At 41.8% G+C, this 288358-nt stretch overlaps 2 protein-coding genes across 6 annotated transcripts; both read right to left on the minus strand.

The window, feature by feature from the left end:
• Positions 1–80076: 80076 nt before the first annotated feature.
• Cmya5 (cardiomyopathy associated 5) lies at positions 80077–170239 on the minus strand. Its single transcript, XM_051182917.1, has 14 exons — positions 170024–170239; positions 129572–133883; positions 123983–129262; positions 120601–120696; positions 118755–118988; positions 116822–116844; positions 110698–110816; positions 105665–105814; positions 102628–102774; positions 101177–101324; positions 88443–88576; positions 87189–87288; positions 84559–84732; positions 80077–80424 (listed from the first exon to the last, which is right to left on the minus strand). Exons 1-14 carry the CDS (start codon positions 170164–170166, stop codon positions 80178–80180), a joined length of 11307 nt encoding a protein of 3768 aa, XP_051038874.1. The 5' UTR covers positions 170167–170239; the 3' UTR covers positions 80077–80177.
• Positions 170240–171701: 1462 nt separating this feature from the next.
• Tent2 (terminal nucleotidyltransferase 2) lies at positions 171702–218458 on the minus strand. Of its 5 annotated transcripts, none has more exons than XM_051182972.1 (15): positions 218404–218458; positions 212527–212700; positions 212258–212347; positions 209076–209313; positions 201832–201946; positions 201648–201739; positions 199937–200003; positions 197665–197734; positions 194475–194551; positions 194003–194131; positions 187417–187460; positions 181320–181456; positions 176881–176972; positions 174339–174418; positions 171702–173484 (listed from the first exon to the last, which is right to left on the minus strand). In XM_051182972.1, exons 2-15 carry the CDS (start codon positions 212661–212663, stop codon positions 173410–173412), a joined length of 1443 nt encoding a protein of 480 aa, XP_051038929.1. In that variant the 5' UTR covers positions 212664–212700; positions 218404–218458; the 3' UTR covers positions 171702–173409. The 5 variants fall into 5 exon arrangements, 4 of the variants coding, with proteins under 4 accessions (XP_051038929.1, XP_051038928.1, XP_051038931.1 ...); XM_051182971.1 differs by having other exon boundaries at positions 199937–200015; XM_051182974.1 differs by lacking the exon at positions 212258–212347.
• Positions 218459–288358: the final 69900 nt, after the last annotated feature.

The following is a 288358-nucleotide window of genomic DNA, read 5'->3' on the forward strand; positions in this document are numbered from 1 at the left end:
ATTACTAAAAGCCTTTAAAGCTCCATTTTCTTGAGAGATTAAATCACAGCTTTACAAACAGTTGTATGTCTTCACCAAGCTCTTATTCTTTCTCATTGTAGGTCATAACCACAGAAGAATGGAGTCATAATTCATAATTCAGAACATGTACATTTTAATCTTACTTGACATCTTTGCCCCATCTGAATTAATTTTTCGCATTAGTCCTGTGGTAGCTAGAATGCAAGTATTCTATAAATTCTTCTTCCTCGTTTTGCTGAGAAGGGCAATAAATAACACATTTAATTTATGAAAGTGCTCATGTCAACAGTATGATCTATTTTCTTTACAGAGATTCTCATAAAATGCCACAGTGAACTGTTTTCAATTTGAACTGAAGTTAATAGGCACTTGAGACTTACAATTTTGTTATTTTAATACAATATTTTTATTAATTCTTTGGGAATTTTACACAGTGCATTTTGATCATATTCACTCCCTACTCTTTCCCCCAACTCCTCCCGGATCTACCCCCTTAATTCCAATACCTTGCCAACTTGGTATCTTTTATTTTTTTTTATTTTTATTTTTTATTTTTTAAGTAGCCCACTAAGTCCAATACTCATGGGTGTAGAGCCATCCACTGGATCATGACCAACCAAAGAAAGCTGACCCTCCCCCTCCTGGAAGCCATCAATTGGCCATCACTCTTAAGCTAGAGATAGTCTCATGGCTCATCCTGTACTCCTAAAGTTCCTACTACACTAAGCATACTCTTCTAACATCTACACTGTCTTGGTTTAGGTCCCACAGACTTTGCCTAGAACATTGCCCAACAGACACCCTGACAGGTTCACCCTTCCAGCCTTTCTACCTTTCCAACAATTTCATCTGAACAAAGCTTTTGTCCCCACCCCCCATACTTTATTTTGCTTATAGGTGAGATAGATACATTACAGGGTAGCATTAGAACTATGCCTTGGAGATTCTGGCATTAATGCAAATGAAGCCATAAAATCCCAACTATCTTGGATATGCTGAAATCTATGTGAAATGTAGATGGTTCCTTCTATTTTTCTTGGCATTAGATTGGAACCCACATAGAAAATCACTTGCCCATCATCTAGTAATAGCAGTTGCCCTGTCCACCATCACCTAGTAATAGCAGTGTGTTGTTGTCAGAAGAGGGCATTGTGAGATATTCCACGAGAGTGCAGGGAACTGAACTGTGGTCTTCTGTAAAAGTAGCAAACACTGTTAATCAATGGGCCATCTCTCCAGCCTTTGATGAAATATAATCCGTCTCTCAAACATCTTTGTAACTCTATGTCAAAGAGTTAGCAAGTAACCAATCAGTAAAGAATTCTGGGCAGATGGAAAAGGAAGGCACTCCATGAACCTATCTCTATGCCTAGAGGGACCTACCTGATATAAATATTTTGGAACCCTGGAACCTGTTTGAAGACTGTTAACATCCATGGGATGGCTGGTAGCTCACAGGCAACGTCAACTCTTAGTACAGACACTCATCCCTATCTGTGAGATTCGTATTAAGCTACTGTGCACATATTCCACAGCAGCCTACATGCAGTGGTGGGATCCCAAATAGGTGATAAAGATTCTGTTCTCCAACATCAAGGGCTTCTGTTCTCACTGATGGTTGGGATTTCCATATGCACATGTGCAGATCCAGAGAAAGAACCTTCCTATAGCCTTCACTGCCTTAGTGATCAAGAAAGGGGAATCATGCCTTTCCCTGTGCCACATTGTCTGTCTCTCCCCCACTTTCCCCAGACTCTGTCTCTCTCTGTGTCTCTGTGTCTCTCTCCCTCTCCCTCTTAATGATCCTTTTGGAAGCCAGTAACATAAGGACTTAGCAGCCATCCAAAAGCAATCAGATTTGTGAGGGAGTTTAGAAAGTGTCCATGGATTTCCAGAGAAGGGCTCAGGGTCAGAAAGGACTTGGGTGAGCCTAGGCTTGTGTCTCAAACTAATGCTGGATGGCATCCACCAACTGAAAAATGAAGAAGAGGAGGAGGAGAAAAAGAAGAGAAAAACATTTAAAAACTAAAAATAAGAGACCAAAAGCAGAAAACTGGACCTCTAGAGTTACAAAGATTCAGAAGTCCTATTTCCAACAGGCTAATGCTGGATGGTCTACAGCAATTAAAAAAGAAAAAAAGAAGAAGAAGAAATAAAACATTTAAAACTAAAAATAAAAGACCAAAGGCACAAAATTGGGCCTCTAGAGTTACAAAGTTTCAGAAGTCCTATTTCCAAGAACAAAAATCATAAGACATAGAAACCAGAAACGATGTCATATTTTTAAAAAAATCAACAGAAACTGTCTCTAAGAAAGACCAGATGGTGAGTTTATTAGACAAAACTTTTAAACAATTGTTGCAAAGCTAGCCAAAGGACTAAAATAAGACAGGGTAAAAGTTTTCTGTTTTTTAATGTATGAACAAAACAGACATATCAGTAAGATATGGAAAATAGAAACAGAAGTGCAAACAATATCTAGAGATAAAAATACATAACATGAAATGAAAAAATCACCTGGGGTTCAAAAGGAGATTTGAACAGGCAAATATAGGTCAGGGAGCTCAAAGATGGCTCCTCCACCAAATTGTCTTTTAATGAACTCTTGAGAAAGACTGATAGAGACTTGCAGGAACTGGCTGCCCTGCAAAGCATGCTGTGTATTTACTTGTTGTTTCTAAAGTGCACTTTCACCTACTTCCTTAGTGTGTCCCATACGTCAGAAGTAATAAAACTTCATTGTTGAGATTCATAGATCACTGTCATCTCAGGGTAATAAAATTTGTCTCCCTCCAACTCATTTTTACAGTAGTTGTTTTGAAATGATTATAAACATGTGGAGTTGTAAAAAAATAATACTAAGAGTCTCTTGAATTATTTGCCTAGTTTACCCCAGCAGACATCTAATGTAGGCATAATGCAGAATCAGAACTAGGAAATTGGCTTTGGGTAATGCTGTTAATTGAACTGCAGACTTTAATTTTTGACCGGGTTATATGTATGTGAATACATAAATGTGGTGATATTTCTATGCAATATGATCATGTTTGAATCCACTTTTAATTTGTAATAGAATCCCAATGAGACTCTGTAGTGAGATAGTTCTGTGGCACTGACCACGCCCATTGGGGGTGGAGCCATGGGCGGAGTGACCTGTGGAAGGAGGTCGGAGGGGGCCAGGAAAGGCGCTCTCTTTCTGGCGTGACTCGGACAGGAGAGGATCGGGTTGAATTTCCTGGTGTTCATCTGTCTAGGTTGTAAGTTATTTCTCCCTGAATAAACATCTATTTGGCCTATTTATTTATCCTGATCCTTATTTACCACGAAATCTGGTGTCAGAAATGGGATCATCATCGTTTCCACTTGACTCAACCTGATGCATCTGAACTACAAACATCACCCTAAAACCGGTTTGAGACTGTTTTGCTCGAGACAACTCATGACTAGCTAGCTGTAATGGCGCACCTTTTTATTACACCCTGGCCAGAGTTTCAAATAGAACTACAGTCAAGAATTTTCTGCCACACAGTGACTAGCTACATATGTCACAGCCAGTTCTGTTGAGAAATTTGGTTGCTAAAAATGTTCTTCCTACAGGATCCATTGGAGCAATCATCTTCCCATTTCAGCAGGAAGTAATCTTAAAATAACGACGCCCCCTTTCCCTACCCTTGGAATTTTGGGATAATAGTCATCGTCTTTGGGTTGGTTTTAGTTATTTGGGATTGGGTGATGCTTACACTCGGGTTTATCTTTTAGACAGGAATAGGGAATGGTTGGGAAAGGTATGGTTTAGATGGGATATAGGTAGATTAGCCTATTTTCTTGAGAATTTGAGTAAGAATGAGATAGTATTTTACAGCTTACATTGTTGTGTATTCTTATGTGGTAAGCTATGTAAAATTAAATTTATATTTTGTTATATTGTGTTAAATCTTTCCACTTACAATGTTTTATGCACATTATTTTTTTTACCATAATCTATGTATGTATACTTTTCTTGTATTCAAGACATTTTGTATATTGATACAATTTGGGATATTTATCTTGCTGCCCTTTATAGTTCTACCTCTTGTCTTGACACTTATACTCTACCTCTATTTTAGGGATTTACATGTATGTATATGTAAATAGTTATATTGTTTAAGTATTTGTTCCTGCTTTACTCAGGGATGTTTTAATCAGTCTTTTTAGCTAAGTTCCCGAGTATTACAGGTTATCTTCACTCACATTTCCTGTACCTATGAGATTAGTCAGATATAGATGCTTAATCTTCAATCACTTCATAGACATGCAGAACATGGCATTTAAATGTTTTAATATTAGTACTCCATTGACATGAGACACTGTTGCTCCTGACAGCACCGTGCACTTTCCCGAAAATATGTTGGACACTGTTGTTGCTCCTGCTGGAGTTCAATCTCGCCTCAGCTAATGGCCTGTTGGGCAAAGAATTGCCCCCACCTTGACCACTGATTTGGACATGCAGTCCTATGTGCTTGCAGGAGACAAATATAGAAGACTGCTTGACCTTGCCAAGTCAGGGTAAGACAGCAATTCTACCTCCCTGCTGTTGTTGTGGTCTGTCAAGTTCTCTTGGCCTTAGTCAAATCTGGGTGTACCAACGTGGCTGTGAGACCTAGGGTGACTGTCCAGGTGGCTTGCTGTTTCTGTACTTGCTGCACCTTTTGGAAGTTGTCCATCCGCATTTCCTGTCTACTCTAGTATTGTTAATTTCCTTCTCAGGTCTGGATGAGGTTGAAGATTAAACTATCACAACTATTATTCTCTCTTCCTAGTTAGATATATTAGGTACTAGACTTACGTTTTCCAGCTTAGGACAACTCTATTGTAAACTCTATTATGCCCTCACCCTAGGACTAGATATGTAGGTCATTTTGTTCTCAATTTTCCTTTTCTTAGAACACACTTGTTATTCACTGTTTTGTATATAGTTTTGTATTAAGCCTAAATCTTTTCTTTAGACTAAAAGGGGAATTGTAGTGAGATAGTTCTGTGGCACTGACCACGCCCATTGGGGGTGGAGCCATGGGCGCAGTGACCTGTGGAAGGAGGTCGGAGGGGGCCAGGAAAGGCGCTCTCTTTCTGGCGAGACTTGGACAGGAGAGGATCGGGTTCAATTTCCTGGTGTTCATCTGTCTAAGTTGTAAGTTATTTCTCCCTGAATAAACATCTATTCAGCCTATTTGTTTATCCTGATCCTTATTTACCGCGAAAAGACTCCATGGCAAGATAACATCATCTCCTTGTAATAGGAAACCATGCAGTCCAAGCATCTGGGCAATTTGATCCTGCCACTCTAGGAAAGTTAGAAGAATTCAAATTTAGGAGAGGGATTCACTGAATCCCTTAGTTAGGGTTCTATTGCTGGGGAGAGACACCAAGACACCATGACCTCGGCAACTCTTATAAAGGAAAACCTTTAATTGAGCCAGTGGCTTACCGTTTCAGAGATTCAATCCATTACCATCATGGTGGGACATGGCAGCTGGGAATATGGCAGCTTGCAGGCAAACATGGTGCCAGCTACATCTTAATCAGAAGGCAACAGGAAGTAGACTGACACTGGGAATTATAGGAGACCTCAAAGCCTGCCCCCATGGAGACACACTTCCTCCAACAAGGCCACACCTACTTCCACAAGGCCACACCTCCTAATAGTACCACTCCCTATGAGATTATGGGAGCCAATTACGTTCAAACTACCTCAAGAATCTTCCCATGAGCCCTTTGATCATCAAAATATGAGCCATGTGCTTCCTTTTCTAGAACAGAGGGGAAAGGCAATGAGGAAAGGACGCCCCCGCCAAGTTCTGAGGTGTCGTCTTTGAGGGAAGTGTGCCACCTCAGAACTCATTATGCTCTAATGGGGTGCTTCCTCATTTTATTCTGAGGAAAACAGAGTTGGGAATGTGAACCCAGAGCTTCAGGAGATGTCCCGAGCAATCCCTGCTCAAGGAGGTTGTTTGGTAGCTAGAAACCATTTGGAGACTTTCTGTAAGGTACGGAGCTGATGTTTTCTAGAAGGATAACTAGGTATCGTATTTTAAGTCTGCTGGTTTTACCTCTCTTCTGCTGCTGTCAAACATTCTGAGAATTTGTTCCCACCATCACCACTTGGTGTTTGCTATGCTTTGAGGAGTTAAGGAAGCCGTGTAGAGAGGCAATATGGAGAAAATGCTACAAGACAGTCAGTGCAGTCCAAAGTCTGGAGTAACATGACTGCAGTGTGCTCGACACTTCCACAAGAATAAGTTTAAGAGCAGAGCACCAGCCTCCCAAATCCAGTGGCCCACACAATGTCACCATTAAGCTGTAAGCTTTGAGATCCTGTCAGAAGTAGGCAGACAGACTAGATGCTGCACGTATTCCCGTCAGCTTCAATAATTCAGCATTTTTATTTTATTTTACCAAAATGACCCTCAAGCTACACTGCCAAACTTAAGTGGACATTTTTATTTCTTATTGATCTCTCAGCAGTACTTAATTCAATCAATAATTCCTTCCTTAAAGATTCTGTATCAGTCAAGACTAAATAAGAAAAAGAGAAATCACTTTATATTTTAAGCAAAGGGGATTTAATCTAGGAACCAAATGTGTATTAAAATGCTGGAATGTTGAAATGCCACGGAATCTCCAGGAATATTCATCCCATGTGGACTGAAAGGGGCAGTACTTCTGTCCAAAGCAAGAAGATACAGGGAGGACTCAGAATACACTACTATGGCTACAGTCTAAGCATGCACAAGCTGCCTTCGTTACCATGACAACAAGCAGCCATGCATCCCACTAGGAGCCTATGGAAAACTGCTGTTGAAAAGTTCCAAACCTCCAGGGCCCTAACGAAAACGGCCCCGGCAACAGGATTACCCTCTGTCCCATCTTCTAAATCTAGAGTGGTTTTATTGGCGGACTGCAGTTTTCACCCAGGCCTGTGACTGTGTTGTCTTGCGTTGTCTGGGAAATAAAAACAGACAGAATAGGAGGTTGGGAGGGATGGGAGTTTCTCAGCAACTGTGCTCTCCTGCCTTAGAGTGCAACATCCCTCATGGGATGCCATCTCATCTTCTGCCTGTGCCTTCCGTGTTCTTTCCTCTGTATTACTCCTTTCCCTTTCTCACTCCATCCATAGACTCTTTCCAGAAAATTCCAACCGGTGAGTATACAAGGTTTTCAAAGCCATCATCTTCAGGCTAGGCCCTGCCTGTTTCCCCTGTGGTACTCTCATATCTAATATCTGTGGAATCTCTGCCTGGGTATGTCTTAGATACCTCAAAGTGAACATGCCCTAAGCTAGATGGATCAGCTCCCTTCCCCAAGGCATCTAGACTCCTGATTTCCCTACGGTAATGGCAAATGGTTAGATATAATCGAGCTAATGTCCTATGAGGGAAACCTGGGAATCATGTCTAACTCCCCAGTGAGGTCTCCTAACCACATTGCTCTCAAACCTCATGGTAAGGAGTAATGGTGTTCTTGATGGAGGCAGTGGTACTCAGGGTACTCTAAGACTGTGATCTACTGTGTCAGGCTCTCTCCGCATTTTCCTCGCCTGGCCACATATGAACAACCAGGCTTCTGTTGGACCGTTCCCAGAGTATACAGCAGAGGAGCTGGGATGCTACACTCTCTGCAGGAGCTAGTCAGGGTTTCTTCAAGACCAATCTGTTCCTATAAGGGTGCTTGGGAGACCAGTGTGAAACTCATCTCTATTGAATTCTTCAATTATTTCAAGGCTTGGCTAAATCTTACCCAATGCTCCCTTGGCCTGGGCATTCACCATATTAATTTAATCCCTAAAAGTGAGAGCTAATGGGTAGAGAGTGCCAGCTCCACTAATGGATGTGAATTCAGTTGAGGACTATAGATACAAATTATCTCCATCTTCTAATAAGACAAAATGGAAGTACATCGAGGTTAAGCTGAGTGGCTGAGCCAAAATTCTAAGCTCCCAGCCCAGCACTTAAGTGCCAGGTAGAAACCCCCAGCCAACCAAGGCATAGTATTATAGTGTTCTAATGTGCAAATTTCATGATTTAGTCAATATGGAGATATTGAATAGATAAAAGTCTAAGGCAGTATTATGAGGGCTAAGAAATTTTGCTAACACAATTGTTAGTTCAGCCAATGCTGAGAGAAAAGCATCTTGCAAAATACTGTTGCAGTCAGGTGAAATCTTCTCCTCTTGAGACGACTCATTATTTAAGGCCCAGCAATTTAGGGGGGAAATCGTTGGGCAGTTTTATCAGAACTTGGGGGCATTGTTTATCTAGTGGCAGGTACATACTTGAACAATAAGAGTCAAATCTATGGACACTGTACTATCTTTTAGATCTCTTAAGAAGAGACTGGATAATATCTGTAATCTAGCCAGGTTAGAGGATAAAATGGTATACATTTTAAATGTTGGAGTTCATGTGCCTATGAATTTGTATTCGTGCATCAGTTGATAAATATTCTTATGTTGTCTCTACCTATGTCTCAAGAATCCTCTCACCATCTTCCTCTCTGTGTTCTAGCAGCTCTGGAGTCTTTAACTCTTGAGGGTCTTGGGGCCTCCAGATCCTATGTTCTTGGAACATTCTTGTCCCCACCACCTCAATGGCAGCTTAAGCTTATGCATCACTACCCTTAGCTGACAAACCACTTTCTCTGGTAGATCTTCCCCAACTCCTGACAGTACACTAGCAGAACCTTCTGGGTTGCTCAAAGAAAAAAAACCTCATGTCTGTGGTCAGTTTTGGGGGCCTGTCCTTTCCAGACTATAGGCCCCACAGTGGAGAGGTGACCTCAGTATGTATCTCAGGGCCCAGCAGGGGACCTTGAACACACTGGCAGCTTTAGAGCTCTCAGAGGAATGAACCAGCATGTGCATGTATTAATTCGACCGGTAAAGAATAAAACCACTACTACAGCTAAAGCAAAATGTGAAGCAAGACTTAACCAAATGCTGGTCAGCTGGATAGACTCTAGCCAAGACTATCTCTGGGTTCCCAGAAAATGGTCACGAATTATGAACCTTGCAGAGACTTAAAAAGGCAACCCCACAAGGCCACCATATTTCCCATCAAGTCCAATCAGAGACAAGAATATCCTGACATATTTCCTCCAGGCATACCCCCATACCTATATCCAACCAGGGGCAAGTGTACATCATGACATATTTCCTGCTGAGTACCTCCTGTTCATGTGGTCAGGCACATCCATTGCAGGTGCAGATGGGTCAAACAAACTTGTTTAGGGGAGTGAAAACATAAATAGCCTGTAGCATCTAACTTTGGCTCTCACACATGTAGCTTCTCAAGTCACTTTACACTTGCTGTTAAGAAAGTATTAACACATCATTGACATCTTCTAGAAGTTCAGGTCAAATGATTGTTTAAATGGATTAAAACTGGGATTTTCGAACAAGGTTCATGACTTTCAGGATTTCGTTTTATTATCTTTTGAGACAGTCTTACGTATCCCAAGCTGGCCTCGAACACCCTAGTAAGCTGAAGTTGGCCCTGAACCTCTAATCCTTCAGCCCCTACTGCCTGATGGCTGAGTTTGCTTGCTGGTTTTGGAGTTTGTTTGGTTTGGGCTTCTTGGTTTGTTTTGTTAGTTTGTTTTATTTTTTGTCTTTTTCCTTTTCATTCTTTAACATGTATATGCAGTGTTTGACTGATCTCTGGTTAAATGTGTCTTGAAAATTTCAGACCTCTGCGTGTTTAGTGACTTCAGAATGCTTCCATGGACTGTGTGTCATTCACAACTTGAAGACTGGAAGGAAACATAGTCTTCAAACACTGAAAGGTGATATGTCTGTTTTTCTAGAATCTCCCAGTCTCTGGAATGTGTGTTGGCAATACTTCCAGACCAGATTTCTGGGAGAACTGGCTCACTTGCCTCAGAGAAACAGTTAAAGACACTGAAATCTCAACAAGCCTCTTGGCTACTTCTCTTCAGCTGCCCAGATGGCTGCTCTGGAGACAAGCACATATATTAGCAAAGATAAACAGACATCTGTCCAGTAGGAAGAGGATTGTCCCTGTGACACAGACGTAAAGATCTGGAAAGCCCATGAAGAATTCTGCCCATGCTGTAAGTGGTAGAGCTCAATGCTTACTCATTTATTCAGCATTGATTTCCCACACTGGGACTCAATCTCTGTCCGGGAGAAGTCTGTAGCTTAACTGTGTCAACAAATAATAGTAAGGTAGGATGGAGGTGTGCTATGTGATGTGGAGGCTGCAACCAGCCATGCTCTGGGAAGCCAATGAGGCTTCTGAGAAAAGGGTCTATTAGAACCAAGTTTGAAGCAAGTTACCAACTTGGGGGAAAGGTGTTAAGACAAACTAGAGGCACAACAAGACGCCACTGTCCCACAGAGTCAGGAGACTGTGTGTTCTCAGCGCCCCAGGAATGGAATTCGGTGAGATGGCTTCCTCCAGAGAACCACTGAGAACTTTACTTCAGGAACATGGTGACATGGTTTTCATAGGTTGACCATAATGACCAGTGCAGCTAACATCCATGACTCCTGGGGCCCATTGTTAATTTTCACCTTGAACCCCATCATTTTGATGGGCTCCATTCAAAATCTCCAGGCTGTGTAACGATCAACTTCCTTTTAGTGTCCAAAAATACTTCCTCAATAGTCCCCAGCAGGGTCAATTGTTACACTCTCTATAACTGAGGTGCTTTGACACTCCTACCTAACCTCCAGGCACCACACAGATAAAGAATGGATCTGAAAGACACCATTGAAATCCTACCCTAGGTAGCCACGCCCACCTCACAGTCCCAACCCACCCTCACCTTCACCAAACACCCACAGGCCCCATGTTGCTTCCTTGTTACTCCTGTTCTCTCTGATGACCTCCCTTGATGTTAATGCTATTCTTTTCTTTGTTTCAAAAATAAAAGCAGAAAATCAATTTATTAATTTGCAGTGAAAACTCCACTTGCCAAGTGACTAATGGCAGTTCTCCCTAGGCAGCCATTAGGGATCTGAATTGGGGCTGCCGATTAGAAGGATCTAGAAGCGGAATGGCTTCAGTTACAGAGAGCCCACAGTGTCCATTTCTATAGTAACAATCCTAATTCTTGGACTGGTCCAGCCTGGGCTCTGACTAGGCTTCTCCCAAGTCTGGAGTTGGCCCTACCAAGATGAGACTGTATGCTCTTTCTTCTGCCATCATTAGGACAAAAGAGTCAAAACATTGTAGGGGGGGAAAAAAAAAGATTCTACAAACAACGTCCTTGTGCCCAGAATCCTTTGAAGTTGTATCCTGAAACACCATGCTTTCTATCAAACCTGGTCTGGACGTTTTAAAGGAGGGGTTTTGCAGTTTTGATATGTCTTCCTCCTGTGGGAAGAGGAGATGGTATAGCTCTACCCTAAGCCCCTGCCCCTTTCTTTGTCTTTGCTTCTTGGCTCTGCTCAGCTACCCCATCACCATCCCTGGGAAATGTCATCCATGGAAGACAGGAGAATAAAGAAAGTCTGACTCAGCGTGAAGGATAATGCAGGGGAAGGTAGACACATTTTAGATCATACAGCAATGGAAAGTGGTTCAACTAGGTTGCCAAGGTAATTTATGACAAAGATGGCCACCAGAGGATCCTGTCCCCATGGAGCAGGCTGCCTTGGCATCCTAGTCACACTCAGAGACTGGGAGCTACTCATGGGAAGCATGGCCCCAGGATAGATTGGAGAACACAGCAGTTGGGCCTTTTGTTAAATTAAGTTCCTTGATCATAGTATTTGTCAGTACCCGATCCCAGAAAGATTCGATAAGTCTTTATTGAATGCATAAATCAATGAATGGTTAATCACTGCTACTAGTGAGATTACTGAAATTGTATGACAAACTCAGTTTCAAGAAATAAGCCTTTGAAATGGATTGTTCTGGAAATAAGCTCCACTTTCTCGGCCATTTAGCCTTTCCGGCTGAGTTTTTAAGACCCTAGGGGAATTGTTTCAGGTTAGGGTAATCAGAGTGGAGGCGAGTTGGAATAGAGTGTGCAACACGGACACAGAGGGACCAGAGGGGGCTCTAATTCTGTTCTGCCCTTCAGCCCAAAGGACATAATGGATGTGGAAATGGTTTTGCTGCTTCTCCAAATCAACCCAAACATGGATGGTCTTGTGTTGTTTGTGGGTGACTAGGTAGAGGATGAAGGAGAAGTAGGAACAAGTGAGTGGAGATACAGATGCCAAGACTCCCCAAGATGAGAGGGAGGCTATGCCATGGAAAGTGGGGTTCAGAGAAGACAGAGTTAGTCAGAGCAGGTCAGAGCAATCTAATGAGTAGGGAGGGCACTCGAACCATGGAATCTCATCCATGTGAATTCTCATCAAATGTGCAAAGATACCCTGCATTGACAGACTGAAATGACCAGTCATTTCCAGCTAATATTTTTTCATTGGGGGAAAATGTAGGCAGCTTTGTGGTTTGAAGCAGAATGTCCCAACAAAATCTGTCGATCCACTCAGGATGCTTAGAACCATGGCCCTCAAGATGTCTAAAATGCCAAAGCCAAGTTGGCCAAGTCCCTAGGAAACATTACATGCTGCTGAGAACAATACGTGTTGGCAGAGGCTGTTGTGTTCTGTGTGTTCAGCCTCAGAACCACAGACATGCTGGGGCCTCTGTCTGGGGGCAAGAGAAGTATCAGAAGCACCAAGGAACAGTTGTACCATCCTGAGTCCCTGAAGCTTCATTCATTCTCATTGGACTAACTGCCAACATCAACGAACCCAAAAAGACATGGGTTCAAAGCCAGACTCAGCAAGTCAGCTCATGGCCTTGAGCTGTTTGCTGAACTATGACCTTTTCATCTGTAAAGGGATCTTGGGAACCTTTGTCACTGCTTGTTATGAATATTTCAGGTATCACATACAACTATTACTACAAAATTACTGTTGTTACATTAACATTATTATTGCTAGCAGACAATGTAAATCAGACTTGGCTTTGACATTTACTAACTCTTTTGTCTTCACCAGATTATTTAGCCTCTCTGGACCTCATCTTCCTTATATTGAAATTGGAGAAAATATTATTTAATCTGGCATGATATCATACAAATCAGAGTTAATCTACAAAAGTGCCTAATTATGCGCCTGGATCAAAGTGGTACTCTGTAAAGGTTACCCATGAGTAGTTATAGACTAAAGCAAGAATGAAAAATTACTGATGTTGCTTTCTATAAATCAATGATGTCTCAACATCACAAGTCCTTTGAATTATTCTGTGGGAAATAAATTCTCTTTTAAATCAGGTTGCTTTATTCTGGAGGAACCTGTGGGCCACAGAGGGTGAGCCTGGCTACAAACTTCTTACTCCTCATCATTGAGATCCTCCTCCCACTGTGTGTAAACCAGGGAGACATTTCCCAGCCAGTCTCAGGTCCCCTGAGGAGAGCTGGAGCATTAGGCCACTGTTCTTTAAGCTGCTGCTGCATTTTCAGACCATGAGACTCCTGTCTCTCCTCACTCTGGGCTGGCCCATCCCCAAGAAGCAAGCCAGCCAGGAGGTGGAGGAGGTTATAAAACCATTTTGTATCCATCCTGTTTTTAATTGATTTCACAGCAGGGGAAGAAAAATAGGAATCTTTCCTTGTAACCTTTCCATGAGGGAGGCCTTCTCTGGTCAGGAAACCCAGCTGGGGAGAGCTGGGTTCCATCTGTGTACTCTCAGCTTTCTCCCTGAGTCTGTAAACCCCTCTCTTCCAGTGCCATGCTGCAGTAGCTCCTAGGGGTCCCCTGGGGAGCCCCTTTGCACACCAGCTCCTGGCAGAGAAGCCCTGCCTCTGGTCCCCACCTGAGCCTGACTGGTCTCCATCTGACAATTACACCACAGGTCTGCTGGGGCTCCCAGTGCCTTAGCTCTGGATCCTGCTCCTCTCGGCTCAAACCCACAATGCATGCTCTGTAGGAATCCAAAGTCTCTGGAGATTTTTGTGGATTTCAGAGTGGGAACAGGAATGGTTACCATTGTATAATTACCTTTGGTTCAGATTTTCTGCATCTTGGGTCAGGAACTGGCCCTCGAAATGGTGTGTGGAGTCTTTTATGTGGAGTAAGTGGTTGGAAAGCGTTGCCACATGACTCACCACAAGGAAACAATGGAAGCAGGCACACTTGATTCTGTGCTTAAAAGATGGTTTAACCATCCACCGTGAGGGAGGGAATGGATGGGTTCTCTGCTAAATAGATATCAATGTCAAGATCACCTCTAGAGAAAGAACTAGGTGACCAAAGACCCAGGGCACACAGACTGTATATCAACTGGCCCACTTGAGTTTTGTTTTTACATATGTAATTATGTTAGATTATATGTATGTTCAATATATTACCGTATCCTATATGTTCACTCCTCCATTTCATCTAAATTGTATTCTAGAACGTTCTTTCTACTGAGCCAATCCCTTAAGGGCTGATTTCAGAAAGTCTTAGTTGGGAAGCTAGGAGACAGCCACTCATCACCTGAGCCCAGTAGGCTTAGGCTAGTGTTGGTAATACAACATAGATTCTGTCTCTAAATTAATACTAATGATATAGCCATTATTAATATTTTGCCTTCTTTTCCTAGTCCCTCAAGCCGCTACAGCCCCTCTTGCCTCCTGTGAGCTCTGACAGGGTCTCCAGTCAGCCTTGCTAAGTTTGGGCCTGCTCACGCACAAAGTGTCTGCCTATAGCTGTTTGCTGAATGTAGTACTTGCCACCTCCTCACTGGTGAAGACCCTCATCATGTGGCCAAGTCAGAGAGTGTGAGGTAAGAGCATAGGAGACAAATGCAGGGAAAGGCACAGCTAACACAACACGCCCTTAGAACGAGCCAAAGCCACCATCACTCTTTTTTCTTGCATGACCAGTGGGAGCCCCAGCTGTCAATGATCCCATTACTGTGCTGGGTTTTTCCTGGAGATGCATTGTGGACCATCAGAAATGACAGGCACTTGTAACTCTGTAGACCACTGTGATCTGGGTGTCTAAGACCTAAACTTAAACTGCTCATTTACTTCGCTTAAAACAAGTTAAGAAAAAAAAAAAGCCAAACAAAACATGAATTGCATATTCTTGTCCAAACTTTCCTCCAAAGATGGTGTCCGCCACTCCCCAACCTCCATACTCACAAAACTTCATGCATTGAAAACTCAGCTCCCTCTCAAGAGGCAATTGGATCACAAGGACTCTAACCCATCAGTGGAGTAGCCTCCTAAAGTTCACAGTTCAATGAGCTATTTGAAGGCGGGGCCTGGAGTCCCTGAGGATGTGCCATCGGAGGGTCCATCCTTTCTTTGGGATCTTTCCCTGTCTGCTTCCTGTCCACCATGGAGCGAGCCACTTCCCTTTACCACATGTTCCCGGTCACGGTGTCTCACCTCAGGTCCTGCAGCATCAGAGTCAAATGACCACGGATGACATCTCTGAAACCGTGAGCCAAAATAAATCTCCCCTCCCTTTGCATTGTTTCTGCTACTTGTCTGCCACCATGCCCCAAAGCTAACTGCTGTAACCTCCTCCAACCTGTCACCCTGGAGGGAAGGGAGCATCATGCCTTCCCTTGGCCTAGCATGTGCTCAGGCTGCCTCAGTCCACCTGACTTTGGGAACTCCTCTTTCTTTCAGGACCGACCAAGAGCTAGGGTGAGCACCAGGCATCACTCTCACCAGAGTGGGAGGCAACTCAATCTTAAGTGTTCTTTGTTGTTTGTTTTTGAAATGGGGTCTTGCTATGCAGCTCCTGGCTGGCCTGGAACTCCTGAACCTCCTGCCTTCACCTTCCAAATGCTGGTATTACGGGTATGAGCCACTGTCCTTAATTTGCTTTTTTCCTTCTTGTTGTTTTTGAGGTTTGAGACAGAGTCTCATTATCCAACTCAAACAGCTCCAGATCTCAAAATCCTCCTGTCTTAGCTCTCAGCTTCCTGTGTGGTGGGATTGGAAGCATGTTACCATTTCTAAAATTTGTAGAAGTAGAGGACAAAGGCAAAATAATGGCTCAGCAAAGGATGTGTGGTGACAGAAGGTGAGTCAGGGAGATACTACACTGCTAGCTTCAAAGGGGCCCAGGCCAGGGAATTTGAGTAGCCTTAGAAGTGGAGAAAAGAGTATTTGGCACACCTTGGCTATACCTTAATAAGGGCCACAACAGACTTCTGAACAACAGTGCCAAGGGAATAAATTCATGCCTTAATCCAGCAAGTTCATGGCAATATGTTGCTGTAGCAAGCAGGTAACTAATACCAAAGATGCCAACAGGCCAGTGTATGTCCGCCCTTGGGGAGATAGATACTCTTCTCGTCTCCCTCTGAAGCTGCCGTTTCACCGGCGCACTCAGGAGTGTGACATCACCATTTTATTGCAAGAACGAGTTTCTTTATTTTGGTGTAACGATATTGTTTACCCAGGTGACTTAACTAGCAGATGAGACTCTCTGTCCCAAAATGAAAGTGCCCATCTCCGAAAACCCAAATGACAGTTCTTCTTGCCAACAACTCCAACTGCAGCTCTAGCCACCTTGGCTAAAATAACTCTTACTTGGTGTCCCTCTCAAATGTCCTGATCGGCTCATCAGCCATGGGTGTTCTCCTCATGGTCTGCTCGGTATGCCTATCGCCACTATAGAGGGGCAGGCCAGGGCCCTCATTTGCTCAGCTAACATCCTATGCCACATCTACCTAGAGCTAGGGTTAGAAGAAAGATATTTCTGGAGCCCAACAACCCTTCTGCTTACAAATTTTCAATGGCTCCCATTGCTGTTTGGAAAAAATACAAAACCCTTACAAAGTCTCCACGGCCCTGTATTATTCAGCCCATGCCCACACCTATGGCTCACTTCCCCATGTGGTGAACTAGCACCGGTTAGTTCTAGTAAGAGGATAGATGAGGGTCCTGTGGAATGGGCTGTTCAAACGCAGGTCTCTTGGTTCTGTGGAGTAGAGTAGATGCCATTGAGGCTGTCCTGTATTGAATTGTATCACCCCAGCCAACCAAGGTCATATTTTGAAATCTGAATACCCAGTCTATGGAGATGACCTCCATGGGGAGTGTTCTGGACCATCATTAGTACACTGCAATCATAGGAAGTCTTAAAAGTAGGAGAGAAAGGCAGATGCAATTAGTTAGATGATGTCATTCTGGAAAAGGGTAGGCTAATGCAATATGAATGATGTCCTTATAAAAGAGAAATCTGGACACAGACACGAATACCAAGAGTATGCCACATGCAGACTGAGTTTATTGCACATAAGCCAAGAACTAGCAGAGCTAGGAGAAAGATCAGGCACACGCACACGCAAATGCACGCGCGCGCGCGCGCGCGCACGCGCGCGCACACACACACACACACACACACACCCGAGGGAGTATGCTGCAACAACCCCCAGTCTCAGAACTGCAAGGCGGTATGTTTTTTGGTTCACTAAGGTGCTTGATCACTGGCCCGTTGTCATAGCAACATGAGTAAACAAACAGTGGCCTCACCACTTTCTCACTGGCTTCAGTTTCTGCATATTTTGATTCTGGTAGAAGCAAAGAGTTCTAGATGTGTAAGTGTGTATATCAAAGTGTCAATCTGAGTGAACAGCAGTCCATACAAACCATCAAGTGACAAACGAGACTACAAAGCAGGCTGCTGAGAACTCACTCAGAGAGGCACATTAGTCAGTGTGCCCCACGGGCCCGTTTTGTTACCCTCCCATCACACATAACTGCAAAGGCTCAATAACTCAATATTCTCCAAACACTGAACTTCCCAATAAGAACTTAGCACAGCTTTAATCTTTTTACTCCTGTATCTTTCTTTCATCATTTACTCAAGCTTCGTGATCTTTTAATTAAAGCCAAGTGGACTAGACTCCTTGCAGCCAGTTAAAAAGAGGTGAAGTCCTCTTGGCACATCAAATGCTCATTTGAGAAAAGAGTTTTATGGGGAATTAAGCAGCCACTCTCCCCTTCCTAGCCAAGAGAACTCTGTCCAGCTGGGGAGGCAGCAGGCTCATCCTCAGGTGAGTTTTGGGGACCTTCTCCTGAGAAGAGGCAGTCACCAACCAGGCTTAGAAACTCCGTTTTGGTTGGGCAAGGATGCAGCATAGAAACCATTCAGGAGCTAGCACCAGGCTTGCTTCTAGAGTCCCAAGCCCTGAGGGCAAGCTACAGGCCCAGTGACACTCAGAGATGGGGGCGTTGTGTGAATGGGCCAGCGAGGAGATGGAGAGGAAGGTGGATCCAGGAGAACAAAAAGGACCTGACCTGGGGTCTGCGGCAGAGGAAAGGAAAGTGCCACCAGCTTCAGATCCCGTGTCCTCCTCCGCTCAGGCTGGAGGGACTGTCTTTAGGATCCTCAGGGTAGTCCCTGCTGACATACATACCACGCGAGGCCCGTGCCCCAGTAAACTCATGGAAGGACCAGGAAGTGTGCCATGTAAGGGACTGGGTAATGGCCAATCCACCTCCTGAATAGCTTAGAAAGGCTACTGGTTTAATCTGTGCAATAGTGTTGAGAAGTATTTGCCATGATATTGTTATGTCTGTATTTCAGGAGAGGAAACTGAGGCACAGAGCCTCTGGGTAGCCTGACCGCTGTCCTAAAGCTGGTAAACAGGAGAGAAAGAGTTTGAACCCAGTCTGGCTGGCTCGGAGACCACATTTTCCACTGTACCACTCCAAATTTCTGAAATGAAAACCAGTACGTGGCGAATATGCCACCGCAGATGACTGAGCCATGAGCGGCTCTCTAATTGGGGTTTTTAGGCTGAGAGTTTGTTTTGAAGATAATTAATGAGAAACATTCAGAACCTTGGCCTTGAGCATCTCCCCGACGTCCTCCAACTGGGCTTACTAACAATTACTGTTGGTGATCTGTGTCTCCACCCCACACACACCACACAGATACCTCTGAGGTGGCATACGAGTCAATAAGGTAGATGCTCCAGACCCTGGAATTAGCCTCATTACTTTATGATACAAGTTGTCAAGGCAGATTCTCTAACTGCTTGTGCTATTCATCAACTACCGTTATTTACCTTGGGAAGCTGAATGACACTATAGGATAGGAAATCTAGCCTGCTTGTCATCTGATTTTGTGGACCCCCTTCCTCTCAGGAAAATGCTATCTAAGCCTCTAAAACTCAGGGTGATTATGTAATGGTGTTAGTAACAAAAACAACCATGGCAACTGTTAACAGAAGGGGCCAGCCCTCTCCCAGGCAATTGTTATGAGTTGGAGTTGAAGACTACCTCTGCAAATTGCCTGCTTCCTGTTATGTTGAAGACATCAGGGCACAAGAGGGATAAGGGTCACACTGTTATTGCAAAGTCAAAATGTCTTTGCCACTGTGGCTGCTGTCATCGTCCCGTAGCCAAACTCAACAAGCAAGGAAAATTCCCAAATGCCAAGAACACAGTAGAAAATCAAAACTATAGCATTGAGCAGATGCTAAACACAAATGGTTCCTAGGGATGTGGCAACTATTTGCAGGGTCTTAAGATCCACAGGTGCAGGGGCTTGAGCCTTGGGCTGAAAGTGATAGGGCGACAGGACTGAGAGAGCAAAAAGCCAGATGGAGCTACTCCCTCCACATAAGGACTAGAAAATTCTGTCCACTGGTGGAAGGCTGTGGCAGGAAGTTGACTGTCTGCCTGACGTTGTGGGTGGCAGAAGAGGAGACCTCCAGAAATCAAACTTCCAAAATTGTGCCATGTGTGGGTGTTTTTCAGAGTTCCTCCTAACCATAACTGAGGGAAGTTATAGTCAAAAAATAAACATGGAAATTATCTAAGAACAGAGCCAGAAGAGAGAATGTGAACCAAGTCACGCAGATGCCTGCCCAAGACAGGCCCGTGGGACTCCACAGGAAGTGGTTCCTGCCGCAGATGCACTCAGGGCAAAATCCATCTGACCATGTGGAAGGGAGCTACCTTGAAATACAGTGGAAGAAGACAAACGGGCAATGTGTACACTCCATAAATGATACATAACCAACAGGATGAAAGGGGTTTTCAATGAAGAGTAAGACATCTAAGTCCAGAAGGGAGGAAGGAAGGCAGGGTCCGGGCAGTATGAGAAGGGCGTTCAGATGCAAGAGCACACAACCGCTGCAATGCATACTTGAAACAGCACCAGCAGATGGATGGGGGATGTGAGGAAGTCCACTGGGGTGGTTGGGACAAGACTGGTGGAGAGGAGCAGGCTTCCTACACAAAAGCAGCTTAAAGCAAATAACAAGGAGACTTCATCTACCATAGGAGCAATCGCAAAAATATGAAAGACCTCTGAGTATAGTAAGGAATATTTAAGATCTGTTTGAGGAAAATTTTTGAATGCTACTTGGAAATGAAAATGAACACTTGAAAAAAGGTAAAACAAACAAACAAACAAAAAAACAAGCTTGCTTCATATACAGGAGGGCTTAGGGTCAGAAAGGCGCTGCTTACTCCCAAGGTAACGTATACATGGAATTTAAAAAACAACAACAGAAGCTTCTTTTAACTGGACAAGATGACTGTAGCCTTCTTGCAAGGAAAAATCAATTAGAGGGGGAAACAACAAAATTGAGGAGGAACTCACCTTACCAGATATTAATATACAATAAGTCACAATAATAATAGAAATTATTAAAGGAAGGAAACCAATAATCCAGAATCTGCATCCAGCAAAAATATCTTCAAAAGTAAAGATAGCAAACAAACCATTTTTAGGCTATTGAAGCTGGGTACAGTTATTGCTAGGGAGACTTACGGGGATAGGAGTGAAAGGAGACCATTTTCAAACAGAAGCAAGCAATACACACAGGAAAGTGGGTCTGTACAGAGCAATAGAGAAAACTGGGCAGTAAATATGTATGAAATACAGAACTGTAATTTATCCTTTAAGAAAAAAGATCTAAACTTCCTGGTAGTAATGCATGCAAGGTTGGCATGCAAGCATCACGCATGGCAAGGGTAATGGAAAGGGTGGACGAAAGACGCAGACATATAGAACTATTAAGGGGAATATCGTCTCTGAAGAGAGGTTGTGGCAAGTTAAAAATTCATATTGTGGCAAACACTGCAAAAGTAAGTTTTAAAAAGAAAAAGTTATAACCAATAAGCCAGCAGAGGAAAAACAGTAGAGTGCGTTAAAAAGTCAATGAATCCAAAATTGGATCTTAAAAATCAAAGGAAGAAGGAAGATCTAGTTGGGGCAACTAGAAAGCAAACAGCGAGCTCTTGTAGTCTAACCTGATTATGTAATAATCACATTAACTATAAATGACCAAACTATGGAAAGACAGACACTGTCAAATGAGGGAAAACATCAAGCTCACAAATGTTTCCTATGGGAAATCCCACTTCCAATAATAAGAAAGAAAATCTCAGAGAAGTTAAAGGCTGGACAGAAGAGAGACGTGCCAGAAAAGATGTAATTGTAAGAAAACTGTATTTATATCATCATCAGATGGGAGGGGTTTTAAGACAAAAGAAACATTTCACAACATAGTTGCCAACTTGGCAAGGAGAATGCTGTCAGTGTACCTGGTAGCCTGTGGGTGTCTGTGGGGATTGGTTCCAACATCTCCCTATGACACCTAAGTCTATGGCTGCTCAAGCCCTTGTGTAACTTGAACTGGGCATACACCCCGTGTGCTTTAGGTCACCTCTAGATTTATTTTAATTGCCAGTGATGACACAATTATTAGGATGATTTCCAGTAATTACAAGGAAAGCAATCTTGAGTGATCAGTGCAGATGAAGTTTTTCAGATATTTTTGATTTGTGGTTGGGCAAATTTATGCATACATAACCTCTGGATTCTGAGGGTCAACTGTTTACCCAAATTCAGAACTTTACAAAAAGATCAACCGGGAGCTGAGGGCATAACTCAGCACTTCTGGCATGCATGGGGACTGTGTTGAATCTCCAGTACGGGGAGGGGGAGAGTAAAGCAAAAACTCGTAAAGAGGAGAGAAGGGCAAGACTGTGACATTTGCTCAGCAATTTACAGGAAAAATGAATGCTGGAGGCAATATAGAGATGCTGACCACACTTGACTAAATTAGCACTTATAAATCATCACACCAAAATCATGACTGACTTCGTTGTGAATTTCACTGAAGTGACAATTGTATCCGTCATACAACAAGCCTAAGGATACTTGACATATTTAACAGAAATACATAGTTCTTATTATACTTCATTAACACTCCAGGACTAAATTAGAATTCAAGATTCAAAACACCATATCTGGAGAAGATATTTAGACATCAGGGAGCTAGAGAGATGGCTCTGTGATTAAGACCACTGGCTGCTCATTCAGAAAATCCAGGTTAGACTGGAGCACCTATATGCATGACTCACAACATCTACAACTCCAGTACCAGGAAACCCAATGTTCTCTTCTGGCTTCCATAGGCATCAAGCATGCATATGGTGCATAGGCATACATGGAGACAAAATACCCATATGCATGAATAAAAACAAATGTTTAGAAATTAAGTCAAGTGAGTGCTTTGGCTAATGCATGGATCAAACAAGAACAAAGAAATTATGAATATTTTGAACTGAAAAACATTTTGAACATAGTATATCAAAATGTATGGGACACAATTAAAACAGTACTCAGAAGTAATTTTATAGCTTTAAATGTTTATGGGGGGGGGAACCTCAAATCTATACAACTTCCATATTAAGAAGCCAGGGATGGGGAGGTAAGGGATGATTGAACCAAACACAGAAGAAACAAACAAACCAAAATAGATTAAGTCCATTACAGTCTGTTACACTGATTGTAATTAAAATTTCTGGACTTGGAAAGGCACAAGTCTGTAAGATCTACAGAGACAAGTCTCTGTTGTGGTCTCCCCATTCTTTAGGGAATATTTTTATTCATTGACAATTTTCATACATCCGCACAGTGTATCTTGATTGTATCCACCCTAATTTCCTCTCACCTACATATACCTTCTCTTATATGACTGACCAGTCCAGCTAATGGCACCTGTATGTGCAAGGGTGCGGGCCACCCACTGGAATCCGGGAAACCCACCAGTACCCACATCCTGGAAGAAAAACGTCTTCACCTCCTCTCACAGCCCTCGGCTACCAAAAGCTCCACAGTTAGGGCAGGGCCGTCTGAGTGCCTCTCAAACTCATGCTAAAATGTTGACTGACTTGACTTTACGTTGGTTCTGTGTGGGTTACAGCTTCTGTGACTCACGAGTGTGATGGCCATATCTCGCCCGGAAGACAGGATTTCCCAGAGAGGCTCCTCACCTACCTTCTGGCCCTTCCACTCCTAGCTCACTCTGCTTTGCAATGTCTCCTGAGTCATCAGGGTTTGATATACATGTTTCATTTAGGGCAGATCTTCAAGCTTCATGTATCCTTAGGACTTGGCCTATTTTGGGTCTCTGCATGAACTGTTGTCAAGTGTTTTAAATAAAGCTTCTCTGTGGCTGGAAAGATGGCTTGGTGATTCAGAGTACTTGTTCATGTAGAGGACCCAGATTCAATTCCTAGCACCCACACACAGTGGCTCACACTGTCCTTAATTCCAGTTCTAGAAGACCTGACACCCTCTTCTGACATCCTCAGGTACCAGGCACATACATGTGGTACACACATATACAGACAGGCAAAAGACTCATACAAGTAAAATAAATATTAAGAATAAGCAAACACCTTTAAAAAAAATTCTATGACCAACGTTGACAGCAGCACTAATTTATAGGAATAACCACACACATATAGAAGGAAGTTAGTTTGACAATCTATCCATTTAATAAAATAATAGTAGTGGGTTTTCTGTCTAGGTCCTATAACTCTCCCAGCTATGGACTTGTGAATATATTTACAGTGCAGGCATTAATTTTCTGCTGTGGAGTAGGCCTAAAATATATTTTTTTGCAGGCTGTTGGTTACCCCAATAACAGTCATGCCACAATTGCACTGTTATGTACACACTGACCAGAAGATCAGTATTGTAATATACAGAGTTCAGTCCTGGGTGAGACCATTTATGAGCTTTTCTCCCCAGTAGCCTGGATAACACTTTTCCCCCACTCTGAAAGCTAGTCAACAGGAAGAGAGTCTACAGCTTGATTTCCATTTTTCTGCAATGAAAGTGTGTGGTGTTACCAGCAATAGGGTTTTTACCATCTGGCTACAGTGAGCAACATAGAGGATGACAATCGTCTGTTATTTTGGGGATCTCTGAGGCCAGTAACTCATATGGAGGTATCCCAAGCCTGGCCCTTGGATTTTTATCTAGTAACCTTTGCCTTCCTGGGAAAGGCACGTCAACACAGGGTACCTCCTTTCATAACCCTCCTTTTAAAAAAGTATACTTAGAAATTAGTTTGCCAATTTATTGTCATTTTCACTTGTGTTCTTCTGACCCAAAAGTAATGTCTAATCATGGTCGCTATGGTGTCCTATGTCATGAAGGTAAAAACAAAAGAATTTATGGCCAACAGATCTACCCCCAAAGAATTGCTGACAATGATCTTTGGGCCAAAGAGAGATATTAGAGGAAGGCTTGGGATGTAAACAGCAACATAAGAAAAAGATGCAGCACATACGTACATTAGTGAAAATGGCTCCTTCTCATCAGATTTTAAAGCATGCATGGCTATTGAAAGGGAAAATAAAACAAACTATACAGTAGATATGTCGCTGTTAGTAGACATAAAAAGGAAAGTAAAAGGACTGATAGAATTTGAATGGGCCTGCTCTTATCTTGAAATAGTGAAATAATAACTGTTGGCAGAGTGTGATGGTTTAGGAATGAATATTGCAACCCCTAAACTATCAAAAGCCAATAGGTAAATTGAAATGGGATACTAATTGTCTGAACACAGGTTAATCAAATATAATACTGAATATTCAAATGATCTAAAATAAAGTAGAAAACAGAGGAATAAAAATGGAATGAAATCTATTTTCAACATAAAGACAAAGGATGAGGGGAAACACGCTGAACTGAAATGGCCATGTAGCCATCAAAGCGGAACTCAGAGCAGGGAATATTTCAGAGATAATAAGGGGCAGTTCACGATAACAGGGGTTCAATTCAATAAGAAAATGAGCAATGATGTGGAAGACCTGAACTCTGTCAGCCTCCCTGACTTGAGCTTTTATCTAGAACACTCCCCCAGTAACAGCGCAATGGACATTCTTGCCAAACACACACAGAACAGTTACCAAGATAGCCCACATCTAGATACATTATCACCAGAACCTAGCAAAGGTAACAAACACCATTGGAACTCTGTTCAGGAACCTTTATAGAAGGTCAAACTCAGGCACGCACAGGGCCAAACACGTCAGCCAATACAGACTGTAAGCACAGAGACTGGGACTTGGCTGGACACAGGAGGCCAGCTGTAACCATTGACAGGTTGACTGATAAGGCTGTAATCAATTAAGTTGTTTTCTGCTTCTCCCTTTTTTTCCCTCCTTATAAATGCCGCCTGGTCACATTGCTGGCTGGAGCTCTCAGAACACTGGATCAGGAGGGACACCATTAGACAGGAGCAAGAAATTGTGTGGCTGTGTCACACAGAGTGGTGGCTGTGGCTAACAGCGAGGTGCTGCAAAAGCTAGAAAAGAGGATAATTGAGGACAGGTATGTTTAGTGTGAAACATTATACAATGTATACATATATGGAAATATCATATGGTACCCTTTAGTATATTTTTATGTGTTGGTTAAAAATACAGATTTGAAAAGCCACCCCCCCCACACACACACACACATCAAAACCCTTCTTTGGCTCTGGGAGCTGCCTAATTAGCAAACCCTCCTTGTTTTGTTTGCTTTGCTCAGACAAACTCCACGGAACTTAATTAGTCTAGAAACGTTCCTTTCGCCAAACCAATGCCTCATCTCCAAACATCGTGGGATTCATTTGGAAATCGATAATGTAAAGGCATTTAGAAAATGCAACTATTTCAAATTTGTCTCCGGTTTCTACCTGTTTCTGTGTCACTTTTCTTTTGGGTAGGGACATTTCACAATGAAATTAAAACTTGAACTATTTTAAACTGACCCGAAAACGAAAAGTTGGTGATCGTAAAATTATAAAGAAATGGGGGACAGGAAAATGGGAATGCAACCTCCGGATGGACAAACCTGTAACGTGAGAGACAGAAGCTTCCCTGTGTATGTCATCACACTGTGAGACACAGGTCAGGGCTGTGTGCTCTGTGACACAGGACACAACAGCCAAGTTCAGTTCCACAGGGAGATGTAGAAATATTTAAAGAAGATGGGAAACGCCTTTAAGAACTCTGCTTTTCCTCCAGCAGTCTTTACTTGGCATTCTTCTTTGTTCCCATCTTACTCCTCAACCCCACCCACCACCTCAATTTTACAGTCTCTGATGGAGACCAGATCAAAGATCTGTAGATACAAGGAGCGATGCTGACCTGGACCGTGGTGCTGCAGGGACCCGGCTATCTCCACAGCCCTGCCAACTGCTCTTTACCTGGCCTCTGGTCGAGTTCCACCCAGCTTAGCAGCCTCTATTATATCAGCAGAATAAATCACTTGACCCAGCTGTGAGAATATGGGCAAAACTTGAGCGCTTGGCCTTATTTCCTTACTTGTGAAATACAGGCAATTAGCTGCTGCACCGGGGTTGTGAGGTTTAAATAAGATGACAGGTATAAAAGTGCCTCACCAGCAAGAAAAGTGTCTTACAGACAACTCAATGCTAAAGACACCCTGAGGTAGCTGTCACAGGAGCGCGGCGAGCCATATAATACTAGGAGGGATGGCGGAGATGGACAGCTGGACCTCAGAATCTCTGCCCTGCCCCCTCCACAGTCTGGAGTTGGTACTTATAATCTAAGGGGGGGAGGTAGAAGCGGGTGGTCCTCTGGGGCTTGCTGGCCAGCCCTCAAAACTTAATTGTCAGGCTCCAGGCTAGTGAAAGAACCTGTCTTAAAAGTATTAAGGCCTGGAGGCAATGGCACACACCTTCAGTCCAGCACTCGGGAGGCAGAGGCAGATGGATCTCTGTGAGTTCCAGGACAGCCTGGTCTACACAGAGAAATGCTACCTCGAAAAACAAAAAACAAACAAACAAAAAGTATTAAGAAGGTGGGCTGAGCCTGAGGAATAATGCATCTCCCCCCTCTTTCTCATGTCCACCTGCACACATATACACATATATAAAAATTAACATAATAACCAATAACTATTCATGTTCGGTCCATGTTGGCCACTATTGTTGACATCATGGGATTATCAGGCATTGTTTGAAAGTTAGTTAATTCTAGAAAATTATTCTACTTTTACATCCCATCTCCAAGCAAATGTGACCATTATATGTACATCAAAATGCTAAAAAACATAACCCTTTTACAAGCCCTTGTTTTTCATAGAGCACTTGTCTTATTACAACGGGCAACTAGAAAGTTTAAAAGCAAAAGCTGCAGAATCAGTTCCTAGAGAGCAGGAGGTGTGGATTTAATGATAGCATGTTGCTCAGCTTACAATGACTCAAAAGCCCAAATCACCTGTGTTCTCCAGTCCTCTGTCAAGATGGCAGATACCAGTGCCATTCAGCTGCAGATCTAGCTGTGGTCAGCAGAGGGCAGTGCTGCACACAAACTTTGTCACTTTGGACGCTCTCCGGCGACTCTCCATTGTCCATAGTTTGGGGTCCCTCGCCCCCCATTGTTAATTGCTTGTCTCTGAAGGAAAAGCCATGTAGTTTCAGAAATGACTGGTCTGTCCTCCCCCCAACCCCCCGTCCACCCCGCCCCAGGGCTTGGTTTTTATCTGCCTGTGATGCTTGCATTTTGTTACCCTGCCTGTTTCTGCTGGCTGCAACAGGCTCAGATGACACTTGGGAACATTGTAGGCTGAGAGGGTGAAGAAATGCACCTCAAGAGGTGTACCGTGTAAAGTGGGGAGTCTCCCAAGCACACACACCTCCCATCTCTTCCTCGAGTCCGCGGGTGCAGCCACCTACTCTCCTTGTCTTTCTTGGGCCACTTTTCACCCACCTTGTTTCTGCCACCGACGCCACCCCTTTTCTCGCACACCATAGCAAACCTGACACCCCAACGACCTCCGGTAATGCCTACCTGCGAGTGTGCCTGTGATCATTCTCAGAAGCCCCTGTGACACTTTGGGACACACTGGTGAGCCCTGTAAGGGACCATGTGCTTCTTCTTGCCTGTCACTCTTCTCTTCATATTGCTCCAGCCCCGCTCTGGCACCACCTTCCCTGTAAAACCTCCCTGGCCCCCCTGGACTGGTGCCAGCGCCCCCTCCGTGATGAACGTGACTTAATGGCAGCTCCTCGCTGTAGCCCACCCTTCTCCAAGGCCTGGGAACCAGCACTGTTTCTCCTCGTCCTGGAATTTACGATTCTTCTGCCACTGCAAGCTTTGAGGACCTCGAGGACAGAAAATGAGATGCTTAGGGTGGGGTACCCTGACTCACCCGGTGACTAGGGGGCTGAGTTGGGGTTCAGAAAGTTGTTCCCTTCCTCCCTGAGGACTTCTGTAGACAACAGCCCCTAGCCTATGTCTCTAAAACTCCCACTCATCCTCGGAGCGATCGCTCACATCTGTTTCCCTCCCATATTTCTGACCTTTCAGAGAACAGATGAGTCAGCCACCCTGTCTAGAGTCATAGCCATCCACTTTGTCTTCAGCCTCTCCAGATCACACACACTGTTGACTACATCTAACTCTGTCTTCCTTCAAATTTCCTCCCTTGCTTTCTCCAGTGGACACATCGTGCCTGTGTGCATCTGCTTTACTTTCCCCTTGGAACAGCATGTAGTTCTCCTGCGGGCAGCTCAGACTGTCCCCTGCCCTCCTGTGGGAAACCCAGACTGTCCCCAGTCCTCCTGCAGACAGCCCAGACTGTCCCCAGTCCTCCTGCAGACAGCCTGTCCCCTGTCCTCCTGCGGGCAGCCCAGACTGTCCCCTGTCCTCCTGTGGGAAACCCAGACTGTCCCCTGTCCTCCTGTGGGCAGCCCAGACTGTCCCCTGTCCTCCTGTGGGAAACCCAGACTGTCCCCAGTCCTCCTGCAGGCAGCCCAGACTGTCCCCTGTCCTCCTGTGGGAAACCCAGACTGTCCCCAGTCCTCCTGCAGACAGCCCAGACTGTCCCCTGTCCTCCTGCAGGCAGCCCAGACTGTCCCCTGTCCTCCTGTGGACAGCCCAGACTGTCCTGTTTTCAGCACTTGTGATTTAAGTGTTGTTGTTTTTCTACTTGTGACCCAAGATGAGTGTGGACTTAGCTCTAAACATCAGAATAGAATGACATCTTGGCCATAGCGGCTGGCTTAGAGGTGGTAGTGGTGGTAAGAGTAGCTATTCCACTGTCCCCTGATTGCAGAGGCAACTGGTGGAATTGTTGGGACATAAATCGTGCCCATAAGAAGTCCGGAGCCAACACAGGAAAGAATAAAAGGAAAAGGAAAAGTGATATCATGAGTGTGGACTTCCTTGAACTTTTAAATTGCATGAATTTATATATTCCCTTTTTATTGAAGCAACTGGAGCTCCTTTATCCGGCCGGCATTGCCTGCACCCAGACCTATTCCCTGTTTGGTGCAGTTGTATGAGTCATGGATGACCCTGTTGTTTCAGTCACATTTTCAGTTCTGTGTGTCCTGTAAGCTAGATCAGTTGTGATCACTGCTGACCCATTGATCTTTGTCACTCTTCTTAGCAATGTCAGGTAATGGAGTAGAAGGCAGCTGGTTAAGAAAGGTCATAACACTCTGGTTGGGCGAGGGAACATCAAGGTGATTCTTGAGGGCCTTCGGGCAGCTCCTCTCCTCTGGAACACACTGGCTCCTTCCCACCTGGGAACGCTGGGTGCATCTCATAAGAGCCCCTGAATCAGAGCTTCTCAGGGTCTTTCCTACCATGGTGATTAGAGTGTGACCACTCACAGCGTCTGCTGTGTGGTTTTTATTTCAGCTGTGGGAAGGGGAGGAGGGGGGAGAGCAGAAAGCATGACAGGGAAGCCGAGAAATCTGCTTTTCTCTGGTATGGTGGCATGCACCTGCCCATACCAGCATTCAGGAGGCTGAGGCAGGAGGATCCGGAGTCTGGGGCTGACTTTGTGAGACCAATGCCAGCCTTAGCTCTACAGTGAGACCCTGTCTCCACAAAGATACAGACCACAGAGACAGCTCTGAGGTGGGCACTGGCCTGGCGTACACAAGGCTCCCTAACACTGGAAGCAACACCCTCTTTTCATAGCGTCCTAAGCGCTTAATCGAGAAACTCCCTCCGTCCTCTCAGATTCTGAATAACTTCTCTATTAAAAACATGATCCCTATTAAAAACACGAGACCTATATGACTAGTGTTGCCGTTAGCCACAAGGCTCGCACGGAACGTCTTCATTCTAAACTCGAGCTTCTCCCTCTTCTGACTCGCTGACCTCTGGCTTTGTTTGCTGTTGTTGTTGTTGCTCTTTCTGTTTTTTGTTTGTTTGTTTGTTTTTCTTTTTGGAGGGGGTGATTTTATTAGTTTCTTTAATAAACTTTTTAAACTCCGTGCTTACATTAAGGAATTTGGCTATCGATGGTATATCGGGGGTAATTGCCGAGGACCCTGCCAGCATTATTTAGACAAGTGGTACCATGGTCTACCCTTCCTGGAGAAAAGCAGATGCGACGTCTCAGGAACTAAGAGAACCCTCCTCAGCAAGTGACAGAAGCCAGTGACCTACCTGGGAGAAGGCTTTGTCTTTACCAGACACTCTACCAAAATACAGAAACCACCACACACACACACACACACACACACACACACACACACACACACACAATCCCCACCAGACTCCTGCCTTCACTGTCTAGACATGCCTTAAGCAACTAGAAGGGCAATCACAGGTCCAGCAGGCCCAGGTCTTTCTTAGAAGCCCTCTGCCTTTCAGCACACGTAAAGTAGCAGCCTCTGCCTCCAGGGGACAATGTCTGAGGGAACACTGCTGTTTATCTGTGTCTCAAACACTTACACTTGGCTATCACTCAGATCCCACTGTGGATGTGCTGTTAGACCGTGGGGAAAAGATGCCAAGCTGTGACGTACTTGTCCGGGAGTTCACACACTAAAGCGAGAGATGGGACACCTGCCCACACACAATCTTCCTCTCACACATGGCCGCATGTTAACACCCAAGGAGAGTGAGAATCAGTGTCCTATCGGAGCCCCACATGAGGCTGGGTGAGTGATGCCCAGCATGCATAGTTCTAATCATTGCCCATGATGCAATTGCAAGGAGCCATCCGAGCTCAGAACTCTGGCCTAAATCCATCCTTTCCTTCAGGGACCAGTTTGCCTTCCTTGATTTCCCCAGCCAGAAGTAGCTAACGCTGGTGATTAATCCCCAAGTTCTTCATGCTTCCATCAAAGATTGACAGTAAACCGCAGACCAAGTTATCAGTCTGAGTGTGTGAGAACCAGGAGAAAATGCACATTTCAGCCAACCCCCTGCAGCCCCAGTCCACACCCAGCAGGCTTATCCCCTCACCTGGAGGGTCAAGAGCCCTTGGTGAGGCTCTAGAGATGGGAGACTGTTTTGAAAGCCATGATCAATCCAACTACAATTCAACCTTGGGACTAACCACGTCGTTCTTGGCAGCAACTTTAAAGTATCTATCCTCATAAACTGAGTTCAGTACTAATCTGTAACCAAATGAGAAATATTGTCTCATGCCAGGGCAATGGGATAGTCATGGTTGGGAAGGGATGATTAGTGGTAGAGCACTTGCTTCTCATGTACAGAGCTCTAGGTTCAATTCCCGGCACCTCAAAATAAAAACAACTCACCGCTAAAGTTTTCAGGAAGCAACAAGAATGATCTAGATTGTTCCCCCTGACATGAATCTTTTGAGCACACTGCTGTCCAGTGCAGGTGCAGGGTCCATGCTCATGAGGCAAACTGGACCACGGCGGCCCAGAACAGACATTCTTAGGCGCTGACAGAGCTGCCTGGCTGGGGAATGAGGCTTAGTCTTGATTAAAGTTGTCTTTTAATTCCCTTTGTCTGACTGGGTTAGTTCAGCCAACGCCAATTCATTGTCCAAAGGATCCTAGCCTAATCGCCAGCACTTCTTGCAGCCAAAGCCTCCAGTGCCTTGACCCCCCCTCTCTAATTGTCCTGGCCAATATATCTGCCTCCTCTTGTTGACAGTTTGAGCCAGCCAGGTTCCAGGCTCCCTCCCCACCTTCCTGCCCCGAATGTGATTAATTGTGAACATCAGGGGAGGTGCAGACTGGAAACTTTTGATACGTTAGCAATAGAAAAGGCGTGATTCTAGGGAAGGAGATGCAAGCTTCCAAGTCATTGTTCCTAAGTGTCTGGGTGGACATTTGTTAGGGGTGACATGCCTTCCAGAGCATTAGGTGAGCTCCAAAGGCTTACTCAAGGCCTACTGCTTCAGGGAACAAGACTTTTCTCATCAGTTAAAAAGAATCCTACCCTCAGGCCCATTTTAAGAGAGACGGGCCTTCCAGAACAGATGTCAGTGTTACAGGTCTTTCTCTTGGACTTCAAGTAAAGTTTTGAGTATTCGTGACATGTGGTACTGTAGTCCCACACATTGCTGACTGAGCTTCCCTGTTCTCAAGTCTCCTGCCATGTATCCCCAAAGGTCATTTCAACTGGCATGTCCAGAACCTTCTGGATTCTGCCATCAGTCAAACTCAGTATTTTCCTTCCTCTGCAGAGAACCAATATATATACTTACTGCAAACAATGGCCTCTGCAGGGCTATACACAGGCTGTGGTGGGGTGGGTTACCTTAGGGACATTTGAGACAAGCATTTCCAAAAGATGATCAGATCTCCAAACTCCCGCCCCACACCTAGGCACTAGACTGGCATGTCATATTGAGGCAGGTTCCAGGCTTCCACAGCCAGGGTCTTTGTTGATGTAGTCATGCCATCTATTAGCACTCAGCTGAAGAAGGACAACGTGACTGAGATCTGTGATGGGCCAATTTGTAAGTGTTCTGGGTACAAGAGACTCACATCTTGTGGAAGTGAAGTTTGATAGAGTTTAATAAGGCCAAGCTTTAAGATATACTGGCTGATAATCTCCAACTACATTCTAAACATTTGTTCTTAAGCCAATAGATAAGTGTAGTCCTCACCCTTCAACAAGGAAACTTCTATGGAACAGATGGAGACCATTACAGAAAGCCACAACCAGTCAAAAGGTCTGGAGTCATGGAGCCCAGTCCTGGTGGACATATGTATAAAATAACCCCCACATCTAAGGCTCAGGGAACATTTGCAGAAGAGGAGGCAGAAAGATTGTGAGAGCCTGAGATCAGGGAGTTTGCTGTGTGATGGTGTCTGCTGGAAATGTCAGAACCTACAAGCATCAAGTCTTACCAAATTGATTGCCTCAACATGACCTGAACATCAATAGAGAAGCCAACATGGACAGGGAAAGACCAGGAGGCCTCAACTACACACAAAGAACTACAGACACTAAGGAATCAGGAGCAGGAGAAACCATCTTCCTCAGGGAAGAGCACACCAGTTGGTTGTCTAAAACCAAATGGTCAGCCCTGAAAACGTGTAGAAGTAACATTATACAAACTGAGAAGATTATGTATTTAGGGTTATGAATGCATATTGTTACATATTTAATGAAAAACAAGGCTATGAATTTGAAAGAGAACAAGGAGAGGTATATGGGAGATTTTGGAGGGAAGAAAGACAAGTGGGGAATGATGTAACTATATTATAATCAGGAGAAGGAGGAGGAAAAGGAGGAGGAGGAAGAGCAGGAGTTGGCTATGAGCTCATTTCAATGGCTATAAGGTCTGATACGTCCCCAGGCACATCCTGAACCCAGGGTGGACCCTGCTCTCATGCAAGCGTCCACTGTGCTGGCTCTTCCTTCCTTACGGTTTCTAATAAATCTTACTCACTATTCACTATGGTTTAATCTGAAATGTCCATCTACAGGTTCATATTTTAAACTCAGTCTCCAGCTTGTGGAACTGTGTTTGAGAGATTCTGGAAGTAAGGGCCTAGCTGTCAGTAGTGAGTCAGTAGGGAGAGACTTGGGATGTGATAGCTAGCCTCTGGTCCCTGTGGCCTTTGGAGGTCATAGCCAGCCTCTAGTTCCTGTTGCATTCTGTTTCCTGATCAACCAGAATGTGAACAGACTCAGCTACGCGATATGCTCCCGAATGTTCTACTGTGTCCTCACACCATGATTGACTGAAATTGAAACAATGAGCCTAAAGACACAGCCCCTTCAGTTGTTTCTGTGAGACTCCAGTGCACATGTCTATCCATGAGTTCTTTGGAACCCACTTGGTCAGTTCTGCTCTTCCTTGACTCCCTTCTGAATGAGGTTGGGAGGAAAGGAGAGCTGCCTCCTTGGAACCTGTCCTTCTGGACAGCATTCCCATTTACACTGTCATGACAAGAGGTGAGAAACTCTTTTCTAGGGCACATGAGGAACTCGGCCTTCCAAAGGATGCTAGCTACACTCATTCCACCTCCCTCAGTTTCTTCAACACCTTAGGTTTTTTTTAAAATAAGTGTATGTATAACTAAATAATTATAATTTTTGAAATATAGTTTGTATCTATTGACTCCTCTGTTTGATAAAACATTTTTATATCTTCATTTGCTTTCTTAAAGCATGTATTAGTCACAAAATAATGAGCTCTGTAGCAACATTTTTGTACGTGTGCATCACAGTTCAGTTGTTACTACAGGAGATGCCAGACTGCACTTTCCGGGAGGGAGAGTTGAGTGAGCACAGCATTAAGATCTCTGGCTCAGCTATGCTAACAGACTGTGGGAAGGTCAGGATGCCAATGACCCCTGGTCTGGTGACAAGACCAACTACTGACATCCATCAACATTGATCTAAACAAACGCAGAGCTTCATTAAGATCATTGACAAAGGAAAGAATACTCCTCATCTACACCAAGCCTCAGAATAAGTAAGGAGAGGTGACTTAGTTTTTATTTTCATCACGGAGCGTATCAGAATATGATCCTTCCAGGGCCCTCTTGCCACTAAATTTCTTTAGTCTTGGGGCTATGCTGGCACAGCCAGGGTACTTTCCATAAAAGAAGGGCAAGCTGAGGGGTCCCTTCTGACCCCTCATGTCTAAGCATGTTCTCTCATGAGACTCCTTCCTTCCCAGCTTCTCTAAGGTGGCATGAGGCCTAAACTAGACAAAGTGAGGCTGAATCCCCTTCCTTTAGCCTCCCAAATGTTTCATTAGAAGATAACATTGATTAAAGCAAAAGGGAGGAACAGCTTCGGGAGGAATGTTCATGGCTGGGATGTTTGCCTAGCCTGTTTGAGTTCCCAAAACCACCGCACACAACTCATCCAAAACATTAAATCATACATTGTGGCACACACCTTAGAGTAAGCATAAATATCATGAGTTCAAGGCCAGCCTGGACTTATTCTTGTGCTTCCAGTAAAGTTCCTTGACACACACCCCTATCCTTGCCCACAGAAATACAATCAGGCTAACTTTGGCCATTCTTGGTTACCATAGCTGGCTATTCTACAATTTGGCTTCTGCATTTGTTGAGTGTGCCTTCTCTTCCTCAGTCAGTCTTTATGGATGAAGCTCTTAAATCGATTCTTTGACCTGGATTTTCCATGACAAAACAAAACAAAAACACTTCAATTATATTATATGAAAAAGAACTACAGTAATTTTTCATGTTTAGTTAATATGATTTTGACACTGATGTTGTTCTAAAGATGTTTTTCCTTGGAAGAAAAAAGAAAAGTATTGCTACTTAGGTTGCTTGTGTCCAGATAGTAAAGAGAAATGTGACCACATAATCACTCAATAATCGGGTGCCTGTGACAAAAATCATTGATGTCAAAATCGAGTAACTCAGTGTTTGTGATAGTAGTTGGGGTTACCCATTCACAGTTTTTAATTAGATGAGTTTAGAGTCTATGAAAAGAAAAATGTCTCTCTTGTTCTCTCGGTTATCATTCAGATTGCTTTAGAAACCCTGCTTGCATTCATGTGGCCAGAGCTCTTGCTGGCCTACTGGAAGTCTTTCTTTTTCTGAGGAGGATGCTCTGCAGTTCTGGGGCTGCCTCTGGAAGTCCCATTTCAGGAGGAAACCTGGTGAGCTTCCATCTCCACATCTGCAAATCACATCCACAGGGAAAATGTGACTCACCCAAATTACTGTGTCAAGTGTTCATGGATATTATTCCGAGAGTGGGTGTTGTCTCAGAGCCAAATCACTTGAAATCAGAATGACATCAGCCCTGTTGCTAAAAAACTGACTATATACCCACAGGAAGTAGGGAGGCAGTAGGTGAGGGGACTCCCATAAAAGGCCGCCATCCTGGCTATCTGATTATAGAGCTAATATAGTCAAAGAGTGAGGCGAAGTGCTCAGCATGGGTCAAGAGAGCTACTGAAGGTGGACCAGCAGACCTGCAACAGTGCTTATGTAAGCAATCATCTCCAAAATATAAGTAATATGACTCAAGTCCTTTTGGAAGAAAATAAACAAACTGTAGTTTAAGCTGCATAGATTAAGGAAGGACAATATGCTCCCTTCTCCTCAATAGAGTCATCTGACACTACTAATTGACCATTGCATGGTTTGCAAATGACATTATATGTATCTCTGATTCTTCTTGATGCAGCTTTAAGCAGCTGCTATCAACCAATCCAAGATGCCAATGCTCAAGAAACTGTCAGACATACTCAGTCTAAACCAGGTCCATGCATGCCCCTTGGTCATTCAAACTACTTCATCATGAATGTCATTGTATATGTCATCATACATTTGGAGTATTTTCATTGAAAGACACTTTAATTTTGATGTAGAACTTATTCTCTGCTTTGGGGCTTCACTTACAATGGCTAAGCCTGTTTCCTAATGACTTCAGCATAACGCTTTCCTCGACTGTCCCCCTAATTCCACTCAAACCCAAACATGCTTCAAAAGAAAGAAAACAAAGAGAAGAAAGGAGTAGAAGATATGCCCACTGTCCCTTTTAGTCCAGGTTTCTCTCCCATGATGGCAGTGTGATAACATAAACCTACATTTTAATTTTAACGACTTTGTGAATCCATAAGAATAGGTGAGGCAAAAAGTGGACTCTAGGCAAGGAATGCCCAATAGAAGTTTTATAATACATTACAAAGGAACTCAGCCAAAGAGAGGAGTCGAGGGAAGTCTCTGGTAAGGAGAAGGCAAATGAACAGTGAAGTTCAACATCATCTGGTTACTCGTGGTCCTTTTGGTGAAGCTACTTGAAAGAGGCAGCAGCTATGCATGCAGATGAGTAATCTAGTTCTCCCAGGGCAGGCACAATGATGTGGGACTCAGTCACAAGGAGCACACATGCTATTGATGTGTGTGTCCACGGTAGACAACTTGAGCCAAACTAAATCTGAAGGAGCTTCATGAGACTCAAGCAAGCAAGCAAGCAAGCAAGCAAGCAAGCAAGCAAGCAAGCAAGCAAGCAAGCAAGCAAACAACAACCAAACCCTGCAGAGGCCAGGGTTTATCCCAACCCCCAATTTCAAGAGTATTGTGGGGGGGGAAACACCCAAAGGGCAGACTGTGGGCAGGGCCCCAGCTTTCAAGACTTGCCTGAATTGTAGCAAGGAGCTCAGAACTGGAAATCCAAGCCCAAGAACACTACTGACTCCCAACTCCAGCTCCTGCAGGCCCCGTGTTCTCCAAGTGAGGAAATCAGGACTTGAGGTGAAAAGTGAAAGGGGACAATTGACACGATCTGTCACGTGACCTGGCCAAGCTCCTCACTTCCATTTATACCTTGGATGTAAGGGACATCGGAAAAGGCAACATCAACAACAAGGCTAAAAATGCAGTGAAGGTTCCCTTCCATATGAGCAAAGGCAGTTTGGGTTTGCTTTGGCTCTGCTGCCTGGGGCTAGCCCAATCGACTAATACATCAACACACAGCTCATCCTGCCAGAATCTGTTCACCTCTCCCCGGCATTAACACTGGGCAGTATTGTCCATGTCCACAGAACACTGACTCCTGGAGAATGCTATAGTACTCCACATAATGAGATACTCCCCATTTGTCTTAGTTTCCTGGAACAGGACTGTGTGGGTTAGATGAATCTAAAGAGATCTTCTGATTTTAAAGGTCTTAGAAGGAAGACTTCCAGAACTCTGCCCCTTCTTTTTCCTCCCCTCCCTTCTTCTCTCCTTCCTTCAGCTTCTCCCTTCCCTTCCTCTCTGCCTCCCTCTTCTTCCCCTCCCCTCCCTTTCTCCCCCTCTCCCCTCCCTCTCCTCTCTCTCTCTCTCTCTCTCTCTCTCTCTCTCATCTCCCAGTTGAGATGTGTGCTTTTCCTGGCTCCTCCACCATAGTTTGTCCACTGCAGAGTCATCATTAGACGCGAGACTGCTAAGATGAAGCTTGCTCCTGAGATCTTCCCAAGGTCTAGTTCACACCATGGTTCATCCGATGTTTCTGGATAGGAAAGAGGTGAAGAGAAGGAAGTTCATTCAGACTGGCTCAGGATTTCTCTGGTCTGTCTTGGAACCTGAACAAACCAAGACAATCAGCCATCTTAACAAGGGTGGAGAGTGAAGGAGAAGGGAAGAGAGACAGACTGGAAAGGCAGAGAAGGAAGTGAATTAATGAAGCGCAGTTGGGTCTGGGGCAGAGGACCCTACACGCTGACTCGGTGGCAGTAGGATCCCTCTTCCTGTAGCTGTTGTTTTTCGCTTTTACTCTTTTGACTCTTTCTCCTTGGGGACCCACCACCCAGCTTCCAAATAAATCACACACAGAGAGGCTTATTCTTCCTTATAAATGCACAGCCTTAGCTTGGCTTGTCTCTAGCCAGCTTTTCTTGAACTAGCCCATCTACCTTTTCCTCTAGGCGCTCACCTTTTCTTCCTTCTCATCCCACGTCTGGCTGTGTAGCTGGGTGGTGGCCCCTTCTTTCTCACTTTCTCAGCTTTTCCTCCCAGGGTTGTCCTTCTATTTATTCTCTCTGCCTGCCAGCCCCGCCTATCCTTTCCCCTACCTAGCTATTGGCCGTTCAGCTCTTTATTGGGTCACTCAGATGTTTTAGATAGGCAAAGTAACACAGTTTCACAGAGTTAAACAAATACAACATAAAAGAATGCAACGCGTCTTTGCATCATTAAACAAATATTCCACAGTATAAACAAATGTAACACATCTTGAAGTAATTTCCACAACACCTTCCTTCTGAAAAGACGGAAGCTGAGTGGCAGGTGATTATTGAGACCATGGGGAGATTTGATGAGCTCATCCCTATGAAGGAGCAAAGGGGCACTGGGCCATTATCCAGTCATAATGGAAGCCTGAGAATAGAAGTATGCTAGTCATTTGGAAAGCATCTCTGGAGAAGGTACCCTTTGTCGGGTTCTGTGCTAGATCCTGGGAGTTCAGAGGAAATAAGAAAAGGCCCTGCCTCCTGGGAGTCAGAGGAGGCCTGCTAAGGAAATGTGCCACATGCTGCCTGTGGTGTGCCTGTGAGGGAAAGCCTACACACACAGCTGGGACACATTACAGCAGTTGGCCCTTGGGAATCCTGAAGAACTAGGTGTTTTGTCCTTCATGACAAGCCTTCTTTAGGCATCCCTGAATGTGAGTAAGAGACCCATTGCCTTGTGTGTTTCAATGGAGCACAAAGGCTTTAGCTTAAATTAGACTTGATATCATAAACAGCTGGCTACTAGGTCAGCAGACACTAGTGAGGCCCAGGGAAGAGGAGGGAGGCTGTGGGAAGTTTCCATTGAGCTCAGGACAGATGGAGCAGATAGACCTAGATGCCAACCCCTGCTCTTTCCTGGGCCTCCCGTTCTCTAATGCCCCCCAGGGCCAGTGTCCAGGCAGCTGTCCCCTAAACCATAGACATGGCACAACAGGCCTGAGAAGCAGGCCATGGCCCAGTTAAAATGGGCTTGGTAACTTTCTGGCATAGGCCACCGACTAAAGACCTGGCAAATAGAGTGGACTAGCCCATCAATCTCTTGGTTGGTCTTGAACTTCCTTGAAGTCCAACTTCCACAAGTCTGACACAGTAGCTACAGAGTTTTTTTTTTTTAATTAACTATTGATAAGTTTTCTTTCCTAAATCTTAATGGCTTCCTTCCCTCTATAGCTCATATAGGGAATGTATTATCTTATGGAATCAAATATGTTTATGAGTGAGTTCCAAACAAACAAAAACGTTGTAGGAAGCTCTTTCCTCCATGGGTCAGAGAGAAGCAGATATGAACTGTCTTCTCAATTAAATCAGCATCTCAATTAAATCAGCAAGCCTGAATTAAACATCCTTTTTATCTGTCTCTCTTTCCTTCCCTTTCTTGTTTCTGGTTGGGGGCAGGTATGACAGTGAAACGGGACTTGTTTTCTTGCTCTCAGGAATCTGCAAGTAATTGGGGTTGATTCTTGTCACCGGAAAAAGCATTGGAGGTCAGCTTAACAAGCAGACTCATAAATGAAGCCTTCCCTCGACCATCTGCCTGCTGCATGCCATGATAACAAATTACTTAAAACATAGCAAGCTAAGTAGGCAGGGAAATGGGTGTGTGGAGGGAGAAACCAGGGAGGCTTCACAGAAAGGGCCCTTCAAGTTGAGACTTGAAGGATGCATAGGAGTGTGTTGCACACTTAAACACCAACAAGGGCCCTCAGCATCCATGATTCAGATGAGTTAAGCATATGAAAAACAGAACAAGTTTGTATCGGGACCACCCTTTTAGGACAAGACTGGGCATCTCTTTCAGCCAGGTGAGATTTTCTTCCAGAATGCAATTAGGATTCATGTTCTAGTTGTTGCCCTTGACAATGCCAAAAAGTTCCATGTTCGCTATTAGAAATAGAGAATTTTTTTTTTTAAAGGTGAGCTAAAGGCATGTGGAAAGCTTTTTATAAACCCGGGGTTAAAAAACAAAGAGACTGTGGCCCTCTTCACGTTTAACTAGAAACTTCTTCACCAATGTTCATTCCCCAAACTTGAGTTTGGAGTTCACTACACCTGGTTTCTCTCTTGCTTTGATCACCCTCCTGCTTGCTCCAGAGCCCTCCTTCCGCTCTGGGCTGCAGGGCTCCTGCCTCTGCATTTTCTTGTGTGTTTCTCTCCCTTCCCGCCTTCTCAGCCGTCAGAACTGACTCACCCGGAGCTGTGTGGGTACCAGCGTGGAATGAATCACTCTGTGGGGATTCTAAAGGGACTGGTCACCTGGTTACCCCGGAGCCCATCAGGCACATCTTGTTCCTGCCTAGCTGACCATTTTCGTGGACGCTATTTTTGTGAGTGAGGCCATAGCCCTGGACTCCAGGCGGAGTATAAAAAGCAGAGAGCACATGGTGTAGCTGGTCAGAATCATGTTTCCCAGGGCACTGACTGGGATTTTGACAAGACACAGCTGGCTGAGGGAGTGTGCTGGAAAACTCAGCCCTGGGGTGAGGAAGAAGAGGAGGAGGGCCCTTTAAATAGCAGGCGGCTTCGCTGTGTCTATAAATGAAAATGGTACCTTTCCACTGAGCGCTGATTACAAAGACGGTCTTTTATTAGACAGCTGTGCCAACCCATAGGCCAGCCCTTGAGGCTCTATCAGGGAAAATTTCCCTGCGGCTCATAGACATGGTTGGCTGCACCTCTCTGTTTAGTGCCAAGGCTGTTTGTTTCTCAGCTCTGCCTGCAATTCTGCGCAGGCTGACAGATGAGTGGCCTGTTGGGGTTCAAGTAGAGTCATGGACCAGAGCTGTGTTTCAAACACTGCCAGGCTTAATTTTCCTTCTCATGTGTATTCACCTGAGTACAATTCACCTGCCCCTGGAGGAGACTTAAAAGAAACCCAGGTGCTCCAGCCTTGGGTTGGGATGGGGAGGAGAGAGATGGAGAGGATGGGAAAGACCTCCAAAGCCGGTGGCTCTCTCCATGGTGGAAGGCTTTTAACCAGCTCAGACATCCTTCTTGCAAATGCAGAGTGAGGTGGGTGGGAATGCGAGGTGGTGTACTGCAACCCTTTCCAAGCCACACTTGCCTTAAAGCCACTTTGCCCTTAGGAAGCTCATCACCACGGCTTATGGCAGTTTAAAGTGAGTCACTGGACGACCGTCTCTGAAAACGCGGTGGCCCAAGTGGTTGACAAGTCAACCTGGGTAAGTCAAAAACTTGCTGGCCAGGCCTCCACCCCCTCCACTGTTGTCTCTTTATTAAGCACAAATAATAGCAGCTAATACTTAATGAAGAATCTATATCACAGTTTAATAAGAATCAGGATAAACAATTAGGCTGAACAGATGTTTATTCAGGGAGAAATAACTCACAACATAGACAGGTGAACACCAACAGGTTCCTGCTTCCAAGAATTCCTCTGGTAACCCGTGCCTCCTCCGACCTAGTTCCACAGGTCACTTCCGCCCCTGGCTCCACCCCCAATGGGTGTGGTCAGTGCCACAGAAGGAGACAAAGTGAATATCCCACTACAAATCTACATTATGTCAGGCAACCCACCTCAGTGTTTCATCTCTTTACAATGTTTAAAGCGTTATTTTGTATCTTCCAAATGTAAAATAAACAAGAGCATACATGTGCAGTCCCGGGTTCAACCCCATGGATGCAAAAATAAAATACACTTTATTTAACTTATAATTATTACTGTTACCATGGGGGGGGGCATATGCATGTCATAGTGTGAGCGTAGAGGTCAGAGGATAAATTGGTGGAGTTGCTTTTCTCCTCCCATCTTTACATGTGTTTGGGGATTGAACTCAGGCCATCAGTCTTGAGCAGCAAGCGCCTTTAACCAATAAAACACCTTGCTGGCCCTAATCCTAACAACTGTGAAATTCTTTCTATTTTCAGATCAAGCCACCAAAGAATCATTCACAGGGTCACTCCTGGAAGGTGGCATGGCCAGGAGTTCAAACCAAGTGGGTTGAGGTCCGATGCTGTTGCCCACCATCTCATGGGGCCTCCATCCACCTGGGTTGAGGTCCGATGCTGTTGCCCACCATCTCATGGGGCCTCCATCCACCTGGGTTGAGGTCCGATGCTGTTGCCCACCATCTCATGGGGCCTCCATCCACCTGGGTTGAGGTCCGATGCTGTTGCCCACCATCTCATGGGGCCTCCATCCACCTGGGTTGAGGTCCGATGCTGTTGCCCACCATCTCATGGGGCCTCCATCCACCTGGGTTGAGGTCCGATGCTGTTGCCCACCATCTCATGGGGCCTCCGTCCACCTGGGTTGAGGTCCGATGCTGTTGCCCACCATCTCATGGGGCCTCCGTCCACCTGGGTTGAGGTCCGATGCTGTTGCCCACCATCTCATGGGGCTTCCATCCACCTATTCCTCACCTATATAGGGCTACACCTATTCTTCATTTCACCTACCCATCTGTCTTCCAAGACTTCCCCACAAAAGTGTGGGGTTGTTATATTATTCTCCTTGCAAGTGGCAGATTTCCTTGGTTTGGTTGGCTTAGTGTAAGATTTTCTGCCGAGAAATCTAGAGATGTAGAAACCATGAAAATGTATACAGGAGATCTCCCTAGTCCATCTGCCATGCAGGAAGAAGATGTGTCTAAAGATTCGCTGAAGGAACTGCCTTCTTTGGAAACCCAAGAGGACCCAGAGCCCCTAAGAATATCCATACCTGCCCTGTCTATTCCAAGCCCCTCTAGAGAATAGTACAGAGGCCACCACTCAAGAAGTACCCACAAAATAAAGGACTCTCCCAAACACACTATGCAATCCAGTTCTTAGCTTTCACAGTAGCCCTGAAAAAAAAAATACTGGGTCTAGAACAAGCAAGCAAATAAATCAGCTAGTTACTCCAAGTAAAGAATCCTCAATTATAAAAACTTCCCTCCTCCTCAGAGGACAGTAGGTTGGCAAAAACCTACATGTTCCAGAAGCAGGAGTCACAGGCATCTTGTGGTATGTCCACCCCCTACCAGTGGGAACAGAAGGCAAACACATTCACTTCCCAGATGGCTTGTGTTGGAAAACAGGGGACTGGCTGGACCCCAAAGCCCTTTCCTGACCTGCTCTTGGATTGGGGTACTGGGGTGGAGGCTTCTCCTCTGAGAAATGGATTTGCCCTTTGCTTGCAAAACATCTTTGAGTGATTGATGAACCTGTCCCAGGGCAGAAAGGAATGGCACCAGCCTCTAAAATATAGCCACTTTAAAAGAAAATATTTCACTGTTTCAGGAAACCTCGGCTACCTGGACATATAACAGGATCAAAAGGGATCAGATTGCAATGGCTGTGGTAGGGACACCACAGCCCTGCGAGATGAGTCATTGCCATGGTCGCTTGTAACAAGATGAAAAATGCATTCACACAAAGCTGTGACCTCTGTTTTCTTCATTGGCTTTAATGTCCTTAGAAACAGATCCAGCTCCCAATGGGAGCCATAACTCTTTCTCAATAGATTATGTCTGCCTTGGGAAATGGGTCGGAGGCCCTCAGTCTGCAGGTGGGAAGGTTGCAGACCATGTTGACCCACTACTCATGGTGACTCAGGACAGTGCCCAGCTTAGAATCATCAACAAGCTGATGTTACCTCTATCCTTTGACCTGGTGTCCACGATTACCTCATCCACGACTAGCTGGGCTTTTAATTCTTCTTATATAAAAGGTAGACAAGGGCTGAATAGGACTTTTATTGGCAGTGATATTGTGTAGACTAAATCCTATAAGCACCTAATAACACAGAACACATAGAGCAGAGCTTCCTCAAGGTTAGAATAACTCTGTAGTGAGGGTTTTATGCATTATGTTCCTGCTCTGTCACTTCTCATTTGTGGGACCTTGGAGAAGAATCATAGTGATCCCTACTTCATAGTTATTGTAAAGATTGATGAGATCATCCATGGAGTGTTTCATATAAAAGGGTTCAGTAGCATTTGCTACTACCTATTTAGCTATTATACACCCATATTCCATCTCTTTGTCTCAGTTAGGAGCAGGGTGTGCCTCCAAATGACCCCTGTGGTCTCAAGGTTGCACAGATCAGACTGGCAGAGACAGGACCTATGCCCCACATCTTAGGGGCCTGCCTAGCCTGTTGGGACACCTCAGACTCACCCTCTGCTGACCTCCCGGACTCATGCTCTGTGTTCTCAGCTTCTGGGGATCCAAGAACTGAGTTCTCTGCTTAGCCCTCCTCCCTCTTCCTTGCCCTGCCGTGTTCTATTATTGCCAACATCCTGGTGGGACAATTTCACGGGGCGGTGAAGTGAGTGCATCAGAGAAAGAAATCTAAAGACATAACATTTTCTGCCTAATCTGTTTTCTCCCCAAGGGTCAATTTGGCTGCACTTTTTCTTTGAAATAAAAAGAACCTAGAAACCAATGAACAAACATCTTATTATTGAGAGCCATCTGCAGAAAATCCCATGCAGGTTCTCCAAGGTCAAAGCTATCTGTTCCACCTTGCACACAAAACAGCAGGCAGGCAGGCCTGATGGAAACTCACAGGGTCACGAGAAGCCTGGGCAAGAGCAAGCAGAGTGTGTTCAACTGAATCTGACAGTCCCCTCTGCAACCCAAATCTTCAAGTCCATGGGTGTGTTTCACAGAAACATCTATGGTTACTTGAAGTAAGCTAAGGGGACGGGGAAAAGCTTGACAGCAACCTTGAGCCTGTTCTTGGCTCTTCCCTTCTCCCTGATCCCAGATTTTCATTTTTTAGAGAGTGCCATCTGTTCTTCTTGTGACTTTCTTGTCGAAGGAAATCATTTTGACTTTTGAAGCTGTATGTGTTCTCTTTCACGCTCCTAGGCTGGTTATTCTGACTGCATTGGTGGGGAAGGGAGATAAGCCAGTTTGTGCTGTTACATCAAAGAGACTGACTCCCCTCCGGAAGGCTGAGGCCTGGGCTGCTGGGCTATTGCACAGATGTAGAAGACAACAGTGGAATTTTCTTCAGAGTGCTGGGAGACCTAGCCGAGGTGACTGAAGGGTTCTGTCTGTAGCACCAGTGCAATAGTGAGACGTGGCTGCTTCAACTGGGGAACTACATCTTAAATTGTAATTCATTTCAATTAGCTGACCTCCTAGTCTAACTGTAAATGGACAGTTATTTAAATACATGGCACAGTTTAGGACACATGTGAGAGGGGCTTGAGGGAGTTGAGAAGAGCTGAGCTCCAACTGCAGCGGGGTCAGGCCCACTCCCCCCTTTTTCTGGCCCTTTCCTTGTAGACGATCTTACCACAAACCACTACCAACTAGCAAACGATTATAGCTTCAAACTACTATTGCTGTATGGGTTTCCCTGATCTAACTAGACTCCTCAAATATTCTAGAACAATAATGACAAGAAAATAATAATGAAAACAATAAAATCCAACTGTTTCATTTGAATGTTAACTCTAACGCAAACTTGAAGCATTTTGTTGAGGAAGAATGTGAATCCAGTTTCAGGTCAGAGAGAAGAGTGCTACAATCAATTAGCAATATCTGCAGTGCTACAATCAATTAGCAATGTCTGCAGAGGTTGGAGCCATGGGAGAAATGGTAATAATTGGTTTTCTTTTTGGCCAGTCTAATCATTGGTCTTTGTAGCTTTTCTTCAAGAACTATTGAACTAAAGTATGTCACTTATCCAGTCTGTCAAATATAGGTGCCTATATAAAGCCTATGCTTCTAAATTTATTTTATAGCAGCCTCATGTTTTCTTTCTATATTCCCAACTTCTTTAATGTACCAAGTCTTGACAGGATACCACTGAAATATATAAGTAGTTTATATATACTTTACTTTTTTGTTGGATGAAGGCTGAGATAGGCCAGTGAGATTTTATTAAGTACAGAGAACCCAATCTTCCCACAGATTTACCACTCTGGGCTGTTGAACAACAAAAGCAATCAGTTCCCATTTTTCTTCCCCTTAGTTGTTGGAGAGACTTTTACATGTTTAAAGAGAAGTTAGTCATCATCTGCTCACTTGAGTGCCATAAACTGACATGAAGAAGGGCAGGTCATGCTTAGAGATGATGAAGAAAAGGATGCTCAGAAGGGACACATGCCTTACAGATGCTCATAGGACTCTTTTTCTGCTTGATGCGGGATCCCAGATTGAAACTAAGAGCAGATCCAGAGTTGAGATTACATCTAACCTGTTGTTTTTAACTTTGGCACACTGGCGGTACCCTAATCTGCTGCTATGTCAGCCAGCAACTGTGACCCCTCAGTTACCAGCCTGCTTCTCCAGCCCCCTGCCCGCTCAGGCCATAGCAGGGTGGGAACTCTGTTCCCTCAGGCACCAACTCTGATGCTACCACTAAAGGTAGCTTTAACTAAATCTCAATCATCCTATTTATTCAAGGGCTGACCTTCAATCCCTGACATTCAAGGGCTGGGGTGAAAGCCTGCAAGCTCAGAGAGGTTGAGTAGTAAAAACTAACCTTCTCTCCTTGCTGGCATCTCCAAAAGACCTGTACTTCCTCTCTATCCAAACCAGAAAAGGCTTGGCTACTCCAAACCTCACCCTACTACTTCCTGTGTCTCTCTATATCTCCCGAATACCCTCTGATGCTCTATGATTGCTTTCTGTCAACTAGTTGCTAGTGCAGCCCCCTGATCCAAGGTTAATTTTTTAAAATCAATTCAAATGCAAACTTGGGGTTCACAGTGTGATAAAAATACACCCAATACTGACCAGGAAAGGGAGGGTCTGTGACAGGATGACTGGGATAGTTCCTTTACCAGTCCGTTGAATGCTCAGAGATGAGATATAGAATAGTTCCCAGCTCCCACTTACCACTGCCATGGGACCCATAAGTGACCATGACACTCAACCCTTACAAGCGGGAGATGGGGGACAGAGGGGACCACAAGACTTCAATGACATGGTCTGAGATGCCAAAGACAGTCCTCCAAACAACAAGATACACTTGGCCATCTGTTGAGAGGGGGAGACAGACAGTGATGCTTGCTTGGGTTATTTTTATTCCTGCAGCTTTTTTGTTACTAATAGGCTACTGAGACTTGTAGAAGCTGAATCACTTGGAGCTATGGTCTGAATGTTGTGTTCCATCAGTGTTCTGTGTTGAAATGTTAAAGCCTAACCTCCAGATAGCGAAGGTATTAACAGGTAAAATAGCTGAGGGATGGTTAGGTCATGAGGACTCACCCTCACCAGGAACCAGAACACTTCTAACTGAGGATTGAGGAAGCCCGTTTGGCTCCTTCGCCATGAGGTCTAAGCAAGAGAGCACACAAGAGCAAACCCTCACCAGCCATGGAACTTGCTGACCTCTTGATCTTGGATTTCCCAACCTCTAAAACTTTAAGCCATCAATTTCTATTGTTTATACAGTATCTAGACTAAGACACTTCGTTATAGCAGCAGGAACAGACCAGATACAAGGCAATAAGCAGAAAAACCCAGGTCTACGTGAATGTCAAATGTCACCCTGGCTCTTGGCAGTGTGTCCTACCTGCCGTTACTGAGACTGTGCAGTCAGGCCTGCCATGCCTTCTAAGGCAGAGACGGAGCATGAAGGAGGGAGAGATAGAGCCCAACATGTTTGTAAAATGCAAACATGGACCTAAGAGGTTCCCAGAGGAGCAAATGCCCCCAAATACATGGTCAGGCCCCCTTTAATGAGCACCAGCCTTGATTCAGCTTTGTGGCTGTCTGGTGGCAACCCAGGCCAGGGTGTCTCTTCTAGTTGCTTTCAGGGCCCCAAGAAGGGATACTCAGCAAATACTTGTTAGCTGATTATCTAATTTAAAATTTTCATGCTTTTAGTATTTTCCCCCCAAGAAAATTTGGCCAAAAAAAAAAAAAAAAAAAAAAACCCAAAGAACTATTTTTGGCTTCTCTTTATGTTACACTTTCTTCTGTTCAATTCTGAGCCAATACAGTAAGAATATATAATTCCATATGGGGTAGCTTTAGCAGCTTGGGGTGAGATGGACTTCCTTGCCGCTGGCATGTGTGTTCTGACGCTGAAAAGGGCGCACCACTGGATGGCTCCATTTCTAGACTCCTTACCCTCCAACCTTCCTGTTCTTTGCTTCACCCCTCCATGCCTTCTTTCTTCTCTGGGGTCCGATCCTATGGAGCTGGAGTTACAGACAGTTGTGAGCCACTGTGTGGGTGCTGACATCTGAAGCCAGATCTTCTGGAAGAGCAGCCAGTGCTCTTAACCACTGAGCCATCTCTCCAGTCCCTTCACCTTCTCACACACACCTTGTTTTTTTTTTTTTTTTTTTTTTTTTTTTTTTTGGTTGCTAGAGTTTGGGTCTCAAATGCCCCCAAAGACTCACCTGTCACCCTTGCTTCTTAGCTGTTGGGAAGGGTTAGGAACTTTAAACAATGGGGTATCATGAGAGTGTGCCCCGGTGGGGACTTCCTCTTTCTCACTTCCTGTTGAGTGGTTTTGTACTTCTGCTCACTCCTGCCATGACTTGTTCCCTCCACAAAGCAATGGGACCTTAGTCATGGGTTTGAACCTCTCAATGGTGAACCAAACTGTCTCAGGACACAGTCACGTGTATAAGTCCTTCGCTGCGATCATTACTAACACTTTCCAATACCTACCTCATGGATCTTGGCTTTTATTTTAATCATGTGTGGCATAAATTTTTAGGTTTAAGTTTCTACTGGCTTTCATCCATGTATGTTATTTTAAATCTCTTCTTCTAGTTGTGTATGTTTTTTAAAATATACTCTGAACATTCTTTAATTAGAACTCTAACTTTCTTCTAGCTTCCTGTACACAAAATGTCTTGTGTTTTAGTTTCTTAATTCGAAGCCTCGAATTTCTCTCATTTTCAGCCCAATATATTCAAATTATTTTCCCTTTATATTGAAATGTTAAGCCCATCCTGAGCCTTCCAACTTCTTTCAGCATTGGACTTAAACTTTCTGAATTACTGTCCCGTTCTTCTTAGTTCTCTTTGTCTTTCCAATGGGAGAGGAAAGCATTGTAGTGGGATATTCACTTTGTCTCCTTCTGTGGCACTGACCACGCCCATTGGGGGGTGGAGCCATGGGCGGAAGTGACCTGTGGAAGGAGGTCGGAGGGGGCCAGGAAAGGCTCTCTCTTTTTCTGGCGTGACTGGGACAGGAGAGGATCGGGTTGAATTTCCTGGTGTTCATCTGTCTAGGTTGTAAGTTATTTCTCCCTGAATAAACATCTATTCGGCCTATTTGTTTATCCTGATCCTTATTTACCGCAATAAAGCATGGTCCCAGAGATGTTGTTATAGGAAGGCAGCTCAACCCCAGCAGGGCTGGAGGTCGCTTTCTCTCCGGCTGCCTCTGTAGACACCTTTGTTCTCTTAACAGAGAAGCCATCTCACATGAGGGTTGTCTGGTGAAGGCTCCTCTCCCTGGCTTGAGAGCACTTGAGAGAGCTGGGACTGTTCCCAAGCAGGGGATCTCACCGTGCAGGGGAGAACTCAAGGAAACCATCTCCAGGCCTCATTTCCATCTCTCCTGAGCACAGACTATTTTTAAGGCCTGGGAATGTATCTGAATCTCCTTTTCCCCAATGTGTTTGCTCTACCTGGAGAGAATACCTTGCTTTTCAGGGAAACAAGGGTTTGGAGGACACCTGAACCAACTCTCAGAGCCTCATTGGGTAGATGAGAAGCCAGTTCTAGACAATTTGATTCCAAAATTCCATTGAGTCCCTTTGGAAGAAGTCCCAGGGCAGGCAATCTTTCTCCATGGGTATAATATACCCACTACTACATAGCTCAGCGCTCTGAACCCCCACCCTATTTGGAAAAAAAGATGTCTTCCTTGGACCTTTCCTTACCAAGAGACTGTAAGTACAGACCACCCTAGTCTCACACCAAACCCATTTTCCATGGTAGTGAGCTGGAAAATCTATTGGCTCTTATACCAGAGAGGCTTCTCCTAGTATAGCTTGACTGGTTTAGAAATCTTATGTACCCCTTAATTTTAGAAATATTTAAACATAAGCTGGTATAGTTTGAAAGAGCTTACCCCATTAAGTCTTTTGACCATCATACTGGGAAAAGATGAACAAAATCCAATCTGAAACCTTTGTCTACCCCCCCCCAATATCTTCAGATAATCTGTACCCCATCAAAGAAGTGAAGCTTTGAACATATTTAGCCTCTGGAATATTCTTGTTATCCTAGGCAGGAGCCACCCTGATAAGCAATATCCACAAGACTAATTTTATTAGGGTATGTTATTCTTTGGGGGAGAGGAGAGTTGAGAACATTTTCCCCCTTGGAAAATACAATAGATTTGCAGCCTGCAATCCAGCCTGCAACTGCCTGTGGCTCTGAGAAAAATGTCACCGGGCTCCACCCAGAAATCTTCATCCTGTAATCAAGAGGCCAACAGACGGGTTGCAAGGAGGTGGGATTCAGAGAGCCGGGGCCATAAACATCTCTCAACCGCTAAGAACTTTCATCGTTCCTATAACCCTGACTTGCAGTACTACTCCTCCCACAATAGGTGTCCCTTACAATGGCTAATACCTCATGCTGCTTAGCGCACCCAGGCAGGTGCTGTCCAGGTCCTGAGGGGGCGCTAACATCAGTGGAGCAAGTTGGTCATGTGAAGCCAAGAGCTTTTGAAAAGTCAATATTCTAAATTAAAAGGTTAATTTTTATTTCATTTGTAATTTGTAAAGTTATTATTGATGTGTGTGATGTGAGTGTGTGTGTGAGTGTGTGTGTGTGTGTGTGTGTGTGTGTGTGTGATGTGTGAGTGTGAGCTCCTGCACCATGGTGTGAATGTGGAGATCAGAGGGCAGCTTTGTAGAGCTGGCCGTATCAGGGGAATAAGTACCTCCCCCTGCTCCTGCCATCTCATTGGCTCCAAGACCAAGTTTTAAAGAGAAAAACTATTGGGGTAAATTAGGGACAGTCTCTACAATGTAGAGATAAATGAGCAGAAATGGACAGAAAGAATGGGGGTGGTTGAGTTCATGCTTGCACACGCTGAAGATCGACTGTTTTGTGGTCGTCTAGCACCAGGCCGTCTCTATCAACACAGAAAGATGCCTTTTAATAGAACAGACACAAATTGGCTTAGAAACCTAAACCAATCATGCTTCTCAGTCTCTGAGATATGAAATTGAAAGGACCAACAAAATGAAGAAATAACAGAGCATTAATTATAACATAAAATGTAAAATGCCATCTCCAGAAACATTCAAAGGTAAGAAACGGATGTCTTAGAAGCCCTGGGATTCCTTGTCACTTTAGCATTGTTCTTTGGCTCCTTAGTGTTTTCCAGTCTTTACCAGTAAACCTGACTGGGCTGGGGAGTGCCTGGATCCTGCTGGTACCAAGGCTCCTCATGGTCCCCACCTCTCTCCCTACCCAGGGATGCTGGGTTTCCAGACTGGTTTAAAAGAATCTGGAAGTTTCTAGCTCCTGCTCTTTCTCTACCAACACCCTGCCAGCCAGAAGCTACTCCTTCAAAGTACCCAAGCTCACCCCAGCTCACATGATTGGAAGCAATAAGCCTGCCCACAGGAAGTGAAGGATGGGAGGCTGCAGAACAGAGGTTAAGTTCAGTGTTTGGGAGCCAACTTGCCTGCCGTCATAAGTATGGTCCTGTGACATCAGACTTACCAGGAAACAGTAAGTAAAGCACAGAAAAGGGGCGCTATTTATTGGACCTCTTCAAAACTTCAGCAAATTGGTTGAATTCCATAGTTAAACAGAATGGTTGCACAAAGAAGACATGTAATAGAACACAGCCAACCTCAGTGGGAGATATGTTCCTGGTATGGCAAGCTCTTTGTGGGCTTTGGGGATGGGAAGTGACCCAGGCATTCAGGACTGGACTTTTGAGGGACTGGAGAACAAGTAGTAACCCAGGCAGGGCTGCCCCCTCCAGCCCTGCTCCTCAGCAGCTCAGTCCCAAGATGCTGCTGGGAGAAGCATCTGCTTCATCTTCTCTTTGCAGCGACTCTTGGTTGCTAAGCAGATCCCTTGGGTAACTATGTGGGCATAAAACCTTTACAGAACTGCCAGATATCTGCTTCACCCAATTGTCAGGGTGAAAAATGAAATCATTCCTCTCACCTGTCACTACTTTGCACAAAGCTTCCATTATTGAATGGTGATGGCCCGAAATGTATTCTCACCTACTTGGGGGAATATAAATGAGTTTTGCATATTCTACCTCCAAGAGAGTAGGAAGGGAGAGAGGAGGCATTGGGATCTCTGGGGTTGGTACTCTGGGGATGCAGTGATGGGGAGGAAGTGGGTAGACTACATCAGCTCACTTGCTACCATTGGCAAATGGATACTTGGAAGAAGACTTCCCTGCTTTTGGATAAGCCCTCCTTAGTCTCAGCGGTACCTCTGACCCTGAGCTATTGAATGAGTATCTCTGGGGGTGAGGCCAAGGCCCCTGCTTTCTAAAGGGATTTCTTAGGTGGATAAGCGCTGTTGAAGCTGGAGAACCACTGCTTTTCTAACACATGTGTGAACACTGGTAGGTGCAACAAGACATTACAGGTGCACAAATAAATGTCATGAGTGAGACGCTGTCACTGGGGTGACGAATTTTGAAAACAATATGGCTGCTCTGAGCCTTGGACAGAATACCTTGGCCTCACTCTGGAGATATTGATCCAATAGCTCAGTATCAGAGGGTTCCCCAGGCAGGAAGGAAGTCTTCACTTGTTCCAACAGAGATTCATCTCTGGGCAGGGAAGGAGGTGAGGGACAGATGCGCAGAGAGGGCAGGGAAGGAGTAAGAGATGCTGAGCAGAAGTCAAATGGGTAAGGATAGGGGAGCATAGCTAAGGGGGTGAGGGGGAGAAGGGTGTCAAACTGTGGATTGGGGTTAGTGAGTCTCTGCCCAGAGTGTTGGGTGAGAGAGGCCTATGACCAGCTGTGCACTCAAGAAAGGTAGCCTTGATCTGTGTAATGGCCCATGTCGGTAAGCCCAGCACTTGGGAGGTTGAGGCAGGAGGGTCGGGAGTTTAAGGCTAGCCTGGGCTACATACTGAGTTCTGGGCCTCCCTGGGCTTCATGAAATGACACCTCAAAAAACCAAAACCAGAAACTAACAGGGAAAACAAGAGAAAGATGGCTAATTCTGAAGGCAATGCAGGAGGCGGACTGGGAGAAGACAGGGTGGAGGGGGAGACAGCAAGAGCTAGTTCCTCTTAGAGCTCCAGGGAGGCCCCTGGGTAGGGGTGGGGTAGGGGGGCTGTAGAAGCCATGAGCTCTTGCTAGGTCTTATCCTTACAGCCTCTGGTACACAATATTGAAATTGTATGCCATGGCATCATTCAAATAGTGTGCCTGTTCATTTTTTTTTTTTTTTAATTAAAGCATGTGGAACTTTCAATGTAGCCCCAAACATGTGGATGATATTTATTTGAAAGAATTTAAAAACAACGTTTAAATTAATCTTACAAAATAAGCTTCAGTTCTCAGGAAAGTTAATGAAGTCGGTACTTTTCAAACAGGGATGTGAGGGCGCTGACAGTTACATAAAACTAAGACATTTTAAAATGTAGCTCGGGCGGGGACGTACCTCAGTTAGGAGAGTGCTTGCCTGCCTTGCACAAAGCCCTGACATTGCCTAAACCAAGTGTGATAGCACACAATTGCAGTCCTAGCCCTGGGAATACAGAGCAGGAGGATCAGAAATTCAAGGTCGTCGGTGGTTACACAGCAAGTGTGAAGCCAGCCTGGGCTGCGTGAGACGGTCTCAAGAGAAAACAATGGAGACACCAACAAAAACAGCAGCAAACTCTGTGCCTTCTACAAGTATACAGTTGCTTTAAAGATTAGGGAAATTGTTTCTTTTTTTAAAACATGCAAACATATTATACCATGTGGAGCAGCTTGGACAGATGGCTCATTCTTTCTGGCTGTTGGCCCAGCAGGAAAATGCCAGGGTTGGATGCCATGTGATCTCTAAGGAACTCTTAGAACCCCAACCTGCAATGACTTTTAATCCTAGCTAGTTAATATCCTCACCTTTTCCCTCTAGATTCTACAGAAAGGTCATTTTTTTCTATGTCTGGAAGGCCATCATCTTTAATTCATGTTCCCCCTTCTGGCAGGATCTCAGACCCTGGACGGCCGGGGGGGGGGGGGCCTCGTCCTCTGGTCTTCCTTCTTGCTCAGCCAGCAGTATCTCCGGCGTTCCCCCATCCATCTTCTTAAGGGCTCATCACTCTCCTCACCCTAATTTAGCCCTTCACTCCTGAGAAGGAGCCATCCACCCTCCGTTGACTTTTCCCTCAATTACTGCTGGTTTGACATCTTTTCCCTGGTACTAAGCAGTCCCTCCCTGAACTCCCTCACTCAGAATCTGAATTATTTTGCATTCAATGACTTTTCAGCTTTTGATTTAACATTTAACAGCGATGCCTGTCAGCCTCCCCGCCTTCCCCTCCAAATGCTGAAAGAGAACTAGGAGCTTTCCCCGCTGAAAGGCATAACACTGCTTAGAGCAGAGTTTTGCTTAAATCAGAACACACACTTGACTGGTTTCATCCAGCAAGGGGGCAGAGACAGGGTCCTGGTGGTTAAAGCTCTGTATTTGCCCTTTCCCAAGTCTTTGACATGGCCACACATGCACATACACATGCATACATACTCACACACACGCACATACACAGGCACATACACACATGCACACACACACACATGCACATCATTTTTTAAACTTTATTTTGGGGGACTGTGTGTGTCAGGGATTGTCAAGCCTTGTCCTACATAGAACACAGATATATAGCAGAACCCCAAGGATGGAACAAATTAATCTCTCAGTGGAGAAGAATCCACAGCAGGGTCTTCCCAAGATTGTTGCAGGACAACTCTTACTTAAATTGAAAAAATAAGTAAATAAAATCCAGAGGAGAAAGCGCTCCATGAAATCTTGCTTTCAGAAATCTATTTAGGCTATGAAACTGACCAGGAAGAACACAGAATGGTCTCATAGACAGGGGACTGCAAGATCCTTGAAAAGAATCAGTGTGAGAAAGTTCAGTCCCAAGTCTAGGAAGAAAGAATTTAAATTGCACTCAGAAGGTAATAACATCAGAGTTTTCTATTAAGTCTCAAGAATCACGCAGCACTGTTCTGATCAACACCATGAATCGACAGGGAAATACAAAATCAAATGACAAGGAGCTGCTTCAATGTGTCTGCTGAAATTCCTAACCTGGAACCCAAGCATCATCGAAAGCTGATGGAGAGAGTTCAGCAGGGTCAGTACGCTGAGCGAAGCTACAGGAGATGGTTTGCACGTTAGGGGCACAATGAAAACAAAATGTGTTTTTCATGATGAGAACAATGATAGTTAGGACTCTCTACCCCCATACTCTAGTGCACCTATCATTGGGCTTTACGTTTGCATATGTAAATGTTTTTATCTAGTGTGTGTGTGTGTGTGTGTGTGTGTGTGTGTGTGTGTGTGTGTGTAAAATCAACACCAGAGCAAATCACCTCAGGGTTAGAAGCAGTGGAATGTAGAAACACTATAATATGTTATATCACATTTCAGGACACAGACAAAGAACACACAAAGACTTTTCTACCTGCAGAGACACAGCAAAGGCTAGGGGGGATTTTAACTAAGTTTGCAAAACTTCTTAAGAGTTTGACCATTATCATATCAAAGGTTATTAGACAAACTGATTTGAAAATGTTAAGGTAATTATGTAAGGACATATAGGAAGTAAAAAGTAACTGTGAAAATGAGGTATTGGTGTAACAGTAGATACTCCCTCTATTCCACTTAGCATCAAGCCTTTCTTTAAACGTCTCATCTGAAGCACAAGAATCAGCTCCCACATTACATTTCTTGGTGCTCTTCTCCCCCTCAAACTGCACATTTGTATTTCTCTTTGCCCCATTTGCTCTGTTTTGTAGAAGATCTGCATAGAGCGATCGCTAACAACCATGTAACATGGTCATACCAGGTTGTTATGAAGTCTCCCCTGCTAACTAAATTAGTCCAGAACTATGGCCTCAGGCAGATCTTTTTGGAAGCAGTCACATTCTCAAATATCTCAAGAATGGTTTTTAGTGTTATTACCCTAAAACATCTTAAGCTGGGTCTCCACAGTCCACATTGCTCTCAGAACTACTGACTTCCATTCTCCTACTAAGATAGCTCATTAATCCCGCTTAAGGTGGTCAACTGCTTTTCTAGTTCAAAGTAACAGCCTTCCATAAGCAGCCTTCAACAAACATCATGATCAGGCCTGTGACAGCAATACTCCAGCCCTTGGTACCTACTTCTGTCTTAATGACTGTTCTACTGCTGTGAAGAGATATCATGACCAAGGCAGCTTATCAAAGAAAGCATTTAATTGGAAGCTTGCTTATGGTTTCAGAGGGTTAGTCCATGATAACCATGGCAGGAAGCATGACAGCAAGCAGACAGGCATGATGCTGGAGCAATAGAGGGCTACATCCTGATCTGCAGGAAGCAGGCAGAAAGGGAGACACTGGGCCAGGCATAGGCTTCTGAACTTTCAAAATCCCACTCCCATGACACACCTCCTCCACCAAGGCCACACCTCTAAATTTTTCCCAAACGGTTCCACTAACTGGGAACAAAACATTCAAATATATGAACCCATGAGGTCCATTCTCATCTGTATTAATCAGAGTTCTCTATAGTAGCAGAGATTATAGAATAAATGAACACACACACACACATATGGGGGATTTATTAGAATGACTTACAGGCTATGGCCCAGCTAATCCAACAGTGGCTGCCAAATAACAGAAGTTTCAAGAATCCAGTAATTGTTCAGTCCACAAGGCTGGATGTCTCAGCTGGCCTTCAGTATGCACTGTAGGTTCTGATGCCAGCAAAGGAACAGATTTACTAGGAGACAAGAGCAAGCAGGCAAAGAGTAAAGCTTCCTTCTCCCATGTCCTTCTATAGGCGTCCAGCAGAAGGTGTGGCCCAGATTAGAGGTGGATCTTCCCACTTCCAATTAAGCAAAATTCCCTCACGGTTGTCCCCCTCCATTTAGGGGTTTTTAGTTAGTTCCAGAGGTAGTCAAATTGGTAACCAAGAGTGGCCATTACAACCACCACATAAAGGTATACAGCTCTGAAAGAAAACCTTGGTAATTTTGAATTATTAAGTAGGAACCCTGAAAGACAAAGTCGGTGAACTAGATTTCATTAAATGTTTGTTCGTGAAGTGACACCATGAAGATCCGATGAGCAGGGCCCAGGTTGAGAGGACAATATTAAGGGAGAAAAGGGGGCATTTCACAAAAATACAACTAGGAAAAGCATGTGAGAAAACTTAAATCTTCTTCATCAGGGAGATAGGAAATGAAATTACAACAGATGCTACCATGAGTCCATGAGAGAGACCAGGATGAAGGAGCTAGAAAGACAGATTGTCACAAGGTCACAAACCTTAAATAGCTGAACATGTCCATCAGCTCAGCACCTTCTCTTAAAAGTGTAGCCGCAAATGGCCTCACGAACCAGTCATTCCAACCCTAGGAATTCACCCAAGGGAAATAAAGATATTTATTGTACACAGACCTGTACATCATTGTTGTAGCAACTGTATTTATATTAACCTAAACTAGAAAGAACCCACATGCCTATCCGTGGGTTAATAAGTGAAGTATGCTATGTGAAATACTACTCAGGAATGAACAGGAATAAGCTATTTATATATACAGCAACATAAGTCAATCCCCCACATGCTTAGACTGAGTGAAGAAACTAACCCAGACAAGGAATTGTGCCATATGATTCCAGCTATATTGAATTCTAAAGAATGCAAACTAACCTAAGCTAAAATAGGTCCGTGGTTTTGTGAGAACAGCAGGAAACGGGATCAATTATGAAGAAGTCAAAGCAACTTAGAATGATGGACAGTGGTGTCTTAGTGGTGGTTTATGAATATACCTGTCAAAATCCATCAGATCACATGCTTGTAAAAAGTTTTATTTTATTTTTAATTTTTGTTGATTATTATTTTCTTAAGAAAGACACTTTACCATCTAGGGCCTTTATTTCTTTTTGTATATTAAGCCATGAATTCATAGGGGATGGGCTCCAGCAGGTCAGGCTTTTGTTTTTTCCTGTAGTCTTTGCAAAGTGAGCTTTGTAGGGGGAGAAACCCGGCACTCCTGTGGAGCCCAGGTGACTTTCTCCTTGGTGCCTTTCTATTCCCCTTCCCCTTTTCAGGGGCCGTCTCAGCTCTTAAGGTGCTCAAAACGCTCGATCCACACCCTAATTATCTTGGCAAGAATCTTGCCCCTAACTTGCTTGTTTACAGTGATGCCCACAGCATGGTGGGTGATGTAGACACTTCCAGTTTTGCCATGGTAACCACTCCTTTTAGAACAGTGCCCAGTCCCTTCTTGTGCTGTTCGTGGCCAAAGAAGTAACCCCATGTTTCCTAAAAAGCCTAGAGAACAAACAGTGTGTGCCCCCACCCACCCCCCGGTCTCCCCTTGTGTATGTCGTTTCGATGAGTTACTGGGTGACAGCTGCCACCGCCGAAAGGGACAAGTGCAGTTTGTCACGTAACAGTTATATCTCTTGATATTTGCAAGTAAAAATCCGGAGGACGTTCGAGGCTTGTACTGTTTTTTGCACAAGCGAATGTGTTTTACACGTTACATGACTGACAGTAGACTAAGAGAATCCTTTACACCAATGCTAAAGTTGTGAGTGCTTCTCTGGCCTGCACTAGAGCACTGGTTATTGGGTGGCTGGCACCTTTGGTCTCCCGTCTGTACCCTCGTCCCCACTGAGGCCATGAAGCCTTCTTTCTGACAGTGGCTGGGGAAGACCTCCGTGAGACAGCCAGCGCTCTACACAGAAGCATGATGGTGGTTCTGCGGACTTTTCAGCTTATCATGATAGATGAAGCCTCTTGCATAAGGCATGGGCTCTATGAATCATAACCCAGTAAATAACGGATCAGGAACGACACCCGACTGAGGCTGAACCGCTCAGCAATCCGCTCTGTGCTCAAAAAAGGGCAGCTCCCTGAGTCTTGTTCTAAATGTAAGAATCAGCAATGTCAATGCAGTCAGCATTTCCCAGGCTCTCTTAACATTCACTAAGGAGAGAGGTGACAAAAAACAGAGGCACTGAGCCAGAGTGAACAGGCTCAGAGTCCAGCCTCAGCTTGGGGATCCTGAGTGCAGGTCAGAGGGGTCTCCCATCGCTCAGAATGTGGGAGGGGGTGAGTTCTCAGAGACTCTGAACTCCAAACACAAGTCGGACACAGGTAAGCAGAACTTGCTATCATTATTCTCCACAGAAGAACATTTAACTTTTTGTTTGTTTTGTTTTAGAGAGTTTATTACAGGATTCATAGGTAGGAGCTTAAGGGGGAGGGAGGGGGCTATGCCATCTAGTTAGACATGGAAGTCAGCTAGATGGTGGATGACCCCACAGTGGGAAGGAGAGCTTTGGGAATGAGCTGGGGAAAAAAACCCAATACCAGAGAAAACATGCTTAAGCTCTGGCAAGCATCCGGATCATGGGGAGACAGACAAGAAAAATACAAACTTCATGAGTCCTCAGGGAGGCTTGTGGGGATGTTCTGGGTGCAGGAATTTGGGGAAGGAAAAGTATAGTATGTCATTAAAGATTTAAGTGTCCCTCCCACCTCTTTAGTGTGGCTTAAATTTAAGCTGTCTTCCAAGAGGCAGTCCTTTTACCAGGCTGGCCCAAGTGGATTAACTTAATTATGAGATTACAGAATGGCATGTGTGCACCCATGGTAGATTCCATTCTTTTGGCCAGCATCTTCCCTTCAATGCTACTATAACAGACACTTCCTTGTATCTCTGCCTGGGACACCGTGGAGGATTCTGTGACCTATAACCCAGGTTTAGTAGAACATATAATCACCCACTGAATGATTTACAAAACAGGCTAGGTATCCTTTTCCAGCTCTAGGAGCCAGAAGTCTGCAGTAAAGATGTGTGCAGGACTGTGTTCCCTCAAGAGACTATAAGGGACCCCCCATTACCCTGTCCCCCCTTTAGTTGATGGGGTTGGCAATCCTTGTCATTTCTTGGCAACAGATTCATCAACTTTTTCCTTCAAATGAATTTCTCAATTTCTCTGCTGGGTTGCCTATATCCCCAAATCTCTGCCCCTTTATAGCAATCATGTAACAACACGGACCCTTCTCAGTCTCTTGATAACATCTACAAAGACTCTAATCCCACATAAGGTGATGTTTGTAGCTATAGGGGTGGGGTGAGAGGGGATATTAGGACTTGGACACACCTTTCTCTGAGGCACAGTCCAACCTGTTGGGGGGGCTGGAGTGGAGTGGGGGTGGACTGGCTTAAAGGAGGTGGGGTGGAGGAGGGGGAAGTAGCAGAAGGTTTAAAGGAACCTTACAATATTCACAAGATAACTGACATATTCATGAAGTAAGGTGAATTTTTCTCCCCTCCCAAATCATAGTGAACCAAGGTATTTCTTCCCACCATCTTGAAAAGTTCACAAGGTGTGTGTGTGTGCAGGGGGGGGCAGTTAAGTATTATTATAAGTCAAGTGGCTATGCATCAAATGAAACCAGGGTCTTTTGAGTACAGGGTAGATCATTCACTAGGGCTTCTGTGAGGGATTAGGGAAATGCCCAGCTATTAGTTCCACCATAAGAAGAACCTGACTGCAGCTTCTCAGATGGTGGCCATCTGAGACAGTTCCCTCGGTTCCCATGTCTACCTGCCTGAATGGAGACATAGTTGGCAACACTCAGCTACAGTTTCCCTCAGTTCCCTCCTGTCTGACCCTTGACTGCCTGGTCTCAAACCTGCAGTAGTCACAGACACAGACACCTTTCTTCTCTTCTTTATATGAGTGTGTAGACGTTTCCGTATGTGTGCATGCGTATCTGTATGTCCATGCAGAGGCCAGAAGTCACCCTCGGGTGGTCTTCCTTCAGAGATGCCCACCTTGTCTTTTGAGCTACAGTCTGTCATGGGGCCCTTCAGCTCACTGATTAGGTTAGGCTTGCAGGTCACCATGCCCAGGACACACTTGTCTCCTCTTCCTCACGCTGAGGTGACAAGTGCACAGAACCACATGTGTCCCTTCACACGGGTCTGTCCTGCTTCTATGAAAAACATTGTATTGACTGATATTTCCCCAAGCTCCTCAGACATTTTCTCCTGCAAATTTGTTTGACCAAGACAAAAATTGGAAGCTTTCAAATGTAATGTTACAAGAAAAGTATAAATAATAAAGAACGATGGCAGCATACTCATATATATTTACACACAACCAGACACACATACACACACAGGCAAACACAAATATGCAAAGCACATACACAAGCATACATACATGCACAGACATACACACAAACATATACATACACACAAGCACATTTTTACACATATATACCAACACATACATACACACAAACATGCATGTACACACATACACTCACATACATACCCACCTACAATACACATGAATATACATACATTCACATAAGCACACACATGCCATACAAACATACATATAATCACATACATACACATATATACAAGCACACAATAGACATATACATGCATACATGCACACACATATATATGCACATCCACACATATCCACACCTGCTTAGACACATGCACACATACGTACATATTCACGCTTGTATACACATATAATACACATATGCACACAATAAAACAAAACCATGAGAGCAGAGATGTAATGTAATGATGGCCTTCATTCATCTGGCTTGCTCAGGAAGCTCCCTGAGAAGCCCGCTCTATAGAGCACCTCCGTATCTTCCTTCCAGAGGCAGTAATGGCAGCTCTATCACCTTCCTCATTGAGAAAGCACGGCCCATTCCCCAACGCATGTGCTTATGTCTTAGACCCACACAAAACAGACATGAGTCCTCCTCTGGGGCCAGCCCAGGGGCAGTGGCAGACCAGAAAGCAGGAGGGAGGGTAGGTGCAATGATGTCACTGTGACCCTGGTAAGCATGCCAAAGCACAAAGGCTCCTTTCCCTGAATCAGAGGGATGTAATTTTGACTTTCTCTGAGGAATAAATCTCTAGCTTTGTAAAGATAAGTAGGCACCTTCCCATGAAACCTTCTATCACCATGGCAACCAAGAGAGTCCCATTCTCTAACTCAGAAGGAGCTGTGTCCTGAAAAGTGCAGAACAGCCAGCATGGGTCCTCTGCCTTGGCAAAGTGACCACAGTCACTTAACAATCTTCTTTATAAAACGGGATTCCCTTAGAGATGGGGTTCCCTGTCCTCTCAGCCCTGCTTCTCCTCTTTTTAATGGAGCTAAGAGGATAAAGCAGAAAGCACTGTGTGGAGTGATAAGCACTTTCCTGTGGCCATCCCTTTCTCTACACCCCAGTAGGCCCTGTGAGGGTGAGGCCTTGCTCCTCAAAACAGCATCCCTCCCAAGCCCTGTGGTGCTTCCATTTTATTCTTGACCCCTGTGTGACCCTGGAAATCAAGGGTGATGATTACAGATAAAACGGGGGAAGGGACCCATGAACTGGAAGAGCACTGGGGACGCTGCCTTCCTTGCTGTTACCTGAATTTGAGGCTGCAAGTACAAGAAACGAGAAACGGTCTTCTGTGTTGCATCACTTTCTATTTGATTTTTAAAGTTTTTTTTTTTTCATGCAATATATTTTGATCACGGTTTTCCCTCCCCCAATTCCTCCCAGATGTTCCCCACTTCCCTACCTACCCAACTTTGTGTTCTCTCTCTTTGAAAACAAAACAAGAAATTAAAAACAAACAGGCTGGCTGTGGCGTCCCAGGCAGGAGGAGCGGCCGTGGCGGAGGCAGTAGCAGGGCTGGTGGCAGCCTCAGCTGCAGGACAGGCAGCAGCAGAGCAGCCGAAGTGGTTTGTTGGATGAGTGGAAGATGGATGGTGAGCCTGTAAAAATTGATAAGTGGGATGCATCAGCTGGAAAAACACAAGTGTGTGGAGGACTTTGGTCTAACTGGCGGTTGCCTCGCCATCTGTACGGTCTGCTCCTTTGCCTTAGCGGCTTTGATCTGGGGTTACATGAACCCCTTTCCAGACTCCAAGCCAGCTCCGGCCTTGGGCATCATACACTGTTTTGTGATGATGTTGTTTTCCTTAAGAAGCATTTTTTGTAAAATCCGAGCACACGTTTTCCTTTGCATTTAATGTATTTATTTAGTATAGCTTTGTGCCATGCAACATTTGAACGCTCAGCTCTTAAGAAGCCCTTACCTTGCCAGCTCTTGGAAGGTTGAGGAAGAGGGGCTTAGTTTGAAGCCATCCTGGACTGTAGACCTAGGTCTTGTCTTGGGGAATGAGATTGTTGATTTGTTGCTGACTTTGTGTTAGTCCTTGCTTCATCAACTATTTCCTTCAATCCAGGATACAACTTCTTTTTTTTTTCACAGTTAACCTCATTAAACATCTGGGTTGTTGTTGTTGTTGTTGTTATTATTATTATTATTATTATTTTACATATCAATCCCAGTTCCCTCTCCATCCCTCCCTCCTTCTCTTCCACCCTCCCATGTTCCTCCCCTCCCTCCCCATCCCCCCCCCACTCGACATGTATGATGATGCCTTCTTGGAGGGGTCATCTAAATCTGTCAAGTCATTTGGAGTAGGGACTAGATCCTCCCTCCTGCCTCCAGGTTAAAGGAGCATCCTTCCATGGGCAATGTGTTCCCAAAGTCCCTTTGTGCACCAGGGTACACCCTGGTTCCACTGTCAGAGGTCTCTTAGACTGCCCAGGCCTTCTAACTGAGACCCATATTCAGGGGGTCTGAGTTGGTCCAGGGAGGAATAGATGAAAGAGAGAGAGAGAGAGAGAGAGAGAGAGAGAGAGAGAGAGAGAGAGATACCATAAAAGAGGGAGTGAGCCATTAGAAGTTTCAAGAGAAAACTGACTCTAGAGAAATGTCCAGAAACCTACAGAACTGACCCCCAACTAACAATCTAAGCAGTGGAAAGGCTACCCTAAATGCCCTTCCCTGATAATGAGATTGATGACTAACTTATCCACCATCATAGAGCCCTCATCTAGTAGCTGATGGAAACATAAGCAGGCACCCAGAACTAAACACTGAGCAGAACTGGAATCCAGATGCAGAGAGGGAGGACAAGACCAGGCTACAGAAACCCATAGAGACAGCTGACCTGAACAAGGGGGAGCTAATGGGCCCCCAGACTGACAGCTGGGAATCCAGAATACAACTTCTTATGTATGACAGCCTTCCTTTACACACCATTTTTGTGGGTGTGTATATTTATTTGACTTGGGGAGAATTGCTTTTAAAAATACAAAATAGCTTTTTAATTTGTTTTAAATAGACTTGCCTATTACATTTTGTGTTCTTAACCAATTAAAGAAGCCATTGTCATTTTTAGTTTTATATTCTCTATGTTTTTCACTAGTATGTTCCTGTTGATTTGTTTGTGCCCTTTATTAACTGCTATTTTGTAAAATTTGCTTAAATAAATGAAATATGTGAAAAACAAAACAGAGACCAATAAGATAAATAAGATAAAAATGCCAGAACAAAGCAAATTAAAACAAAAAGTCCACAAAGATCTGGGTTTCATTTTTAGATTTATTTTATTTTATGTATTTATGTATATGAATGTTTTGCCTGCATGTATGTGGGTGTTGGGAACCAAATTTGGGTCCTCCATAAAAGCAACAAGTACTCTTAACTGCTGAACTGTCCCTACAGCTCCTGGAATTTTTTTTCAATGTCTCCTGAGACAGCTAACTTCACATTTATATTGAGAAATTTCTAATCTGGAATTCCTGTGTAACTAGTAGAAAAGTCCAGTTGTTTGTTAGGAGAAAAATTAAATAAATATATTTATATTTGAAAAGTGATCATGTTGGCTCCTTAGCTGCAGAGTGAGAGATTTCAAGCAAGCACTTACCACACGTACCTTCAGTTGGGGTGTAACTCTGTACTGGTTTGTCAGTTCCTATCAAACTTTTTAAAAATTCAGTGTGTGTGTGTGTGTGTGTGTGTGTGTGTGTGTGTGTGTGTTATGTGTGGTATATGTGTATGAATGCACAAGTGTGTGGGTATGTGCACAGAACCAGAGGGGGACATTAGGTGTCAGGTTCTATCTTTCTATGCTTTATGCCACTGGGACAGGGTTTCTCACTGGACCTGGAGCTATGCTGGTGGCTCAGCAACCCTAGCCATCTGTCTGTCTCCACCTCCTTCTCCTCCAACCCCACAGCACTGGGGTTCCAGGCATGTATCTGGGCAAGTCTAACAATCGGGTTGCTATGCTTACACAGCAAGCACTCTTACCAATTTAGCCAGCTACCCCAATCTGGGCATTTTAACCCACAATTCCATTTCTGAGAGCTTACTTAAAGGAAATAATGAAATTTGCATGTAAACATTTATTAATATAGATAGCACCTTTGAATTATCTAAGAATTATCTAAGAAATTAGAGGACATATGTCTCTACCAAGTAAATGATTGCATGTATCTGTGGTAGACTATTAGATACATACTTAAAGCTATATTCCTGGGACTACTTAAAGATACGGAGGAAAATATAAAGTTATACAAACTCATAATCTATACTAATGTTAGTCTCTGGCTTCCACTGGCAGGAAGTAATTCATGGGTGGATGTATTTAGCTCAGTGGTTGAGCACTTGCCTAGCACACAGGAAACCCTGGACTCAGCCCCAGAACAGCCTATAAATAAAGTTAGAACAGATCAAGTGTCTTAAGTACTTGTGATAAAAAGGATATCACATGCATTCAGAAAGCAGCAGTTATGGGCTGGAGAGATGGCTCCGTGGCTAAAAACACTGGTTGCTCTTCTAGAGGACCTGACCTGGATTCCCAGCATCCACATGGTGGCTCACAACCAGCTGTTTCTCCCATTCCAGAGGACCCATAGCCTTCTCCTGACCTCTGTGGGTATCAAGCACACACATGCAGGCAAAAATACCCATACACATTAATTAAGTCTATGGGAGGAAGGGAGGAGGGTACACGCAGTGGTCTTTCATAAATAAGGGCTGGGTTTTTCCCACTCACAATTACAACATCCATTTTGACCTTTGCTTCACACCATACACACACAAAAAAAATATAACATGAGCCTAATGTGCATGACAAAAATAAGTACATACATATAGACTAAACGAGAAAACTAAAACAACTTTAGAAAGGAAATCTATGTTAATGCCTTAAATTGAATATAAGAACATCTAACCATAAAGAAAAAAAAAAGAGATAAATTGACTTTTACCAAGACATATAAAACATCTGCTTATCATAAAACATCATTAAGATGCTAGAAATTGACGCTGTACAAATGAGGAAAATGCTCACAAGCACATATCCAAGAAAAGACTCGCATTTAGAATAGACACCCAAACTCCGCTAAAAAGAGGAATGGAGTGGTCAAAACTGAGAAAAGCTGAGCAAGAAGAATATGTCTCAAAATGGATGCTGAGTACACCTGTGGGAAGGTGTTCAGTTTGCATAACTTGGGAAAGATGTAAATCTGAGCGACAGTGTGGTCCCTCCCCATCCATCCATTTAAAACAAAACCCACCAGCAGCACCAAGTGACAGCAAGAATGAGAAGTGTGAATTGACTGGAGTGCCCAGCCCCCTCTGGTTGGAACAGAGTTGGGTGTGGCTTTGGAGGCTCCTTGGCACGGTCCCCTAAAGCTGAGAACTGACTGGACACAGAGCCCTGCCCTGTCCCCAGTGATTGCCCCTAAAGGAAATGCAAGCATCTCCCAAAACATCCACGTGCAAAAATGCTCCCAACAGACGAGTCCAAAGCTGATGTCCTGAACATACAACTTTAAAGGAAAGCTACCGTGGTGACTTCAATTTATTTAACTTGTGGAAAAATAAAAATCAAATCGCTAAAAGATTGGGGGACTCCAGAGTGCTAGTCCGAGAGGACACGAGGGACCGGGCTTCAGTCATGACTCCTCCCAATGAGCTTGTACCACACATGGCTTCTTGGGGCTCTGCTGAGAGGAACGGTTTCCTGAATAATTGTGTGTTCAGAGAAGCCCTTCACAATTTAGAGCTTACTGAAGTTTTCATAGCTAACATGTGGGCAGACACTTTTCAAAACAAGGGGAAAGTCATTAGCATCGCCAAGCACAGGCTCCAATCACCCTGCGAGACTACCCAGTGGCCGAAAGTAACCATAGGCTCGCTTCGCCTGTTCTTGAGCTTTATCTGAATAGAATCACACAGTATGTTTTTTGATTTACAATTTTTTTTAACTCAATGACACTAGGGGCCCCCACCCATTCCTTGTTCCTGTCCCCTAAATGTCTTTGTCCTTGTCCCTTTCGCTCCCTTTCTGTGTTCTATAACCCATCCCCTTTTCCCACAAAGCCTAGCTGATCACCCTCCGAACCAGGCTGATTTGGTACAACCTCCCTCCACCCCATTTGTGGTTTTTCCCTTTAAAATTTGATGGAACCTGTAAGGCCTGAGCGCATCTCAATCCCACAATTTCTCTCTGTCTCTCCCCTCGGTGGCAGTGGGGAAGGACAGGCAAGAAACCAAACACCTTCAAAGATCGTGCCACTGGTCTATGTCTGTGGCGTAGAGGTCACTTGTCGTCCTTTGCCATTTCCAAGTGCCCCACAGTGATGTGTACTAATGCTGCTTTTAAAGAAATCTTTGCTAATTAGATGATAACGAAGCAAACTCCTTTAAGTTTGAACTCCAAGTTCTTCATATTCCTCTAGGGGCAGAAAAATGGCCCCGCCCTGCTCTTGAGAGGATGCTGAACCTCCTAACTCCATGGCTCTCCTAAAATGTATAGAGAGGCCTGGTGTGTGTGGGGGGGGGGGTGCGGTCTCTAAATGGCATTCTCCGGGAGCGGAGGTGTTTCTGACCTGAAACGACTTGTGAAAGAGGCAGCGTCCCACACAGCCGGGTTTGCTGTGTAGGTGTGTGTCGCTGATGCTCCACGCTCAACTGCATATTTTATCCATTTTCTGGAGCTCTGCGGGGAAGAGCTTAGCTCAGAATAATTAAGGAAAAATGCAAACCAAGAAATAAGCTTTGTTAGAGTTTAATTCACTAAAAGGAGATGAAGCAATAGACAGTGTAAATTGTATTTCAAGACAGAATTGATTTCCAGAGAGGTATCACTGATCAACACTTCTGAAGAGAGCCACCCTGGAAATAGCAAGTGTTTTGAGCAGGCTTAAGCGTACCACCTAGCTGAATGAGAATTCTTGACCCTAGGCCTTTAATCCCTCTCCATTAGTCATTTCCATCTGAGAAAACTTGGTTTTGGGAAAGCAAATTCCAGTGGAGCTTCCTCTTGTAGAACATAAGGTTTACCTCCCCACTAACCTGTAACCCCAGAACTAATTTAAGGGAGTCCAGAAGTGAAAAGCAGGAAGTTGATATGCGGTAGCTTTAAGTTATGAGAAAGAGAAATGGTGTTCAAAAAGAAACAATAATCTTTTCAGAATGCAGTGTCAACCATGTTTTTTCCTGCTCATTTGGTGTGAGAGGCCTCTTCCAAAGCCTGACCTGAGCAGACAAAGCATCACTCACTACAGGGACTATCACAACTCCCCACCCAGCTACTCCCTTCACAGTCTCTTCCTAGATACCTCCACAGACACCCTGAGGTCACTGGATTAGTCAGACCCTTGATTGCTGTGAGAAAATGACGCACAGGCGAGCATGTGCACATGCACTCGCGCAAACATACATACACACACACACACACACACACACACACACACACACACACACACAAAGCAGTGTGAGGGACAAAGGTTTATTTTGGCTCCCAGTCTCAAAGATTTCTGTCTGTCATGGTGGGGCCTGATGGGACTGAGCAGCCCACATCCTAACACCAGGAAACAGAGAAGGGTGTGTCTGCAATCACTGGCTCTTCCCTCCCTTTAATTACAACTGGGTCCTCAGGCTAAGAAATGGCGCCACCCACACCCCTTGATTAATCCTGTCTGGAAAGTCCTCCCAGGAACACCCAGTGTGCTCCACTCATCCTCCTAGGAATTTCCCAATCCAGTCAAGTGATAACCAACCCTAACTACCACAGTTACCTCCCATGGGGCCTCCTCGCAGATGGCCCCCACCCAGACACGCTGGCTGCCTCAGACTTTGCTTACACTTGGTGTCAGGGACAGTCTTACCCTCTCTCACTGATCAGCCTCCTCCAGTCAGTCACTGAGCCCCTGTTCAGACATTTCTTCTAGAGACCACAGAAATCCTCTGAGCTCTGCTGCCTGTCTTCATTTAGAACTTCTCCCCTGAATTCATTTTAAAAGAACACAAAGAGACAAAAAATAATTTGTGTCTTATGATGATTTTGTAGGAAACTTGTCACTCAGTGTGATGACACAAGTTAACATTTCTTGAGCACTTATTATGTACCAGACACTGTTCTAAGGGCACAGTGCATATTAAATGCTAGTCCTCACCACAGCTCAAGGAACAGGATGAGTAGATCTATTAGTGTCACAGTTTTGCAGAAGAAACTCAAGTATGAAAAGGTTGAATTACATCATCCCAATTGCACAGAACTGGTGAGTTATTTATTTAGTGCAGACTCCAGGATATGCTCTCCTAGCCTTGAGCCTGAGGTTTGACAGATTCAAACTCAAATATGGCTCCTACTAAACCAATCTCTTTCCTGAGCCCAAAGGACAGCAGAGTGAGGAAAGTCAAAGGTCTGTGTGGTCTGTGACTCTGCACTTGCTTCCTCCTGGGAGCCTATAGGTCCCTTATCACAATGATCGGGAGTCTGTTTGCTGGCTTCCTTTCTCTTCACCAGAATTCTGCTTGAGAATGTCATCCCTGTATTTCTGTGAGGCTTCCTAGCAACTACATCTGTAATGACTCTTACTGCAACCCCTTCATTCACACGCTAGAGATCTTTATTTAACTCTGTTGGAATCCAGAACCAAGGAAAAACACTGTCACCATTTGGGCTCAAAGTACCCTTCAGGCCTGTTGTCCTATTTCCTTATGCCTGTGTTCCCTGTCCTGAGGAGAATGGTTCCACCAAAACATCAGTCACACTTGTTTATCTCAATTGTTACCCTATCTAAACCTTCTTGATCCTTGATTGGGAGGTAGGTCAATGGTAAAGTCCTAGTCTAGCACCCAAGAGGCACCAATGCCACAAACATACGTCTTTTCCTGTCTTGTCCTCATTACCACTGGTTTTAATCACACACAGGACACCCCAAATGCTCTGTCCCATGCCTACTTTTTAATGGCCAACAGGGTCTCCCCATTCTGAACCTCCCTAATTCTAACCTACATGTTGTGCTGCAGATACTTGTGTGCCTGCCATGGACTCCTTGAATGTAAGGTGCTGTGGAATGACCCTTCTGTATGCTGTGTTGCTATGAGTGGCTTAATAAACAAGCTGACTGGCCAATAAATAGCTAAGCAGGATAATGTTAGGCAGGAAAGCCAAATTGAGAATGCTGGGAGAAAGAAGGGTGGAATCAGGAGTCATGGGCCAGAGCAGGAGATGAACATACCATGCGACGAACATACTACTATGTGGTAGAGCATAAATAAGGGATATGGGTTAACTTCAAATGTAAGAGTTGGCTAGTAACAAGTGTGAGCTACCAACCAAGCATTTATAATTCATATTCAGCCCCTGAGTTAGTTTTTTGGAACTCGTGGCCAGGATTGGGAAAGAAACGTCAGTTTACAGCAAGGATCACATCTTACTCTTCTTCATTCTTGCCCTGGCTAGTTTATGCCAACTTGACACAAATTAGAGTCATTTTGGAAAAGGGAACCTCAATTGAGAAAATGTTCCAGCCTGATTAGCTTATGGTGAAAGCCTGTGGTGTGTCTTCTTGATTGATGATTAATATGGGAGGGCCCAATTCATTGTGGGTGGTGCTACCCCTAGGCTGGTGGTCCCAAGGAGGCTCTATAGGAAAGCAGGCAATTCATGAGGAGTAAGCCAGCCAGTAGAACTACCTCAGAGCTCTGTGTCAGCTCTTGCCTCCAGGTTCCTTCCCTATTTGCCCTGACTTTGCTCAATGATGGACAATGATATGGAAGTGTAAGCCAAATAAACCCTTCCCACCCCAAGTTGCTTTTGGCCATGGTGTTTCATCACAGCAATAGAAACCCTAATTAAGACAGTCTAACAGAAGCCAATGTGATATCCTGACATGATAGATGTAAAATACATCATTTAAGTTGAAAGCTGAATTCAATCGTATTGACCGTAAATAAAAGTTGGCTTGGAACCATCCCATGAGAGCATTTTACTCATTCTTCCCCAGACATGTCTATAAAAAGCAATTAAAATCCATGTAAATATAAAAACAATATATACTTCCCTATGATAAAGCCAACACATACTCAAACCAAACAATGGAGTAGGCATCTTTTCCTCTTGAGAAATGAAATTGGGGATAGAAATGATATGTAGCATGAAAAAGTAGTTGAGTAGTCTGAGATGGAGCCTTCTCAATGGACTGAATCTAAGCAATAAAACAGACACGTGAAGCCATGACTGCTGTGAGAGGTTCACCACAGAGAGAAATGTGACAATTAACTACATGGCTTTACTTGCATTTTAAAAAATATATTCAAAAGAAGAGCAGAGTCTGAGATAATACTTACCAAATACAAACATTGGTTATCTCTGAGTGACGAAATTAAGGATAACTTACCTTTTGTTCAAAATATTATCCTAGATTTTTACAATTAGTAGGACCAGAAAAACTACTGCATTTTCTTCAGGGTTACAGTGATCATGGATAGTATGAATAATTACATGCCAAAATGCTAAGACATTGTGGTTATCTGAGGGTCCCACTATGCTCTGTAATTGTAGCTGGATCAAGAACAGCTGTATTTTTTTTGTGCTGGATACTCAAGTATACATATGCATGCACATATATGTAATGTGTATATACATTTCCATTATTTGTCATAACAACCCTTCTATCCTTTCTTTTCCTTTATAACATATATCACTTTTTAGTATTAAACAGGTTACTTATTTATCCCCTTTACTGTCCGTATTAGTTACTTTTCAGTTGCTGCAATAAACACCATGACCAAGGACATATCTGAGCTTACAGTTCCAGAAGGAGAGTCCATAATGGTGGAAGAGGCATAGTGCTAGGTGGTCAAAGTAGAAGCAGAGAGATCATCCTCAGCCAAGAACAGGAAGCAGAGAGAGTGAATTGAGTGTGGAGTGAGACTGTGAACTCCCAAAGTTCACCCCAGTGACATACTTCTGTAAGCAAGGGTTTACTACCTTCCCAGTCACGCCACTGGGAACCATGTGCTGAAATATTTGAGTTTATAGGGACCATTTCTTATTCAAACCACCACACTGTTTATACTCCTCTCTGCAACATGGACTAGACTCCTGGGAATAAGAATACTTGCCTAATGGATCACTTCTGCGCCCCTAGGTGCCTACCACAGTTCCTGGCTCCTTACACTTGGTAGATTTTGTTACAGGCACACATGAATAACTTTATGACACCTATGACAAATCCCATATTGTTACAGTGAGGTCTGTAAGAGAGGCTAAAGTTTGCCCAAAGCCACAGAGCTGTGAAACAGAGTCATAACCCCAGATCTCTGAGACGCCAGGAGCTGAGCTCTGAGCTGCTCTCGCATCAATTACAACCCACCTGTAGTCAATCTAAGTGAGAGACAGTAAGATGTGGCATGGCATCTTGCAGGGACGGTTCCTTCTGACTAATAAGCTAGGAAGATTTGCACATAATACACTGTGTTCCATCTTCGGCACTAGTCACAGAGACAGACATGAGGTTGTTCACATCAAAAGCAGGAGGCAGGAGGTTCAAAACTCACAGCAAGCATTCACTGAGTGGAGAAGTAACAGTCAGAGAAATGGCTTCGTTTTATCTCCTTTTTTTAGTGCAGGATTGAACCTGGTGCCTTTTGCATGAGTGGCAAGCGCTTAACTGCCACATTTCATACAGAGCCCGGGATCTCTATCTAAGAAACAGAGCACACTGTGACTGTGAGAACTTGGGCAGAAGAGCTAGGAATGCCCCCAAACATGAGATTTTCAGGGGATCCCAGTGCCAGCACAGGGAGAATAAGCACAGACAACTAAACCCAAATGTATCTGGTTTGAAATCACTTGGCTCAGTAATAACCACCATGAAGATCATCATCCACTTGACTTGCCTTGACCACAATACCATCTTCATCAGGCCTAGAGCTTCCAGTGTAAGCATAAGCTAGTTCTCCAGGGTGTGTGGAAGTTGAGAGGAAGGTGGTCATGTGAAGCCCAGCTTCATACCAGGTCAGGAGTCTACAGGCAATGGAGCCTGGGGGCCCTACAGAGTCAGTCCTCTGACCAGCAGATACATGTTCTGTAGCCACCTTGCACATTTGGTTTTATACAAGTCACACAACTGGCATTCTGATTTGTTAAGTTTTCATGGATTGGTTAATGTGGTGAGACCCAGGAGCCATGGCAATTTGGGGAACACTCAAATCTAGCTTCTGGGTCTTCAGTGGGAAAATCAACCCTAAACTACAGTGATAATTCTGACCCTATACTCTCCCAACCCCACTGAACACACATACAGCATACATGAACATACATTAAACAGACACATTTACACACAGAAATGTGCACACACTCACTTGCACCCATGTATGGAGACTTCTGAGAACCTACTTGGCCAACCACATCCCTAGGTGACATCTTCATCTCACTTTCCCTGGAACTACAAAAGGGTGCTGCTGCAATGGTAGGAACCCTATGCACTTGTATTTCTCCATCTCTGGTGTTCCTGTCTTGTCAGGAAGGTCGAGCAGGCTGTTCAACACAAATTCAGGCTGGATACAATGATAAGGCTTCCCCAGGAGTTCTAAAGGAACCAGGCTGTGGGGGCTGCTCCTTTTGAAGCAGGGAGTGAACAGGGCCACAGGGTTCCTGGACAGCGCTGAGAGGGAGACAATGTGCCTTTTCCTCTCTCAGCTTACAGTAGGAGGCCTTTCTGGACCTTTCTCTGCAGGGGCTGAGCCTGGGCAAAGGCCAGCCCAGGGGGCTTTAGGAAACTCATGTTGAATGTTGAAAAACACAACACACTTTTGTGATGTACATCTCTGACGTAGTGATTCCCATCCCCCCACCACCACCACAATAAGCATCAATAACTGCATTGGATGAACTAACTGTGGCTTTCCTTTGCCATGTCCTATTTTTCCCCTTTTGTCGTTATTTCACACCCGTCCCCTGAAGTTTTTAAATACACGAATGACATGTTGGCTCTTGCAGAGTGTGAAGGAAGCCTTGAGTGAACATGTAAGGGACAGATGAAATCTAAGAGAATGTGTTTTGTTGACACGAACCCAACCATGTCAAGGACCCCAATGCTTCGGATTGTGGGAGTGGAGAAGCCTTCCCTGGGTGAGGCTCTGAGACTCAGAGGGATGGCTGAACCTTCCTGTGGTCCAAGTAACAATGTTGGCAGTGTATGTGCAACCTAACAGTCACAGCTGTCTCCTCCGGGTGACCACTCCCCCACAGAGACTTCCTGCAGAGATCAGCTAAACCTGCATCCTCATTCAACCATAAACAATAAACCCTCCTCCTCGTTCTGATGTATTAAATGAACAGGCTAAGGCTCTAGGATGCTGTTGCAGTTGGTGCCCTCCACCCAGAGTGAGCACAGCCCACCAGACAAAAGTTTTGCTGTATATGTCAGTGTGTCCATTCTTGCTTTATTTCCTCATCTCCTCCTCACCCAGTTAGCAATCCCTGAAGCCATGCCGAGCCATGCGCCTGTCATTCCTCCTTGATGTCTTCCAAGGAGTGAAGTTCCGGATAGTACTGGGGTAGCTCAACACAGCCTCAGAGGGCCACTTAGGCTAAGAACAGACTTTTTTTTTTTTTTTTTTAGTCAATCACTGGCTCAGTGAAACCCCACTGGAGAAGGTGTGAGGGAGATCCTAAACCATTCGAAGAGGTAACGATCAAATCCCTCTTTGGGAGAGGAATGTCCTTGAGTATGAGCAATAGCTCTAATGCCCCTTTTAGTTCTGAGAGGCCCAGGACTTGTGAGAGACGAAAGAGGCAGAAAGAAAGAAGGCATATTTTGCTCTCAGACCATTATAAAAGATGTCTATTCTAGGGAGAGGTTTGCACATTTTGGTGTTTTCTAGATCCACCGTCTGCCCTAGAAAAGAAACTCAAGGGAGCAGAAGCTAGACGCGTAAAGCAGCAGTGTTAGCTGGAGGGGGCCGAGTCTGTTTGCTACAGCAGGAAGGCAGCTGAAAACAAGATCAGAAGGGACTCTGGACATTCGGCTGCATGTTTTGTGTCCTTTAAAAATGTCCCCTACTGACTCCAAGTCTTTTTTTATTTTATTTTATTTTTATTTTATTTGTTTGTTTGTTTCCTCTTGCCTTTGGTTTCTTGTTTTGGGGTTTTATTTTGTCTTGTTTGTTTGTTTTTAACACAGGGAAGGAGACATCGGAAATAGAGGAAGAACCAGAGTAAAATGTAACAATGGGCAGGAAATCTAGAAACTTGGGCTAGGAGCAGAACATAGTGTGGTTGGTGTAATATTCAAAATTGAATAGAAAGGGATGGATCCTCTAAAGACGGGAGAGTAGAGCATCCTGAGTCACAGCACTGAGAGGATGCTATCAGTTTTGGACTTCTTTTAACCACAGAAGCCCTCGTATCAAGTGTATGAACCCAATGTATTAAAATTTAACAAGTGAATGGAAAAAGGAGATGGGGTCAGCATTCATTCCCACTTGGCTTTCCCACTGGATGCCACGTTAGTCTCCAGGCATCTCTGTGGAACGTCATCCCATACTCGGAACAGCTTCCAGTCCTGGCTCTAGAACCCTCAGCAGGAGTCTGTTGGGTTTGCCGCTGTTTGGTTGGCTTTTTATTTCCTAGTGCATGCATGCGCATGTGCGCTAGAAGATGTACTGGGGAGGATGTGTCTGTGTGAGCACAAGCATACCACACCTGCATGTGTTTGGAGCTCAGAGGACAGCTTGTCTGAGTTGGTTTTTATTGGTCCTCTCCTCCCACCATGTGGGTTCTGGGAATGAAACCAGGACATCAGATTCAACAGCAAGCTCACTAACCGCTGTGCCCTCACGTTGATCTTACAAATGGCATTATTGAAACACACCGGCAGCTGGACTCAGGATTACAGTACCATACATTTCTAGCAGAAGTTCAGCCACTCTTAATTAAACACATGCATCTCTGCAGAGCTACTGACACTTGGGCGATGCTATGAACCCTAACATCTGAAAACAAGTGACTTTCTACAATCTTGTAACCACTGGTCATTTCAGAGCACCAGTGTCGTGGTCTGTCAGTACTACTGAGTAATGATCACTGGGTACATAATTTGCACTTGGTTTTGGTAGAGCATGGGAGGCTCAAGAGAGCTGAGTTCCAAAGGTCAGGGCTAGTTGTATAGCTAGAGTCTCACCACAAACTATCATCACTACCACAAACAAGATTTGAGCTCCCTGGTGGTGATGATTTAAGGCTGGAGGCAATGTGAAAGCCACAGGAGCCAACAGTGGGGGCATAAATATTCTTACACCTAAGCTGTCATGACCCGTGTGATGCCAAGCTTTCCTCGATATGGTTGTAATATATACATACAACTTTAACAGAATCAGCTGGAGGCTCAAGGCTTCTCTCAGCAACTGGACACGTGGTGATTCATGGCTAGTGAATGCGGTGGGGTGAGAGGGGACTTCAGAAACCTGTGAGATCTCAAGAACGCTGCCCACTTAAAAGTGATGCTGTCTGGTCTTAAAGCATTGTGTTGGTTTGTGGGCTTAGGGGTGACAATACTTCAGCTCTGCTGGGCTTTACGGAAGTGCCACCAGAAAAACAATAGTTTGCTCTATTTTTGATGAAGAATATACCCACTCAGTGTTGTTAAGCGATATGAATGCTCACACACACACACACAGATGCACGCATATGTACACGCATGCGCGCACGCACACACACGCACATGCACACACACGCACATGCAGAGAAATACCACAACATTGTTCCTTCTTTCTCTTCTCTCACAAACTCCTTTACTAATTACGTTTTTGCTAAGGTGAACTGTCATGCCTGTCAGAAGTAGCATATGTTTTCATGTATAAAGTGCCCTTCAGGAAACCTCCCACCTCCAGACATTTGGTACATGTCCACTGCCTTGTTCACTGTGGCTTCTAGAGGGACCTCCGACTCAAGTGCACCAGATCAGTGTCCATTGGAGCTCCCATCTCTCCTACAGTTCCTTGACTGCTAGGTTTTAGGTCTACATCTGAAAGAACCCAGCCAGACAAATCTTAAAGTCCATGTGACTGCTTATACTGTTATTGTCTCTAAGCTACATTACATCCTCATAGAAAATATGTAAAAATAAGCATGGTGGCTTGTAGTGAGATAGTCCTTCTGTGGCACTGACCACGCCCATTGGGGGTGGAGCCATGGGCAGAAGTGACCTGTGGAAGGAAGTCGGAGGGAGAGCTGGGAAAAGATCTCTTGCTGGCGTGACTCGGACAGGAGAGGATTGGGCAGAATTTCCTGGTATTCATCTGTCTAGGTTGTAAGTTATTTCTCCCTGAATAAACATCTATTAGGCCTATTTGTTTATCCTGATCCTTATTTAACCGCGATATCTGGTGTCAGAAGCGGGATTACCTGGATTTCACCCAGGCAGCAGACACCGCTCCCCTCCCCCACCTTCTCCAATGGGCGTGGTCAGTGCCACAGAAGGACTATCTCACTACAATGGCTCATCAGTCAGAACCAAAGACAAACACCTTTCAAACCTTGAAAAGGTGAAGATTACATTCACCACAGGCTATTCTTCCAGTGCCAGTGTCACCAAGAACCAAGAATGAGGTGATGAAGGCTTCCAAGCGGCTCTATAGGACAAGTGCAGGTCAAAGCTGGACTTTCTAGCTATTAAAAACACACTTTAAAATGTATCCTTAAAAAGGTAAAATGTTATTTCTCCAGTCAAGAAAATAACTGAACCACCAAGCATGGAGGCACACACTTCTAATGCCAGCACTCACCAGGCAGAGGCAGGCAGAGCCCTGAGTATGAGGATAGCCTGGTGAATTCTGAGCTAGCCAGGGCTAGATGCTATTTGAAAAAAAAAAAGAAAAGAAAGGAAGGAAGGAGGGAGGGGAAGGGAGGAAATGAGAGAAAGGAGGAGGGAGGGAGGGAGAGAATAACTGAGTATATGGTATTAAAAGAAAACCTTAAATATAATGAAGACTTCCCATCACGGAGAGCAGGAGCAATCAGCTCTGCACGCCTTCCAGATCCAGCAATTTTGCACACATACTTTTGAAATATTTTGAGAACTTTCAGTATAATATCCAAAAAATAAGTAAGCATATTTATTCATAAAAAGAGATTCATAACTCCCGATGGCTGACTTTATGGACAGCTGCACAGGCTTTATAGACTGAGAGCATTTTTATTTTAAAAAAAAATTTGTGTGCACAGCTGCCTAATGAGAACTAATAGTAGCACTGTCCCCCTGGGATGTGACAGGCATTTTTTCCGCACTGTGTCCTGGCCTACACACTGGACCAAGTTACGTGCAATAAGTTCACACAATAGATTTTATTCTTTAAGATTCTAGCCATTTATTTAACAAAACGGACATTTCTAATGTCTGGTGCTGTTCTACATTTAAATTTTCAGAGAAGTGGGGCTTACATTCTACACCATACATTATAAGAAAAGAAGTCACTGTAAATTTAGATCAGCTAAAACATTTTCTGTAATGACTAGGACTCATTTTCCTTGAGTGAAGCAAGGTGACATTTTTCTTGTGGAAGATGTCTATGTCTCTTTGTCACACGAGATGCGGCACTAACAAAACCTTCCCTCCTCTCTGATGTGGCTACTGGGGGATTTGTTTGACCAATAAGAGGCAGAAGTCCATTCTCTGGCTTTGGTTCCCAGGTTAAGTATAAATCCAACTGTGAACCGAAGGGTGGAGGCTGTTGGCTCCCTGCCCGCTCACACACTGCTCTATAAGGTCATGAGGTCCCTGGCTGCCCTCACGTGCTGACCATGGTACCTAGCTATCGTGCAGGTGTGTAACACACAGCACTGGAGAGAGAGATGACAGCTCTCCACCCCAAACTTGAATCCTTACAAACTCTGACTGGCCAGCATCACTTGTGCCTGACAGAATCCGGGGGCTCTAAGCCCAGATGCAGAGTACATTTCCCAGGCTTCTCCAGGGCAAAGGCAGGATGGACGCCCTCGCTGAATCTATGCCTCACGATGAAGAGCAGCTGTCCACTCTCAGCATTTATAAATAGAAGTCTCTGATTGGTGTAGTCCAGCAGGATGCCCACTCTGGCTGGACGCTCAGTCGCGTGTACCTCGCTAACAAGGCCACTATAGAAAAATGTGTACCTGAAATGAAACAGAATGAGAAATTTAATTTATAAAATCTTAGGAAATCCTTAAGATTTAATAAGAAAAATCACTTGGAAACAATCAAGGTCTCACTTTATTAATCTAGTTCACAGTGGTAAGTTGACATAATGTTGTCCCAAGTACATTTGCTGGAGTGCCTCTAGATGCTCAAATGCGTAGCTCATCCAGCGGAGGTGTTTTAATCATTCTGCTCCTTCTGTATTAGGGGGCAGTCCCAGAATAAGCAGCATGTGCCTCCCCTGTGATTTTTCCCCACGTTCTAGTTCTTTCCCAGCTGCCCACATGTTTCAACTGCCGCATTCATGGTGTGTCATTCTCTTGAATAAACTCTCTTGGCTGCCGTGTATTTAAACAGTACTGTGGGCTTGCCTTCCATACAACGCTTTCTTTTTACATTTTTAAAGCTTTATAGGTAACTTACATAAGGGCCTTTGTGAAGTTCAAGAGCAATGTCGCTAGTTCTTGCCAACTTCAAGCACTGAATTAGCGCCCCCACCCCACCACGCCATGCCCAGACCCATTTCCCCCTTTTATCACTAAATTTTCAGCAGCCAGAGGGTGCCTTGGTGTCACTCTCCAATACAAACACATCCCCCACGCTGCGCGCTCGCTCGCACGTTGTGCAGGCAGGTCTGTGCACCTTGTTCCTCTCTGGGGGTGTGGGGCAGACAAGCCATCGGGGATGGGCAGGACAGGCGTGGGCGGAGAAAGCTCAGTAGATGGAGCAACAGAAAAAGAAAGCAGCAGGACGAACAAGGAGGAGGGGAAGGGCAGGTTGGGGTGGACACGGGACACTAACAATCAATCCGTCTGGGTAGTGTGTTCAGGGAGGCCGAGACCCTAGGCCAGGCAGTTCCAGGGTCCTATGGTATTAAGAATTGGAATTCTGGGTTACTTGGTGGAATAGAGACCAGCAGTCCCAAATAGGGACAGTCAGCACTAACTAACTACATCTGGCCACTTCAACATTTAACAATGTATAAACCAGGTTTTCAGCCTTACCTGCCACAGTTCAAGAACAGCTGTGACGCCATTTTTCTATTATGGTAGCCGGTACTATTGTATAACACAGATCTAGAGCAGTGGTTCTCTGCCTTCCCAATGCTGTGACCCTTTAATACAGTTAGTTTCTCATGGGGTGACCTCCAACCGTAAAATTACTTTCATTGCTACTTCACAGCTATAATTTTTCTACTGTTATAAATTGTAAAGTTATCTGTTTTCTGATGGTCTTAGGTGCCCCTGTGAAAGGGTTGTTTGTGCCCCCAGGGGTCGGGCCCCACATGTTAAGAACCACTGGTCTAGAAGGTTCTGAATGACCCAGTAAACTGATGCCCTTCGCCTGTGGCTTGACAAGTCCCTATTCCCAGAAGATCAATCATCAATCAGTCCCAAGGCAATCTCCATCATGGAGGTCAGAGGGAAAGACATCCCTTAAAATGTTGACGCCATTAGTCCCACAGAACCTGGAGTACATTCCCACTTCTGCACACCAATTCCTCATTTACCACAGACTGTCCCCTTAAGTCTCTGTGCTATGACCCTGGTCACCAGCCTGTGCTATGGCCCTGGTGGTTTCTTTAGGATGTGGAATTTCATGGAAGGAAGTTAGGCCACTGAGGGAGCTCTCTGAAAGGGGTAGTGAGGCATGATTCCTTCCTTTCTTTTTGCACACCAAATTGATGAGGCAGTCTTCCTCTGCCATGGGTCATCACCAACGTGGTCTAGTGTGCTGTCACAACCAGGCCAAGTGACTGGGAAAAGAGACCCTGAGCTAAAAGGAGGCATTCCTCTGCTTCATGTGGTCTTGCTTGGGCATGACCTCATTCCTCCATTTGCCTGCTCCTATTTGGGACTGCTGATGTCTACTCAAATACAACTCATCCAGAAGCCCAACTGTGTGTGACTATGACTCTCAAACTGCCTGCCCTGGGGCGGGCTTGCCACACCCTGAACAAAGCTGATCCAGGCTCAGCCAGACCCCTTTGTACACTGGAGACAACTTCCCTCCTCCCTCAGCCTAGTCACTAAGCCCGGTTTCCCTTCTTCCCTGTGTCCCCTAAGGGCCCCTCCACCCTGAGTTCTGATGTCACCAGAGATATCTGTGGATTGACTGTGGAAGGAAATGGAGGGATGTGGTGAAATAATGTGGCAGGCAGGGCAGCGTGGGCACAGACAGCGTGGCTAGGGCGAGACGGGTGAAGGACATGAGGGGCCTTGAACCAGTATGGCAAAGTGAAGAAGTTAAGAAGAACCTCTGTTGTCTCCCAAGGCCGTCTTCACACTCAGTCAGGAGCCACAGAGCTGGCTGAACTCAAAAACTGAGACCCAGGAGGGCTTGCTGCTCCACACTCCCAGAATCCTAAAGGCCATGGGGGCCTCGTGTGGCACCATCAGAGCATGAAATAAAGGCACTTTAGATTGGCCTCTGTGCTGCAACCACAAAGGTAGGTATATTTGCCTCCCAGAAGCCCACACAGGGCCTGAAAGAACCAGTGACCAAAGTCATAGGAAGAGCTTGTCACAAAACATACAGTTGTGTTTCCTATAAAGTCAGTCCCGGGCATTTGTGATTGGAGAGTTGGAGGCTAGCATTTGCCTTGTGTTCTCAAGTGTGTAAAAGATCCTCACCATCACCATCACTACTGCTGCTGTGCAGGGCACAGTATGCCTGTGCGCCACCAGACACATGCAGAAGTCAGAACAGAGGTTTTGGCAATGGCTTACTCCTTCCACCATAGACGCCAGAGATGGAACTCAGGTTCTTGCGCTCACACAACAAGTACTTTCATCCACTGAACCATCTTACTAGCCTGTAAAGAGTTGCTTATCCTTTTTTTTTTTTTAATAAAATTAATACCTATGTTGGGCTCCTATAATTTGCTAACTGTAAACTCTATGTTTAAATGATTTTAAACTCTGGGCAGGGGCTGAGCCCGAAGGATGGCACAGCACTGGATTTCAATTCATCATATTGCTCTGACTTGATGAAATGTGACTTTACACAGCACTTGGAGACGGCATCCTTGTGAGCCATCTCAGAGAATCAAACTGTCAAGTAGAATGTGGAGAACGATGTGCAGCTGAAGATATGTAAAATCCCAGTCTGGGTGCCTTTTCTGAGAACTCACAAGCAGGAGTAGCGAAAGACAGCTTCCTTTTAAAACTGGAACAATGCCTGCCACTTGGGTGATATATTACAGTGCCAAAGCTCTTCCCTGTGTCTAATTTTATGCGATCCTACAACCCCAATAGGTAGCAGGCCAAGCCTCAACCTTACTAAGCCTTTGTGTATGTCAAGTACTGGCAAACCAAGACCTTCAGAGATAGACTAAATGAATAAGCAATGGATCAAAGGGTTAACAAACTTGGGGAGGGTAACCAATAGGAGGCAAAGCCAGGAAAAAAAAAATCAGACAATCCTGTAAGCATACTGCCAACACAGCATGTTCACCATAGCCCTAGAGACTAATAGAGACCGGAGTTTGGTAAACTTATTTATAGAGACAGAAAAAAAAAAAAAAAAAAAAAAAAAAAAAAAAGCTTGGCATGTTACAGCTACTCAGTCTTTCTCCAGTCTGCCACATTAGTACAAAAGTAGCCATAAACAAATGAACATGACTGTTTTCTAATAAAACTTTATTGTAAGTCAATACTGGACAGAGATCTGGAGAGCCACCACCTCTTTCTCATTCCTGCCAATTCCTTCTCAGTACGGGGAGCCCTTTGAACATCATTGTGGTACTTCTCTCCACTAGGGGGATGAGTTTAGAATAGAAAACTGCCAGATTCTTCCTTTGTCTTGGCTGATGAGGGGACAAAACACCCTTCTCTGCCTCTCCAGGGACAAGAGTGTCCCACAGAGCAGGAAGGTTGGCCCCACTGTGGCTCTGGTGGCTGAGTCTGTATGGTCATGAGGCTGAATATAAGATGCACTCTTGTCTAGTTTCTGTGGTAACCAGGGTGATATTTTAACTGCCTTACCCATTGTGTTTACTGACTTATTTGTTTGGAAGTTGGGCAAGGACATGAAAAGCTCCTCATTAGGTCCTGCCTAGACACTGTAAGTGACATTTGGATTGAGTTAAGAAAGGCAGGAACCTGGCTTACCTTTGTGGCTCAGAGCAATGCATGTACCACGAGGTCTCCCCTTGTCCCAGGGCACCAGCCCTCACAGCTGAGCTGCAGCAGATGCCAAGTCGATAGGCTGGGCAGTCTGTGACTGTGGTTTCCCAGTAATGCTGACCACAGGCAGGCAGCTCCTCCCCGAGCACGGAGGGGATCCTGTAAGCAAATTTGATCAGATGAAGGTTACCACAGAAATCACAGCCTTTATCCCATGAGCATCAACCTTACATACCCCTTATGCAGGGCTCTATCTTCAGAAACTGCTGGCAATTGACTAAAGATACCATCTGTCCCTTATGCTCCTAACCCTGGCCAGATTGCCCCAGGATTCACAAACCTCCAGCATGCATTTGACATATGCCCACCGTGTTACGCATGCACATATGGTACATTGTGTTTCTTCAAGGGTCTGGGAACCAGGCGATGGCTGGCAAAATGATGGGAAGGAAAAGAAATGCTATAACCTCTTCTCTCAGGGAAATGAAAGGGATACCATGACTTACAGAGTCTTCTTCCAAAACCTGCAAAGTTAAAAATGGAATCTCCAGAACTTTTCACATTTTGAATTTTTGGCACATGGGTTCACTATGTAACTCACATTGGCCTCAGATTCTGTGATGCACCTTGCACAGCTTCCTTGAATGTTGGGATTATAGGTGTGCACAAGCAAGTTCAGCCTTTCAAACCTTCTAGAACTGAATGCCAGCATGAGCTGACCTTCCTTGTGACCGTGACCCTGTGGGGGCACAGCTCTTAAATGTCAAGACATCTGCAAAGGCCAGAGCCTAGAAGCGGGCAGCATGACCAGTGGCTCTGGGGAGATGCTTCATAGTCTCCATGGCTGCAGGTGCCTCTGGGAGGTGAGTTCAAGGCTCCTTTCTGGTTGACTATAGGTATTTTAATAAAGAGCACAGTGAAATGAGCCTGAGCCCTTGCAGCCATGGACGAGTGACCTTGTTTGCATGGGTTGCTCAGCTTTGCTGGAAAATGGCTGAGACAGCAAGGAGGCATTTTTAACTTCATAGTGTTAATATTCAGTCAGCACTTCCTCTCTCCCCTTGAACAGTGAGGAAATGATTAATGCAAGTAAATGTATTTCACTTGTTCTATGTCTTTACCCAATAACTTCATCTAGAGAGGTGCCAACTGACAAGCCCTCACTCCCTGGAGTAAAGCCAGGCATCCTAATACTCATTTACAAGCTAGTTTTCATATATTAATAATAAATAAACAAAATTCACCCCAGTTTTCATCAAATAGCATCTATGAACTCTTACAACTCCAGTCTACTTCTTTTTCATTATTTTTTAAAGAATAAATCCCATATATTTCTCTTTTTAAATTTATTTTTAAATTATGTGTATGTGTTGTTATGTGTGTGGATATGTGAACACAAGGTCAGTTGCCCACACTGGCCAGAAGGGGGCATCAGTTCCCTAGGAGCTTGAGCTGCAGGCTGTTGTGAGCTGCCCAACATGAGTGCTTAGAACCTAATCCAGATCAGGTCAGAGGTTCTGTGGCCTGGGGAAGACTTGGCCACTTCCAGTGGTAGTGGAATGTCAAGATTGGACCAGAGTGCGTGCAAGTTACCAGAGACAGGAATGAATGCTACACTGTTGCTCCTGCTCACAGCCTACATCTGGGCACATCAGTGTCTTCTACAGTATGTGTTTCAAAAGCTTTGCTGCTATGGAATAATCTTTGTATGCTGTAAATATGCATTACTCTTATTGGTTAATAAAGAGCTAACTAGCTTCTAGCTAGACAGGAAGAGATTGAGCAGGAGAGACAGCCTAGGAGGACTCTGGGAAGAAGGGAGTCCCAGGGACTCAGGAAGATGCCATGAAGTGCAAAGCAAGCAGGATGGGAAGTACATAGATGAAGTAAGTGAGCCTTGGGGCAGCACACAGATCGACGGAAATGGGCTAATTTAAGTTATAGGAGCAAGCTAAAAACAAGCCTAAACTATGGGTCAAGCATTGGTATTGCAAGTTTCAATGTAGTTATTTGGGAGCAGCTGCCGGGACACAGAGAAACTCAGCCAATGCTTTGCCCACACTTTATCCCATTTGACCATTTCAACCCGCAAGATAGCTGAGAGAGAGACAGGAGAGACACAGGCAGGGAGAGACAGAGAGAGACAGAGACGCAGAGCAGGTAAATGCCAGGCAATCTTCCACCCATCCCAAGCTTTCCGTTCCTGTTTTCTTTGATGTCACTGCCTTTTGTGGGGGCTGCTGGAGGACAAGATTCTGTGGCCAGAACTAAGAACTCAAGAAACCATCCCATTCCAATCCAAGCGCTCCACACCTGGGTTGACTGAAAACTGAGAGTCATCACTGGGTTCTGGTTTTCACTGAACCAGAGATAATACCTTAAAGCAGCCAGTGTTTCAACCAAAACCATCTGCGCTTATGGTCCCAATAAAAATATTGACACTGCCCCAAGCTGTGAGGTCTGCACGCCTCACAGTGAAGAGTGCCTGCTGCACATATATTTGTGGCATAACTAAGCAAGCTCATCGAACCAAGAATACGCTCAGCAGACACGGTATTGGGGAAACTGATCCTGCACGGCTGAGCATCAGCCCGGCTGTGCTTGCTCCTACTTACTCAGTCAGCCGTCTCCTCTCTGAGAAGCTGATCACTGTCCCATTTGAGGAGATCTGGAGAGCTGGGTGAGCCGTTTCTCTCAATAAGAGAAATCTAGTTCCTATGGAAGAAAATAAGATGACAGCATTGTCACAATGCCAAGCACCAGGCCAACCCATACATGTCAAGCAAAGGCTCCCGCTCTCCTGAACTCAAAAGTCCTGACTTGGAATTTTCAATCCACAGCTGACACTCCATTCATGAGCAGGCATTAATGGACGCCCTGGGCTGGTCACTCCAACCTGCTGCAGGTGGGGTCTATGCTATGCCATGGTGTGCTCCTTGTAGCATCCACATCACCTGGAAATGAAGACCCTATCCTGGATCTATTGAATTTGACTATCTACGTGGACAAAATGCTCAAAGATCGAAGTGTGCGTTGAAATAGACTAGCCCACAGAGGCTCCAATGATGGAAGGTGTAAGCAGTGTACTGAGATGGTAGGGAAACATTCCTGGAAAGGCAGCTTTTCTATCTTTTCCTACAAGTCAGACAGGCCCTAGAAACATCACAAACAGGGCACCGTGCAGTGACTTAATGTACCCCCTCAGTCTTGTGCCATCTGTGGATCTGGGATAAGGCAGCAGAATTTCCACCTCGCTATTCTGCATTCCTCATAATTGAAAGATGCCGAATGTTTTCGGTTAATGTTCTCTGGGGATGTCTCCCCCCAAATGTTACTGAACTGTTTTATCACCTATCTTAATTATTCATTTGTTCGTCTGTTTGTTGGTTCATTCATTTGACAAACATTAATTAGCATAAACTAGGATAAGGAGGACAAAACTGGAAACCTGTCACAGAGTTCAAAGGATAACAGAATGAGAAAACCATCACACACAGCCCACACCTACAAATTACAGTGCATTCTGAGAGAATCACAAAGTGTCTGGGAAGATTTCTAAGACCACAAATGCTTCAACCCATCCCCAGATCAAACACACCCATTTCTCTTAGGGGGGGGGTGAGACCAGGGAGTCAGTATTGTAAGTGCCCTGGCTGATTGCTAAGCACAGCAAATGCTTCAGAACCTTTGAAGAAAACAAATAAAAGAACCATCTTGACACTGGATCAATGGGACCTCAAGACAAGTCCTCTCACTGACAGCAGGCTGGAACTTTGTAAAGTCACCCTAGGGGTCTCCTCTGGATGACAGAAGGGGAGGAATGGAGACAGACACCCAGACATTCCGGCTCTGTGCTAAGCAGAAAGTACCTCTGGTGGAGATGAGGGCAGCTTCACTCTGCTCGCTTGTCCCAAACACATTGATGGCTCTCACATAGAAGAAGTAATTGTCGTTGGGTTGGAGGTTAACTTTCAGCTGGAGGCCTTTAATTCCAGAGAAAGATCTAAGTACAAAGGGCAGATAATTCTGAATATGATGTCATGAGACTTCTGTAGGGAATGGACATATTTCATTATCAACAAATAACTTATTTTCTTCCTTTCTAATCATTGACTTAGCAAGACTTAAAATAAAAAGGGGGGGGGAGAAAGAAAAAAATCACCATTGTCCACTAAGATTACTTCACTGAATTATTTCTATTTCCAACCACCTTTTGTTCAGAATATATCTTCTAGAATATTTGTCAGGACAAAAACAGACACCATTTTGAAAAATTCAGACTGAAAAAGAATACTAGATCCTGTGGTTAATGAGTCCCAAGAACATGTTATTTCTCTTAATTGATTTTGGACGAGGTGACAGTTTTGGAGTGAGATGATGTGAAGTCTGTTTACAACACAAAGCATCCCAATTATCTCATCAGCAGATCCAAACTGTGAAAACCTCGGGATGCGTGATGATTTTGTACCTGGCCGTGCCAGTGCCACCAGGTTAGCAAGAATGCAGCTCTTCAAAGCAGACAGTATCTTTTCAAAGAAACACAATCTTGGCAAGAAAAGAGAATTCTAATTGCCACCTCCCCAAAGTCCTCAAAGCTGCTATTATTCCTAAATTGCCCACTTAAATTAAAGGGAAAGTACACCTACATGGCATTGGCCTGCAAGTGAACTGTGGTAGCCTAACCATTTAAATAGAGGAGAACTGAGTTTGAAGGTGGAACCCTCTGGATTTGCCAGTGAGCTGGAATAGGCTTCTTGCCCAGTCTCTACTCTGCTTGATATCCTGGACTAGAGTATGGATACAAGCCCACGGGCCTCTCTCCTTCAGAATGTACTGGGAGTTGCTTGGAGAGTTGCAAGATGGACTACTTGTTAATGTAAATACTGTGGACTTGGCTGCTGGAGTGCAGTTCTTTTCCTGGAGGTCATGGTCTGAGTGGTCAGGAAAAGCACCCTACTCTAGCTCACTCTGGGGCCATGGAGTTTGTTGCTGTTTTTATTAATGAAATGTGCTACAAAAGCATTAAAACATGATTTTCCCCCAGGGGATTTCTATGTATTTCTCTCCTTGATACCTGTTGTAGAGAGTAACATAGAGTAACCAGAAAAAGAGAAAATGCATTGTGGATTTAGAAAACAAACTACTTAGATTATTGGCAATGTTGGAGGTTGAACCTAGAGCCTGAGCTCTAACCACTAAGCTAAAGCTGCACCCTCAGACCTTGCTCTGTAGACAGACTGCCACTTACATAGCCCCAGCTGGCCTCAAACCAATTCACAATCCTCCTGGCTGCTGCTTCCTGAGTGCTAAGATTCTAGGCTAAGACACTGAGAGCCCAACATGTCTTCAAGAAAACAAAAACAAAAACAAAAAACAATGTCTGGATGGAATGCAAGCCTGTCCCTGCCCGATGACTACGAACACAAAACTCACAGTATGGCTCTCAGGAAGGTGGGGGTAGGGAGCAGGTTGATTCTGAAATTTTGCTGGTCAGTGCCTGGAAAAGGTCAGCACACACTTCTCAAATGATACTGGTTGTTATTTCTGGACCTACCACCCCTCCAGGCCTCCAGGGAGCAGCATATTTAGCTATGCTGAGAAAGGAGGGGTGAAATTGAGCCATTTGACCATTAATGACTAGCTGTGCTGCAGTTAATTAGTGAAAACACATGTTCTACAGTGGCTAGTGTAATTCCCAACTAATATTCTAGAATATGAGTCTGGGGCAGATGCATTGCTTGTCTTATCTGAGTTGACAGCCAAAGGGATGTTTTAAATAAACACAGATAACAATCAGTAATAAAATTATTGTTTTAATACACACACTCAGCATGAACTGAATTTTACACTTCATTTGCTCATTAAATAACTGCAGATTGATCACTTATCATTTTTTCAGGACCTGTCACCCTGGATCCTGAGGGGGAAGGGGCAGGGGAAGGCGAGGAAACTTCAGCTCGAGAGACTGTACATAATACAGCGGCCTCATTTGGTCATGGCACGGTTGTTATACATCATGAATGTTTTCAGAAGTCTGTCAAGGAGAGCAAATGCCATGTATATCATTAACGTCATACCACGTGCCATTACATGGGTAAAGTACAAAGATTATATGGTGTTGAAATCAACATACAGCATCCTGCCCCGCCTTCAGCACATGAGATGGCCACACCCATGTGTAGAGGGCCCTCATCCTGTGTGTAAAGCAAAAGCACCAAGTATAAAAACAGAAGATGGACTATAAAATGTGGTGGCATTTACTGTCACAAGTCACTATCTTCTGCTCAAGCACCAGGACAAAGCTCAGATACAAACATGCTTTGCCTCGTCTCCTTACTTACCTGGATGTCAGCTAAGTTTTCATCTCAGCCATGAAGTTCTTCAGCCAAATGAAAACAAAGTCTGTAATCTCAAGAGCTACTTACTCCCTTGCATAGCTTATGACTTCATTACATCAAAACCAAAACGTGTCAGGATTTCCATTGAATCCACATGGAGCTTGACCTACACTACAGTAGAATTTAGGTTCAAAGAACATGCAAACTGAAGGAAGTAACAGAAAGCAAATGGAACTACAGCAAATTGTGCCTTAGATAATATGGGATGCTAGCTGAGCATGGTGGCATGCATCTAAAAAATACCAATATCCAGCAGGCTAAGAAAGGAGGACCCTGAGTTTGAGTCCTGGCATATGCTATAGTTAGACATTGTCTCCGTGGAGGTGAGGATGGGGTTATACCAGTAAGAAATTGATTACGACTATAAGTCTAGAACCAGTAACGGAATTCAAAAGACAATAAGAAATGGCTCAAATGGTCTCATTGGGTCCTTGGCCATGGGATTTCTTTGTATAAGGATCATGGAGCAGTGGAAAGAAGTGACTTTGTGAGTAGATGCTGAGATAAGGTGGGGGTGGGGTGAATTGACAATTGCAGGTGCCCTGGAACTAGATTCAGGATGCTGAGCCCAGCAGGCTTCAGGGACTCTCAGCTGCTCATCTCTCCAGCAGCAGGACAATTATTTGCTGAGCCATCCAGCAGAGAAGAAAGAGTCTGGCCCTGCAGGCCGTAAGGCTGCTTCCTGAGTGAAGGACACTGTCTCCTTCTCAGTATTGGCGGAGAGCAACCAAGTGGAAGCCAGTGGAATGCTGTTTAAAGGAAGGAAGACCTACCTAGCTCGAACCCTATCATTCTTTTCTCTTTCAAAGAAAAGACTGGGAATTCTGGCACAGTTACTCATGACTGACAATGGAGTAAAGTTCATTTTAGGTAGAACTTGAAATGAATTTCCAGGAAGAAATCATTAGGTATACCATGTTTATGAGGGAAATTACTGAAAGCACCCCCACTAAGTCAGAAAGAGAGATAAGATTAAAAAATAATTTGGAAGTAGGGGGTAAAAAACACTACTGCCATCTGCAGATGACTTACCTAGAAATCAGCGGAACATTCTTCCATAAGAGGAGTCTGTAGGATGGCTAGATATGAAACTAATGGAAGAAACCAGGGTCCACTTGCTTTGCATGCTTGAAGCCCTAGACTCCAACCCCAGTACCACCAAAATACAACCAGGCAGAAGATAGAACTGAGATGGGAGAATGGCAGCAAATATGAAGATGTATAGGAAAATAAATGAGATACACGTTAGGGACATCTGTCGATGCTACTAAAAGAAACACTCTGTTTCTTCTTCAGGAAAATGAGGTGTCAGAGTACCTTCAATTCCCTCTGAAGATTATCAATCCAGTATGCTCTCTAAAAATAGCAAATTGTCTAGAATCAGTTGATGGAGGAAGCTACACAAGCTAACTCTGACAATAAAATACAAACTAGAAGTAGGAAAAAACATCATGAATGGATCACCTAACCCCCAAGGACCCTAGATAGGAAAGCTAGTGGTGCTCAGACTCTGGACCCCCAAAACCACCAAGAGACCAGATCTGAAGCAAAAGCAAAGAGTCTTTTTAATTAATGAGTTAACTATATTAACTTGTGTCCTCCATCCATCTGACACAGCAGGCAGAGTAGGAGGGACCCTGAGCAGCAGTGGGGCAGGGAATATATTGGGGTAGAGCAAGGGGAGTACCTGGGGGGGGTCCACTAGTTGCATAGCAACAGTCTCAGGATTGGTGCACCTCAGGGCTTGGGCAACCTGTCCTGAGTTGACTGGTCAGCTGCAGCTGCAGAAAGGTTGCTATGCCGAGAGGCCCTCCCAGGTTGGTTGCTATGCTTCGCATTCCACTATTATCAGTAAAGTACATCCAGAATCCACCAGCTAACTTCTGATTGGTTCCTCACCACATGGAGGATATCTAGCACCACATGGAGCTTCCTAGTAATTAGGGCAAGGTCAGGCAAGGATGGGGGCTCAGCACATGTTACTGAGTCAGGGGCCTACGTCTTGCTGGGTCTTTTCTGCAGCCTGTCATGGCTGCCAAAGCAGGAGGCTGGGTAAGGGTCTGGGCCCTTCAAGCTCTGCTACTAAAAGCAGTGTGGCATTTCTGCATAAGCACACAGAGTTCAAGGTCAGGAATGGAGCCAGGTGCATAGACTCTTGGGTAAGCATTTCAGATCACAAGAAGAAATAAGAATTTCTTTTTAAGACAGCCAGATTACCATATGAAGGAGGGAAGGAGGCAGAGAGAACACTGAGTTTGGGGGTTCATACCTATAACCTGCAATCCAGCACTTGAGAGGCAGAAAAGAGGGATTGTAGTAAATTCAATCAAGGTCAGTCTGGTCTATACAGCAAGTTCCAGGCCAGACAGGGCTACATAGTGAGTTCCTGTCTCAAAATCAGTCGACCAATCAAATGAAGTTGGAATTTCTAAGTCATACCTCCTACCAAAGTAATGTCAAATGATAAAATAGATTTTTAAAGCAAAACTAAGAAAATGGGAGGACCTGTATAATATATACATGCATATATTCAGAGAGAAGCATTCTAAAATATTATTTAAAAAACATGAAAGCTTTTTTCAAGAGATTGATAAATTCATCTAAATTAACATTTTAAAATATTCATGACAAAATATGTTTTAAAAGATTCCAAACTCACACATGAAATCTAACTTCCTTTAAAAAAAAAAAAAAAGAGGAACTATGAATAAAAAAGAAAATGTCATAATCTAACAGGGGAGGAATGGTAAGAGAAGTGAATAGCCATAGAAAAGGAAGCGTGCGACTCAAACCACATGAAAAGGCATCAACCCAACAACAGAATCGAACACTTAAACTGTGGTTATGATTTCTAGCTACCTACCTGTCAAAAATCAGACAAGATTGTGGGGAACCACATGTTCCTATGCACTGCTAGCAAGAGAATAAGCCCTGTAAATCCCTATGACGTTGGGATATCTATCAAAATTCAAAAGATATACAACTTTTAACCAGTCTGTTTTGAGAAATCTATTCTACAAATATATTGTAAATCAGTGGAATTGTATACTCCTGGGTTGTTTCCTACAGCATGGTTGGGGACAGCAAGAGACTAAGGCGGTGTCTCCTCAATTGGTCAAGTAAATTGAATAACATTGTGAAAACAGAATACAATGGAATTGTGTTTTTTTAAATTGAGGCAGTCCCCTGGGTATGAATGCTCACAGAGGTATATGTTTAAGCAAGGAAAGCAAATTAGCAGAAATACATGTAGGATTGGTGGCATTTTTTTTGGGATATTATAGATGCTTTTATCTGAAAGGTTAGAAATGAATCAAGTGACAGTTATTGCCTTTGGGGACAGAAATTGAGAGATGAAGAATAGATACATAGAAAATTAAGGTTCTCTGTCTTTTTTGTCTTTTGAATTTGTACCATAAGCACATGCAATAGACCCAAATTTTTAAAAATTAACTTTTAAGAGCAATATTATTAGGCAGCAAAGAGTTCAAGAGCCGACTGAACCTCTTTACACTTGTCGGATTCAGGCATCTGCACTGGCCTGCACCTTCAACTGCAGTCACTAAGAGCACAACCTGTGCATATTCACTCTTTTCCCTTTTAAAGGGGCCCTGTGCAGCTCCCATCCTCCTCTCTTTCTTTCTCTCCCTCTCTCTGTCTGTTCTCATCTCTCTCCCTTCCTCTCCCTCTCCCTCTCCCCCATCTCTCCTCTCTCTCTCCCCCTTTCCTTTCTTCTCTCTACTGCTGCTCCTGTCTCTGGAGACTTGTCTCCCCTCTTCCCTTTCCCCTTTTTATGATCCCTTTCCCTAATTCAAACAAACAAACAAGCAAGCAAACAAAGGAACAAAACCCCCTCTGCCTGAACCTTGTCACACGGTGTCTTTCCCTCCTGGGCACTGCTTTTCTTAAATTACAACACTCACTTGAGCACTTTGAAGGAGCTTCACATGAATTTGCTAATCTGATGACTTGGCTCTGCGAGAAAGAACAGGCATGACTAGAAAGGCCAGCAAGTGTGGGGAGGAGCTGTTCTCTGTACTGTTGGGTCCTGGGGTGGGGGTGGCCTGGGTGCAAACAGTATGGGAGAATCCTGTGCCACCACTCCTGGAGGCAGCCTAGGGATGGTGCCATCACCATAGTGTACAGCAGATGGCTAAGTAGGAATTGTTGTTTAGAAACACAGTTGGCTCTTATTGGCTTTCATGTTGGCAGCACCAACATCCAACCATCCAGTCAGTACCACTCACTGTGAACCGTGAACAGAGCTCATGCTGGGTCTGTGGGAGCATTGAGTGAAGCAGTGTTTCCCAACCCGCCAGGGCATCCAAACTGGCAAGCTTGAAAAAACATCATTTTTTAATTAATTCTTTTTTAAGATAGAGTCTCACTGTGCAGTCCAGGCTAGCCTTGCTTGCATTCACAATGTAACCTATGTTGACCTCCATCTCCTGGAACTCTTGCCTCAGCCTCCAGGGTACTGAGTTCCAGGCATCTGAACTGGGGTCCTGAAAGGGGCCCCTGAAGTATGGTCCTAACAGCAGGAGATGGAGAGGAAATAGAAGAAAGGGGGGAAATTACATAACATAAGCGACATTAAATACAAAGGCAAGCCAGAATGGTAGCTCATGGCTATAACCTCAGTGCCTGGAAGGCTGAGGCAGAAGGATTGTTGTAAGTTCCAGACAGATACAGCATGAGATCATCTCTCAAAACAACAACAACAAAAACAAAACAAACACAAGATACAAACTAGTCAATGGGTGCTCCAAGCTATTTATAAATCCTTAACTAATCATAAATATAGAAAACTTTTAAGATGGAAAACATCAGTTCAATCAGGGTTAAGAAGAAAATTCTTTTTATACTAATTTTCCATGATTAAAAAAATTTGGTAAATAAAATTTTAATACAACCATTTTTCTTCTGATAAACAAGAGTATTATGAGACTCTGTGTTGCTAAATAGCACCATTATTTCATAACAGTGCAGAAAAACAATGCAGGCTCTTCATGCTGACAACCACAGGGCATTGGCTTTCCTGTGGCTTGAATCTGTCAGCAAATCAATGTGAGCCAAAGGGTCCTGGATTTCTGTTTTCTCTATCTGAACTCTCCAAAGCCTGAACAATGCTGTTTATATTCCTGACAGAGGTTTCCAAGAGTCTTGTAATACTTTGGATCCTCCCAGCTCTCCTTTACTTCCTCCTGGTCGTCTCTGTGGACAGTTACTTGAGGTCCCCAGGCCAGTCTGCTGAGAACAGTGATTAACATTATGCTTTCAGACACTGCCTGGAAATGATTAATGTGTGTGTGTGCACGCGTGCGTGCATGTGCGTGTGTGTGTGTGTGTGTGTGTGTGTGTGTGTGTGTGTGTGTGCATCTTTTGCATAACTGCTCTTAAAGACGACCACTGTTATCTTAAGAGCCCTTATATAAAGATCTCCATGAAAATTCATTTCAAAGCTGAATGTTATGGAATATAATTGTCTTAGTGGAATGTTGTGCTTCCTTTTAAAAGAGAAATGAGTTATATAACCTCCTTCTTCCTCCCTCTCTCTCTCTCCATCCCTCCCCCTCTCTCCAGTTTTTATTTAAGCTGCCAGGAAGCTCAGATTTGAATTTTATCTTCCACTGAGGTTCCGGTCTCAGCCTGGTATTTCTAACAGTCCTCTCTCCCCTTGCTCATTCAGTTCTTGCACTCACAGAACTGTCCTGGGGGCTCTGTCACCTCCGGGTGCTTCACTGGGGATGCTCTGGGAAACTGACATAGCATACATGAAGTGAAGGACAGATCACATCCCCACTGTCTGAGGTTCTATTGTACAACCTGGGGAGGGATGTGAGGTACCCAGTGGCCAGTTAAGTTAGAGTCTTTTAGGTAGAAAGGCTTTGCTTAGAAGACGCTGAATGTCAAGAACACTAGGGGGAACCATCACATCACGCCCCTCCCTAAGGCTTCTGCAAAGGGACCAGGAAACCAATCCACATAAACATAGCCCGTTACCTCGAAATCGCTCAGTGAATGTGGGCTCTGCCATGCATATCTGTGATTGTCCTGTGGCCTAGAGAAGCAAGCTGGAGCTCTGTACCCTCAGGCTACAGAGAAGCTCCAAATACTTGCTGCCAGCTGATGGGTCAATCATCTACCATCTATCTACCTGAAGCCTACTAAGGAAGTTTTTAAAGAGCCAGAAACCTGGCTGCCTATAAGGACAGAGCAGCAGGAGTCTGCCACTGGGGCACCTGCCTCTGAGTGGCCACCCTGTTCCTGCTCTACGGTTGGCCCCACAGTTGGACACAGGAAAGTGAACTCACAGGCCCATCACCCGTGCAGACCTTCCTAAGGATACTCACCCTCAAGGGTATGGTCCAGAGATGATCTCTGGATGCCACTGCCCAAGGCGGAGGCAGGGACAGGAAGCTCACCCCCAACTAATTTGTGGAGTATTGCGTCTCACAGACTTGTCATTCAATGCACAACTTCTCTGCACAGCCCACACAGCTAATTCCTGTACTATATTTCTCTCAGTTTTCCTCCTCCACCCACACTTCTGCTGACTTCTCTCTGCACCAGGGAGACGGAGCAGCTGAGGAAACAGGAGAGTGGTGGGAAAAAAAAATTGCAAAGTGTTTAGAGCCCACCCAACCTGAGAAGAGCATTCACAGAAAAACAGGAAGAGTAGGAGACCCTCCATCTCACACACAAGCTAAGGGTTGTCACGCCCTCCCACCCACCTCCAGTCTCAACAGGGGCTGACTGGTGGGACCAAGCTTTGGTGCCCACATGAAAACAAAAATGCAAAATTTTAGAGGAATCATGAAAGAGGCGGCATTGCTCAGCTATTTCAGATACCCATGTCATGGAGCAGAGGGGCACAGTAGGCTCACTCATTCCATTCAAACACCCCCACCCCCCGAGAATTCCACCAGCATTATTGGTCTTAAATTAGAGTATCTAAGAGGCCCTCACACTGGGAGAAGGAACACAGGTCCTCAGATGGATGACTTCACTCTGGCAACTGATATGAGAGTGCCCGGCTTGGAGCACAATCAATGAATCAGTGCCCGCCCTCCATGAGTGCAAGTGTGTGTGTGTGTGTGTGTGTGAGTGTGTGGGGGGGGCATGAGTGTGGGCGGCAAGTGTGTGTGTGTGTGTGTGTGAGTGTGGGGGGGCATGAGTGTGGGCGGGATTCGATATTACTCATTCTTCTTTCCCTTTTTTTCATTTCAACTCTTTTCCTGCAGCTCTCAGAGTTTTTAGGGCTCCTTCTCCCTCTCCCCGAGGATCTAGGGTGGTGAAAAGACAGAGATGAATACAGTTCTTGCTCTCCCTCTCTTTGCTGGAGGTGTCAGCTACTTAGACGACTTTGGGCAAAGACCAAAGGAGATGGAGTCATCCCATTTGCTCTCATTCGTTAACAGACCTTCGAGGATGTCTACACAGATGAATTTTCAGTCTGCTTTATGATCCAGGCTCTGGTAAACAGACCGTCGTGAGAAATATGTCACCTCTGGTCTATTTTGTTCTTTTTCAGGAACCTCTAAATTAATTAATTTTTCTACAAACTTGGAACATGCATAGGGGTTATATAACCCATGGTTAAATGGAATTCTATATGCTTGTTTCTATCAGTGACCCACAGAAAGGTTTTCTGCTAAGAGAGTCATCTTTTCTCCTGGTTTTCTATCCAAACACTGGAGTGAACTCATCCACAATCCTTCTCTACTTTGTTGGCAGCTTATTATTTTGAGATTATCCTTAACGCTGATCCAACCATTTTAATGGTCAACATTGTGTATTTGATGCTAATTGATATTTACCCATTAAAGAACACACACACATTCATTGTGCAGCCACAGTGCCAGGTACTGCCTCAGACACCAGGGCTACAGTTGTACATGCTAATCCCTTTAGGAAGTCAAAAGAAATGGGGGAGGCCAGACAGCACTCAGCACAGTCCTTCCAAGAGACGGCACCATCTTAACCATTGGCCACTATGCATGAAGCCAAATGAGGTTTTAATATGACAGAAAGTAGGAATTATTGGTAGATGAGATAAAACGATTACTGTTCTTTAAGTATTGATTGCACGATCTGACTAGTTCTCCAAAGCTGGCCTCATAAAGATTAAGCTACATATAATATTAGATAAATAGTATTTTACAGGCTTTTGAAATACCAGGCTCTGAAGTGATGTTCTTTCTGTTAGAAGATCTAAGACACTTGGCCACTTTCAAAAGCAGAATTTCCTTTGCCTCTTGGAGTCTTAGAACAGAGAACCAAAAGACACAGGCTATCCTGAGTCTCTAAGATTAAGGATGAGTTATTTCAGAGTCTAATGAGGCCAATCTGGGGTACAAAACACGAAGGCTTTGATAAGCAAGAGACGGCCCTGTTGTAGTAGCTCAGCAATAGATTTGGCGGGGGGGGGGGGAAACAAGGTAGTAATCTAAAGCCAAGAAAATTGTGCTTGCTGCAGAAGATTATCTACTTACTGTCTATAACTACACTTATGAGATGACGATGCAATTCTCTAGATGAGATCGTTCGCTACTAGGTCTCAAGGTTTTCAGAATTTTGCTGATTGACATATCCAACTGTGCTGGAATGATTTATGTAAATGCCAGCTGGGGATGAACGACACAACAGATGAGTCATTTCAAAGCACTTCTGAACGGGCTGATCTTTCCTGAGAACTGGGTCTCCTCATGGAGGGTGGCAGAGACCACCCTAGGACTCAGGGTTTCCTGAAATAGCATCTTCAGAGCATCAACGACCTTGTAGAGAGGGTTGTAGCCTCCCTAAGTAATCTTACCCAGGGGTTAAGGATTTGACTATTTAAATATGACAAATCTGTGATTGAATTCTGATTGACACTCAGTAACTGAGGAACTTTTCAGCATCCTTGTGAGGACGAACTGAAGCAACATACCCAAAGCACCTGGGCCAGTGGCATCACAGAGAAAGTATTTAAGTCTAGGACTAAAAACAAGGCTCTGGCTCAGCACAGTGCCCTCTCAGACTGTTTCATAAGCATACTGAGATCACAACACGCTTGTATGAGCTCTCAGACTGACACAGATTAGTGGCTTTGCATAGCAATCAACCAACCAATATGAAAAACGTAATGTATAATAGTGTAATGAGTCCTGAAGCTCACCTCCCAGCAGTCAGAACACAAGCAGGCAGGCTTCTGCTTGTACGTTCACCACATCTCACTTTGACAGAAGTGCCTGCGTCCCACCCTTCCTCATGTATCCAACCCCAATATACATGCCGATCATTATTTAGCAATGCCTGTCTTCAACCTGAAAGAAACTATAATTATTGTTCAGTCGCATGAAACCTTTTATCATAACTAAATAAACAGCTGCTTGAGCATGGTGCTAATCAAGAGCTTGAATATGCTTTATTAAAAGGTTGTTTAATTTCATGCCATTACTCCTAACTTCCTGGCAAAATAGTTTATCTCAATAAATGTGGTTAAAAAGAGAAACAGAAACGCTGCTTATCAAAATATAAATATCAGAGTAATCAGAATATTCATCATGGCATGTGAAGGTGCTTTCTATATCCAGGACTTCAGAGGTTAAGGAAATATCACCTCATAGATGGGTTAATATTTACTAACTGCCTAACAGATATGTGTGGTCCTTTCTTGATGCATTTCAGCACCATCGTTTTAGTGAGAGAGCCTCACATTTCTTTTATTCTAGAAGAATTTCTATATTCTTCATGTTGTTGGAGAGGCAGGTCTGTCTCCGTGATAAAATATGTGTAATTGGCTCTTTTATGTCCAGTATATTGTGGAGACATGCTAAATTTACATCATATGTAAGCTCACTATTAGTTTTTAGATAGGTGGAGCCTATTCTGATAGAGCTAGTGAAAGTGGCACAAAATGTGCATAAATCCTGACTAATGACTCAAGTTAAATATACCTCAAAGAGTATTCCATCTTATTAGAATCCACATCCATTTTTCTTACAAGGGAGTTATTATTCTGCACTGTAGCATGTGTTTTATTACAAACGCAGAGTTCATTGATGAATAGTGATAGCGCTGCAAATCAAGTCAACAGCTTAATTGGCTCAGCAGGGTTCAAGGATGCCTTTCCTGCTGGCTAAGCAGAAGCTCCCATAGCCTGGAAGCTGGAGCATGGTTCCTGGGCTCCTGGCAGTCTTACTGTGGAGAGGGACCCTTACCTCAGGCCCTCGCCCTCAGGAGAGTTTTGTCTGCAGTACTCCAGAGTGTAGGTCTCGGTGGCCTCGGGGTTAGCAGGCCGCCATCTGACCGTGGCCGTATTCCAGCACACGGTGCAATCTTCGGCATGAATCACAGGCGTGGAAGGTGCTGAAGAGTGAGAAACCAGTTGGTCACAGAGACATGCCAGCTCTGGAGGGGATACTTAGGTATGGGTTTATTTTTAATTTTTGCATCATTATCCTGAGTTAAAAACTAAAACAAGATTTTTTTTAAAAAAAAAATAACTTATATAACTAAATGTCTCTTTCCCTCCTTCTCAGCATTACATATTGTGAGATTCTATCTCAGCCCCAAGCAGTCCCTAACAGTTGTTTTCCATAAAGCCTACCTGTTTTCTTTATATAGCTACTACAAAAACGAACACATTCTTCCCCTTTTCCTTTTATCCAAAGGGCAGACATGATTTTGTCCCCAGTAGGGGGTCAGTACAGGTTTGGGTGGGAGGACTGTCCCTTTTTATGTTTTAGGTTATTGAGACAGTGTCTCATGTAGCCCAGGTTGGCCTGGAACTTGCTATGTATCTTGAGCCCCTGTCTCCACCTCCCAAATGCTGGGAGTGTATGTAGGAGCCACAATGCTGAGCCAAATATTTGTTTTTAAAGGCAAGAAGACAGGATACAGGACTGATGGGTAGAAATAAGCTTCTTCCTCCCTGAGGCAGCTGTAATGATCTTAAAGGCAAGACAGCCCTGGACAACACTACTATCTCATATCGCAGTTCCTTGTGAAAAGACTTCACCATGAGAATATATTTTTAGTTGAACAACACCTTGTGTTTTTCTGCATCTGGATAACGAAGCTCAGTCTTATTAGCTTGCAAGGGTTAGCTCCATATGCTAACCCATTTTAAAATGATGTTTTTCCTCATTTTCAAGCTTAAGGAATAACAAAGATCTTACAGTGCCCTACACCACACCTTCATGTCCACTCATTGTTTCTATGAGAAGACTCTGTCCCAGTTAACACGTGATGTCCCACTGATCATTTGAAGCATTCTGTGCAGATATCAGCTCTAGGGACCCATCCCTGATCCTGCCCTTACTTACCCTGTCTGTCTCGGTACTCCTTTGAGTGCTCTCATGATGATCTAGACTCTTGCCAAACCTTCCTAATAATATTCTGCCTTTTTTAACTGCTCAGCTTAAATCTGATCATCTTGCAGATAGGAGCTCAATCACGTTGCTATTATTATTGTACTTGAGGAATGATCCTAAGGCTTCATGCTGCTGGATGGATGCTCTACCACTGAGCTCATCCTAGGCCCCACCTCGGTCTCGGTCATGTATCCCAACATATAATCCATAGCTAGTGCTTCCCAAATACTTAGTGGCTGATCTCATAAGTCTAGGAAGAATTGAGTAGTACCTCATAATAATTAGCATCTGCTTACCTGTTCTAAAAATTGCTCTTTCACTGGGCAGACTACATCCGGTGAAGTTGATGGCCATCACCCACACGTGATAACATCGGTCAGGCTCTAAGTCTTCAAAAACGCAGTAACTTTCCTTCACAGTCAATCTGTATTCTTCTACCAATTCTAGCATGAGACACAACTATGAGTTCAAAGGTGACTTCTAAAGTAAACTAAAAATTAGTCATTAGAAAAAGTAGTCTATGATTTTTGCAGAGGACTCAAACTGATGACTTTACAAATACTATTGTATGGTAATTATCTATGTGATATGTTATTTATGATTTAATAAAGATTGCCTAAGGATTCAGAAAGCAAAGTCAGCCATAGCCCATAGAAGAGAGGCACACATCTTTAATCCCAGCAGCCAGAAGTTAGGAGGTTGTGGTACACAGTTTTAATTCTAGGACTCAGGATTAAGAGGGAGATGGATCTCTCTGAGTTCAAGGCCACCCAGGGATACATGAAATTGAATCAGTCTAAAAGTAACAGATCATACACCTTTAACCCCAGTACTAGAGGGTATAAAATATAGGAGCAGGTCTTTAGTATCAGTGTGAGGCAATCATCCTCCAGCCACTTTGGGGATTCTACAGCCATGCTGAGGAGAGACAGCAGGAATGGCTCATTCAGTCTGAGATAGTGGTGAGAGCTAGTGGCCTGCTGCTTTGCTTTTCTGAACTTCAGCTTGAAATTTGAACCCCAATATCAGGCTCTGGGTCTTTTATTTTCCATGTTACAATTATCTCTTTAGGGTATATAAGAAAGCAATAGCACTCTAAAAACTGATACTTAGAATGATAAAGTATTACTAGTGAACATTTATCACAAAATAATAGCATGTTAGGACATGTCTGAAGCTCATAATCCATGATTAAAGTAAGTTATTTCAAAAGCAAATGTCAAACTTGTATAGTGTTTATGTCACTTTAAATTTCAGTAAGACAGTCTCAAGAAAACCCTCAAGAGCCAATGCCAACCTTCCATGGAAGCCCATCCCTGGAAAGGACAGCTAGGAGCTTCTGCTTAAGATTGCAGAGCATCTTTACAGACTAGTCAACAAGTTTGCTACTCAGTATGACGTTCGAGGGTTCAGATCCTGACAGTTTCACCATCTACAAGCTTTAGGGACTGACCTAACTGGGGTGACAGGAATAAAGACATGGTTGACACATGGCCACATGTACAGAAAACCTGGGATTTGGTGGGTCATACATTGTGATGGAGATGCACCACCATGAGTAGCAACTGGAAACTTAGCATGTTTATTCTACACAACTGAGCAAGGAGGCGGGCTTAGCTAATCTTGGTAGGTCTTTATGGGGGCAGTCTCAGGCTGTAAACATCAGGAAGAAGAAAGTTAGGGTTGATAGTTTTCTTCATACACTGGTCAATCATTCCTAAACACACACACTTGGACCATAGGAAGGCTTTGCCACCCCTCTGAGCCTCACCAAAGGAAGGCTTGGCCATCCCCATACGTCTGAGGCATTAGGGGCCTTGGCATGGGTATGCTTATGTCAACAACATACATTCACTCAAGATTTTATTCTTTCCTTACACATTCACCCAGGTCTTCTTCCACACCCCACATTTCATAATCCCTTTAACTATATATTTCTACTTTTAAATTTGATAGGATAATGAGCTATTATAAGAAGTTGAAATCAAGACTTTTTTTCCTTTGAAAATTTCTTGAATGTTTATCCTTTAAATATTTTATAGTTAAATTGTCTTTTTACTTGTTAGTGGTTTGGAGCTTTTTGATGTAGGGCCTCACTCTGGAGCACAGACTAACATGACATGTAGCATTCTCCTGTCTCCACCTCTAGAGTCTGGAGCTATAGGTTCAAGCTACGTACCTCATCTGGTGACACCTTACACTTTAGACCAACTTGATTATTTTTACTGAAATGCTCTCTTCCTTTAAAAGAATAGTTTTCTTCCTGAAGTTAGCATTTGATAAATTTAGTTATCCTTCTATATTACCCCAGAATGTCATCTCAAAATACCTCTAGTTAAGAACCCAGATTGTTTCCCAAAAGAAACTTAGGACTCTGCCTGCTTCTCCTCCAAACTCCAGGTCATCCTCTGCTACAGAGTGAATTCTAGGACAGTCTAGGATATGGGAGACCATGTCTTTAAGAAAAGACAATTAACCTTTAAAGTCATTTTGAAGCCTCCATAAGAGTGAAATGGTCCACAGTTCTTTTCCTCATTATAAACTGGGCTCCTGAGTTTGTAATGGGATGTTGATGTTGCCACATGCTCATCTAACTCCCCAAGTGTGTGGGTCTGTCTTCAACAAGTGACATAGAGCGCCAGCATTCTCCATACTGATTCATCAGGAAGTACAGCCTTGAGCTGCCTGGCTCTTAGGTCTTAATCAGAAGTCCTGAGCCAAGTGATCTTCACAAGAGCTCAGTTCATAAGGCCTGCCATCTGCTTACCACACCAAGCAATGTCACTTCTATCTACCCATTACTTTGGGTCACTGGATGACTGTACCATACCTAGATCCATGCCTTGAGGTTTGTGAACATGACTTAAACTTACAGGCTTCTTTGAACCTGCAACCCTGACAGCCAGTGTTAAACGTAGAGTGGAGGACACTGGCTTGTGTACAGCCCTTTCCCCTCTACAGAGCGGGCACACCATGCTGCCCTTCAGATGGGTTAAACCTCCATTCTCTCTGAAACTCTGGGTCCTGTCATTTTGAGAGCTCTAACCTGAATCCGAATCTTAGTTATAATATTCATGTTGACCATTTTGATGATATTTATATGCTTTTTCCTGATACCATTTTCTAAACTGTTCTTTCTGCTAATATTTTAACATATGATTGTTGAGGGGTTTTTGTTATCATTCTTGTTTTCTAAGTGGCTATAAATGCTCTGTGGAAGCGTGCACATTTCAACATGTATATGTGCATAAATTTATATGCATATACGATTAAGTACTTCATATTAATATGCAGAGACATAGGCCTGCATCTGTTGAGGCGTAGCAGTCTTACCATTTACTTCTTGGTCGTCTTGAGGTTCCTCCACGCAGTATACCTGGAATGAGTCCACAACGTCCTCCCTGTCTGTGCTCCAGTACACTGCGATTGTTGTGCTGGTAGCAGAATTTGGTTCCTGAGGTTCTAGCCTAGGAGGCTGTGGGACTAGGATAGAAGCACAATTCGCTATGACTAATGTCATTTATTGATCAATTGTTTTGTTCCAAATACATTTAACATGTTGTTAAAATTCCAACGATATAGAAATCTATGGGATAAAGTAGGTGGGGTCCCTGTTTCCAACATGCAGCCCAACTTCACTACTTGGAAGCAGCCACTGTTAGGACTGTTTTTGCATCCCTGTCCCTCCAGAATGTTTCCCAGGCACTTCTGTAAGAGCATAAACAACACATATGGAAATGAAGAAAAGCGGGCCCCAAACTACATAACACTGTTCTGCAGTCTTATACTTAGAGAAATAGACTTCCAGTGACTAATGGATTGCCCAATAACTTGGTTTTACTCCTTAAAATCCCCTTGAATATGCTTTTTTTTTTTAAGATAAGGAATGCTATACTATTCTATATTGACATAGTTTATAAAAATAAAAAGTCATGAGCCCTTTCCAGAAATTGTTATAGTATTTTTAAGGTGAAGAAAGACTTGCATTAAATATTAGACTAGAAAGAAACCAAACAAACAAAAAAAAATATTAGACTAGAATTTTTAAAGCTACAATCCATATCTTCTCTTTCTAACATGGTATCTCTACAGACTTTTTAAATTAAAATTTAAAAACTGACAGGGGGTAGAGGTAACCTCTTGATGGAATTACATGTAAATTTTAGATGCCTAATCTAATTATGTGGCTCTGGATTTTAAAGACAGCAATATTCTCGAGTGTATTACTGAAGATTTTTGGAACTTATAATTATATGTATTGGACATTAATGCCATATAGACCAATCTCTGTGCAATTATATTTCTGAACTTATTAGACATGATCACAGGACATATTTTATACATCATAGAAAAAGTTATTCACATAAGCTGAAAAGATGTCATACTTTTAAGATTTGTGCATGTGCCTTCCCCAGCCAACAATTTCCTAAGAGATAAGCTTAGCAGAATAATGTAAGCCAAATTTATAAGTTGACACCCAGAGAAAAGAAAACAAAGGTTAGTTCAACAATAAGGTCAAAATGAGAAACAAAATAAATGGATTTGAAGAATGGAATAAAAAGACAAATTGAAATGATTCAATAAAGATAAGGAGGTAGATAAATAATGCAATTATTAAAAAAAAACAAAGCAGACAAGAAAAATGGTCAAGTTCATAGGCTTCAGAACAAAAGCTAAATGCTTTTCAGGCTAAACACAAGACCCCCAGCTCCCTGCATTATATTAGCCTCAGTTTCTCCATTAAAAAAAAAGAATGACTAATACTATTAATGTATAAGTATTTAATAAATATGCCTGGCTGGAGGCAGCACTGGGAAGGCAAGACAGCCTTGGTGGGAACACAGGAAATGGAGAAGAGATCAGGAAACTCCTGACCGAAGGCTGAACTGGAGTCTCAGTACCTGCCAGGTCATGGAGGCCACAGAGACAGGCTGAGCAGGCTGCATGGGAAGGTGGATACCCGCCTGGCCTGGCCTTTCCCCCCAAGACTGACAGCTGTATCTTCCAAGAGAGAATCAGAGCTACTCTGAAAGTATCCACCCAGAGAGAGGTGGTCCAGAAAGTTTTCATGTTACCCAGGCTTACGGAAGAGCCAAACAAAACACATCAACTCTTCCTGGAGTTCTTTGGAGTGGTGTGGAGAGCTTGGAGCATGACACAATGAGAATGCTCTTCTTCCCACTGTAAGTTACTCGTGGGGCTGGTCTTGTAAAAATGGCAACATCTTTCTATATCTTCCTCTCTAGCACAGCTTAGCAAGCCTAAAACTGATAGCCAGCCCCACCACATCACCTAATTTTAAGGTAGAGCCATTGTAGGGAATTAGCAAAGTATGTAGGCTACAAGAAATTTTGTTTCCACATATGCTCCTCCACCCAGAGAATTCAGTTAAAATAGCTGATTCTCCAAACAAGAGATGGGTTTTCTCCTGAAAATGCTCCAAAGGGGAAGAAGACTACCCCATAAACACACTCTAACAATCATGACTATGTTTGTAACTCATATTTGTAGAACACTGGGACCCAGATTTTACCTGTCAGTAATTCTTCCTATACTTCTACAGGAATAAATTTGATGTCAAAAAATACAAGGGTTAGCCAGAGGTCGGGTGCAGGAAGAGGAAGCTCCCTGAGGAGCCCCTCAGGTTGAATGCACCTGTAGAGATTTTACATTCAGGGAGCTAAACATTAATCTGCTTGGAGTTCAGTGCCTGGGGTTGAATGCAGATTCCACTCGACCTGGCTTTCAAAATTTCCACAGAAGATACAATCATGGTGCCATGCACCTATGATTCCAGCACTCAGAAAGCTGAAGCAGAAGGAACATGAGTCTGATGCCAACTTGGGTTATATAGTGAGGCACTTTCTCTAAAAAGCAAACAAGTCTCCGGGAAGGCAGCATCAGTCACAATAGCCAAGAGGTGGAAACAACCCAAATGTCCATCCATGGATGGAGAATAGATGGATGGATGGATGATGGATAGAGAGAGGATGGATGGATGGATGGATGGACAGACGGACGGACGGACGGATGGATATAACCCATGACATAGGCATATAGTAAGTCTTTAAACACCCAAGTTGTGACACATGTTACAAATATGAGTGATCATAGAAGAAAATATGATAAGTATAATAAGCAAGTTATAAAAAATACTATCTGATTTCACTTATTCAGGTCATCACAAGTCATCAAACTCAGAGAAAAAAGAAGAGGAGTGGCAATTTCTGGGGTCTAGAGACAGAAGGAGTTAGTTTCAGCGAATACTGAGATTTGGTGTTGTAAGATGAAATTCTGGGGATATATGGTGGTAATAGTTGTCAAGACTATGAGCACACTTCATGCTATATTTATACATTAAATGTATATAATTAAAGATGGTGAATATGCCAGATGTGGTGGTATACACCTTTAAAGCAGTAGGTAGGTAGAGCCAGGTAGATCTCTGAGTTCTAGCCTAGCCTGGTTGAGTACCATGCCAGCCAGCATTAATAATAAGACAAAATTAATTAATTAATTAATAAAACAATATAAAATGACTGGTAATATGGTACATTATTTTTTATTTTGCTTTCTTTTTAATTATGATATACATGTGTACATGTACATATATATATATATGAATGAGAGTTAGTACCTTAGTACCCATGGAGTACAAGAGAGAGAGTCCCAGATCCCATGAAGCTGGAGTTAGATGCAGTTGTGAGCTACCTACTGTAAATGTTGGGAACTAAACTCAGGTCCTCTAAACTAAATACTCTTAATGCTGAGCCATCTCTCCAGCCCTAACATGGTAACTTATATATATATATCTTACCATAATTAAAAACAAATCTAAGATCCAGAGTCAAAGAGGCCTAGCTAACCCTTCATTGATGTTTTCCTCTCTTTTCTTGCCTTGAGGGCAGTGGATAAAGTACGAAGATTCTGAGACCAGATCCCCCCACATCTCCAACCAGCTGTGTGGTCCTGAGCAACATGAGGCTTTGTTGTGTTCCTCTCTGTCCTCACCTGTCCAAAGGGATAATAACTAAACCTTCCTCCTGGGGTTGATGGGGGAGACGAGATGACTGGCTCTGTATATTTCACTGGCCCAGCCTCTGTGGGGACTGAATAAAAGGCAGGAGCAGCTGCTTCTCATGTGGGGTGGAGGTGGGGTTTGGGGGGGAGGTGGGGGGCTTGCATTCCGTGTAAGTCAGCAAGAGCCAGCTCCTCAAGGGCCTTTTATCTGAGTGGTTTCTTGGCCACAGAACAAAACATATAGGCCCTAGGCCACATAGTCTGCAAAGCAGCCACAGAGCAGCTCTGGCCATTCAAAGGAGTGTCTCTCTGAGTGCTACACACACTTCCTGGTGCGATGGCTAAACAGTCTGTGACTGTAATTCAGTGGCTTCTAAAATACACAAAAAGCCCTCCCATTGAGCATTAGGCACTCAAAAAACTCTAGTCTTGTACATGGACAGCCATGTACAAAAAAGCCTTAAAAACGACAGCAAACAACCACCCATGTGGGACAGCTCTGAAGGAAATTCATTAGGGTAAATGACTGACTTGTCCACTTTATTAACCGTGTTGCAATGTGAGTTTTTTTTTGGGGGGGGTGGGAGGGGGAGGCTGTCTTTTTAAAAGACATGGCAGCTGGTTCTGAAGGTATAATGTTTTCTACAGGAATGCAGGTTTTAAACACTACTGCTGTCTGTGAGGTAAATCTGACAAGGGTACCTCTTGCTGAGGATGTATGAGCACCGTGTACAGTAAGCAGAGCTCGGTAACCAGGAAAATGGCAGCTTTGAGCATTTAGATGCTGCATTGCCTTGTTTGCTAAAATAGAACATTAAAAAATAATTTGAAAAGCTGGCAGGATGCGCTGACAGCTGAGTGGGAGCCTCTTGGCGACAGACCATGATGCTGAGCTGTGGGTTCTCTAAGCTAAGCTGTGTGGCTTGGGGGGAGGGGGAGTAAATAAAGAAGAAGAGGAAGGAACTGAGCGGAAGAGGAGAAAACTACTTATAAGGTAAAACCCGTTCACAGCATGAGAAAGTATTTTATTCCTTTTTACTTATCTGCTGGGCTGCTGGTGTGAAGTAACTCTCTTACACAGAGGGAGAGAAATTCTAGTTTAAAAAAATAATAGAATAAAAGAAGAGGGGACTATTCAGTTGTATGCTCTTCATCTCTCCTGTTCGATCCAGCAGTCATATAGCTTCAAAGGGAAAAGGATGACGCTCTGGCCCCTGCATTATTTCAATCTAGCTTCAAACATTTACAGCCCATGTCCATCTTCACCCAGTTACAGAAACTTGACAAAACAGGCAAGCAAGAGCTGCCAAGATCCACCGAGGTAAGTAACATATTTAAATGCTCACCAGCCACTTGTTTCAGCATCTGGTCACCTTGTGCCGAGCCGTCATCATAATGTTCAAAGAGCGAGAAGGCGGCAGGCATGTTCTCTAAGGAGGCCGTGCTGTCCATGGCAGAAAGCAGCCTGTCAAGGGAATAGATCTCCACTAAGTCGGGAAAGCATGGACACAGGACCAAAGGAGGTCTTCCCATGCCTGCTCAAAGCTGTGGGAGCAACTGTGCTCTGTGAGAGGCAAGGCCCCACCACCACCCCCAGGTATCCAAAAGCATCGGGAAACATACATCTAAACCCCATGTATTCTTAGACTCCGTAGATGCCTGGTGATACTAGCGGTCTCATCCCCTAGGCTCTCAAATTTGAAAACTTTCCAATTATCTAGCCTTGGGTTCATTTCTCATAAATGGGTCCTGAACATTTCTTCATGTCCATGATTATTTTATATTCTAAGGACACAGTATCCCAAACCAGTATGGAAACTTCAATACAATAGGGATGCCCCTGTTTTTAACCCTCAACACCAGGCTTCCAGTCAAACTAAAAATAATACTCACCTACTATATGCCAGGCCCTGCTCTAGGGACTGGGGGTCTAGCTGTGAAATCAAGGCCAGCCGTCTTAGGAGACAGGCCTCAGCTTCCAAAGGGATGGCTTCTGTAGACCCAAGTCCTTCTCAAGGAGGGCAGGCACCCACTCACACTGAGCACTTGGAGTTGGGTTCGCTCCGAAGGGGAAAGATGCCAGGAGAGTTTACAAAATGACCTGTCTTTAGCCAAAGGGGCCTCAGATGGGCCAGGGCTCTGTCGGGTGCTCTCACACAGGCCTGGAATGTTCTTCTAGCAAGGAAGTCAGCTTGATGAAGTACATTGGCTTCCTTCTCTGCACACTTAGTTTTCCAGCATCAGTCCCACCCTGAGGCCTTTGCATGGGCTGCTGGTAACCTCTCCTCCCAGATACACTGGCACAGTGCCTTCCCTCTCTCAGCTCAGCTGTCTGTTCAAATGTCCCTGCTGTGGAGAGAGGCTGCAAATAGGACAAGGCTGGTGCCTGCTGGCCTCACTGCAGCCCCTCTCCCTGGTATTTATCATAGATATATTCTTTAACTGTCAACTTTACCAAAATATAATTTGCATGCAGGAAAAAAAAACGGTCTTATCTATTATTGTATTGTAATGTCTTACTTGATGTATAGTAGGCATTTAGTAAATATACCTTGATTTAATAAGATTCCATAATAATTTAGTAATGGTTTAATCTGTGTAGAAATCAGGATCTCAGGCATAGTAAATCTGGTAAGGGGGAAAGATCATGAAATATTTTTAAAATCCTTTCTACGCTTACTATTGTTAAGCTTGATAAAATTCACTATTATTTGATTTGGGGGAAATGCTTCAGTGAGGACTTCAGGGTATTAAAAATGAGTATGAATTTCTGAGGCAATAGAGAGAGTAAAGGTATTTCAGATGGAGAAATGATGTGAACATGGGCCAGCAATGCCAAGGAATCTGGCTCACTAGAGAGCAGAGTATGTCATGGGTGTTGAAAACAGAGACAGATATGAAAGGGAAAAGTATTTTTGACTTGATGGTGAAGGGCCTTTCACACACACTGAAAATTTCTATTTTATCTCTTGATGAAAGATCAGAGCCAGTACACAAGATAGGCAGTCCCCACGGAGGCTGGGCCAGTGAAACACACAAAGCCAGTCATCTTGTCTCCCCCATCAGCCCCAGGAGGAAGGTTTAGTTATTATCCCTATGGACAGGTAAGGACCAGGGAACACAATAAACATCATGTTGGGAGGCCCCCACACTGCTCTAGATAGTGGAAGATTAAAAGCCTACATTAAGGCTTTGGGAGTGCAGAATATGGAAAGAATAGACTAGGAATTATTATTGTTGTTGTTGTTGTTGTTTGAGACAGGGTTTTTTTGTATTGTTCTGGATCCTGTCCTGGAACTAGCTCTGTACACCAGGCTGGCCTTGAACTCACAGAGGAACTATTATTTTTTAAGTGGTGATCAGGGTTGGAGAGTGACTTAGCAGTTAAGAACACTTGTTGCTCTTGCAGAGGAGCAAGGCTTAATTCCCAGCACCCACATAGTGGCTCACAATCCAGTTCCAGGGGATTCCAGTGTCCTCTTCTGGCCTTGGGCATCAGGCATGCATGTTATACACAAACATACATACAGGCAAAACACCCATACCAAAAATAATTTTTATAAAAATGTGGCCAATATGCACACTGAGTCTTCTCAATACATTTCACTGACTAGCTCCTCCACAGAAGCTGACTGTAAATACCACAGTAAAATGTCCTAGTTTTTGCTTGAACACCAACCAACTCAATTTTAACAGCAAGTTGATATCCTTTTACAAGTCAGTCCTACAATAGCTAAGACTCTCCTGTTCATTATTATAATACAGAAGAACAAAACACAGAGGGGGATGTATCCCCTTAACAGAACAGCATTTGTAAAGCAAAAATGTGTTGTTCAAGATATGCAAATTTTGGGTCTAAATATGCTTGACAGCATTCCTTAATTTAAGCATTTTAGTGCTGAGAAAAATCAATTAATATAAAAGTACTGTCTCCAGAGAGATAATATGAAGTCAGGAAAAAAGCAGGGAAGAAACAAATAAGAGAAAATAAACTAGACAGCATTTCCTATAGAAAAGGAAGTAGAAGTTGTCTTGAGCATTTAAAGTTGTGTGTGTGTGTGTGTGTGTGTGTGTGTGTGTATGCATGCAAGCGTGCACACATGTGCATGTGTACTCATGTTTATAGAGCTTTCTTTAGCTGCTGATATTTCTCACCAAATCCAAGAGCTGTGTTGTCCTTTATTACATAAAAATATTGGTTATCCCAACACCTGCAAAACTTGTTGAACATGGAGATGTCAGACCAATGCCTATATAAAGTCCCTACCCCTACATTCTAGTGTCTTTGGTACAGGAATGTACTCTGCATGCTACCAAAAGAGAAATATAAACACCAATCCAGCCACAAACCCTTCAATCCATAATGGTATCCAGCCCGCAGGATATACTAGGGTAATTCTCACAAAACCTGTGAGAATAACCAGCCAATATTTGATTTGACTTAAAGCACACTCTATGAGATGGAACTCATATCCAACACTGTTTGGGTGACAAGAACTAATGACCTAGGATAAAACCAAATAATAGTGATCTAAAAACAGGGGGAAAATGCAGTGATAAAAAAAAAAAAGACAATCTGCTATATTGATAGATCAGTGCCTTCCTCAGTCATCAGCAGAGAAGCTCCCTCCTGCAGCAGATGGGAACCAATACAGAGACCACAGCCAGACAACGTGCAGAGAGGGGGAGACCTTGGAATACTCAGCCCTAAATGGGATGTCTCCATCAAATCCTTTCCCTCAGAAGTCAGGGAACCCCGAAGAAGGGGAGGCAGAGTTAAGAGCCACAGGGGATGGAGGACACCAAGGGAACAGAGCCCTCTAAATCAACAAGAGCAAAGGCTCCTGTGAGCTCACAGAGACTGAGGCAGCTTGCACAGGGCCTGCATGGGTCTCCTTCAGATCCTCAGTGCATACATTATGGATTCTAGTCTAGTGTTTTTGTGGAACCCTAAGTGTGTGAACAAATGGGTCTTAATTCTTGTGTCTTCTCTTGGGCTCTTTCCTTCTGTTGTTGGTTTCTCAGGTCCAAGTTTGATGTGATAGTTTCTGATATATATTACTATATATTTTTTGAATGAATGAGTGAATGAATGAATGAATGAATGAATGAATGAATGAATGAAAAACTAGTAGCCACTGGGGTAGGTAAAGGTTAACAACTGAACTGCCATTTATACCTTTTGGGAGAGGGACGATCAGTTTTCTCCAATGGTGTAACACTGGGTATATCAACCATTCCAGGACAGGCCTCATGTTCAAGAATAGTTGACCAACATATAACATACTCCACTGTTTTTTGTGTATGATTTTATTTGGTTACAGTTTGGTGTTTTATTTTTTTTTTCCTTGTTGTTTTTATTTTCTCTCTGTTTGGGTGTTGTTTTGTTTTCTTGGTTGGGGGTGTTGTATTGGGTTTTTTGTTTGAGAAAGAAATTAAAGTTAGGTGGGTAGGATAGGGAGGGGAAGGGGATCTGGAAGGATTTGAAGGAGAGCAAGAATAAGATTGATGTATATTTAAATTTAAAAGTTATTTTAAATAATAAAAACATAATAAAAAGAAAAATATTGGTTATCCCAAGTGTATTCCCTTGTGACATGCAGCAGTAGTAAAGATTAATTCATTATCAATTCAGAGTAAAAACGAAATTAATTAAAACGACACATAAATTACCAAATTAAAGCATAAAACCAAAGGAATGGTGTTTAGTATGCAATGGCTGTGTTCATATTAGTGGTAACCAAGTATTTAGAAAAGTAAAACCATCTTTCAACATTTTTAAAGTAAAAGCATTTCTAAATTTTCACCAGCCCAATTTTCTTCCTGATCATTCATCTTACACATATGGTCTAAAAATAATTAAATGTGCATCTATATTGTCCAGTATATGCCCACATATTTTTAACTTCAAAATCAATAATTGCATTACTGATCTTTAAGTTTAAAAATATATGGATCACTGCTTGGATATGAGTTTCTGAACCTCATCCATGGGAACTGGTATGGAGACTCATACTTACCTACAAATCCCCAAGGAGAAGGGGGTGGGGCTCCAGGGTCTAGGGCATACTGTTACCCAGGGGAATTCATGCACTGTCAATTTGGAAACTGATGGGCCTGAGGTCAGAATCCTCTCACCCAGAGGTTCGATCTGCCTGTCCATCACAACCACCCAGGAAGCTCTGAAAACGTCCAGACCACACTTCAAACCAATGAAGCCCCAATGTTAGGACTTAAGAATCAGACAGCATCAGCATCAGCAGGTTTTGAGTTTTTTTGTTTGTTTGTTTGTTTTGTTTTGTTTTCATGACAGGGTTTCTCTGTGTAGCCCGAGACATCCTGGAACTCACTTTGTAGACTGGGCTGGCCTTGAACTCAAAGATCAGTCTGCTTCTACCTCTAGAACACTGAGATTAAAGGCATGCACTATCATGCCTGGCTTAGCATCAGAGGGTTTTAAAGCTCCTCAAGTAACTATTCACAGTACAGCCACTGTTATAAAACTCTGGTCAACTAGTGCCAACACTAATATATAAATGGGCCTTATAAAGTATACTGACACTATATTTCAAGCAGCTAAGAGTAATTCCTGCGGCTTCAGTTACCTGAAAAAGTTCAAGTTTCCTATTCAAAGCCCTTTTTTTATATATGTTCCTGATAAATATTTCCAATTTTAGTCTCAGCTGTTTACTCTCTGCCATTGAACTTCGGTAGAAATAAGCCCAAGGTAACATTTATAACTTAGAAATGGACATTTACGATTCCACTAACGGGATAAAACCTTGGGCTCAACTAGAAGGAAAGATCACAGTTCCTGCTGTGGAGTAAAAGGAGAAAGGCTGAGGTCAGTGTCGGGCGTCAGCAGTAAATGCTCCAGACGACAAACGCGAGTCTGATGTCTGTGTCTTCATGAACAGCACTTCCCAATCATGATGATGTTTTGCCTCTCAGAAGAATGAAGAATCTCTTAGACCAAGTGTTAGGAGCATCATCAAAACAAAACACAATCAAGAGGGTAGGGTTCATCAGATCAGCTGAGCAAGGCTAAGCACAGAGCTGCCTTCTGAAGGAAAAATGTGTGAACATGCCATCAAGGCGACATGAGTCCTAAAATTGTCCACGGCAGCAAAGAATGATTGCTTCAAATGCTCATATTTAACCAATAAGCCTAAAAAAATTTTTTTTTAATTTAGCAGCAGGAAAGATGGTTGAGATTAGATTGGAAATACAGGCCACATCTCAGGAAAGCAGTTACAAACTACACTATGATAATTGTTATTTAACCAAAGCACATGCAATTTTCTTCTGAAGCTGTCATTTAACATTTAGAAGCACTATGCCTAAGAGGAGAAACCCAGCAGCTCCCTGGCTCGATGTGTTTTTAATTGGCAGCTCACTCCCACCCCCACACGCCCAAGCATCCCACCAGGCTCTCCTCCGCCTTGCTACTTCACACCATGTTGCATATACCTTTCATTGATTTCCTCAAACGACTTGGGTTGGGAGAGGAGGAGGAGAAAGAGAAGGAGGAGAAAAAGGAGGAGGAGGAGGAGAGGAGAGGAGAGGGGGAGAGAGAGAGAGAGAGAGAGAGAGAGAGAGAGAGAGAGAGAGAGAGAGAGACTAGTTAACAACAGAAAGTAAAAGCAACCAGGAGCCTTAAGAGCAACCATGTTAACAGTCTTTACCCCTAGGCATCCCTGAGGCCATTTATTTGTCTTTTGGACTTTAGGATGAATAGCAGGGAAACTATACTCAGAGGGAGCAAGAACTGTGTGGAGGAGGGAGGGGCCTTCATTTACAGTTTACCTTGCTCCCTTTGATGGGCAAGGAGACAGTGAGCTATTGTATTCTGTTCCTATTTAGTAACCAATACTGAAGCAAGAGGGAAAATTCTGTGAAGCAAGGGGGGAAAATGACTGAAATTTGTTCTGTGTGGGTTTTACATACATTGGAGCCAGCAGTTATCTTAAAGGGTTATCGTCTCTCTGCTTCCAATACTCCCCACCTTTTCTAGAGTGGATAAACACCACCACCAAGAGCAAAAACAAATGCCCCCCAATATGTTCTCCTAGAGAGAAAGAAATATCCTTATCAAAGGGTACAGTGAAGAACAAAGGGCCTTATTAATGTTATACCTCATAAGAGAGTCCTGATTTAAAATATTAAAGCACTGCTTTAATTAGACATAAAGCCACCTAATGATTTTAAATTCTCTGTTGAGGATGGGCATATTCACTTGATCTAAATTTGCCCCAGACAGAGGTGTCCCCAGAGGCCAATCATGAGCTTTTATAATGCCTATTTTTACCTCACTCTGTCTTCCAACTTCAATGGGAGTTCTAGGAAGATGGGGAACTTTGAAAGAGGGGTCCCCTCTCAGCACTGATGGAGATTTCCCATTTGACAATTAGGCTTGTGTCTGTTCTCTGGGAAAACATCTGTATTACTCCTGGTTAAATATGAGTGTGTGGAGAGCCAGCATCTTCTAGGACATTCTAGGAATTTTTGAGGAACAAACTAAGGTGCATCCAAGAGAGGATTGCTCTCCACCAGTGCCTTGTTTCAATTAAGGAATCTTGTCATGAGGAAGCTGCCTCTAGCAATATCCCTGTCCTGTTTGAGGAATGTGTCCCCAATTAAGTCTCCCTTACACACCAAAAAGTAACAAACAAAAATGTTACTGCCATCTGCTAAATAAGGGCGTGAGGACTGGTTCATATGAGAGGGCAGCTCAGTTGAGAGAGTTCACATGCAGGCCAGAGATGCTAGACAACAGGGGCCAGGCTGGCCCTCAGAGGAAAGGCACGGCATAAATAAGGCTGTGAAGGACTCTCCAATCAACCTTCTGTAACGTGAAGAGAGGATGGCCTCCATCCATGAATCTCTTGGAGATCTAGGAAGTTGGACCATTACAATGTCCTGGGCCTTTACTACAGTGTAGGCATCATGGGTGCCTAAAGAATTTTAAAATGCCAGAACTGTGTAAATTTCACACTGAGAGACAGAACTTTCTGGGTTTGCTTTGGAGTTCTTGCTTACTTTTTTTTTTGTTGTTGTTGTTAGTTTTTTAAGACAGGAAGGGTTTCACTATGTAGCCTTGGCTATCCTGGCATTCACTCTGTAGACCAGGCTGTCCTCAAACTCAGAGATCCACCTGCCTCTGCCTCTTGAGTGCTGGGATTAAAGGCGTGAGCCACCACCTCCCACTGCTTTGTTTGACCCAGAGTCCTGAGATATAGGACAGGACTTGTCGCTGTGGTTGTGATGCCCCAGCTTCCCAAGTGCTGTGATGACAGGGTTGTGCCTCTATACCCAGTTTATAAACAAATTGAGTAATCATTTTAAAAGTAGACTCATGTCAGCATCAGCACCAAGTATCGGGCCTGATTCCTGTGTTACTTACAGCCAGGAAAACTGTCTCATCAAGCTCCTCGGCTTCTCTCACGATGGTCTCCAAGGTGTCCTTTGCTGTGTCCATGCTCTGCAGAAAGTGGACCATCTGGTCATGCAGGAACTCCATCTTCTTCCTCTTCACTTCCTCGAAGCTTTGGGCTTTCTCATCATACTGTGCCAAAACCTTCTTCATCATTGCCTCATTCTGCTCTTCCAGTCGTTTCTCGTTTTTGCTGCAGTTTTCCTAGAGGGTTGGAACAAAAGCATTTCTTAATAAACAGTTCTTCCTTTGGAAGAACTGGCCTCTGACATGCCAGCAAAACAGTCAAACATGACAAACACGGTCTAAACTTCCAGCTTCTGTATCTGTTTTGCTGTAATTAGTTCTGCAATAGAATTCACTGTAAGAGTACCATCAGGAAGGAACAGAAATAGCCAAATTTAAAAAGAAGGGAAAGAAAATCACACCCAGGGAGGAGGATCCTGGCCATTAGGACATAGAAAGGGCTTGTGTGATTTTCTCTGCACCAGTGTTGTTCTGGGAGGGCCAGTTCTGCCACAGTGGAAGGAACTTTACTAACCATTTGGACATAATTGGTGATTGGTACCCTCACTAGAGTAGCTGCGGAAGGGGACAATAAGGGAGGTGTTCACTAATCTACAGTGGCAGCAAGGAGACTTCTTCACTCTTTATTGACAGCCACAGAGGTATCTGGGCCACCTCTAGCTAAGGACAGAATGTTCCTACCCACTCCCTTCCCAGCAGAGGGGCAGAAGCTAACAGAAGTATGTGTGTTCAGAGGTGCCCTGAGACACCATTGGCCCCAAACATAAGACTCAAGTCAGTGACCAGAACGTTTCTAGAGGCCAAGCAGCGAGAGGCAGGAAAGTAGAACAGAAGACCTAGTCTCTCAACCAAGAAATGGAAACAGTAACGCCTCTTAGTAAATGTCTGAGGCTTCACTTTCAGAAATCATGCTTTCCCATGCCAGGGCTCCAAGAAGTGAGAGTCTTTAGGGGAAAATTCTTCATCCTTAAACAGAAAGCAGTCTCATTGCTCACAGTGAGAGGAGACTATAAGAACCAAGAACCATCACTTTGAATTAATAACCAACAATGTAAACTATACACATTACACACAAATATACAACACACACTCTATACCACACACATACATACATACACATTACATATGATACCACACACAGAGACAAATACTATATACCACATACACACATACATGTAGTTAGTCTTTCTTGTCAGACTTTCTTTGGGCCACCAGCCCCCAAATAATGACACAGAGATTTATTATTAATTATGAAAGTTTGGCCTAAGCTTAGGCTTGTCTCACTAGCTCTTATAACTTAAATGAACCCATTTATATTAATCTAAGTTCTGCCATGTGGCTTTACATCTCCTCTATTTTGTACATCCAACTCCTTCCATGTCTAATGGGCTAAAAAATTCTCCATGCCTAGATTCATCCCCTGACCAGAAGTCCTGCCTAACCTCTCCTGCCTAGCTGTTCAGCTTTTTATTATACCAATTACAATGACCCATCTTCATATAGTGTAAACAAATATCCCACAACACATATACACACAAAAAAATACCATACTACACATACACACACATACATGCACACTACATTCCACACCCTCCCCAAATACAAACACTATACACCACATATTACATGCATGCACACACGCTATACATCCCCACATACACACACACATGCCATACATACTACACACCACGTTACACATTACAATACACACACCAATTCAGTTCCAAGTAGTTTAAAGTAGATACAATGACTAAAGCAGGACAAAGTAGAAAAAAGTATGCTAACTTACCTCAATGGTGTTAAAAAAGGATTCAATCTCACTAACAAAGGCTTCAATCCTCAAGGATTTTTCTTGTAGGTTTTCAAGAAATTCTCCTAATTGAACCTGAAGGGAAGAATTAGTGTCTTTACAGTGTAATATTAGGGGGAAACATTTCAATCAGTGGATTCTGATTTTCTTCATGTTTGTGGAGATTTACTATACCATATTCACTAACAAATCAAGTCTTAGAGATTTTTGTGCTTCTCTTAAATGGATTGGACACAGTTAAGTGTGACAAACAGTCACGTTTCATGGGGCTGGAGAAGTAGCTCGGTTGGCAAACCACCTACTTTGCAAGCATGAGGACATCAGTTTGCTCCTCAAAACCAATGTTCTGAGCTGTTCATGCTGGTGTATGCTTGTAATCCAGAATACGGAAGTAGAGACAGACAGATTCCTGGCTCTCTAGCAGCCAGCCTCGCCCACTCAGTGAGTTCCAGGAAAGGGAGAGACCCTGTCAAAAGTTTAGAAAAATAGTGGATAATGCCTGAAGAAAAATATTTGAGATTTTTCCTCTGACCTCCACATGAATGTAAGCACACATTTGCAAATTTAATAAACTCCAGATTTGAATTATTACTGCTCATAAGGCCTGGAGTTTTGTACAGTCTGAAGTAGAACTCTATGAGTTTGACAAGCTCTAGAATCACCTGTAGATATAATGTGACCCCCTGCCTTTAGCCCCTGCCACTGTGACTTTTCCATGGTGGGCTATACACTTGAATTTGAAACCAAAATAAGCTCCCCTTACCCCATCACTCCCTTAAGTTCCTTGTGTCAGCAGGCATTTTCACAGTAACACGCACAGTCTTTTGCCTGAACCTCCGTTGTTTCTTCACATGAGCATCACAACCCCAATGTGCCTGGCAGAGCTGAGAGGTGATCAGGGTACCACCAGCCAACACACCAGCACCCCCAGCGATACTGAGGACTGCATTTTAAAAGGGGTTAAGGTTTGTGGTAGGTAGCAACCAAGTAGAAAATTTATGAAGTGTCGTGTGAGAACAGTCCCTACTCCACCCACAGTTCTAAGCTAATGGTATTCTGGCCTGATAAACATAATAATAAAATCAAGACTGAACAACAGAGCTTCAATGACCATGATATACATGATGAAATCTTCAAAAGGCCTCTAATTCCCTGTATGTCTCAGTCCCTAACCAACCCCTCAATCCCGTAGGCTCCTGTCACACAAGCTTTGTAGCTCCTTCTCACACATGTGTTTTCCTTACAGTTTCCATTTCTAGAACGTCCTCTCTGCCATTGACCAATGGATGATCTCTTCTTCATCAAGGCTCAGCCAAGCTTCAGCTTTTAGAGACTCTCTCTGACCTCCCCCCCACTACCCCCTCCCCAACTGCTGAACTCCCAAAAGCTTAGTCTCTCGTCATCCTGTACTGCTAAAAGCCAGCACCGATCTGAGGAACCTCTAAGTCCATCTCCTCATTTCCCGTTCTTCCTTTCTCACTCCCAGTGACTGGCGTCCTTCCTGACATAGAACGGGAGATCAATAAACACCGAAAGCAGGAAAGAAGTGAACCAAGGATGAAGATGAGTTAATAAACAACCATCATGGCGGAGAAGAGGAAAGGAGGAAGAGCTGGGGCTTCCGGAACTGCAGCCAATGGTCTCAGAAGAGACACAAATGGCCACCTATACAAGTTACAGCTTTTTGTGATAGCCGTTTTGTAAATTCTATTTAGATTTACTTATTTACGTATATGAGTGTTTGTCTACATGTATGTATGTGCACCATGTGTCTGCCTGATCAAAAGAGGGTATTGTGTTCCCTGGAATGGAGTTGTAGATGACTATGAGTCACCATGTGGGTGCTGGGAACTGAACTCAGGTTCTCTGAAAGAGTAAAAAGTGCTCTTAACTGCTGAGTCATCTCTCTAGCCACCAGATTTTCTTTTTTTCTTTTAAGTTGCCTCCAACTCTTAATTATCACAGGTAACTTAATGGATAAATAAATAAATAAATAAATAAATAAATAAATAAATAAAGCCTTCCTGGCTTTAGTTAACAGTTCTCACGTTCTTCCTTCCCACATTCCTTAGAGAACATCAAACAAAACAAACAAAAATCTTTAAAAGGTTGTCTTAAAGATGATGCCATAATCCTACTTTTGAATTTTTTTTAATTGAAAGATTTATATGATCTAAAGAGATCAGAGTATTATTTTTGGACTTTTAAATTGCCAACATTTGGGCAAAACTTAGATAGGAACAAAACATAATTAATAAGAAGGTATGGAAAGTTGAGCAGACAGTGGTCAATAGCTGTCAGTCTTCAAAGAAAATGTAATCCTAAAATGAGGCATATTTCCATGGATTTAATGCACCCAATATGTGACATTTCACAACAGAGGTTGCTTTGTCCCTTCCTCCCAACTTTAACCAGAAAAATGCCACTGAAATCTCACTCTAGAGAAGTAAAAGGGTATTAGTTTGATAGGAAAATAATATCCAGGTTCTAAAATGCAAACATATTTAATCAAAATGATCATGAAAATTATTTAGCAGCAGTATTATTGAAGGATGGTTTGAGAACCACTGATAGCAAGGCATTGAGCTGAACAGTATGGACACACAGCCAAGAGGATAAGCTCCAATGTCAGGCCAACTGGGTTATCAGTCCCAGCTTTTTCTCTTGTGACCTCCGCAAACACTAACTCCCCGAGCCCATTCCATTATCTGTAGACTGTGATGGTAAGCTATGAGAATTAAAATGTACTCTGTATACAAAGAACTCAGCACAGGCCTGGCACAGAGAAAGCACTCAAGTTTTGTTATTATTTACAGAGAAGTGAAATACAAGGTGATTGAGAGGTAGGGTGGATGGATGCTCAGACTCCGTGTCTCTCAGCAGCACCCTGGGGGTGGTGGTAGGATATGATACAAAAAATAAATAAATAAATAAAAATAAAATCTTAGTGTTTCAAGAATGTTTAACACTTAGAAAAGAATTGGTCAGTGCAGTAGACACATATTTAAAGGACAATATTATTGATGACAGAAAGTAACTTGTTTTGTGTGCAACTGTATAATTGCTGAGATTAAAAACATTTTACATTTTTATAACATTAAGGGTCTTTGCTATGAGATATAAGCTCCTTGGTGTCAATGACCCCATATTATTTCTTGATATTCCAATAACCTAGAAAAGTGCTCTCACACATAATATACCTGTAAGAATTGTAGACAACATAGTCTTAACTAAATTCTTAGTGAAATAGTTGCACTTTTTTCAGGACCTTTTGCTTAAAATGACTGTCAAATCTTGGCCATTTTAAAGAAAATGTCAAAGCAAACCCAGTATGTATAATTTGTGTGTTAAGTTGGTTTACCTTCACAGCACTTATAGCTGTGTCAAGCGCTGAAACTTCATGGTCTCTGTGAATGTCCAACACCTTGTCCATTTCAGAGACTGGACTTTTGCAGGTGTAGCAGTAAGAGTCAACCTGGGCCTTTGTCCGTTCCTTACGTGTCTTATCCATAACTGGCTGCGGTGCAGGCTGGTCATTTTCTGTCCTCCTCCTGCCCAACTCTTTCTGTTCAGCAGACGTACTTGGTTCCTCCTCATTCGTGAATTCATGTTCCTTGATGCACTCGGAGGATTCTGGTCCTTGAGATAATGCATCTTGAGGTGTGGATTTCGAAGACGGTTCTCCTGCTAAGATGCCTCCACTGACCGTTTCTTCATTCAGAGAGTCAATGAACTCGTACTCATCCTGCACAGGGATATTGTGGAACCTCTCTTCTTGTGGCACGGATGGGACTAGCTCTTCTTGGGGTATTTCCGGAGCATAAGCGGCACTAGCTGCAAACTCTTCCTCTGGGAAAGACACTTGCACTGGGATGTTCAGCTGGACCTCTGGACTGGCATTTCCTGCTTCGTTACCCTGGCTGCTTGGTTCATCTGCACTCTCTAGAACAGGGCGGGTGTCTTCAAATGGAACCGCATAGCTCATCTTCTGGGTGACTGCTCTGACCTCCTCTGTAATGGGAGCTTTCTGCTCCATTGCCACTTCATCACTGGTCTCCCTGTGACCCGTGGAGTCACCTTCCCTGTCAGCAGCCTTGTGTTCTTCTTCCAGATTCCTCTCCCAAAAACTAGATCCAGGCTTCCTCCCAATTTCTCTTTCTGCAACTCTCAGTCTATGTGACTCATCCTCACTGACTGGCTTTTCTTCCAGGCCTTGGCCTTGATCCTCCTGAGCTACAGATGTGTCGTGAAGAGTGTCATCTCTGAGTAGATACTTCTCAAAATACACACCTGTTCCATCATCAGTGTCAGAATGTCTCCTCGGAAACGATGCCTCCGAATCTGCACTGCCTCCTTCAGAAGCTGACTCCGCTCCATTTTTCTCCCCAAACGCCTCTTCATACAGGTCCTTATATAAAAACGCAAGTGCAGGTGGTTCCTCTAGAAGCTCTGGGTTAACAGCCTTGGCGGTGGTAGGAAATATCTGGCTTCTTGCTAGAACTCCTTCCTCCACACCAAACAAAGGCACCCCAGGTGATCTGGAGTCCACATCTCTAGCAACACCTTTCGAAACGTTTCTATCATCTGGTGTTTGGATGACCAGAGACTCTTGCATCTCTGCGTGAGATAGTTCGCTGTAGTCCTTTTCTAGCCCGTAAAAGCTTTCATCTAAGTCATATTCTTGTTCTAGGGTGTGTTCATCTGAATGTTCTCGGAAAGAAGCCACTGCTTCCGTGGTTTCCTTTGAGAATCCTCCAACACTTAATTTCTGTTTTTCTGAGTCTGGGGTGAGGTTATAATCAATCAAAGTGTATTTTTCAAAATAATCCTCCTCAGTGGAAACCGTGGGTGAAATGAAAGTGAGGTCACCTGTTTCGGACTCTGTGGCTATCTCTTCTCTTGTTTTATGAGTTTCCTTTGGCTCGTTTTCTGCCAGGGACGTGACTTTCCTATCAGAATCTTCTAAGTTGCCCTTCCGTGTTTTATGAGAAGCGACTGCCTCACTCTCATCATGCAGGGATATAGTTTTAAAGGAGGATTTCTCCTCCAAATACTGTAACTTATCTTGCATTTGTTCGCTTTCTTCCTGATCCACGGAAGGGATGAAAGCAGGAGCATGGATATTCAGTATCTCACAGCCTTCGGAAATGATGCTAAAGGCACTCTTCTGATCCTCCGAAAGTCCAGCTGGCTTGCTAGTTACTGCAAATTCTTCATCCCTCGCCGAGGTGCCTTCAGCCTCCTTGGGCGTGCCTCTCTTAGGCAGGGTTCCATCAGCACTGATTGCTGATGCATTAAGCATAAACTGAGTATAGTTGCTCGATGCTGAAGAGAGTGGGTCGTTTCTGCACTCGTCCTCCACAGCTTCCGAGTGATGCTTTGACACAAGAGCAGACTGTTTTGGCATCCCAGCTGGGCGATCTTTAGATATCTGGATAGTGTGGATCGTAGGCCTTTCTGACCATGTTTCCGGTTTCTTCACCGAATGTTCTAGAGAAGCCCCTGAAACGAGAGTTTGTGGTTCTACAGATGACAGCTGAATTCTCAGATGCTGTGTCTCATCAGGAATGTGCTCGGGGGTCCTTTCGGCATCCTTAGATAGAGATCCTGGCAGTGTACCTTCATCCACAGCGGTCAATGAAGCCCCGGTGGACAACGCGGGCGCTATGAACTGCCTCCGCTCCTCTTTGAGAACCATTCCATTGTCACTTGACTTCTCCAACTCCAGATTTCCTCCCTGAGTCACGAGGTGGCCAACCATTTCCTCCCTGTGAGGAGGCTCCACGCGGGAAGACTTTTCTACTAAAATTTGACTTTCTCGCAGGGGATGGAGTTGGGTTTCTGCTGCCTTTTTCTCCCTTATTCCTGGGTATACCTCCATGGATATGTGTTCTGGTTGTTCAATAACCAATGAAGGTGATCCAGCTTCGCCCAAAGACGCAGCCAATGGTTCGGGTATAGGCATGGCTGCGGTCAGAGAGTAGGACCTGTGTCCCTGCTTCTTTCCTTCTGAAAATGCCCATGTCCTCTCTTCCTTTTCTCTCCTCTCCTCCGAAGCAAGAGTCACACTGGGTTTTTCCGTGAGCTCTTCACTTGGAGAGATGCGCGGTTCCAGCTTCTCAGCAGCTTTCAATTCTTCCAATTTAAAAGGTCGAGATTCCAGCGTCTTTTGCAACTTTCCTGCCACCTCATTTTCCCTAAGCGCCAAGGGAGCCATGATTTCTTGTTTTTCTGCCAGGCCCCTCTTCTCTGCCAGGGAAAATGATCTAATTTCCCAGCTATCCTCCTCCTCGGCTGGGCGTTTGACTTCCTCTTCCTGATGTTTCCAAGCAGCGGGTTCTGGCATTTCTTTTCTTGGTCTGTGTTCACCAAGATCAATTAAACCGCCTTTTGATTCCACTGGTAAAATCTCTGGCGCTGGCTTCTCTGAGTCCTTCGTGCTTGAGAACTGGGATGGAACTGATTTTGGCCATTGCAGCATTTTATCTTCTATGTCAGATGACAGGAGCAATGTTTGACTGCCATCACTGTTCGGTTCTTCCTTCAGAGCAGAAATCCTCCACGTGGATGGAGGAGAGATTTGTGGCTTCTGGTGTCTTTGGCTCTCAGTAACATGAAGAGCAACAGCGTCTGGGGCTTCTTCCATAACCAGTTTCTCACCCGAGGGAGAACAAGGTTCAATTCCAAGATGTTTGTCACCAGCTGACGTAGCTGAGCTCACACCCATTCCCTCTGAATAGCCTGGAGGTTCTTTCTTCCCATAATTTTCAGTGTTGGATTCTGGCTGGTTTAAAACTTCTGCATTTGATAAAAATATGAGTTTTTCTTTGAGGTCTTGACTTTGACTGGCTTTGGGTTCGTCAGCCAGTTTAACTGTGTTAAGCTCAGTAGGAACTGCACCTTTTGGCTCTACCACAGCTGCTGTTTTCTCTACAGAGGGACTCGACTGGGCTTCTGAGTCTTCTTTGTCACTGACCTTATTATCTGGAGAGCTTGATCCAAACAATAAACTAGACATCCATGATTTGAAGGATGACATTCCTTTCTTCCCCTTCTCTGCAGGAAGACCTTGCTCAGCCACCAATGACTTCTCAGGTGGCCTTTGTGTCACCTCTGGTGTCTCAGGGGGTGGAGGTGTAATGTGTGCTGTGACTGCAGGGACAGATTTACTTGGGGTGGACACTTTCTGGTCAGGGGCTGGTTTTCTCCTTTCACCAACATCATCTACAGTCTTTGACTGTACCCATTTGGGTTCTTGAGATGCCTTCTCACCAGACACTGGTACTGTGCTTGCTTCTTGGTCTTTGCCCAGCATAGGTTCTGCAACTTCGGCCAGGAATTGTGCTGCTCTGGCAGGAATCGAGGGGGTTTCTGCCCTTACCTGTTCCACAGATGGGCCAGGCTCTGATTTCTGGAGAGTTCTTTCAAGAGGTAGTTTGATTTCCTCCTGGGTTTCTTCTTTGCAAGGCCTGGGACATTCTGCATTTTCTTTCTCTGATAGCAGACTTTCACTCTGTGTGAGAGAATTGATCTGCCTGTCCTCTGTTCTGCCTCTCACCACCCTTGCAGCTGGAACCACAGGCTGAGGTTCCTGAGACAAGTTTATTTCTTCAGAAAGGGAAGTCTTGGTGGATGAGGTTTCTATCCCACCACTAAATATATGTAGGGTAGATTCTTGTTCTTGCAATGGCAAATGAGGTTCTTCCATAGCTTGTGATAGAACCTGCTTTCTGATTCCAGATATGTGACCTGTATCCAATGGAGCAGCCTCAAGTTTCCCTGGCATCAGATCATCGCTATTAGAGAACTCCAGCATCCCAGATCCTGGTTTTCTATCTTCATGCTGATTGGCCAAGTTGTCTGGTTTTTCCAGCATGCAGGTGTTATCCTTTGGAGAAAAGAGCGCCCCCTTCACGTTTGTTACTGTAACATTGGCAGGCTCAGTTGTCGTAAATGATTTGGATTGCTCCAAATTATCTTTTCTGTCTGAGAATTGTTGAATACCCAGATCTGGTTTATCTGCAAAAGAGCTGTTCATATCAGGCACCTTAACAGCTTGCCCCTCATGTAGGGTTTTTGCAAGCTCCGTTTGCCTTACAGTGAGGTTAGAAGAGGCTGTCTCTAATGGAGATGTGGCAGATGCAGGGAACTCCCTGTTTTCTTCTTGTTCTTTTCCTCTGCCCCTAAGCTCAGTGGGGCCCTCTTCAGTTACTGGTTCAGTTACAAGGGGTTTTACTGGTTCTACACCTAAGGACCCACTTCTACCTCTACTACCAATGAGTTCTGACCCAGCAGTTGGTGCTTCTAATAACTGTTTGTCTTTCTTCTCAGGCTCTGGGGGGAGCTTTATGAGCTCTCGCTTTCCTGACAGGAAACCCCCCAGTACTGAGGAAGATGTCTCCTCTGATTGTCTGTTCACTTCATCCCTAAGGGCCAGTAGTGATGGGGCTAAAGCATCTGACACAAAATTTTCAGACTCAGGAGACCTTATTATCTCCTCAGGTTTGTCATTTGGAACTGAGTGTTTGGGTGCAGGTGACATTTGTGATAGAGGAAGCTCACTGTTTTCTTTCTTTACTTCACCACCTAAGTTGATGGGAAGTTTGGGTTGTGACTTTGACACCTCAGAGACAGACACCAAGTTCTTTTTCTGTGATGAAGTTGAGCGTTCAGAATCAAGAGCTGGAGAGAATGGAAGGCCTTGTGTATCTTCTGGTCTGGCTTCCCCAGATGCATCTGCTGGCACTTTGGGTATTGGCAACCCAGGTTTAACACCTTCACTTTCTACTTTTGACAAAACAGAATGCTCCGATGAAGATGATAGACTCAGAGATGAATCTAATTTTGTTTCTTTCTCTGCTCCTGGACAAGCTGAATCTCTGGATAAAGAAATGTCGATGACAGCAGCAGCACCCTTAACTGGTTCTCTCTCTTCCCCTATGGATATGATGAGTGGTGGCGAGTCTCTGCCTAATTCACTCTTCCCTGCTTGCTTAAAGCCGGGGTGTCCCTCAGGACTGGTGAGAGATGAGTCTGCCAGGGTTTCATCTATGCCTGATGCAGTTAAAATCGAATCGGGCTTAGTTGTTGGTACTGTGGTGGCTAAAAGGCTGGCTTCGGTTTCTTTCTGCATTTCTTCTGATGAAGCTGAAAATGCTGGTGGTGCAGGTGGACGACGTTCAGCTTCCCTTTCTGCTACCGACGAGGCTGCAGGAAGTTCCCTGCTTACTCTGGAGTCCTGCTTCACTCCTGTTTTCACTCCAGATAAAACCTCGTCTCTAGGAATAGATGTCTCCTCTGGAAGTGAATATGGTTTTGACACTTCAGGCTCATTCTTTGACAACATTCTGTGTCCTAGTTCAGAAGTCACAGTTGGAGCTAAATCGGGTTTGACATCCGCCTTTGGCTCCTCTACCGAGTCAGACAAAACTGAATTTTCCATCCCAGACCCTGGAACGTTTGGGGGCTGAGGCTCTGGTGTCGGATCCTGTGATGTATGTGCTGCGGCTTCTTGAGAACCCGGCACAGTTCCTTCCCTCCTGACTCTTGGCAAAGCCATCTGTTCCTGTGCAGATTTTAGAGTTAGTGATGCTTTGGGTTCCCGTTCTGTCTTAAGAACACAGGCTGACTCAGGTGGAACTGAGGACTGAGATGTGGGCAAAGTGGGCTGGGCTTCCTCCTTTGCCACTAACGACAGTGTGGATAAAGAAGCAGCTGCTGTAGCTGCTGCTGAACTACTCTCCACAACCCCCTTCTCCCATCCACTGGTTAAAGGTGGTGGTGATAACAAATCTTCAGCCTCTGGCTCCAAGGACACTTGGGTTTTCTGCTGCTGAGCCAGGATGAGATATTCGGATACAGATGTTGAGATTGTTGGAGCATCTGGCACAATTTCTGCTTGGCCTGTTTTATTTGCTGAAGGTGGCAGGCTCAGGTCATCGGGTACAGGCATGAATGGGAAGGACTCAGCCTCTTGTTCCTGTGATGGATCACACTGTTCGGGCTCAGGCGTGAGCACTGATGATGCTGACTCTTCCTCATCTACTGCAGAGAAGTAGGGATATTCTGGAGCAGATCTCATAGTTAGTGACAAGTCTGCCTGGACCTCGTTTTGCTGTGTTTCTGGGATTCTGTATGGTGGGATGGAAACTTGTGATGCTGAATCGGGAGAAAAAAGCTCTTCCGTGTCCTCATCTGACAAAACAGTATGCTCAGATGGTGATGTCAAGCACAGTGGAGAATCACGCCCCAGCTCTCTTTTCTCTATTTCCTGAGTCGGATAGGGTGAGAATGAGAATTCTGACACAAATGCAGAATCAGGGGAGAAGGGCCCAACATCTCCTTCTTCCTTCTCTTGCTCTGATAGATTTGTGGGTGAGGTGGCACCTTTCAGAAGCAGAGGGGACGTGTGGACAACCTCTTCCTCCTGGGACTCTGGTGTTACAGATGGTGTTGGCACTGAGCGTTCAGAAGCCGGTGTGGAGGAAAACGGATACCGCTGACCCGCTATGGTCTCTTCTTCCTGGGGGACCATGTGTTCAGATGTGGTGTCTGAAGGAAGTGGGATCTGGCATTCAGAAAGCATCTCAGCTGCGTGTGGTGGGACAGGGTGTGGCGCAGACACCACATCTGGTGAAGATGACCCAACATCTTCCTTTTCTTCTTCTAACAGAGTCACGGGTTCAGAAATGCCTTTGGGTTTGAACTGGGGCACACCACCAATTGTTTTGGGGGGAGATTCCTGTGTTTCATCTTGTGGAGTTGAGGATTTAAATGTCAGTTTTGAATCTGATGTGGCATGTTCTCTTTCTAGGTCCCCATCTTCCGATACTGCTGCATGTCTCAGTGTGGCAGCCAGGCGTTCAGAACTCTTCTCAGTTAGCGATGGAGAATGGGAGGATTCAGAAGTAGCATCCACTCTTGGCGGGTGTGGCCCCGTGTCCTCTCTCTCTTCTTCTGTCAGAATCATGGACTCAGAAACATCTTGGGACTTTAATGGGGGCTTGTGGTCACCTGTTCTCTCCAGCAACTCCTGTGCAGCGTGCACTGTAACTGAATACTCAGTAGCAGGTGCAGACCCTGGTGTGTGACACCTACTCTCTGAGGCCTCGTCTCCAGACAGGACCAGATGGTCTGGTGTGACTGGTGAAAAGAGTGGGGACTGGGATGCAGATGTCTTCTCGATGGTGGATGGAGAGAGAGAGTGCTCAGATTCAGATGCCACTGCTGGGGAATAAGACTCGCGTTCGTCATCATCCTCCTCCGAGAAAACTGCAGGTTCAGAGCTGGATTTCACATTAGCGAGAGAAAGTGCCTCAGCTTCTTGCTTCTCTGGTTCATGGTTCAAAACCCGTGGGACGGAATACTCAGATACAAAAGCAGAATCAGTAGAAACAGACTCAATTTCCTCTCTTTCCTCCTCAGAAAAAGAGACATGTTCAGGTGTAATTGACACCTGTGATGGTGGGATGGGCTCTTCTCTGCGCTCCACTTCAGGGGACCAAGGTGATGGGAAAGGCTCCTCAAAAACTAATGAACTTTCTGGATAATCAAGTTCTATGATCTCTTCTTCTAGACTAGAATCTTCGGGTTCAGTGGTATCGGTGATTTCCATTCCCTTCTCTAGTTCCTGTGATGCTCTGGTGGCAGGTGGCTCAGGCGCATGCTCCTCCTCTCTGTGGACTATAGGCTCAGGCGCATGCTCCTCCTCTCTATGGACTATGGGCTCAGGTGCATGCTCCTCCTCTCTATGGACTATGGGCACAGGCACATGCTCCTCCTCTCTGTGGACTATAGGCTCAGGCGCATGCTCCTCCTCTCTATGGACTATGGGCACAGGCGCATACTCCTCCTCTCTATGGACTATGGGCTCAGGCGCATGCTCCTCCTCTCTGTGGCCTGTGGGCTCAGGCGCATGCTCCTCCTCTCTGTGGACTATGGGCTCAGGCACATGCTCCTCCTCTTTATGGGTTATTGGCTCAGGTGAGGTCAGGTGTTCAAAGGTTGATTCAATCTTTTCTGCTGAAGTCGGCTCTAGCTCTTCCTTGTATGGCTCAAACCTTTCTAGGATGGATGGTGGCAGTCTTGGTGGTCCTGTCGGCAAAGGCTCTTCTGCCTCCCATGACTTGGAATGGTTGACAGAAGTCATGCCTTCCTGTTTTACATCAGCAGCTGAGCCTGAGAACACTGAAGCATCCTTCTCTGAACTTTCCATTCCTTGTGAGTCTGGTTCATCTTCTTCCTTTGCTTTTTCAAGGAATGTGGTTGCTGGTGTGCTGGGTGGCTCTCTCTGGGTTTTCAATTCATCAGTTGGATGCTGTGGTGCTGTCTGTAGAGGTCTTGGATGTTCTTGATGGGTTGTGTCATTTCTGGAATAAGAGGACAATGTGTGCTCGGTTGCAGACATGGCATTTAAGGGGGGATCCACATACATTTTCTTTTGCTCTTCATGACTAAATAACGAGGTCATGGACTTTGACCCTTTGGAGAGGGCACCTCTCCAGGGCGGAGCAAGCTCTCTTGCCATATTATCTTCTGGGCCTTGAGCTGCTAATTTACTTCTTTGGGAAACTATGTTAGAACCACTGTTGCTCAAATCCGGCTCTAGACTGATGGATGCATCTTTCCCTTTCCTGTAATGTATTTCCTTAATTACATAACCTTTTGGCAACGTCCCATAAAATTGCAGAGGAATCAATTCCTCTTTAACTGAATTGAACATCTTAATTTTGTATTGTACTGTTCCTATGTAGACTGGCCTCAACACTAATGGCTTGTGCTCTTTGTATATTGCCCCAGTGATGGGAGGTGTATTGGATGTTGCCTTCTTTCTTCTTGTTTTATCGTAAGTGCCAATAGGTGACTTCTCATTCTCAGTATTGAGCACTGAGCTTTCTGAAATTAAAGAACCATCTTCCTTGTTCGCCATAACATCTTGCAATTCCAGAGAATTTCGTTTTTTGCTGCCTTTCCGACGCAATGATGGAGAACCACGCTTGGACTTATGAGTTCTTTTCCGCGTCTTTTTAACTTCATCCACAATGAAGGAAACATTCCCTGGGGGAGAATTCAGGGCTGACCCTTCCAAGCTACATACACCAGAAGTTTGGCTTTCTTCTGAAGCCCAGGGAGTAGAAGATCTACTTGAATTGGTCTCCCAGATTATTCCGCTGTCTTCCTGTTGGACTGTTACCATGGAAAAGGAGGGGTCAGAGATGATACATTCCTGCTTGATCTTGCCCTCTTCATCCTCATCTGATAACCTGTAGTGAATGATATCAATAATTATATGTTAATATAATATAATATATAATATATATATAATATATAATATATAATAAAATAATATATTAATTATTAGAATAAGTAAATGTAAAAATATAGAAATCGATATTACCATCTACCTCAAATATAAGGCTCAACATAAAATAAAGTTAAAAAAATTAAAGTCAGGATGGCCAATGCAGTAACATATCTCGGACAGAATGACTCAACAGCCCTTAAAGGAAAAGTGAGGCTAAAGTTCATTTTTGCATCTTCTCTTTTCGGGGTTGCCCTCCTGGTCCTCCAACATTCCCCAGTCACTAAGACTTCCTTGGCTCACCAGGACCCTTGCTATCGCTCTTGAATCAGTGCTTTTTGATCCCATAGTTGCCACCAAACCCAGCTTTGAACCACCCACTTCATCTGCTTCCTAAAGGGCCAGAGGTCTGATGCTTGCCTCTTTTATTTGCCCATTCTCACCCTCTCCAATTTTCCTTCCAGAATGGCTTTATCAAGCATTTCATTATCACATTACTCATTAAATCTCAATAAACTCTTTATACTCGAAAGAGAGGAAGAGCAAACGCCTTGGCTCCCCAATCCCTATCTGACTTTATTTCCAAGTACCTGTTGCTGCCTCCTTTTACACAAGTAACTTCTATTATAACTACAATCATGTACCATGGAATGGCATTTGGTTAACTGTGGACTACATAAACAACTATGGTCCTAGGAAAGTAGAATGTTTCTGGGGACTTCCTTTTGCTAGTGTCACTGTAGTCATCATAGCTCAATAAATTACTTACAAGTTTGTGATGTCACTGGAAAAACACCCTAATACACTTCCAGTAGTATTAAAGCATAACACAATCACATAAAGTATAAAATACTTGATGATTGATAAGCTATGTTATTAGTTTATGCTACATTCTGCTTATTTTGGAATGTATTGCTAAAAACAACAAATACAAACAAACAAACAAACAAATGGCATTTGTTAGCACGTGAAAGACTGTGGGTGTAATTTCCAGAACCATAAAGAAATGTTTGCGTAAGGCTGTATGCCGTAGCATGATATGCCAGCAGCTGCCTGTCCCATATTTGCTGTGCCTCTTGGTTGCATCTGGAGACCAGAGGCAGTGTTGCCCCCTATCATCTAGTACCAGTACATGCCATGATGCTTATGGAACAATTAAATCACCACCTATTGCATTTCGTGGAGCATGTTCCTGTAGTTAGGTATCTAATTCACTATCTAGTAAATATTTCATGGGGACTCGGTTATAAGGAAGATAGCCAGATACCAGCCCACTGGGCCGCACTCTCCCCATCTGTAGAATAAGGATAATAATAGGATACATCATGGAGTGGTAAGGATTAGTTGGTACATAAACAGAATGCTAAGAAAACATGCCTGCTGGTGTTCAATAAATACTACTTGCAGTTGGGTTTTCCATATAATCTTTGACCCAGAAATGAAAGGCACCTAGACCCAGTTGTTTTCAGTGGTACAGATGTTTGTAAGGGCTGTGTGCTTAGCCTGTTTCTATTTACCTTCCTCGATGGCTGGTTCAGACTGCCCCTGCAGCTGCCATAGTGCCCAGCATCAGGCTCTGTGGCCCTTTCCTCTGGATTTTCCTTCTTCTCCTCCTTTGCTTTTGGTCTTTCTCACTTTGGACTGCTTCTCCACTCCACCATACCCCACCTCTTGTGGACATCTACATTCCATCTACCCAGCAAGGCATATGTTTAAGACCTGCTGTGACTACTCCTGAGCGGCCATGTTGGATATTAGCCGTGGCTTCATAAGCACTAAGCTGGAGGTTAAGACTCCGGGAGTCTCTTCTCCTAGGAATATAGCTATCATTTGAGATAATTCCAAAATGCTGGCTGGCCTGTTGTACTTTTATACAGCAAAAGAAACAAAACTATACAACTGCTAAGTGTAAATGTTAAAGTTAAAGAAAGTTAAAGTCTTTAAAGAAAGACATAACAAACTTAGGTACATTATTAACTTTTTAAAAAGCATAGCCTCTGCTCCTGTGACTGGCTCCAGACTCTGGACTACTTCAGAAACACCTGTGTAGGGGGCCTTGAGAACATATTGACACCTCCAACACCTCTGCAGATTCTGGTTTTACTGTTACGACAGCATCTGGGCATTGATATGTGTTTGCTTTAAAGCTCTGAGCAACTTCAGCAGGTGCACAGAATTGTGAAGCACTTGCCTGAATAAACCTACTGCTGAAACTTACACAGCAAGTTAGTCTTGCTTGCTCTGACCCCTTCCTGATGTGCTGGATTTCTCTGAGGAACAGGACTGGAAGTGACTACAGGAATGTCCACCTCCCTGTGCTAAACTCCAGCATCCCGGGATGTCACGGCAAAGGGCATGGCTGTGCTTAGCTCTTACCTCCTCAGTGACTAGCACAGTGGGACATTAGCCTCTTCCCTTGCTCCAGTCTGCTATAAATAACATTAAGTTCTGCAGATTCCTTTGGTGGAAAAGCCTGGGAAGAAGTGGGAAAGAATTCGTTTTCCCATTTTCCTGGCAACTCTGCTGTCCTTTAGTTGTTTTTGGTGGTAAACCACTACACTTAATTAGGAATTAATTTTAGGCCTAGACTGATTCTTATTTTTTTTCAGGCTCTTTTACATATTGAATTGAGGTTATTCCTCAAAATGCTCAACTCATGCTGTTCTTTCTCGAACTTGTCAACAGAAATAGGGTGGAATTAGAAATGAAGGTTATGCTACAAATTTGGGAGTCAGTGTTGGGAATGCCTGTGAATGCAGTAGCATTATAAAAGCAATTAGAAATTCAATTTAGAGTTCATTATTGATTGTAAATTCAGTGTACTCAAGCAGAGACAGCTTCATTACTAGCTAGAATGAGTTCAGGAGTGCTGAACAGAGCACCCAAAAGGTAGTAATAAGAAAACAGAGCCCTGCTGAGATAGATCCACCTAACCAATCACTGGTGTGTTCATTTACTAATTACCTCTACACTTAATAAACTTTTATTAAGTTTAGGTAGTAAGAAATAAAAATATAAAGACATAGGTCGCCCCCCATCCAACTGTAGAGGTCAAACTCAGGGCTCTAGAGGTGCATGCTGGGCAAGAAAGCTACCATGGACCTACATCTCCAGCCTGGGACCATCCTCAAGAAATTCAATATTATTAGGGGATTAAGGAAGGCCCAGTGAAGACAAGAGGGAGGTTTCTCAAAAGAGCGATGCTTTTGTCCAGAGCCAGTTTACAGAAGGCATGGGAGCTTGGGAAAGAATGAGAAAATGAGGTACTATGGATACAGTAGTTTATTCCAGGAAAGGGCCACAGTGTGGAGACTGGTATAGGAATAAGCAGCCTGGCTTACTGAGAGACTGTGTCGAATTACCAGAGATGTCTGAGTCACTGTCCTAGTGCTATAAAGAGACACTGTGACTACAGCAAGTCTTATAAAAGAAAACATTTAATCGGGGCTGGCTCACAGGTCCAGAGGTTTAGTCCTTTATCATCATGTTGGGGAGCATGGTGGCATGTAGTGCGACATGCAGGCAGACATGATGCTGGAGAAGTAGCTGGGATTCTTTATCCAGATCCATAGGCAGCAGGATGAGCAAGACACTGGGCCTGGCTTAGGCTTTCAAAACCTCAAAGCCCATCCTCAATAACATACTTCCTTCAACGAGGCCACACCTCCTAATCTTTTCAAATAGTGCCACTCCCTAATGATCTAGCCTTCAAATCTGTGAGCCTGTAAGGGCCTTACTCAAACCACCACAAGCAGCAACAGAGAATGCCTATCTTAGCATGTATTGAGCCATAACCCAAAAATTCATTTTGTTCTCCACCTAAAGAAACTGTGTTAACCGCAGAGAAAATGTCCCCAGGGAGCTCAGGAGCATTCCTAGGGTTGTTTCTCATTGTTCAGCACACTCTGCATCCAGGTATTGTCTGCTTTGCACAATTAAAGATGAAGATCATCTCCTCTGTTCCTCTTCCTCTGCATTCTTTCAAAGCAACTTTCTGATCGTTTCTTAGCCACATAGCCACATAGACTTAGGTAAGGGTGTGAGGTGAACACTCCTTTCAGAGTTAGGCAAGAGAGAGATTCAATAGGTGTGAGTCAGATCAAGAACACAATAGACCAATATCAGAGATGAACCCTGAAGGCTCCTTCTGAGGACTGCCTTATCTAACTAAGGAGGTTTCTTATTGTATTTGCTTAGACTGTTCTCTAAACATTATGAATCAATGTCAATTTCATTTTATGTGACTACAGACATGATCATTTTTTATCTTTTATGTTACTCATGTGAATTACAGTGACCACTACACAGAAACCAACCTTGATCTCCTGAACTGCATTCAATATGGATATGATGTTACATTTTGCAAATAATGCTGGATTTGCTTCTACTACATGTTTAGAAATTTTGCCGTTTTTATGAATGACACTGGACTGAAATATCCTTGCTTATAATGTATTTTTTCAAATTTCATATCAAGATCAGGTTGCTTCATAAAATAAATTGGAAATTATTCCTTCCTGTATTATTCTCTGCAGGAATTTGTTGCATTATTTCTTATCCAACTATTTGGTAAAATTTCGTGACGTTTTTCAGATCTGGAGTTTTTTTCATGGTAATTTATTTATTTGATTATGTATTTGTTTTGGTTTTTGGAAACAGAGTCTCTTTATAACTCGGACTCGCTTCCAACTTCTTGTGCTCATGTCTCAGCCTGAGGTGACTGGCATATACACTATGCCAGGCTCATAGTAAAGAGTTTTTATAAGTAACTTATTCAGTTACTTATAAATAAATATTCAGACCTCCGTAGGGGTTTATTTTGCTTACAATGTATTTACTTTAACTAACTTTAAAATTTGGGGGGGATTAGAATTGTTCATTCTTTGAATATCTTTTAAGTATTTATAAAACATAAATTTCTATCCATTCTTTTTTTTCTTTTTCTTTTTGTTACAAATAAAGCTATTCAATCATCCACTCTTTTTATTCTTTGCATTTATCATCTGAGAGTTTTTTCTTCATAAATACATAAGCCAAATGTTAATAGAAGAACAAAATTTTCAGAAAGTCCTATAATAATTAAGTAGGGACTATATCCTGTCTCTCTAGTGATAGGGTAAGTGAAGAAAATCAGCACCATGAATAAAAACAAATTGACAACACAAGTAATCAGATGGATTTAGTTAACATGTGATGCATTGCTGAGGGAAGAATTTTATTAATATTTTGAAATAAATTGTGTGGCTTTGTTGATGTTTTCTTTTTCTTTTCTTTTCTTTTTTTTTTGTTTGTTTGTTGGTTTTTGTTTTTATTCTTTTGAGGCAGGATTTCTCTGTGTAGCTTCGTAGACCAGGCTGGCCTTGAACTCACAGAGATCTACCTGCCTCTCCCTCCCAAATGCTGGGATTAAAGTCATGCACCACCACACGCTGCCTGGCTTGTTGGTATTTTCTATCTCATGACTGTCTTCTCTTTTTTCTTTCTTCAGTTATCCTTGGATTTAACTGGCAATATTTTTTTTTCAGACTTCTTAAGATAGATCCTTGTATCATTAATTTCTGAATCTTCTTATTTTCTGACCTGTAAAGTCAAAGCTATACACCACTTTATAGCTTCAGATATTCCATGCACAGTTTTTATGCAGCATGTATTATTAATTATAAAATGTTTCCAAATATTTTTTGTGATTTATTTGGCCCATATGTTCCACATAAATCTCTTTCTCAATTTCAAAATATATGAGGATTTCCTCATCATCTTTTCATTAATACTTTACAGTTAGATTGCATTGCGGTTGTATGATTCATTTTGTGTTATGGATACTTTTAACTGTGTTGAAACTTTATTTCTGTATGCTCATATTGAAATGTCTTTGTGCTCATAAAGGAGCTAATGTATTACAGATTTTTCAGCAATGCACTTCATATGTCAACAAAAGTAGTCTGATTGGTTGTGTTACCAAGTTGTTTTTGCCCGTAATGATATTTTTGTCTGCTTATTCTAACACTATAAAGAGATGTCAGTGTTCTCTACAGTTGCATGGACTTTTTCAAGCTTTGTAAGTCTATTAACTTTTTATTTATGTGTTCTGAAACTGTACTGATAGAAATGAGTTTAAAACACTCGAAATTTGAGTTTGATATTAATAAAATGTCCCTTTTGTGTGTGTATGGTGATTTTTTTCCTAATCTATCAAAATATTGATACTAATAAGTCTTTCTTTGATTATTAATAAGTCTATATCAGATATATTTTGGCTGATTATCGTGTTGCATTTAAAATTTTTAATTGTCCTACATTCTTATTGTGGTGGTCTGAATGAGAATGAATCTCTGAATCAGAATGGCCCACATAGGCTCATACATTTGAATCCTTGGTCCCCGGTTGGTGGAACTGTTTGGGAAAGATTAAGGGGCGTGGCCTTGTTGGAGGGGGTGTGTCACTGGGGCTGGGCTTTGAGGTTTCGAAAGTCCATGTCATTCTTAGTGTGCTTTCTCTGCCTGGTGCTCTGTTTTAAGATGTGAACTGTCATCTGCTCCTCCAGCACCATGCCTGACCTCCTACTGCCATGTTCCCTGACAAGATGGTCATGGACTAATCCTCTGAAACTAGGAGCCCCAAATAAGCCCTTCTATACGTTGCCTTGGTTGTGGCAACAGCAATAGAAAAATAAGATATCTCTTACAAGAAATATATGAATATTTTAAAACCCCATTCTGATAACTCACATAGAACACGATTCATTTAAACATATTTGTGGCTATATTCACTCTTACTGTTTAATATTTGTATGACCTATTATCTCTTTTCTTCTCTTTCTTGATTTATTTTGGACTGAATATTTTTAAGTTTCCCTCTCTACTAGTCTCTAAGTTATATTCTATTTTACTATTCTTATAATGCTAGCCCTAGAAATTCCAACATGCCCCTTGACTAATTAATGTCTAGTATAAAATTGGTACTTTCACTTTTTCTTAAACAATGGAAGTACCATGAATCACTTTAGTTTCAACTTACAGGCCACTATAATTATATAGTCTGTAGGTATTTTTAAGTTTCACAAGACATAATTACTTTTGCTTTTAAAACTGTCAATATTAGCTTTACCTACATGAGCTGCTGTCCAGTACTCTCTGGAATCATTTCTGTCCTCCCCAAAGGAAGCCTCTTGCTATTTCCTCTGTTGTAAATTTCCTGGCGACAAACTTGTAACACAATTCTTAATTTTTTCATTAAAGGTATTTTATACCCTTCTTCTTAAAGGATTTTTCTAGATTATTAGATATTTTCTGTCAGCGCTTTAAATCGCCATTCCAGTATCTCCTGCCTTCCATTGTTTCTGTGGATAAACTAGCCATCAGTTTGTTACTAATTTTGTAAGCAATGTGAACTTTTCCCCCAACCAACCCTCTTTGGAAAATGTGATATTGTCTTTCATTTTCAGAAGTTATTTTCATATGTTTAGCTGTATTATATACCTCAGACTTAGTATGAGATCTCAGATATGCACAATGATGTCTTCCATCATTGCTGACACATTCTTAGCTCCATTTGTTTTCAAACACTGCTTTTGCTGTATTCTCTCTCGGCTCTACTAACACTCCAAATTTTCACAGATTATATCCTCCCTATCCTCGCTCTATCCTGATTGTACTCTGTCTGGTTGCTTTCTCACCCAGTATGCTAACTCTGTATTTGATGATGTCGGAACCGCTTACTAAACCATCAACCATTATTGTGTGCTGTGATACTTTTCAGCTCTTTGTTCCTAGTTCTCTGACAAAGTCCTGTCTTGTTTATTTCTGTTCACTCAACTCCATAATCAATGAAGTTCTGAATAAGCATCATTGTACTACAGAGAGCCCTCCCTTCCTATTGCAGCCTCCCTTCCTATTGCAGCCTCCCTTCCTATTGCGGCCTGAATAAATATTGCTCTTTGTGGAATGGCAGCTTAAAGGACTGAGCATGCTCTAATGCTCGATGCCCAAGCTTTATCCAATGAACTGATGCATACTTTCTCTGTGTGGCACTCCCCACAGGGAGAAGGTATGTTGGTCTCTAAATGGTGTTTTATGTTTGCTGTTGATTTTTTTCTTTACTTTTTATTGTTTGATAGTTTTACTCAACAAACTCATAAGGAAATACCCCATACCTAATGCTGGGGTTTTGTTTAATAGCCCAAGGCCTTCGGGAGGAGCTTTATTCAACTTGGGAGGTATATCCATTCACCTTCCCCTCATTTTGGATAGTATTTTTTAACATAATTTTTTGGGGAATTTCATATCATCAACCCCAATCCCACTCATTTCCCCGTCTCTCCATGTCTGCCCTTCACCCTTGTAGCACCCCACACACACACTGTATTTTTAATGAGCTTGTGAAATAGTGGGAATCTAGATAGCTTCTTAATAAATCCTGGGTTTTGACCCTCCTCTTCCTCCTCCTCCCATCTCCCTGCTTCGACTTTCCAGCCTCCTGTCATGACTGACATGTCCTACTATCAGTGACCCCTCCCTCAAACGTCTCTTTTGTCATTCTGGATTTTATGCTGGTAATAATCTTGTTTCTCACTTACAATGCCATTTTGTTTTTGTAAGCAATATTAACTTAAATCAGATGAATTTCACTAAAGGTGTGAAAAAATACAATTTCTGACATTCTAAAATGATCAGGTCTGGGATATAAAGATCGCATCAAAAATTTCCATCTTTGCTGCTCAGGTGTTGGTGGCTTTTCCTGGGTATACATAGTTCTGTCTGTTTCTTCGCCTTCCACCTTAGCTCAAACAGAAACCAGTACCTTATTTAAAATGAAGTTATTAATGGTCATGAAGACTAAGGAGTTGGCTGACTGGGTAACCGGAGCATGGGGACCTCAGTTCAGATCCCCAGGACCAACACAAAAGCTAAGTGTAGTCATGTGCATCTGTGCAGTATCAGGGAGACAGGAAGATGATGGGGCCTGCTGGTTCAGTCCGTCTATTCAAGTAACAGAGCACTCGGGGTTCAGGGAGACACTCTGTCTTAAAAGAATAAGACAGACAGTGATTTGGAGGACAGCTAGCATTCTATCCTGGCCTCCACATACATACACATGGGTACATGCACCAGCATACACATGTGTACACACACATATAACATTCCAAAACTGAAAAGAATTGCTCATGGAAAGAGTCCAGGGGCCCAAGAGATGGCTCAGAAGGTAAGAACACCACTGTTCTTCCATACCCAGGCTCGATTCCAAGCACCCACAGGGAAGCTCACAACTGTCCACAACTCCAGTTCCAGAGTATCTGACACTATCTTCTGTGAGCATCAGGCATGAACAGACAAAACACTCATACACATAAAAAAGTAATGTTTGTAACATAAAAAACAAAGGAGAAGGAATAGTTATGTCCAAATAGGAAGTGTTAAAGGGGAGGTGTATCAAAGTACAGCTGCCAAACTAATGATCTTTACTTTGTGGTCACTATTTTTGGTTTTTAGTTGGTACTCTCAACTCATTGCTTAAAGTGTCTTACTGTAAACAACTGGAAGAGGTCCTCAAATGACTTGGTTTCTACTGGCATTCAAACTTATCTTCTGGGAGCATGCATCCCTTTCTCTGAGAAGCAGTAAGGTTTAATTAAAGTCCTCTATAGGAATATAATTATGAACAATACATGGCATTTTCATGCTTATTTCACATGTAAACAATCACTATGTGCTAACCGTAAATGCACTGGGTAAAAGAATGCAATGGGCCACTTTTCTAACTAAATCTTTTAAATACATCAAATAATCTATTTTAATAGCATAACAATGGGAAAGTCACATATGATCCATATGCTACAAATTTTGAAAATTGTATTTTGAAGCATAAAATTCCAAGCAAGTCTTCTAATAAAAATGTTTAGTATTTTGTGCACCTATTTTTTAAAAAGAAATCAAAATTCTTAAGACAATCAATGATTCTATAGTCTTCATTTCATTAAGAATTTAATAACGTGCCAAGTGTGGTGGAATACATCTTCAATTCCAACACTTACTAGGGAGGCAGAGACAGGAGGATTTCTGTGAGTTTGAGGTCATCCTGATCTACTTGGTGAGTTCCAGGACAGCCAGGGCTGTGAAGAGAGACCCTGACTGACTCAAAACAACAGCCACAAAAAAAGAATTTAACATCCATGTCCTTAGTGGAAAAAATAACATTCCTTAAACAAAAGAAATATAAAATTGTTAAGTTTAAAATCAGTTTATTAACCATTGAGGAAAAAGTGAACACAAAAACAGACACAAGAAAAATTATGAATCAATGAGTGAAGAAATTGTGACATAAGAAAAAGCTCTTGCAGATATCCCAAAGACCAGTTGGGTTCAATGTGGCTAGAAAGAGACCATATCTTGTTTCTATGATGACTAGATAGTTTCGAGGCCTGTGAACCATGGCCTTCTGCCATTTGAAACCCAGTGCATGCCTTCATGAACTATGATGCAGCCACATGGGGTCTTACCCTTTAGTCCCCTGCTTACATCTTTCTTGTCACTTGGAATGACTCATCTCTGTACAGACTACCAGTTCTTTCTTTGGAGACCAGCTCCTATAGCAACTTCTCCATGGAACTGACCAAGACTGCAAGCCAGTGCAATGGCCTTCCTCTCAGCTTCTAGATCTGCATGTTTCTGTCTCAGATGTCATTTGTCCTACATTCAAGTTCTTGTTGCACATCCCCAAGCCACTCCCCAGAACTCTAAATTTGCTCTGAGTGGGCATCATGTTGTTGTCTATATTTTTCATTCATTTATTTTGTGCATGTGGGTGCATGTGGTATGTGTGTATGTATGTGTGTGTGTGTGTGTGTGTGTGTGTGTGTGTGTGTGTGTGTGTGTTACAGTACACATGTAGAAGTCAGAGCACAACTAGAAAGAGTTGTTTCTTTCCTTCCACCATGTGGGTTCTAGTGATCTAACTCAGGTTCAGGTTGCCATGTTTGGTAGCAAGTGCTTTTTATATTGACTCATCTGGCTGACCCACAGTGATATGTCTTCAATATTATTCTTCTCTAAATCTTCCTAAGCATTCAACTTTATTTCAGAGGGACAATCTTTTACTCTTGTGTCCACATATCCCCAGCTTACATAAAATTTAAGTTACTGTGTTGTAACAACACAAATACAACCAAAAGGTTCAGGAGTATCCTCAAATGACCTACTTAGAAACAGAACTTAGGTGCCAGAGGGGTGGTTCAGAGGCTCAGATGCCAACTGCTCTTGCAAAGAACCTAAGTTTGATGCTCAGCACTCACATCAGCAGGCTTGTAACCACTATAACTCCAACTTCAGGGCGGTCTGACACCCCCTCTGGCTTCTTCGGGCGCTGCACTCACATGAACAAACACATACACAAAAAAGGTAGACCTTAGAAAAAGATCTTTAAAACAAATACAACTTAAAATAATTGGTGTTATTGAAGGGAAATCTGCTAAGTAGAGTGGTTAGCTTGCCTTGAGCATCAGTCTTTTCTGTAGGGAAAATGGAGAATTCTGGTAATTCCATTAGGTCTAGTTATAGTGGCTTAGATGTGCATTTCTCTCCATTGCTAGTGTCCATTCATTGGTGCTTACCCCTGCACAGTGTCTGCTACACGAGTGGAACTGTAAGACTTCTGCAATCCACAGTGGCTTCCAGCTGACTTCCGAGAGGTGGAGAGTCATTCATTCAACAAGGCTTTACTAAACCAGATTATGTGCTGATGCTATTTTAAGTATGGCTTTATAGCAAAATCACAGGGTTCAGCGAAAATTTTCTAAAAGTTCTTAAGACTTCACTTGGAATTAAGCAACTTTGTCTGAGTTACAGATTTATAGAAGAAATATAAATTAATTTTGTCATGCTACCATCCTCTGAAACTTAGGGTGTATCTAACTGAAGCTACTAGAGATGGCTCCATGGTAAAGCAAGATGGGTATTTGCCTAAGCCTTCATCGGTGTGAGAATGTCACTAGACACAACATTCTCCTAGCTGAGCTCGAGAGCACTGTTTCTTGCTCCATCTGTACAATAGTATAGGAATAAAATGTGTGATGTAAAGATTTACATCTTCTTAGAGCTTTTAAAGCAGCATTTATCTGTAAAATATCTTAAAATACGTGATAGCAAGTTACTTAGAATAATCAGTTAGGTCACCAATTTCTTATTCCAAATGTTTCTCTTCATGGACAAATATGTTTGTTAGCATGGCTCGCCTGGCCTAACTTCCTCTTCTCATGTTTCCCCAATTTGCTGAATTCCTCCTGCTATGACTTAGATGAGAAAAGGCTTGCAGTCCTCTGTGTCTGGATGCATACGTCTGTCTAGTTCTAAAACTTGCTTTTAGAAAGCACAAAGTTGTCCTAGGTACCTATGCAATACTTTGATATCAGCTTTGTCAGTTAACAAAGGTGACATATTTACCTTTATCTACCATTCCTTTGATTTGCCTATCCATTGTTGGAGAACTTAGAGAAGGAGAGAGGGTCTGGTGTTTTAATTCTTGCCAAGTCCCAATGCAAATGAGAGCAGCTGGTAAGACCTGAAGGATGCTCCTTGATAGCGAGCGAGCACAGCTGTGATACCTAACCCAGATGGTTGTGAGTGTGCACCACAGACTGATATGGTAAGCTGTCAGACCACGAGATACCCACCAGTCAGAAATCAGCAATACCCAATCTTCCTCAGTCTTCCCCCCGACACCCACACAGCCTCGTCATGCACACACTTTAAAAGCTTCAGAACTGTGGTGCCTGTCATAATACTTCAGAGGCAACACAGATCAGTTTTAAAGGTGTATTATCTGTGATCAATGATGAATAATGTATGCACTGAAAAAAATAGCTATTAAGTTGGGAAGACTTGGCTTGGCAACCTGAATTTGATGATGGGGGGAGGGTTAAATTTAGTATTCTTTTTTTTATGGTTTTTGAGATAGGGCTTCTCTGTGTAAACAGCCCTGGCTGTCCTGGAACTCACTTTGTAGACCAGGCTGACCTAGAACTCACATCCACTTGTCCCTTCCTCCCAAGTGCTGGGGTCAAAGGCATGCACCATCACTGCCTGGCAAATTTGGTAGTTTTAAAGGAAAAAAACTTAGGTCATTTTATCCTCAAATGTATATGGCCATGTGATAATGCCAACAGAAATCTGAAACTTGGTTCTCTGAGCACTCAACAGGTGCTTCGTTTTCAACAACAGTAAGTTACACTTGTGAATTACTTAATGGTTTTCCAAGTACCTTTACATATATAATTTCCTTTTATCTATAAAGTCACTGTTCTGGTTAGTTTTGTGTCAACCTGACACAAGCTAAAGTCATATGAGAGGAGGGAAACTCAATTGAGAAAAGCCTCCACGAGATTGGGATGTAGGAAACAAGCCTATAAGCCATTTTCTTGACTGGTGGTTGGTGTGGGGGAGCCCACCCCTTTGTGGGTGGGAACATTCCTGGGCTGGTGCTCCTGGGTTCTATAAGAAAGCAGGTTGAGAAAACCATGAGGAGCAAGCCAGTAAGCAGCTCCCTCCATGGCCTCTGTCTGCATCAGTGCCAAGTTGCCTCCCTGTTTGAGTCCCTGCCTTGACTGCCTTGGTGGTGAACTGTGATAGGAAAGTGTAGGCAAAATAAACCCCTTCTTCTCCAAATTACTTTTGGTCATGGCATTTCATCACAGCAATAGAAAGCCTAACACATTCATCATTCAGTTTCTTCAACGAAACTTAACACCCAATATATTTCAGACTCAGTCCATGAAAATACAACAGAAAAGAAAGGGCTGGCTCTCCTGTTGCTTAATTTTAAGAAGGTAAGTAAGTGCCAAGAAGAACATTAAAGGTGGTGCATGGGATGGGGGAAAGAGGCCATGAGTTGGAGCACCATAATATATGTGTGACCAGGAAGCCATCTCAACTAAAGAGATATCTGAACAGAGCCATAAAAGGACAGAGGGGTCAAACATGAAGAACAGAATGAAGACAACCAAGGCTCGGAGGTGGTACTAGGCTCATCGTGGGTAATCAAGGGCAGAGTTGGGAGTTGGGCAGAGCTGGAGCAGAGCAGAATATCTAAGATGAGGGCAGAGCTACAGATGGGAGCCAACCCACTAGGGCCTGTAGGAGGCTTGAGATTTACTATGTGTGAGAAGTAAGCTGCTGCGCCACCAGCTCTGCCATCTTCTAGTGACTCAGCGATAGACGGCAACTCAGGCTAGGATAGCTGGGACCTCAGTCACCATTAAGCATCTCACACCAAGCCTGAGCATCCGTGCTTTTGGCATTCTGCACTTCTTATGCACATGTACAGACATATAACTTTCATTGCACAAGGAAACAAACACATTCTTGCTATAAATATGTAATTTAACATCTAGACAGACTTTTCTTCATTTGCCACCACTTTGACCTCTGTCCTGCACCACAGATAACTCCATTAATGAATGACGTTTTTACAAAATTAAAAAAAAAAGCAAACATAAAAACTGAACCTGGAAAAATAAATCATAGAAAATTTCCTTTTGAGTTTTAATAAAAGAGAACTTCCAATATGCTAAGTCATGGCAACCGAAAGAAGAGTCACACAGTTCCTTCCTTCCTGGAATGTGGAGCCTAACATGGAGTTGTGACTGCAAACCCACCCTTGAATACAGGTGACATCAAGTACAGCCGAAAGAGGACAGTTTCCTCTGAGATAAAACCTTTAGTCTTGGAAGGAAGCTCATTGAGACACAGGATGTTCATAAGGGGCAGGGGGGGGGTGAAACAAACATTCAATCCTAAAGAGACCCTCCTTAAGCTCAGGAGGTAAACAACTCAAAGGCTGAAACTGACCAGATTCACTATTCTCTTCCTCCCCGAGAATATATAAGCAGTAAGGACGGCCAAGAGACCCTCTTCCAATGAGTTGAGATGTTTAGAAGAGACAGAGACCAGCCCAGCTGCCTGGAAAAGGCAGGACCCTCTGTTGATCTGCCTGTAGGCTGTGCAGTGTGAACTAGCCTTCCTGAGTTGTCACCCATGCTGGTGTGGACATGTGGTGATGTAGCTGTCTGAATCATTCCTGTTCCTGTAAGAACCCACATTCCTGGAACCGCCCCAATAAAACGCACACTTAAACTTGGTGTCACCCTTACTTTGGCATGTTGTCAGTTCACTATCTGGAGTGAGTAGATGCTTGCTCACATGTCCCCAGGAATAGTGTCACACGGCAGCCAGAGGCACCAGATATGGTACATAAGTGGCAGGTTTGTTTTTTAACCGTTGAGGTCAAATGGGACAACCTATAGTTGTGAGAGAAGAGATGTAGAATATAACACAGGTTATAAAACGTGACATAAGGTGTCACAGGGTAAATGAGTTTTCCAGGAGGGCCAGGTTGCCATCGGAAGTAGTTCAGGTAAAAGGAACAGTGTTGTTGAAGGGGAAAAGGTGTGAAGGTACAAAATGGTGCCTGGAGTGCTTTGGGCAACTCCATAAACTGTCTGTAATCGCCTTGAAAGTTGTAGCTCCAGGACAGAAATGTGAGCATTCTACAGGCAATCTCAAACGCTTCTCCAAGGGGCAAGCCACCTCCAAAGTCCCTATCACCCAGCTTCCCAAGGCTTTATGGGGGGGCTACTTCTTAACAGCCTAGATAATCTGATCTGTCAGACATGTAAGACATCTTGCCCCCCAAAAAAAAAATTTGTTACAAAGATGGCTCAGTTGGTAAAGTGCTTGCCATACAAGCACGAGGACCTGAGTTTGACCTCCCAAAACCGGGAGTGGCATTGAGCAACTGTGACCCCAGTGCTGGGGGAGAAGGCAGAGACAACAGGATCCCTAGGGCTTGCTGGCCTGCCATTCAAATAGAACCAGTGAGCTCTAGGACCATTGACAGTCCCTGTTTTAAACAAAGTGGAGAATGCACTGAGGTGGCCGTGTCCTTAGGAACACACCCACACACAAGACTACTTTTTAACTGACTGACATTTACTTTTAACTATATAAGTAAAAAAAAAAAAAACCTTTAAAAAAGCTTCATCCATAGAGCTGGGTTTGTAGGTCAGGCCTAATGGGCATGTTATCATGGCCAAAGCCCTGGGTTCAGTACTTCATGTAGGCATGTATACACACACACACACACACACACACACACACACACACACACACACACACACAATCTAACACAGGCAAAGCCTCTTTCAGTTGCAACCACCCCATCTCTGCTCTATTACTAGAGAAGGACTTCTTCCCAGCTGTTTAATCAAGTTTAAAAACAAAACAAAACAAAAAACCTAAAAAAAACTATAGCTCTCTAAAAGCAGGAATTAGGAAGTATAAGACTAGATTAATAAGTGATACATTAGAAACTATTAAGTTTCAAAATAGGGGCTAGCTTCTTTTTCTTCCCAACCATGACCCTGTGGGTATAACTCAGACTAGCCTCTAACTCACCGTCCTGTACCTCAGCCCCCTGAGTGCTGAAATTACAGGTGAGGATACTGACCCAACTGTATTCTTCATTTAGTGCAAGTAGGATATGTGCAGTTTATACTGGTAGTGACCCACACTGAACTTTAAAACTGTGTCAATCACTTATGTATCCAGTGTTAAAAAGAGTGAAGTTCAGCATTAGCTATCAATGTATAAATAAATACTCAAGGAGTACCTATATGTATATGACTCAATTACATTTACTGCAAGGGAATGCCAGTGTCTGCTGGTGGAAAGGGAAAAGGCCTACCCATCCCCAGGCACAGTGGAACACCTGTGCAATCTCAGTGGTCAGGAGGAGTCAGAGTCTGTGGCCCGCACTACCAGAAAAGACAAACAACAACAATGAAAACCCCTCATCCATCAACTTTTCCACTATTATTAAAAGCTAGAGGAGTCAAAAGATGCCAGAGGTAGTAGTCTACACTGGTAACCCTAGTTTCTCTGGAAACCAAAGACTAAGGAGTGCAAATTCAAGGCCAGCATGGACAACTTAATGAGACCTGTCTAACAATGAATTAAAAATAGGGGAGTTGGAAGGAAGGGGTCAATTGACCCAAATACAGCACGCCTCTACAAAATTCTGGCGGAGCATTTGCCTATCATACACGAAGGCTTAGGTTCAATCCCAGAAATGAAGAAATCAACGTTCAAACAGCACCAAAAAACACCAGTTCAAACAGCACCAAAAAACACCAGGGCTGGCTCACAGCTTAGTAATTGCTTCAGCTTATACGTGGACAAGTCAGTTATTTGTGATCCCTCCTCAAAAGTGACACTCTGCTACTGCAGTGGGCCAGCTCTGCTGTAGAGAGCTGCCCTGTGTGCTCAGATGTTCCAGTATCACTCCTGGTCTCCATCTACTAGATGCCAGTAGGACCCCAAGTCCAGCTGAGCCATCAGGAATGTCTTCAGATCTACACTAGCTGAGAACCTCTGGTACAGACCCAAGAAGGGGGGGAGGGAGGAAAACAGTGGATACAGATGAAACAAAACAATGGAAAATAAGAACACCCAAGGAGTTAAAAAAACAGCATGAACTGTTTAGCCCTGGGATTCTTCAACAACTGCTGAGTATTAGCTCAGAGCAGAAACTCCCACAACCCCTGCTGGGAGATTCCTGTGCAGGCCTACTGGTGGTTACTAAGAGACAGGATGCTTCCTCTGTCAGGTAGGGAGCTTTAAAACCACTTCCCAAGCCTGGATAGACTTCTTGGCTGCTGCGCTTTTTCAAACCTACAATTTGCAGCTGAAGTATGAGAGAGAATTTATCCAGAAAGCAGGAGAAATCTGTGATCTTTTTATGGTGGCCCTCCAGTAGTTTTTTCATGCTAAATTTGCAACAAAGAACCCCACACACACACACAGTGGGCCTTGAAAACACTGCTATTAGTAATACCCTGAAAAACTGAAACCCGGTTCAGCTGTCAGATGGTCTGCTGGTTAATTTTGGTTGTCAGCTTGATTGTATCTGAGGCTGGCAAAGAGACATTCCTTTGGGGAGGTCTGTGGAGTATTTTTTTGGAGGAAGACCCTCCCCGGGAGTGGGTAACAGTAGTTCAGATACAGAATGGTCTGGGGGAAGCAGAGCTCCTTTTGTCGGGCCTCTGTCCTGCTCCTATGTCTGCCCTCAGAAGTCCCTTCCTCCAGTGAACTCAAGACCAGGGCTTCTCCAGGATAGTCCAGGCCTCTGGCATTCAGCCTCATTCCCTGAGACAATTCTCATCCTCTCTAGCATACAGCTAGTCATTGTTTGACTACCTGGCATGCTTTGTGTAAGCCACTCTAACAAATTCCCTCTGTAATGCAGATTCATTCTATCAGTTCTGTTCCTCTACAGACCATGACTGGTACATGGGATCAGGATATATATATATATATATATATATATATATATATATATATATTTATATTTATATTTATATTTATATTTGGGTGTGGTGGGTTAGAGCTCCTGGGCCTGTTTAGATAAGCCTTAGATAAAGGAGTCACACTGGGTCCCAGAGCCCACTCTTCTACGGAGAAAAGTGCCCCAGAGCTTACACTGAAAATTATGACAGATCACAATACACCTTCTCTTTAATTCCAAGTGTTCCTTCACTGAATTCTTATGTAGTTCTATAACTATGCTGCCAGTGATCCATTCGGGGAAATTAATCATACTGTTGCAGTTACTGATAACTCTGGATATTTTCTGTAGATCAGCTCCAGATGGTAGCTCACTAAGATCATTAGTTTTGTGTTTTCTGCAAGTACAGTATGAGAAAATATGTTCAATCGTGTATAGGCGATGGCTCAGTAAAGTGTATGTTGTGTTAAAGGACCTAAGTTCAGTCCCCAGTACCCATATAAAAAGCTAGACATGGTAGCACATCCTTAGAATCTCAGCATTGGGAAGATAGAGACACACATTTCCCTGGGGCTCACTGGCCAAGCAGCCTATTCCAGTTAACAAGTCCCAGGGAGAGACCCTGTCTCCATTTAAAAAGTGGACAGCGTTCCTGAGGAAGGACACCCTAGGTTGACCTCTGGCCTATGACCTCTTCATGTGATATCACATACAGAGAGAGAGAGAGAGACAAAGACAGAGACAGAGAGAGACAGATATTCTTCATTCTGGAATCTGGAGGGTTTCCCTCTGAAGAGCACCATCAGAGTCTGCTGGCCACTAAACTTTGTATTGCTCTCTTCAACTTTCCCAGAAGGTCCCCGCATTTTACATTCTTGCTCACTGTCTACCATTTTTAAATGATGATGATCTTAGGTGAAATTCTACCATTACGCTGGTTGCAGGGGGAACTGGTTCCTATGGAAACAGGTCCAGCCAAGTTGCCAAATGAGAATGCTCCCTCCAGCTAATAGTCCCACCAGCAGACTGAAGGCCACCACGGGAGAGAATGAACACGTGAGCCCTCTTGTTTAAAACCCAGCAGGCAGCAAAGCCAGGCTCTAGGGAATCTCACAGGAAACAGACTGAATACAGCCCTGGGTGGCTGTGACACACTAGCAAGCAACTTGTTAGTGGGTTGTCACCTCAAACAAGGTTTGTGCATCAGGTCCACCAATTTAACTTGTTCTTATGGAGAGTGCTGTTGGGATAAATGGATTACTGTAAAACTCTACATCCCACCAAGTCAACTTTATGAGACATGAAGATACCCAGATATTTCTGAGGTGGTTCTTAAAATTAAATTGAACTTCCCATAATATCTCTTCTTAAACACCCACAAAAGAAGTTTAAAAAGCTTCAGTTAAAAAAAAATCTGCATTTCATCCAGTGAAATGCTTGTTAAAAGCCTAACACAGACCCTGGGAATTTACTTTCCCTCTGACTTCCAGATCACTGTGGGTATTCTCTTTAGCCAACACAGAACCTGGAACTAGTAGTCCAACCCAGTGTTTCATGGAAAACAAGAGATTATCACTGAGATGTTTTTCTTTTTCTATGCCCTATCTTCCTATGAGAGTAAGAGCGGCAAATGTGGACTAGAACACTGTGACTGTGGTTTTGACCCTGTGAGCAATAGAAGGGACATCCTTTGGGAAATGCAGTTCACTCTGTCACAGTCTATGCCATTTGGCTTACCCAGTGCCCTTCTGAGCCCGTAGATGGTTTCCATATCTAAGAAAGGCTGCTGTGAGCTGCACAGGTTGGCACCTGCCCATACCCCCAGCACTAGGGAGACTGTGGCAAGAGGATCACAAGTTCAGGGCTAGCCTGGACTATACAGTGAGCTCTTGTCTTTTAAAAACACAAGTCCTCTAGCAAAAATCTTTATAGACACAACTTCCTGCACATTTTTTTTAATGAGATAATGTTTTAGGAAATAGAATGTAAGATCCAAAAGCAAAATTATTTTTCTGGCTTTTTAGACATATTTCCAAGTTTTCCCTCTGGATAGCATTTCCATCGGCAGTGTGAGGAGACCCACCTTCTTCCCACACCCTTGCCAACACTTCCTGTGAGTCCTGTCTGGATAGCTGGTTTTAGAAAATCAGCATAGGACCAAGTTGTCTCCTAGTGAGCTCATTGCCATGACTGTGAACTACAGTGCTTGCCAGTTCCTAGACCCCAGTACCAGCTGAGTGCTGCCTTGGTAATTCTATCCTAGTGTTCATTGAGGCTACTTTGTATCATTACTGTTGATATTTACCTTGTGTCTTTATCTGACAGGAAGTCTTGAGAGGGCAACTTCCTTATCTCTTTACAACATAGAATGGTGTAAGAAATGGCACCTTTACTTCGAAAAGTCTCGGGTTTGAGTCCTAGCTTCACCACTTGCAGCTGTGTGCAGTCTGAATGTGTCCCAAAAATTCAAGAAAATTAATCAGCAATTGACCATATTGAGAGTGTTCGGGTAACTGGGTCCCGAGGATGGAGTCCTCATGGACAGGGGCCGGTGCCCTTGAGAGTGAGTGAAGGGTCTTCTTGCTCCTTCCAGCACGAATGGGGTCAACAAGAAGGTACAGTCTCTCTCCAGGCACTACGTCTGTGGCAATTTGCTCACTGGCTCCCCAGACTCCAGAACTGTGGACAATACGGTCCTGCCGATTATACACATCCCAGTGTTTTGCTATAGCAGGGCAAGCTGACTAAGACTTTGTAGAAAGAAAAGTTATTTCCCTACCCTTTTTCTGGGCTTGAAGGTTAAACAGGAATCTAGCACTATTTTGCAATTAGTATACAACACCAGTCTCAGATTGCCAATGGTTTGCTTACAATTTTTCAAATATATGATGGTGTGAAAGCAATGAGCGTTCATTCTAAACTATACTTCCTGTTTGAATTTTGGTCTTTTCCTGATCTCAATGCTGGGCAGCAGCAGCAGGCAGCAGCTCCCAGTTAGCCAGGCTGTGTACCATGAGGGTAAATGATGGACACTCTATGAACATTCTGCTGCTAAGCAACGATGGTCACTATATTAGTTGTTTTAAATGCACTTTGACTTGTAATTTTTTTTTTTTTTTAGCTTAGCAGGAGTTTATCAGAACATCAAATCCAACGTAAGCTGAGGGACATCTGAATGTTCTGTTCTAACATGTTCTGGATGTTTGTTCTCTCACTTTCTTCCTTTTCACTGTTGGATTCAACCCTGAAGATCTGCGTGCCCAGTCTAATTAATTTAGGCCATAATCAAGGCAGACATCTCTTTCATAATGATTGCCTCTGGAAAGTGTAACTAAGCAAAAGTGATACACCTGGTATTAGTCTTCTATGTAGCATGCATTTATCATTAATTCACTCACTCACTCATTCATTCATTCATTCATTCATTCATTCATTCATTTGAGAGCAGAGATTTCTACTAAAATCCAAATGCCAAGAGTGTGTCTAGGCCTCACAGGGACAGGGGACAGGAAACCCAAAGGGAGTTGAGAAAGCTGCTCTCTCTACTTATATCTACACATCTCCCTTCCCTCAACACCCTTTCCTCTTCCTCCTCTTCCTCGTCCATTCCCACCCCCACCCCCACCCCAATACACACTCAACACAACTATCCCCAAATGACAGCCCCAGTCCAGAATTGTGTTGGAGTCCTTATTTTAGGTGGGGGATGTTCCTCTGTTGTTTGGCACAGAAAATTATTTCCATGGAGATTAAGAATTAAACAAAGAAAGAGGTACTTGTCCAAGAAAAGATTATTTTCTTGTTATTCCTTCTTCTAATCTCTGTCTCCCAGAAAAGGAGAAGAAAGGATTGGAGAAGCAATATAACCTCGAGCCTACGTGTTGGCGTGCTTGTTTTTATGAGGTATGGGTCCTTGCCTGGATGGTAGGATAGGCTCAAGCAGTGCTCAGACCCCGAGACCAGAGAATTTGCTTGCAGACTTCTGAGCCAGGGGGTGGAATGCTTGAGGGTAGCCTGTATGAGGAAGACTGCTTTACAGCTTTAAAACAGACTTGGATGTGAGTCCTCTCTTAGACAGACCCTGTCTGATGTTATCTCTTTTACACACATACACACACACACACACACACAGCTCAAATGCTTTGGGACCCCTGTCCTAACAAAAAAATTTTGTTTAACATTAAATACCTCCTCTTTTGCTGGACACCATCTTCTATGCCAAATTATTCCCAGAAATTTTAGTTAATGTGATTCTCTTAAAAGTCCACTTTGAATAATTTATAGAATACATTTAGTATCATTTAAAGAAGTAGTTGTGTGCATGTATGTATGTATATATATATGTGTGTGTGTGTGTGTGTGTGTGTGTGTGTGTGTGTGTGAGTGAGTATATGCTACATGTGTATGGATGCCTGTGGAAGGCATAAGAGACCTTTAGTTCCTCTAGAGTTGGAGTTACAGGCAGTTACAAGCCAACTAACATGGGTTCTGGGCACCAAAGTTGTCCTCTGAAAGAGTAGAAAGGACTCTTAGCCACTGATCCATCTTCCCAGATCTACATTTTACACACACACACACACACACACACACACACACATTATTTTTTCTTATTTTACATATCGATACCAGTTCCCTCTCTCTTCTAGACCCCCGACCCTCCTCCCACCCCATCCACTTACTAGTAAAATTAGCTGATAATTTTCAAAGATAAAAACAAATACCTTATAATACAATAGTACCAAAAAAAGAAAGAAAAGAGCAAAATGAAGTTGAGTAGGTCTCTCAAATGTTGATACCTGTCTCATGTTCCCCCAAACAAATGGTACCTGACTCTCTATGTCCATGTTAACCTAGAAGACTGCTGACACCACCTGAGTCCTATAGTCCTACCCACTGCAGATCTTATATAAGCCACGGCGCTATCCACACTGAGTTGAAGCACCATTCTCCAGCCAGGGACTGGCTGATATCTAAGCGTGAAGATTAGAAGGGATTCAATTTCGGACAATACCAGCTAGTCAAGGGATTTCATTGGCGCTCTCAAACCCCAGCGCAGACACCATCATGTGTAAGACAGTATGGTGTGTTGAGCACCCCCTCCTGATTGCTTTTACTGTGAGATGGAAAGTCCATGCTAGAACACAGTCTAAACGGTCAGGACCTGGTGGTGCTTAGCGGGGAAGGCTCTACAGATGGCTGTATTTGCTTGCTGATGTTTTTCAAAGTAACTTAGAGTTTTCTCCATTGTTTCAATAACATGTATCTACAGAAAGAGCGAACTCTACCAGGTCATATGCTAAACGAGCCAAGGACCCAGTGCCCCTGCTGTTTTCCCTTGCCCCTCAAGTCATCCTCAGCAGTCTGGCAACTGATCTCTCCCCCCATCCAGAGAATCCCTCATTTGGGGGCTCCTGGGGAGACAGAGTTGGCAGTGCTGGATGCTACGCCTGGGGCGGCCCGCCACCACCCACACTCAGGAGATGGCTGGTGGCTCTCCTCGTTCTCTATGGTAGCAGTAGAAGCTACAGTTGCTGCAATGTTGGACTGCATGGGTGGAAGTGGCAACGGGAAACCTGGCATCTAGTGACCAGTAATAGCTGAAAATTTCTTTACCAAACTTCTAACAGTGTGTGCACACGCTCGCGCACACGCGCACATGCACGCACGCGCACACATATGTGCAAATGCACCGGCATGTGCGTGTGCAGGCCAAAGATTGATTTTGAATGTCCTCTTCAATTACTTCCCCACAAATGTGGTGACAAACACCACATTTCTCTCTCAGTGCTGGGCAACCACTAATATTCTTTCTGTCTCTGTGGTTTTGCTGTTCTGGACATTTTATGTAAATGGGATCCCAAACCCTATGCTCCTTTGTGTCTGGCTTCTCTTACTTAGTGTGCTATTTCCAGAGTTCATCCATACTGTAGCATGTAAGAATGCTTAGTTCCTGTTCATGATGAAGTGACACTCTCCTGTATGGGTCGTATCTCCTTTATTTGAGCTGTCACCCTCACTGATTGATGCTCATCATCTTGCGGTTTTAATTTACATTTTTCCAATGGTTAACAACAGTGAGCATGCCTTCTTAGGTTCACTGGACTTTGTCTTGTGCTCTTTAGGAAGCCATCTATTTGGATCCTTTTCCCGGTTTTAAATTGGCTTGTCTTTTTATGACTGAGCTACAGTAAACCATCAGATCTGTTTTGAAGCATGGTTTGGGGAGCAGTTCCCAGTCATTTAAAGCCTTGTTTTTCCCTTCCCAGGAGCCTCCGCTTACATTGGTCAGTTAGCTTCTGTTACAACTCACAGCTTCAGCTGCCAAAAATTCAGCACTCTCATCTGGAGACCATTACCTAGGTGAGGCTCTATTAGCAATATGAAATCTGTTCAGTCGCTATTCTGTGCGCAAAGCCCAGGTTTCTGAGTTGTGATTCTAAGCTGTTAAATGGCAGAAGTCGGCATAAGGAAATTTAGGGGATTACAAGCACAAACAGGCTGGCTGAGGCAGAGTTCTGTACTGCAGCAGAAAGGAACAGAAAATCCAAGCAGCAGTTACCCCTTCTTGCCATTTTCTTCTAAGATAAGATAGGTCACTGATCCTGATGACACCCTGTTCCTCAGCTGTGACCTCATCCCTCTGCCAACTTAAGGTAGTGTCCCAAGACTCCTCTAGTACTTTTCCCCATGAAGTTGAGTATGTAAACAAAGTAGGGAGCCTAAGTCTATCAAACAATCAATTTAACCACTTACGTGGTTGCCAGGCAGGTTTAGTTTACTTGTCTACATATGTAACTAACTCTGTACATGTTATTCCTCCTCCCATTTAACCTTAGATTTTTTTTAAGGACTCTAGGAAGCAAGAATGTCACTTTCCCTGGGGATGAGGGTTTGGAGGCTGTTCCCCGCAGCTTACTGGAAGGTGCCCCATGTGCACACCTGTCGGCAAGAAAGACAGGCCCAATTGCACAGTCACAGATCAGGTCCACTCATCGCTGAGTGCCATCTTTCCCTTCCTAGGATCCTCTGTCACAGGGCCATACTGAGGTGACATACCTGCTCTCCCAGCTCTTGGAAAGCTGAGGCAGGAGAATTTGCTGTAAGTTTGAGGCTACATGTGAGTTCTAGGCCAGCCTGAGCTCAAAGAAAAGGAAAGTTTGTGGGGAGTATATTTAGGAGAGTTAGGGGAGGGATGAGGGGTGAATATGATAAAAATGCATTATATGCATATATAAAACTCTCCAAGAAATTAATAAAAGTATTTTTAAAAATCAAAAAGAAAAAGAAAGCTATATTGAAAACTTTACCACCTTACACGTAACATAAATTCTATCTTTTTCTCTTCAGATCGTATAAATTCTATCTTTTAAAGAAAGTATCAGAATTTCAAGGCCATTATTGTAAATTCCCACTGAATGTGTATCATGTGGTTCTGTATAGCATGTAGAGGAATGTTTTGGTGTTGTCAGCTTTGACCTTATGAAACCCAAGAACACTGGGTTGCCTAATGTCTATTTTTAAATGTAAGATTGACTCTATTACACATTAAGAAACTTAATATAGCAAAAGTGCAGGTCAGGGTTAGTGACTACTCTCCAGGCATTTTATGCTTTTGCTTTAAAAAAAAAAGTAAATTTAAACAATCATCTTAAAATAGTAAAATTGCATTGGAGAGAGGGCTTAGCAGCTGAGAGAACACGTTCTTGGAGAAGACATGAGTTTGGTTCTAACACCCAGGTTGGGTGGCTCATACCACCTGTAACTCCAGCTCCAGGGGATCCTACACCCTCTTCTGGTCTCTGCTGGCTCCCACACATGTGTGCATAACCACAAACAGACAAATGCATATACACATACTTTTTTAAATAATAAAAAATAAGTCATAAAATAATAAAGTTATGCTTAAATCAAAAGAAGTTGGCTAATGACAAACAGGCATCTGTTTAATAAGCATTGCTAGAGTACATGTCTTTACATATATTGCCTATTGTATGTTGTATATCTGAAGACAAACAGGAGAATTCCAATACTTATTCTTCTAAAGGTCATGCAAGCATCCTTATTTGTATCCTGCAAGCAGCTGAAATTATCTAAATTATTCAGTACTTTTATCCTCCAGTTTCTCTCTCATAAAATAAGGATGAAAGCAAGACCTGTATCACTGAACTATATAAAAAAAATTGCTCAAGATAACAAGTGGCAGCTCTCAGAGTGAGTTAGGTGTTCCTTGATCCAGTGTTGATTTCCCTTCCCTTCTGTGGGCCCAAATATAAGAGGGTCAGGGAGATGACATCAAAGTGTCCTTCTAGGCTGCCATCAGCAGCCAGGCTCTCCTGCCAAGTCAATGTCAAAACAGTGACCATCTTTTGCTATGGGTGGAGGGAGGACTGGCAGCAGGGACCCAGAGGCTGGGAGAAACCACAAGGGGTCCAAACAGACCCTTACCTCACCCTAGGACCAACCCACCTCACCGCGCAGTGTGGGATGAACATGTGGCCTCTTGTTCGCGCTGTGTTTATACACCTGGCCCAGAGCACACCCTAGTAACCACCTGTTGAAGGATAAGCTTCTGCAGTTACTATGGGTGCTTTTCTGCAAGGGGAGGGAATTACTTTACCTACAGATCCGTAATTCTAAGTATCCTAGTGAGATCAGTCATTAAGAGGGACTCTGTGGTGAATGTACATGTCTTACGTTTTTAAATTTACAAATAAAAACTGAAATATTTATGGTCCAGAATGATGAGTGATTTTTAGCACATGGGTTTTCTTGAAGAAAACACATACAAATGGACACAGCAGGTCTATGGGTTTTGAGGTTTGGCTTGGTAGATAGAGCAGTGTTGGCTAATCTTCTCACATGTATTGGACTTTACCAGATCAGTGGGTAGAATTTTTGAACTGAAGACATTACAGTTAGCTTAATAGAAAATTCTTCTTTGAGCAAAAAGCAAAAGCTGTGGCTCTCAACCTTCCTAATGTTCCTCGTGTTGTGATGACCCCCTCAACCATAAAATGATTTCATTGCTACTCTGTAATTGTAATTTTACTATTGTTATGAATCATAATGCAAATATCTGACATGCAGGATATTAGACAGATGTCCCCCCCAAAGGGTTTCCAACCCACAGGCTGAGAACCACTGGTCTAGGGGCAACTTTGGAACAAGTCACATAAGACCAAGATGTTCCCCGCAGACAACATAACTGAACCTCCTTTACTGCTTATCACTGTACCCTCACCGCTACTGGATCTGGAGTCACCGAGCACTGTCAATCCCTGGTTAGACAAGTGGTCAGCAACCAGCAATGTTCTGCCTGATCCAGTATGCCAGTTACATCCATTCACTCCCTCATCCATTTAAGCATTCGCTTAATCAACAAATATTCTCCACCATGGGTTATCCTGCGTGATTCTGGATGATGCAAGGTTTGCAGCAGTGATTAGCAGCCCAAGAAGTGGGAGTGGGAACTTGAGGTACATTGAGCTGCACATCACGCTTGGTTGACCTTTCTCCAGCTAGTGTCGCTCAACCAAGCCTTCCTAACTCTAACTCAGGAAAATCGTCTTTTTACCTATCCTTTGATGAATTACCTTTGTGTAATGAGTCTGACATCCTGCTGAAGGTCACTGCTTCCCCTCCCCAGACTGTGAACTGCTTGACCCTATCGTCTTAATGTCCCTGATAACTGGCACAGGCTCTGGCACACACTCTGAGCACGTTACTATCAACGAAGCAGTAGTTCCATGGATTCCACGAAGCCAGATAAATTCTACGTGCTATCAGGTCTGCAGTGTTCTGTTTGGTTGCCCCTGCTTCCATGTGGTTGGTTACAGAGCCCTTGGAATGTGTGTGATAAGGGAAGGGCATCTGAGATGTACTTTAAAGCAAAATCCAGCCAGAGTTCCAAGACAGTGCAACATAATATAAACTCTCTAATGACTATATTTTACAAATATTTCTTACAAATAGGGCCTTGACTTTTGGATTAAATAAAATGCATTATTAAAATTACTACCATCTGTTTCTCTGTATAGACTTTAGTGGCTACTTAAATGTTAAATTATTGCTGGTGGTGGTGCATGCCTTTCCAGAAAAACCCTATCTGATAAAAAAAAAAAAAAAGAAAGAAAGAAAGAAAGAAAGAAAAGAGAGAGAAAGTTGAATTATCTATGTGGTTGACACTGTATTTTCTATTGGTTAACACTGGACTACACAAAACATTCTTTTCACATACAAATCACAGCTCGTCTCTTACATCTAAGTTTTCTTGACATGGAAGAAGGGTTTGGTTCTAATGTCTGAGTGAGCCCACTCTCAGAACAGCCAGGCAATATAACAATTTTGCTGTTGCTGCTTTCTCAGTATGCCCTACACTTTAGTAGGTTTGCTGTCTTCAAAGAAAACAATTTAATTCCAATTCTTGCATTTTTCCTCGCTGTTCAGTCAAACTCTCACCAAGGGCAAGCAACAGTCAGGCAGCCAACAGTTCAGCAGCTCCTAGCATTCTGGTTCCAAGGGTTTTGTCCTCTCTCCTCCCTCGGCCTCTGGTATCCTAGGCAGCCAGACACCCCCACCGCCAGAGCTTTCCACTGACCTCAGGAGAGGCCTAGCTCAAATAACACACTGGTCAGAACACCTTGGTAAGCAAACCAGTGAAAGACACCATGCAGACAGACTTGTGACACAGCGTGTTCTACGCTGATAACCTTCATCTCCCAAAACCTTGCTTCTCTGCCATGAGTTACATCGGATGCTATTAGGAAACAGAATGCTATCAGCCCAGACTGGTATATTTTATACGGACCCTGCTCTCTGCAATGGAAGGTGATTCGTAAGGTTTAGGTTCTGCTGTAACACCCTCTCCGCCGTGCTTACGGAGGGAACATGAATCTTGGTCCATAGAAGCTGCTGTAAAGCAGAGATTACCGAAGGTCCCTGAGTGATCGTGGGAAAGGCTGAAAGAAAGGGGCTCAGTCAGAAACCAACGGGAGCACAAGAAAACTGAGTTGACACACCTCTCTGCACACAGGAGACAGTAAAACATCAAGAGTAGTGATTGTACCTGGTAGATGCTCTGAAACTTCAGATGAACGGCAATGTGAACTCACCGGTATTTAAGGAAGTACTGTGACCACTACTCCTAAAAATGCTTTGTTTTGACTCCCGAATGACATGATAGAGAGAACAGTGTTTTAGTTTTACTGAGAATAAAACCTAAGTCCTGGCTGCCGCCTGCGCTATGTGTGGTGTGAGGCTGTGGAAGGAGGGTGTGTGTGGTATGCGTGTGTGTGTGGGGGTGGGTGGTTGCACATTGTATTTGGGGAGAAGCCAGAAGTCAGTATCAGGGTCTTCCTTAATGGCTCCTGTGGTGATATATTATTTATGATCTAATAAAGCGTGCCTGGAGATCAGAATGCAAGGCTAGCTACAACCATAGAGGCCCAGCAGTGGTGATGCACACCTTTAATACAAGCAGCCATATTGTTACTGGGCAGTGGTGGTGCACACCTTTAACCCCAGTACTAGAGAGAAATGTAAGACAGGAGCAGGGGCTCAGAACTGGCTATTAGTCTCTGGCCACGTTGAGGACAGGGTGGCCCCAGCCTTGGTAGGGTTAGAGCTCTCTGGTGGCTTGGCTGCTTTGCTTTTTTTCATCAGCCTGAACCCTAAAATCTATCTCTGGGTTTTTATGTAGCATCACATGCCCCTTCTATATCAAAGCTGAATATGCCACTTGAGCCCAGAGCTCAAAGATCACACCAGTCTAACTAGCCAGCTTGCCCTGGGGACTCCACATCTCATCTGCCCAGACTGGGATGCCAGGTAGGCCATGGATGTGTGTGCTGGAGATTCCAACTCACTCCTCACACTCCCATGACAAGTGCTGAGCCTACTGAGCCTTCTCCCCAGCCCCAGATCTGCAGCCTGGGTTTCCTGCATTCACCCTTGCCAGCTCTTGGCTTTGCTCACTCCATTCCTGCAGCCTCATCTCCTTGTGCTCCTAAGCCAACCACACATTTCCACCCCCCCCCCAGGGCCATTGCACCCGCTCTTCCACACGCCAGAGACACATTCCTTCAGTTTCTGCTCAAATGTGGCCGGGCAGAGGGGCTTTCTTCACCATCCTATCTCAAATAACACCGCCTTTATCATGCTATATGGGGCTCCATAGAGCTTACATCCACCTGGGACATCATAAACTGTTTACTCCTTTCCAAACTGGAAAGCCAGTTTCGGGGGGGGGGGTGTGCTTTGTTCTCTCCACTCACGCTTCATCATTTGGGCCTAGGAAGTACCTGGCACACTGTGGGATTCCGATGAGTATCTGCGATGGAACAAAGTGGAGAGCATTAGGCTCGGGTCCAGACACCTGGGGTCCAGTCTAAGTTCTACCGATGAAAAGCAAAACACTTTGAAAAACTGTCCCTTGACACTAGGTTTCTGAGCCTGTAAAATGATTGGCTGGGAACAGATGTTCCTATGGCCTCTCCTGGCTCTAAGATCTGTAGGCTTTATGGATTTGCTTTGGCAGGTGATCTTGGATAAAATTTTAGCAACACAATTTTCTTTTCATATGCATGAAATACAAGCCTTCTGGGACAGCTCATTAGAGCCCCAAATCCTCTTCCAGAGAGCAGCTTGTCCAGTCTTTCCAGCATGCTAGGATGGAGCCTAGGATTCCCTCTGCCCTTTAAGGTGCTTCAAACAAAACCTTCCCTTCAATCCCTTCGATGGTTAATAACATAATTGTGGTTTTCTGTCACTTCACTTGAATATGAGTTCCTTGAGGACAGTTGTAAATTCTTAATTTACTATTTGTGTGCAGCAGGTGTCACAGTACCTGGCTCTCCAAAAATATCTCCTGCATGAGCACAGATAAACTCCCCTGGGACAGAACCTCTGCTCAGCAGAAAGCTGGTACCCGAAGCAGGGTTTGGCTTCTGGTAAGGACCTATCTGAAGGCTGTTAAATTAAAAATGCTAGGAGCTACTGTGAGTCAGGTATGCCCTTATAATTTCTCAGTTTATTTAATCCTTAGGATAGCCTAATAATTGGGAATTAGTGCTGCCCTGCGGCCAGCAGCATAGACCACTGGCAGAGGAGAACTTGCCTAGTGTGAGAGGCAGCAAGCAGCAGCCAGGAAAAGAATGGACTCCTTAAATGACCGGGATGAGATTTCTGAACTTGAAAATTTTTTTGGTTTTTCAAGTTCAGAAATATTACTGAACTTGAATTTTCAAATTTAGGGATATTGTGGAATATTCCTTTACACCATGTGACTATATACCACTGTGATTGGTTCAGTTAAGAAGCTGACTGGCCAATAGCTAGACAGGTGGATAGACAGGAGAGCCAAACAGAGAACACTGGGAAGAAGGAGGCCAGAGTCTGAGGAGTCTCGAGCAGACACAGAGAAGCAAGACGTCCCGAGAAAAGGTACCAAGCCATGTGGCAAAACATAGATAAGAAATATGGGTTAATTAAGATATAGGAGTTAGCTAGTAACAAGCCTGAGCTATTGATCAAGCATTTATAATTAATATCAAGATTCCATGTAGTTATTTGGGGACTGGCAGGACAGAAAAAACTCTGCCTACAGAATATTTTTTTATCAACCATAAAGGTGATTCTACATATTATACTTGTTAGGGTCAAGAAAACATGTAGATTAGTTTGTTTTAATTTTAGTAGTAAAGTTTTCTTGATAATATCATGCACTATGTATTCACTTAAAGAAAAACAAACCCTGAGAAGTTAAAATAAATTTTTGCTTATTTTCTCATCACTTGGAAATAATCACTATCGACCTTGTTAAGCCTTAATCCCTTAAGTTTTCTCTAGTGTATCAGTTTAATGGCTGACATCTCCCCTACTTCGTTTTCTACTGCTGTGATAAATAGCAGCTTAGTGATTGCACTCCATACTTGAGGGAGGGCAGGGCAGGAATCAGGCAGAGACCATACAGGAATGCTGCTTACTGGCTTTCTTCCTACAATTCAGGACCACCTTGCCATCCCTCATCAATCATCGATCAAGAAAATGTGTAGTCTGAGGGAGGGGTTTTCTGAACTGAGTTTCCCTCTTTCTACAAGACCCTACCTTTTGTCAAGGTGACAAAGCTTTAACCAGTACAACATCATTTTATATTATAAAATTATTGTAGCTTAATAAAATTATATTAAACAGATGTGCCGTCCACCATATTCTGTAAATACTCCTTGAACTACTTTCACTTTTAAACTCATGCATGCTTCTCAGTTTGAAAAGTTAGTTTATAATGCTGTGGAGGTGGTTCGGTTGCTACGTAAGTGTGAGCACCTCACCTCAGACCCCTAGCCTCCACATAAAAGTTGGTCACAGCAATGTCACCTGTCATTCTAGGATTGGGAGTGTGGAGAAGCTGAGACAAGGGGATTCCTGGAGCTCATTGGCCAGGGATCAGTGAATTCCAGGCTCAGTGAGAGACCCTGTCTCAAAACATAAAGTAGAGAGTGATCAAGAAATCCAATGGCGACCTCTGGCCTCTGCAGCCATACAATTAGTCTGTGACTGTAACTTCTGGCCTTTCAGAAAACCTAGACAATGTCTGTGCTTAAGCAGGGTAACAATCTCCACTACAGTACAGAGATGATGTCTTCCCTTTTTCTCTAGTGGCTTCTCAAAGTAAAAGCTAAGTGGATTTAGCTTCCCCTGGTGTGAGGAAGGACCCCTCCTCAATAGAAACAATACTCAAATCCCCTGACTTGCGCTGTGCTCACGCTGGCTCACAATGTATCCTATGACTTCTTGCTTTGTTGTTTTCATCCTCGGTGAATGATATGGGGCCTCAGTTTTCTCCTCCAGAGCAGTGGCCTTGTCACCCTGCTGGGAGGATTTAACAGGAAACAACATAGGTAAACAACTGGCACAAGGGGCCTCTGCTGAGTGTCAACCTCCTGTGCAGGAGTCCAAAGAAGGAGGACAACACCACTTATTAGTACCCACTGCAAATTCTCACTTCCGTTCTCAGAGGAACACAGAACTTCAGGCCATGTTTGTAAACTCACACGCAACGATGTGGTTTGATTCCTGACCACATTGAGGTGAGAGACGTCCCACCCCCTTCCGATTTCCCCATCTCGGCCCGCACTCCAGCGAGCATTTCTTTCCGCTGCCTTCCTTACAGTAACTCTGCTGAGTCCCCCTTCCCAGTCTGCCTGTCAGTGCTGTCCTCTGAGTGGAATCTCTGATCTCAAATCCTGCTCAGAAGCTTGCTCATCTAGGTCAAAATTGGTGGTTTTCCAGGCCCATCACCACCTACCTTAGCCCCCTATGCCCATTCCAACTTGTTTCCTTGCTATTAGGAGTAGATTTTTCCGCTAGTCTGGTCCCACCGCCATGCCAGCTCCAAATAACACACTGAGACTCTGTATTAGATATAAAGCTGTAGGCCAGTTACTTGTTTCTTATCGGCTAGCTCTCTCTTAAATATTAACCCGTTTCTATTAATCTAACTATTTCCATGTGGTCTTATCTTACTGGAGAGAGGGGCTGGCGTTCTGCTCTCTCCGTCCTCCATCTTGGATCTCCTCCCTAGTACTTCCTCTCTCCTCCTAGTCTCCTAGTCCCGCCTATCTTGCTTCCCTATTGGCTTTATAGGGCTTTATTCACTAACCAATAAGAGAAACATATTTACAGAATGACACCTCCCATCATCTTGCATTGTCTACTTCACCATCTACAGTCAGAACAGGCTGAAGTTTACCTCAGATGAGTTATATCCACGAGGAGCAAGCCAGTAAGCAGCTTCCCTTTATGTCCTCTGTATCAGCTCCTGCCTCCAAGATCCTGTCCTGTGAGTTTCTGTCCTGACTTCCTTCAGTGATGAACAGCAATGCTGAAGTGTAAGCCTAATAAAGCCTTTCCTCCCCAGCTTGCTTTATGGTCATGGTGTTCTGATGCAGCAATAGAACCCTAACTAAGATACCATGCTTTTATTCTCCACTCAAAGTCTAGCCTCTTTAGCATATAGTCATATACTAATCATAATTTCTCCTTGGTAAGCATGTAATTTCAACAGACTGTTTCCCCTTATCAGTGTCACCCTATGTGTACACATGCAACTATGTCTATATGCACTTGGAGACCAATTCCTCACATTCAATGCAATGAGCATAGTAAAAGCATGCCTTTTAGACATGTAAAAATGGCTCACTTGGGATCTCCCTTACACCTGAGGCTGCCCCTGATAACCAGAACCCAGTGACATCACTCACCCAAGACAACCAGACACGATCCTAGACCCCATGACACCCACTGGACAGTGCATAAGCATTGACCAAGAACAATGCTGTGCTCTGCACATCTGGAGAGACACCGCCTTGATCTGCCTGCAGCTGGAGAGTATCCCCCAGGATCCTGTCCTCAAAGTAGACTTCTGTTAGAGCCTAGACCTGACATCCAGCTAAGATTTATCACACAGACACAGATGAGCAGCCTTGGGGAGAGAGGGTTAAGACCATAGTTAGGAACTTAGAGTGTGAACCTTCTGTGACGACCCTCAGCAAAATAAAATAGAACTCTTGTTATACTAACTAGAATATCTACTTTTACAACATGGGTTTTTTTTGTTTTGTTTTGTTTTTTGTTTGTTTGTTTGTTTGTTTTGAAAGATAGTCTTACTACTGTCACTGCCCTGGAACTCACTGAATAGGTGAGGTTGATGGACAGTGAGCCCCCGGGACTCGGTCTGTTTCCAGCTCCTGAACATGGAGAATACAGGCATATGACACCATTCTGGGCTTGGGCTTTTTAGCGGTGTTTGGGTATTGAACATAGTGGGAATGAACTGTCCTTGTGCTTAAAAGACACTTTGCCACCTCCCCAGGCTTCCATGCCACTTTTGGGCTACTGAACTTAGCTCTTCTAGTGTCAGTGGGGCATTCTCAAATGGTACACATTCACTTGCCTCCCCCTCCCCCAGTGCCTTCTGATGGGAGTATCAAGGAAGAGCTATCATTGATAGACACACACTTAGGATAAAACAAGATACCCATGCTACTATTCTCATTTTAGGCCTGCATGAAAAGAGTTAATCTCATTCACCTTATTGATTAGTAGATGTTTAGGACCCGAAAGACTCTTAGTACAGAAGCTGCTGAAACATCTCTCGATATAGCCCTGCCGGCCTTGAAATCTCGGTCTTCCTGCTTGAATCACAGGGGTGGGCAATCACACCTCGCCTTCATGATATTTTTTTCCCCTCTAAGAAATGTATGGGGTGTTTGCACCAAAATAAAGTTTCCATACAGCAATCTAGCCCAGCGCCAGAACTTCAAGAGGCCGCCATACCTTTGAAGGTAACGGACGGACCCACATAGCTTTCTGTGCCTGCAGACCCTTCCCAATGCTTAGGCAGGCAAGATTGATCCGGCGCGGGAAGCCAAGAGGCAAGCATTCCAGCACAATGTGCGGTTAGGCAGAACCCCAAGTAAGTATCCAAGAATAACCAAGCAAGTCACAAGGAGGCGGGGGTGAGGGTGGGGGCTGACTGTGAACTTTGCTGCAGGCGGACCTGTCACTCCAGCTGACAGCAAGAACATTCTACCTTCAAGTTCCTAAAGAAGGCGGGACACCCCAGACAGGGAGACTGGCTCCAGGGAAATGAACTCCTGGGGTTGTAAAGAGAAAGGAAATGGCCCAGGGGTGGTCAGCCAGACACCTGTGGGGCTGGCAGCTTTGCCAGGCTCAGGACAGTGCCAGGGACCCAGCACAACAGGCTCAGGCTACCTGGCCTCGGGCTCCTCCTCTGACTCGGCTTCCTCATCCTCGCCCTCCGACGACTCCTCCGTCTCCAGCTCCTGGGCCGCTGCCTCATCCGCACCCCAGCCCAGGAAACCCTCGGCGGAGAGTCTGCTGTCATCGCTCGCCATCGTGCCTGCCTGTCCCAGCCGGAGCAGGAGCCGCCCGCGCCGCACCCGATGTTCTCCGTCTGACTGCACTTTACCCTGGCCGGCGGGGCTGCTCGGGTTCCTGGCGCGCGGGGCGGGGGCGCCCCAAGCCTTTAAATAGAAGGCGTCAAGAAAGTTTCGCCACTGAACTTCTGGGGCCTGGGCTCAGCTATCCCTGGTCCCAGTCGCCTGCCAACTGCCCCGCCCGTTTTGGCAGATCTTCTGTGGCCTTTGGGACCAGGGCAGATTGCACTGCTGAGGGCTGCAACTGGCTGTCAAGAGACCCACCAGCCCAACCTTCCATCCAGTGATCTAGGGGTTTTTACACTTCCAGCTGAGCTGCTGGAAGATTTCTTTATGCCAAATGAGGCAGCACTCAGCCAAGGACTTGCTTCCCTTATTCGTGATCATGTTATGGCACCAGTGTGTAAATTGTTTAAGGTGACAATGGGAAACTTGCTAGATGTGCCAGATACAAGGACTCATTCTGTAAACCACATTCAAAAGACTCGGTGTGTCTAGGGAACAGAGATCTCACTGGATCATGTAAAGCCAGTGCTTAACCTCTCAAACACCGACTCTTTGAGTTCAAATCCTGACTAATCCACTTTCAGAAATCAGGTATTTACACCATACCAAATAGATTGCCTTCTGCCTCAAAGGCCTGGCCTATTTACTTACTCAAGATCATCACCTTTCTCTGAAATCTTGTTTAAATTCACTGCTCCTCTCCCCAGGACCTTAAAGCAGCCCACTAAATATGTATGTTGACAGACAGCAGACTTGTTTGTTCACCTTTGTCCCATCACCAGTTCTGAGAAGCCCTTAGGCTGGCCAGATACCTAAGGCAAACCAGTGTGTGTAGTGAATGCTTCTAAAAAGGCCAATAGAGAAGTTTTCTTTCCCATGAAAGGCTTTTGGACTAGAACTCCAAAACTTAATTTTTAATCACAGAAGATTCTGCTTACAGTCTGTAAAGGAGCCAGGAAGGTAGGTTATTATTCTCCAGCTTGTATGCTATACACTGGGCCTATGGACAAAGTGTAACTCAGCAGGCTCTTTTACCACCGATTTTTATCAAGATCCCATTTCAAATAACCCAAAACTTTGCATTGTTTAGAGTCCACACTTTTAGCACTAATAATACTTTAACACCACATAATATAGAAGTAGAACAATCAACACACACAAAATAAACTGTAGTATTCCCACAAAATTGAAATTGAAAATAATTTCCATCTAGCTCAATGGGTAGTGCACTTGCCCAGGAGGCAAGGGCTGAGTTCAATAGCCAGCACTGAAAATACATTTTAAAACCCATCTCATGTATGAACAACCTGCTTACCTGATACAGCTGGACTACCACATGTACAGGACCTTTGGTGCTGGGTCCATTAGTGCCAGGATGTGAATTTATTGGATTTGGGCCTACTTGTTACAACAAATCGGCTCAAAGTAGTAGGGTGAGGCCACCGAAAACTGAGAACAGGGTGGTAATGCAAGAGTCCACACTGTGGTTCATTCTGAGGCTTTATTCAATGTCATAATGCCGCAGAGCAGAGCAGAGCACCATCCCTAAGTGACCATTATTTACAAACATTACCTGGGGTCACCATTAAACTATCATACTCAATACTCAATACATGAGAAAGAGCTGCACAGCGTGGAGTAGATCGGAGTATTTCCAAGGAAAAGGATTCATATAGAAAACGCTTAACTGCATCCAAAGTACCACAGATCAGCAATCTAAGAACCCGCCCACATGGAAAGCTTTAGCCCCAATAAAGCCAGAGAAATACAGTAGTTGGCAGGCTTAACCACAGAATTGGAGTCAAACCAGTTCAGGAAAGTACAGCCCCAATTCCATTACAAAACCAATGACTTTCACAGAAAAATTACACCTCAACACTTTCCAGATATAAACTTTATTCCATTTGATAGCATACAAAAATTTAAACTTAAAAAAAGGAAGCGCACACCCCTTTGTAAGTCAAAGAAAGTGAATGTTTTAGTTTAATTGGTCTGCAAAATATGGTTCAGTGGTACAAATTGTTCCACCACAGGCCTACAAGAAGTTTGCAATTTTTGAAAAGTCAAAACTGCCTTCAAGATTACTTTTATGTAAATTTACAAGTACTGACCAATTTACAAATATTTACATAAACTAAAAAGTCTTAATAAACAGAATAGCTTGTATCTGAAGCTACTACTTTTATGTGGAAAAGAAATACTAAAAAAGATTTTTGTATAAACATTAAACTTTTATTTATAATTTTATTGTCTTATCTAAAACACTTTGTAGTGGCTTACTGCCTAAAAATTCCAGTTTAGATTATAATCCACAGAAATCTGATTCTACAAATAGGATATAATCTTAACTTTGATGTTTCAGTTTTCTGCTGTTTTCTAGCATGAGGAAAATAAAATCAGGAAAACGGAGGTAAAGAACAGTGCACACTGCACTATGCTATCAGAAAGCATAGGAAACTTCATTTCTCCAAAGTGTCTAAGTCAGAGACTTTCAAACAGTCCAGTAAGCAAGTCACTAACTGCTGCTAGTGTCCCTGTTACAACAGTGCAAAATGTATTGTTTCAACACAAAATCTAAAGCAACCTCCAGAGTCTACCAAAGCAAGGTGTGAAGTGCTAAGGGAACACCAGTGCAGACACATGTCAAAGCCAGGCTGGCCCAGGGACTCAAGTGAAGACTTAAGGCAATTGTCCAGCATTTCAAGACTCCATAGTGACGACACTGAATGAGAATTGCATTTGCTTCAAGTAACTGAATAACTGACTTGAATCTTCCCTTGACTAGAACTGAGCTAGACAAATGTCTACTGCCAGTTACACTGTAAATATGTATTACTTAGATCCTTTGCAAAATTCCACATGGTTCTTCAGTATTAGCATGTGGTACAATTATTTAAAATTATATCAAAACCTTATTAGTACAGATAATTTCTCAAAATATATTTTATGCTGAAAAGTCATGCCATAATACTACTAATCATCAATGTAAACATTTTCAAAAATACATTTTTAAATCAAAGAGTTTATTAGGAAATGTCATAATAAAATATGCAATCTTTATATAAGTATGTCCTTTTAAAAATAAAACAAAAACAATAACAACATTAAAAATAAACCATGATGGAGGTAAACAAATGCATTATGATGTAACTATTGTTCTTTATTTCTTGGAAGAGTTTAAGAATTAGAGGCCAGCTATCTCTTCAGGGTAGCAGCCCTCAAAGGCAGAACACTGTTCAGATCTCTCTTGTTTTTCAATCTGTGCCATGACTAGGAAAGGAAAAAAAAAAAAGTGAAAAATAAAAATCAATCTTAAAATACAAACTATGCACAGAACAAAAGACCAAATTTTACTGTATTATTAGTAGTGGTTCTATGTATGCAGAAATGTAGATTATTTTTCTTATTTTTATTTTCCAAGGTATGTTATTATCACCAGAAAAGAAACAATTATTTAATATTTTTAAAAATTGGGTACACAGGTGGCAAAAAAGCTACAAGTGACAATAACAATGTAACTTATAGATTAAATTATTTTATCTAAAATAGCAAAGTACTCCATTTGAATTTAAGAAGGGAAGATGAACTTGTTTTCTAGCTTTTTCAATTGAAAAACAGTATTTTTATGAAGGCAAAAGTAAATGTAAAATTGTGTATGCTCTGGAAAGTAGTGAAAGAGTTTATACGAAAAGATAATGCAATTCTTGTTCATACGCTAAAAATTCATATCACAATCTTATGAAGACATCAAGTAACTAAAAGTGTTGGTTTTACTGTTAAATAATCCTAGAGGAAGCTCACCCACTACCAAGAACAAGTGAGCAATACATAAGAAAAACAACGTTCCACTGTGCTTGTTGTGAGGCAAGGACTAGTTTGAAGAGAGCTTGGAGCACTCTATTTGCATTTTAATTACATGGAAGTCTGTCTGTTCCAATAATGAAAACATTGTCTCCAAAGCATCTTCAGTTTTCTGACCCTTCCCTCCTAGTTCTATCAATGCATTTTCAGTGTCATTCACTGCTGATAGGTACCTCACCTAGCAAAATTACTGGTGAATAAATAAATACTGTAGACACTAACACATAAATATATCTTTAGAGCCAACATGATATACTGATTACCTTTAAAAATTGATCCTTGATCATATCAAACTTCTGCTTTTCATGCACAGCTCTGGCGGTATTAGTTCCATCAAAAGGTTCTGCGTCATGAAATGCACAGGGAAAAAAAATTAGTACAATGGAGTTTTATTTTTTCCCCAGCATTGGGGATCAAACCTAGGGCCTCATATATGCTAGGTAAGTGTTCTATCACAAGCTATGTTCCCAGTCTAAGAACACTTATAGATTAGGTCCAATTATATGAAATTGTCCGTATGTCCACAGCCTCTGACTTACAAAAACAGCGAGTTCATATGGCTTAGCCTAACACAAAAGGTAGGTGGAATCAAATCAGAGGAATGATAGAAATGATCGGAGGTATAACTGAGTAGATAGGATTGCTAAAGATTTACAGATGGCCAAGGACCTATCCTTAGGGGAATCAAAAGTTACATAAAGAATGAAGCACTATATTTAAGAGAATGGCACAATGCCAGATATTACAGAAGGGTAAGCTTGAACTTAATTCTAATTTAAAAGCTGATTTTGTCCTGGAAGGAAAAGGTCAGAAACCTCTGAGTAGAGCAGTGGTCTTCAACCTTCCTAATTCTGCAACCCTTTAATGCAGTTCCTCATGCTGTGATGACCCTCCAACAATAAAATTATTTTTGTTCTTAACCTAGAGGCAGGAGGGCGGGCCTAGTCCCTACTCCAAATAACTCGACAGATTTTGTTGATCCCTCCTGGAAGGCATCACCCTCCCTGTGGAGTGTGTGTGTGTGTGGCGGGGGGAGAGGATGGGATAGGAGGGGGTTTGGGAGTCATGAGAGGGAGGGAGGGGGAACCGGGGTCAAAATGTAAAAGAAAAATAAATAAAAAATTATTTTTGTTGCAACTTTATAATTATAACTTTGCTACTATTATGAACTATAAATATGTTTCTTCAATGGCCTTAGGCAACCCTGTGAGAATCTTTGGATAAAAGAAAGGGGTGGCGACCCACAGGTTGAGAACTGCCAAGGTAGATGTTCAGTACTGAAGAGAATGGAAAGCTGTGCTGCATGTTATGGTGTGAATGGATGTTTAGAAGGAGATCCAGTGAGAACAATAGCCATGAGGAATCGGACAACGAAAAGAGAAACATGATTCTAAGCAGAGAAGACAGGAGGAAACAAAGTTCTTATGTGTGCCCACTATATCCTGCACTCTGTCTATACCCCAACCCTGTGTGCCTTTCACCCTACAGGACACAGCACAAAAGGCCACACAGAGACAAGGAAGCGTGGATGGTACATACAGATCAAGTTGGGGTGGTTTTTTTTTTGCCCCCCTAAAAGCAAGAGGCTTATATATACATGCCTTAAAGCTGAAAGGGAGCATGAAAGGCCCCCACCCCAATTAATGAAGCTGCTGAAAAGTAGCTAAAAGTAAAAACCTGGAAAACCCAAAGAAAGTGAGAAAGAGAGGGAGGGATCGAGAGGGAAGGAGGAAGGGAGGGATGGATAAGAAATACAACGGAGAGGTTCACTTTATTCATATAATCTAAGCAGGCTCATACTTCTAAAAACGTCTTATTTTACATATTTTAGCAGTTTGATATATGTAAATTTGGATGCAGGTAAGGAATACATGCAGTCAGAAGACAACTTCTTCCATGTGGGTCTTGGGGACAGACCTCAGGTTGGCAGGCTTGGCAGCAAGTACCCTTATCTTCTGAACCATCTCAAAGCTTCTTTTTATTTATTCTATTTTGTATTGCTTAGAAAGGCTGTTTAAAAAGGCTTTACTGCACTGTCAGAGTATAGTGGAGCTTTTTTGTTGTGCTTTTTGGGTTTTAGTAGAATAAGGCTCTATGACACATTGTATTGGACCACATCATATAACACTTTATTAAAATGTTTAATTTTAAGAACACAAGTAACTAAAATAATACATGCTCATTGTGCAATACTAGTAAATGAAACACCAAAGAAGACTTGAATTCAGTCATGTCTCCTTTTAAAATGTTGGAAGAAACAGGTTAAAATATTCTTAATATAATATTTACTACCAATGTTGGCTTTGTAAATTCTTTTTCACTTCAACATTTACAAAAAGAAAGCAACTTTACTTTTGTTTGTCAGAGGCACACACAGTACTGGAGACCCAACTCAGGGGCCAGCATGTAAGGTGAGACTCTGGAATTCTGTCCCACCAAGTCAAAGAACACGTCTCAAGAATATTACTACATGTTAACTACATGTACACTTATTTTAGAAAACAGTTTTCAGACTATTTTTAAAGCTAAATCAACTTCATTAATATGTATCATAAATTGTATAGTTTCAAACAACTATAGTACGAAGGCATGAATTGCTCAAATCTTACCAACTAAAATGCTCAAATTCACATTTAGTATTTCTCACAACTAAGGAACTGTAAATGCTTTTCCAAATTAAAATTGTAAAGATAACCATATAAATCACCTCAGAACATAAATATTATTTTAGCAGAAATAAAAAGTTGGAATTAGTGAGTATAATGATAGTAATTAGATGGCAGATAATCATCAGGGGAAACCTACCTTCAACACAGATGTATTTATTTCTCCATTCAATGTCATCAGGTCTTGGGATGGCTTTGGCTTCACGAACTGAAATCATCTGAGTGTTCCAGCTAAAGGAAGAAAACAAAAAAGAACGGCTGCTTTCCTAATTTCTCTTTGAATTTAGCAGTTGGAAAGCTGCCCTGACTGCCTGACAGAGCACTAACCCTCGGCTCCACCCCTCAGCACCAAGTCTCCGCATCCCTTGTTTATCTATGTTTATTACATGTGATTCTGCATACCTCTCCCAGGTAGAGGCTAAGTTCCAGGACACTGAGATACTTCTTCAGCTGTTCAGCTAGTTCCTCAGTATACACTAGATATGAATACACATTTACTAACAAAGAAAATAGTACAAAAAATTTCTTTAAAGTTCAAGTAAGTAAAACACATAAACACTGTCTACTGCTAATACCTCAATAAGAATTTTTCATTGGTTGTGAGGTAATCTTGTGGCATTTTCTTTTTCTGATAACACTGCATAATTTTCTTCAGGTACATCTTATAGGATTTGGGATAAATCTTTGAAAGTAGCTAGCAGAAGCAAGGAAGAAAACAAAATTAATGTTTTCTGTTTTATTATATAAGCAGCAGCAGTAGTTAACAGTACTAAGACAAGATTTCATGTAGCCCAGGCTACCTGAATTTGCTATGTACCCGAGAGACCTCGACCTTCTTTCTGATTCTCTGGCCTTCACTTCCCAAAGTCAATTTCTGCAGTGCTGGGAACAGAACCTAGAGCTTTGTGCACACTAGGCAAGCAGTTTACCAGCTGAGTTATACATATCCAGCATCCAATAGGCAAATATTCTGAGTGAAACAATTTTGTCTACATATTTGAGTGTAAACCTTATCTGTTCTACAGTATCTACTACTTTTTACATTTTAAAAAAAGATTATAAACATTCATTTGTATTTCTGAGTTACTATAAATAAAAGCACCCCTCTCCCCCCCCCCCCGAAACACTCCAAAGTACATGACCACTCAGCTGGTATACAAGAAAAAAATAAAGTTGAGGATAAGGTAAAATCTTTTTGTCAACAATATTTGGCTTTCTCTATCATATCACCAAGCCTAGAAACTACGTATCAGAAAATCGCTAAGAACATAATCATGGGTCCTATATGAAAGGCTTCTGGAAATAGAATTGCTTTTCAATTTTAAATAGGTAAAAAATAATTTGCTGTCTGTGAAGTTCAATCATTGGAAAGTATCCTCCAAGTATAATTTTCTAATCTTGCTTTGATTAAGAGCTGTGCAGAGGATAGGACGATGGCATGCATCTGTAACCCCAGCACTCAGAAAGCAGAGGCAGGCACATTGCAAATTCAAAGCCAGCCTGGGATAGAAAGACCCTGTCTCCAAAGATTAAGGACCAAGGATATTTGTCAGGCCTGGCATGAACAAGGCCTTGGGTTTGAACCCAGGCAAGGGAGGAGGATTGGAAAAGACAACTAGTGTGAAAATACATCAACGGAGTTTTCATTCTTTAAACATATGCATGTATCTACACACCAAAATATATACATCATGTAAATGGGTTGTCAGTGGAGACATTGTGACACTCATTGTTGCTTACAATAAAATGCTTCAAGTACTGCAGTTCTGTGAGTTCCAAACATAAAAGGAAGACTTTGCTCCATTACTATAAATGTTTTCAAGATTTTTCTTTAAAAGTAAAAATGTAATGAGAAAAATTATATGAGTACATACTGAACCAAACATGATTACAATATTAACATTTGCATCACTTTAATTTTTGCCATTCAGGATCTGTTTTGTTTTGTTTTGTGACTAAAAAGCTCAGCCCAGCTATGTAGTTAACTTGCTATGATCCTTGAAATTCTGATCCTCCTGCCTCCATCTTATGTGCACTGGGAATGCATGCATATCCCACTACGCCTGATGCTAAAAGCTGTAGCCCAGGCTGTTCTCAAACTTGTGATCCTCCTGCCGCATCCTTTTTGGCATACTAGCCTGAGGTACTACAACCTGTAGTAACTTTTACTAATTCATCTTTATTGGTTTTTTGTTTTAAGAGAGTGTACCTATATTCTAGAGAATGATCCTTAATATGTAGACTTAGACAATTCTTGCTTCAAAGAGCAAGACCTGGCAAAACAATAATAAAGAGTAATTTTTAAATGGTCATAAAACTACTGCAAAATGTACTGTATATACCCAAACATCCCTTAAGAGACAGTTAATTTGGCTTTCAAGTAATGAGGATGCTTTTAATTGAATAAAATTCAGAAGAAATCCTTACAAACATTTTAGCAGTTGCCAGAAATCTTTTTAAATGGTACCTAATTCATTACTTTGATCATATTCTTGGATGAACTCCCTACAGTCAGCTATGTGGAATTATCTTGTATAAAATAATGTACTTGGCAAAAGTACTATATAAGGAAGTTTTCAAATCTCTTTCCAAACATTAGCATCCCAGCTAGTATCATTTGACCCAGCAAACTATTTCCTATTAATGTTAAACTAGCACAAAACCATTTCCATCTACCATCTTGTGTCAATTCAACAAAGCACCGACACACAGAAGAAATCCTTTTTTCTTATGTGACTCTTCTCCTTTAACATTACCAAATGTCTAACTTATATAACAACATGCATACTGTCAATAAAGAGTGTGGGTTTGAGGGCTAGGGAGATAGCTCATCATGTAAGATACCTGCCACCAAGCCTGAGGACCCGAGTTTTATCCCTGGGACCCGCAAGGTGGAAAAAGAGAAAAGTAACTCATATTTCAGTTTTACCCTTTTCTCATCATTGTTGCCTGACAATTTTTAATCTGTTTTTTTTTTTGTTGTTGTTGTTGCTGTTTTGTTTTTTTGTTGTTTATTTGTTTTTTCTTTTGAGAGAGGGTTTCTCTGTGTAGTCCTGGAACTTGTCCCATAGACTAGGCTGGCCTTGAACTTAGAAACCGCTGTCTCACAAGGGCAGGGGACTAAAGGCATATGCCACCACACCTGGCTAATCTGGATTATTTTAACTTTGTTCTTTACTCAGTTTTCCTCTAGCACTTTTCTGACTCCTTTCTTTAACTTCCTTTAGTAACTTTTAAGTTACTTCAAAGTTCTCTGATCCACATTTAAAACTCACAATCTCACCCTCTGCATCAACTGTAACTAGCATATCACTGTTTAGCACTGGGCGAGGTGCTGAGGTCATTACTACAAATGAGAGATGCACAGAAACTCTTCTTAGACTTGAATCGTACTTCTTCTTTCATGTCCTATGTTTTAAATATAAGTCAGAGTTCTTTAGAGTTGCCTACATGATATCAAAAAAGGCAGTCCCAATGCTGCTGCAATAATTAGTTAATATGAATTTTGTAGTCAAATTATCTGAAATTATTATCCTTACTAGCTATAAATTCTTTGGGCATATTGCTTCATCTCTCTTACTGAACCCTTCTGTGACTCACTGGCAAAATGAAAGGCACAGCACAAGCTCCTACAGCGATTAAGGAAGCTGAATGAGGTTACAGACACCCTCTACTCACAAGTCCTTGCCCATCTACTAACAGCGTTATTAATGCTCTCACCCCTCTCCAAACCCTTCAGCATGAACACCAAAGCTAAGGACTCTCCCTCCTACTCCACATTCATCAAAGGACTTCAAACCAACAGACTTACTCTACCTGGACTTACAACTCCCCAAACACGTTCTGCTGTCTGGCTGTACAATGTTTCATGTTATATATTGCCTTCAAATCAAGGAAAAAAAGGTGTATTTTCTTATTTGTATTTCATCCTGATAAAACTATTTATTCAAATATTAATCATTTAAAAAAAATTCCTAGTATGCCTTGGTTGTATTTTTTTAACTATAAATTTAAAATTCCTAGAAAACAGAAGTTCCAACTACATTATCTCTTATAAAGAACTAAAACACAAGACCCACCTGGGCCCTACTAGAGAGAGTTCTCAACATAAAACAGAATCACAAATGAAATAAAACAAAGCCCAAGCATTATCTGGGCTAGAGAAATGGCTCAGAGGTTAAGAGCATGTACTGTTCTTGAACAGGACCCAAGTTCAGTACTCAGCACCCATGCCAGGCAGCCCACAAAGGCAATGAACTCCAGGGGATCCACTTCCCTCTTCTGGACTCCATGAGCACTACACCCACACAAGTACAAAACCCACACCACATATACATATTTATTTCTTAAAACCTCACTCAATCTTAAAAACACGGTTTATAAAAGTGAATATTTAATTATCAAATTATAGAAACTGAAATCTGAGTTGCTAATAATAAAATGAAATTAAATGCCATTGATTAACTGTTAGGTGCTCTATCTCATAAACCTACTAGCACTGAAATTTAAAAAGGCAGCTCCGCTAAATCTAGAGCAGTCACTTACGTATAAAAAGACAAAATTTCAAGTTTTACTCACTCAAATTCTGTAGCATAATATTTAAGGAAGCCCAGTAAGAGGTCCCCAAGACTTGACTCATTCTTTGAGAGGTAAGGAGGGACGTTACATGGAGCATGGTGTACAAGGTGCAGCTGTACAGAAGTACTGAAAGATTCCTGTTCAGAGAAAAGGGAAGACACAAGGCCATTTAAAACACACAGTAAGAACACAACAATCTTTATCTAGGTTCTTTGAAGTCAGAAGCTTTTTTTGTGCAGGCAATTGAAGACTTTGTTTCACTAAAGGTCTCTCGAGTAGTACCTGGAGTAAGGTAGAAAATATATTAAAAAAGCAAAGAGGTAGCTGTGTGGTAGTGGCGCATGCCTTTAATCCAAGCACTCAGGAGGCAGGCGGATGTCTGTGAGTACGAGACTAGCCTGGTCTATAAGAGCTAGTTCCAGGACAGGCTCCAAAATCACAGAGAAACCCTGTCTAGAAACACGCCCCCCCCCCCAAAAAAAAACCCCAAAAACCTCAGAGGTTCTAATTCTTGGCTTGAGTGTATTACTGTGGTAACAAAATAATTCAAGCATGATTCAAACTTTATTTATACATACCATGATTCTCCCTAAAGGCACATATTCATAAATACACCTCCCTGTATTTCTACAGGGAAGTCATACTTTATGTATGAAGGCGTTATCAAGCACAAGGCAACAACTTTTTCCAACTGCTACTTAACATTCCTCTCAAAAGCAACAAAAGCTTCAATATGCAAATAGTATAGTTGATTTTTTTTTTTTTTTTGTTTTTTTGTGTTTTTTTTTTCCCCCCAAGACTTTCAAAGCTGATTTTGCTGTTGTATTTTAAGGGAAAATAGAAAGACAGATGTTTTAGGTGACCTGAACTTGAAAAGATGATGGAAGGGAAATAAAGATAGAATACATACGAACAACAAACATTCGGCATAATTATTTATGAAGGACTTATTAGCTGCGTGTGATCTAGGTCTAAATAAGCTATTATAAAGAATATGAATGGACACTTTCTGTATTAAAGTTTAAGATAGTGTTCATCTTCATATCTGACCTTTCTTCTACTAGCAGCAAGTTCTGGATCTGAATAAAGTGATTTTCAAGTAATACATAGCCATAAAGACACCCCAACCCAGGCTAGCCTCAAACTCAGTATGTAGCTAAGGATGATCTTGAATTTCCGATCTTCCTACCTTTATGTCCTAAGGGGTGAGACTAGAGGTGTGCACTACCACGCCCACTTTTTTTTTTTTTTTTAAATGTGGTGTTAGGATACAAATCAGGGCCTTGTGCATACTAGGAAGGTGCTTGCATCACTAAACTCAATCAACTCTTAATTGTCTAGCTGAAGATGGGAAATGTGGGTAGATAGAAAAGCAGCTCCATTTTACAACAGAGATTCAAGGAGAAGAAAGCAAATGAATCGCCTCAGCCCTGCTGTCTTTCATTTTACAAGTAAAAAGATGGACTGAGGGCAGTCTTATTTAGGACTGAAAAACAAATGTAATAAAGGTAGTAGGTACAAGTACTTTTGTCAACTATAAAGAAAGCAAGCCCCTGATGAACAACCGCTGCTCTGAAAGCTCTGTACTGATTTCGACTCCTACTACATAGCACTATAAACAGGTGATTCAAAACAGAGCACACATTTCTTTAGTTTATAGTGTTTCACTTGTCATTATTTTTAATTTTTTTTCAGTAATCTAAAGGAAAAGATCAGCAACTTGAAGATTAAACTAAAGAGACCTACTCTATTAAAATACTGAATGACCTGAAACAACAATACGGCTAATCTTACTTTCTATTGTTCCTTTTGGTATGACTTTATATATGTAATGCTGACAGAAAAAAACTAAAAGAGAAAGTGAAATGTAAAAGGATGACACAACACACCTACAAGAAGCTACAAGCAAATAGGAATTAAATTTATCTGTGGAAAACTTCAGTTTAGGGTAGTCTGGCTTAGAAAAAAATATATATTACTGTAAATTGTTAAGTAGGTGAAGAACTTAGGTTAATATGTTAGCACAAGAGTACTACAAAATCAAAGGGAAAAGCTGCCTCAAAATTACACACTACAACCAATGGGAAAGCAATTCATCCAACTACACAGTTCCTGTGAGTAGATTTTCCAGAAGAACATTTACTGCTGCTAATCTTTTCTGAATTTAATTTAGGATATCCTTATTTTGAGCTTCAAATACAACATGTGATGATTTTCTAATTCTCAGGAGTATGTTTCAAATGATAAATACATGTTAACTTTTTGGTTAAATATTATCTCTCCTTTGTCTTTCATCAGTGCAAGCTTAAAATAAGTATGAATGCAAACCATGAGAAATATCTAACAGTGCTTTTGTAACTGCCTACCAATAACAGCAAAAACACCTAGAGCCACGCTCCATCATCTGAACTTTGTCACAGACTTTCTCATTTGGGAAGCTTTTTCTTAAGTTAAAGTATTAACCCTCTTATAATACAGCTTTTGGAGGTAATGATGTTTAGTCTCTCACCCTTTTTCTGTCACATTCAGTATCACGAGTGAACTGAAATATATCAATTTTCAAAATTACTTTACCTCAGGAACTGAGGCACTAGCTTGAGGACACAAATTCAATCCTTAGAACCCAAGTAGAAAGACTGCCCTTGGTGGCACATGCCACAGAGCAAAGTCAAAGTCAACCTGGACTACATAAGAGGTACTAATGTAGTGAGATATTCACCTTGTCCGTACCTGCGGCATAGACCACGCCCATGGGGGGGGGTGGAGGCAGGACTGGACATGACCTGGGGGAACTAAGGCTGAGGAGGGGGGTTGGAGAGCGCTCTTGCTTGCAGCAGGGGGACAGGAGCACTTCTGGAGGCACCCTTGGGACCAGGAACCTGCTGGTGTTCATCTATGTTGTGAGTTATTTCTCCCTGAATAAACATCTATTCGGCCTATTTGTTTCTCCTGATCCTTATTAAACACCAATATACTAAGGCAAAAACAAAACAAAAAAAGAGGGGTAATTCTTGAGAAATAGGGGAAATTTTTTTCCATTGCAAAATAACAATTTTTATCAATGTAAACTTTTAAAACATTTGTAAGTTAAGAATCTGCCATATTTTTCTTTTTAAAAGTTTGCATAGGAATAGAAGCTACATAGTAACACAATAAAATGCAACACACAACTAGTTACATTAGTGATTGCTGCTGTAATCTTCTAGAAAACACAATATTGGAGGAAATGCCAGCTTCTGAACCATGGCTTGATCAATTATCAAGGCCCTTTCCATCACTGATGTAGGCATCTATCATACAAGTCTGTCTTTTTAGGATTAAATAAATTTTGCACACTCAGCAAGTGATGGTTGTTATTATTAGTAAGAAATAAGGTGATTTGCTTGTTCTATCTGGAAGAGCATTGAAAAAGTGTTCTGCTGAACAGTATATAGATTTCATATTGAAAAAAAAAACCCTATGTAAGAGGGGGTAGTAAGTTCTTGAATAATAAATATGAATCTCACAGCAAATATAACAATGCAATTTAAATAGTTAAGATGGCAACCTAACCACACCTGAACACAAATTTGGCCATTCCTAATCTAGGGAATTTTACAATTAGGTTTTGTGTGTGTGTGTGTGTGTGTGTGTGTGTGTTATTTCTGTCTTTTGTTTCAGTCTGGCCGTACTTGCTTCCTCTTGCCTCTGTCTACCACCACTGGATTACCTATGTGTTCCTTCCCTATCAAATACACTTTAGTATCATTTAAGGCTGTGGAATTAAGTTAGTATTAAGCTTATATACCCATCACAGTCATGAATGTGATGAGAAATCATGACTTTATTATGATAAACTAAAACAATTAGAAAAAACACAGAAGCAAAAAACAGGTGTTTAAACCAGGCATTGGTGACACACACCTTTAATCCCAGCAGTTGGGAGGCAGAGGCAGGCGGATCTCTGTGAGTACACTCTGGTATACAGAGTGAGTTACAGGACAGGCTCCAAGGCTACAGAAAAACCCTTTCTCAAAAACAAAACAAAACTAAACAAAAAAGTCAGGGTGTTTACTGCCTTTTCCACGTGCACTAAACTGATGTCTCGTTATTAGTACAAAGGCCTTTACATAGCACAGGATTGCAAGTGAGATTTCCACAGATGTACTTTCAATATACAACAAAAAAGTTTTTATTTTTTGAAACAGGATCTTTTGATATAGCTTAGGCTAATCTCAAACTCATAATCCTTCCGGCTTATGGTCACAGATGTGTACCATCATAACCAACTAAGAGTCTTTTAGATTTAAGTACTAGATTCTTTGTATGCTGAAACATGGAAATTATTTTACATCAAAACTGGGCCTTGAAAAAATAAATAAATAAAGCTGAAACAAACACACAAACATTATTTTAGACCATTCAGTATGAGCTAAAGTATAAAATATTTGTGGAAGGAGAAAACACTCAATAATAAATGTTTGTGACAATTAAGTGACAAGTCACTTCCCAAGCAGTGTTACTTGTTAAGCTGGTTTACCTGTCTTGCTATTATGACATTTCATTTTGAAAGATGCTTGTGTTGTAGCTAACTGTCCAAGTCTGGTGCTGACTGGTGTTCTTAGCCATCACAACACATTAAATTGATGTAACTGGAGCTTCCTCCTGTTCCCCAGAATGGTGGGAATGCTCAGATTTGTATATTCCTTAAAGTATATTAAAATAAAGAGAAACTATTGCTACTATTTAAAAAAGAATGACAAAAAGATAAATAAGCTACTTTTCATTCTACACTTGATGTTTTTATATTTAGGAGCATCATGGTTGATTCCTAACTATATTAAAAGGCCATGACAATAATTCTTCACAATAGTAGAAATTTGTTTAAAAACAAAAAACAAACAAAAAATGGTCAAAGGTTCTCATCATAGTTTGTTCTAGCAGATGGCCCACAGGATACTGGGAGATCCCACTATACTACATGTGAAACCTGTATTTGGCAGCACATCATGTGTGTGCGTCCTAACAACTAATACTAAAATACAAGAAGGATCAGTTTACCTCACTTACCATCGATTCAATTAAACTGATGCTCTATGTCAAGCATACTTATTAGAATTTGTGTATAACAGTATAGTATTTTCAAGCTATACAGTCTATTCTCCTTTGTAAATGCCCATTGAGCTTTAAAAAAAAAAAAACATCTCTTATGCATGGATCACACTTACACTCACACACACACACACAAAACACACACACGTGCAGTCTATGAATGCATAAAACTAACATGTATGAAACAGGCCAACATTATATTTTGTTTATAGTTTTGTATATTTTATATACAGTTTCAGGAAGTTGGCCAAATATTCTAAAGAAGCTGCTTAACTATTATTTTAAAAAAAATCATGAACAATGTCGACAACAGAGTAAAGAAAAATTGTGGAGGAAGAATATGAGAACAATGGAAAAGCACCAAAATGCATATAAATTAAGACTGTGGACATTACTTCATCTGGGTTTCTCTCAACCAAATAGTACATACTAAATTTCTGCTAGGCGGCAGGACTTCATTTTTTGTTGTTGTTGTTTTTAATTTCATCAGAAACCTTAGTATTACACAAACACAACAATGTACTACTGTTACCTTTTGGTGTACTGCTTAACAAAATGATGTAAAATATGGCGGGATTACCCAATTGCTCAACTTAATTTTTTCCTCTTTTCAAAGTACAAATACACTAATACAAAATTTTTCTGATGAATTAACTTAACAAAAATGCTGTAAAAAATAGTATGAAGAAAACTGTAGTACGGTCAAATGGGTGTTGACCAACTGAGTATATGGGATCCATATTAGTGATAATCATGCATATATATGCAAGAAACATTCAAACATCAACATAACTAACCAGATTATATACCAATATCCAAAAAATACCAGAGCTCTCTGAAAAAGTGAGCAAAATATTTAAATGTTCTAGAGGCCAATGTTTCAGTCTATAGAGAAAATGTTATGTATTAGCTTTATAACTTTTATATTCACAATAATACTACATATAATAATTCTATGTAAAATTGACATAATATGCATTATAATAAATTTATAAGAAACACTTACTGGGTAAATTTTTTGGAGGGATGGAAGGATGGGTTCAGGTAGGGCTATAAAAAGAAAAAGTTTAAAGCTTCTGTGATTCACATGGTTCATATTACAATGCAAATTTGTCAGCTACACCCCCAGGTATGAGACCACAAGGGCTGACACTAAATTCAAATTTTCGCATACTTCATGAAATACAGTTCCTAACATTTTTAATTCATTTAAATTGACAATCTAAGGTTTTGTTAGTGAACTATATATCTTCCTACGTAAATCAATGTTTCCTACAAGGTTTTAGAGTAGGAGTCTACCAGTAACAGTACATAAGTCATTCAATTAAACATCAAACACAAATAAAATAGGCAAGACAGAATCCTTATACAGATTTTGAATGGACATTAATATGAACTACCAAACATCTAATTTTAAGAGTGAGTTCAGTGTTCCTATATCATCAATTCAGGGTTCCTGTATCATTAGAACACTGTCATCATTACTGTCCATTTAATTTCTATTAATAAGTAATACTAAAATTATGATAAAAAATTGAGCTATTTAAAAAAATCAAAACTAAAGTCACCTTCAACTTCAAACATAGTTTAAAGAACACCTCAGTAAAAAAATAGAAATCTAAACCAGGAGATTTGCACAGCCATCCTAGAAATATAAACAAAACATATCATAAGGGAATCATCCTGTTGCTCTCATTTAAAATTAAATTTCTTTTCTTCCTTTTAGGGAAGGCCTCGCACAAACCAGGCTGGTCTCAAACTCACTATTTAGCTGAAGATAACCCTGAATTTTGAGTCTTCATATCTCCATCTCCCAAGTGCTACAATCACAGAAGTGCACCAACACATCCCTGTTCTGTAGTGCTGGGAATGAATAAAACCTGTGGCTTTATGCATGCTAGGAAAACACTCTACCGACATATCACATCTTTAGGAAATTCACAATTCCATGGTTTTTAAAATCTCAATTAATGTGTAAACAATAATCTCACATCATTATAAATATAATGTAAAAGACAAGATACCTGTTATTCACAATATAACTCTAAATTATATGGAATACGATAAAATACAGTGCTTTAATTCCAAGATATCTTTCATATTAGTGACCAAATACAACAGTATATGATAAAGTTTGTACTTAAGAATAGTATTTATATATAATTGAAGCTCAGTAACAAAGAATACCTAATACATTGCTACATAGGGAAAAAATTTAAATGATTTCTGTACTACAAACACATAATTAAGCATTATGGCTAACTTATATGGCCTACAGCTCATTATTTCTAAATTGTAGTATAGAATAGGATGAATACATTTAAATTCCCTTTTGTATAGCTCATTACCAACTTGAAAACTGCAGTCAAATAAAATTTTGCAATATGAACGTGTGCAGAGTATGAATGGGACTATAGAGAAATATTTAATTTACTACTTACAAACTCACCCTTACATGTAATGACATATTCATGTTTAGTCACATACACTTTCCCCATAGACATTCAGACATTTATCATTCTACAAGACCTTCCAAGTAAACTCAATTCTAAATGTCTGTATTTTTACACTTTTATTGCTTTCTAATAAATTTCATTGTAATTTAGAAGTAGTTTACTTAAAATTCCTTCCATTAAATACTTCACAAATTAAAATTACTATAAAAAAAGACGAAGATAATAAATTCACAGTTTGTTTTTTTTTTTTTTTTAATTACATTCTAGAACCACTATTTGGAATGACAAGGGAGAAAACTATCAACCACTGGACTCAGAGTCATTTAAGACAAAGGAAGTTTAAAAATTAGAAATTTAAAAGCAAAGATATGGTGGTTTGAGTGAGAATGGTTTCTAAAGACTTCTATGTTTGAATCTGCCCCCACTCGTTGGAACTGCTTGGGAAAGACTGGAAAGTATGCTCTTGTTGGAGGGGTATGTCATAGGGGTAGGTGGGCTTTTGTGTGTATGTGTTCCTGCTGCCAAGATTCTGCTCCACAATCATGGACCATAACCCACTGAAACCAGAAGTTCAATTAATTGCTTTCTTCTATAAATTACCTTGGTTATGGTCTTTTGTCATTGCAATAGAAAAGTAAGACAGAAGTTGGTACCAGAGAGTGAACTATTGATGCCACAGACCTGAGCATATGGGTTTTGGGGGAGGAACATGGATTTGGGACTTAGATTCAGGAAAGTGTTTAATGCTCTAAGTAGATTTATTTTAATGAAGCATCCTAGCAAGATCTTAGAAGACAGTGTTACTGAGAGCTAAGGCCCAGGAGGTTTCAGAGCTGAACAGTATTAGCAACTAGGCTAGAGACCATTCTTGTCTTTTGGCAAAGAATGTGGCTGCTGTTTCTTGTCCTATGAATTTTTTTGAGGCTAAGCAGTAAAATAACAGACTAATTTCTTTGGCAGAGATTTCAAAATAGTCTAATATTGACTCTGATATGGTTATCACTTATCACTCTTACACAGTTCACAATGAAAAAGAACATTTGGAGCAAAAAGAAATACAAAATACACAGTTGAAGGGGAAAATGAACACCAGGAAAGTTAGTGTTGGAGCTAAGGCTATGCTGAAAGAGATAAAAGGATCAAAGAGAGGCTTGATATGGAATGGCGCCTTCAGGGCAAGACCATAGCTGGCCAAACTTACAACTTATAAAAAGAAAAGACCTAAGGGATGTTCTGCTCCTAAAAACTAACAACAAAGGAAAATAGCAAAAGTGATTCAACAGAACCTGGCTCCACCCCAAGCAGGCAGTCAAACTTGGCAGTGTTGTCTACATGGTCCTGGATTTAGAATCAGGAAGGATGCATGAGTAAAAGCAGTTAAATTGAGCCGCTAAGCCTAAGCTTGTCCTAGGGGAGTCCCTGCATGGAGAGGCCACTCACAACATGAAGACAGGAGTGCACTGGAGACCCTAAGATGCTGGAGAAACCAGAATCAAGAGACACTGCGAAGAAGAACTGCACATAAGGAATATAACCAGCCCAAGAGAGAGATGTATGTGTCAGGCAGTGAATAAAGGAGGAAGCATGTAATCCCTTTGACATCAGATACATAGTTACAGGGTTTGGAGTTTGCCCTGCTGGGTTTCAGTCCAGTTTGTCCTTGCTTTGATCCAGTATTTCCTCACTATATCCCCATTCCTCCCTTTTGGAATAGTAATACATATATTCTGTGTCACTCTATGTTGGAAGTATGTGATTTGTTTTTGAAAATGCAGAACAATTTTAAAAATGGATGTTGGAAAGTTCTGCCCCAGGAACATGTTAGCTGATCAGACATTATTTCTACCCAACTGATGATTTTTACCTCAGTAACTCATACTCTTAGACTGTCTTTAGAACCTATTCTCAGTATTTTTTCTTCTTAAGCTTTGATCAGTTTATTGAAACATATGTAGTCTATCTATTACTGACTACTAACATAATAAGAAATGCTATGTTCTTTTTAATCTTTTAATATTCAGAACAGCTATTTTATGTATTAGAACATTTAGAAAGTTAAAATAATAATCATTTATCCAACAATTTATATTATAGGTAAGAATATGAAGGTCAAAGAGAAGAAATAACGTCATCAATATCACAAAAACTAATCCTCTCTGCCAAGGGTGAACCACTCAAATAAGCCTTCAGTCTCTTGCAGGCCATTTCCCCTACCAAATAGGAGGTAACAAAGAAAATATTACTTATCTGGGTTGGGGGGAAGGGGGAGTAGTGGATTAGCTTAAGTTGGTCATATAATTTTACCTACAAACAGCTAATAACAGTGTCATTAAACACAAACCACTTAAGAAATCAAATCTTAAAATAATTTCATTACTCTAGTATAATATTAATTCTTGATGAATTTTCAATTTGTTTTACAAATCACTTTAAAGCACCTCTGCTTATGGTACTTTTTTAGTAAATCACTCAACCAATTAAAATTTTAATGTGATCAGTAAGGACAGGGGACAGGGCATGTATCAGACATACTCATGCATGCAAGTGACACAGTAAATATAATTTTGAATTACTGCCAAAATTAAAATGATTTCAACTCTGGATGATATTATATGATTTCTATATTATTCTTTATAGTATATGTAAGAAATCCTTTGAGTTTTTAATAAAGATGAATTGTGATGCAAAAGACAACAGCAGTCCCAAAAATTTATATAAGAGATGATAACTGGAAAATTGGCAAAATGATAACTGACAATGATATACAGAATAAATTAAACGTACATACATCATATTCCAAATACTTTTAAACGGGCAAACCAATCATCAAATCAATATATAACCAAGAGAGATCAGCAATAAACACAATTTGTGATTAGCTTAAGATGCTTTAACAAGAGAGGACAATATCAAGCCTTTCTGATGACTCATCTAGAAAATGATGTCCTTAAACATTTTAAGTCTTTCTATAACTCAAAAAAATGTTTTGAATTCTATGTTCAAATGAAGATGACTATAGTGCTTAATATAGAAAACACCTAATAAACAGTAAATACTAGATAGAAGTTCTAATTTTCTAAAAATGGCAAAATTTTGACACATACCTTGCTAGTATTTGTGCACATATGAATATACATTTATACAAACATAGCTGTTCTTTAAACAAAGTTATTGATATTATGTATAAGATAATATGTCAATCTTGTCTTTAAAAGTCAATCTTTAAAACACAATGGTGGTGACTATAGATTTTGTATTATGATATACCATACTTAATCTAACCAGTTCATTCGTGAAAGGTTGATTCCTTCTTTTATTATTCCAATAAATAATAACAAAATAACATTTTTATATGTAAATCTGTTGATCATTGTCTTAGGCTAAGTCTCTGGGGGAAAAAAATTCAAGTCAAAATATATACTGTTATCTCTTTCAGAATCTAAATGTAGAAAGCACCAAGCACCACAATAAAACTTTTTCTAAATCACTACACTGGAATAGTTGGTTAAGACCACATGATACTGATAATGATCTGCTAGTGACTCTCCTCACACAGGCAATTCACAGTATGGTGGTAAAAGGTAACATTTTTGTCAGTAACCTACCAGCTGTAACAGTTATTAACAATGCTTATGGTGCAATATTTGTTTTTATTTTTGAGACAAGATCTGGCTATAAAGCCCAGACTTACAATCTTCTTTCCTAAGCCACCAAAGTGCTAGAATTATAGGAATGTACCATCCCACGTAGTTTACAAAGTTGTTTATAATTAAGTGTGCTACTCAGTAATATAATTGGGATAATTATAAATCTTCACTTTTTCTCTTTAACTTCTCTTAACATATGAGTAAAATACACAGAGTATATTATCTATTGCACTGTGTATACAAAACATTAAATACAAAAGTAAAGATTCTATAGCGAGCTCCTCAGTCTGAACTACATTTCTAGGGAACCTTCACTACTGTAAGTTTGTACAGTTACATTATGAAAGGGCAAAAACTGTAAGTGGTCACTTATATAATTTGCCACTAAGCACAGAATGTATGGCTTTATCAGAGTGACCTCACAGGCAATGCTAATTGTTTAAATTAATTGAATTAAAATATGGAGACCAATCTGGAATTTGAGAACTGTGTTGAAGGTTCATCAGGGGACCAGAGCTTTTTGTATACCCTTGAGCCAAGAATGGTTCTCCTCTTTCAGAGAAAGTTGCCTTCTCAGATTGTGTAGTTCTAAAAGGAATACACATGAAGAGAGAGTAGCACAGGAAGAGAGAGTAGCCAGCCAAACTATCCAAATGAACTAACAAGAATAGGGAAACAGATCAGGTCCTAGAGGCCAATCTGACAGAACAGCCTAGCAAGCAGAAAACCTAACTGAGAAGATGCCAAAGGGAATTGATTAAAAACTTCTTGCCCAACAAGAATATCATTTAATGTCTTTCTTATAAGCCATCAAAGCCCCACCCTGAGGTCCACTAACCACCAGGCCCCAAGCTCTGCCCTACAGAGTAAAAGCCTAAGATCAGATCATAAAGTCCCATCAACCCCTGAGCTCTCCCGGAAAGCAAGCCACAAGATCCCACCAATCCCAGGCCACCCTAGAAAACTATCCCGAAGAAGCCCTATATAATGTCCAGTTTTCTGCTCCCCCAGCAGAGGCAGCCACCCTCCTGTGTTTTTCTCAATACATCTCTTGTGTGAGGTTTGCTATGCAGTGTGACTTTGTGGTATTCCTTAGTTCCTGACTAGCAGGATACCTTTCTTTTCAGTGCTGGTAACACTTTAAGGACACCTTTCCCCTCAGAGCTATAACACATGACTCAAATAAAAAATAGTCTAAGGACTCATCTGTTGCAAGACAGTGGATCAACAATGGTGAAAGTTCTTTAAATATAGAAATACATATAAGAAATCTATCAAAGGATAAAAAACACATTAAACTTCACAATGTTTTACAGAGAATAAAATTTCTGAAATACTAGTCCAAGGCAACAAAACAGGACAAAAAGTTGTATAGGCCTTAAAAAGAGAACTTTTTAAAACAATGCAAACTGGAGATGAGCAAAAAAGACACTGCAATGAGGTTTATCTGAATTTCAGTTTTAAAAAGTGAAAAAACTCAAATACTCACTTTGTAAGTAGTGCAAAACCATCAGTACAAGACTGTAACTGCTCAGAGTACCACGACTGGCATCATTTATCTCATGGTGACTTGCCCATTTTTTAATCACCAGCACTAATGGACGAACTCGATTTTCAACTGCAAGTAAAAGCAACACTTAAAAATGGTAACACAGTTTCTTTGAAAATGTATATTTTCCTAATTCTATGCCAGTAAGAAGCACTGCTTCCCTCTACACTAAAGGCAGAACTCACTCTCAATGTGTAATTCATAAGCTTACCTTGCTACCTTTAAACCATCATGCACTTAAAAATATCTGATTCATAGTAGCATGATTTTACTATAGTAACATTATTCAAAAAACTAATATACCATACAAAAGTAATTGGTATTGCTGCTTACTGTAAACATAGTTGAAATGCCATAGAGAATACAAGAAAAACAGAAGTTGGTGTTTATTTAGAGAGGAACAAAAACTTACGGTAGGCATAAGTTCTGAGAAGGAATGTGTTTCTAATTCCAACGGTATTGTTGACATTTAAGTCAAATTCCACACAACTATTTAAAAGAACAAAGGAAGACACACTTTAGCACAAGAACAAAAATTCATTCTTTCTATTAACTAAATTGATTCTAATCCATCCACTGATGAAACATGGACTGTGTTTTTAAAATGAGTCATTAAAGAAGACAGGTTTCAGATGTACCTTCAGAGGTTCAGAGTTTGGAATTTCCTCTGGTTTTCTAAAAATGTTCATGCCTTTTAACCTAAAGCCATAGCCTTTTGCTAGGACACCAAGATGTAAGTTTGTTCCAGCTATCTTATAGATGCCTACAATTTTCTGAGAGAAGTTCTGCTTCTATATCAAGAAATCTGGTCTGATAAAAACAGTCTCCAGAGCCCATTTTTACCCCACCCATTTTCGAGCATATCTTGCAGGTTCACTCCTTCTGCCTGGGCCAAGGCGATCCACAGAGGATCCACCAGATAAGATCAGCACTTGCACCAGCTCCTGGGACTTTACCATTGGTACCACCTCTCCAGGTTCAAGTGGGCACCTCTTCAGGATACTTGGTCTGTCCAGCAGCTGAGACCCTCCACCCTCTGGTGTTCCAAGATGTCCCAATGAAGGACACTGTCTACTCTCCTGCCTCACTCATTCACCCTTGCCTCTTCTGTACTACCAGGATACTTCTCTATTCCCTTCATTCTGGCAGTTATCACCCTTCCCACGGATAGTCCCATTCATAGGGCCAATCATAAAATCTATTTTTGTTCTCCTAGCAACCTGTCTTGTCCACCTCAAGGAATAGGTGCCTGAGGTTTCCAGTAAGGCAGCTAACCAGATGCTTCTCCACCCACACCTTCCGCTGATCTTGAACCCACTGACTCCTGACTCTCCCCCGCCCCAATATCATCCCTTGTAAGCAGGAGGAAGCTAGCCCCTGGCATCCAAATACCCAAAGAGTCTGGGATGTTATGGTGGAGGTTCCACCCAAGCCCCCTCCCCCATCTCTCTACCCAAAAGAATCTGGGATGTTAAGTTGAAAGCTTCACCCCAGTCGATAGCACCCATATACTCAGAGTCTGGGATGTTATGGCTGAGGTTTCACCCAAGCCCCTCTCCCCCATCTCCCTCCAAACACTGCTATATCTCAGGAAGCCCACCAAAGGATGGGCCCTCCCCCAAAGAAGCTCAAGACCGAGGGTATTTAAACTGCTCCCCTTTCCCATATCCTCTCCAGGGGGCTGGAAGGCTATCTGGGAGAGTTGTATCCATTGGCTTTTTCTAATTCAGTTTGATTTGGTCTGATTTGGATTGCTGCATCGGTGGAGAGGCTTATCAGGGTGTAGAAACTTTCCAGGAACACCAAAGCCAATTTATATATCCTTTACATAGCTCAACAAAACCATGTAAGTAGAGACCTGTAAAATTTAATCTTTTGAAAAGGGGCTAAAGAAACATGTCAGCAGTAGATTACTTACTTGCCTGCATACCTAACGCCCAATGCAAACATTTTCCAGCACTAGCAGGAAAATAATTTTCCAAAATTATGAATTGAATATCCACTTATCATGTTTCCTCCACAGGACATACATACCACAGATTTCTCATGAACTAAGAAAACTAGAAAACTAAGTTTAAGACCACGGTAAATAGTGAAAAAGTACTAACTAGACTATGACATAGGGCATATATGTCTGCAGTATGAGAAAGCTAAACAAGAAGGCAGAATGTCACCTTACTCAATCTTACTTGGGAACACAGATATTAAACTAGCCCCAATTTTTGCCACATCTTGAACAATACAAAGAGAAAACACTTTAGAAAGAAAACAGTCTTACATGTAAAATCTATAAGAAAGCTCAAGTCATATAATTTTAGTATTACCACTATAAACAGCCAGAAAAATAAACCTGCTTTATCACAATCCTATGTTTACAAAAAACCAAATATCAATCTACACTTAACTTTTCTTACTTCTGATTGCATGTTCACTTGTTTTAAGACAGACACTCAGTAAGTAGTAACCCACACTGTACTTGAACTCATCCATTCAGTCTCCAGCTCCAAGGGCCATGATTATGACACTAGATTGTACCATTTACATTCTTATCAATAAATATTTGTAAGAGATTCTAATATAATATTCTTAAGAAATCAGAACCCAGGCTAGGAGAAGATAAAGAAAAAAACTAAAATTTTGAAATTGAGTAAATGTGTTTACAGCTTCTGTGTATATTATTCCCTGTACTCTCTATTTTTCACTATGCGAAATAAAATTTGTTAGAACAAACTCTTTGGATATAAATGCACACTGAATGTTATCAAAGAAGATATGCTTTGGGTTAAAAATTAATTGTCCCAAAGACATGAAATCGTTTCCATTTAAAACATGGACTTCACTATATAACCCTGATTGGCCTGGATCTCATTGTACAGACCAGCAGTTCTCCACCTATAAGTCACAACTCTTTGTGATCACCTAAGACCATCTGCATATAAGATATTTACATGATTCATCACAGTAGCAAACTGCAATTATGAAGTAGCAACAACAAAAAATTATCATTGGGGCATGCCGCATCAAGAGGAACTATACTAAAGGTTGCAGCAGCACTAGGAAGGTTAAAGACCGCTGGCATAGACTAAGCTGGGCTCTAACTCAGATAAATAGACTTGTAAGTGTGAGCCATCATGCTGGACTACAAGACCAATACTCTTTATATTGAATAGTCCCAAATACTCAAAATTCAAGCACAGTAGCTATATTCAGTTAAGAGTGAAGACTGACTAGATTATTTTTAAAAAATAATTTAAAAGACAATGGGTATAGTGGCATACAAGTACAATCCGAGTATTCAAGAACTATAAGCAAAAGAATCAAAATCCAAAGTTCTGAGCTGTCTCCAGCTAAGTAACAAATTCACAGCCAGCCTGATTCATGAGACTGTCTCAAAAAAAGAAAGGAAGGAAGGAAGGAAGGAAGGAAGGAAGGAAGGAAGGAAGGAAGGAAGAAAGAAAAGAGGAAAAAGAGAGGGGGAGGGGGAAGAAAATTACTTCTAAACCCTTTACTGTGCTATAAGCCGATTTCTTGGCTCTCCACACTAGATGACTATGCAAAGTTAATCTAAAGCACCTGAAAAAGAGGAGTTAGCAATCACTTACCTGACTTTATCCCTGAACTTCACAATGGGCACTTTTGCACGAATTAGCTGAGGTCTTTCAATGTAGCCAGCTGAAGGAGAAAAGATAATATGAGTATCTACCAATGTTTTTCCACTCATAATATTCTATTGCACAGTTCTAAAAGTAGTATTTATTAAACAAAACCAACTTAAACACATGCTGTCCTTGAAAAACAAAGTCAAGAATAAGAGATGGGGAGGGGAGGAGGAAAAGAGGGAGAGGAATGAAAGTGAAGGGAAGGAAAGGAGGGGAGAAGACAGATATCAAGTCCTTCTAAAGGTCCAGTCTATACTACTGAAAGGGCTTTAAGGTTTTTGTTTTCAAAACTACAATCTAGTATATAGTAGTATCTATAAAGACATTTATTAGAACATCTGAGTGAAAAAATAGTTAAAAGTAAGGGAATAGCCAAATTCTGGTATGACTCACAGTAAGAAATAGTAGCCATAGAAATCTGCTGTAATATGCAAAGGCTTGCAACTTGGTAAAACAAAACACATTTTTAGTTTCATCAAAGGTATAAAAATATATTGTAGAAAATAATACATGTAAACTACAGAAAATGAGGAATTTATATAAAGAATTAAAGCTGGAAAGAAAGCTCAGTGGTTAAGAGCACATACTACTCTTCCAGAAAAACTGAGTTCACACCCCCACCCATGTAAATCACACCCATGTAAAGCAGCTCCTAATAGCCTGTAACTCCAGCTCCAGAGGATCCAACACCCTTTTCTGGTCTCCACAGCACCTGCACTGTGCATATACCCACACACAGACACATAATTACAAATCTGCAAACCTTTACATGGGAGCAATATTCTTAATATTTAACTATAGGAAAGGACAATACCAGATTTTCTTTTTTAAAAGCTAAAAACTTGGTAATAACCAAGTTTTTAGTCTCCCATCACTTGGTTGTTAGGGATTTTGGTAGGGAGGGTAAAGTTTCACATTTTCCTCCATGCATATATGTAAGTAAACATGCATGTGAGTCCATGTGTCCAGAGGTCAAAATCCAGTATGTTCCACTTTCTCCAACTTATTTTTTGAGATAAACCTCAATAAACATGATGCTCAACTACTGGATAAAATGGATGGTCAGAGCCAGGATCCCCATCTTTGGCCCACCTCTGGCCCTTAGTGCTGGGGTTAAACATATAAAGTACCACATCCAGCATTTTCTATATGGGTGCTAAAGATGTGAGCTCAGGCCCTCATGTTTATACAGTGGGCATTTTACCTATTAACCCACGCCTCTCCTCTAGACCCAAGCATGCTTCTTTAAAAGTTTCCTGCAAAATCTTTATCCTGTATCAGGCAAGCCACCCGACTATGTGACAGAGAAAGTGGAGCAAAACAAAACACAGGGACAGACTATTACCAAAGGGGACTACTGCTACTTAGGTCACACTCTTAGTTTTGGTTTAACTTTGTAAAACTTTTGTTAAGGTACTCTTTCTTATCTCTGTTGTTGTAGGACTACTATGTAAACTTTCTGTACCTCAAGATTTGAAAGTATACTGGGTATGATTAAAAGTCTGTTTAACTTAAAATTTGTAACCCTGATGTTGGTAGTTAAAAATCTATAGATAGGTAATCTTAAAGGAAACGTGAATTGCCCAAGAAACCTTATATAAAGCCTGCGTCCCACTCAGATCCCTGCTGCTTCTCTTCCAAGCAGAGGTAGCTACCCTCCTGTGTTCTTCCCAATAAGCAGTGGACTTTGTGGTATTCCTTAGCTCCCAACTGCCAGGATATCTTTCCCTGCAAAGCTGTAACTCTTACATCTATAAGACTATAAGTATCATGTTTTGGCCTTAAAGCTAGTTGTTTGCTCATGCTAATTTTCCTAAAGACCTATGACCTTTTGAGAGAAAGAAGGGAAGCTTATACGTCTTTCAAATCTCAAGATGTATTCAATGGAATATTTTTCAAGTAAGTTCAACAATAATTTGCTAAATCATGCCTTTTAGCTAAAACCTAAAAGAAGATGAGTATGATGGTAACACACCTCTCATCCCAGAACTCCGGAAGCAGAGACAGAAGGATCACAAGCGCAAGGACAGACTTGGCTACATATATTTATATATAGCAAGATCCTATCTTAAAGAGAAAAAGTTCAAAAGAATTTAGTTACAAGAAAACAATCCATGTTATATCTATTCTTATCAGAAAATAAGTAATTCTTACCAGAAAAGTTAAGTGACCAACATTTGAAATACTAGTTATGTCAGAGGCATGTGAGACTTACACAGTCTAGTACAGAAGTGCTTATAGACTAAGGTGAGTATGTGGCGTGCTTCAGTCTTCTGATTGACCTGGAAAAAACACTGAAAAGTTAAGGTGTTTTTTCATTATTTTTTTCTTAGCTTAGTGTTCGATTTTTTATTTTTTATGTAACACAACAGCAAAATACAAAACATACTTTTTTCAAGTAACTTTTCAAAATATACACTACAGAAAAAGTCAACTCTCAATGCTATCTTTCAGATACACATTTTATAATCAAATAATCTTAATTGAAAACAACCATGTCAATCTTCTCTTTTGTATAAATGGTGTTTAAAAAAACAACTTCCTCCAACAAAATTAAAAAAAAAAAAAAAAAACTTAAGTTTGCAACATGTTTTATTTCTTTATTAAGAATGTATGTAAAGTGCTTATGGATTACATACAATGAAGAGTCAATTTGAGTAAAAGCTGTGGCAATATGACTTAAGCATGTAATAAAGACTACAGAGCTAGTAAACATGCCTGAGTGTATGTAGACTAGCTGCAAGGCTTGCAATCTCCATTATGCTGACATTTAAAGGGTTCTTTGGTCTGCTTGTTTCTTTCATCCTTCTTTCTTTTATATTATCTCAAAACACAGAAAAACAGCATATTCTTTCCTGGAATAAACCTGTGTCTCTTTTACAATAACCAGGAGAATAAAATTATCATTATTTTTTGAGACAGGTTTTTTCTTTGTAGCCCAGGCTGTTTTGGAATTCTCTTTGTAGACCAGGCTGGCCTTGAACTCACAGAGATCCACCTTCCTCTGCCTCCCAAGTGCTTGGACTAAAAAGGCATGCCCTACCATGCCTGGCTTCTTTTGCATTCTTAAGGCTATAAAGCATAATATAAAATATTAAAATTATACTCAATTTAATAAAAAAAAAATGGTAGTTTTAAAAGAGACCTCACACCTTTAATCCCAGAACTCGGGAGGCAGAGGCAGGTAGAACTCTTATGAGTTTGAGGCCAGCCTGGTCTACACAGCGAGTTCCAGGACAGGCTCCAAAACAATACAGGAAAACCCTGTCTGAAAAAAAAAAAAAAACAAAAACAGAGAGACCTCAACAACGACAAAAGACTGCACTGAGTAAGTTTACTGAATACCTATTATGATAATACTAAGATATATTCAAAAGATTAGTTAACAGGAAATCCAATATAATTCTAAATAACACAATTTGGTGGTTAAATAAAAGCATGAAAGTCAGTATCTTAAAAAAAATTGTTAAATATAATGAATCACAGTAGTCTTACTTAAAATTTCACTGAAGCCTTGTTTTCAAAAACAAACAAACCAAAACCTCAAAGTCCTTAGTATTTTCAAAGGGGGGAAAAGGATTTCAAAAGGGAATCACTAAGAATTCAAATGGAAATAAAATATATCAAGAAGATAATACTGCCGTATGCTTTGCTTTACTGAACTCTACAAATACTCGACCCACCCAGTGATATTTCACAGTAAGAGGCAACACTAAAAGCCACACTTCAAAGCTAGCTCACTTCAACAACTCAGGACTACTAGAGCTGCTCTGATGCACACCATGCTGGTGGTGCCTACATGTGTGGGGCAGGGATGTGGATCTACAGTAAAGAGAAAATTCAAATAACTAATTAAAATAATTCAGGTTCTATTCCTTAACTGACACTGCATAAGAATGAATTTGAAATAATGTCTCATCACTTACTGGTTCTTCTTTAACAACTAAGCATAAATCACCATCACTGCTCCGGGCACCAAATCCATTTAAAGACGATCCAACCAAAAACAGTCTGCTTTCTAGAGGAGCAGAAGAAAACAGTAAGAAACCGTGCATCTGTAAACATGAACAGTGTACAAACACAAAAGGCATGCCAAGCAGGCAGACGTACGTGGAAACAGCAGCTGGATCTCTCTCTGCAGCTGGGCTCTACAGAGTTCTTTCTTCTTCAAGTCACTCATCTGCTGCTGGCAAGTCTCAAACAACTCTAATATCTGCTGACTCAACTTGAATGCACCACAAAAGAAAACAAAAACCAAACAAAGCTACTGTTACTCACACACGAAGAATGGTTTCAGAAAGTACATAAATTTAAAATAAAAAATACATTTAAATGACAGAAAAATGTCAGGTGATTCATGAGCATAATTACAGCTCAGCAAATTAAAACCCTTTTGTCACTGTGCTTTTATGTGAACTAGGAATAATTTTTATACTTCTAAGAGTCACAATCACAAGTGAGTAAGAATATGCAAAATAAGTAAGAAATGAAGTAGAAACCATGTGCACATGACATATTCTAAACTATTTACCATAGGTCTCCTTCAAGTTTATTCTACCTCTAGTGGTCTCACTGATGAGTACCACACAAGAGATTTAGAGAGTCCCTGTCTTCTATACTCCATTGTTATAACTTCCTCTGAACCCTGGCTTCTTCAGATGAGGTTGCCATCTGATGATCTCCCTTGTTTAGATTAATGTTGTGGTTAACATTTCCCTCCACCCCAACTCTCACCGCTACCACAGGATGATAAGATAATGGGGGATACCCTTATCTGTAGTGAGCCACACTTATCACAATATACCCCACTTCTGAAATTCTTTCACTGTTTTTCATTGATGTACATGGCTATATGTTCTAGTCCTGATATTTTAAATTTCCTGTTCTACTCAATTCCTTATCACCCCCACCTCTAATGTATCTGCTCTAGACCTACTCAGGAGTCCCTTGAGCTCTCCCTTTTCTTCCTTTCTTCAGCACCCACTATCCCAGAACGCATTTCCCAAACCATTCTCTTTCATCACACCTTAGAAACTTCATCCCTCGCACTCTAATGTCTGTGCTGCAAAATCCTCACTCAAAGGTAATGAAAACATTACTTTCTCTCTAAAATTAAACCTAAAGTACTAAAAGACAAAACTGAAAAGTCGAGTCTTCCAAATATTTGGTGTAAGGGTTAGCCTAGCTTACTGTCCTTAGTATCACTCAGCCTTTACTCTTCTGTTTCTGCTTAGATACTGTTCCCATTTTTCACTATTCCATTACAAAATGCTTACTGCCTTCTTCAAGACCCCTAAACTTACTTTCTCTTGAAGATAAGCTCATATTAAAATTTTTCTAAGAAAAGCCAAACGTAGTGGTGCACATCTGCAAATCCCAGCACTCAAGAGGACGGAGGTAGGAGGATCAGGAGTTCAAGGCCATCCTTGGCTTCATAGGGGGTTCCAGGACAGCCTAAGCTACATGAGATCCTGTCTCAAAAAAGAAAAAGAAAGAGGGGGAAAAACTAAGAAAATTAAAAATACCAGATACAATTCCTCATCTTGCTAAAACATATAAATTAACAGTCCTGACAGAAATCTCACCTCTTTCCTTCTGTTAAGACAAAGTGTTCTCTTGCTATGGCCCTCTTCCAATATCTTTTTGTCCAAGCTGGCTGTTCACCTCAGGAGCTCAAACACTTCTATCAATTATTTAAACTCTTTTGTATTTTCAGCCTCTCCTTAAGCCTCCCCAAAGTCTATATGACCAGACAAAAGTCTCATTCATCATTTAAGATGTTGTATTTTAAACCATATTCAGAATATTTAAAAAGGTTCAAGAGCTGTTGACAATTTAACCACCAAACAGGTGCAATTAAAAAAAAAAAAATCTGTAAATACTTGCCCCACAAAAAGAGAAACAGCAACTAGGAAAACAGAACAGATCAAACTAAATCAAAACAAAACACTGGCAACAAATACAACATAACTGACTCAGTATTCTTTATGAACCCCAAATCTAACCAGTGAAGACCAAACACTAATACCAGAATAGCAAAGAAAAAAGAGAAACAACATTAGGGCAGTCCTACAATCAGATACCCAGAAGCCAAATGGTCTTTAGATACTACCTTTCGTTTCTTTCCCTCCAAACTGAGGGTTCCCTCTTCATGTAGACCAGTATACAATTTGAGGAGGAACCTTCACAAGCTAGAATTTACAACAAGCAAACACAATAAAACCTCAAACATAAAGGAAACTGCCTTCCTAAACAAACAAACAAAAAACCAAACCATCAAAAAACTGTCAGGCCCAGAAATCTAAACAAGGCAGGGCTGTGATAGGCAAAGAAAAGGTCTAGAATGACTATGACTATTGAGAGAAACTTGATAATGTTTGAAAACTAGTTTGGTTACCATATCAGGAGTAGAGTATGTCACTGGCACTGAAAGACCAGTAGGGATACAGCTAATCATCTTATAAGACACAGGTAACTGCCCTCCTTGAAATGTTTGGTCTAAAAGCATTAACAATGCAAAAGTAAGAATTCCTGGTTCAGACAAAAGTAGGGAAATTAAGCAGAAGAGGAGGCCTAGAGTCATGAGGCTAGCCTGCCTAGCCTTTCCCATCTAAAAGAAGCACAAAAAAAGTAGCAATCTCACTCAAGCACAAATAACAGAAGAAAAAAAAGAACTAAAAATCTCAAAAAGAATACATTTCAAAAAGGGATAAAATCAAAACAAAACAAAAAAGACTTAGAAAAATACCTGAAAATGATATGAAATAATTTTCATAAAGTTTTGTAAGAAAAGAATGAATAGAGAAACATTGCTAAGATGAAGCACATTTCCATGGAGACATGAGGGCATTTTAAAGTATTTTAAAAGGTCCTTTCTCACTTTAATTTTTAACTTTAACAAGGGAAATTTATTCTGAGAAAACTTTTGACAGCAGCAAACTGAATAATACTATTGACAAGTCTATTTTCCAAAAGCTATGCAGGATTTACAGGCTGAGATTCACAAAGATACTGATGTAAGAGACATCTAAGTATGTGAAGAGTAAGTCTGGTATGTTCGTGCCTGTGATCCCAGCTTGAGGGAGGTGGAGGCAGGACTGGTATGAGTCTGGTATGAGTCTGAGGTCAGTATGTTCTACAGAGAAAGACCCTTTTTCAAAACAAAAATAATAGGTATAGCATGTTAACAGATCAGGAAACTATTGGTTAAACATCAATTCTCCTGAAACAGATGTGTAGAATCAAGATCATCAGAACAAACAGAAGCCTTCATTGAAAAAAAAAAAAAAATTAAGAAAATGGGTTATATTTGGAAAAGTGAAAGATCAAAATTAGGAGAGGGAAGAGAAAAGAAGCTACATTAACAAAGATATAGTTGCATTACCAAAACAACAAACCAAACAAACAAAAACCCAGAAATATTCATGAGGTATAATTAACAACTAGAAGCTGACCCAAGCTAAAAAGGAGGGGAAGTACGCACTAAATTAAAATTGGCCATACAAATTGGTACATTATAATCATATAATGTTGGGATGATTAAATTAATGCTTAGAAGTTTAATAACAATATGGTTTACATTTTATGTACATAGTTTGCTATATGACATAAAAAAAGATATATGCACCCAAGTTTGTAACAAATTCAAGAAAAATTATTAAAGCAAAAATTAAATGTCGCGTAAGGGTTATATTTTATTTAATTCACCCAGAAGAAGGATTGGCAATCTAGGGCCCAGAAGACAAATACACCTTATAGTCTGTTATGTATGAACAAATTAAATTATTTTCACATTTTATTAAGTGGAGGAAAAAAAAGAACCAATAACTCAAATAGCATAAACAACGAAAATATTTGCTATCTGGTCCTTTAGAGAAAACATTTGTTGTTGTGGAATATTCCTTTACACTATGTGAAGATATGTCACTATGATTGGTTTAATAAAAAGTTAAATGGCCAATATCCAGGCAGGATTTCCGGGGCAGAGAAAATGTTAGGGAAAACGTCGGAGAAGCCAGACAGACACAGATCAAGTTTGACACACAAAATGGGTTAATTTAAGCTATAAGAGTTAGTTAGGAACAAGCCTAAGCCATTGCCCAAACTCTCATAATTAGTAAGTCTCTGTGTCATGATTTATGAGCTGGTTGGAGGGACAGAGAAAGACTCAGAATGTTTTGTCAAAAAGACAATCCCAGACATCACAGTAGGTACTCAGTATCTGTTGCATCACAAAATAAGGGAATTGCAACAATGTTTAAATGAAATCCATTACATGTGGGTCATAATGGTGCACACTTGTAATCCCAGCTCTTGGGAAACTGAGGCCAGAGGACTCTGAATTTGAGGCCAACCTCAGCTACAAAGAAAAACCCTATCTATCCATTTTCCTTATATACTATCTCACATATCATTTGCACAGTCATCTGTCACAACTTAATACAGCGGTACCTCTTATCCAGATACATTAATAACCTCTAAAATGACTGTCCACTTTCAAGGCCACCTCATTCCAAACCAAACAACTCTGTTCTGCAAAAACCAATCCTCTTCCCCAAAATACAAGTCAATAAGTTATTTCATCTATTCAAAAACTTTCAATGCCATTGGACTATGCATTCAAGGGCCCAAACCACTACCTATGTATCTCACATCAGATACTGTGTTCACTATATATTCTATGGAGGATAACATGTAATTGCTGATCACCCTGTTGGCAGCAATAGACACTCAATAAAATTGTTAGTTATTACCATCACAGATCATGTGATGCTAAAACCAGGTCTCACAATGTGATCTCTCTATCCTAAACTTTAGCACATTAAATTTCCCTTCTTTATATTTTCAGAGACAGGTTTTAAATCTTGCTTGGTTTTACCACTAGTACACATGACTTTGAGCAACTTATTTAACTTAAAACCATAGCTATATAGCACTAGGTTGTTGAAAAAAATATATAACATGAATAGAATGTCTAAAGAGTGAAAATATCAATTTTCTTGAAAGAGAGCACTTAAGCCAGACATGGTGGCAAACACCTGTAATCTGAGCTTTCAGAAAACAGAACCAAGAAGATCGTAAATTCAAAGTCAGGCTGAGCTACACAGTGAGATCATGTCTCCAAAACTAAAATGTTCACTTAAATGAACAAACAAAAGTGCTTTCTTTCTTTCTCTTATAATAAGAAGAAATAAAGTACCACTCAAAGTAACTAGTTCAATTACAAATTCTATTTTTACTTTTCTGGGGGAAATGCCTTAATTCCTAAGATAGTAAGTACATTTAGGAGAAATGGTTCTATATGACTATGCAAAGAAAGATACAGAATCACATCTTATCAGATGTTTATTACTAATATTAATCATATGTTATTAAATTTATAGATTCAACATATGCTTAAGTTATATGTAAAAATCAGTTCTTTGATTAGCTCTATTAGTTAACTACAAACAAATATATACAAAAATTACCACATCTGAGTAATAAATTTTAAATGTCCTATTAGCAGACATACATTAAAAACCCATATATAGTAATTATATATCCATTCAGAGAATTCACCTCACTGGATTTCATGTTATGACATAGTTAAACTCAGAAAGCAAAGAAGGAACAGAGGAATGAAGAAGAAAGAATACCAGAACATCCCATGTTGTTTTCAAATTTTGCTTTGTTTTCTCCTCTTTCCCACTAATACTTTATCTAATTGTTCCTACTTCATAATAAGGAAAATGTTGGCACAGAAGAACTAATGTCTTTTTAAAAATAATTCTGAAACAAACGAACCAACAGTAGGAGAACATAGCTAGAGCCTACTTCCCATCAAAGTCCTAAATGTAAGAACTAAAAAGTAAAAAATCTTAGAATACATTATAGCACTCAGGAGATTTATGTGAGTTATGAATAGCTTAGTCCACATATCAAATTTCAGGCTAGCCAGAGCTATATAATAAGGCCTTGTATTAAAATAATTAAGTAACAAATCCTGTAACACACAGGCATCAATACTCAAGACACTGTATTGAGAAGTGGTTTCTGAGATTCAACACTAATAGCACAAGCAACCAAAGAAAAACGAATTGGAATACATCAAAATGAAGTTGTTGTGCTTTGGAGGTCATCAACCAGAAATCTAAAACTAAAAATTACAGGACAAAACATTTGCAAATCATCTATCTATAAAGGCTAATAAGCAGAATATATAAAAATAACTCTGATAATTCAGCAATCAGAAGACAAGTAACCTACTAAAATCTGAATGGACATCTCTCCAAGAAACATACAAATGTTCAACAAGCAAATGACATTAGGGAAACAATTCTCATACCAGAATGGCTCCAATAAGAAGAGACAAGATAAGGATAAACCTCAACAGTAGCTCAGTGTTTGTCTAGCATGTTAAAAGCCCTGGGTTCTATCTCTACTACTGCAAGGAATTAAAGAGAGAAAATCACAAACAAATGTCACAAGTGTTGAAAGGAATGTAAACAGAGTAGAACATCTGTATACCTATAAAATCTATTTGCAAAACATTTTGGCAATTCCTAAAAGGTTAAACATATTTTACCATATTACCCAACAATTTCACTCCTGTTTATGTATCAAGACAGTGAAGACATTTATTTACCCATGCAAAATTTTGTACACAAGACACTTACAGAACCATTATTCACAACAAGTCCATCAGGCTGACATGGTATATATCTACACAAGAAAATAAATATTACTCTACTAAAAAGAAATGCAGTTACAACACTCAGTGAGCTGAAGCAGGAGGAAGTCATGTTCAAAGCCCGCCTAAACTATATGACCAGCAGTCTCGAAAAACAAAAACAAACATGGACAAACCCCCAAAACCCAAAAACATTATGCTAAATGAAAGAGACTAGGCACAAATGGCCATAAGTAAAAGGGTTCTACTTACAGGAGAGAAGGAAGGTGAATACTGTTGAGGTACAAACTTTCTTGAGAGTGTTGAATGTTTTAGAAATAGGTAATAGTACAACTCTGTGAACTTTCTCCCTGAGTTCTAGGCCAACCTGATCTACAGAATGAGTTCCAGGACAGTCAAAAAAACCACTACCACTAACAATGATTTTGAGAAAGAGCAGTTGCAAGAGAATTCTCTAACAATTATCAAATGTTTTAATCCCAAATCTGTAAGTCAGTAAAGGCTGATCCTGACAGATGTACTTATGACAGAAAAAAAGAAATCAAAATGATATTTAAAAGAAACTTTAAACATTCAAAAACAGGACACATTCTAAATGCAGAAAATTAGGTTTTCCTGATCCTTTTAATATTCTTTATATGAAATTTCCAAAAGGCAAAATGAACATCTGAATTATAGTTACCTTATCTTTGGCCTCAGGCAGTGTGATTTCTCTAGGTTCTAATAGTGGAATTTCTCGAAGAGGTGGAACACATCTTACTATATCTGGTACATAGTGCGTGTGAAATAATGGCGGCATGGAGTATCTTCGGTCACCTGATAAAGGCACTATCTGGTTAATTATAGTTGGCTCTTGGTGGGGTGAATGGAAACGCTGCCGTTTACCATCAAAAGGAAAATTTTTTTCATCGCTTATTCTCCTGAAAACAAGCAAATATACCTTAGTGACAAAGACAAAACTTTCTGACAACAGAAACATACAAATATAGAAACAGATAATTATAGCACTATGACTCTTTCAATAGTTACATTATTAAGTCCCTAGTGGACTTTTAATATTCATTTTCAGCATAAGAGATATCTTCCAATGCCTTACAAAAACAAAGATAATTAATGGTATGTTTTTGAACTACCAAAATGAGTCATCACCACACTGAAAACAATACATACGAATGCCTGCTTATAGGATTATGCAAGCACTAAGAAAGATAAATTCTAATAATAGGATAAGTAAATTGAGGTGTGTGTGTAATTTAAAGATTCTTTGAATATACAAATGTTCTGTTTCATCACTGGGAAAAACTAAATTGACATTTTTATTAAAGCTATAAAGGGTATTAGACAACACTTGAAAACAAACTACATCTCAGATAATATGCAATAGCATAAATGTCTTGAGCGTGTTAAAGTATTCTGGTTATATAGGAGAATGCCTTTATTTTTATAAGGAAATGGCTGAGGTGTTTTGGAATGAAGTAGGTAAATAATGTCAACAATTTCCTTTTACCAAATTCAGGGGGAAAAGTGTGAGTGAGAAGAGAAACAAAAACAAGCATAGCTAAACTTTACAACTAATAAATCAAGGGGAAAGGATACATTATACTATCTTTTACATTTTTCATAATGTTTGAAAAATTTCAAAGTAACAAAATAATTAGGCCAGCACAGAGAGCCTGCAAAGCACCTGTGAAGCCCCAGGTTCAATCCCCATGAGGGAAAGAGACTAATAATTTGATAGGAAAAACTTCATTGATATACTAGGGTGTTCACATGAAATATTTTATGATATAGAAAAAGGCCCAATTCCTTTCAAGCTCTAAAATCCTATGGGCAATGCCATTTTAAGGTTTTCATTACCACACTGATCTCCATGGATTATTCTAACTCTTTTCTCTTTGCAGATGCACAAAATAAGTAGAACTCCTACTCTTAAGTAAAAGTATACAGGGCTAGACAAATAAAAGTGCATTTGTTTTCTTAAACCTGGAAGTAATTACAGCATATATGTACTGAGTATCTTCAATTAAAAATACCAAATTTAACTTTTAACAATTTATCTGTTACTATGAACTAATGCAACTCATTTTCGTTCATGAGTTACCAATTGGCAACTAAGGCAATTTCAAAAAAAAAAAAAAAGATATACAAATAAAACAAATGAAGTCAGTATTCTTAGAATCATTATGTAACTTTCCCAATGATAAGCCAAAAAAAAAAAAAAACCTTGTGTGTTTACCATAAGCCTTGGTTCTAGAAGCAGAAAGCTAGCTTTCAAATGGCAGCTATATCATCTCTGCTTGGATAATTATAATTCCCGTTATCCTATAGCCTTTGTATAAACAGAAGACAACATTTAAAAATTTAAATTTAAAATTTTAAAAACACTACATTTAAATTTCTATTATTTTAACTAAACATAGAAATTATAAATTAGATAGGTTTTAAAAGGTATATTGTCACACAAATATCAGATGTTATTTTAGCAAGTACCTCTGAAATTCTATTATAATTATTTTGTAATAAATTCATTTATTTTAAAATTGGTTTCTGAAATAACCATAGAAAGATTTATATCAGCCAGGTGTGGTGGCAACTCAGAAGGCTGAAGCAAGTGGACCTCTGTAAGTTCCAGGCCAGCCTGATCTACAGAGTTAGTTTCTGATGGGGGGCCGCCTTCCGTATTTGTTTCTCTTATTGATTGATAAATAAAACACTGTTTGGCCAACAGAGGCAGGAAGATAAACAGAACTAGGAGACACAGAGAATTCTGGGAAAGGCAGGCAGAGAGGCATCACAAGAGGATAACATGTAGCCCCAGGAGGTACAGACCCTTATCTGGTAAGGTAAAACCACGTAAAAATACTTAGATTAATAGAAGTGGGTTAATAATTAATTAAGGGAGAGCTAGCCAGTAAGAAGCCCTAGCCATCAGCCAACAGTTTTATATTAATATAAGCCTTTCTGTACTTATTTTGGAGCTGAAGCGGCCATGGGACCTGGCAAGACAAGAAAACTTCAGCTACAAAATGGCACTGACACGAAGGGCAAGATTTTCCACATAAAACCTAACAAAAATTTTAAAAGGGACTCTAAAAACAAAAGAACAGAGACAAGTATGTCTTCTTGGTAGCAGCATTTTCTCAAGTGGGTTCTGTTTGCCAGAGACAAGAAGAGGCTCACAACTTATTTAAGAGAGGCTTCCTGACTAAACATAAGCAGCAAAAATCACATGGCTCTTTGAAGAGGCCCTGCTACCAAAAAGGTAAATGGTGTATACGAGCAGCTAACAGTCGAGGCTACACAAAGAAACTTTGACTTGAAAAACAAACAAAAAAAAAGTATTTTATGAGATAAAACTTTTCAAAATATAATTAAGTATACCTGGGCTCCTAAGGGATGGACCCTAATCTATTATAATGGGCAACCTGAAGAGATGAGATCACCAAAAAGGAAAGAATACAGACAATACAAGAACAGGAATCTACAAGTCAATGAAGGGCTTCAAAGGAAGCCAGCCTTGCTGAGTATGATGTGGGTTTTTAGCCTCTTTAAGGCATCAAGTATCCGTTTACAGTACATTGCTGTGGTAATCCAAGTAAAGGAGGTGTCGATGTGGCTAAAATTCTCAATTAAAACAGATTTCTGAAGAAACATAGCTTTATTCCATCTAAAACCTACAGTAGCAGGAATAAAGCAATACAAGATTGATTAAAATGTTTGACTCTGATAAGTTTTAAAATTCTGTGACTAATAGGTATCAGAAAACAAAACCTAGGCCCACAATGTCCATACAATTTTACACAACTATTACACAGTTCTTTGAACTATAACATTTCTTTTAACAAACAGCTAAAAAATACTTACTTCCTTCCTCTAAATAAAGGGGATGTCGAGGTCTGTATTGGACTGACAGTTCCATATGCCAGGGGCTGTAAGGTCACAGCTCTAGACAAGCTACCAAAACCAGAGAATAGTAACATAAATATTTTTCTTTAAAACTAAAATTCAATACAAACTAAATACTTAACTAGTCAAAAGAAAACAAGGCTTAATAATATTTTCTCTGCTTTCAAACTGAATACAAAAACATTATACCAAATAGAAAACATGGTCCAATATAACACCATACTTACTCTACATTTTGAAAGTTGTATTGTGCATCAATAAGTTGCTGGTGTGAATAAAGAGTTGGTGAGAGGGCAAAGAAATTATTATGCTGTTGGTGGTTTGGAGTGAAGGGTGGACGACCCAAAATTGAGTTTGGGAACATGCTCTTGTTCACTGAAGGTGAACATGTATTCTTCTTCCTATAATAAAAGATAATACTAAATAATTAGCTTAAAGACATTGAACTCTTTGATAAGTATTATCTACTACTTAAAACAACCAGCTATCAAATTAGTCATTTCATATGCAAAGTTATTTCTGAAAGTTTAAATAGGTCTTAAATTCTACTATGGGCAACAAGTCACTAACAGCTAATTTAAAACCTAAAGCACATTCAACTGCTTTCAATAGTATTCATGTTACAAATATTTTAACAAATATGTTAATACGCTGATCTTAATAGCAATGAAACTTTTACCACTATTCTAAGCAAAAGAAAACAAGAGATTCAATTAAATTGCTCAGATCATTACATTTATTCACAACCTAACTCATAAAAAGGTGCAAGCTATAATGTGATAACCTGAAACCTAGGAATTACATTATCTGAAAAAATAAGGAATATATGTCACCTACCAATTCATAAAATTCCAAGATTCTCCTCAAAAGCTATACATAAAAGACTTTCAATAAGCAGTTTTACTCCATAAAGGAAAGAAAACTGTAGAGAACAATCAGAACTCATCACTAACCTAGAAAGACACGAGATACTCCTCTTAAAAAAAATTGTTTTCAATGACTAATCCAGCAAAGCTAGTCTTCAAAAGGATGGGTAAGGTAGCATACCAAAACCAAGGAAACAAATTGAAAATGATAGTTCCTGGTTAGTTTTTTTTTAAACAATTAGAAAATTCTTAACTGAAAAACAGTGTACAACATAATAAGAAAAATGATGTAACACAGTAAAAGAGTCTATCACCAAAAAGTCAACAGAAATACTTGCCCAGCCTACCTATAAGAAATGCAAACAGCTGCCAAACACCACTCATATATAAGCAGCTTTCATTTAGACTTCTAGTAACTCATACTTAAAATAAGGCACCCACAGAGCATCAAAGAGGGAAGAAAAGGAATGGGAAATACACAGAAACTATAGCAAATCAACATTCAAAGAAGAAAAATACCTAGAGAACCCAAGTGACCCAACAGTATAACAAAAAAATTCATGAAAAACAGAAAACAAAGAGGAAAATCACTAAATAAAAGAAAGTCCTGAACTAAAAATCTCACACACACACACACACACACACACACACACACACACACACACACAGAGAGAGAGAGGGGGGGGGAATTTTAGAATAATTAGAGAAAACAAGTTACTGGTTGTTTTGCTGATCTTTGCCATTCTGACTGGATTAAGATAATATCTCAAAGTTGTTTTGATTTGCATTTCTTGAGTATCATCTTGAGACCATATTTCTGCTCCCTGAAGATTATTAGCTTTCATGGTTCCTGAAGATGTCACAAATGCTTCCAAAAGAGAGAAGTATCCAACAGTCCTAACCTATGACGCCTATGAACCACAATAATGACCAGCATTGCATGATAACACTAAGGGTGTGGTAGTGGCATGCATACCTTGGCAGTAATCAATAGCTCTTTAATTGGGCTTAGACCCACTCAACAAGAGGGTCACGCCTAATACTGAAAACCAACCCAGCCAACTACCCAGAGCTAATGAAGTCATAGATCTTGGAGGAGAACCTACAGCCATCACTTTACTAAGCCAACATCCCTAATCACATTCTAAATATTTGTCCTTATACTCACAGATTAACATAGTTCTCACCTCTCATCAAGGAAAATACTCTTTTCAATAAACACAAACAATTGCAAGAACCACAACCAATCAAAACACAGAGTCATATAGCCTAGTCCCAAAGGATACATCACAATTTCCACACCTAAGGCTTGGGGAGGCAGAAAGATCTAAGAGTCAGAGGATCAAGAAGTTTGCTGTGAGATTATGTCTCCTAGTAATGTGAGAGGCTACACTCAAGTCTCACAAACATGACTTCTTAAATATGAGCTCAACAAGGAGCACAACAGACATATTAAAGTGAACTGGGGAAAGACCTCTGTAAGTTCCAGGCCAGCCTGATCTACAGAGTTAGTTTCTGATGGGGCATCACAAGAGGATACCATGTAGCCCCAGGAGGTACAGACCCTTATCTGGTAAGGGCACTTTAAAAAAATAATAACAACACACACAAAGCTTTTAAGATTATCCAATGAATTTTACCAGAGTGTTTTTCTAACATGTTTTTTGTTTTGTTTGACTTTTTGGTATTTTGAAACAAGATTTCTCTGTGCGGCCATGTCTATCCTTGAACTCACTTTGTACACCAAGATGGCCTCGAATTCAGAGATTCATTCACCTGCCTCTGCCTTCCAAGTGCTGGGATTAAAGGTGTGGCTACCACACACTGCCTAGGGATATTTGGTTCTTATGATAATATAACCATTAAATACACCAATGTAAACAAAAATTGTTACCTTTGTTATATATCATTTACTATATACTACATAGTATTTATATTTACATATTTATGTTCTAAATTTATAAACTGATAACAGAAGTTTTATGTGTATATATTATGTATGCAAAGGATTATTCAGGTTACAAAAGGTGCAAAATTTTTTTGTCTATACGAAAGTGTCAAACTTCTCCAGGAAGCCTGTATTTCCTTTTTTATTATTATTTTTATTGTTTTATTAGTATCTGCTGACCTGTACTCTCTGAATTTCATTACTCAGAGGGAAATGGTGGTTAAGATTTGGTTTCCTTTACTCCACTTCCCTGAACTACTCATTTAAAAACAATGTTTCTCATGGGGGAGGGGGGTTATTTAAAAAAAAAAAAAAAAGTCATTAAGTTTAGCTGTAATGAATTAATGAATTTTGCTTGACATTTCATTTTGCTGGAATATAGAAACTATGGATCTAAGTAAAAGAAGCCATCTATACTTAGAAAAACTAGAACCAAAAAATTCTATTTCAAGTCATGCATAGTGGCACACATCTGGAATCCAGCCCTTGGGAAGATAAGGGAGGATGGTAAGCAGGTAAGATGTTAAGGAGACTAGCTGGAAAGACTGCAAATTCAAACCCAACCTGGGTATAAGAACATTCTCAAAAAACACAACATGTAAGTTCTATTTCAAAGCTAGAAATAGTGGTGTATGCCTGAAATCTCAGAATTCAGGAGGCTCAAGCAGGGATCTGAAGTTTAAATACAGCCTGGGTGCCATAGGAGTGAAAACCCATCTCTAAAAGCAAACAAGGGGGCTGGAGTGCTCAGTAGTCAAGAGTACTGACTGCTCTTACAGAGGACCCAGGTATGGTTCTGAGCACCCACATGGTAGCTCACAACTATCTGTAACGCCAGTTCTAGGAAACCCAGTGCCTTCTTCTGACCTTCCAGGGCATCAGGCATGCTCATAAAATAATAGATACATCTGAAATAAAATAAAATAAAAACAACCACAAATACTATCTTGGGTTCATTTACAGAAGTCCATTGTTCAACACCTAGACAATTTATACCGATAAATAAACTGCCATTTTCTTCTGGACCCAAATAAGGACCTATTAAGTCTGCATTCAGACTTAAATATGCAAAAAATGCTAATAATACACCTCATTTATGTATCCAGTTCAGCATAATCAAGTGCAAAATGAGCATTACATTCTATTTTACTATTTTATTGGGAAAGGGTCTCACTGTGTTTTGCTGGCTGGCCTAGAACTCTCTGCACAGAGATTGGCCTGCCTCTGAGAAGAAGCCACTCTTTTGGAGTCCCTCCAAGATAAAATACCAGTCAGGCTCTCTCAAGAATCTTGACCCTCAAGTCAAACACTTAACTGGGAAGTCTTCAAAACAGAACCATTCCTAAGAAATTTAACAAATAGTATCCACTGTTCACTCCCATCAGTAGGCTATATGACCAATTAGAGACATGAAATCCTTTTTCTATTATACATCAATCATGACTGTAATGATATTGAAACAATGATCTATTACAAAAATACAAGGGAGCAAGGTGTGGTAGCACACATATTTGATGCCAGTACTCAAAAGGCACACTGTGAGCTCAAGGCCTGCCTGGTCCATTAAGCAAGTTCTAGGCTAGCCAAGGCTATATAGTGAGACTTGACTCAAAAGCAAAACAAAATACAAGGAATCCTTATAAAACATAGTTTAATGAAATAGGAACAAATGAAACTAACACTATACCAGAACTTTATAAAATTCTAACTATTTTCTTAATGAAGCTTCCTTAACTAGAGACTACCTGTGTAAGTTACTCCGTGTCATCTGTAGTATGATAAATTTTATAATAACATACAGAAATTGACAGTATCCTACTTTTCTTACCTTAAAAAGTTACTGGCTTTTTACTATGTACTCACCAGTGAAGCAGAATAACCTTGGTAAAATTTGTACTGTTTTTAAACCATTGTACTGGTTCTTGCCTTGAGAAGAGACCCTTAAAGCCTACTTTGTCCAATATGCTTAAACCATGCAAGATTAAACAGGTTTATGTGCAAACAAGCATACATGAGACAAGACAGTAACAGTTCAGAAAGTATTTAGTCTCTCAATCTGCAACTGGAACTATTGTCCTCAAATTGATCTCTCCTACAAATTATAAAACACTTAAAGTTTACATAACTTTACAAAACTCCTTGGAAAATAACATCTACCTAACACAAACAAGCTTGATCAAGTTCTCTGTTCACTTTATCTACGTGTATGTTCAGTTCTTTTCTCCACAACACAAAAAGTCTAACTCCTAAATCCTGCTCACCCACTGTCAAAACCGCCTTCAGGTTTTAACAATGCATTCCTTTCTTATTAAAAATTAAATTCCACCCAAGAGTTAAAAGAAAAATCTAGCAACATGGCCCCAAAGCGACATTTCTCAAAAGACTGAAAACTGGACCATTTTACACAGAGTCTATGTATAACGGGACATTTCTAGGTCACATACAATTGGAGCTATTCACACCTACCAAGTAATGTTTCTATTAACGGTAATTAGTCAGAACAAATTAAGAGTGTTACAGTGGTTAGCACACCAAAACGTGGCTGTACAGAACAATATACTATGATGGTAGTGTATCTGCATACAAACAGAAGCCACAAAAAAAAAAAAAAACATAAAAATACTTAATCCTCCAACCGAACTTGCACAATGTCTTTCTCTTACCAACAATCTGAACTACTTAAACAAAGCTGGAGGAGGCAAAATAAGAAAGAAAACTTAAATACCATTCTCTTTTATCCACAATCTAATTGTTGTAAACAAAACTCAAAGAGGCAAAAACGAGGGAGGGAACTTAAATCTGGGAAACACGTTAAGCCCCCCCCCCCATGTGTTCTTAACCGGATAAAAAGGGCGCAGAGCCTAGCCGGAAAAGCTGACGATCCGCCACTTCCGAGCTGTGTTTTCCCCGTGGTGACTCCACGCTAGTTAGCTAAATGTCTTAAGCGAGCGCCTTCCACGCTAACTAGTTGAATTTACCTTAGTTCTCCACTGCCTTTCGGAACACCAGGAGGGAGTATCTAAGGCAGCCCTTACTCTTTTCGATCTAGGGAGTGAAGACCGGGCGGGAGGCCACGAGAGACCCAGAGAGCAGACGTAATCAGAGAGAAGGCAGCGGCGCCCGCGTTCTTGGCGAAGTGCGGCACCCGGGGAACGCCCCTAGCCCGGGAGCCGCGGGCAGCGCCGGGCTCTCCCGCGCAAACCACAGCGCCGGTTTCAGGAAAGTTTCGCGCGCCGGGCCGGGGCCCAGCGCCTGTGCACGCGCATCCCCTCCGAAGCCCCGCAACTCACCGGCGTCCACCGAAAGCCGAGCGGGGCCCAGCGGCTCCGCCCGCCAACACGCTCCCAGGCCCGAGCTGCCGCCCGAGCCGGCCGAGGTAGGAGCAGCCCGCAGCACGGCGAGGCCCAGCTCGGGCGGGAGACCCGGGACCGGCCGGGCGGCGGAGAGGCGATACGGCCAGGCCCGCGCGGGCGGGGAAGCCTGGGGCCGGCGACACTTCAAAAAGGAAAGAAGAAAGACAGAAAAGAAGCGGAAGACCAAAAAGTCGCCGAAAAGGCGGCGTAGACGGCCCTGTCAGAGATACCCGGAAGCTCAGCGTGACCCCGGATGGGAATAAGCAGCGGGAGCGAAAGGTCAGACTTCCGGCAGCCGCCTCTGGGGAGCGCGTTCGCCGAGCTGCGCAGGCGCAGGGCTTGCTCGCCCTGGGATGGTTTGTCCGTCGCCCGGGCGACGGGGAGGGGACGGAAGGGACGGGACCCACCCCGGAGGGCCGCCCCGTCCCAGGTCACGCACAGCTCCTCTTCCGCTGGCCATTTCCTGCCCACATGGTCTGGCCCCATGGTGCCTTCCAGATCTTTGAAAACCAACCTCACCGCACCCTTCCTGGAAAGGTCGGCATTGAGTTTTAGTTGGTTTTCTCCTCAAAAAAAAAAAAAAAAAAAAAAAAACAGGTTTTTGGAGACAAAAAGTAAATGTCCATAATGCCCAACTCCCACACGGCACCCTGCCCTTAAGAGATAGCACTCACTTGTCCAGCGAGCACTTTAATATCTTCTGGAACTGTCTAAACTGCTTGATTTATTTATGTAAATCTGTTTACAATAGTCCTCCTATTGTCCTGGTAGGAAGTATAAAGATCTAACATCCCATTCCTGAAGTTAATAATTTGTCACTTTTGTCTGTTAGTTTATTGCTTTTTTTTTTTTTTTTTTTTTTGGTTTCTTAGTTGTTTGTTATTTCTCATGCTTTTAGTTACTAAATTTTTAATTTTTCTACTTAACTCAGAAACTGAGGTCATCATTGTGATAGTCATTTAATAACTTACTATGTACCTTACTATATACTGATTACTATACAGTACACTATATTAGTGTATACTGATTACTGATTATGTAATGATTATATATACTGTTTCTGATGATGCAGACTGTATTATATACTATATGCTGATTTTGCTGAATTTCCACCTATTTTGATATAATGAGTTTTCCCTGAACCTGTGATTCCTTTATAATTTCACTATTTCTTCTTTGGCCTGTGGGTGATTTATAAGTGTATTATAATGTCTGAAGTTAAATATTTCTGAATAGCTTTCTGTTCATAATTTCTAATTTAATACCATTATAATCAGATTATAATTTAGATAGTTGTAAATGTATTAAAAGCTGTCTTGTGGGTCCAAATATCGATGTGCTCAATGTTCATTGTGCATTGGAAATAAAGTATATTCTACAGTTATGAGTAGCATGTGAGTAACATGATTTACAAACGTCAATCAAGTCTGGTCAGTTGATATTATTACTCAGATGCTCAACATCCCTACTGTTTTCCTGCCTTATTCATCCTTGTACTTATAAGGAAGGCATATGACAGGTTGGGACTGTAGGTCAGTAGTTCAGCCTATTGTGTGAGGCCCTGGGTTCAATACCCAGAGCTGAAGAAGTACTGAAATAATGACTATAACTGTGGCTCTTGTATTTCTTGTATGTCAATCAGGTACTGCCAGTATTCATCTCCTATGAAAGTTTTATTATAATGGAACATTCCCCCTGGTAAGATGACCTGTTCTTTGCTGTTCTTATTTTCAATAATGCTCTATCTGGTCATAATGCAGGCATTTCCCAGTTTATGTTTTATAGTCTAATGTACATTTTAAAGGGAAAGTATACGTATTAGTTTTCTCCTTGCTGTGACCAAATACAGAAGCAAAGAAAGGTTTTTGTTGGCTCATGGTTTCAGACGTTTCAATGCATCATAGCTAGAAAGGCATGGAGGAGTTCATGGCAGCAACAGCATGCTCACACTTGGCCAGTACCAAAACCTACACACCTCCTTAAACTTCTTATACATTAGCATGGCCATTCTGAACCAAGAAGCCTCACTTAGGACTTCACATTTTCACTACCATTTGTATACACGTAACCATCACACACACACACACAACAAAACCAACTGTGACAGGGTTGAACTGTGACTCCTGTCTCTTTGCCTGTATTCTGTACTTCCTCGTCCCTTAACTCTACCCTTTCTTGGTCTCATGTCTGAATTATGTACTGTTAGCATCCAGGCACACCTTAGCCCCGCCCCTTGGGGACCTGGCAGAGTGTGTCACCCCTGCAGGCATGGCAGGAAGTACCCTGGCTCTGTAAAAAAGGGATGCCAAAGGCCCCTTTTTAATCCTAGCACTTGTACACACTTTCTGAATAGGACTTCATTAGCACAGGACCAAGCCCCAGGTATCAACAGATGGGGCTATGAGGAACTAAGCAGTCCCTGCAAAGCAAAAGAACTGTAAGCAGAACAAACAGCCCACAGAACAGAGGAATCCACTCCAGCTATACTTAAGACTGGGCTAACGTCCAGAATTTACAAAGCACTGCAAACATGAAATACCAAGGAATTGGAATTGCCAATCAGCAGTCAGGCTATTGAACAGATGACTTACAAAAGAGACACAATTACTTTTTAAAAACTGTTCAACATCCCTATTCATCAGAGAAATGTAGAAACTGCTTTGAGACACCATCTCACTCCAGTGAGAATACTATCAAGAAATCTGACAACAAATGTTGAAGAGGATGTAGTGTGGTCGGGCGCCATCATACCAAGTGCTGCTGCCTGAGGTTTCTAGGCCCAGGCCCCAGAGAGAGGAAAGGCAATAGCTCCCGCCATGCCTTGCAGCTGGGCAGGAAGGACTCAACCAAGAGCCTTGTCAGCACCATTGGGGGCGGGGGGGGGGGGTACAGGATGGGGATGTGGAAGACAGAAAGGTGGAATGGTTCATGGCCTGGGGAGAGGGATGGACCTGGAGAGGTCAGGGTGGTGAGGAAAGGGCTGGCACAAATAGCCTGCTGGCCACCCGACTACAGGGTGATGTCCAGGCGCAAGCTATGGCCAAGGGCCAGGTCTTGGTCTGGGGCCCTGGAGCAGTGAGGGTCTGGAGCAGCAGGTCTGTGGTCAGGACCTGAAACCACGTTGGTGCCCAAGGGCCATGCTGCCACTGGGGCCATACTGATCTGGGTGGCCTGTACTGCAACTGGGGCTGTGGTAACATCCAGGGCTGAGCTGCTGCCAAGGACCATGTCTGGGGTCTGTGATGATGTCCATGGCTCATGTTAGCATAAGGGGTCATTGGAACCGTGCTGTGCTGAGCCAGCCCCACCCATCACTGGCGCTTTGATTCCTGATACCACCCCCTCACTAGAGCTAACCCTGTAATCGGGGATGCAAATGAGGCAGCCCTGAGAGTATGAGAGCACTTGTCTTCCGCCATATCCGCCACTTGTCTGCCATGTGGTGGCATGGGTGAGAGGAAGATGCCCAACCCCCTCCCATCTCCACCTGACACAAGTGATAGAGCTGGCCCTGACCCTCACTGGCTACAAACAAGAAAGGCTCTGCCGCCAGTTTGAGCAGCACACTAGAGCTGATCCAGTTGGCAGGTGTGCAGGTGAGCCAGCCCTTGAGGGCGTGAGAGCAGGAGAGCTGAATGCCCCCCACTCCCCACACCCCAACCCCTTCCCCTGCCCACCTCCATATGGTGCTTGCAGCAATCTGGAGGGCCCTGAAACTTGCCTGAGTGCAGGTGACCAGAACCTGAAGCCCTGGCAACAGAACTGGCCCCATCCCTTGCTGCAGCCAGCATTGGCTGAGCTAGCCAAGGCAGTGCTGGAGAGTTCACCCCCATGGTGATGATGAGGGGAAGCTAGTCAGCTGACCAACCCAACTACCACCCAGGCCCAGAACCAGGGCTGAGTTGGCCTACCCCAACATCCACTCAATCTATGAACTGTGGGAACATGGGAAGGGGATGAACATACAGATCTCCACACACAGGACAGACAGGCTATCCAAGAGGGGCCCCAGTGAGACCCACTACCAGTGGTAGAGCAGAGGCAGAGGTCTCAAGCCAGACCAAGGACTCACAGCAATGAACATTTGCAAGATGAGTGGACTAAAGGGTAATCTGTGACTCAATAGGCCACACTACAGCTTCCATGAGAAGGGTCTTCTGTCAGGGCCCATAAAATTTTCTTTTGTTTCTTTGTTTGGTTTTTGGTTTTTCTTTTAAATTTGTTTTTCAGTGGGGGGGGTGGTTTGTGAAAGACGTGCGGAGGGCATGGACCCTCATGACCCGACTCAGGAAAGGTGCCCCCCCCAAATCACTCACGAAAAGCGGTCTTGATGCAAAAGCATGAGGTCTTTTATATTCCAGTGCACTGGGGTCTGCAGCCATACTCCATGTGGGGTAGAGGACTGGGAACCCTGGGTACAGGGTTCAGACAGCTTTTATAGGGTTACAACAAAGCCCGCATCATAAACCAATCATCTCATAGCATCCAGTGTGGACCAATCAATTTGAACTATCCAAGCCTGCACTTAGCCCAGGAAGCCTGCTGTCGCTATGGCTTCTGGGTAGTGTGGCACGGCTCATTTCCTGTTCTTATTCACTCACAGGTGCTGTCGGTAAACCATCAAGAATGACCTTTTGCCTACTCACTGCTAGGCTAAATTTTTCCATCCTTACATTTGCAAAGACAGAGGGTAGATATGATGAATTACCAAGGTAATTCGGAGAATTATAAGAACATACGTTTAAAATCTGTGCTCTACAAAACTGAAAATCTAAAAGAAATGGATACATTACCTAAGATACGTGTGTGAGTGTGTGTGTGTGTGTGTGTGTGTGTCTCCAACCAAAGTTAAATCATAACCAAGTAAGCAATTTAGAGAGACCCAGACTGCTTAGTGAAATAGAAGCTGTGTAGCATGAATTCTAATCAGTATTAATAATAACAAAAAAAAAAAAAAAACCCAGAGTCAGATATGGGGGAGGAGGCTGAAAGATCAGAGAAGCAAAACATCCAGCCACTGGCTCTTACCTCAGACTGAATGGCGATCCTGTCTGCACGAATCCTCAGACTGACGGCCTACACTGCCACGTGATCCAGTCTCCTCCCACCTATATTCCTCTCTCCACCCAGCCATATTGCTCTTGTCTCCACCTCCTTAGTGCTGGGATTAAAGGTGTGTGCTCCAAGTGCTGGGATCACTTTTGTGTGAGCTCATTGGGTCAATTTCATGTAGCCCAGGGTGGCCTTGAACTAACAGAGATCCGTCTGCCTCTGTCTCTTGAGTGCTGTGATGTGTGTGCCACCATTGACTGGCCTGTATGGCTGACTAGTATGGCTATCTTTGCACTGCTCTTCAGGCAAGCTTTACTAGATCATAAACAAAATATCACCACAAAGCTATTAATTAAAAGTCTCTCAACCAAAATAACCCAGAGACAGATGGATTCAGTGCAGAATTCTACCAGACATTCCAAGAATTACCACCAATACTGAAGGAACAGTTCCTAATTTTTTTTACAAGAATACTGTTGCCCTGATACCAAAACTATACAAAGATACAACAACAAAGAAATTATAGGTGAATATTCCTTATGAACATAGAAAATATTCTCAACAAAGTACATGCAAAATGAATCCAAGAACAAATCAAAACAATTGTCCATCATAATCAAGTTGGCTTCATCCTAGAGATGCAGGAGTGGTTCAACATATGTAAATAAATGGAATCCACACATAAACAAACTGAAAGACAAAAACTATGTGATCATCTCATTGGAATAGAAAAGACCTTTGACAAAATCCAGCATCCCTTTGTGATAAAAGTCGTAATGAGATAGGATACAAAGGACATATATCAATATAGTAAAGGTGGTTTACAGTAAGCCCACAACCAGCATCTACCTAAATGGCATTTGCTTTGAAATCAGGAAGAAGACAAGAATGTCCTCTTTCTCCATATCTATTCAATATAGTATTTGAAGTCTTAGCTAGAGCAATAAAACCACTGAAAAAGGTCAGGGAATACAAATCGGAAGGGAAGAAGTCAAAGTATCTTTATTTTCATGTGGTATGATTTTACAGATAAAAGACCCTACAAACTCCACCAGGAAATTTCTACAGCTGATAAACACTTCCATGAAAGTAGCAGGATACAAAATTAACTCACAACAATCAGTAGCCTTTCTGTATACAAATGACAAATAAACCAAAAAGGAAATCAGGGAAACAATACCTTTCACAGTGGCCTACAAAAATATGTAATCTTGGGATAACTCTAACCAAAAAAATCAAAGATTTGTGTAATAAAATCCCAAGACATTGAAGAAAACAATTGGAGAAGATACCAGAAGTGGGGAAAATCACCCATGCTCAAGGATCAGTAGGACTGATCCAGTGAAAATTACCCTCCTACCAAAAATAATTTACAGACAAATGCAATCCCTATGAAAATCCCAGCACAATTCTTCACGGAAATTGACAAAACAATTGATAACTTTATATGGAAACACATAAACCCAGGATCGCTAAAACAATCCTCAATAATAAAAGACCTGTTGGAGGTATTACTGTCCCAGATTTCAAGTTGTATTACAGATCTACAGTTGTAAAAATAGCATGGTGTTGGCATGAAAATGAACACTTTGATACTGGAATGAAATTGGTCTTTTTTTTTTTTTTTTTTTTTTTTTTTTTTTTTTACTTTTTTGTTTCTCTTTTAGAAGAAAAAACAGAGTTGGGTGGGTAGGGAGGTGGGGAGGATTTGAGGGAGGAGAAAAACCTGATGGAAACAGGACCTGGAGAGAGGTCATTAAGAGCAATTGCTGCTCTTCCATAAAACCCAAGTTCAGTTTTTGGTACCAATATCAGGTATCTCACAACCACACGTAACTCCAGCTCCAGGAGATGGGAAAGTTCTAGCTTCCGAAGGCACCTGCACTCACATGCTGTGGAAAAATCCTTTTGTACACTGTGAAGATTTATCACACAGGGGAGACGCCAGCAAAGTGGCAACGGGACGTGTACAAAGTGAAGTAACACACCATGAGCCAAGTGGTAGAACTTAGATAAGAAATATGGGTTAAGTTGTAAGAGCTAGTTATTAAAAAGCCTGAGCCATTGACTGAACATTTGTAATTAATTAATGTAAGCCTCCATGTGTTCATTTGGGAGCTTCTGGGGGAACAGAAACTTCTGCCTACATTTACATTCTCAAAATCACATGCGAACTTATACATCTTCCCATAACTAAAAGTAACAAAATAAATATTAAAAAAGAAAATGAAACTTGTTCCTCAATGGCTATCTGAAGGCATAGTTGCCAACAGTTCTTCTGGAGTCACCTGGAAGGTTAGGACTGGGTTCTTGATCTTGTCTGGTTTGTTCAAACCACCAGGGTCTGATCTGGAAATAAGGGCTGAACATGTGTTCAGTGTTCTGTCAGTATGGGAAGTTCAGAGGCGTCTGTCAGTATGGGAAATTGGGCTAAGTGACCTTTCTTGAACAGATGACTTGAGGCCATCAACCCTGTGAGAAAAATCATGCTAGTTTTTGTACGTAAACAAACAAAAAAGCTTTAAGACCTTAAAAATCAGAAAAGAAAAAAAAATGAAAAGACTTGCTTAACATAGATAAGCATATTTGCAAACCACCTGTTAAAGAACTTTTTACCTAAAATATGTTTTTAAAGCATCCATAGCTCAATAATAAAATAATAAACAAAGAGCAAAATGTGTAATGTGTAATTCACACTAAAGTCAAATAAATAGCAAAGAAACACAAAAGGATACAACATTATTAATGATAAGGAAAACACACTAAAAAAAAAAAAAACAGCAGAAGAGCTGGGGAGATTGGTTGGTAGATTAAAAACACTTGCCATGAAACCATAAGGACCAGAGTTCAGATCCCCCGAACCCATGTAAATAGCCAGGCTAAGGAAGAAGAAATAGAGGATCCCACGAGAAGGCTGGTCAGCTGAACTAGCTAGAATTGGTGAGCCCTCACAAGGGCATGTGCACACACAAGGTACACACAGTACATAAATACAAACACATACATATATGAAGAAATACATGTTATTTCCTACCTAGATACTGGGACAATAAAAAATGCTAACCAGGCTTGGAGATATATTCAGTGGCAGAGCAATTGCTTAGGTGCACGAGGACTAACCACACCAAAACATGTTAGTGAGACTGATACTCTCATACAGCACCACTGGAATCACAGATGGTATAACTGCCTTGTAAAACAACCTGACAGTTTCTTTAAATGATCAGTATACATGTCAAGCATATTGGTACATTTGTGTAATTCCAGTACTTGAAAGGCAGAGGCAATAGGATCAAGAGTTCAAGTCCGGTATAGGCTATATGACTAAATGATGAGTGCTAAGCCAGGCTGCCTTACATGTCTTAAAAGTGAGTTAATTTGTGTTTGCATGGGTTCCTATGACATTGAACATAAAGTGCATATGTATACCAAAATTTAAAGCTCAAATATTCCCAGCAACTGTATCTGTAATAGCCAAATGACACTTGGTGTCATTCACAAATAAATGGTTTTAAAAAAATAATGATTTATCTATTCATTGGAATACTTCTGATAATAGAAACAAACTGACAAATTACAGTTACTTGCAGCAACATGGATCATGGAAAGAAACCAGACTAAACCCAAATGCTAACAAATAGTGATTATAAAAGCATGCCATGGCCATTGTAGATGCAGTAAGAGCAGAGAAGGAAAGATGGACGAGATTGCAGAGGACAATGTGGAAGCCTTTTTGGCTTCTGTTCATGTTCATTACCTTGATTATTATGGTTTATGTATGTATCTGTTTGTAAGAATATATGCAACTTACCATCTCTCAAACACACCCCAAAATACTATTAAAATTAGAAAGAAGTTCTTGGTCTGTGTTGCAATTAGACTAAATCTCAGTGCATGGTTTTGTAATATGCTAACTGATTAATTGAGGAGAGAACATTCACCCTGAATGTCAGAAGCACCCATCCCACTGTCTGGGAACCTATACTGAGTACCACACTTTCTTTCACTGTGTCCTAGTGCACCAAAATGTGAGAAACCCTAGCCATATGCTACCACCACCACAAATTCCCCCATGATAAACACTGCCATTTCAAATTGTGAGCCAAAAGAAAGCTTTTCTCCATAAGTTGCTGGCTGTCAGATATTTAGTTATAATGGCAAGAAAAGTAACTAATACAAGCAGGCAATTTAGGCAGATGCTAATAAAGTATTTCCTTTATTAAATGAGGAAATGAGTCATAATATATCCATTGAAGAAACCAGAAGGAATTTATCACAAGACCTTCCTTCTCTCTTGCTGTCCTTCTTTCCTTTCTCTCTCTCTCTCTCTCCAGGGTCTCTCTTCATAAACCCAGCTGTCCTAGAACTCCCTATGTAGACCATGCTGACCTTGAACTCACCAAAATCTGCTTGCTCTGGCTCTGCATGCTGGTTTTAAAGACATGGACCACCATGCCCAGCTCAAGAGCTTTTTCTTTATGTATGAGTTTCATTCGTCCAATAGTGAATCCATCTTCAGAGCTTCTCCGCATTTAATTGAACTTGCTAATAAGATGGGGAGCAGACCAGAGCCATGATAGGTTTCTAATAGCCCCAGTCAGGGACCAGGCTTTTGTTTTGGTTCACTGGAGGTGGCTGAAGCTGAGCAAGCAGTTCTCAGGAAAACCACAACTCAGGGGCAACCAATCAGCAGGTGCCCCCAACAGCCTTCTGCTAGCTCAATAGGCATCCCACAGCCTTTTGCTAGCTAAAAATAGTTTCCCACACCCTGCCACTGCAAAGTCCCTGACCACTGGAGCCACCTATCAATCCTATGAGCTTTTTGTTTAAACCCAACAATCAGCCCCCAGACTAAATCTCCTCCCTGGAATTCCCCTAAGCCTGCTTAAAAGGAGCTTTCAAGTTTCTTTGGTCATTGCCATTTATCACCCCAACATGTTGGCAGTTCTTAATAAACACTCTTACTGGTTGCATATGTGACTTGTGGTCTTTTATGGGACTTCTCGTGGACCCTAACACTAACATGTTAAAAATAAAGATGCTTTAGAGAAAATAGCATTAACATATAACCTGTGATTTTTACTAAAGTGTAAGTCTAATTTGAAAGAATGCTTTAATGTGTCAAAAAACAGAAAGAGTAGATATAAGTAATAACTACTCCATGTCAGTGATCCCTAGCAGGCAGAGAGGCAAGAGAATCAAAAGTTCAAAGCCTATCTGGGCTACATAATGAATTCAAAGCCAACCCATGATACATACTGATACTCTGTCTCAAAAAAGCAAAGATCACCCAAGCAACAACAACAAACGTTGTGGCTCAGTGATAGAATTCTTGCCAAGCATGCTGTGGGGTCCTTGGGTCCAAACTGCAGCCCCTTGAAAAATGGCAATCACAATTATAGCAACTATTAATAGATATTATTATACCCATTAGTGCCTCTCATGCAATTGGGGATGTACAGATGAGTAAGACTGATCTAGTGATTATCTTTATACATCTTCTAGTTAAAGAGGGGGCCAGGTGATTTTTAACATTTAGAAGACAATTGTTTCTCTAATTATAAAAGAGAAAAGAAAAATATATTTTACTGTAAGAGCAAATAACTAAAGAAACTAACCTATTACAGAAGGCAAGGTGGCCATACCTATGTGCTACTCAGAGCTCCTAAGTGGAGGGTGCAGTTGACTGAGAAGCCAAGCTGCTGTGTTTCTAGATCCCACCACCACAGTGGTAGCTGAGGCTGTGTTCCTCTGATAGAAACCAGCTAGTGACTGAGCATGTGTTGTGTGCCACTATTCCTAGGGAGATACTAATAAATGTCTACTCACCCTAGACAGGGATCTAATGACAGACTCAAGTAAGGTTACCACCAAGGTATAGGTGAGGGGAATACTTAAAAGGAGGAGAAATTACTCTGACAGCTGCATTACCAAAAGCCCACACCAGCATTGATGGCAGCTCACAAAAGCCAGAAAGCTAGAGCTCGCTGCACAACCTTAGACAGCTCAACAGGTTAAAGAATATCCTTTTCAGGAAGCTCAGTTGGTCTTAGCCTCTCTCAAGCATCTTGGTTGGGCTGAGAGAGTCTCGTACTGCTTATATATTCATGGGAAGGAGAAGCCCAATGAATCTGATTGGTTTCAGGAACTTCCTGGCAATCTAGATGTTTACCTCCTGAACTTAACCAGCTTCCCTGGAGGATGGAATGTCTTAGAACATCCCTTATTTCATCTCCCTTTTAACATTCTGTGTTATACCAAGCTTCCCTCCAAAATGGAAGCTTTTAATTTGGAAGAAATTGCTACACAACAGCATGGCAGGAACACTGGTGTTAGCCCATTTCTGCGTGATGCAGAATGGGTAAATCTGGCTAAGGAATTTTCCACTAACTTAACAACAGTGCTACAAGTCTTCTTCTAGTCAATCTCCTTCCTTCTTCCTCTCTTTAGTAGATCTCATACACACACACACACACACACACACACACACACACACACATATGCACACAACACAATTAAAACAAAATAAGAAGTCTTTTTAAAATAAGTCCAAATTGTCTCAATTTTCTGCTCCCTTTTTTTTCCCCCTTTTGGCATCAAGGCATATCTGAAAAACGTGTGATTCCATATGGACAAACCAATATAATTACTTTGATAACTATAAAAACGAATGTAAAATAGCATTCTGAGCAATATTTAGAATGTAAAATAATATTCAAATAAATATAATAGATAAATTTTACAAATGAAAGATGAATTTGCTAGTAAATGAGAATCTACAATAATGTCTCAGTGGTAGATTCCAAATAGCTGGAAAGAATAACTGTAATTAAATGAGTTAATTAGACAAAAAAAATTTTACTGAGCCAACTGTCATATTTTAAATTAGTGGGGTTTTTTGAGCCAAGAACTGAAAATAGAAATGTGTAGACTTTTCACATCTTTGTTCAAGTTAGTATAGGCGAAGGCAATGTAAAAATATAATATTTTTTTAAAAAAAAAAAAACTCCTTATTTCATGGTTCTTCTACTTTAATTATCATTGTTAAATGTGTATGTGTGTCTCTGTGTATAAGATAATATATGATATGCACTTACTAATATATAAATGTATGATATAACCTATTAGGCTCATTCAGTGTGCTCACATGAATACATTTTAGAGCTGACAGCTTGGGTTTAAAACACCTCTCAGGATCTTGCTGTCTGGAGAAAACTGGTCCTCCCTCTCTCAGCAGCCATTAGCTCTTCATCTAGAGGATTCCCTTCAAGATTTCCCCCATCCACATAGGCATGTCAGTTTGGTGTTGTCATTTGTTTAGATGTAAAGATTTCTTTACAATGTTTATGGGTAAGTATATAGTTCACATTAATCTTCTTCCATACTCTTGCTCCCTGATTAGGTTTTCATTCATTCATGCAACTATTCAAACGACAAACATACATTTAACATCCTCTGTTCTGGGTAAATAGTCTCGATAAGGATGTCACCATCTAAGAGATGGACTTGGGTGTAATGAATGTCTGAATAGAAGAAACAGCTGTGTAAGGTGTACGGTTTCCTGCCCGCCACCTGCTCTTGTCCCGCCACCACGCCGCCAGCCCCAAATAATACACAGAGACTCTGTATTTGATACAATACTGTTGGCCCAGTTACTTGTTTCTTATCGGCTAGCCCTGCCTTTAATTATTAACCCATTTCTGCTGATCTATGTTTTTCTCTTACCGGGGAGCCGGCGGCATACTGCTTTCTTCAGACTCTCCATCTTGACCCCTCCTTACTACTTCCTATTTCCTCCTTGTCTCCTAGTCCCTCCTATCTTCCTTTCCTATTGGCCAACAGTGCTTTATTATTAACCAGTATGAGAAACATATACAGAATGACATCTCCCATCATCTCCTCTTTTCTGTCTAAATAAAAAGAAGGGTTTTAACCTTAACATAGCAAAATATATTATACAACAGTTATCAAGTAAGACTCACAGTTAACAATATATAGTCCATTAACATTTAGCAAGATTTGAAGAAAATATTTCATCTTCTATTCTATCTTTGTGTGTCTAAAGTCTAAGTAACAAATCTTTAATCCTAACTAATGAAAGCTATAACCATAACTACCTGTCTTCAACTCCTTCAAAGACCACAGAAGGATAATATATAAACTCTAGAAATGACAGAGACAACTCATTGCCTGGTCACCCGAAGTTCTTCTGTAATCTTCCATCTTCAGCCCATAGGCCATCCTGTGTCTGGCAGACTCTTCAGCAACGCAGGAAACTTTAAACTGTCTTCTTGTATTGGCAGTTTGTCAGTCACTTTTGTCTGTGTCCTGCATAATGTCTCGCAGACTCTTCCATGAAGCAGGATCTCTGTAGCAATGTCCATCTTGAATCAGAAGTCACTTTACTGTGGGTCCTGCATGTCCAGTTTATACATCACAAAGTCAAACAGTCCAGACAAGAGGAGTATCTTGTCCAAATGGCTAGTCTTGCCATATTGGAAGTAAACTCCAAAACGTGTTTCTTTAATGTCCATCTTCCTTTTTGATGCAGGTGGTGTTACCAGGAGCATTTATTTCTCATTGTCAAGTAAAACCCTAAATCATTTTAAATGCCATATTCTGTAGGTCTTTGAAAGGTTTGAAGAATTCCTATCTATCTTAAATACATCTCCGTGTGTCTTGAAAACCCTAACTAAACTCTAAGCTTTGACTATCATAGGTAATTATCTATAATCTGTACTACATTATACATTACATTTCTAAATGAGCTATACAAACAAGAGGAGAAATATACATATGACGATGTGGTCACTGCCATTGCCATCTCTCATACACACCAATAAATTGTTAGCAGAGTTTCTTGAAAGCCTTGCGGATTTTTGCCACATATGCTGAGTCAGGAATCTTCCCTTAAAGGAGCCACGCGAATATCTGCTTGTCTCTAGCAAAGCAGAGTTCAACTGAGAAAAATGCTGATACCAAGAAGCCTTGCTTGTCTCTGTTCTGTTGCTTCTAAAACCCTTTTTTAAGCTTTTGTTAAATTTTAAGTGGAAGTTCTTATTAACCACGTTGGGCGCCATTTGTAAGGTGTACGGTTTCCTGCCCGCCACCTGCTCTTGTCCCGCCACCACGCCGCCAGCCCCAAATAATACACAGAGACTCTGTATTTGATACAATACTGTTGGCCCAGTTACTTGTTTCTTATCGGCTAGCCCTGCCTTTAATTATTAACCCATTTCTGCTGATCTATGTTTTTCTCTTACCGGGAGCCGGCGGCATACTGCTTTCTTCAGACTCTCCATCTTGACCCCTCCTTACTACTTCCTATTTCCTCCTTGTCTCCTAGTCCCTCCTATCTTCCTTTCCTATTGGCCAACAGTGCTTTATTATTAACCAGTATGAGAAACATATACAGAATGACATCTCCCATCACAGCTGTACAGAAAAGGAGTCCAAAAATTCAGGACCAGACAAGCTAAAAGTGAGAAAGTTTTCCATGAAAGACAAAGATTTCACGCAAAGAAGCCTCTTCTCAAAAGAAAATGTGAAAAGGAGGACAGCAGAAAAATAAATTTATCTTACAGGAATACCCATAGATATCAGAATGCAATGCTTAATTTCTAGATTTTTCTATTTGTATTCTGCCTTCATTAATACCATACTCCTTTTTTATATTTTTTTTCCTTAAGAAACTTCCACTCAGAGCATTTTTCAGGGTGATGCTAACCAGATGGCTTTTTCTAATCTTTCACAGGGAAAAATGCAAAGCAGGGTTTGAAACTGGCATTGCCACCTACAAGTAAGTACTTTGAAAAGAAAAAAAAAGATTGAAATACCAGTCATCTGGGTATTTGTCCAAGCTGCCAGGAAACTAAGAATAGGTCTCTGGAGTGGGGCTACTGGTTTATAGAAAACAGAAATGTATTTGAAATAAAATAAGAAAAGAAAGAGAACTTCAAAGTCTTGGCATTATTCAAAAACATGAAGTCAATTTGTCTATGTGTTTCATCTTTATTTTAGCTTTGTCAGTCCACTCACTACCTGGGTCTTGGACAAGTTACCTTTCTTTCTGGTGTGTGTGTGTGTGTGTGTGCGTGTGCGTGTGTGTGCATGTGTGTGTATGTGTGTGTGTGAGTGTGTGTGTGAGTGAGTGTATTGTGTTCAGTTCATTTGTGAGAGAGAGAGCATGCACATGTGTCTGAGTCATGGGACAACCTAGTCCTCAACTTCCACCTTGTTTAACACAGGCTCTCTCTTGCTGTGTTATATACGCCAGGCTAGCCAGCTTGCAAACCTGCAGAGATTCTCAGGTCTCCACTTCCTGTCTTCCAGGAGGGGCAAATTTAAGTTTCCCTATTTGAATGGAGATACCAGAATTACCTCTCTTTTGGGATGAGTAAATTTTTAGTAATATTGAAAACTTAAAATGCTAAATATTAATGTGTAGTGTTATTAGTGCCATTAGAACTTGAATTAGGATGCTATTATCAAATATTTAATGAAGTTAATTAACAATAGTGGGATTTTAGCTCAACTGCCTATTTCACAATTTTGGGGGGGGGAGTATGACCATCTTAACCATTATTAATAACTTCACCACCTACCACTGACATCCACAAAAAGCCAAACCAGGATTTGTATAAAATGCTCTTATGTACAGGATCAATAGATGGGAGGTATTTTCTGGTTCCTTTTGAAATGTGCCCTTGCATGGCTTGATGGCTACTGTGACAAATGAACCCCATATGGGATTTCAGCATTAACACAGATACGGTAGATCTATTAGAAATGTTTCCCAAATTGAATTTTAAATTTGAGTTTCTGCAATTGCACAGTCCATCAGTGACTCCAAGTTCTAACCACAAGGCAGAAGTGTGGCTCCTGATACTAAGTCATATGATGAGTGTTAGAGCTCAGGAAACAAGTCTATGTTGGGGAGGTGTGTGTGTGTGTGTGTGTGTGTGTGTGTGTGTGTGTGTGTGTGTGTGTGTGTGTGTGTAACTGAGGGAAGGGGTACAAGAATGGGGATGGGCCACTGGGTGGCTGAGAGGGCACCAGGCTGATGAATAAACAGTTACTTATCAATCAATCTGAACACCATTCCCCATTCCACACTTTGCTCAGCAGTGAGAAGCAATTTTAAAACTGTAGATGAAAAGCATGGGCCATGATAATCAGAAAAGGTTGTTTTTTGTTTTGTTTTGTTTTTTTGTTTTGTTTTTTATGTGTTCTGTCATCTGTAGAATGACATGTCTGAAATGTTGAGGCCTTTCTGGTGAACTTGTTCATTGTTCAAAACCATTTTTGGAAAAAAAGAAAAAAAAGGCAGCATTTCAAAATAAAACTGAAGCCTGGTGTCAGTGATGCAAGCCTTTAATCCCAGCACTCGGGAGGCAGAGGCAAGCAGATTTCTGTGAGTTCGAGGCCAGCTGGTCTACAGAGCAAGTTCCAGGACAGGCTCCAAAGCCACATAGAGAAACCCTGTCTCAAAACAACCAAAAAGAAAAAAAAAAAAAAGAAATAAAGCTGAGTGTGTAACTTAGCAAACCCATGCCTAAATAAACACCCAAGAGATGTTTCCCATCACAAATGAAATAGCAAGAGATGTTTCAAAAGTAATGTAAATAAATAAATACGTACATTCTTAAGGCTGCTGACACAAATACTCAGGAGCAGCTGAGCCAGGGGCTGGGTGTATAATTCTGTGAAATTACACTTGTTTAACATGCATGGATCCGTGGGTTCACTTCCTAGGACTGATACTACTGAAGTGAAAATTAATTTCAACAACATATGTCCATATGGAAGAATTTCATAAACTTATACGTTGGGATAGAGGGCTAGGCAAGGAAAAAAACAGTATCTCAGTTAAAGACAGAGACACTGGAAATGAAATGATTTGTGCTTCATTTTTGATGTAATAATGATAAAGGAAATCAAGAGAAAGTTCATAACTCGGGGCAGCATGTCATCATAAGGGGCAGAGGGAGAGAGGCACAGACTTGTAATGTTGTATGTAGTTCCTACCTGAGTGGTGGGTACCTGACTGCTCACTTACTGTGTTTCATGTGTGATAAAATACTGAAATTATGAATCCAAAGAGATTTTTCAGATGAGTTTTACAAATATCCAAGACCAATTAATCTAACCATAATGTCTTTGTAAAATTTTTTTTCATGATGAAAAAAAATTTTACCTAAAAAAAAAAGCTTCTGGAAAAACAGTTTGTCCTTCTCTGTCTTGTATCATTTCTCAAACTTGACCTTGGCCTCCTGCCTGGCCTTGCATGGATCTTTAATGACGGACATCCTTGTTGACAACAGTTTTGTCCAAGGGGTATCCACAGAGTACCTACAAGGCATGAGGTAACTGTAGTTATAAACTTTCACAAAGGATGTGATCTTTGTCCCCTTGGTGATTTTCTTGTCCACTTTTTGGGGATAGTAGTCAATTCCAGCAACCAGGGCAAGCCTATAACAGTGGTCCGAGGAGCCACATCACCATCAGTATTCTTAATGATGATGACTTTGCATCTGGAGTAGCATCCAGCCAGCACGAGCACACTCCTGGATTTCATGAACTTGCCCATTTCAATATCAAGCATCCAACATCCAGCAGGAAGCAAAGAAGGACCTGGTCATAATGTCTTAATGGACTGGCATGTTGTGACTATATCACATCATGTCTTGGAATGATTTTAATTGTGGTTACAGCTTGACAGATACACACAGGAATCCTGGTTCTCCAGGGTGGCTGACTACTGGATAAATCTACCTGACTACCTTGATGTCTCTGTAAATTCACCCTTATTATGGTCTTCTCATTTTTATATAGAAGAGGGACAACAGTGAACAATTTTTAAGTTATTTCTGGCAAGAATGGTATCCATTAAAAGTGTAAATCATAGTGATTTACACATACATGCAGTATGATGAAATCTGTAATATGAAAAATGGCAAGATAGGTATGCTATGAATGCAGATAAAATCAATTATAGAGAGGAGATCATTTGCATGACTGTACTAAACAGCAATGCGTTTCTTGGAACATCAGCCCAAACTCTCAGCTCTGTAGTTGATCCTTATATAAGAATTGGATGCATTAGAGCATAATGCTTAATTATACCAGTAAAAAATTTGCTTTACTGTGACACATACATACTACATATTATTAATTGCTTCCAACAAAGGGAAGATGAACAGATCTTCTAGCTGTGCGAGATTTTTCCATTGGCCTGCATATCTCTCCTCTGGCCCATATTACTTTCTGCCTGAAAGATTTAGACTTTCTGGTTGGAATACTTTACCCACTGGTCTTCTAGTTAACCAAGGTAGAGCCTTGAGAGATCAGAGGGATGGAAGAAAGAGGTCCAATTATTTATTTATTCCCAAGGTTTTCCCTTATGGCAACATTATGGGCCAACTATGTCTATGACAGAGCTTTCCCTACATTGCCTCTGTCGTTGGGTTCCAGGAATTGGTGCTTCTCATTTTTTCAGGCCATCAGACCTTCACAGAATCTGAGCTAGAACCCCTCTTCTACTCTCAGAATGCTTGGAAGTATAATCACTTATTGTATCTCCTTAGGAAAACAAACAAACACACACACACACACACACACACACACACACACACACACACACCAGGTGATGGTGGCACATGCCTTTAATTCCAGCAGGAAGAGCAACAGATCTCTGTGAGTTCATGGACAGCCCACTCTACAAAGTGAGTTCCAGGACAGCCAGGGCAGTTACACAGAAAAATCCTGTCTTGAAACAAACAAACAAAAGATAAAAAGCATTCCTCCAATTTACCAGAACCAAGTAGAGTGTCTAGAAGAAAATAACAACAAAATGACAAAACACTATCTAAACACAGCATCAGAGGGGCACCTGAGTCCCCTTTTACTCCTATCTATAAGGAGTAATGTTTTTCTGCCCCTGGTCTTGTCCCGCCGCAGCGCCAGCCCCAAATAGCACACCGAGATTCTGTATTTGATATAATGCTGTTGGCCAGGTACTTGTTTCTTATCGGCTACCTCTGTCGTATTAGCCCATTTCTGTTAATCTATGTATTTCCACATGGTCTTATCTTACCGGGGAGTGGGGCAGGCATCTGGTCTCCCCAGTCTTTCCATCTTGACTCCTCCTTACTACTTCCTCTTTCCTCCTCGTCTCCTAGTCCTGCCTATCTAGCTTTCCTATTGACCAACAGTGCTTTATTCATTAACCAGTATGAGAAACATATTTACAGAATGACATCTCCCATCATCTCCTCTTTTCTGTCTAAAAATACAAGGAAGGTTTTAAACCTTAACATAGCAAAATATATCATACAACAGTTATCAAATAAGAATTACAGTTAACAATATTTAATCCATTAACATTTAGTAAGTTTTAAAGAAAATATTCCATCATCTATCCTATCTTTGTGTGTCTAAAGTCTATGTAACTTATCTTTAATCCTAACTATGGAAAACTATAACCATAACTATCTGTCTTCAACTCCTTCAAAGACCACAGAAGGATAAAATATAAACTCTAGAAATGACAGAGACAACTCATTGCCTGGTCAGTCACCTGAAGTTCTTCTGTAATATTTCATCTTCAGCCCATAGGCCATAGTGTGTCTAGCAGACTCTTTAGCAAAGTAGGAAACTTTAAACTGTCTTTTTGTATTGGCAGTTTGTCAGTCATTTTTCTCTGTGTCCTGCAGACGATCTGGCAGACTCTTGCATGAAGCAGGAATTCTGTAGCAATGTCCATCTTGAATCAGCAGTCACTTTCCTGTGGGTCCTGCATGTCCAGTTTATACAGCATAAAGTCAAACAGTCCAGACAAGAGCAGTATCTTGTCCAAATGGCTACTCTTGCCATATTGGAAGTAAACTCCGGAACGAGTTTCTTCAATGTCCATCTTCCTTTCTGACGCAGGTGGTGTTGCCAGGAGCAATTGTGCCTCATTGTCAAGAAAAACCCTAAACCATTTTAAATGCCATATTCTGTAGGTCTTTGAAAGGTTTGAAGAATGCCTATTTATCTTAAATACATCTCTGTATATCTAGAAATCCTAACTAACTTAACTATAAGTTTTGACTATTATAGGTAAAACCTAACTAAGTTTTGACTATTATAGGTAACTATCTATAATCTGTACTAAATTATACATTACATTTCTAAATGAGCTATATAAACAGAGTACCTAAATAAGAGGAGAAATATACTTATCACAAAATTGACCTTAAATTTGTATCAATAAATGAAAATCCATTCCAACACAAAGTATTCATATCTATACCATAATTTTCTTTTTGTCTTTAAAAAGAGATTGGTTGTGGTCACTAACCATTTATAACCAACCTCATTTAAATGAAAACAAACATTTAGAAACAATATTTGGGAATTTGGGCGTCATTCTTTCCAAATTGCTTCCTCCTGGTAGGGGGCACTGTCACAGGGATCCTAAGAAGACACAGAAATCCTGGCTGTAGTCTGCAAAGCTGCCTTGTTCAAGCTGTTTTGAATTTTGGATTACCAGGAACTCTGTTCCAGGGGGTCTGGCTTGATCAAACCACATTAGTCTGGAAGGAATCCACATCTTTTTATTTTCTGTGGAAACAAAAATAGAAATTCTTTTTCCCCAGTAACTTGTCCTTAGACTTAAATTTTGGAGTCAAAACATTTTTAAAATATATAAATTAAATTCATCCAGTAGCTTTTTTTATTAGTTGTTGTTATTTCCTCATCAGTGAAAAGATACAAAGATACAATATAACATGGCACAGTATCTAGATTCTCTCCATTCTGGCTTTTTTTATTACTGTGGTTTTTTTTTTTGTTGTTTTTTTTTTACTTTTATTTTTTTATTTTTTTGAGACAGGGTTTCTCTGTGTAACTCTTATCTATCCTGGAATTCACTCTGCATCAGGTTTACTTTGAAATCACAAGAAATCTGCTTGCCTCTGTCTCTTGAGTGCTGGGATTAAAGGCGTGTGCCGCCACACCCAGTTCCTCTTTGTCTTTTTAAACCCATTTTATTCTTTTTTTTCCCCCATGTATACCTATATTTTAAAACACACTGTAAACCTTTAGAGGTTTTTCTTAATATGAATCTGTCTTTATTGTAAATGTTTATCTTTTTATGGCCACGAGTCTTTTATCTGGTAAACAACAGCATTACTAAAATGAAAGTCATAGCTGTGTCAGCCACGGTTTACCAAAGATGGCGGCGGGTACCAGCAGTGAGAGCTGTGCTCATCGCCTTGGTTTGCACTGCCTCTTTCCTCCTTGTCTCCTAGTCCCGCCTATATAGCTTTCCTATTGGCCAATAGTGCTTTATTCATTAACCAGTATGAGAAGCATATTTACAGAATGACATCTCCCATCGCCTATCTGCTTTGTCCTTTGTGTTCTTCCTGTTGCCCCCACCCTCAAGATCTTCTCTGTCCTGTCAGTGCCCAGGGTGATCAAGTTTTCAGGGACCTTCACTTTCAGCACCAGTCCAGGAAGGCGCATGTCCCCCACTGGCCTCCAGTTGAGTTGCTTAGGACCCCAGTCTCCAGAGGAAAGAACCAGCAGAGCAAACACAAAACATATTTTGGGGAAAGAAAAACAAAACTCTGAAAATGGTGTTTTCCCCTTTTACAGTTTAATTTGGATATATTATTTTGCTAAAATGTCATCTTCCCACCATGTAGGATAAAAGGAAAGAATAGGGGTGGGAGGATGTGGAGTGTTAAGGGGATAAGTACAGTGAGGAAATTATGAGGGAAGTCTCTGGAGAATCGGGTGGTGCCCAGAGAGAAGGGGGTGGGTAGAGGACAGTTTAGGATAGGCAGGGAAGCAGTGTTCAGGGAACTAAAACACGACCAGTGACCAGCGCCACAGGAGCTTTCTCAGCTAAAATAAAAGCAGAAGTAAGGTGGAGCAGAGCATTTTAGATCACATTACAAACCTTTCTTCTAGATAAAGAGGGGATCATCAGGGAGTTTAGTGGAAGGGCAGGGAAGTGAATGACAAATATTGGCTTAAGACTGAAAAATGGGCTGTGTGATTTGTTGTGTGTCAATTCACTTCTCTGCCTTGCTGCACTTTTAAACATTTTATTGAAAAGAATTTATCATACAATATATTCTAAGCATGTCTCCTCCGTTCCTCCCAGATCCTCTCCACCTCCCTACCCACACAACCGTATGTTCTCTTGATGTCCTCCCCACTTTAAACATGGGGTCACAGATACACAAAACCTCCACAAAAATGGAAATCAAAGCCAGGCGGTGATGGCGCACGCCTTTGATCCCTGCACTCGGAAGGATCTCTGTGAGTTTGAAGTCAGCCTGGTCTACAGATCTAGTTCCAGGACAGCTAGGGGCTGTTACACAGAAAAACCCCTGTCTGGAAAAAGCCCGCCCCCTCAAAGAAGGAAATGAAAATAAACAAGCAAAAACCCAGTTGAAAAAAAAAAAAAAAGAAAAGAAAAAGAAAAACCCAAACAGAGCAAAATGAGGTATAAAGATTCCAAATTTACCACTGAGTTTGTTTTGTTTTGGCCAGCTATTCCCCATGGTTTGTCCTTTAGTATGATTAATCTACCCAGTGAGATTTCATTAGATAAAATGGATTTTTCCTTTGCCAGTGGGCATCAATTGCAAAACCTTCTTGATTAGGGATGGGAGCTCATAGCCACTTCTCCTTCTCAGTGCTAGGACCCTTTCTGGCTTGAACCTGTCCAGGTCTTCTAGATGTTGCTATAATTTCTGTGAATTCATATGCGCATCAGTCCTATCCTGTTTGGAAGAAATTTCCCTTGAAGTCATTCTTCTAGCTCTTATCATCTTCTCCAACTATTGCACATAGATCCCTGATCCTCGTGGGGAGGGAAGGGTTGATGAACAACCCATTTAGAACTGAGTGCTCTAAAGTGATCTCTCTCACTCTGTGCATTGCCCAGCTGTGGGTCTCTGCATTAGTTCCCTCATGGAGGGCTACTCTCTCTGGTCTAGATACAAGGGGGAGAGCCTAGGCCCCGCCCCAAATGATATGACAGCCTTTGATGATCCCCCATGGAAGGCCTCAGTCTTCTTGGGGAGTGGATGGGGGTGTCAGTGGGGGGCATGGGAGGAAGGGAGGGAGAGGGAACTGGGATTGATATGTAAAATAAGATTGTTTCTAATTTAAATAAAAATATTCAAAAAGAAAAGGACCTTGAACAAATAGCTGCAGATTAAGTCTCTCTCTTTGTTACATTCACACACACACACACACACACACACACACACACACACATACACACACACACACACACAAAATGTAAAAAGTAAAACAGAAAGGAAAGGGGGTGAAGCAAGGGAGGGGGAGTCAATCAAGAAGGTTTCTGGATCCTAGTTTTGTTTGTTTGTTTGTTTGTTTGCTAGTTTGTAATCATGAGCAAGGAGCTTAATTCATCAATTTAATGTGAACATAGTCAGATTTTTTTTCGTTTTGTTTTGTTGGTTTTTGTTTGGTTTTCCAGACAGGGTTTCTCTGTGGGACAGCTCTGACTGTTCTGGAACTTGCTTTGTAGACCAAGCTGGCCTGGAACTCACAGTGATCCACCAGCCTCTGCTTCCAGAGCCAAGTGCTAGGATTAAAGGAATGTGCTATGACTGGCTGGCTTGTCAGCTGTTTTAAGTCCCCCCCCAAAAAAAAAAAATTCAGTGGAGTCTGTTCCCTGGCATTTCTGAATGTGGCTTTATCTGGACGTATAGCCTTTACGGAGTTGGCCTTTTCAGAGTTACAGGAGGTCAGAAAGTCAGGCCTCAGTGTATCTGATCTCTTGGTAGAAAGCAGAAGTCACACAGGGAGAGCACCATGAGAAGCTAAAGGCAAAAATCCGGGCGATGCTTCTATGAGCCAAGGAATGCCAAGGACTGCCAGCAAACTACCAGAAGTTAGGAGAGGCATGGGGCAGACACATCCTCACAGCTCTTGGGTTAGATAGAACAGGTGCACAAAACCAGAAATGACCTCATCTGGGATAAATATGAGAGATGGCAGATGGCTCTGGGGTGGCTTCACCCAGTTTCTAGTAACCCATTCTTGTTGCTGTCAAGTTACATAAGGTGGCCAGGGTTCTATCGTGCAAAGTGCAAGTGGTAAATAACAGAAAGGACAGACTGCTCTGGCTTGAGTGGCCTAACTTCCTGCAGTGCCCAATGCCCCGTTTTTAATGATACTCAAAGTCATGAGGGTCCCAGTGCAGTGGAATCGGTGATCTCTTTCACAGGCTTCTGGCTGGTGCACCGCCTGCTCACTTCTCCTGGCTGTTGTTTGGCCTCATTCCCTAAGTTCTGCTTTTCTTTCCAGCTTGATACTGACTTCCCCTGGGCACTTCCTCTGGAAATCTTTAACCCCAACCAGAGTGTTGAGCACACACATAAAAGATATTTAGTTAGTACTCTAGGACCAGTGTGACATTCTAAAAAAGCTAATGAATCGATTTAAACATCTTAGATAAGAAGGTATGAGGCAAGCCATACAAGTTGTGGTCCACATGCTGCTTCTCTTCCAATCTCAACCGTTCTTCCCTTGGGGTATAATTGTCACTGGGTGGTTGTACATTTCCCCCCAGGTATTTTAAAGAGCATAGGCGTTCTGATTTTTTTTTTCCCATACATATATTAAAAGGCAAAATTACAACTAATTTAGGTATGGTACTAGTAAAAGGTTTTGCTTTTGTTCTTGTTTTCTCTGAAGAAAGAATTCAGCCAAGAAACAACAACCCGTTTAAGCAGGTTTATTTAGTGAAGCTTAGTATACACTGCAGACGGGGACTGGAGTAAGCTGACCTGAGGGGAGGTCGGTTCTGCACTGTAGATGTTAAAGAAGTTCTTATGAATGTTTTCAAGGGAGGTGGTGTGTTCATGGTGGTAAGGTGACCCTGTTGCCTTCCAAGTTAAAGTAGATGATATCTTCCTTTTACGGTACTTCTTCCCATGAGCCTCTTGAAAAATTTACAAGGTGATAGGGTGTCAAAATCACAATGCAAATGAGATTATAATGAAGTCAGAGTCTTTTGAGAGTGTAGACCCACCATTAGTGGGCATGTGAGGCAACTAGAAAACATGTCATATATTAGTTCTGGGAAGTAAGCAATAACACAACTGCAATGTCAAGGGTGTTTAAACCACCTAGGGGTGTTCTGACTATCAGGAAACAGCTTCCAAGAAGCAAGTGAAGTTTTTCTTGGTCCCCTCATGTCTAATTCCTTGCCTAACCAGGAGACATCACTACTACCATCCAGCTACAGCTTTTCTTGGGTTACCTCATACCTAACTCCTTGCCTACGAGGCGTAAAATAGCCAACAGTATTTCATTTGAGATTCATGAATGGGGTAATTTCTAATCTACAAAACAAAATGAGAACCAACACCCGGAAATGGCAGAACAATAGATTTTATCATGACAAGTCTATTGAAAAATACTGAATAGGGTGGGGTAGTTGTCAGGACATAGCTCAGTCTATAAAGTGCTTACCTTGCAAACATGAGCACTCAGTATACAGCACTCATGTCACAAGAAGCCAGGTGTGAACATGTACTTTAGCAATCTCAGTACTAGGACACGGAGACAGGTAGACCACAAAGGCTCACCAGTTAGTCAGCCTAGCCTTGCTAGCAAGTTTCAAGTTTGACACTGTCACAAACACACACGCATATACATGCACCCTCATGCATACACACTTGCATGCATCCATGTGAACACATGTATGCACATACAAACATATACACATACAAATTGTACATAGTATATACACATACACACATGTATGTGTTACTTAGTCATAACTTATGTTAGATGTCTACACTGGGATATTTAGGTTGTCGCCAAACTTTACCATTGTAAATAAAGATACAATGCACAATTTGTGCATATTTTTTTGCATATTTGGAAATATTTCTTATTGGCCAATGATCTAAATGTATAATTATCAGGGAACATCGTATGTTCAGAAAAGGACATTCAGGAAGACTCAAGTTGTAGTATTAACCATCAGTACTACTCTTTGAAACTCTAAGCAGGTCACTTCAAGTCTATGAAATTCTGCTTTTTCTAAGTCTGTGAGTTTGTGAATATCAAATGACAAAATAATGCATCATGGTTGTTTTACACACATCTTTAGTGCATTTGATTTCAGTGTGCACTCCCCTCATTTTGTTTCTTGTTTTGGTTTTCTTTCCCTCTCTCCTCCTCCCCTCCTTCTTTTCTTCCTCTTCCATCCTCCTCCTTCTCTTGCTCTTCTGGTGGGGTTTCCAGGGCCAAACAAAGAACCTACCTACCACATGCATGCAAGAGTAAACCAGTCTACCATTGACCTATAGACATTTTCCTGTTGCCTTTAATAGGCATCACCTTAGCTTCTTTGTGGTCTGCTAATCTCATTAGAGGGCATGAAAATTTTAGCGGTTGCCAGGAATTTTGAATATCTAACATAGAATCAAGTAGGAGAGTATTACTGAAATCAAATAAACCGATGTATTATTTGGAAATAAGTCTTTAGAAGGATAAGCTCAGGATCTTACTTTTGATTATCCTTAGAAAAACATGGAAGTGGCTTATAAAATATATTATTATGTTATATAATAACATGCAGAATACCTATAATCCCAGCACCGAAGGAAAGAAAGCAGTGTGTTAGTCATTCTTTGCTGTTAGAATGAAATGCTTGCAACAGTTAACTTATTAAACAAAATTTGGCTCAGCGATCTGGAGGTTTAGTTCAAGGTCAGTCAGCTCCAATGTTTGTTGTAGCAAATGTACCGGCTCCTATCAGAGGTGTGTGATGAATAAACCACGTATATCACGAGTCAGGAAGCAAAGAGAAAGATAGGCCAGGCTCCCAAACCAACCGTGAGGGCATCTCTGCAAGGGACTAACAGCCTGCTATAAGTCCCCACTTTCTAAAAGCTCTGCAACTGTCTAGTGGTGCCACCCTGATGACCAGAACTTTTAGTTTTGTTTTACTTTAAGGTTTTAAAAAAATAATAGTTTTTCATTATTTTTTAAAAAACAATTAGTGTGTGTGTGTGTGTGTGTGTGTGTGTGTGTGTGTGCGCGCGCGCGAGCATGCGTGTGTTTGTATGGGCAAGTGTGTGCCAGAGGAGACCAGAGGACAGCTTGTGGGAGTCTGTTTGTCCATCTACCATGTAGTCCTGGTGATTAAAATGGGGCTGTTAGGCTTGGCTACACGTGCCTTAGCCTGCTTTGGTGATTTGAATAAGAATGCCCCACCCATCATGAGCTCTTATATTTGAAAGCTTAGTCCCCTGTTTGGGAAGGATTAGAAGGAATGTCCTTCAGAGAAAGTATGCCACTGGGGGTAGGCTTTGAGATTTCAAAAGCCCATGCCTCTCCAGTTAGCTCTCTCTACCTCATGCTTGTGTCTCAGGGTGGCAGCTCTCCACGGTTGACCCAGCGCCATGTCATGCTTCCTGCTACCATGCTCCCTGCCATGAGGATCATGGGCTCTCACCCCTTGAAACTGCAAGCCTACAATAAACTCTGCCTTGGAGGACGTCACTTTATCTTTGCTAGAAGAAAGTCAAGTCCAAACTCAAAGGGGAAGGAAGTCAAGCTCGCTGCTTAAGGAAAGAATATGAGTGTGACTATGTGAAGTAGCACAGCCAAACTGAGGCAGCCAATAACAAGGAAAACATGTTATCCTAGCACTTACTGCATTATCCACAAGCCAGTGTCCCCCTGCCTCAGCCTCCTGAGTGCGGGGATTGGGGGGGGCACATTGTACCACACCAGGGCTCAGGGGCTGAGGATGTATGTTTTTATGGCCACAAAAAGCACAACAAACACTTGTGGATTCACTGTCTCAAATTAGCAATTATTATTCCTCAATCCTATCCTTCTTACAAACTCATTTTAAAGTATCTTACTTTTTAAATACAGTTTTTAATTGACATAAAGACTGTGTGTGTGTGTGCTGCCATGTGGTAGTTTGATATATATGATGTTCAAATCAAAACAAACTTCTATTTCCTCAAATATTATTATATCTTTGTGGTAAAGATATACCTGCCTTTTAAAACTATGGTATATTGGCTGCATCACCATTATCTGTGGTCAACCCACTGTGTGATAGAGAATCAGAACTTATTTTTCCCAGCTACCGCTTAGTGCTCACTGACCAATCAAAACACATTTTCAAAACCACACGATAGAAATAGACTCTTTGCTCGCTTGTTTAGTCCTAAACCTTTCCCACTCACTGGGATCTACCAAGGTGTGTGAGGAGTCTTCCCAGTCTTTTAAAAATTCTTTCACGTATGTAAGTATTGTGAAAACAAGGTGCAGTGTCTTCATAGATGTTTACATTCTTCATGTGTAATAGCATGTCTACATATCATGAAACTTACCTTTTCTACTCATCATTGCTTTGTTTCAACATTTTCCTGTATAAGTAGGTACAGTAATCAAGGTTCCCTAGAGCAACAGAACTTATGTATAAAAGAGAGTTTAGAATGACCTACTGGCTGTAGTCTAGCTAATCCAACAATGGCTGCCTAAACAAGGAAGGTCCAATAATCCAATAGTTGTTCAGTCCGTGAGGCCAGTTGTCTTAGCTAGTCTCCAGTATACACTGGAATCCCGAAGAAGTAGGCTCTAATGCCAGTGAAGAGATGGTCTTGCTAACAAGGCAAAAGCAAGCAGGCAGAGAGCAAAGGCTCCCTTCTTCGGTGTCCTTATACGGACTTCTAGCAAAAGCTATGGCCCAGTTAAAGGTCCATGTCTTCCCGACTCAAGACATAGATTAAAGGATTGTGTTTTTCTACTTCAAAGATCCAGATTAGAAGAGAATATACCTATTTCAAATTAAGCAAGAAATCCTTCACAGGCGTGCCCTCCATTTTTGGATTTTAGTTAAATCAAGTTGACAACCAATAATAGCTATCACAGTAGGTCACTTTTAGTTCCCCTACTGATGGAGCTTGTCTCGTAAATTATAAATCAGTATTATAGGCAACTCTTCAATAAGCGCTTCTGATAATGTCACCTTGGGCGTATATGCACCAGTTTCTCTACAGCTATGTTTCTACATCTATATGTATCTCAAGATTTGTTTGTATCTACCCTCCTCCACTACTTTTACCCTTCCCCAGTAGTCCCTCAATTACTTTTAGGTCATTTTTGTTTTAATCTCAGTTTCCACTTATGAGAGGGAAGATGTGTCTTTCTGTGTCTGGCTTGTTTAATTCAGTCAATATTATTCCAGATTGCTAACTAAACTGAATTTTAGACCAACTATAGGGGGCCACTATCATTGTAGTCTTTATCTGCAATCTGAAAAACAGTCTTCAAAGGTTGGAGCTGTAGCTCATTATATAGCATACTGGTGTGAAGACTGGATTGGATTCCCAGACCACGCAAACCAGGGGTGGTAGCACATGACTGTAATCCAGCCCTTGGGAGACCCAAAATTCAAAGCCAGTCTGCAATAGTGGAGCCCTGTTTCAAATGGGGAGGGAGAAGGGAAGGAAGTAGGGAGGAAGAGAGGAAGGAGGGAGGGAGGGAAGGTAGGAAGGAGGGAGGGAAGGAAGGAGGAAGGGAGGGAGGAAGGTCTCTGTCTACACTGTGGTATATGCAGGTTACAGATTATGACCGTTTAAACTTTACAAAATTTTTCAGCATTCTTTTCATAGTAGTTGATCAATTCACATGTCTCCCATCAAGGTATGAGAGTCTGTTTTCCCACAGTGACATCTACAATCAGTATTGCCATTTTCTTTTTACTTTTGCCATACTTGTTTAAGGGTCTGATAGATGCAGACATGCATAGGTGCATTACTATTTTGTGTTAGAGGTACAAGTGTAAATGGGAAATATCCCCTATGCACGTCCTTATTTGGTAGAGTGCTCATTTGGCTAACTTGTCATTACTGAGTTTCTTGTAAAAGGCAATAATTAAGTGAATTCCCTCACGATTCCCAGGAGCCTCTGGAACAAAGCCAGACTGATCTGACAGGCTCCCCTGGTTTCCCCAAGGGCCACTTCAGTCCATTTACCACTTCCCTCAAGTCCTCTTGTCCCCTACTGCTGCTCTCTGATACTCAGGAGCCACTTATGCTCCTGCTACAGAGAACATGAGATGATCGCATGAAAATTGCTACATCCAGCCCTCATCTATAAACACACTTCACCTCTCATCCTCTCCTTCCATTATGGTATGGGTGTGTTACTTTGACACAATCCCTAAAGACAAAGGAATTTGAAGCAAGGCCCTTGGGAGAAAGGGTGATATCTTCATGACAGGATAGATTCAGGGTACTCCCCATCAAAATCCCAACAGAATTCTTCACAGACCTTGAAAGAACAATGCTCAACTTCATATGGGAAAAAAAACAAAAAAACAAAAAACAAAAAAACAAAAACCCAGAACAGCTAAAGCAATCCTGTATAATAAAGGGACTTTCAGAACTATAACCATCCCTGACTTCAAGCTCTGCTACAGACCTATTAATAAAAATAGCATGGAATTGGCATCAATTGGAATCAAATTGAAGACCCTGATGTAAATCCACACACCTATGGACAGCTGATTTTTGACAGAGAAGACAAAACTATACAATGGAAGAAAGAAAGCACCTTCAATAAATGGTGCTGGCATAACTAGATGTTTGAATATTGAAGATTGCAAATAGATCCATATGTATCACCCTGCACAAAACTCAAGTTCAAGTAGATCAACGACCTAAGCATAATGCAGTTACACTGAACTTGACAGAAGAGAAAATGGGAAGTAGCCTTGAACACATTGGCACAGGGGACAACTTCCTGAATATACCACTAGTAACTCAGACGCTGTAATCAACACTTAGTAAATGGGACCTCCTGAGGCTGAAAAGCTTCTGTAAGACAAAGGACATTGTCAATAAGACAAAATGGCAGCCCACAGAATGGGAAAAGATTTTCACTAACCCCACATCTGACAGAGGGATGACTTCCAAAATATATAAAGAGCTCAAGAAACTAGACATCAAAATACCAAATAATCCAATTAAAACAGGGTACAAATCTAAACAGAGAATTCTCAACAGAAGCATCTCAAATGGTCGAGAAACACTCAAAGAATTGTTCAACATTCTTAGCTATCATGGAAAGGCAAATCAAAAACAACTCTGAGATGCTGTCTTACGCTTGTCAGGATGGCTAAGATCAAAAACACTGATGTCAGCTTATGTTGGAGAGGATGTGGAGTAAGAGGAACACTCCTCCACTACTGGTAGAAATGCAAACTTGTACAGCCACTTTGGAAATCAATATGGCAGCTTCTCAAAACTTGAGAACCAATCTACCTACCTCATGACCCAGTATTACCACTTTTGAGCATATACCCAAAGGATGCTCAATAGTACCACAAGGACACTTGCTCAATTATGTTCCTTGCAGCAGTATTTGTAATAGCCAGAACCTGGAAACAACCTAGATGCCCCTCAACCAAAGAATAAATAAAGAAAAGATGGTACATTTACACAAGGGAGTATTGCTCAGTAGTAAAAACAAAACAAAACAAAAACACAACAACAAAAAACAACAATGACATCATGAAATTCTCAGGCAAATGAATGGAACTAGGAAAAAAAATCATCCTGAGTAACATAACCCAGACCCAGAAAGACAAACATGGTATGGTATGTACTCACTTATAATGGATATGAGATATAAAGCAAAGAATAATCAGGCTTCAATTCACAGCCCCAGAAAAGCTAAGCATCAAGGAGGACCCCAGAGGGATGCATGGGTTTCCCTGAGAAAGGGAACTAGATGAGATCTCCTGAGTAAACTGGGGGAGGAGAGATGTGGAGGGGAGTGGGATGGGGGGGATGGGAACATGAAGGATCAGGTTGGTTGAGTTGGGGGCAGAAAAGGGGGGAGAATAATGAAAAAGCCATCTTGACAAAGGGGGACATTTTGGGGTTAGGGAGAAGGCTGGTGCCAGGGCAACTCCCAGGAATCCACAAGGATGACTCCACCTAGACCCCAACTAAGACTCCTAGCAATAGTGGAGAGGGTGCATGGGCTGGCCTTCTCCTGTAATCAGATCGGAGACTACCCTAACTGTTCTCAGAGAATCTTCATCCAGGAACCGATGGAAGCAGATGCAGAGATCCACAGCCAAGCACTGGGCTGAGCAACTGGGCTGAGTTGAAGAGGAGGAGGAAGGATTTACAAGTGGGGGCGGGGAGTGGAGGGGTGTCAAGATCATGACGGGAGAACCCACGGAGTCAGCTGACCTGAGCTAGTGGGAGCTCATGGACTGTGGGCCGATAGCTAGGGAGCCTGCTTGGGACCAGCCTAGGCCCCTGCATGTGGGTGGCAGTTGTGTAGCTTGGGTTTTTCTGTGGGGCCCCTAGAAGTGGGATCAGGACCTGTCCCTGGTGCATGAGCTGACTCTTGAGACCTATTCTCCATGCTGGGATGCCTTGCCCACCCTTGATTTAGGGGGAGGAGCTTGGTCCTGCCCCAACTTGATATGCTTTGTTGACTCCCATGGGAGTCCTGCCCCTTTCTGAATGGAGGAGTGGGGGGGGGGGCTGTGGTTGGTATGTAAAAAAAAAAAAAACAAATGTAATAAAAAAAAGAAGAGAAGATGATGAAGAAGAGGACCAGGGCTGTAACTCAGTGGTACAACATCACCATGTGATACTATTTACCACCTGGGGACTCTACACGGAGTTCTCACCAGAAATTAAGCAATAATCACTAGCCACAACCCCTCAGCCTCGGACCTCCAGAACCATGAATTCAATAAATGATTTTTCTTTTCTACAAAGTGTTCAGGTTTTGGTATTCGGTTATAGGAACAGAAAGTGCGCTGAGACTACTTGCTATCCTAAGAAAGCATTAGCCTTCCTCCCGCCCAAGGCTAGCTCCATCCCAGCAGGGATTCCCTTCTGATCCTCTCAGGGCTCTTGCTTCGTAAAGGATCCCTTCTTTTGCCTCTACAGTTAACTGTACTTCCTTCCTTTATACCTCGATTTCCCTTCGTGGAGGCAAACTCAAATCTCCCATTTGGGTCCTTGGTCTCCTTTTATTATTACTTATTTTCAGGACCAACCATCACTTCCCCAGAGAGGCGTTCTCCTTTTCCTTCACATCATTGACAAGAACAGAACTGTGTATGCCGCCATGGGACGGACCTGCCCTCCTTCTGAGCAGCCAGTTTTAGCGGTCTCAGGACTCTTCCCCGAGCCTAAGGGAAGATGGTCAGTGCTTGTCTACTGAGTAAAGAGGCGGTCTCCAGCCTAGAGCTGTGCATGGATACACCTGTCTATACACCTGTATCTGAGGAGCATGTTAAAATGCGTGTCCTGTTGTCTTTTCTAACCTGGGAAGTGCTGCTGGACCCTGAGCCTGAAGAGCAGAGCCCAACAAAGTGATGCTTCTCATACTGCTGTGCAATGTTCTCTGAAGAAACCGCGCCCCTCTGAAAGATCCCGTGGAGTGCTTGACCTTGACTGACTCCAACACCATAATTGTGGAGAGATGGTATAGTGTATGTTAAGAGCCAAAATCGTCTTGGACTGTTTCAGGCCCTTTAATGGCCAATTATCCAACTTTTGCATCTGACCTGGCATTCTCTCAAATAACAGATACATTTGTTGCCTGCATTGCTAAGCTTATCTGACCTCTACCTCCACCGCAATGCTTTAACACCTGCTTCCCCTTCCTCCTACCCCCTACCTCCTTTCCTGTAGCCGGCTGAAGATTCCACCAATGTTGTAGTATTGGTTTATGTCTTTCTTTTGTTCTGTGATCTTAAAAATATTCATATAACTCCTCCACATGGAGTACGTCATTCGGGTACCTTGAACCATGTTCTCGAGTTATGATCATTCATACTCGATTCAGAATAAATTATGCTGGGGGGCTCTTTAAAAGCAAGCCATTATTTTACATTAACACTCCCTTTTCTAATATAAGAAGCAAGAGCGGGGAAAATTCAACCACCTAATATCATTGCTAATGACAGTCCTGGTAAAAATAAGTGGCAGGGCACAAGGCATAGCTCAGTGTAGACTACCTGTTTAGAGCATACTTGAGGCCCTAGATTCTATCCTGAGTATCACACACACACACACACAAAGCAGTGAAGACTTTAGAATCCACAAAGGAAGAAACTATCACTTATTACATCCAGTCACTGTTGTGGTTGCTTTCTCCTGATCTTTTTCTGTCATGACAATACTTGTACAAACTGTCTCACAGCATTTATGTTTGGCCAGGTACAGGCTACATGCCTTATTTGCTCTATCCCATTTGATGTAGTTTCCTTTAAGCCCAAGGCGACAATCATATCCCCTTCAATGACAATGAGTCTCATTGTCAATCTGACTCAGCATAGAAACACAGCGGAAGCTCCCCTAGGCCCGTATCTGAGGGCACCTCCAGAAAGGCTTAACTGAGAAAGGAAGACCCACTCTGAATGTGGGTGGGACAGAATTAAAGCGAGAGAGGGAGCTAGCTGAGTGGACTGCAGACTGACATGCTGTGACTAGGTGCCTTGCACCCCTGATGGCCTTAATGGACAAAGAAAGTCTTCCTCTACTGAGCTGCGCTTTTTGAGGGATATTTTATCCCAGTAATGAGAAAAGCAATTTAAACATATTCTGAAATTAAATGATAGGACAAAACAATCAAATGCACCAGGAAAGTGAATGTTACGGGTAAGAGAGTTCTCAGGCCCCATATAATGTATATGGGGTTCTTATTAGTTACAGTTAGTCTACAGGTCTTCTCTAGTCTATGGGACACTCAGACTCCTCTTATCTGCTTCTGCTTCTCCCATCTCATCTCCTGTCACTCTGACTCCCCCATGTCCCCTCTTCCCTCCCCCTTCCTCTCTTCTCAACCCACTTCATCTGATCACTGGCTGCCTTCTCATTTTCCTCCTGTTATCTTTTACATCCATAAGCAGCTTCATTATTTCTGAAACCCCGATGGTTACCCACCCCTTGTCTAGGCTAAAGTGAAGGCAAATAGGGAAATGCTTCCTTTACCTCTCCTGTGCTGGAATGACACTTGGCGTAAAGTGTTCTGGTGCAACATGAAACCTAGCGATAAAGTCCCACATACTCTCCAGGCTTTTGGCTTCTCTGGAGCTAAGGAGAGCTTCCCCGGAGCAATTCCCAGCATTTGAGGTTCTCATGTCTCCATGATGAGTAATGACTTGTAACCCGGGAACTTGATGTGTTATGGGAGGATGAGATGCTGCGGAGCAAAGTTTCCAGAGACTTGGATTGCAAGAATTGAAACCTCAAAGGCAAGAGATTTGCCGTGCCGACATCTGAAAGTAGCACCGTGCGGAAAACCGAAGAAAATCAAACTTGTTGACCTGCTGCAAGTCTGACTGCTTGTTAGGGCTGAGAGTACAGGGTCTGCTATGGAGACGAGACATCAAACCTAGATGATAAGCAAAGGAAGCTCCCCTTAGGGTGAGTGTTCGAGTCACAGCTGTCACAGCAAGTGACCCACTAAAACCTCCCCTCTGCACAGCTGAGATGGATCCCAAGAAGAAGTCACTTCTTCGATTCTATATGAGGAAAAGGATATTGATCTATTCGCCAAACTTCTCGGGTGTCTTCTGAATATCAGAACTGATATTTAAACAAGCCATGCTTTGGCGATGAAGCAGATGCTATAAATCATGGCACTCATTCTCCTTTCCCCCATCCCTGCCAAACAAATAGGCAGTAAAGAAAATTAGTGTTGAAGAACAGAGCTGGTGGGTAGGTGGTTTATAGCTGTGGTTGATGCTCTGACGGCATTTTATGAGAGATTTTTGCTGAGGTTACTAAATGCTGGGAGACTGTGTTATGAGTACGTAAGCAGCCAAGTATTGTTTCTGGAGTAAGAGCAGTGTTTCAAATCTACAGTCTTGTTTCTTTCACCCCTCTTGGGGACAAATGGTTCTTCCCTTCATAAAGAAGTCTCCTTGATAACAAACAACATTCAAAAAGCATTTAGATCCCTGCCAAGACATCTTCCTTCCCACAACAAACTCCAGCTCCCTGAATTGATTGCATACTTTGTCTGCTAAGTCTTGGTGTCATTACAATGCATATATTATTCCAATGATCGAGTATTCAATCTCTGCTTAGTGACTACTAAGATTGCATTTTGGAGATGACAAGTAAATCACCCAATTGGTTTAAGAAAATAATTGCTAGATTAATTGGAATGGGGGATGGGGAGAAAGGATAGAGGGAAGAAAGGGGGAAGGAGAGGAGTGGGGGAAATGAGGACATATGAGAGTTGCCCTGGCACCTAATAAAAGAACTTTTCATCCTCCACTGAAATTTCTGGAATAAAATAGCTGTGGCTGTCTTAAGGAAGTTTTTGCAAATGTGCAGACCACTGCCAGAGCTTTTCTGGCTAGCTGCACGCAACTGATTCAAAAAATGAGCTTGACTTGGTTGGGGATGAAAGGAAGCAAGGACTCTCTCTCTCACTGCGGTGCTCTCAAACCCTCAGAGCATCCTTCCGAGCTCTGTGTACACTCTCCCCCGCCTCGCCGCCTCTGGTCGGACATCTACTACTCAATAGCGTGGACAATCAAAAGCCTATGCTCTGATTTGAGTCAAAGCTGCTCTCCCGGCTTCTGCTCCTCTTCCCTCTACTCTCAGAACGGAGTCAAGCCTGTAAGGCTAAACATGGGAAAAGTCGGGTAGGGGCCCAGCACAGGAGGGTGTGCCTCTTCCTAGGGTGTCTACCTTCAAAACTTTTAACTGTTATTTATAGCTCTCTCGCACTCCTGTAGGGCTGGGTGTGTGTCATTTAAATGAGAACACAAAAAAATTACACTTTTTAAAAGTTTCTATTATGCATCTTAAGAACTATAAATAATATATCTTAGAAATTTCTTTTATGCTCCTACTTGATGCCCCTTTCCTCCCTTTCCAGGTAACTAATGCAGTGAAACTTTCTTAATTGTTCTTCATTTCTAATTGTTTATTATATAGGTGTACTCCTATGTAACTGTTACCTAGTACTGCCTATTTTTGCAATTTATGTGAGCAGGATTATGTGTACCTTGTTCATTGTGTTAGTTCTTCGACCATTGATACACAAAAGTATAATTTATTTAGCATTCCTAGTCCATAGTATTCAGCACCCTCTATACTGCTGGTGAATATTTAAACTGTACTCAGTCATCTCTTTGTGAACAATACTGTTATAAACATTTCTATGCATGGCTCTTGGTATGTGTATGGACAAGTTCTAGACTACAAACCTAGAAACTGGGAATTTTAGTTCTTATCAAAATAGTTTCTCAATTAGACAGAAGGAATAAGTATGGGAGCTGTTGTGCAAAATGGTAACTACAGTTAGTAATATATTACATATTTGAAAATTAGTGAGATTTTTTTAAAGATGTTCTAGTCACAAAAGGTATCAGTTTATGAGGCAATGCGTATGCCATAACATTTGGTCCATCCTTTCTACAGTGGGTCAAAGCAGGTTGTACAACATCAACATACAGTGTTTGCTGGTCTACTGTAGATAAACACATAGGAATAGCTAGGGAAAGAAACATGGAAAGCAAAGCAAACTACAGTGCAGAACACACATCTGATGGTCACAATGATGACTGAGTGCTGACTCAGTAAGAAGAGTACATGTAATCATGCTATTTTGACTATGAATATTACTTAATATCTACTATTCAAGGAAGACATTTAAGAGACATCCAAATTTCCTGGTTTCCACATGTGATGCAAAGACTGGAATGATACAATATTCATCAAAGATGGCAGACATTTGACAGGGGATGCTGTTGAAAAGGCACTGAACAAGCGCTAGACAAGAGAAAGAAGTTTGACTTCAAGGACACCTCTGTTTGCAGTGTGTGTGTGTGTGTGTGTGTGTGTGTGTGTGTGTGTGTGTGTATGTGTTGGTGGGGACTGAGCCCAGCGCCCCTGTGCTCTACCACCATGCTGCATGCTCTGTCCTTATTTATGACTGGATGTGATGCTGAGTCTCAGCATTCATGTCCAAGTGTATGAAGTGTGGGTTTGATGACCTCTGGGTCACTTTGAGCTGAGATGGTCTGATTCAGTGATTTCAGAACAGTCCGGGAAATAACAGTTTTGCATGCCCCCTTGTGGTGTCCTCTGGCATTGCAACTAGAGAAACAAGCTTTAAAATGGTGGTTACAGACTCAGAATTTTTTTCCTCTGAGCTAGAAATAGCCGTTAAAATTAAACAATATGAAAATCAAAGACATTTTGAAGTTACAAGTTTTTGAAAACACATTTAAACTAAAAGTTTTTGTCTCACATAAGCAAGTCTTAAATACAGTTGCAGGTTTGCGTTTATTTTTTTCTGTAAACATAACTTTTTGTGGTACTTGGGATCAAACTGGCATTCTGTATTATGTGGTACAGGGCCTTGCATATTCTAGGCAGGAGATCTACCCTCTACCCTCTTTTTCTAATGTAAATTTATTGTTAACTTGTACATGAAACCATACATGTTGTATACATTATGGGACACTATGTGATTCGACACACGCACATATTGTTAAACATGTCTCTTCAAATATTTATAGTTTTATAGTAAAATGTTCAAAAATCTTTCCTTCTAGCTTTCTGAAACGTGCAGCAATATTTTCTTTCATTCTACTACTGCCATAGAGCGCCAGTGCACCTTAACTCTAATCCTAACTCAGTATCCTCTGATTCCCCATCTCCCCCGCCTCCTATCCTCCCATTTCTGGCAACTACCATTCTACTCTTCCGTGGCGTGTGTGGTGGTGGGGGGGCATAGATGCTCAAGGTTAACATTAGGTAAATTTCTTCAGATGCTCTCCATCTTTTATCTTTTGAGACAGGGTTTCTCAACAAGCTGGAAACGTGCTGATTTGGGTTAAGCTGGCTAGCCAATCAGCTTCAGGGAGCTAACTATCTCCACCCACCCAGGTCTCAGATTGCAGGAACATACTGCCATATTTCCTTTTACTGCTTCTACATGGGTTCTGGGAATCCAACTCAGTTTCTCACACTTGCAAGCTGGGCATTTTATAGATCTGGCTATTTATTTCCCCAGCCTGTGATTAGATTTTCATATTCCACATATGGTATTTGTCTTTATGTACCTGGCTTATTTCACTCTACATACTAATCTCCAGTCTCATCGGCATTGCCACAAGTGACAGGATTTGATCATTTCTTCAACGGAGAATATTCCATGGGGTACCACATCGACTGATGAACACTTTGGTTGTAAGTGCTGAGTAAGCAGAAAGATGCATACGTATTGAGTTCACTTCCCTCAGATACATGCTTAGCAATAGAACTGCTACATCATTAGGAACTTCTTTTTATTTATTTTTATTGTATGTGTATGCATATATCACCTGCAGATATTCATATGTACCACGTATGTACCTCCTGCTTCCGGAGGCCAAAAGAAGGTATCAGATCCCTTGAATTAGAGTTATGTATGATAGTGATCTGCCATGTGGGTCCTGGGGACCAAATCCAGGTCCTCTGGAAGAGCAGTGAGTGCCTTTAACAGCTACCTCTCAAGGTGCTCATGTAGTATTTCTGTGACTTTCTGAAGAGCTTTTACAGTTTCCCACAACGGCCATGTTAATGAACCGCCTTACAAACAGTGTTGTGGCTGTTTTTCTTCCCGTCCTTTCAGGGACTTGTTATCTTTTACCTTTTTGATCATAGCTCTTCTTACTAGAGGTGATATCTCATTATGGTTTACATTTTAAATTGGTGTCTCCCCAGTTATTAGTGATGTTGAGTTCTTTTCCATGTACAGTTCATCAAATGCATGTCATCTGCCGAGAAGTATCTACTATTGTCTGCTTTTTAATTGGGTTGTTTTGTGGGGGTTCACTGTTTATTTTTGCTCTTGAGTTGTTTTTATATTCCCTTCACATTCATCCAGAGTGTGAAGGATATGGTTTCAGTTCGCTCTGTTGGAGGTTGTCTCTGATGATTGCTTCTATTATGAGATTTTGGTTAGTATACTTTGTTTTCTAGTTTTGCTTTTGTTTCCTGTGCTTTGGGAATCTTGTAAGAAAAAACAAAAACCAAAAACAAAAGGCCTTGCCCACTGCGATATTCTGAAGTGTTTCTGTTTTGTTTTCTTCTGGCAGTTCCATGGTTTCGGGTCTCAGCTCTGAACTACTAACCATCTTGAGTTTACCGCCGTGTCTCCTGTGAAACAGGAGACCTGCTTTTCCTCTTCTGCTCATCCATGTCCCTTTTCTCCAGCACCATTTATCAAAGGTACTGTACCTTTTTTCTTTGAGGTAGACTATCACTACACTATCCTCAGATTCACAGTGTTTCTGCCACGGCTCCCCAGTGCTCAGTGTGGGCTACTTACTTTCAGTACATGCTATAGTTCTTGCCATTTGCTCTTGTTACCTCACTGGCAACAGGTCTTAAGTGTGTCTGTTCTGACTTTTCCTTCTCCTAGAGCATACTTGGTATTTACTGTCTTTGTATATAGTTTTGTATCAAGCCTAAATCTTTTCTTTAGACCCATTGGGGAATGGGGACAGGTGCAGACAGATGTGACCTGTGGGGTCTAGGTCTGGGGTCCTGGATCCCCGCTCACTCTCCTACTTCCTGGTTGAGACAGAGAGTATCCAGGGGCATCCCTGGAGCAGGAAACCACAGACGTCATCTGTTTCTGGTGTAAGGATTTCTCCCTGAATAAACATCAGTCAGCCTATATTGTGTTACAGAATCTTATTTCCCATGCAATATCATACAAGGGAAATATTCAGGACACGTAACTCTAAGATCTTCCCTTTTTCTTTTTTTGTTTTGTTTTTGGTTGTTGTTGTTGTTTGTTTTTTGGTTTGGTTTTGTTTTTTTCAAGACAGGGCTTCTCTGTGGCTTTGGAGGCTGTCCTGGAACTAGCTCTTGTAGACCAGGCTGGTCTCAAACCCACAGAGATCTGCCTGCATCTGCCTCCTGAGTGCTGGGATTAAAGGCATGCACCACCACCCCCTGACTTAACTCCTTTATTGAGTTAACTCAACTAATTATTACATAGGTTGAGAAAAAGCTAGCACATCCCTGAGGATTAAACAAAATGGCTCAAGTAGTTCCCAGCCCATAGCTGATTTTCAATATGACTTAATGAATGTGGATCTGAATCTGAAAAAAAAAAACGACAGTGACACTCTATAAGTTGAAAAGGAAAAGTTGTAAACAGCTATTGGAAATAGGCTGAACCACTCCAAGACTGAATTTCTCTGTTTGCAAGGAGGGAGTAAAGACCTCATATCTGTTGAAATGCCCAGGCTACGGTAAAGACTAGGGACTTGGGTGTGCCGGAGCACACACTGTGTTCCTTGTGTGTAACACTAGAAGACTTGTGTCACATAAAGGTGCAACTCAGCATCACTAGAAGCTAGCTGCGGGGCTACACAACCCGTTATAGATGTATCCTGGCTCAGAGCTGAGTTCTGGCCCAATAAACCCACTGCAGGTTAAAATGCATTCATCTCATTCTTCTTTTACTTTTTAGCTTGCTGTATGTATAAAGACACGCAATGTACTTATCAGTGGGGTACCATGCTATATTTCCATACATGCAATTCAATGTTTTTCAATGAAATTATATTCTGTAACATTTAAAGTGGGTTAAATCCATGTATCACTCACTGCTTGCAATGTATGGGATGAAATCTGGGACCACATAACTGGCTACTGTCTTGGCCCATAAAAAAATGCACTTAACGTATCGTGGCTACTAAGGGGTGTGGCTTAGCAACATGGTGCACTAAGGAGGATTGGTTGTTTGCCCTGGAAAGTATTGATCACTAATCCAGGAAAAGGTCAAAATTCAAAGTACAGTTTTTCCTTGATCTGTATTGTCTCATCATCATAAAGTGTGATGCTGTAAGACAAATATCATAAGCCAACTGACTCACTGTGCAGAACCTGGGTGACTGTCTACCATTTTTCAAATAAAAATTCCCCACAGGAAAAAAAAATAACCATTTTCACAAACCATAAAATATTTTTCTTTAGGAAGATAAGAAAAATTAAGATATTAGCTTTGAATTTAAACACAAAATCAATTCATGAAAAAAATCCAGTTCCAAGTTGGAATATTTATATATGTATTTTGCATATTCCAATATTTAACTTTCTCAGTATTTCGGTGAATAAAAATGTACATTTAATTATTTTTAAAATAAAGTCTGACATTTTTTATCCTTTATTTCTTTGCCATAGTTCTGCTGCCTTGAGAAATGTCTTTTCACATTCTTTATTGGCTCACTTGATTATCTGATTTTCAAGAAGACAGCTCAACAAGCAGGGAGGATTGATGGGAGATGTCATTCCGTAAATATGTTTCTCTTATTGGCTAATGAATAAAGCACTGTTGGCCAACAGGAAAGCAAGACAGGCGGGGCTAGGAGACAAGGAGGAGAGAGAAAGTAGTGGAGGGGGGGAGATTCAAGGTGGAGACATGGAGAGGGAAGAACACCAGCCCCTCTCTCCGGTAAGATAAGACCATGTGGAAGTACTTAGATTAATAAAAATGGGTTAATAATTAAGACAGAGATAGCCGATAAGAAACTAGTAACTGGCCACAGCATTATATCAAATACAATGTCTCTGTGTGTTATTTGAGGCTGGTATGGCCGTGTGACCAGACCAGCTGGAAAAAACCTACTCATAACAGAGGATGGGTTCCAAGCCAGAGAATTCAAGTTGAGTGCTGCCCTACTCTGGGAAGTATGGCCCTGGGCAAACTCCTGCTAAGAGACCTATCCCCCACAGAATTGGGTTTTTAAGTAGTAGCTCTCTTTAGAAACTGTGATTATTGCCAAACATGAATGATTTTCATGTTGATCTTTTTTTTTTTTTTTTTTTTTTTTTTTTTTGTCCACACAAATCTGTCCATCTTGCTTTCATCATCAATTACCAACCCTTGCTGGATTTGCTAGGCTCTCATCTCCAGCTCCTTATAAATCCCCACCACTATTCCACCCCGGACTCCAGACAATGTTTCCTTCCTGCTGGCTGGCACCATGTGTATGAGTAATCAGGCCTTCTTGGTTTGTATTCACCTCAGGACAGTCTCGGTTCCTGCTTACCAGGTTACCTTCTCCTGCTGGTTCTTGCTTGCACTCCACAGACTCACAATTCGAAGCTGTGTTTTCCCTAGAGTCTGCATTTGCACACTCGTTTATCCTTCTTCAAATTGCCTCAGAGTTTTCACTATAATGTTCCAACAGAGGCTTCTTGCTGACGGTGTCCTGCGTAGTTTTCACAACCCAAGTCTAAATGTCCTCCTGCTCGTTCCGATCTCTGATGTAACTCTTCTCTGTACCTGTTGTGTCCCCTTCAGGTGTAGAGTCCTAGGAAGAGTAGACCAAAGGCAGGTGTGGTGGTGAATGCTGCAATCCCAGCACTCGGGAAGCTGTGTCAGCAGAACTGCACGTTCCAGGACAGCCTGCTCTTTGCTTTGTAGGCAAAACAAACAAACACACAATGTGGAGCAAGTCTTTTCACACTGCCAACTCACCACGAGGACAACGCCTGTGTGTAAATAGCCAGGGTTACATAGGTGGGCATTTTCTAGTCTTCTCAATCTTTGGGCTTCGTTCATATCTTTAGATTTTCACAGCCCAGACTTTTTTTTTTTTTTTTTTTGCATAGCTGCGTGTGTGTGTACGTGTGTGTGTGTGTGTGTGTGTGTGCGTGCGCATGTGTGCGTGTGTGCGCGCGCTCATGCTTGCATGGTGTGTGTGCGCGTGCGTATGCTTGCATGTTGTGTGTGCACGCGCGCATGCTTGCATGCTGTGTGTGTGCGTGTGCGTGCGTGCGTGTGTGTGTGTAGTACATCTGAACTACACCCATTGAGCATCCTTTTCTTCAGTATCCTTGGTGGTGGTTATGCTAACCATCTCTTGGGCATCATTATTGCATCAAATACGTTATTGCTTAAGTCAAGGATTTTATAATTAGAAAGAACAGAGGATGACTCAACACACTCGAGGGAGATGGTGAGAGGAGGTGGGGTGTGTTTAAGACACAGCGACGTTGTGGGCATCCAAACACAGGCAGCCTCATGGGAAACGGTGTTGCTACACAGCAGCTTCCCAGTCTCTTGCTGTGCCCTGGCAGCTTTCCATACAAGTATGCCAGTCCCTTCTGCCAGCTCCATGTATCTCCACTGTGTTTTTTAAAACATTATTTACTTTGTATGTGGGGAGGTGACCTGTGCATGTAGGTCAGCATACATGTAGAGGCTAGAGGATAATACTGTCATGTTCAGAAATGCCATCTACCTCTTTTTAAGACAGGGTCTCTCACTGGGTTGGAACTCAGCAATTAGGCTAGACCGGCTTGTCAGTGGGCCCCCAAGGTCCTCGGGTCTCTCCTGTCTAGCTCTAGGATTAGAAGTGTGTGCCACCACACCCTGTATTTTCTCATGTGTACTCATGCTTGTGAGACTTTATGGCTAAGCTAGCTCCCTGTCCTCTCAACACACTTTAACCCTTACATTCTTGGGTCAATTCAAGGATTCAATATTTGAATGCATTATTAATATCTTCTAAGTAGGTATCAAATTGTAATTTGGGAAGACTTAAGGAAAATCTAGGGTTGGAGATGCATTTCTAACTTGGCAAAAAGGGTAACATACTTGAGACATGATGATACTGGCTCACTTTGCAAATACTGGATGTTATGATTCCCATATGTCTATAGTTGGAGAGGAAAAAGAAATTACTTTGAAAACCTTTCTTAACCCTAAAAGCCATCCAAGTATGCATCTACCTTTCTATCTGGGATCATTGTGTGCCCAGGGATGAATGTGAGTATAAACAAATAATGGCTCAGCCATAGACCCAAGTTGGAAGTTCATTCTCTCTCTCTCTCCCCTTCTCCCATCCTATCTTTTCTTGTAATAGCAATGAGTCCAGGGCCTTGCACATGCCATTGAGCCCAATTAGAAGGCTTCTTGAAGAAGTAAATAACTGCAATCAAATAAAGCCTTGTAAATTAAAACTCCATCAGTAAACTATGTTTGGATAGCCCACACCTGTAATCCCACCATTCGTGAAGCTGAGACAGGGGAATTATGAGTTTGAAACCAGTCTGGGCTACCATCATAGCAAGGCCCTGTCTAAAAAAACAGTCAAACAAACAAACAACAAAACCTCAAATTACTGAGATGAATAAGTTCATTATACAAAATTCATAATGATGACAGACATGAAATTCTTATTAGAATGTGATCATGATACATGGCACTGTCAAGGGAATCAAACACCTTCCACTGTCAATCAAGAGCCTTGCTCGCTGGCCTTTCATTTAGCTATAGCAGAATGCTCTGCTTTATAAACTCTGCTCCAGTTAACCCAGGCTTCTTCCTCAGGCACAATCAGTTTAAATCTGCAAGAGTCAAGGGTACAATGGAGGCCTGGCTGAAGAGCAATGGGACCTTGAAGCATCAGTTTACAGAAATTAAGTAATTAATCCACATAGGCAGTTCTTACTCTGCTTTTAAACCTGGAGTGGACTTAGAGCTTACCAGGAAGCAAGATTTCAGCTACTTCCTCTGACTTTTCCTTATCTTTTGAGTTTTGTAGCAAAAGGTGTGGGTGAGGGGAGGGGAGAGGACAGTGAATGCTCAGGGGGCCTAAATGGAAACCCTGTATGACCCTCTTCGCCAGCCAGCATGTCTGCAACCCTTATCAATTTCATACAATTTAAACCAGCCTTGGATCTGAGTTTATGCCTACACTTGCTATCTGTTATCTGTTATCAATGCTTTCCAAATGGATTTAACAGAGTGACATGGGCTGTGTGTGTGTGTGTGTTTGTGTGTATGTTAGATATTTTTTTACTCCTTTACTCTATTGGGGCCTGCCATCCAGCTTCCAAATAAATATACAGAGTCTTATTCTTACTTTTGAATGTCTAGCCTTGGCTTGGCTTGTTTCTAGACAGCTTTTCTTATATTTTTGGTTGTGAGCCTAGCCTTTAATGGCTGAGCCATCTCTCCAGCCCATAGGCAGCTTTTCTTAACTTAAATTATCTACTCTACCTTTTGCCTCTGGCCTTTTATCTTTTTCTATTCTCTATACCTTTCTTTACTTCTTATTCTGTGTCTATGTAGCTGAGTGACTGACCCTTGATGACCTCTTCTCCTTCTTTTTCTTTCTCCTTGATCTCTTCTCTTATTTATTCTCTCTGCCTGACAGCCCTGCCTATTTCTCCCGCCTGTCTAGCTATCATCTGTTTGGCTCTTTATTAAACCAATCAGGTGTTTTAGGCAGGCAAAGTAACACAGCTTCACAGAGTTAAACAAATGCAACATAAAAGAATGCAGTGCGTCTTTGCATCATTAGACAAATATTCCACAATAGAAAAGAATGTAACACATCTTTACCAGTCTACAGCATGCATGTGTACATGCTCATATGTGTGCAGATCTATATGTGAGCGGAGGTCAGGGATCAATGTTGGGTGGCTTCCTCAATCACTCTCCATTTTACTTTTTTGATAAGGTCTTTCACTGATCCTGGAGCTTACATGGCTGGGCAAACCCCCACGATCCTGCCCCCGTTTCCCCAGACAGTAAATTGCACAGGTGCTGGGATACATACTCAGTTCCTCATGCTTGCACAGCAAGCACTCTGCATTCCCAACATTAATTTTTTCCTTTGTAGTAAGACCGACTTTTAAAGTCATATCAGACATGCTCCTGTTTCTTCCAAAACGTGTTTGCAACATGTTAAACAAACAGGAAAGCTTTTAAACAACTTATTCTAGACATAGCAAACATCTATTGCACTTCTACTAGCCCTAGCCACTGGGAATACAGTGGAATAAAATGTACAACAACCGGCTGCATGTCATTTACATCTGGTGGAGACAACAACTAACAGTGATGTGGTGTGGGAAAAGTGAGATGTTGTTTGGAAGAAATAAACACAAGCAGAGACAGACAGTGAGGACTGCGGTATTAAATAAGTAGTTAGGTAGGCTGAGTCTTTCGGAATGGCTCCATCCTTTCTCTTGATTTGAAAAGGAGAGAAATAAATGTCAATTTATAATCCTCCCACTCTAAAAAGGTGAAGTGCTGTTTTTAATTCCTTTTCATCTTCTATAGCCTTCATTAACCATTTTATTGTAGATGTAGCTTTGCCAGAGAAAAGAAAAGGAAAAGAAAATCCTAAGCAGATCTTAAGTTTTGCTCTCTTCCTGCAGCTGCCTCAGCTCCCGAGCAGCACGCCTTTCTGGGTGGACTGACAATCAAGTACCGACAGACATGACCCTGGGGGTGATGACTGCACAACACCAAGCTCAGGCACTCTGGCTGTCTGAGTCTAGCCATGCTGGACCAATGCACGAAGCTCTCACATGCTGCTGCACTTCGGATACAACAGATAACCGCACCCGAGTATTTGTGAGATTATTATTTTTTTTTCTGGTGTTGCTGTTTGCCTCCCTTGAAGATCATCTCGCTAGCCACAAACCCATGGGTCGTCACTTGGATTTCAAATCAGTGTCACTGCACTTGCTGCACCCTTGGCCATCTTTGGAAATCCCTGATGTCTGGGCCTCTGTTCCAAGTCAGTTTCTAGGTATAGGCCCAGACCTCAGGAATCACAGGTGTGCCAGCCCTCTGCCTGTGTTTCCTACACTACTCCTATTATCTCCTTTCTTGTTTGCCTTTTCATTTAGCTCTCCTTTGTTCACACATTACCTTATGTGAACTTAAAATTCTAAACAAGGGTGTATCATTATAACCCATGTAATTTTTTTTTAAAAAAATTTCCATTTATACAAGAGATCCAGTGGACTTTTGGGACCAAGAACATCCGAACTTCACCTGAGTGCTTAGCAGCCTCCAGCCAGCATCCTTAAGAATCTCTCGGGCTATGGTGGTTCGTTACTTCTGTATGCCTCAGCTTTTGCCCTACTGTATTCGCAATCACATTGCCTTTGCTCCTTCCTGTACTTCTTGTCCCCTTCTTGTCACAGAGTCCGGATGACAGAGCCTGCTAGGATTGTGTGGCCCCGTTGGTGGCCAGCCCTGGGCTGTTTGCAGCCTGTGACGCAATTCAGATTTAGTTACCCAGAGAGTGTCCACTCATCACTTCTGTGACTGTGGCTCTCCGGAGCCTCTTCACACACTGCCAGGTGGCGGCTCTCCACAGCTGGTTGCTACGCTTAGGGTCAGCTTCGAGGGAGCGTGCTTTGACCTTCAGAATGGCCCTTAGACTTCCCTGTGCTCTGCTGCACGAGTCATCTTACCCACTGGTGCCTTTCCCTCCTTCCCATCTTACTTCCCACCGTTGCCATCACAGTTCTGCTCACACACACACACACACACACACACACACACACACACACACACACCTATGGTTGTTTTGCATTACAAAGATAGAACTGAGAAGTTGTGACATGGACCATATGGGTCACAAAAGCAGAAATATTTCCATCTTCAGAAAAAAGTATGATAATCCCTGCTCTGAAAGAGTCTGGGTCATCATGCTCCAGTAGAAAGACAGTGCAAGCCACGCAGTTGATTTCACAGTTGGTAGTAGAGCTCTGTCTTTGTTAGAAATGGTGCAGTCTATACAGTGCTTGCTGCCCATGCATAAGGACCTGGACTTGATTTAAAAATATACTCCAGGCACCATAGTGTGCTCACCTGCAGTCCCAGTACTGGGGAGACAGGAGGACCCCTGAGACTTGCTGGCCAGATACTCTAGTCAAATTTGTACACTGGGGGTCATGACAGACCTTGTCTCGAAGGAGTAAGGAAAGAACTGGAGAGTTGACTCAGATGTTAACAGCACTTGCCACTCTTGCAAGGACCCAGGTTTTGTTCCCAGAACACATATGGCACCTCACAACCATCTATAACTCCACTTCCAGGGAATCTGGCACCGCTTCTGACCTCCAAGGGCACACATGTAGTGTACATACATACATACATGCAAAACACTCATATCCATAAGAGAAATCTAATTTTTAAATTTTTGTTGAAAATAATATTTTTCAGACAGTAGTTAGCAATCAAGGGAGACACCCAATATTGACTTCTGGCCTCTACACATGTGTGCATGCACACCCACACACACTGGCATGCACATACATAAGCACTTACATATATATTATACACATAACTCAATAATGATACATTTGTTAGTAACTACATTTTTAAAAAATCAAGCAGATAAGAACAATGCTTTATTTAACCCAGAATGTCCAAGTTGTTATCTCAATGTATAATGCTGAAAGTATGCAATGAGTGCGGCAGTTGACATCCTCATTCAGGTACCAGGGTCTTTGATTTCCTATCTATTTTTCATCATTTGGAGTAGCTCCATTTTAAGTGTTCAGTAGATATATGTATGCTAATGACTGTGCTAATGACAATTCCAGATCAAATCCATATCTATACTTGAAGATATGATCTGGAGATGACTAGTTTCAAGTAACACACTAGAAGACTCTATCCTTAGTGAGGTGTGTCTTCCAGCTCATTCTATTGCCGTCACAGCGTGTTCATGGAGGAGACACAGTAAGATACAGTTTCTAATTCTGCACAGGAATTACTAGGTTGTGTGACCCTGGGATATCTCTTTGCTTCTCAAGATTCCATTCCCACATCTCTAGAATAAAGCCACCGGACTGGACGACTTTAAGCTGTAATGTCACAGAGAATCAAACAAGGCTGACTTATAACCCAGCAGCACCACAGTTACTTTACCTGAAAATCCTGTTCCTAACAAGTAGGGTTAATATGAATTTCAAGGTCATACTGGTGCCACCATAACCTGAGGAAATTTAGAGGTGAGAAGTCATGATAGTCATTCGGCCTGAATCCATGCTGTAATGATGCATTTGGCACAGAGTGTTCAGAACATCACTGCTGTATTCCCAGGGTATTCTGAAAATGACCTGAGAGGGCCACTGCTGAGCAGGGAAAGAGAGAAGAGACTGGCATCTGTCTGGGTAGCAGAACAGCTTCCCCTAATGTTATATGACCGTCAGACCCACTGACATCACTCAGCACACACTCAAGTTACTGTGCCCCCAAATCCTGTCCCTATGGGGCTCAGGGCGAATACTGAAATAACGTTTTGGCTAATGAATAACATCTTTAGTAATAAAACATATTACTACGTTTTTTTCCCTATTTCGTCTCATCTTTAAAATGTGGCTACTAGCAAATTAAAAGTCACTTATATGGCAACAGGGACACAGGAAATGGAGAGGAAATAAACCCAACAGCACATCAGTGGGCAATTAGGAGACTAGGGATTGTAATCAAGGTGAGACGATCAAAGTTCATTTTGTAAGTAGAAAGTGTTACGATAAAATCAATATCTTTATTAAGCTTGTACTGTAAATCGTAGAAGAAACAACAGTGTAGGAGAAAAACAAAATCAAAGCTAGTCAGACACCAAACTTCTTGGGAAAAGTTTGCCTACATTACTGTGTTCACTTTCAATCCACTCCATCTCCTGCCCTCTTGTGAGGATAAGACCAGTTTTCGCCTTCAGGGAACAAAGATCATAATAAGGGTGAGAGGTACATGCAATGGACAGATCTTGGTAGGGGCCCTGTATCCTCCTGGATAAAATTATACAGCTCAGGTATATGTTTGTACCTCAGATCCCCTTTGTGCAAAGTGTGCAAATACAACACAGCGGTTTGAAGATAAAATAAGGCAACAAACAGAAAAGTTCTTAAGTAGATCAGGTATCACAGGCTAGATTCTAAGGCAATCTAGGCTATTATTCCCATTCTGAAATAGGGTTCAAGAAACAGGAGTGTACTGTGCTCATGGCTGCGGCTCAGAACTGGTCCACCATGTTTACGGATATATTAATGGTATATATTAAATTGAAAATATATGTAGTGAGTTATCCACCCCGCCCACACCTATTGAGCTGACCACGCTTATTTGGGCGTGGTCACAGGTGCAGACGTGGCTGGGAAGTCTAGGTCTGGGGTCCTGAAACCTAGCCCCCCAGCACAACTCCCCAGCCCCCAGCCCCCAGCCCCCCCATCCGCATTCCCCCAACCCCGGCTCACTCCCTTGCTTCCTGGTCTGGTTGCAGAGAGCATCGGAGCAGGGTGGAATCTGTGAAGTGGAAACCCAAGGCGGTCATCTGTTTCACGTGTAAGTGAATTCTCCCCGAATAAACCCCACTTCGCTTAACCTATACTGAGTCGAGTGAATCTTGGTTTTCACACTTTATATGAGTGCAACTCCAAAGCATTCTTACCGTGCCACCAAATCCTCAGTGTCAGTAATGCCTCAAGATCAGTGACTAGGCACCTAGGCATGATGGTGACAAGTCTCCTGGAGAATCCTGCTAGGCATTTTGCTTTTGCTACTTGATAGTTACACCTTTCAGTATTCTAAACCCGAGGTTTGTTTATAAAAGTGTTTCACTTTGAAAAGTTGCTGGGCGGGGAGGGGATGGGAGGGGCGCGCATGCCCTTAATCCCAGCACTTGGAGGCGGAGGCAGAGGCAGAGGCAGAGGCAGGTGGATCTCTATTTGAGGCCAGCCTGGTCTACAGAGTGAGTTCCAGGACAGACAGGACTGTTTCACAGAGAAACCCTGAGGTGATACGGAAACAGAGCTCACACAAAGGTGATCTCAGCACTTGGGACCCCACGCCTTTAATCCCAGCACTGAGGAGGGGGAGACAGGAACGATATGGCTGGATGGAGAGAGGGATATAAGGTGGAGGAACAAGAGAGAGATGCAGTCTGACGTTTCATAGAGATGGATGAAGTCCAGGCAGCCAGTCTTAGGTAGGTGGTCTGAAGCAGTCGGAGGAGGCAGTCTGAGGACAGGTTCGTCCCTTTGGTCTGAGCTTTGGTAGAAGTAAGAGCTCTAATGGCTGGCCGCTCTGCTTCTGTGGTCCTTCACCTTTCACCCCCTGATAGCTGACTCGGAGTTTTTATCCTTAAGACCAAAAAGAACTCCTGCTACAAAACTATCTTGAAAAAAGGAACAAAAAAGCACGTGTGTTGTTGAGTGTGTGTGAAAGCACACGTGTGGAGGCCAGAGGTTGATGTTATTGTTTTTCAGTGCTACTCCATCTTAGTTTGTGAGGTAGGGTCTCTCACAGGACCTCGAGGTCACTGAGTTGACTAGACTGGCTGGCCAACAAGCCCCAGCACCCTCCTGCCTCCACCTTCCCAGCGTGGGGATGGGGATTAAGGTACATGCTGCCATGCCCGGCTTTTTCACATGGGAGCTGAGGAGCAAACTCAGGTCCCTATGTTTGCAGAATAGGCATCTCACTTGAGCCATCTCCCTGTACTGCCCTACGACAGTCCTACTAGCTGCTTTTTAAGTGGGAAAATGCACTAGAATTTAACTGACTTTTAGTTTATACCCTATGTGGGGAACTTGCCTTCCTTCCAGTGTCAAGTGACTTCATGAAACAACCCTTTCATTTGTTCACACAAAAGACTGGCTTGGATTTGTTTTGTCCCTTAAGAGACCATGTGATTGACATTCGGTCCCTAGGGTGGTGGAGCCTTTTAAAAGCTGGAGACTAGTTGGAGGTCATGGGGACTTCATCCTCATAAATGGAATGATGCTGTCTCACAGGAGGCCAGATCTCACTAGCTGGACAAGCTCCCTCAAAAAATGGGGTTGTAAACAAGTAGTTCCAGCCTCTCTCAATCTCTTGGCATGTGCTTCTGCCACATGATGCCGGCCACCAGTGTTGATTTGGTTAGAAGGTCCTCACCAGAGCCAAGCAGATGGGGTTGCTCAATGTTTATTTTTAAGGCTCCAATATTGTGGGCTAAATAAGCCACTTTTCTTTATGAAATATAAACCTCAGGCATTTTGTTATAGCAGCATAGAATGAACTAAGACAAGTACATTCTCTTCCTCTTGATCCATCCACTGTACTTCCTATGAAATGGACTCAGCTCAGCATGTGTTTGGAATCATTAGCTGGGACCAAGGTGATGGTCCTGGAATTTTTTCTTGGCACCTTTCTCAAGGGGAAAAAAAAAGTCAGTTCTTTAGATAAAGCAGGTTGATTTGAAATCAGCTATCTGTTATATTTGAACTAGGCAGTTGTCAGTTGCCCTGTAATTTAAAAATTTCAAAGAAAAAATAAAGACATCTAACATTTAACAGCTTTGGAAGGACTGCCAGTGTGTTTTGCTAGCTCGTTTAGTCTTACCAGCCAGTGTACAGAGCATGCACTGCTAGTTTTTATCAGTCTTATTTACAGACAAGGAAAGGGCAAAGGGGTTAAGTAACTGCCCTAGATAACACAGAAAGCAAACAGTGGGCCCTGGCCTGAAACCCAGGTGTCTGGGCTTCCCTGTGTCACTGTGGGGAACATGGCAGTATTCAAGTCAGAAGGGCCTTATATTTGACCAGCTTCTTGATGAAATTGCAAATATGCAGATCTTAAAGTCGACTTTATCCATCAGAATTATTAATAGGTAATTTCTATTCTAAGGTGCAAGAGTTTGAATTCAGAGTCTCTTCCAGCAGGCCATGTGTTGAAGGCTTGTGCTGCTATTAGGAGATAGTGCAATCTTTAGGGGACAGGGCTTAGTGGAAAGAATTGGGGTCATTGGAGGTGTGATCTGGAAGGGAAGGGACTTGGGAACTCTGGTCTTTTCTTCTTCCTGTCTGTTTTGCTTCTAGGTCACCGTGAGGTAAACTGACCTCCTGTTAGGAGTGGTTTTTCCGGCAGCCTGGAGCCACTGCCGCACCAACCCCATATAACACACAGAGACACTGTATTTGATATAACACTGTTGGCCAGTTACTTGTTTCTTGTCAGCTAGCTCTGTCTTAATTATTAACCCATTTCTATTAATGTAAGTATTTCCACGTGGTCTTATCTTACCGAAGAGAGAGGCTGGCGTTCTGCCCTCTCCATCTTCCATCTTGACTCCTCCTTCCTACTTCCTCGAATCCTCCTTGTCTCCTAGTCCCGCCTATCTTGCTTTCCTATTGGCCAACAGTGCTTTATTCATTAACCAGTATGAGAAACATATTTACAGAATGACATCTCCCATCAACCTCCTTTGCCACGTGCTACCACCATGACATATGGCCCTAAAGACATAGAGTCGAACAACCATGGTCTAGGATAGGAATTAAAACAAATCTTTCATCCTCATATGTTTATCTCGGGTATTTTTCAGAGCAAATGACAGCTAACACATACAGCAATGTGGGTTCTTTTCAGGGTTTTAATTATTAAGTCTTTGAAAAAAAAGTATTGTGGAATTAGAGTATATTTTATTTATGAACAAAGAATAAGAAAAAAACAGCATCTAATACATAGTCTTAATATAAGGATAAAACATACGTTTAAATTAGAAATAAAACAAGGAGGCCGTGAGACAGCTCAGCTCTGGTAAGGTACTTGTTGTACAACCCTGGCAACCTGACTTTAAGTGTAAGCCCCAGAATTCACATGAACATGAAGAAGAGAATCCTCTGACCTCCACACACAGTCCAGCATACATGTGCCAATACATACTCATTCATGCACATGTGCACATGTGTACACACACACACACATTAATAAATTAGTTGAGAAGGTACTATCTTACCCTTCCTTGCCTTCATGCTGCACTGCAATTATCCTTCAAAATTCATGTATATGCATTGCCTCTGATGTAAAGCCTTTACAGTCAAGTAAATGGTTAAATTCTTCTGCTGCTGCCATAGCTTACTCATTATCTATAATTGTACTGGTCATGTTGCATTGCAATTATTTATGGATCCAAGCTGCGATCATCTAATTGACAGGAATACCTGAACATAGAATCTATATTTGATTTCTGTATGCACTTCTGCATTAAAGTCAATAAACAAGTATTTTTTGAACTATATTTCAAGAGAAACATTCATATTTAAATGAGTTTCATTTGAAATTTCTTTATTCTTATAGTTAGTTGGGAATGCTCAACATGCAAAAACTCCTAACATGATCACTGACACACTACGTTTATTTATTATTTTGAGTTTTTGAGACTGAATCTCACTATGTAGATCAGGCTGATTTTGAACTCATGAGATCAATCTGCTTTTGACCCCCAGATGTTATAAATAAAGAAATGTACCACCCTGCCTGGAAATAGTTATTTTTAAAGAATTCTTATTTGAAATACTAAGTGAAAAAAATATGGAATGACCTAGCTATATTTATTTCAGGGAATTATAGTTTCTAGATCCACTCTAACACCTATAACTGTGATGCAATTTACATTGATTTTTCATTTATCCTAAAAATCTTCTGGGATCTAAGTTTTTATGAGTTTCATGAAATTGACATTTGATTTCTTTTTTTACTATTTGACTCATATCTTACGTATTATAATTATAAAACACATAACAGCATATTGTTTTCTATTTCCTGTCATTTCTGTCATTCTGATTTGTATGAGGAGAAAACTAGTGTTTATATCATAAGAATAATGAGATGCACACAGACTAGATTTTAGTTGAAAAAAAATGAAGAGTAAAAAAACAGCTCAATAATGCATGTAAAAACAAATCCATTTGCAAAATAGCTTAAATCTCACCATTAAAATAAGATAAAAGCAATTATGTGGCATTATCTTTTGATTAAAATTCGTTGGAAGCTGATATAGTTCTAACATGCTATAGGTCTCCTAGGAATCAATATTATCAATCAAGTTTCTATACCCCAAATTTAGGTAATTTCTGGCACTGACCACTTATTAAGCCTGAATTAAAACAGTGTTGAAGTCTATGCTATTTCTGATAATTTCCTGATTTTTTTTTACAAGCTCTTTTTACCTCCCATGCTCATGAAATGGCAGAATCAGCAGTTGAAAAAAGCTTTATTATGAAAGCAACCTACAGATTCCATGCCCTCTCTATCAAAACCCAATCACATTCTTCACAGAACTAGGAGGGGAAAAAAAGTTCAGAATTTTATACAGAAGGACAAAAGACCCTGACTAGCCAAAGCAATCCTGAGAAAAAGGAAACCATGCTGGAGAAATTGTAATACTTGATTTTAAATTGTATTAGAGCTGTAGTAACAAAAACACACACAAAGACTAATGCAATAAGACAGAGGATGTAGAAATGAATGCCTGTGTGCACGTGTGCATGTTTGTGTGTGTCTGTGTGTATACGCTCCAACAAATGATGCTAGGCAAACTGGAAATCTGTATGTCAAATAATGAAACTAGATCACCATCTCTCACCTGTACAAAAATCAATTCAAAATGGATAAATGTCCTTAGTAGTGTTAAGACTGAAACTCTAAAGCTGCCAAGGGAAAATAATTGAAGTTATAAGCACAGGAAAAGACTTTCTGAAGAGGATGCCAACCACTCAGCAACTAACAGAAAGAACTGATTAATGGGATGCCATGAAATCAAAACACTTCTGCCTAGCAAAGGAAACAAATGAAACCAGAAGAATGGGGGGAAAAATCTCTTTCCAGTAGTATAATTCATAAGCAATTAATATCTAGAATATATACATACTAAAAAATTAAACATTCAATCAACAACTGTGTAATTAGTCTCAAAAGACAAAGTACAAAAATGGGCAATAAACACATGGAAAAGTATTCAACATCCTTAGCCATTGAGAAGACACAAGTGAAAATGATACTGAGAATCAGGCATGATGGTGCACACATGTAATCCCTGCACTAGGGATGTGAGGGCTGAAGGATCAGGACTTCTACTATTTAGGGGTAGGCGAAGGACCAGTAGGAAGAGGGGAGTATGATGGTATAGATACACAAAATATAAATGATAATTAAACTCATTTTGTACAATAACTAGAGATAATAAGAGCTCATTTTACTAATGTATTTTGGAATCGAGGTTTGGAAATTGTCATTCTTCAATATATTCAAATTATAAACATGTTGGTGTTCAACAATCTATTATAAACACAACAGACTCTTGAACAAAGATTCTCTAGGCACAATTGGCCTGTGGTAAAGATTTAACAAAGAATATAAGATTGCTTTTTTTCTTTTCCTTGTTTTTTTTAATCTCAATCCTTATTATTTCCAGAGGGATACCATTTAGTCCATCAAATTCACCCTGTATTCCCACAAGGCAATGCCACAAGGGATACAACAGACTTATGAACCCTCACTTTCCATTCCCCAAGGGCTCTTTATATTGTCAATGCTTATCAGTAATGACAGGTGTGTGGAGCCCACTGAGAGAGCTCACACAACCAGAAACTCAGAGGATGCCAACAGCCGTTCTGATGTGGGTTAATAGAGAACAAAATTTTCTTGCAAATCTAATAGATTTTTTTTAAAGTAAAAGTAAGTTTAATTAGTTAAAAACAAGTTTGGGGTGGGGGTAAGGGTCGGCATCACTTCTAGGAGCCAAGTACTGAACATCTGGGAGAAGTGACCAGGGAGATGCTCTCTGTACCCATCCCACTGTGCCCTCAAGACACAGAACAGAGTCCTCTGCCCAGCACCAGCCAGTGTTGGAAGCTCAGAGATCACAGGCAAGGAGTCCCCATCCACACCTGCTCCACAGGCACCTCGAGACCCGAGGGGCATGCTGCACTGGGAGCCCAGGAGAGGGGTTCAAAGGGACAAGGTGTCTTTAGAAGGGCCATCTGTGGGGTCAGCATCAGAGGCACAAAAGGGGCGACAGAACCACAGCTGCACCAGAAAGGGGGAAGTCTCAGGACACAGACAGCCAGGCTCACAGAAGCCGGTCATCTGAAGTTGAAGTTGGCGGCCGAGCCCAGCAGGAGGAAGTGCTAGACTGGAAACGGCCACTGAACTCCAGCTTCAGGCCCAGTTCCTCTGTCATCAGTCTGAATGATCCACTAATTTCCAGATCCCCGAGTCTGTGGCCCAGTATAATATCAGGGAATGTTGCTGCCGTCTTGGGAGACAGATCAAACAAACACAAGTGGGAGGAAGAAGAGGGCTCCTGGGCAATGGGCTCACCTGCAACAAGTTGATGGCGACAGAGACTCCAAACCTGTTATGAGTTGGATGATCAGGAGGAAGTCCCTGCCTTTCAACCTTCCAGAGTTTCTGCTTCTTGTCCCTGTAGTAACCAGGTCTTACACAGGTAAGACCGAGTCCGGGTAGACCCAGGGAAAGAGTAGCCATAGTCAGGAAGGTTTTTTTTTTTTTTTTTTTTCTCCTATGCCTTCTCTGAGGTGGGGGTGGGGAAGCCTGAAGTTTAGTGCTATTGTCTTGGTTTGTGTGTGTGTGTTTGAGATGGCATCTAACTGCATTCATTGCACAGGTTGATCTCAAACTCCTGGCTCATCGTCCCACCTCTATGTCTGAAGTGTACAGACTATAGGCACGTGACACTGTGCCTGGCTTATTTACTTAAAATGCACTTATATTTATTTATTTTATGTGTGTGTCTGTGAACCACATGCATGCCAGTGTTCACAGAGGCCAGAAGAGGATGTAAAATGCCCTAGAATTGGGGTTATATAGGTAGTTGTGAATCACCTTGTGATGCTGGGGATCAAAGCCAGGTTCTCTGAAAGAGCATCCAGTGCTGTTAACTGCTGAGCCATCTCTCTAGCCCACTTTGTTGTTTGTTTGTTTGTTTTGTTCCTATCCTTTTATATGGCAGGAAATTCATTTTACATGACTAGATAGTAGCATTTTATATATATAACTTTAATAACCTCATAATATATGCATATATCATGCATTTTAACAAGTGTGAGGCTGGAGGAAGGAAACTAAGGAAAAATAATCACTCCCCTGTCAAGTGGCTTTTTTTTTTTTTTTTTTTTTTTTTTTTTGAGACAGGGTTTTTCTCTGTAGCTCTGGCTGGCCTAGAACTCACAAAGATCTGTCGGCCTCTGCTTCCTGCATGAAGGGATTAAAGGCATGTGCCACCATCACTCAGCCTTGAAATAGCTCTTTTAACACCTCTTGTGCCAACAGACTGCACCTTTTCTGCTTTGCTCTCAACAGTAAACCCCAAAGCTAACTCTGGTCATTACCTGTACTTCCTTTTGTGCAAGTCAAGTTGACCTTGTTGAACTTGTTCAAGCCATTTTTGCGGATTTTTCTCTGGGGTTTGGAGTGCATTCAACACACATGTGGACTTTTGATTTATTGGTCACAAACAAAGGCTAAAAATCTTACAGGAGGCTAAAACTCATCTTTGTTTCAGCTTATATTGAACTTACTGCCTGGTGCTTCCAAGCAGTGAGATCAATATTTGGAGTCGTTTTTTTCAAGCCCTACAGTTCCAAACTGACTTTAGCCTAGCTAAAACTTCATTTGACTTTAACAGCTCAAGCATTCAACATTTCTTTCCCAGTGTTTCAGAGTCACTCAACCTACTCATTAAAGAACGTGTGATTTGTTTAAAGTGCTTTAGTCACATAAAACCTTGGCATGGTATGTTTATTACTGTAGTGTAAGCTCATTATAAAACAATTAAAGCAGGGCTTAGATGGCAAATAAAGGTGCTTGCTGCTCAAGCCTGGAGACCTGAGTTTGATCCGTGGAACCCGTGTAAAGATGGAAAGAGAGATCTGACTCCACACATATAGTGTGGTGTGCACACATGTGCACGTACACACACACACACACACACACACACACACAGCATGTACATATGCATATACAATAATAACAAAAGTTAAATAGTAAAGAAAAATTAAACGTTAAAAAATATAGAAAATTAAACTCTTATATGGACAGTCATTGTTAAGAATAGAAGAGTATGGCCAGGCTTGGCGGAAAACATTTTAATACTAGCACTTGGAAGGCAAAGACAGTTGGATCTCTGTGAGTTCAAGGCCAGCCTGATCTACAAATCAAGTTCTAGGACAGCCAGGGCTGTTACACAGAGAAACCCTATCTTGAAAAACAAAACAAAAAGAATTAAATAGTATATTTCCTGAATGTTTTCCTGAGGTCTATCACATGTTGCTATAAAGATTGTTTTTTTTTTTAATTCAATAGCTCATCAACCATCATTAGATAGGTCTTAGAAGTACACTAATACATTATTTACATTATAGGCGTTTACAAAACATATTGTGACTATCATTTAATATCTCCTTGCCATCTCTCCATGTTAGTATTTATAAAGTTTATTTCATTCTTAGGATTGGCCACAGAATATTCTGTGATATAGATAGATCATAATTCACTTAAATGAATTGTCTGGGTTTGTTTTGTTTCACAATTCCAAAGTTTCGTGGCTATTTTTAAAATATACCTATATATAGATACAGTTGCAAGCCAGAGCACTTAAACATTTTAAGAAGTAATGGGCCAACACCATGGCTCAGCAGGAACAGAGCTTGCTGCCAAGCCTGACAACCTGAGTTCAATCCCCAGCAATATACCTACATGGTAGGAGGTGAGAACTAACTATCACAAGTTGTCCTTTGATGTTCATGTGTGCTCATACATATACCTACACAAATGCAAATGTATGTTTATGTATATACACATAGGTGTAACTTTAAAATTTTTTTTAAAGAAGCAATGGAATGGTACCAATTACTGTATCTCATCCTTGTTAGCACCCCAGCTCACTGTGGGAGTAGGCCAATTTTTCAACAAATGACCTTTCAAAAATCTTACTGATACTTTTAGTTCTTAAGCATGAGTGCATTTTTATATAATTTGAGAATATCGTCCTACAAATGCTGCTCCAACATGTTCTTCCGGAATCACTGAATGAAAGTACCAATTCCTTGAGCGTTATACAGCTTTTCAGTTTACAAAGCACCTTCCCATCATGATGTCCTCTGTTTCTCACATTGCTGTGATGTGTACAGGATGATTTTTATAGGAAAAGCTGGTGCTGACTTGGAAATTCACACTGCTTGGGGTAACTAGCGCGAAGCCCCTTTGCTCTGCTAACTCGGGGCTCCGGAGTACTGGTCCAAAAGGAGTGCTGTATCATCCTGGTGCATGGATGCGGAAAACACTCATGGATCACTTCAGCAACTGAGGTTGCTAATTTGCTATCCAGTTTTCAGGCACTTTTATTTAATTCTTTGATATCTAGAGATTAGACTCACCAGGCGTTTATTAGCAAAGTGCCTCAGTAATTGTCGCTCTCCTGAAAGAAGCATTTAAAATAAGTTTTTGCAGCAGCTGTTAATGGCTGGCGAGTTTCAGCCCTCCCCCCACCCATTTGGAACTGGAAGATCAGAGAGGAATGGTGGGAAAGATCACAGAATGTAGCACCAGCCCAGGGGACTGAAAGATTAGAAATCCCTGTCCCCGTGTAACATTGTTTCTTATCCCAAGGAACTTCCTTTTACCAAGTGTCTGTAATGGCTGGCACATTCTCCCTTCATTTCCCACAGTCCCCAGAGGAAGCCAGTGCCTGCTCGGGGAGAGGAAATCATTGTTTTGCTATCTTCCCTTTAGGGAAAGAAAGCTTATGAATGACAGAATTGTTGCCATAACCTCATCCTTCAGTTGGCTCATTAAGCTAACTCCATACTTGATTGAACTCCATACTAACTCCATACTTGATTGAAACCGAGGAAGGTACTTCTGAATTCCTCTTCCATACATCTATCATAACAAGGGCCTCAAAAATCAGTTCTGAAATCTCCCAGGATCCTGTTTCCTATTGAATGTTAAACATGTCAGTAATTTTTAATCAACTATGACTTTGCTGAGTGGCTACAGCAATCACCATGGTTACAGGAGCGGTGTGGTCTGCCCTCACCCCACCTGCCCAGTATTACTTGGTGCAGGTCAAAGTGCACTTGGCTGTCAAATCAAACTGTCTCTTCCTTACCTGTGTGATCGATAGACCCTTCCCCCTTCCCTGCTTGTTTTATATGGTTGCTTGCCCCTTATGCGAATTACATCTGGGTTTGGTTTTTTTTCACCACCCAAAGTTGTGGGGTTTTTTTTGCACATCTGAATTCTAATCAAGTTTGAAGAACAGGCCCTCATGTAACAAAAGCCTTCCCAGATATGACATCTCTACTTTATCTTTGTCTGCAGAGAGAGAGAGAGCAACACTCTCTCACATTCTGATGTTTTTCCTTTTCAATTTGTAGTTGAATCATCAAATGAGTATGTTTGAGGACCAAGCTTTTTAAATCTTTCTTTCTTCTTCTTCTTCTTTTTTTTTTTAAGACAGAGTTTCTCTATGTGCCATTCCCATGTACTGCTAGAGCAAGAAACCAATCAACAGCTGCTATTACTGTCAGCGGTCTATAGACTTGATATATAGTAAATGAAACCCAATTTCACTCATCTGTGAATTTCCCACTTGGTTCAGAGGCAAAGTCATAGGGATGGCAGCATGGGACAGACATACTATGCTTTGCCTCCTGTAATTATCTCAACTCAATACTGTCACTATATTAAAAGTTTGATTCTCGCCTGGGCATGGTGGCACATGCCTTTAACCCCAGCAGTCCAGAGGCAGAGGCCAGCCTGGTCAAAGGGCTAGTTCCAGGACAGCTAAGGCTACACAGAGGAACCCTGTCTCAAAAATTAAAAAAAAAAAAAAAAAGTTATAAGAAGTCGTATCTTGAGAGTGAGCATTTCCTATGACAATTTTATCTCACATCACACCTGGCTCATTCCATGGCCCATCTTATCTAACTGAACATGTGAAGTTTCACATTGCATGTTAATCTTTAATGTGTTGGTCATAAACTCCTCAAGGACGAGAACACAATGAGGGTGCCTTGCGCATCAAATGGCTCTTTGTATAATTCTGAGTATAGCAAAAGATGCTGTGTATTCGCTGGCTGATGCCACAGTCACATTCCAAATGGGGTTTTAGTGTTCCAATTTAATAGGTTTTAAGTAAGAAATGGTAGAGCAATGTAATTATAGAAAGAAAAAAATCCATTCTATGTAGTTTGGAAAAAAAAGAGAGACTTAAATGAAATGGCCATACAAATATCCCTAGGCAAGATTAAGAAAACAAAAAAATTCACTGTAAGTTACCCAAGGGAAAACCATAAAAGGAGAGCCCTAATTTCACTTGGGGTTGAAGAAGAAGAAAGAAAACAGAACCCAAAAGGATACAGAGATGCACCTGTAATCATAGCCCTCAGGAGACAGGCAGGAGGAGGGCCCCGGCTTCGAGGCTTACATGGTGAGTGCCGGGCCAGAGACCCTATATTAAAAATAGAAAACAACAAAACTCCAAAGAGACAAAGAAAAGACAGAGCGAAAGTAAGAACAAAAGACAATGCCAGTGTAGCTGGCATGAAGTGGAATGGAAGGGCGGCGTGGCTACTGGGAGAACGGGGTGTCAAAGCCAGGGCTTGGGAGAATTTCTCATCTGCATCTTGAGATCGCCCATGTGCTGCTGCTCAAAAACAGCCCTAGTGACTGAGCCAGCAAACTTCAGCTTCAGAACATGGGGTGGGGGTGCAGGGAAGAAAGGGTGGAGGAGAAGTCAGGAGGACACCGGCAGGGCTGGGCGGGATTGGAGAGGTAGCTAGCACAGTGTCTATGACAAATGGAGACGAACAAACCAAAAAGGCTGAATCATTACGAAACAGGAGGCGCCAGGAAACCCAAAATTCATGTGAGTGAACTAAAATCTAACAGCCGAATTTAGATCTTGACATGGTGTTGATTTTCTTCACTAAATAAATCGCTCTGAATATAGCGGATGAATGTTCTGTTTTGGCCAAAAATTTTGTTTTCGGTCGATAAGCCTGGAAATGAATATGCATACCCATCGCTTAACACAATGAATAAGATCTGTTGATGGGCATAACTGTCATCATACCCGGATGTGGGGACTACTCACCTACTGAGCATCTCCATTTTGTTTGTTTTTAAATTGTTGGGTTCTTTTTTTTGGGGGGGGTGTCTCTGTGAATATTTATTTACTAATTTTATTTAGTAATTTTAAATATTATTTAATAGGAAACAGAATATTTATTTCTGTGGGAAAGGATAGTTACTTACGGCATCAAACCATTTTCCTTATGTTTAAATTTTACTTTAAATTTAGTTTAGCATTTGTCACTATGGCTTCATGCCACTGGTGACCATGTAGGGGGCAGTAAATAGTTACAGAAATAGAATCACATAACTAAAGACTGTGTTCTCGAACAATTAAACAGGCCCTCACAGGTAAATTCTCTTTGTCAGGCAGCTGACTATAGCAGGGCAGGACCAGAAAAATCAGCATCTACACTCAGTTATTGATTTATTTCTTACTCGGCTGCCAAAGAGCGGAGAGGTTAAAGTCAAAGCTACGGAATTGGGCAGATTGAAGCTCAAATCTAGCTGGCTCTTAAGCAAATGAAAACGTCCTGCTGATACTCTACTTCTTCCCTTGTAAACAGGGGACGATTAAACTGTAGGTGTGAATGAAAAATGTTCAACTACTTTGTACAACAGATTGGCAGTTTCTTGAAAACCTAAGCATACATCTACATGTGACCTGCCATTTCACTTTTAGTATCACACAAAAGACAATGAAATCCATATTCCTACAAAGATATGCACATGAATGTTCACAGCAGTGTTGTCTATAATAACTCCAAACTCAAAGTCACTAGCTGCTCACCAACAGATTAACAGATAAAGAAGATGCGGCAAATCAATACAATGGAAACGTTGATGATTGAAATGTGCAATAGAATTAATGGATCCTAACAATTATGCTGTGTGAAACAAACTATGAGCAGGATATTTGCTAGGATTCTATGTGCACAAAACTCTAGAGGATGCAATTTAATCCACAGAGACAGAAAGTAGACAGTGTTTACCTGGGGTGAGGTACTTTAAAATAAACAAAAGTAAATATGAGGTGATTATATAACATCTATCCCATTAGGAAAACACACATAAAATATTTAGCATAATGTTTGGCATGTAGTAGCCATCCAATAAGGCAGATTACAATATTGTTTTACTTTTCTTTTGGCAAATTAAAGAAGCTAGTCATAGAAGATGTTTGATGAAAAGTATTAGAGAGGCATGGTACAAGGAACACCAAACCAAGGAGAGCATCTTTATGTAAGGCAGTAGAGGCCAAGTAGAAAGCCAGGGAAGCCGCAGGGAAGAACAGATGTGGGGGAGGGCACAAAGGAGATACCAGAATAAAGGAAACACTCTGCTCTCAATCTTTACTAAAGAAGCACAGGTTTTACTTTCAAATTACGTACTTTGTAAAATTAATATCTTTTCAGCAGTTTTGTGGGTAAATTTCCATTTGACTCACAGAAATTGATATTATTGTACCCAATAAAAAGCTGAAAATATCTGAAAACCACAAAGCACTTTATAGCACCAAGGGGATCTATTTCTTATGATTAAATAGTAAGAGGCCCTCACGACCTATTTAATGCACTGGAAAGAGAAAGGAGTCGCATAACTGTTATATATATATATATATGTATATATATATACATATATATATATATATATATATATATATATATATATATATATGATAAGAAAGCAAGTGCTTTTACAAGCTGTTAGGGCAAACTCTCCGGTGGGCTGAGAGATTGCCTATCTGAATTCTAAGAGAGGAAATGCAGGGATGGCTGTGGAGGCTTGCAGATAACCCTGCAGAACGCTGAACAAACCAAACGAACCTGTAATTAAAGGGCAGGGTCACTGAAAAAATATGTAAACAACCTGCAGGGGGAAGGCACTTTAGCATGTGAGAGAAGTTTATACAGAAATACCATGAGCAGTTGGGTAAATATCCACCATATGTCAAAGGAAGAGCTAGTCGCTACAATTTATGAATGTAAGCCCTTCCAGACCCCAACACTGGGAGAGTGAAAGCAGAGGCGTCAAGAGCATCTTTAGCTACTTAATAAGTTCAAGGTCAGCCCGGGCTTCAGGAGACCCGTCTCAAACAAAACAGACCAAGTCCTCATATGTAAAGGCAGTTCCTATTGTTAAATATGACATTTCAAAAATTATGTCATCATTGGAGTGACAATATTTAAACAATTCGGAGAAGAAACTGGAGGAAGGGTGTCAAGTATACAAATCAAAAGACTTAATTTGAAGAACTATAGCAAACAGAGTTCAGAGGTCCCACTGCCTGGACATGTGGATTTAAAAACTTCTGCATGTAATCTGGGAGACAGAATACCAGGTACAATGCTTAGTACTGGCTGTCAATATGTGGGCATCTCTGTAAACGATTACCTAGATTAGGCCAGCCTCTGGGTATCCCCGTGAGGACTGTCCAGTTTATGCTAACCAAGGTGGGAGGACCCACCTTAACTGTGGGTGGTACCCTTCCACTGACTGAGGTCCTGAATGGAATAAAAAGGATGAAATGGGCTGAACACTGGCTTTCATCTCTTTTGCTTCCTGAGTATGGATGGAGTGTGAGCACCTGCACGCCATAACTTCCCTGCCAGGGTAGACTACATCCTGGGACTCTGAGCAAAATACACCCTTCCTTCCTTAATGTGATTCTTATCAGGTATTTTGTCTTAGCAACAAGGAAAGAAGCTAATTCACCAACTTTGCAGATGATCTTGAGTTCTTCCAAACAGAAAATGCCAATAATAGAATCAAAAGGTAAGAGGGGGGGCATAGATTTGGGTAGTAGCTCAGAAGTGTTGACCCCCTTTTCTCAGGCAAGAAGACCTCAGCGATGCTTTAGCTATGGGGATACCATAGCGGAGTGGAAGGCTCCATGCACTTGAAGCCTCAATGTTCTTTCATTTCAAAGTAGGTATGTAGAGGGTTAAGGATAGAACTGGCCCACTTTCTCGCTGGATCTATACTGGAGGATGTTTTGTCGTTCTAAAGAAGTCTTCCTGTAGGAGTTGGGTGGGCAGGACTATGAATATAGACTTTCTCCTTGAGGGTAGCTGTTTTGTGAGGATTGGTTAAAAATCTTAGGTGACCTAATAAACTTAGCTTTGCTTTGTGTTTTGAGAAAGGGTCTCTCTATGTAGCTTGCACTAGCCTCAAATATGCTATACAGACCGGACTAAGCACTCACCAGCCTCCTGAGTGCTGGGATTCCAGGCTACCTCCTAGTACACTCGTAAACAGCCTCCAAAGCTAACCTTTGAAGCTAATTTTGAGATCTTCAAAGTTCTTTGAAGGATGACACAGCTCGTGTGAGGGAAAGTGAATTCTTAACAGGCTAGGAATTTACCTCAGCACCCATGTGATAAATAAATACAAGGTCAATGAAATTAGGCACAGGTGCAAGGGACTAGAATGTGCAGAGAACTCAGATTACTGAGAAAGACGCATAAAAGACTCCGTTTGGGTGTTACAGAGCCTCTGTTTTGCTTCCCTTCTGTGCTTAAGATCACAGAGCTGGCATGGTACACCTCCATGTAAAAAGCTCACAAGTTCTGGGGGCTTCAAAGGAAAAGAATGCATTTGGGAAGGATTGTAAAGGTCTGTTTCCTGCCTCTGTAACAGTCCCTTTTATTTTGAGGTAGTGGGGCTGGAGTCTAGTTGTCTCAGATGTTAGGCTCTAGACCTCTAGGCCACTTGTCTATTCTTTTGATGCCATCAATTTTTTTTTTTTTTTTTTTTTTTTTTTTTTTTTGGTTTTTCAAGACAGGGTTTCTCTGTGGCTCTTGGAAGCTGTCCTGGAACTTGCTCTGTAGACCAGGCTGGCCTCGAACTCACAGAGATCCACCTGCCTCTGCCTCCTGAGTGCTGGGACTAAAGGCAAGCACCACCACTGCCTGGCATTGACCGAAGTAAAACTAACAGGTGTGCATAGAAAGCAGTTTTCACAAGAGTAAAAAATAACAAAACCATACCAGGAAATGACAGTTATTTTTCAAATACAAAGAACAAGTACATAAATACCCAGAGTTTACACATCACTTAATTATTATAGTGAGCTCTGTGGGTACCATTATTAGGAACATGTTAGTATCTCAGAAACCAAGGGTCACAGATATTAAATAATTTACTCAGTCCTACCAGACTGCACTATGTAGATTCAAACTCAAAATATCTGCCAGTCTCCATCCTCTGTGTTCTTTTGTTTGTTTGTTTGTTTGTGACAGTTTCTCTGTGTGTCAGCTCTGGTTGTCCTGGAACTTGTTCTGTAGACCAGGCTAGCTTTGAACCCACAAAGACCCACCTGCCTCTGCCTCCCAAGCGCTGGGATTAAAGGCATGGGCCACCACCACTGGGCCTCCATGTTCTTAATGTCCCTGTTTAATGTAACAATCTTGAAGTTCATGCTGGTATTTGATTGTGATTTTCTTAACATAGCAAAAGACAGTTTCATTAAAATACCCTTTAATCTTCATCACTTATTATCATCTCCAATTAAAAAGTGCTTTCATCTTATTCTTCACTCAACACACCTGGACCTTGTTAGTACAACATCCACAATTACAGATTATAAAAACTATTTTCAACAGGGACATGTTGCTGAATGTCATGACTATTCATGTGTTTGGGCTGGTGATTTCAAATAAACTTGCCTTGTGGTGACTATTCAGTTGCATTTTTGAGTAGGTTATAAATCTTGTTTAAAGCAATAAAAATATAATTTCAGGATGTTACAAAAGCAATCTCTTATGCCACGAAGTCTCACATCCTTTCTGTTCTCCTCTCTTCTTGCCCAGTACACGAAGGATTCTGATAAGATATACTTTTAAGTTTAAAGATAATAGTTTTACTAATTAGAGAAGTAATGTATTACCTGAAAGAATTTAAAATATATATATAAAGATATAAAGAAAAATCTAAAATTATATTAGCTCAAGGTAAAATATGATGAACATTTTAAATTTTCTTCCTTTAAGTGTTTGAAATTAAAATGTTAAGTCTAATTTATTTTAAAGTATGGTATAGGAATTTCACAAAATTATAAATTATACATACATATTCATCTAATATACTCATGTTAAAATTTCAAATATGCTTTTACTAAATTTAATGCAATTCTCCATAGTAATTATGAAAGGTTACAATGAAAACTTTATTAATTTACTAAGAGTTGAAAAATATACTGAGAAGAAGTTTTAATATGTTTGTATATTTAACTTAATTTTTGTTTACAATAATAGTCACTGTAGAATGATAAAATTATATATAAAGATTAAAAAATATGTAACATTCTTTGAATGCTTCCATGTGCCAAGGACTATTCTAAGGATTTTGCTGGTACTTATTCACTAACTCTTTCCAACAATGGCATAAGGCAGAGACTCTTATTTATCATGCCTTTTACAAAAATGTAGACCTCCAAGAGGCTAACTTAATTGGAGGCTTGGTTTACCAAGGCAAAGAATAACTGGGAACTAAGATGGCTTTTGTTTGTTCACTGGGTTATTGTAATGGTTTTAGTACTTTGTATAAGAGTGGTCCCCATAGGCTCATGTATTTGAATGCTTAGTCATCAGGGAGTAGTATTATTTGAAAGGATTAGAAAGATTAGAAAGTATGGCCTTGTTGGAGGAAGTGTGTCACTGGAGGAGGACTTTGGGGTTTCAAAAGCCCACCTGAGGCCAGTGAATTCCCCTTTCCCCTGCCTGCAGATCAGGATGTAGCTCTCAGCTATTGCTCAGTGCCATGAGTGTCACCATGTTCCCTGTCATGATTATAATGGACTAAACCTCTGAAAATGTAAGCAAACCCCCAATTAAATGCTTCCTTTTATAAGAGTTGCCCTGGTCACAGTGTCTCTTTACAACTTTAGAGCAGTGACTAAAACAGTGCGTAAATTAGAACTTTGTCCTTGAAAGAAATATTGGGACAAAGAATGAATGGATGTCTTTATTTCAGGGAAGAGAAGGATAGCTTCAGATGATGTTCTTGTGGATCGAGAATAAGGATGAGCCCTCAAACTCACGGGGCATGTTGGCCAGTCAGTATCAAAGACATA

This window comes from Phodopus roborovskii, unplaced genomic scaffold (genome assembly GCF_943737965.1).
Source record: "Phodopus roborovskii unplaced genomic scaffold, PHOROB, whole genome shotgun sequence".
In the NCBI taxonomy this organism is placed as follows: Eukaryota; Metazoa; Chordata; class Mammalia; order Rodentia; family Cricetidae; genus Phodopus; species Phodopus roborovskii.

Coding starts and splice junctions, on each gene's coding strand:
- Cmya5 (XM_051182917.1), bottom strand. CDS start 170,166: ATGGCGAGCGATGACAGCAGACTCTCCGCCGAGGGTTTCCTGGGCTGG. Junction 101,325..102,627: donor AAGAGCAATTTTTAGAACAG/GTAAGCAGATGC, acceptor CTCACTCTTCAG/CACCTTCCACGCCTGTGATT. Junction 80,425..84,558: donor CATTGCTCTGAGCCACAAAG/GTAAGCCAGGTT, acceptor GTTTCATTTCAG/GTACACATTTTTCTATAGTG.
- Tent2 (XM_051182971.1), bottom strand. CDS start 212,663: ATGTTCCCAAACTCAATTTTGGGTCGTCCACCCTTCACTCCAAACCAC. Junction 201,947..209,075: donor TGCCTGAGGCCAAAGATAAG/GTAACTATAATT, acceptor GGTGCATTCAAG/TTGAGTCAGCAGATATTAGA. Junction 194,552..197,664: donor AAGTTCAGGGATAAAGTCAG/GTAAGTGATTGC, acceptor TCTTTTAAATAG/TTGTGTGGAATTTGACTTAA.